The sequence below is a fragment of the Hyperolius riggenbachi genome, chromosome 3, assembly GCF_040937935.1.
Source record: "Hyperolius riggenbachi isolate aHypRig1 chromosome 3, aHypRig1.pri, whole genome shotgun sequence".
NCBI lineage: Eukaryota > Metazoa > Chordata > Amphibia > Anura > Hyperoliidae > Hyperolius > Hyperolius riggenbachi.
Window position 1 is genome coordinate 9,530,072 of NC_090648.1, and position 282,952 is coordinate 9,813,023.

Below are 282,952 nucleotides of genomic sequence, written 5' to 3' on the forward strand. Positions count from 1 at the left end.
CTGTGCTAGATCACACCCCTTCCCCAGCTGCTTGCATGTGCACACTTAGCTGTGCAATGTCAGCTCTGGTGCTCTCGGCACACAGTTTCTCTTCTCAGCTGTGATGCTGCACATGGAGGGGAGTGTTCTGTGGGCAGTGCTTGGAGCTTCTCTCCTCAGCTGTGATGCTGCACATGGAGGGGAGTGCTCTGTGGGCGGTGCTTGGAGCTTCTCTCCTCAGCTGTGATGCTGCACATGGAGGGGATTGTTCTGTGGGCGGTGCTTGGAGCTTCTCTCCTCAGCTATGATGCTGCACATGGAGGGGAGTGTTCTGTGGGCGGTGCTTGGAGCTACTCTCCTCAGCTGTGACGCTGCACATGGAGGGGAGTGTTCTGTGGGTGGGGCTTGGGGCTTCCCTCCTCATCTGTGATGCTGCACATGGAGTGGAGTGTTATGTAGGGTGCTTGGAGCCTCTCTCCTCAGCTGTGATGCTGCACATGGAGGCGAGTGCTCTGTGGGTGGTGCTTGGGGCTTCTCTCCTCATCTGTGATGCTGCACATGGAGGGGAGTGTTCTGTGGGCGGTGCTTGGAGCTGCTCTCCTCAGCTGTGATGCTGCACATGGAGGGGAGTGCTCTGTGGGCGGTGCTTAGAGCTTCTCTCCTCAGCTGTGATGCTGCACATGGAGGATAGTGCTCTGTGGGCGGTGCTTGGGGCTTCTCTCCTCAGCTGTGATGCTGCACGTGGAGGGGAGGGTTCTGTGGGCGGTGCTTGGTGCTTCTCTCCTCAGCTGTGATGCTGCACATGGATGGGAATGATCTGTGGGTGGTGCTTGGTGCTTCTCTCCTCAGCTGTGATGCTGCACATGGAGGGGAGTGTTCTGTGGGCGGTGCTTGGAGCTTCTCTCCTCAGTGCTGCACATGGAGAGGAGTGTTCTGTGGGCGGTGTTTGGAGCTCCTCTCCTCAGCTGTGATGCTGCATATGGAGGGGAGTGCTCTGTGGGCAGTGCTTGGAGCTTCTCTCCTCAGTGCTACACATGGAAGGGAGTGTTCTTTGGGCGGTGCTTGGAGCTCCTCTCCTCAGCTGTGATGCTGCACATGGAGGGGAGTGTTCTGTGGGCAGTACTTGGAGCTTCTCTCCTCAGCTGTGATGCTGCACATGGAGGGGAGTGATCTGTGGGAGGTGCTTGGAGCTTCTCTCCTCAGCTGTGATGCTGCACGTGGAGGGGAGGGTTCTGTGGGTGGTGCTTGGAGCTTCTCTCCTCAGCTGTGATGCTGCACATGGAGGGGAGTGTTCTGTGGGCAGTGCTTGGAGCTTCTCTCCTCAGTGCTGCACATGGAGGGGAGTGTTCTGTGGGCGGTGTTTGGAGCTCTTCTCCTCAGCTGTGATGCTGCACATGGAGGGGAGTTCTCTGTGGGTGGTGCTTGGAGCTTCTCTCCTCAGCTGTGATGCTGCACATGGAGGGGAGTGCTCTGTCGGCGGGGCTTGGAGCTTCTCTCCTCAGTTGTGATGCTGCACATGGAGGGGAGTGTTCTGTGGGCAGTGCTTGGAGCTTCTCTCCTCAGCTGTGATGATGCACATGGAGGGGAGTGATCTGTGGGCGGTGCTTGGAGCTTCTCTCCTCAGTGCTGCACATGGAGGGGAGTGTTCTGTGGGCGGTGTTTGGAGCTCCTCTCCTCAGCTGTGATGCTGCACATGGAGGGGAGTGCTCTGTGGGCGGTGCTTGGAGCTTCTCTCCTCAGCAGTGATGCTGCACATGGAGGGGATTGTTCTGTGGGCGGTGCTTGGAGCTTCTCTCCTCAGTTGTGATGCTGCACATGTAGGGGAGTGTTCTGTGGGCGGTGCTTGGAGTTTCTCTCCTCAGCTGTGATGCTGCACATGGAGGGAGTGTTCTGTGGGTGGTGCTTAGAGCTTCTCTCCTCAGCTGTGATGCTGCACATGGAGGGGAGTGTTCTGTGGGTGGTGCTTGGAGCTCCTCACCTCAGCTGTGATGCTGCACATGGAGGGGAGTGTTCTGTGGGCGGTGCTTGGAGATCTCTCCTCAGCTGTGATGCTATACATGGAGGGAAGTGCTCTGTGGGCGTTGCTTGGAGCTTCTCTCCTCAGCTGTGATGCTGCACATGGATGGGAGTGTTCTGTGGGCGGTGCTTGGAGCTTCTCTCCTCAGCTGTGATGCTGCACATGGAGGGGAGTGTTCTGTGGGCGGTGCTTGGAGCTTCTCTCCTCAGCTGTGATGCTGAACATGGAGGGGAATGCTCTGTGGGCGGTGCTTGGAGCCAGAGCCGGGACAAGGTCCTCCAGCACCCAAGGCTGAGACACCAAAGTGTGCCCCTCCATCCCTCCCACCCCAGCCGTCACACACTGATTGCTATTACACTAAGAGGCCCCTCCTCCATCCCTTCACCCCAGCCGTCACACACTGATTGCTATTAGACTAAGAGAACCCCAGGGCCCCCAACACCTTAATCTCTAGTTATATGGCTTGTAGTCCCTTCCATGTATCTCCTTTTCTTATTCATTTCTGCTTCAAACACAATTAGGAATGACAGCTGAATGAATTGTGCGCCCCCTCCTACACTGCGCCCTGAGGCTGGAGCCTCTCCAGCCTATGCCTCGGCCCGGCCCTGCTTGGAGCTTCTCTCCTCAGCTGTGATGCTGCACATGGAGGGGAGTGTTCTGTGGGTGGTGCTTGGAGCTTCTCTCCTCAGCTGTGATGCTGCACATGGAGGGGAGTGCTCTGTGGGCAAGGCTTGGAGCTTCTCTTCTCAGCTGTGATGCTGCACATGTAGGGGAGTGTTCTGTGGGTGGTGCTTAGAGCTTCTCTCCTCAGCTGTGATGCTGCACATGGAGGGGAGTGTTCTGTGGGCGGTGCTTGGTGCTTCTCTCCTCAGCTGTGATGCTGCACATGGAGGGGAGTGCTCTGTGGGCGGTGCTTGGAGCTTCTCTCCTCAGCTGTGATGCTGCACATGGAGGGGAGTGTTCTGTGGGCGGTGCTTGGAGCTTCTCTCCTCAGCTGTGATGCTGCACATGGAGGGGAGTGTTCTGTGGGACGGTGCTTGGAGTCAGGGTCGGACTGGGCCACAGTAGTACAGTTTTTTCCCTCGGTGGGCCCCGCCTCCAGGTCTCGGGTGGGCCGCCCCCTCCTTGTCTGACAGAGCTCCAATTGCTGCCTGCAGCACAAAAATTCTCTTCTCAGTGCTGTAATCACTCATGCTGAGAGCAGTGGCATAGCTAAGGAGCTTTAGGCCTCGATGCAAATTTTACAATGGGGCCCCCCAAGCACTCTATACATAACAATTGATACGACGCACCAAAACCTGGCAATGGCAACTACAGTGTCAGAGGTGCAAGTAGGGAATGGGAAATAGTTTGTTAATGATTACCACTGTTCAAAGTATCTATAGAAGTGATTATTATGAGCACAGGACCAAAAGAGAGCTAATACTGTAGTTGAGGGAGGGCCTCTTTGGCCAAGGGCCCCGACTCGCAACCTCTGCAACCTCTGCGGTCGCAACTTCTGCAAAGTAGGACATTACTTTATATTGAAGGAGGGGACTCTATGCAAAGTTTTGCTGGGCAGCAGTGTCTCTGAATTACAATGCTGCTAAGATCATGTACATTTGGCCCTGTCCATAATACATCATGACCACGCCCACCTTCCGGTGCATGGTCACTCCCTTTTTTTACCACAATCATGGCATGTGTGGGCCCCAGGTTGAAATTTCTTTGGTGGGCCCCCAGTGTCCCAGTCCGACCCTGCTTGGAGTTACAGAGTTATCATAGATTCGGAGGGCATTGTATTATGTAATATGGATAGAGATGGCCTGAACATCAGATTTTGTGTTTACGAATGGTGAATGCAAACTTCTGCAAAAGTCTGAGTTTGGGCAAACCGCCATAGACTTCAATGGGCAGGCAAATTTTAAAACATACAGGGACTATTTCTGGCCACAAAAGTCATGGAAAAGATGTTTCACGGGGTCTAACACCTGGAAGGGAGAGACATGCCAAAAGTCCCGGGGAAAATTGCATAATTGATGCAGAGTAGAGTTATAAGGGCAGAAATCACATTACATTCCAAAATTGGAGACATAAAGTGCTTTAAAACATCTTGCGTGTGTATACATGGATCAGGTAGTGTAAGTAGTGTACTGCTTCACACTGACAGACCAAACACACTGTTTAACGCACCGCCGCAAACAGCCGCAAAGGGTTGTCATTACTTAGTTGACACGCTCAGAACATAAATGTCAGTGCTCTCGGCCGCAATGTTTATGTAGTGATGGCCGTGCTCGTAGTGTTGGGCGAACAGTGTTCGCCACTGTTCGGGTTCTGCAGAACATCACCCTGTTCGGGTGATGTTCGAGTTCGGCCGAACACCTGATGGTGTTCGGCCAAACCGTTCGGCCACATGGCCGAACTAAGAGCGCATGGCCGAACGTTCCCCGAATGTTCGGCTAGCGCTGTGATTGGCCGAACGGGTCACGTGGTTCGGACCCGAACGCGCTCTGATTGGCCGAACTGTCACGTGGTTCGGGTAAATAAATACCCGAACCACGTCATATCTCCGCCATTTGTCTGTGGGTTTAGCTATGGGTAGGCAAGCAGGGTAGTTCGCGCTCCAGCCACGCTAGCCAGGGTCCCCCCAGTCATTGTGTCGCTGCTGGGAATAGTAGTACACCGCTCGCTCAGCCACACTATATAGCATTGTGTTTACTGCCACTCTGTGTACCTCGCTCAGCCACACTATATAGCATTCTGTTTACTGCCACTCTGTGTCTGCTGGGAATAGTAGTACACCGCTCGCTCAGCCACACTATATAGCATTGTGTTTACTGCCACTCTGTGTACCTCGCTCAGCCACACTATATAGCATTCTGTTTACTGCCACTCTGTGTCTGCTGGGAATAGTAGTACACCGCTCGCTCAGCCACACTATATAGCATTCTGTTTACTGCCACTCTGTGTACCTCGCTCAGCCACACTATATAGCATTCTGTTTACTGCCACTCTGTGTCTGCTGGGAATAGTAGTACGCCGCTCGCTCAGCCACACTATATAGCATTGTGTTTACTGCCACTCTGTGTACCTTGCTCAGCCACACTATATAGCATTGTGTTTACTGCCACTCTGTGTCTGCTGGGAACAGTAGTACACCGCTCGCTCAGCCACACTATATATCATTGTGTTTACTGCCACTCTGTGTACCTTGCTCAGCCACACTATATAGCATTGTGTTTACTGCCACTCTGTGTCTGCTGGGAACAGTAGTACACCGCTCGCTCAGCCACACTATATAGCATTGTGTTTACTGCCACTCTGTGTCTGCTGGGAACAGTAGTACACTGCCGCTCACTCAGTCACCCCATTACTATATAGCATTGCTGGGATCTGTAGTACTCTGCTCACCCACCCATACCATTGTACTGCCAGTCACTGTGTATATTGCTGGGATCTGTAGTACTTCACTCACCGTCAACCACTATATAGCATTGCGTACTCTGCCAGTCAGTGTGTATATTGCTGGGATCAGTAATACTCCACTTAACGTCAACCACTATATGAGCTCACCATGAGTTCCTCAGAGACCTCCGCTGTGAGCAGCACTCCCAACAACAGCAACACCCAACGCCCCACGCAAGCTATAACATCCACCCCAGCAGCCAGTGGTCAGCAGCAGCCCTCCCCGGAGGAGAACGTTGTGTCCATCGGTCCGGCGCCAGAGCGATTATTGAGGGCTGCCATTGAGGAGATGATGGGGCCTGATGTGGAGGAGGAGGTCTGGCTCAGGCCAGCATCCCAAGTTAATGTTGAGGACGATGAGGGGTCTGTGTCTAGGGATGTTGGGGTGGCAGAGGTGGTGGGTGGGTCAGACTCAGGAGAAGAGTTGTATGATGAGGATGATGATCAGGACCATCTGTATGTGCCTCAGAGTCCGACCCCGGAAAACATGTTGTATCGTGTGTTTAGGTACTAAAATCTGCGTTCCCACTTCCCAGTACTGCCCGGGTCCACGGATCCATATAATTTTTTGGGCAGCACTATCAAACTGTGGTACTATGAGTGAGTTGCCATGGTCCTTCTGTGCTGTCACACTCACCGTCTGTCTGCAGATGGATTGTTCAACACAGCTACGCCATCTGACATGTAGTCCTTGACCATCTTCTCCAGGCGATTGGTGTTGGAGGACGTGGAACTGCCCGATTGCTGTTCTGTGGGCTGCTGCATGGGTGTCAGAAAATGTTCCCACTCCAAGGACACTGCCAATACCATTCCCTTTTGGGCACTAGCAGCAGCTTGTGTTCTTTGCTGCCCTCCTGGTCCTCCTGGGTTTGCTGAAGTCAGTCTGTCGGCGTACAACTGGCTAGAGAAGGAGGAGGATGTCAATCTCCTCTCTAAAGTCTCCATCCTCAAGGGCCTGCTGGAATTGTTCCATTTTTGACCTGTCTGACACTTTCTTCAATCAGTTTTTTAACATTGTGTTTGTATAAACTGGGTATAAACCCAGTAATTGGTGTTGTCCAGAATAATGAATAATAATGAATAGTGAATAATGCGCGGGCCGCGTTCAATGCAGTCTAGCATGAATTGAGCCATGTGTGCCAGAGAATCCTGCCAGACTCCTCTGTCTTCATGTTCTTGTGAGCGTTGTGATTGTTGTGATACACCATATTCGTCACCAGCATCACTTTCTTCCTCTTCTGCTGTCCATTCCCGCTAAATTGTGGAAGTCCAACGTGCACCGCTCTGTCCCTCGGCAGTGGGGGCATCCAATTCCTGCTCCAACTCCAGCTGTTCCTCGTCCTGTTCTTTGTCATAGCTGGGACCAGCGTTTCCTGAGGCAGGTTGCCTGATGTTGGTATCATCACGCTGATCGTTTTCATCTTCAGATTCCCCCACTTGCATCATGCCAGCGGTTTCTATCTTCAACATTGATTTCTTCAGTAAACACAGCAGTGGTATTGTAATGCTGACTGTAGAGTTGTCACTGCTCAGTCACAAGCAACGTGGATTGCTCAAAATTTTGGAGGACTTGGCAGAGATCCAACATGGTGGCCCAATCAGATCCAGAGAAGCTTGGTAGCTAGCTGCTGGAATGCACCTCGGCACTGCGCAAAAGCGTGCTAGCATGTGCAGCGTAGAATTCCAGCGCGTAGGGAGGGACATCACCCAGCGAGCGATGGTGCGCTAGATTGAAGCGCCCCTGCATCTCTTGGTGAGTCCTTCAGAAGCCGTACTGGACTTTAAAAAATGTTTGTTTGTTTTTTCCTTCAATAGAAGATCTGCCACGTTGGAGTGAGGAGGACGCCGCCGACCCTGACACCAAGCTGAACCCCGGCGAACTCCAAGCAGAGGATCTTCAGGAACCCTCAAGGCTTTGAGCAAGCTGAGGAGGATCAGCAGTCCCGACGAGACCTCTCCTCATATGTGACTGTGTGCAGTGGAGTAGAGCTCCCCAGAACAACCTCTCACTTGTCACTTTGTCACTGGTCACTTTGTCATTTTGTCACTTTGTCACTTGTCACTTTGTCACTTGTCACTTGTCACTTTGTCACTTGTCACTTTGTCATTTTGTCACTTGTCAGTCACTTTGTCACTTTGTCACTTTGTCACTGCTCACTTTGTCACTTTTCACTTTGTCACTTGTCACTTGGTCACTTGGTCACTTGGTCACTTGTCCAGATGATCTCGGTACACCTCCTGCGATTCAAATTCCTGCACACATTGCTCTGGGATTTGGGTGTGATGAATGATGCATCTAACTGGCCACCGGAGGCAATTAAGGCCTTCAAAACATTGAAAGCAGCTTTCTGTTCCGCCCCCATTTTGCGTCATGTTGAGTTGTTGACGTCATGTTCATCCTCGGGCCTCGCCTTGCATTTCAGTGCGAGGTGCATTTTCCACAGAAAAAGGTTGTGAATCCGGGCACAACATTTGTGGCTGTTCCATTGACCTTTCACAGGTAGAAGATTGTGGGGGTGGAAATAGTTCCTCCGAATAGCCCATTGTGTCCTGAAAACTACTCATTGCATTGCTTTGCGCACGCATTTTTTTGTCCTCATGCAAGGCCTGAGTTGTGCCTGAAAGCGTGGCCTTCTCCTCCTGCGCCTCCTCCTGTTCCATCACGTCTGCTGCTGCTGGGTTAGCGTTGCCGCCCGGTCCCTGTTTATTGAACCTCTTATCTTTATTACATTTATGACTGCATGGCGGTACAAAGCATGCTATCCGCACGCTTCTTGTCCTCATGCAAGGCCTGGGTTGTTGTGTCTTAAAGCGTGGCCTTCTCCTCCTGCGCCTCCTCCTGTTCCATCACGTGTGCTGCTGCTGCTGCTGGGTTAGCGTTGCCGGTCCCTGTTTATGGAACTTCTCATCTTTATTACATTTATGACTGCATGGCGGTAAAAAGCATGCTATCCACACGCTTCTTGTCCTCCTGCAAGGCCTGGGTTGTTGTGTCTCAAAGCGTGGCCTTCTCCTCCTGCACCTCCTCCTTTTCCATCACGTGTGCTGCTGCTGCTGCTGGGTTAGCGTTGCCGGTCCCTGTTTATGGAACTTCTCATCTTTATTACATTTATGACTGCATGGCGGTAAAAAGCATGCTATCCGCACGCTTCTTGTCCTCCTGCAAGGCCTGGATTGTTGTGTCTCAAAGCGTGGCCTTCTCCTCCTGCGCCTCCTCCTGTTCCATCATGTGTGCTGCTGCTGCTGCTGGGTTAGCGTTGCCGGTCCCTGTTTATGGAACCTCTCATCTTTATTACATTTATGACTGCATGGCGGTAAAAAGCATGCTATCCGCACGCTTCTTGTCCTCATGCAAGGCCTGGGTTGTTGTGTCTCAAAAAGCGTGGCCTTCTCCTCCTGCGCCTCCTCCTCCTGTTCCATCACGTGTGCTGCTGCTGGTGCTGGGTTAGCGTTACCGGTCCCTTTTCCTGGAACCTCTTCTCTGTATTACATTTATGACTGCATGGTGACAAAAAGCATGTTACCTGTGCAAAGAAACATGACATTTTCCACATTTAAAAGACAGTTTTTCCTTTGAAATTTTACAATCAATTTTCTCAAAAACTATAAGCTCTTTTTCAAATATTTTTTTTCCTCTTGTACCCACTCCCAAGGTGCACATACCCTGCAAATTTGGGGTATGTAGCATGTAAGGAAGCTTTACAAAGCATGAAAGTTCGGGTCCCCATTGACTTCCATTATGTTCGGAGTTCGGCGCGAACACCCGAACATCGCGGCGATGTTCGGCGAACGTTCGCGAACCCGAACAGCTAGGTGTTCGCCCAACACTACGTGCTTGTGCGCACATTGGCGAGAGTGCGGGCGATTATGATGACAATTATTTTTTTTTTTTTTTAAATTAATTGAAAATTGAAAAATTATTTATATAATTTTACAAAGTTTTTTTTTTGGTTTTTTGTTTTGTTTGTTTTCTGAAATGTTATTTAATTTTGATAACTGTGGAAGAATTTGTGCTTTATACAAACACCTGTACCTTCTCAAGTTGTGAATGTGAAAGCAATCTCAAATCCAACAAAACTGAGAAGCATCGCACAGAAATTTTAGCTGCACATAAATTGCAAGATTGAAGGAGAGCTTTGGGGAGTGGACACCATTCCCCTGAAAAATCTGATGGTGAATGGAATGGATCTACTATGATGCCAAGACCAAGTTGCAGACGTACCATACTGCCCTCGCTGATAGCAAACAGATATACGTCACTCGCTTGATTGCTACCCAAGCCTCCAACCCCCGTCGTCTTTTTGCCACCTTCAATGCCCTACTCAACCCCACACCTCCCCCCCAACCTCCACCCTCTCAGCCACTGACCCATCAAACTACTTTATCAACAAAATTACAACCATCCGGAGGGATATTTCTCTCCTCCACTCCATCTCTCCCGCCTCCTCATCCCATCCTACTCCTGCCTCTTTGTCCTCCCTTACCTCCTTCAATCCTGTTACGGTGGAGGAAGTCAACCAGCTGCCGGCAACTTCACCTGCCACTTCCTGCCCCCTAGATCTGGTCCCATCTGATTCTCTGCGCCCACATTTTTCTGATCTGGCCCCTGTCCTCCCCCACCTGTTCAACCTCTCCTTCTCCACCGGCATCTTCCCCTCTGAATTCAAACAGGCCACTGTGCTTCCCCTGCTAAAGAAATCTTCACTTGACCCTGCTCTGCCATCCAACTACCGCCAAATCTCTCTCCTCCCTTTTGTCTCAAAAATTATTGAACGCCTGGCCCACCAACGCCTGACCAACTTCTTCAATTCCAACTCCCTTCAATCTGGTTTTCGCACAGCCCATTCTACAGAAACAGCCTTCACCAAAGTAGTCAATGACCTTGCCCTTGCCAAAGCCGAAGTTAAATACTCCATCCTGCTCCTCCTAGACCTCTCCTCTGCATTTGACACTGTCGACCACTCCCTCCTCCTCCACTCCCTGCAGTTAATGGGCATTCAGGACCTAGCCTTAGCCTGGATCTCCTCCTACCTCTCCAACCACTCCTTCACAACATTTTTCAATGGCTCCTCATCCACTCCTACACCCTACACCCCTCTCAGTTGGTGTTCCTCAAGGTTCCGTCCTAGGACCACTACTCTCCTCACTCTGTACTGCCTCAATTGGCAAAATCATCTCCTCCATGGGTTTCAATTACCACCTGTATGCCGATGACACCCAGATATACCTCCGCACCCCAGATCTCTCCTCCTCTACCATAGACAAAGTCTCCGCCTGCCTCACATCCATTTCCTCCTGGATGGCTGCCAGGTACCTGAAGCTTAATTTGGACAAGACTGAGCTTCTAATATTCTCACCCCGTACAGCTGCACCCCTCCCAGTTATGCACATCACTATCGAAAATACTACCATCCACCCTACCTCCCAAGCCCGCTGTCTATGCGTTACTCTGGACCAGTGGTGCTCAGCAGAGCTCGAATATTCGAGTAGCTCGAATATTCGAGCTCTTTCTCAGCTATTCGAGCTCGGTATTCGAGCTCCGAATAGCTAGAGCTATTCGAATGGGGTATTCGAGTACACTCGAATAGCCCATTCACTATTCGAGCTATTCGAGCAAACGGCGCTATTCGGGCTCGGTACCGAGCTCGAATAGCGTCATAGCCCAGATTGATGTCCTTAGAGCCAATCAGAGGGCTCCCAGGCCCTCTGACGGCAGCCAATCACAGAGGGGGACCCTGGCCAGCCCCTACCCTATAAATAGCGGCCGCCATGTTAGGTTTCTCCGTGCTTGCCTGAGACTTGTACAGAGAGAGAGTTGCTCCTTTGTGCTTTGGCTTAGCAAGAGCTCTATTGTGTTCATTTACCTAGCGTTTTTGCTCACATACACCTCCTATATACACCTATATTGTTGTTAGTTAGATAGACATTGTATTTTAGTTAGTAGCTTTTGTGTTACATAGACAGAGACACAGCTGCTGCAGGCTTACACAGCTTTAGGCCTCAGGGCCTGCCTGTGTCGGCAGCTGTTCTCTCCTGTCCTCTGTTAGTATATTTCTCTCATCTATACCAGTATTTCTGCTGCTGTCCTTTACTACTGATTGATTCTGTATTTAGTATTGTAGTTAGGCTAGGACACTCACTGTCACTGTTCATAGGCTAAGGCTAAGGCTACTAGCTCCTGCGTGTGTGTACTCACTGTCTTGTACACACACACTCTATTTCCGTCTGATTAGTGATTGATTATTGTAATTAGTTAGTTACTTACTGTTACTACTTGTTACTCTTACTGTACTAGGAGTCTAGGACACTCAGTCACTGTTCATAGGCTACTAGCTCCTGCGTGTGTGCACTCACTGTCTGTGTACACACTACACACACTCTATTTCCTTCTGATTAGTGATTGATTATTGTAATTAGTTAGTTACTTACTGTTACTACTTGTTACTCTTACTGTACTAGGAGTCTAGGACACTCAGTCACTGTTCATAGGCTACTAGCTCCTGCGTGTGTGCACTCACTGTCTGTGTACACACTACACACACTCTATTTCCTTCTGATTAGTGATTGATTATTGTAATTAGTTAGTTACTTACTGTTACTACTTGTTACTCTTACTGTACTAGGAGTCTAGGACACTCAGTCACTGTTCATAGGCTACTACCTCCTGCGTGTGTGCACTCACTGTCTGTGTACACACTACACACACTCTATTTCCTTCTGATTAGTGATTGATTATTGTAATTAGTTAGTTACTTACTGTTACTACTTGTTACTCTTACTGTACTAGGAGTCTAGGACACTCAGTCACTGTTCATAGGCTACTAGCTCCTGCGTGTGTGCACTCACTGTCTGTGTACACACTACACACACTCTATTTCCTTCTGATTAGTGATTGATTATTGTAATTAGTTAGTTACTTACTGTTACTACTTGTTACTCTTACTGTACTAGGAGTCTAGGACACTCAGTCACTGTTCATAGGCTACTAGCTCCTGCGTGTGTGCACTCACTGTCTGTGTACACACTACACACACTCTATTTCCTTCTGATTAGTGATTGATTATTGTAATTAGTTAGTTACTTACTGTTACTACTTGTTACTCTTACTGTACTAGGAGTCTAGGACACTCAGTCACTGTTCATAGGCTACTAGCTCCTGCGTGTGTGCACTCACTGTCTGTGTACACACTACACACACTCTATTTCCTTCTGATTACTGATTGATTATTGTAATTAGTTAGTTACTTACTGTTACTACTTGTTACTCTTACTGTACTAGGAGTCTAGGACACTCAGTCACTGTTCATAGGCTACTAGCTCCTGCGTGTGTGCACTCACTGTCTGTGTACACACAACACACACTCTATTTCCTTCTGATTACTGATTGATTATTGTAACTGCTAGTTGTACTTCCTGACTGTTACTACTTACTTACTGTACTAGGGACACTCACTCAGTCACCTCACCCACCAACCCACTCCATTAAAGTACCCCACTTTTCACCCGCCCTTTTAAAAAACTTTTGTCTATACGCCCAAAACATCGAAGATGTCTGGAAGTGGCAGCCAGCGCGGTTTGGGCAAGGGGAAGGGCAGCAAGGGAATCAGGAGGAGAGGGAGCAGCATTGTGGCAGGCCGCGGCCGCGCCACCATGCACAGTTCCGCAGCAGCAGCAGCAGCGTCAGTGGCTAACATTCCTCCCATAGCCACTGGCCGTGGACGCCTTGGGCGCCGCCCAGCAGGAGCATCTGCAACTCACGCTGCAGAGACACAGCAGCAGCAGCGTGTAGCACCTGCTCCGATTTTCCTCCAGCCGGGTCGGAAACGTCCCATTGAGGAAAAGGATGCAGACACTGTGGTGCAACTCATGACGGAGGATGAGCAGCCCGCCATCAGCTCTGCATCCGAGGCCTCCACCCTCACCACCACCACCACCACCCGTGTTCGCAGCAGCCGCCCAGCAGGGCCTGGGGGGGAGGAGGAGGCCAGTTCACCGTCACAAGTTGGCGACTTGTCACTCAGCAGTATTTTTACCCCAGGCACCATCAGGGTATTGTCTGCTGTTGTTGGCGATTTTGAGGAGGAGATGCTGATGGGCACTTTGGGGGATGAGGGATTGGACAGCAAGACTGTGGCGACAGTCAAGCAGCCCATCCATGCATCAGGAGAGGAGTTTGGGGGGTCATCATCCCAGCAGGACATGTTTCAGGAGGGGGAGGATGATGATGACACGGTGACAGACAGAGACTGGGTGCCACCACCTCCAGGGGATGTCGTCCTCAGCAGCTCTGAGGAGGAGGATGCGCTTGTGGGCCTTGCAAGGAGGCGCATCATTGCAAGCATTGGCAGCAGTAGGCAGGTCCCACAGCCTGCTGGTGTCTCAGGCTCAGCAGCAGCAGCATCTGCCAGTACCACCACCAGCCGCACCCAAGCCCCCCCCCCCAACCACCACAGGGAGACAGGCAGCAGCGGTTCCATGCCGTAGGGGGTCGTTTTTGTCACCAATCTGGCGTTTTTTCACCATGCCCACAGTGTACAGCAAGTACGCCACTTGCAACCACTGTCAGCGGAAGTTGAGCAGAGGTGCAGACCCCTAAAGTTCAGCACCAGCTCGCTCATCAACCACCTTGCTGCGAAACATTTCCACCAGCATGAGGAGTTCCAGAGGCTGAAGGCATCTGGTGCTGGCAGTGGCACCACACCCATCACTGCACAGCCTTCAGCAGCAGCAGCAGCAGCAACAGCAGCCACCCGCCCTCCTGCTCCTCCAGCAGCACCAGCAGGAGTGCGGAAACGCACTGCTCCTCCCCCCTCTGCAACTCCAGCCGCCGACACTGAGGCCTGTTCTGGCAGCCAGTCCTCAGTGGCCTCCTCCGCTGTGTCTGCTGATTCCCGTGCCAGCAAAAGGCCACGCCAGAGCCTTTTGAGCGAGTCCTTCCAGGGGGTGGTTAGGGCTCTGCCTCCCAGCAGCCGTCGCGTGCGGCAGCTGAACGGCTTGCTGGCACGGGCCATGTGCTCCCAACTCCTGCCGTACACGCTCGTGCAGGAGGGGAGCGACATTCGTGCGCTGCTTGCTTGCGCAGCCCCAGACTGGCAGCTCCCCAGCAGACACTTGTTTGCCCGCAAGGCCATTCCTGCACTGCACCGCTTTGTGATGGCCAATGTGGAGCGAGGGCTGGAGCACGCGGTTGGTGAAAGGGTCCACGTCACCATGGACTCCTGGAGCAGCCGCTTCGGGACAGGCCGCTACCTGTCCTTCACTGTCCACTGGGTCAGCTTGGTGGAAGGGGGTGAGGATGGGAGAGCAGCAGCGGGCACAGCAGCAGCAGCAACACAGTGGGTGGTGCCACCCCGCAGGGTCAAGGGAACTGCAGCAGGTTCCTCCGATCCTCTGCCATCCTCCGGCACACCTGGCCAAACCCCCCGCCTCAGCAGCAGCGTGAAGGCCCGCCACTGCCAAGCGCTGCTGCACTTGGTCAGCCTTGGGAAGACCAAGCTGACGGCAACCCATGTGTTGGCCAAACTCCAGGAGCAGGAGAGGATTTGGCTGACCCCCAGAGGCCTCAGAGTCGGAGAGGTGGTGGCCGACAATGGGGCCAATCTGGTTGCCGCAATAGACAGGGGAAACCTGACCCACATCCCCTGTCTTGCCCACGTGCTGAACCTGGTGGTGCAGAAGTTCCTGCGCACCTACCAGGGGATGGGCGAACTGCTGGAAACGGCAAGGAACGTTGTGCGTCACTTCCGGCGCTCGGCTGCAGCCTGTGCGAGCCTGGAAGACGTGCAAAAGGAGCTGGATCTGCCACGCCATCGGCTGATCATTGACGTTCCGACTCGCTGGAACTCCACCCTGGCGATGTTGGAGCGTCTGGTTGAACAGAAGCACGCTGTCAACCAGTACCTTGCCCTGGCCACTGTTTCCGCCGCTCAGAGAAGGGACAAGACCAGCAACATCCCGTCCATCGTCCCCGATGATGACTGGAGGCACATGCAGCAGGTGTGCTTAGTGCTGGCTCCCTTTCTGCAGGCCACCAACATGGTGAGCAGGGACCATGCTATGGTCTGCGAGTGGGTGCCCCTGGTTTGTCTGCTGAACAGGGCCCTCTATGCTTTGCTGGAACAGGGAGCGGCAGCCTTGGACCAGCAGGAGCGGCAAGCAGCTGCACAGTCCACCTCTGAGGGGGAGGAGGAGGAGGACTTGGTGGAGGTCCCTGACCTTGCTGCTGATGAGGGGGAGCAGCACAGTGCAGCTGAGTTGGTGCGGGGGTGGAGAGAGGATGAGGCTGACGAGGCAGAGGAGGAGGATGAGGACAGCAGCACTGCCGTCGATGTGCCAGCAGACGTGGCCCGCCTCTTCCCAATGGCAGCGCACATGCTGACGTGCCTGCGCAGGGACCCCAGGGTGATCCAGATGAAGCAGAGGGAGGACATCTGGATCAGCATGATGTTGGACCCACGCCTCAAGGGGAAGTTGAGCCAGTTCCTGCCGCCTGCAGGAGGAGACCCAGCGCAACAAATAAGGAGCTTGCAGCAGGCCCTTGTTGAGCGCTTGGAGGAAGCCTTCCCCCAGCCTTCCACCCCCACTGTCCAGCAGCCAGCACAGAGGCAGCAGCAGGTGCCTGCATCCAGCAGCAGCAAGCGCCCCACAGACCTGCTGTCTCTCAGCCACGAGCTCTACAGGACTGTAGAGGCTCTGGCAGCAGTGACTAGAGAGGAGGTGCATGCAGCAGCATCCTCCTCCGGTCACAGCCAGCACCTGACCCGCATGGTGGCTGACTACATGGGGTCCTACAGCGGGCTTGACAGCGATGCCCCTGTTGATCCTATGGAGTATTGGGTCAAGCGCCTGGAGATCTGGAGCGAGCTGGCGCAGTACGCCCTGGAAGTGCTGTCCTGCCCCCCTTCCAGCGTGCTGTCCGAGCGCTGCTTCAGTGCAGCTGGTGGCGTGGTCACCGAGAAACGCTCACGTCTGTCTCACAAGTCTGTGGACAGACTGACGTTTCTCAAGATGAACCAGGCGTGGGTGGAAGGCGAGTTCCTGGCCCCTGTTGTCGGCGAGAGGGGGACATGAACTGGCTAAGAACCATCGTTAATGTGCCTTACCACCCTTTACCACCTCCTGGCTCCTGCTCACTAAGCCAGCCTGGTTCACTTTGACTATTACGTCGCCTGCAGCCACACATTTTACACCTACAGTGGGCTGCTGTGTGCTGCTGCTGCTGTCTGTCTGTGTTTCCCACTGCCAGGGTACACAGATTTACCTTCTGCTGCCACTCTGCCACCAGCTATTACGTCAAACAATAGCTATATATCTGTGTAATTTCTTTTACAAACAAAACCAAAAAACCATTAAAAAAAAAAAGGTTTAATTTTTCTGAGGTGCCCGGGTTGAAAACTGTGTTGTCCCAGTTGTGTATTGGACACAATGTGGGCTGCACGACCGCTGTCTGGGACCTCCTGTTGTGTTTATTTACGGCCTGGTATCACCGCTAGGTACCAGGGCTATTATGTCACGCTGCCTACCTGCTGCCACACTCACACTACTCCTCCATTCCTCCTGCTGCTGCTGTCTGTCTGTGTTTCCCACTGCTAGGGTACACAGAATTACCTTCTGCTGCCACACTGCCACCAGCTATTACGTCAAACAATAGCTGCTCACAATACTCCTCCATTCCTCCTGCTGCTGCTGCTGTCTGTCTGTGTTTCCCACTGCCAGGGTACACTAATTTACCTTCTGCTGCCACTCTGCCACCAGCTATTACGTCAAACAATAGCTATATATCTGTGTAATTTCTTTTACAAACAAAACCAAAAAACCATTAAAAAAAAAAAGGTTTACTTTTTCTGAGGTGCCCGGGTTGAAAACTGTGTTGTCCCAGTTGTGTATTGGACACAATGTGGGCTGCACGACCGCTGTCTGGGACCTCCTGTTGTGTTTATTTACGGCCTGGTATCACCGCTAGGTACCAGGGCTATTATGTCACGCTGCCTACCTGCTGCCACACTCACACTACTCCTCCATTCCTCCTGCTGCTGCTGTCTGTCTGTGTTTCCCACTGCCAGGGTACACAGAATTACCTTCTGCTGCCACACTGCCACCAGCTATTACATCAAACAATAGCTGCTCACATAATTCCTCCTCCATTCCTCCTCCTGCTGCTGCTGCTGTCTGTCTGTGTTTCCCACCGCCAGGGTACACAGATTTACCTTCTGCTGCCACTCTGCCACCAGCTATTACGTCAAAAAATAGCTATATATCTGTGTAATTGGTTGTAAAACCAAAACTACAAAACCATTACAAAAAAAGGTTTAATTTTTCTGAGGTGCCCGGGTTGAAAACTGTGTTGTCCCAGTTGTGTATTGGACACAATGTGGGCTGCACGACCGCTGTCTGGGACCTCCTGTTGTGTTTATTTACAGCCCTGGTATCACCGCTAGGTACCAGGGCTATTATGTCACGCTGCCTGCCTCATTGACTGCATGCTGCCACACACTCATCCTCCTCCTCCTGCTGCTGAATTTACCTCCTGCTGTCTGTGTGTTTCCACTGCCAGGGAGCACATACAATGGCGCTTCCAACATGCGTGCGCCACCAGCTATTTGTTGTTACGCTCAAAAATAGCTGCATTTCTTTAAAAAAAAAAATGAAAAGAGAAATAAGTGAAGAAGAAGACGATATAGAAGAAGATGAAGAAGAAAAAGATGAAGAAGAAGAAGAAGAAGATGAAGAAGAAGAAGAAGAAGAAGAAGAAGAAGAAGAAGATGAAGAAGATGAAGAAGATGAAGATGAAGAAGAAGAAGAAGAAGATAAAGAAGATGAAGATGAAGAAGATGAAGAAGAAGATGAAGAAGATGAAGAAGAAGAAGATGAAGAAGATGAAGATGAAGAAGATGAAGAAGATGAAGAAGAAGATGAAGAAGATGAAGAAGATGAAGATGAAGAAGATGAAGAAGAAGAAGATGAAGAAGAAGAAGAAGAAGAAGAAGAAGAAGAAGAAGAAGAAGAAGAAGAAGAAGAAGAAGAAGACAATATAGAAGAAGAAGAAGAAGATATAGAAGAAGATATAGAAGAAGAAGAAGAAGATATAGAAGATAAAGAAGAAGAAGAAGAAGAAGAAGTATATACAGTACTGAACAAAATTCTGGACACAACTTCTCTTTTCACCTTTTTTTTTTTAAAGGAACATCCCCACATAATCACTTGCTGTTGTTACTTGGAAAAAAATATGTTTCTTGCATCATTCACCCTCAAAACAAGTGTTGGGAAGCTATTTAAGGCCAATTCGAATAGTCAGCTCGAATAATGAGCTCGAATACCGACTCGAATAGTGAGCTCGAAGTCCGAGGTCGAATCGAATAGTAAAATTTATTCGACTCGAATATTCGACTGACCTCGAATAATTTACTATTCGAATTCGACCAAACTCGAATTTTAAAAAGGGGTATTTGAGCACCACTGCTCTGGACTCTGAAGTTTCCTTTACAGCCCACATCCAAGGTATTCCCAGATCCTGCAACTTCCACCTCCGCAACATCTCCAAGATCCGCTCCTACCTGTCCCCTGACACCACTAAACTCCTTATCCACGCCCTTGTCATCTTCCGCCTAGACTACTGCAATTCTCTTTTGTCTGGCCTCTCCTCTAACCGTTCTGTCCCACTTCAATAGGTAATGAATGCGGCAACCAGACTGATACATTCTTCTCATCACAGCGCCTCTACAATTCCACTCTGTAAAGCCCTACACTGCCTCCCCATCAGCTTTAGGATCAATTTCAAAATCCTGTGCTTGGCCTACAAATTAGTGCACAAGACCTGCCCAACCTACATCTCTGATCTGGTCCACAGGCACATACCAGCCCGGCCACTCTGATCCTCCAATGACCTGCGCCTAGTCGTACCCCGCATATCTCAGTCACATGCACGATTGCAGGACTTCACCAGGGCTGCCCCTACTCTCTGAAACTCACTCTCATCAGCCATCAGACTCGCCCCCATCTTTAATACCTTCAAACAAGCTCTCAAGACTCACCCTTTCACGCTCGCATACCCCCCTACACCAGCACCATAATATGTTCTGTTAGACACCCTCTCAACAGATACACCTATTTTCTCCACCCCCACCCTTTTGATTGTAAGCCTCTGGCAAGGCCCTCCTCCCTAATGTATCCAGCTTGATTATGCAATCTTACTGACAATCACCCCTCTTGTGGACTAGAACAGTCTCTATTGTGACCTATGACACTATTGTTATCAAATCATTTGCATGATCTTGTTTTATTGTAAGTTTCCTGTATGTTCTACCTGTATGTTACCCCATTTATCTATTGTGCAGCGCTGCGTAATATGTTGGCGCTTTATAAATACAATAATAATAATGCCGGACGGAGTTCCCGTTCAGTGACAGGCTTTGTTGTGTGGGCCAACATACATTCATTCTGACCCGCTGCTACTGCCATGTAGTCTTTCAGCTTCCACATCAGGAGATTATGGATGGCTTGAAGCTGTGCAATCTGGCCGCTCTCCAGAAATACTACGAGGTAAATCATGCGCTGCCAGAGAAGATTGTGTTGTACAGAGATCATGGAGTGTCAGATGGACAGCTCAGCACAGTTCAGAATTAGGAGATCCCGCAGTTACAGACCTGCTTTGGTACTTTTGAAAATTATTCCCCTCGCATAATTGTCATCGTAGTGCAGAAAATGATCAGCGCCAATCTGTACTGCTCCATGTCCAGAGCATTGGTCACTCCTGCTCTCTGTACCGTCGTGGACCACACTGTCACTATCACCAACCACCACTGGATGGATTTCTTCTTGCTCTCTCGCCATGTCAGGCAAGAATTTGGCATTCCCACTCACTACAGTACATATGTGTAATGAACACTGCAAACCTCAGCCCTGACATCTACAAAGGTTGATGTTCAAATTGTGCCACATGTACTGGAACTGGCCAGGGACCATCCGAGTGCCAGCACCCTGCAAATATGCCCACCACAAGCTGGCTTTCCTGTCCGGGCAGTTCCTTCACCATGAGCCTTCCATTTTGCTGTGTGATAAGCTCTTCTTTCTTGTGTTCGGAAAAAAAAAACATCATTTTTTTGCCCGTTGCCCACACAATTGCCTTGCTTTGAATAGCCTTCCCTTTTGCTTTTATTGCTTTGCCCAGGGATCATGCACTAGATCTCTTCCAAAATTGATTTGGCTTGAAAGAATATTTTAGGGTTTTTTTTTTTGCTTTTGGGGGGGGGGGGGGGGGGTTATAACAATCCTACTAATATAATAAATAGGAAAGTTCGGATGTTTGGATGTTTGTTACTCGATCACGCAAAACCGGCTGAACGGATTTGAATGAAATTTGGCACACACATAGTACATTACCTGGAATGAAGTATAGGATACTTTTTATTCCCATAACCAAAAAGAGACAAATACAAATTTCACTGGAAAATGTAAACTGCAGCCATACACTGTTACACTGGAGGTGTGTTTAGCTTCTAAGGGTAGAATGGTTAATTTGCATATATTCAGCAGTGATGCTCTGGGAGACATCTCAAGCTCACTCCAACCTGAATTATCGCAAATTCTTTCTGTTTTAAGAAAGCAAACTATTGTTTTTCTTAACATCTTAGTAAGGGTTTTTATAGAACCATTGTAGTCCCTTACACACTCCAATGAGTTCTGGGTCACCATAACCTTTCTGGTTAGTCTGTACCTCTCGGTGTTACAAGCCCTACTGCATAGAGCCAAATTAATCCATGCCATGCACTGATGAGGATCAAACAATCTGAATCAGTCTGTGCATCGCTTCTCAGCCTTTTGGCTAGGACCAAGTGAGTTGGTACTTGCTTGTTTTTGGTCGGAGGGTTTAAGGCTGGGGTCTCCTTTTGGGGGCCCCAGGAAGATCAGAGGGGCGAGGGCAGTCTGGTGTGCTGTGAACAATGGCAGACTTTAAGAAGCCGCTGAGGAATTCGATGAGGATTCAGGTCGGGAAGGAACATTTGAAGGTGATCGGGATGAGAGTCGTGGCTGTCGAAGTTTTGAAGGAGATCCTTGGTGTCCAGGTAATGGATATATATGCGATGCAGGATTTTGTGTATATGGGCCAATATGTTGTCTCCTTTTATTCGGAGGAACGCTGTCTGGCTGTCTTTGAAAATTGGAAAATGGTGAAAGCTGAGGGGAGGTATCCTGTTTTGGAGAAGATGGAGGTGGACTTGCTGTTTGATGCGACGGTTAAGTATCTGACAGTACATCTGTTTAACCCTTTCTTAGAGACTCATACTGTTAGATCTTACCTGAAGAGATACTGCTCTGAGATAGGAAACACTGTGAAATTGACTAATTTGTATGGGATGTATCGCAGCAAGTTAAAATTTGAGGTGAAGCTGAAACCAGATCTGGATGGCTGTGGTGGCACTGTACACCCCCCGGCAATGTTTACTGTGGCGGGTGAAAAGTGCACCATAAGCTACCAGGGGCAGCCGAAGTACTGCCGTTACTGTTATATGTATGGGCACATGAGGGAGCATTGTCCTAATAAATCTACTTGCAGGTTCTGCAGGCAGAAGAGTCATCAGGCTTACGAGTGTTCAGCCCCCCGTGTGTGTGACCTTTGCGGGTTGGCTGAACACTTAGCCAAGGACTGCCCGTTGAATAGGGGGAGGAGTCTCTTCTCCTATGCTGCTGTTGCGAAGGAGGGGAGGAGTTGGTTTGGGAAGTGGGGTGAGCATACTGTAACTGCTGCTGCTGCTACTGTAGTTACTGAGCAGAGGGAGGTGTCTGAGCCGGTGGCTGATGAGAGTGTGGGTGTGGATGAGCTGGCTGCAGAGGCTCCTGTGTCGGGTGATAGTGCTGTGGAGAGTGGGGTGACTGCTGGTGCTGTGAGTAATGTGACTGGGGAGGTGAGTGATGTGACTTGTGAAGGGGCGAGTGGCGTTGTGGAGGAAACTGAATTGTTTTCTACAAGTGGCGAGGATAGGATGGCGCCGGAGGAGACTGGAGATGGGGGGGGCGTGGCCAAGGGCCGAGTACCTTGCCGAGTGATTCTGTGGCGGTTGTGCGGGAGGAAAAACCTGTGACTGGGGAGGTGATTGGTGTGGATGGGATGAAGGTTTCCGCTGTGAAGAAGTCTGTACAGGGGAGTATGGAAATCCCTGCAAAGCCGAGTGGAGAAGGTGGGGGGCGTGGTCAAGTGCCAGTGAGTGTCCCGAGTGGAGTGACTGTTAAGAGAAAGGAGGAAGGTGTGTCTGCTATGAAGGAGAAGGTGGAGTCTGGTAAGAAGGAGGCTGGGTCTGTGGCTGCAGGAAAGCAGAAGGAAGCGATCGGAGGTGCCGGAGGGCATGGTCAGGGGTTTGCTATGCAGAGTAGTGGGTGTGGCCATGCGCTGGTCCCAAAGATCGCTAAGGAAGGTTCTGCTGTGCGCAAAGAGCCTGTGAAGAGCGGGGTGACTGGTGGTTACAGTGGTGTGACTGTTGTGGAGAAAGGAGGTGCTGTTGCTGGAGAGAAAACACTGGTGAAGGAATCGGAGGGGTGTGATGGGACCAGTAGTTCCTCCAGCAAGGTGGTGACTGGGGGGTTGCAGAGTTCTGGAGAGAAAGTGGCTGAGAGTGACAGCTCTGAGAAGGAGAGTGAGGAGGAAAGTATGGATGAGGTAAATTGGGGGTCGCAAGTGGAGAGATTGGAGGCGCTGCTGGAAAAAGAGAAGGAGGAGGAGATGGACACCAGTGATGCTGGAGGTGGATGGACGCAGGTGGGTAAGAGTCAGCTTACGCCTGCACAGAGGAAGCAGACAGTGGAGAGACAACACAGTGAGTCTGTAAGAGTGGCGAAAAAGTTAAAGCTGGGGGAGGGGAGTGCTCCAGAGGTGCTGCTGTCCCCGAGTCCCTATGAGGTTTTGAGAGGGTTGCCGGATTCAGGAGAAGTTGGGGGGGCCTCTAGTCAGGATGATACACCACCTTTGAGTCCCTTGGGTCCTCTAAGAAAAGCTGTATCCAGAGAGTATGAGAGGAATGCTAAATGTGAAAACTGCAACAGTGTGGGGCATTTGATGTGTTACTGTCCAGCAGGGCTTAAAAAAGGGATGAAAGTGGAGGGGCGTCCAAATATGAATAGGTGGGGTTCAAACCCAACGGCAAGGGACTTGTATTTTTTTGTGAATCTTGTGGATGAGTGGTATGACTCACTATCAGCTGAGGAACAGAGGCGGGACAAGGTCCTCCAGCACCCAAGGCTGAGACACCAAAGTGCGCCCCTCCATCCCTCCCACCTCAGCTGTCACACACTGGTTGCTATTAGACTAAGAGGTGCCACAGGGCCCACAACCTCCCCAACACCTTAATATCTAGTTATCTGGCTTGCAGTCACTGCTATGTATCCCCTTTTCTTATTTCTTTCTGCTTCAAACACAATTAGGAATGACAGCTGAATGAATTTTGCGCCCCCTCCTACACTGCGCCCTGAGGCTGGAGCCTCTCCAGCCTATGCCTCGGCCCGGCCCTGCTGAGGAATATGCACAAAGGAAGGCTGATGTTTTGCAGATTGTGTTTAAGGTGGACTTCAAGGAAACTGCGAAGTTTAAAACTATGCCAGGTTGGTTATATCAGAGATTGAGAGAGTATTTCATGAAGGATTCTCAGTGGTATGCTAATGCTGAGACAATGCGTATGATCTGTTTTCATGTTTAATTCATTTTGTTTCTAAAACTCTGTGTTTTTATTAAAAAGTAAAATACCTATGATGCTAACATTCTGGTAAAACATCAGGATTATTCATGATGTAAAATTACTGGTTAAAGTTCAGCTCGCCTTCCTTTTGGGGTTGGATGGGTTTGGGCTATGCTGAGGTAAAAAGAAAGAAAAAAAAATCCAAAACCATCTGTAAGCATGTTGGATTATTATGGCTCTGTATAAATTAGCAAGATGACACATCATTGCATTCCAGCGGTTCTGGAGGTGTGTTTAGCTTCTAAGGGTACAATGGTTAATTTGCATATTTTCAGCAGTGATGCACTGGGAGACATCTCATGCTCACTCCAACCTGAATTATCGCAAATTCTTTCTATTTTAGGAAAGCAAACTTTTGTTTTTCTTATACTGTTAATGGTAGGTTCTCAAACCTTGCACAGTTGGTCGATTTTCAAGGGGAATATTTCTGCCATTCTTGCACTGTTAATGGCACAAGCCTCAAACCTGGTATAGTTGATCATTGGGTGACTGGGGTTCAATTTCAGAAAGGGGGTGGAGCCACAAACAGACAATCAGATTTGTTTCATTCCAATGCAAATTATTGTTGCCAAACACCGCAAAGCTCACAAACTTGGTAATTGAGTAATTGATTAATTGTGTGTTAGGGTTAGGAAAGTGGACACAGCCAACACCAGCCAAATACATAAGCGGGCAATGCAGGGTCATAAGGGGGCGGAGACAAATACAAATTTTACTGGGAAAATGTAAACAGCAGCCATTCTTACACTGTTAATGGCAGGGTTCTCAAACTTTGCACAGTTGGTTACTGGGTGACTGGGATTAATATTCATAAAAGTGGGTGGAGCCTACAAAAAACAATCAAAAATTACCTATTGATTTTTCAGGGGAATATTTCATTGCTGCCATTCTTGCACTGTTAATGGCACAAGACTCAAACCTGGTACAGTTGATCATTGCGTGACTGGGGTTTAAATTTATGTAAGGGGGTGGAGCCCCAAACAGCCAATCTGATTTGTTTCATTTTAATGCAGGTTATTGATGCCAAAGACCGCAAAGCTCACAAACTTGGTCATTGAGTAATTGAGTAATTGTGTGTTAGGGTTAGGAAAAGTGGGCGCAGCCAACACCAGCCAAATACATAATCGGGCAATGCCGGGTCATCAGTAGGCGGAGACAAATACAAATTTCACTGAGAAAATGTAAACTGCAGCAATTCTTACACTATTGATGGTAGGGTTCTCAAACTTTGCACAGTTGGTCACTGGGTGGCTGAGATTAATATTCAGAAAAGTGGGTGGATCCTACAAAAGCCAATCAAAATCCACCTATTAATCTTTAAGGGGAATATTTAATTGATGCCACTCTTGCACTGTTAATGGCACAAGCCTCTTGCACTGTTAATCACCTGTACATGGTACAGTTGGCCATTGGGTGATTGGGGTTTAAATTCAGAAAAGGGGTGGAGCCAGAGCCAATCAGATTTATTTTATTTCAATGCAAATTATTGATGCCAAAGACCGCAAAGCTCACAAACTTGGTCATTAAGTAATTTTGTGTTAGGGTTAGAAAAAGTGGGCGGAGCCAACACCAGCCAAATACATACCTGGGCAATGCCAAGTCATCAGTGGGTGGAGACAAACACAAATTTCACTGGGAAAATGTAAACTGCAGCCATTCTTACACTATTAATTGTAGGGTTCTAAAACTTTGCACAGTTGGTCACTGGGTGACTGGGATTAATATTCAGAAATGTGGGTGGAGCCTACAAAAACCAATTGCAAGTCACCTATTGATTTTCAAGGCAAATATTTAATTGCTGCCATTTTTGCACTGTTCATGGCACAAGCCTCAAACCTGGTACAGTTGATCATTGGGTGACTGGGGTTAAATATTTAGAAAAGGGGTGGGGCCACAAACAGCGAATCAGATGTGTTTAATTTCAATGAAAATTATTCATGTCAAAGACCACAAATCTCACAAACTTGGTCATTGACTATTGACAATTGTGTGTTAGCGTTAGAAAAAGTGGCCACAGCCAACAGCAGCCAAATACATACCCGGGAAACATTAGGACATCAGTGGGTGGAGAAAAATACAAATTTTACTGCTAGAATGTAAACTGAAATTTGGCACACACATAGTACATTACCTGGAATAAAGTATAGGATACTTTTTATTCCCATAACCAAAAAGGGGGCGGAGACAAATAGAAATTTCACTGGAAAATGTAAACTGCAGCCACTCTTACACTGTTACATTGGAGGTGTGTTTAGCTTCTAAGGGTAGAATGGTTAATTTGCGTATCTTCAGCAGTGATGCACTGGGAGACATCTCAAGCTCACTCCCACCTGAATTATCGCAAATTCTTTCTGTTTTAAGAAAGCAAACTTTTGTTTTTCTTAACATCTTAGTAAGGGGACTTTTAGGACCATTGTAGCCCCTTACACACTCCAATGAGTTCTGGGTCACCATGAGCTCGCTGGTTAGTCTGTACCTCTCGTTGTTACAAGCCCTACTGCATAGAGCCAAATTAATTCATGCCATGCACTGATGAGGATCTAACAATCCAAAACAGTCTGTATGCATGTTGGGTTATTATGGCTCTGTACAAATTAGCAAAATGACACATCATTGCATTCCAGCAGTTCTGGAGGCGTGTTTAGCTTTTAAGGGTAACAATGGTTAATTTGCATATATTCAACAGTGATGCACTGGGCGACATTTTAAGCTCACTCCAACCTGAATTATCGCGAATTCTTTCTGTTTTAAGAAAGCAAACTTTTGTTTTTCTTACACTGTCAATAGCAGGGTTCTTAAACTTTGCACAGTTGGTCACTGGGTGACTGGGATTAATATTCAGAAAAGTAGGTGGAGCTTTTAAAAGCTAATCAAAATTCACCTATTGATTTTCAAAGGAGTGGAGCCACAGCCAATTAGATTTATTTCATTTCAATGTCAATTATTGATACCAATGACCGCAAAGCTCACAAACTAGATCATCCTTGAGTAATTGTGTGTTAGGATTAGAAAAAGTGGACAGAGCTAACACTAGCCAATTACATACCCGGGCAACGCCGGGCGACCAGCTAGTACAAAATAAACCAAACAACAGTTGATGTGTGTGGTGAGTGGGAGTATCCCACGGGCTTGGGCATTACAGTATGTTTACTATTAAGATTGGCATACAAACATCAAGAGGAGCTAAGTGATGAGAGCTCCGCTAACAGTTCCACCACTTTCTGCTTACAGCGAGGGTCCAGTAACGTTGCCACCCAGTACAGGTCATTCTCCTTTAACCATTTTTATATGGGGGTCCCTCCCTCAACAGGCAGGACAGCATGAAATACCCCATTTGAACAAGGATGGATGCTGACATAGCCAGCTCCCCTTTCTGACTGAGGTCACAAAAGGTCTCCTCCTCCCCCAGCCCCTCAGTGACAGTGTTGTGTCTGTGGAGTATTGCACAGACACAGAGCTATGCAATAGTGCAAACACAACACAGTGATGACAGAGGCCCTGGAGCTCCACCAGTTATGCTAACTAGTTATGTGACCATGCAGCCATGTGAGATTGGATGGTAACAGGTCTGTAAGGCCCTTAGCTGTGCTGGTGCTGCATGTGCCCTCAACTGAATGGACCAGCTTGGGCATTGTTATTTATTAAAAAGTAGTTTTTTTGGGGGAAAAAAATCAATGTAATTTACAAAAAAATGTACACACGTCCATGTGTGTAGTGACGCCTTACTGAGATATATGAGGTGGTGTAACATCCTTAGAGCCTTCATCTTGTACCAATAATGGTTGTGCGTCAGTAAATTCATCACAGGATAGTGTGAATAACTTGACATCTCAAGTGGAGTGGCTGTGGTGCTAGTAGTAGTGGTGGAGATGGCTGCCGGCTGAGTGGTAAGTAGTTGTTGGGTGCCCAAATCAGAGCAGGAGGAGGAAGATATGTCACGGTTCCACCCAGAAGATGAGGAAGATGAGTTATTGGGCATGTGCCCTCTGAACACTGTGCATTGGTCGAGGTCCGCACGTAATTACGCCAGCACGACCTTGAAAATATCTGCGGGGTGATCTGCCTCTGGCTCTGCTTGTTATTTTTTTCCATATTGGGTATGCAGTACTATTAACAATGTTCAATAGTGGTAGACAGTGGCCTTGATTCACTAACTGGCAGTAAGCCAGTTAGTGTGCCTTATCACTTAGTGGGCACAATCTACAGTGCTAACCTTATTTGATCTTAGCGTACCTTATCTGAGGTTAGTGTGCCTTATCTGAGTTAGTGTGCCTTATCTGAGGTTAGTGTGCCTTATCTGAGTTAGTGTGCCTTATGTGAGTTAGTGTGCCTTATCTGAGGTTAGTGTACCTTATCTGAGTTAGTGTGCCTTATGTGAGTTAGTGTGCCTTATCTGAGGTTAGTGTACCTTATCTGAGTTACTGTGCCTTATCTGAGGTTAGTGTGCCTTATCTGAGTTAGTGTGCCTTGTCTGATTTTAATGTGCCTTATCTGAGGTTAGTGTGCCTTATCTGAGGTTAGTGTGCCTTTTCTGAGTTAGTGTGCCTTTTCTGAGTTAGTGTGCCTTATCTGAGGTTAGGGTGCCTTATCTGAGGTTAGTGTGCATTATCTGAACTTAGTGCCCCTTAAGTAGTTTTGTGCACACTAAGAGATGCACAAAGCTACATCGCGCACTGCACAGCGCACAACGTAATGCGTTGATCTTTGCACGTGGTGCGACGATAACGTCGCCCCCGCTATACTGTATATGATGCGACCATAAGGTCGCATAGGATGTGACGATAATGGTGTCCTGATGCGCCGTTTAAGTCGCATTCTATGTGACCTTCATGTACAGTATAGCGAGTGTGATGTTATTGTGCAGTGCGCGATGTAGCTTTGTGCATCTTTAAGTGTGCACAAAGCTATTTAAGGGACACTACGTTCAGATAAGGCACACTAACCTCAGATAAGGCACACTAACTCAGATAAGGCACACTAACTCAGATAAGGCACACTAACCTTAGATAAGGCACACTAACTCAGATAAGGCACACAAACCTCAGATAAGGCACACTAACTCAGATAAGGCACACTAACCTCAGATAAGGCACACTAACCGGCTTAGTGCCGGTTAGTGAATCAAGCCCAGTGTGTGTAATCCCACAGAGGCACACAATCAGTGTCCAATACACAGCAGCTGTGTGTGTCTGTGTGTGTGTGTGTGTGTATCACTGGGTTGTGTACTTTAAAACACACAAACAGATATTCTATTGTACATTAATTCACACAATTTCACAAATACAGATGCAAGCTAAGCACAGATATTGATAGACAGTGTGCTGGCTTGTTATATATAGAAGAGGATAGTAGAACTGCAAGGCCCAGCAATGACTGTGGCCTGGCCTGGCCTGTATGCAGTGTGCAATTAATACACACAGATATCCTATAGTATGTTCAATCACATATAATACAGTTGAAAGCTAAACACAGTTATGAGAAACAGTGTGCTGGCTTTCTTGCAATAGATAGAAGAGTATAGTAGAACTACGAGGGCCAGAAACTAACTGTGGCCTGTATGCCATGTAAGTGGAACCCAAATAGACAGACATAAATAAGAAATACAGAGCACAGCTTATGATAGACAGTGTGCTGGCTTGCAATAGATAGAAGTAGTAGAACTGCAAAGCCCAATGACTGTGGGCTATATGCAGTGTCACCCACCCAGAGAGCTGTGCTATAGTAAGTTCAATCACAAATACAGTGGAAAGATATGCACTGGTGGTAATAGTGTGTGCTGGTCGACTACAAAGGCCAGCTGGGACTGTGGGCTGTATGCAGTGTCACCCACACAGAGAGCTATGCTTTGGTGGTAATAGACAGTGTTACCCACCCAGAGAGCTGTGCTATAGTAAGTTCAATCACAAATACAGTGGAAAGATATGCACTGGTGGTAATAGAGTGTGCTGGTGAACAACAAAGGCCAGCTGGGAACTGTGGGCTGTATGCAGTGTCACCTACACAGAGAGCTATGCTATAGTAAGTTCAATCATAAATACAGTGGAAAGATATGCACGGGTGGCAATACAGTGTGCTGACAGGAGTACAGCAAGGGCCAGCTGCGACAGGGCTGTATGCAGTGTGTCACCCACACAGAGAGCTATGCTATAGTAAGTTCAATCACAAATACAGTGGAAAGCACACACACACACACAAAAAAAATACAAAAACACATCAGAAGAATATTATCCCTCGAAAAGCTTTTTTGGGGTGCTTTCAGCAACAAATTTCAGCGAGGAGAGAGCTAATAAGAGCCTAAATAATGCTTTAACTATCTCTAACAATGTCTCTCCCTTCCTCTCACTACAGCAGCAGACACAGACTGAGAACATGGCTGGTGCTGCATCATTTTTATAGGGGGTCCATGGGAGAGTGCAGCCTGATTGGCTGTCATGTGTCTGCTGACTGTGAAGTAGGGGGTCAAAATGTAGCCCAATGTCGAGGTATAGGAGGCGGGTCAAACACCCTATGTGTTCACTACCTGCCGCGGATGCAAACAGCTGAAATCCACGCGGACTACCCGCCGCCGCCGGGCAAACTGTTCGGGCCATCTCTAAATATGGATAAGACTTGGGGGACTTGCTAGGCTTGGGGGATATTAGTAATATTAGTAATATCTCCCCGTTTAACTCTTCCTTTAATGTTATCAAATTCCTTTAACAATTCACTGAGGGAGTGTGACGGGCCAGATCATCGGATCAGTGAATCATGAGGGGAGAAGGAAATCCCTCTCCCTACATCTGTTAACCCAGTGTGTACGTTATGCCTTTAGCAGATAACAGGTCTCACTAGCTTAAGCTGCAGCTGCTTCTCTCTCTGAATGAGCTGTCTGAGGAGAATAATGCAGAGCAGAGGACATATATCTTGTTACGTGCAGCATAAACATGTGTAATTGTGTGTTAAACCTGATACCATGGCAGGATTTTCATACTGAAGGCTTTTTTTTTTTTTTTTTTTTGACTATCAAAGAAAAATACTCTCTCTGAGATGTGCAGAGACCAGCACTGCCTTAATTGTCCCATTTCTCATGAAGCACAGACATTGCTAAGTATTTGCTCCACTGCAGCTACAACCTACACACCACAAATTACAGCTTTTGCCTCTGATACTGAACATGAAAAGTAGGAAAATGTTACACAGCTACTTAGACATTATTTGTACATTGTCATTTTAGACCACTTACTTATTGATAGTCTTCCTTTAAGTGAAAACAATGGTGTCAACAGTGTTGGTAACTTATCTATAACACACTTGTGTATGACAGAACTGCAATTCAAAACGGAAAGAAGCGGGAACAGTAGAAAGAAGAAGGAAAGGAAGGAGAGAGAAGAATAAAAAAGGAAAGTGTCAGGATGAAACATGGTGGTATCATTCATATAAGCCGTCTCTGTGGAGTAGTAGCAGGGCCGGCCTTTGACCTGAGCGACCGGTGCGATCGCTCAGGGCGCCGGCTTCCAGGGGGCGCTCCTGCCGCCTGTGTTTTAATTTGGAAGCTGCACCCCGGCTGTGTCCGTCTCGCTCCGCCCCCCCCCCCCCCCCTGCCGCTGCTGGGCAAACATGAATGATGCGGCCACCGTGATGGAGGGGGGAGCCGCGGGGAGGGCAGCCCGTCCTCTCCCTCCCTCCTCTCCGGGCGCTCTCCATGCTCGTGCTCCCCCCTGCAGCAGAGAGAACAACTCACCTCCCTGGTTCCGATCGGCGGCGCCTCTCACTTGCCGCTGGTCTCCTCTTGTACATTGTCACTGATACACACTAAACTTCCTGCTTAACAGGAAGTTTAGTGTGCATCAGTAACTATGTACAAGAGGAGACCAGCGGCAAGTGAGACACCGTGAGAGGCGCCGGCGATCGGAACCAGGGCAGGGAGGTGAGTTGTTCTCTCTGGCTCTGCTGCAGTCTGCATCGGAGGGGGGAGCACGGAGGGTAGCCCGGAGAGGAAGGGAGGGAGAGGTCGGGCTGCCCTCCCCGCGGCTCCCCCTCCAGTATGAGGGGAGGGGGGGGGGCACCTACCTACCTACCTAATCTATACTGGGGGGCAGCTACCTATCTAATCTATACTGGGGGGGCAGCTACCTATCTAATCTATACTGGGGGGCAGCTACCTATCTAATCTATACTGGGGGGCAGCTACCTATCTAATCTATACTGGGGGCACCTACCTATCTAATCTATACTGGGGGCACCTACCTATCTAACCTATACTGGGGGGGGGGGATCTACCTATCTAATCTATACTGGGGGCACCTACCTATCTAACCTATACTGGGGGGGCAGCTACCTATCTAACCTATACTGGGGGGGCAGCTACCTATCTAATCTATACTGGGGGGCAGCTACCTATCTAATCTATACTGGGGGGCAGCTACCTATCTAAACTATACTGGGGGCAGCTACCTATCTAATCTATACTGGGGGGGGCAGCTACCTATCTAATCTATACTGTGGACAGCTACCTATCTAATCTATACTGGGGGCACCTACCTATCTAACCTGTACTGGGGGGGGGGGCAGCTACCTATCTAATCTATACTGGGGGCACCTACCTATCTAACCTATACTGGGGGGGCAGCTACCTATCTAATCTATACTGGGGGCACCTACCTATCTAACCTATACTGGGAGGGCAGCTACCTATCTAATCTATACTGGGGGCAGCTACCTATCTAACCTATACTGGGGGCAGCTACCTATCTATACTATACTGGGGGAACCTACCTATCTAACCTATACTGGGGGGGCAGCTACCTATCTAAACTATACTGGGGGCAGCTACCTATCTAACCTATACTGGGGGCAGCTACCTATCTATACTATACTGGGGGAACCTACCTATCTAACCTATACTGGGGGGGCACCTACCTATCTAATCTATACTGGGGGCAGCTACCTATCTAAACTATACTGGGGGCAGCTACCTATCTAACCTATACTGGGGGGGCAGCTACCTATCTATACTATACTGGGGGAACCTAACTATCTAACCTATACTGGGGGGGCAGCTACCTATCTAACCAATACTGGGGGCAGCTACCTATCTAACCTATACTGGGGGGGGGGGGGCAGCTACCTATCTAATCTATACTGGGGGCAGCTACCTATCTAATCTATACTGGGGGCAGCTACCTATCTAATCTATACTGGGGGCAGCTACCTATCTAAACTATACTGGGGGCAGCTACCTATCTAACCTATACTGGGGGCAGCTACCTATCTATACTATACTGGGGGAACCTACCTATCTAACCTATACTGGGGGGGCAGCTACCTATCTAATCTATACTGGGGGCAGCTACCTATCTAAACTATACTGGGGGCAGCTACCTATCTAACCTATACTGGGGGCAGCTACCTATCTATACTATACTGGGGGAACCTACCTATCTAACCTATACTGGGGGGGCAGCTACCTATCTAATCTATACTGGGGGCAGCTACCTATCTAAACTATACTGGGGGCAGCTACCTATCTAACCTATACTGGTGGGCAGCTACCTATCTATACTATACTGGGGGAACCTACCTATCTAACCTATACTGGGGGGGCAGCTACCTATCTAACCTATACTGGGGGCAGCTACCTATCTAACCTATACTGGGGGGGCAGCTACCTATCTAATCTATACTGGGGGCAGCTACCTATCTAATCTATACTGGGGGCAGCTACCTATCTAATCTATACTGGGGGCAGCTACCTATCTAAACTATACTGGAGGCAGCTACCTATCTAACCTATACTGGGGGCAGCTACCTATCTAACCTATACTGGGGGCAGCTACCTATCTAACCTATACTGGGGGCAGCTACCTATCTAATCTATACTGGGGGCAGCTACCTACCTAACCTATACTGTAGGCAGATCCCCCCTTTAGTGTATATAGGCTTAGGCTACTAGTCTTACAGTCGCAGATCCCCTTTTAGTGTATTTAGGCAGCAGATCCCCCCCCCCCATTAGTGTATGTGTGTGGTGCGCTCACACGCGAAGAGGATTAATTTGGGGGGGGGGCACCAAAATCTGGTTACGCTCAGGGCGCTGTGAAACCTAAGGCCGGCCCTGAGTAGTAGATATGATTTTTCCGGAGTGGAGACCAATGTAAAATGGAATTTTGCTTACTAAAAACGTACAGACTACCCAGCATGCTCATGGTGAACCAGAACTCCTAGAAGTGTGTAAGGGGCTGAAAAGGACCAAAAAGGCTCTTTACTAAGATGCTATGCAAAACAGAAATGCGCCTCCTTAAAGGGACACTGTAGGGGGGGTCGGGGGAAAATGAGTTGAACTTACCCGGGGCTTCTAACGATCCCCCACAGACATCCTGTGCCCGCGCAGCCACTCACCAATGCTCCGGCCCCGCCTCCGATTCACTTCTGGAGTTTCAGACTTTAAAGTCTGAAAACCACTGCGCCTGCGTGGCCGTGTCCTCGATCCCGCTGATGTCACCAGGAGCATACTGCGTAGGCCCAATATGATCTGTGTCTGCGCAGTACACTCCTGGTGACATCAGCGGGAGCGAGGACACGGCAACGCAGGTGCTGTGGTTTTCAGACTTTAAAGTCTGAAATTCCAGCAGTGAACTGGAGGCGGGGTCAGAGCATTGGTGAGTGGCTGCAGGGGCACAGGGTGTCTGTGGGGGACCATTAGAAGCCACGGGTAAGTTCAACTCATTTTCCCCCGACGCCCCTACAGTGCATCCATCTGAAAATGGCGCCTGTGAATAATGGCGCACAGTGTTGCCGCTAATCCGTTTGCCGCTTATCGCTATTTAACGTTAAAGCCTTATTGTTATTTAGCGTTAAAGCCTTATTGGTTTTTAGCGTTAAAGCCTTATTGTTATTTAGCGTTAACACACAAAACCCTCTCTGTACCTATCCCTAACCCCTAAACCCCCTGGTGGTGCCTAACCCTAACCACCCCCCTGGTGGTGCCTAACCCTAACCACCCCCCTGGTGGTGCCTAACCTTAACCACCCCCCTGGTGGTGCCTAACCCTAAGACCCACCCCCAGTGGTGCCTACCCTAACCACCCTCCTGGTGGTGCCTAACCCTAACCACCCCCCTGGTGGTGCCTAACCCTAACCACCCCCCTGGTGGTGCCTAACCCTAACCACCCCCCCTGGTGGTGCCTAACCCTAACCTTGACAGTGTTACATTAAATCCATTCATTGTTTTGCAGTTAAATAACTTCTGCAGTTTGGCTTATGTAGGGTGCTATTGATACATAACGTTAGTGTGTGCCACTATTGATAAATAACGTTAGTGTGTGCCACTATTGATAAATAACGTTAGTGTGTGCCACTATTGATAAATAACGTTACTGTGTGCCGTTTTTCTTCTTTTTTTCCCTGTGCGCCATTATTATGCAGTACTAACGATAAATAGCGATAAGCGTATCTTCTTAATGCGGCGCCATTTCTATGCATAGGCACTGTGCGCCATTATTCACTGATCCCCCTACAGTATCCCTTTAACTCCTTGCCGACCATTCCACGCCAATTGGCATAAATGTGGTGGCAGCCCCAGGACCACTCAACGCCAATTGGCATGACGTCCTGGGGCAGAGATTGCATGCTCATTCCCGGTTGAATGACGGAGCTCCACTTTGTCATCAGTCTCCCAGTGGCGATCACCCCTAGGAGACTGTTAGATGGCGAAACCGCCATCTATTTGCATTGTACAGCGCTGCGATCTAGAGCAGCGCTGTACTGGGGACAGCCGCGTCCCTCGGCTGTCTCCTCTGGAGGCACAAGAGTGATTGGTTCTTATAGGCTGATGTCTATGAGAGCTGATCGCAGGGTTTGGCTGGCGGGGGGAGGGAGGGAGGGTCTGAAGTATAATAAATAAAAAAAATTGCAAATATATTAACAAACAAACAAATAAAAAAAAAATAAACAAGCAAGCTGTAACGAGCGGCGAGGATACAGCGGTCACGGAGAGCAGTGTGGCTGCCGCCGCCATCCCCACCTCTCAGCTGCGGACGCCGCACACGGGACTCTCGCCCGCGCACAGCCTCAGAGCTATGTGCGTGCGCAGCCAGCGGCGAGACCTTTACACGTCTCGGAGATGCGTCAGCTGACCTGCGGGTCGGCTGACGTCACAGGGAGCGCTCCTCGCCCCTGATTGGCCGGGCTGGCGGGGGCGTGCCTGGTAGTCCCCTGCCAGCATGAAGACAACGAGCTGCCAGTACCTCGCTGTCTGTTGTTGCGAATACTTTGTGTTAGTGCTCAGACCTTAGATAGATCCAGTGTGCTTTGATCCGGGAGGAAACTGGGGATTTCACACAGAGATAGGAATTATTTGATGTACTGTATATTATCTGTGTATCACTCTGGCTCGTTTCTGACTATCCCTCTGCTTTACGCTTCTTAGCCCATCTGATCTTGTTGCCAACCTCTGCCTGTTTAACCTTCTTGTCTTTGCCTGTCGATTCTGTACCTTATCTGCCCGGCTGTTACCGACTCAATTGTCCAACCACTCTACTCTCACCTGGGAGCCCTTTGTCTCTGGTGAGGGGCTCCGTACTGTTAGTACCCACCAGCTCCTCTGGTGAGGTATTGTTAAAGCTACCAGTACTTACTGTTGCACTAAACACTACACTCAGGGCAATAAAGTGGTGATTAAGGTCACGGTTTTACCTTAGTGTTTGCTATATTTGTATTATTGGTGATTCTGCAGATCACCTAATAATCAGAACACTGTTACTTGCTAACACCTATCGTTACACAAGCCAGCAGGGATTAGAGTCCACCAACAGAAGGCAGAAGTTTCTGTTGGTTGGCAGAAAAGGGTGGGGGGGAGGGAATCACTTGTGTGATGAATTGTACGGCTCTGCAGCAAGCCCTTAATCCTGCAGTAGTCTAATTGTAAAAAATAGTCTGGTCACTGGGGGGGGATAGGGGGGTTTAAAGCCTGTGGTCCTTAAGTGGTTAAAACAGAAGGTATTTGTGATTATTCAGATTGGAGTGAGCAAATCACCCATTGCTATAAGCTAACCACACCTGCAGAACTGCTGGAATTCAATGAGGTGTCAGCTTGTTAACTGTACAGAGCCACAATAATCCAGCATGCATACAGACTGTCAGTCTATCGGTGCATGGCATTGATTAATGTGGCCCTATGGGGTAGGACAAGCTCATGGTGAACCAGAACTCCTAAGAGTGTGTAAGTCCGAATCAGTCTGAAACATGCCGGATTATTGTGGTTCTATTAACAAGCTGCCACATCATTCGAGTGGTCCTGGGGGTGTGGCTAGCTATCAGCAGTAGCCAAGTGGCCACAGTAGCAGCAATCATCTGTGTGACTGGGCCCGGGACTCCAATGTCCTCCCCACATGCTGCGTGGGTGGGGCACAGTGGAAGGCATATAAAACAGCTGGACTAACTAAGCTGCTCTGGCATGGAGGTCACCAGAGAACATTGCTAATCAGGGCTCAGAGACAGGAACATAGGAGGATCCATCTGAAAATGGCGCCTGAGAATAATGGCGCACGGTGTTGCCGCTAATCCGTTTGCCGCTTATCGCTATTTAACGTTAAAGCCTTATTGTTATTTAACGTTAAAGCCTTATCGTTATTTAGCATTAACACACAGAACCCTCTCTGTACCTATCCCTAACCCCTAAACCCCGCCTGGTGGTGCCTAACCCTAACACCCCCCTGGTGGTGCCTAACCCTAAGACCCCCCTGGTGGTGCCTGACCCTTAGACCCCCCTGGTGGTGCCTAACCCTAAGATCCCCCTGATGGTGCCTAACCCTAAGACCCCCCTGGTGGTGCCTGACCCTTAGACCCCCCCTGGTGGTGCCTAACCCTAAGATCCCCCTGATGGTGCCTAACCCTAAGACCCTCCCTGGTGGTGCCTAACCCTAACCACCCCCCTGGTGGTGCCTAACCCTAAGACCCCCCTGGTGGTGCCTAACCCTAACCTCCCCCCTGGTGGTGCCTAACCCTAAGACCCCCCTGATGGTGCCTAACCCTAAGACCCCCCAGTGGTGCCTAACCCTAAGACCCCCGTGGAGGTGCCTAACCCTAAGACCCCCCCTGATGGTGCCTAACCCTAAGACCCCCTGGTGGTGCCTAACCCTAAGACCCCTATGGTGGTGCCTAACCCTAACCACAGCCCTGGTGGTGCCTAACCCTAAGACCCCCCTGGTGGTGCCTAACCCTAAGACCCCCCCCCAGTGGTGCCTAACCCTAACCTTGACAGTGTTACATTAAATCCATTTACAGTTTTGCAGTTAAATAACTTCTGCAGTTTGGCTTATGTAGGGCGCTATTGATAAATAACGTTTCTGTGCACAATAACGTCTGCTGTTTGGCAAATGAACGGCACTATTGATAAATAACGTTAGTGTGTGCCACTATTGGTAAATAACGTTAGTGTGTGCCACTATTGGTAAATAACGTTAGTGTGTGCCGTTTTTCTTCTTTTTTCCCTGTGCGCCATTATTATGCAGTACTAACGATAAATAGCGATAAGCGTATCTTTTTAATGCGGCGCCATTTTTATGCATAGGCGCTGTGCGCCATTATTCACTGATCCGCCTAGGGGATACTTACCTGAGGAGGGGGAAGCCTCAGCCATACATTACTTTCCTCCTATGTTGCTGTCCCTTACAGTAGGTAGTAGAAATCTGACAGAACCAATATGTTTTGGACTAGGCCATCTCCTCCTGGGGGATTCTCAGGGTTATCTTCATCTTCAAAAGCCCTTAGTGATAGGCAGTTGCTCAGTTCTACTCCCCAAAAAAGTGTACGGTGAGCACGGAGGCTGTCCAGCATCTTTGTATAAATATTTTTGACAGAGTGTCTTTATAAAGAATAAAGACCATGAAATTGTAAAAATACAATGTATTTTGCAAATATTTTCTCGAAATCGAAAATAGCATTTTTGATGTGAAAATTAATTTGGCAAAAAATGTGCAAGCAACACCATTGGTTACATGCCGGTCCTAGGGAACTGACTCCGGTTACTAAAGTGGAATGCTATGCTTGGTGTCTGCCTCCTGGTACCTGGAGAGAGCAAATAATGATAGCAGCTATTGTACATGTGTGTATTTAGTCTGAAGACACCTTAGTGATAACCAACTACCATGGAACTTCTCGAGACTGCCTGGAAGTTAGAGATGCCATCCACGGATTGTGACATCTGTGATCTCACACCTTGTATCCTCTGTTGTGCAGATTCTCTGTCCAGAGATGTTCAGAAGATTCAGGAAGCTGTGAAGACCCTGGAAACATTCATGCTTAATGGAAAGAGTAAGTTTGTGTCTCAGGACAGTGGCATTGACCTACAGACTGAGGCTCACCAGCAGCCCAGAAACATAATTCTACTGAACTACACCACAAAAACTGACAGAATGGGCCTGCTTCACCAATCTATTATGCTGTAGGTGTAACATTGTTGTAAACTAACAAATATTTCCCAGATGGTCACAGTAAACCAATAACTGAGGAAGAGAGTTGTAACAGTAATATTAGGAGAGGAGGAGGGTGCAGAGGGTTTGAGGTTTGTTTATTTACTTATTTTTAATGGGAGGACCTAAGAAGGTGGAGAATGGGGTATGTGAGAGGAGGAAACAGAATAAAATACCCTCCCAGTCTCCCCTTATAAAGCATACATGGCGTTTTGCCGCCCCGGTCTTTTTGGCGCAGGGTGAGACAAATGACGGCGCACTCTGCTGTTGCACAAATTCCGGGTGGCATTAATTTCTATTCCCCCTTCGAGTCATAGCAACTCGGGGAGAAGTTGATACGGGGTCAGGCAATTACCGGATCCCCAAATTACCCTCGCGTGGCTGTAGACAAAATAACATTATGTCTATGGTGGTGCCCAGGTCAGGCGCAGCGTGGGGAAGCACGCGCACCAAAATGACCTGCCTTACTTAAGCATAAGGATGTCATCATTCCCATTGGTTACTAAGGGCAGACGCTATATGGTTTGATTCATTTATAAGAAGGGAAAAATGGAAACAGCCAGCTAACCCCCAAAAAATTCTGGCTGTAGCAAATCTTTGTCTAAGATCCCCAAAAAATTATCCTAAAGTGAATCAGACAGATTTGCCACGAGTCTGACTTCTTCTGGAAAAAGAAGGATCCGCAAACCACAGTGGGATAGATAAAAGCTGGTATTCTTTATTTAGACAATCCACACATAGACATGGACAACCACAGGATCAAACGGATGCATGTCGGGCCCAGAATACGCCCTTAGTCATAGTTTCTGCTCGCACACTTCCTGCATTGTATGAGGCAAATTGTTGGATCTTGTAAGGTCATCTCTGATCTTGTGGTGGAAACGACAAACCCAGAACATAGCATTGCTTAAAGCAGAGGTGTCAAACTCAAATACAAAGTGGGCCAAAATTCAACACTGGGACCAAGTCATGGACCAACCTCAATGTCTAGTGGCCCCCTCTCTCTCTTCTGATGAAGTTCCCTGGTGTCTAATGGCTCCCCCTCCCTCCCCTACACAGTTCCCTGCTGTCTAGTGGCCTCCCTCCCTCTCCCATAGTTCCCTGCTGTCTAGTCCTCACCTCCCCGCCTATACAATTCCCTGGTGTCTAGTGTTTTCCCCTCCCTTCACCATATGGCTTCCCTGGTAATCTAGAGCTTCACCTCCAGTATAGCGTCCCTGGTGGTCTGGAGTGGGCCAAACAAAATACAAAGTGGGGAAACTACTTGAGGGCTAAATGTGATGGCTCTGAGGGCAAGATTTTGCCCGCAGGTCAGAGTTCAACATATATGGCTTAAAGCGATAATCCAATAAATAATACTCATTTTACCAATCCCCTTGCTGTGAAATGTTATAATTACCTACCCAATATTTTTCATATAAATCTCTCTCGGAGCTTCGGGCCCGCCATTTCCATCATGCAACCCGGCCCTCTAGTAGCAAAATGCCTCGGTGTTCTCTCTGCTGGAGATAGACAAAACACTATGGAGTTTTGTTGCCAGGGGACAGGTAATCATAACATTTTACAACAAGAGGATCAGTAAAACTTGAAATATTCACTAGATTTCTGCTTCAGATATGACAGGGCAGTCATTCTATGATCAAATTCCCCCATGGCACTATGTGTAATGGTAGCCACCATTATTAGATGATTAGATGCCACAAACACCTCATTATTATCTTACAGCTTCCAAAATACATGTAGCATTGCATGATTTATGCCGGAGACCGCCCACACCCTCCCCAATCCCCACAGATTCCTCCACCGCTCATTTGCTTAGGCTTGGTTCAGACGCCCGGCGTCTCCTCCAAATGCTTTTCTGTAAGTGTGAAGAAAAGCATTTGTTTGCTTTCAGTGGCTTTTAGTGGCGATATGCATTTCTCACCCCCTTGGGGGAGACAGAGGACCGGCGGTAAACTCCAATAGCCAAGGGCGTAACAATAGACCCTGCAAGGGATGCAGCTGCAGGGGGGCCCAGAAGCTACAGGGGGCCCCATCCTGATAGACTGACAACCATGGGCAAGGAGAGAAGAAGCTTTCTGCTCTCTGCACAATTGTTCTAATGACTGCATCTGCTCAGCCACTGATAAGGAATCATAAAAAGTTTGCAGACAAAGATTTGTAGACAGTCCCTATTCACTGTGCACCAGGCTCTTGTGTACAGCACCTAGCTACCTTGGTGGGAGGGGGCCCCATGCAAAGTTTTGCAGGGGGGCCCAGTGATTTCTAGTTACGCCCCTGCCAATAGCTGGAAATATAGGGATAAAAATGCTCTGTTTGTGCAAATGAGGGTAAATGTCAGGAAACAATGATACCAGCACTGCCCATTCACTTGAATAGACAGCACTTAACGAGTGCTGCGGCCAGTGGTAAACTCTGTGTGAACCAAGCGTTAGTGAGACCTGCGTCATACACAATGGCACGTACTTGCTAGTTATTGACAATAACTTTCAAAGTCTGGGAAAATGTGTAAGAGGTCTCAGGAGTGAGAGAGGTCAGTTCGGCGTACGCTCCGCCCCCGCGCTGCGTCTGACCTGGGTGACGCCGTAGACATAACTTTATTACGTCTTTGGCTACGCAGCAGAGTAATTTAGATGCCACTGATAGCCAGACTCTGAATTACCTTTACCTCTGAGTGGCTATGACTCTGAGGGGGAATAGTAATTAACACCGCCTGGTATTTGAGTGGCATTTGGGTGAACTGTCATAAGACTCATCCTGTGCCAAAGTACCCGGGTGGGAAAACTCCAGTACGCCTCAGGCGACCCTCATGCACAACAGCTGGGACAGGGTCACTTATTATTGATGAGCAAAAAGTTCCATTTTCTTTTTATGAACATTTTTGTTAAAAATGCCACTTATTTGCATGAATGAGAAAACCTGTGAAAATATTGCGGCCCATGGGAAAACACATTTTCGCACAGATGAATATATGCACAGAAAATGTGTGGACATGCGTACAGAGACACATTCTCTCCTAATGGACTGAAGCCTATTGGCATGAGGAAACACATTTCACGAATTGTTAGGGCTGTTTCCTGGGGCAGAGGACCCCTAACTTCATAGGAAGGAGCTCACAAAGGAGGGCAAGCAAGGTTAAGGCAAATTGACTACTGTTATTGTTTCTATTCTTTGCACTGTGTTATTTCTGCTGTACATATGCTGTCTCTGTCCTGTGACCTCCTCACATACCGACTATAAGCTGGACCAAATGAATCATCATTTTTCAGACCACTGATGATGGATGGATGTAGTGGATGGAGGATCTTCTCAGAAGTTCTGCAGAGCTCAGGACATGCTTTGTGTCCTCTGATAGTCTTCACCTGAAGGAACTCCAACTAGTCTGAGATAGGATGACCTTCAGCACTGTTTTCTGTTTAATAAAATGTTGGTATCTTTAATTCACCATATCTTTTCTGTCTCTCCCCCCCATCTCTCTCTCTGGCCCTCCCCATCTCCCGAAGATAAATCTTTATCATGCAGTTTGGGCTGGACCGGCTTTGGACTCAGCTGCTACTATCTGTCTTCAGACAAGAAATTCTGGAATGATGCAAAGAGAGACTGTGAGGTCCGGACAGCTCATCTGGTGGTCATCAACAGCGAGGCAGAGATGGTGAGAATGACGAGGTGCATGCATGACATAATTACAGTGGTGTAGCAATAGGGGATGCAGAAGTTGCCACTGCAACGGGGAATCCTTGGGCCAGAGGGGTTCAGAGAGGCCCTCTCTCAACCACAGTATTAGCTCTCCACTGGTCCTGTGCTGGTAATAATCACTTCGATAGATGCTGTGAATAGTGTGGTAATCAGTCACTAACAAACTGTTCCCCATCCCCCTCTTGCACCTCTGACACTATAATTGTCCTTGGCTGGTTTTGGTGCGCCGTATCAATTGTTATGTATAGAGTGCTTGTAGGGGCTAAATGTAATATATTTGCACTGGGGCCCAGCTACACTACTGCATACCTCCCAACTTTGGAAGATGAGAAAGAGGGACACATAAGCCACGCCCCCTGTGAGGCCTTAAGTCACACCCTAGATTTTTCAGAAGGGTGGGAGAGGGTGACAATGGGCGGGACGAGGGTGGGGAGGAGGGTGCTAGTTGATAGGAGGAGGGTGCTGTTATAATTTAAGTAGGCCTCAGTTATTTGGACTGAGTTAGTCAAAAAGGCTTGGGGAGCAGACCTGCCCTTTCAGGGGATTTTCTCTTAGAGAGAAAATCTGCAGTTCTGTCAGCAGAACCAGAACATACCAAGAAGCTGTTCTATGGACAAGGCCACAGGTCTCCCTGACCTGTGCATGTACACCACTAGAACAATAAACATCAGCCATATTTACTAAATACCGAATTCCTTGTATGTATGTCAAAAGCCTCATTAAATATTAATTGAGTAGGTGGGTATTATGACCCCACGAGGGGGCTCCACCAATAGTCTGATCTAGGGTATGCCGAAGATGATGTCATATTTAACTCTTTCCTAGTCGGTATTAAACCCCGAGTGAGCGAGGGGAGCTCACTCTGCTTCTTACTTTCACACTAGCTCTCAATGCTGACTGGAACTTCTAAGTATTTTCATTCTATATGTAATCTGATATAATGTATGCTGTACATAGGTAGTCTAGTGTAACGTAGTTTAGAAAGAAGGTACCTGATTGACTTCAGCAGGAAGTTTAATCAAGAAGCTTGTAACGCAACATGAAGATTGGCGTGGCTAGGATATAATGAACTGTATCTATCTGTATTTCTGTTTCCTGAATGAATAACGTGGATATTGAAGAAGCCTGAGAAAGTCTATCTCCTGCTTGCTGTGTTGAGAGTCCAGTTATCTCAAAGTCCGTGAGACGCAACTATAAGAAGTTGCTGGTGCCGGAAAAAGGTGATTAGAACAGCTTATAACAGGTGCCAGTGGGTGGGCAGTAGGGTGTCAGTGGGTGGGGAGGATGGTGCCACTCTGAGTGGGTGGGGAGGAGGGTGCCACTCTGGGTGGGCAGGAGGGTGCTGGAGGGTGCCACTCTTGGTGGGTGGGTAGGAGGCTGCCACTTTGAATGGGTGGTGTCAGGAACCGGCCCCGCGGCACGCCTGCGTATACGGTTTCCGACTGTGGGTTTGACCAGATCAAGTGGGGAGCAGCCTTAATCAAGCTAAAACAAGGCTGTGACCCCTCAGTTTAGTACAGCAGAAGTCAAACTTATTAAATAACGATTTAATATTCCAGGAAAAAGTGGAACAATGCAGAAAATAATATATACAAAAGATTTACAAAAACAAAGTAAAAAGTTACAAAATAAAAGTTACAAGGATACACAACAAGACAAGTTTGCAAAAATAAATGGGAAATTATGTTACCAGCGTAGGTTAGAACGTGGTTGGCGGGAGAACGCCATTTCTGATTCGCTCGGGATCATCCCTAGCTATGCGCTACCTCCAAGAGAAGATCTGTGACTGTCCTAGCTGCTGTTTTATAGCAAAATTTGTGCCCCGGGGCCACCCCAATGTCCAGGTCCAGGAATAATCCAATTTCCTGTTTAACGCATGCAACTTCAAAGCGTTCCTGCTTTAGCTTGTAAAGTTTGGGGTAAAACTATAGTCTAGTACATACATCAAAAAAAGGAACAATCGGTGTCAGCACACAGAGAGAATCTGATTATTGGTGATCTGCAGTACCACCAAGAATACAGATATATATATGATTATTAATGATCTGCAGAATCACCAATAATACAGATATAGCTAACCTCTGGACACCTATAGAATGTGAGTGTTTTGGTGCAACAGTAATGACTTTGAGTGAGACCACCCGAGGAGCAGGTGGTCTTTGGCAGTATGGGCAATACTGCTTTTTGAGAAGAGCAAAAACCTTCCAGCAGCCTGAGACCTCCAAAGGGGGTGGAGTCCCAGGCTGAAGGTAGGAAGGACCTGTGAGTGAGCGACACCTGAAAGGTGGATGTCACTAGCAGGTCTGGAGACTATCTCTTAAGGAGAGAGATAGCTCTCGAGGTTGGGCAAGCCAGGTCGACAACACACGGACAGACAAAGTACAAAGACAGAAGGCTGATTCGGTATCCAAAGGCAGGCAGGGTTGGCAACAGATAATCAGATGTGCGTAGGTACCGAATCAGAAAGCAGAGAGATAGTCAGGAAAGCAGTAGGTCATAACAGATATCAACAATGCCTAGTCTTGGGTGTGAGGTCCGTGGTCTCTACACCCTGGAACTAGTCTGGAATATAATATGATGGTACACAGTATCCCTAGTCTTGGGTGTGAGGTCCGTGGTCACGACACCCTGGAACTAGTCTGAAGAATAACAGAATGATAACACAAGTCCCTAATCTTGGGTGTGAGGTCCGTGGTCTCTACACCCTGGAACTAGTCTGGAATATAATATGATGGTACACAGTATCCCTAGTCTTGGGTGTGAGGTCCGTGGTCTCGACACCCTGGAACTAGTCTGAAGTATAACAGAATGATAACACAAGTCCCTAATCTTGGGTGTGAGGTCCGTGGTCTCTACACCCTGGAACTAGTCTGGAATATAATATGATGGTACACAGTATCCCTAGTCTTGGGTGTGAGGTCCGTGGTCTCGACACCCTGGAACTAGTCTGAAGTATAACAGAATGATAACACAAGTCCCTAATCTTGGGTGTGAGGTCCGTGGTCTCTACACCCTGGAACTAGTCTGGAATATAATATGATGGTACACAGTATCCCTAGTCTTGGGTGTGAGGTCCGTGGTCTCGACACCCTGGAACTAGTCTGAAGTATAACACAATAATAAACAGAAGTAATCTGGCTCAGTGTGAATTCCCAGGTCCTCCTGGTTCAAACACACTGTAGGATCTGACTAAGGTCTGAGTGCTTCCACGTAGTGTTCTCAACGGCAGACAACTTGTGACTGAGCAGAAGTAACTATATATAGAGCAGCGCTCTCCGGCGCCACCCATCATTGATTGACCAATAGTCACTTGTTCTGAGGTCAGCTGACCCGCTTGGTCAGCTGATCCCTCCTTGGCTTGTCATAATAGTTCTGCCTCTCAGCGCGCACGTATTCCTGAGTCTGTGTGAACTAACAGACCCAGCCACACCAGACGCACGCTACTGCGTGCAAACCGCTGCGCTGGACGCGGAATCAGCCGCCTTGCTGTCAGTACACGCGGCGGCTTTTCCGCGTTCTCTTACAAAAAGATTGTGGAGTGAGGCTTCCTCCTGTCATATGTAAATTCCAAGGCTCTTCCTGTCTACTTTTGAACTTGGCAGACTCAATTAGTCGGATTGTATTTTGGCCACAGGTAGCTGTTTACATGTACACAGAGTTCCAAGCAATGTTGTTATGTAATTACCTGTACCCAGACACAGACAGTCACATCTGAGACAGCAGATCAAAGGTGAAGACCTGACTGCTATTGTTCACCCTCAGATGCAAATGTACTACAGGAGATCCAATTAGCAGCTTCCAACTTCCAGAGGACTGAATACAGACTCAAGGTAGCAGCTTCCTTCACCCATACACATGTGACACACAATGAAAAATGTGTTCCTGTATTATCCTTAACATCATAACTAGCTGCTATCATGACAGGTGGGTAGGAAGGTGCCACTCTTGGTGGGTGGCTAGGAGGGTGCCACTCTGTGTGGGTGGGTGGTTAGGAGAGTGCCACTATGGGTGTGTGGGTAGAAGGGTGCCACTCTGGTAGTGGGGAGGAGGTTGCCACTCTGGGTGGGGAGGAGGTTGCCACTCTGTGTGGGTGGATGGGTATAAGGGTGCCAGTCTGGGTAGTTGGATAGGAGGGTGCCACTTTGGATGGGTGGTTAGGAGGGTGCCACTCTGGGTGGGTGGTTAGGAGGGTGCCACTCTGGGTGGGTGGTTAGGAGGGTGCCACTCTGGGTGGGTGGTTAGGAGGGTGCCACTCTGGGTGGGTGGGTGTTTGGGGTGCTTAAAGGGAACCTAAACGGAGAAGGATATGGATTTTTCCTTTAAAAATAATACCAGTTGCCTGACTCTCCTGCTGATCTTGTGTCTCTAATACTTTCAGCCACAGCCCCTCAACAAGCATGCAGATCAGGTGCTCTGACTGAAGTCAGACTGGATTAGCTGCATGCTTGTTTCAGGTGTGGGATTCAGCCACTACTGCAGCCAAAGAGCTCAGCAGGACAGCCAGGCAACTGGTATTGTTTAAAAAGAAACATCCATTTCCCTCTCAGTTTAGGTTCCCTTTAAGCAATAAAGGCACAGAGTTGATAGCATTGTTCTGGACAAAGGCTTATCAGCTCATGCTTATCAGAGCAAACACTCACTTCTTAAGGTACATACACACGTCAGATTTTTCCAAACGACCGGTCGTTTGGACGTCAAATCAGGTGTGTGTACAATCGGTCTCTCAGCTGATAACGCTGGTTTTGACGGATCCGCTTGGCGGATCGGTCAAAACCAGCGTCATCAGTCAAACGAACGACTGTACACACACCTGATTTGACGTCCAAATGACCGGTCGTTTGGAAAAATCCGACGTATGTATGTACCTTAAGTCATAGCCAACCACTATCAGTGAGCCTAAGAAAATATTTTGTGTTATCATTCATATGGGACTGTAGGCAATACTGTTTCCATGATCACCTTAAAGCGGACCTGAACTCAGAATGTCCTCCCCGCTCTAAAAGTCACACAACAGCATAATAACCTTGAAACAAAGAACATTTCTTTGTTACAGCTTATATAAATCCTGCAATAAATCTGCACAGTTTCTACTTCCCGATTCATGGAAGCCGACATATTGTTTACAGCCTGTACTTTCAAATTGTGTTATCTGCTTGTCTGCCATAGTCATGTGACACAGGGGAGAGATCAGGTTACAATAAGTGATCAGACACAAATACATGCAGGGTGCATTTCTCTGTGTTTTCCTTTTCTCCAGTGCAAGCATCAGGTCCACTTTAACTACTTTAGGACCTTAATGATTGAAAGCTACGTCCTGTTTTGATGGCTACCTGGCTGCCAGGACATAGATTTCAATCCAACCACACTGCGTATTCTCGCGGCTTTCGCCATTCCCAATGATCTTGTCACTGTCTCCCCACCGCAGCTCACTCGCTCGGCCATCTCTATTGGCTCATTGGCTCCTGGCCCTGTCTATCAATGTAAGCAGCTCCTATTGGCTTACATTGGCCCCCACTTAGCGCTAAAAATTCAACCCCATAAAGAATGACCACAACATACTGATGAATGCAAGGGAGAGGAAGGCGGGGAACTCGCCCTTTGCCACCCAGGAAAAAAGGCAGCTAAACAGGTGAACAGACCCTCTTTACATGTACCCAATGCTTCTGTCATTGGCTAATGCAACAATGTTTTAGCCCAGCAACACCTGGCAGAAAACTATACCGGGGCTAAGCCAACCAATCAGATAACCCCTTACTTAGCTAACTCAGCATTTTCCCTTGACAGCCTGTATCCATGGCAGCGACCAATCAGCAAAGCCCCTACCTCACAGAGGGAATGATGAATTTTACCTCATAATAGAATTCACCTCAGGCAAGATTGCCAAAGACCCATGTAGAGCCTGCTTTATGTAATGCAGCCCTTTACATTCTATGAAAAATGGTCAAGAATTGTCATTTCACAGATTTAAAATAGGTTTGAAGTCAGGGCTCTGATTAGGGCCAGACACTCACCGTTCCTCCTCCCTCAGCCACAGAATACTAGAAGCTTTACTTTCTTACAGAGGATGACAGGGTTTCCTCCAGAAATTAATGCTGTTTTGCCATAACTGTTTTTCCTTCTATGTTGACAAGTGCCTCAGTTCCTGCTGCAGAGAAATACCCCCACATAATACCACCACCATGTTTTACAGTAGATATGATGTTGTTTGATTAAGACTTGTTTTGGCTTTCCACAATATATACTGGTTGGTGTGTAGATCATAACATGTTATTCCATTTCAGTCTCCAAGGTGCGATTGTGAGTGATTTCTTGGAACCCTCTCTTATAAGCCACATTTGTGGTGCGCTTATGTTACTGTTGCTAAATGTACACAATGACCACACTTTGCTTTAAATTCCTGTAACTACGTAAAGGTTGCCATAAGCCTTAACATATCCTCTCTGACTGGTTTCCGCCTCACTTGTTCATCTAGTTTGGAGGGACAGCCTAACCCAGGAAGTGTGCTAGTAGTGTCAACCTCTTCTCCCTCATGAATTAAGTGTCCGCCTAGGGATTGATAAAGCCTTTGATCGTTTTTTAATCTTTTTTATACATCTCCTGACTTTCCCCCCATCCACTTTATCCCTGAGATCCTTTAAAACAGTCCCTTGCCACCCATAGTTGATCGTGTGATTTCAGCTGCATTTTCAAGGACTGGAATGACCCAAGAATAGCTGATTTTATGCTGAGCTGATCACTATGACTTTAATTGATAATGGCTAGAATCTGCTAAGCTTGCTGTGGAATGGCAAAGATGATTAAGGTCCGTACACACGCCGGACTGGAGGCAACGACGGGTCCATCGTTACCTCTCGCTGGGTGGGCGTTCCAACAACAGTCCGGCATGTGTACGCACTGTCGGCGGACTGATACGGCTGTTTCTGAGCGATCTGCCCGGCGGATCGCTCAGAAACAGCCGTATCAGTCCGCCGACAGTGCGTACATACGGCGAACTGTCGTTGGAACGCCCACCCAGCGGGAGGCAACGACGGACCCGTCGTTGCCTCCAGTCCGGCGTGTGTACGGACCTTTAGTTACACCTGACTAAGTGTGGGGGGAGGAGAATGATCTTTTATTCTTCTCACAGTTTTTTTTCCCTCAAAACAAATCTTTATTTTTTTGAATATATCTGTTACATTGAGTAAATTAAGTTGTAAAAGTATATTTTTATATTACTATTTTTTTTTTCGTTTCCATCTATAACGGAATTAAATGTCAATGTTTTGCCAGGGGTGATGTGCTCATTGTAGCTGGAGTCTGCTGGGGAGGAGACTTTTCTCCAGGAGGCATGATTTCAGTTTTGCACCTCGCTTTATCGCATGGGCAAAACAGTTTCCATAGCCCTGTAAGAGAAATTGTAAAAAGGGCCCTGCCGTAACATAGATATTACAGTAGCTAAGAATACTCCTGATGAGTGAAATGGCTGGCTTCAGCCTGTAATGTTAGTTGACCTGGGACTGATTGCCGCCCAATGGTGGTATAGTAATGAGAATAGCTGACTTCCAAGCAGTTGACCTGGGTTTGGTTCCTGGCCAATGTATGTGAGTGTGCTTTTGACATCATACAAATCCCTGGAAGACAAGATCCTCCTCCTCTGGAGGAAAAAGGAGGGTAAGAGGAAAAAGGGGGTGTTTTTGAAGGTTAAAAACGTTTTTAAAGCATTTTAAAAGGCACTTCCGGTTTGTCTATCCGGATATCCGAATAGGTCGAAAGAGAGGAGAAACTGAGAGGAGAGAGGATAAACTGAGAGGAGAGCGGATGAACTGAGGCCCCCACAACGCTCACATTCTCCTGCAGATGCTGAAAGTTGGACGGAGATATGTGGGCGGGCTCTCTCGGCTGTCTCTCTGTCTTTCATTGGCAGGAGAGAATAGCCCTTTGCTAAAGAGCTGTACTGATTGGAGGGTGGGACAGACAGAGGAGTATGCCTGGAAGTTCCTCTGCTTGGGTTCAGCCTGTACCATGGTGGCACTCAATTGAACATGCATCCTGCTAGGGTGGACGACGTCCACCCTCTAAGAAAAGTAGGTGGACATCGTCCATCCACGTTCACGCACGAATCGACCCCTGCTACAACCCCAAGTCAGAGGCTGGATACTTGTAACGCTTTAATGAAGTAAGTTTTCTAAAACAAAACAAAAAAAAAAAAATGCCAAAGCAAGCAGTAAAAAGTTCCTTTATTGAAATGCATTGTGTTATTTCTCTAATTGTCATGCTTTTGCAACAAGCACACATACCACACACTTCTGCTTGTGTGTGTGTGTGTGTGGGGGGGGGGGGAGCATGTTGTCTTATAAACATGTCCATCCAGTCAGAGTGTTGGGTACAGGTCATGTGATGTCACTTCAGCAGTGCATTTGCATAGTTTCTGAAAGCCACGCCTCTCTATTTATTGATGAACTGACAGAGAGACACAGATTTACTTCTGTCTGTTATTCTGGGCGGAATTTCATTTCAGACACTTTATAAGAGTAGAAATCTGTCTTGAATACATCCCACAAAACCCCTGAGCCTTTGTTTGTGTTTGGCTCCCGCAGGTATAATCCGTTCAGGTCGGAAACAAGACAGTATTTGTACCACCAGGCCCCAGTCCACAGCACTGCACAGTTTCCATTGTGGCCGTCATTATCCTTGTCCTTTGTAGTGAATGCCTGGTCCGTATGTTCAGTGAGACCGTCCCCTGCAGAGACAAAACCACTACAATGCATTAGTCACTATGATGCCACATATACAGTATGTGTAGTATTGTATCCTATGTTGTCTCTGATGGGCATGGTTTAGCTGACTGAGTGTGGATTCCTCTGTGTGCATAACTACAGTATATACCATATTTTTCACACCATAAGATGCACTTCTCCTTCCCCAAAACTGTGTGTGTGGGGTGGGGAGGAAGTCAGCGCATCTTGTAGTCCAAATGTGTGCTAGGTGTCCACCCACAATGAAGTACACAGTGAGCCGAAACTCATACCTATCCAGCCGGCGTGCTTCAAGTCCTCTCCTCCTCTCCAGCCAGCTGAAAAGACAAATTCTGCTACTCTACAGCTAGATGTCCTCCGAGCAGGGCTGGATTTATATCACAGGAGCCTATAGGCACAGATGTCCTGGCACCCTAAACTTATCCCTCCATGAACCTACAAACCCTGTCACATCACACAACAAGCATTTTGATGCCTCCATTCTTTGTTGCACTGGTGCTCTCTCAGTGTGTGATATTGGCGGGCCTCTGCTGCAGCCTACACATCATGCATGACCCTGGCATACGTGCGCCATCAGGTCATGCAGGGAGAGGGTACCAATAAACCAGGAAGAACAAAGCCTTCAGAGGGCTCAGAGCTGTAGAGCAGCAGGATCTGTCATTACCGCAGCTGGAGAAGGAGAGGAGCAGATGGAGGAGGAGGTCTTGGAGCGCACTAATAATCAGGAAACACAGAAGCCTCGGAGGAGCAGTGGAGCGATGAGCACGTAATCTAACATTTAATTCGGAAAAAGGGTTTGTAACCGTAATCAGGATCCAGGATTTTGCAAATTTCACGTAATTTAATGATCTACATTGCAGTCCATACCACTGACTTTATGGGTTTATAGCAAAGCTGCCATACATGCTAGATAGGAGGGAGAGATCCACAGACTCTGGATGAGTGTAAAACCAGACACTATGTGAAAAGCAGTGAGATACAGGAAAAATGCCATCCACAGGATGAACTAATGCGTGTCGGGCTTACAGTATGTCCTTAGTCATAGTTGCAATGAACCTGCACAGTGGTGGTGGAGCCTTTATAGGTGGAGGAAGGAAAGGGGCCCTCACTGCGTTAGAGACAAAATGATGCCTCCTGATTTAAAGGAATAGACATATATACTGCATATACACACATATAAAACCCCAGCATGCCCCTAAAATATAAATAATTTAACACCCAGATGCTTAACACTAAAAGGAAGAAGAGAAGAAAAGGGAAGCAGGGAGGGGAGGGGAGGAGGAGGAGGAGAAAGAAGAAGGAGACGCTGATAAAAAAAATCATACATCAAACCGAGGCGTAACAAGAAATCACTGCAACCCCCCCCCCCCCTTCCCTACTGCAAAAAGTTTGGATATTTAACCACTTAAGGACCACAGGCTGCCACCCCACTAGTGACCAGGCTATTTAAGTTTTACAGTTCAGTGCTCTGCAGCTGAGCCATACAATGTAGCACACAAATAAATCACCCCCCCCCCCCCCCCCTAATCTTGCCACCAACAAAGCTTTCTGTTGGTGGCATCTGATTGCTGCTGCTACTTTTTTTTTTTTTATTAATTAATATGTGCTTTTTTTCAATAAAAAGCACTATTTTTGTATTGTTTTTACTGTATACCTCCCCCCCCCCCCCCCCCGAGATCCAATCAGTGTGATCTCTCTCATAGGCATCAGCCTACAAGAGTGATCACCTTGTGTGTCTCCCCTCAGTGACAGAGCTGTCCCCTGTACAGCGCTGCAGTAGATTTCAGCACTGTACAAGTCATTACTTGCTTTTTCTTCATCCTGCCAGCCGCGGCTAGCAGGTTATTTATGGAGTGGAGCTCCGCATCCGTATGCGCGATCCACGCTAATACCTGCCCATCGCTCTTTACACCTTTTGGCATTACGCGGCCCTGAGACTGCCGCCTTCCCGATGCCTATTGACATTAGGCGGTCGGGAAGGGGCTAAAAAAAAAAAGAAACATACTTACCGTATAGGTAGCCAGGTATAGGTGACCCCAGTAAAGGTAGCGTAGTTGTGCCCAGAATAGATAGCTTGGTATAGGTGACCCAAGCATAGGAAGCCTGGTATAAATGCCCCCAGTAAAGGTAGCCTGATATAGTTATCCCCAGTATAGGTTTCCAGCTATAGGTACCCCAGTATAAGTGAGCCAGCTATAGGTACTCCCAGTAAAGGTAGCCGGGCATACCTGCCCCAGTTTAGATACCCAGGTATTGTTGCCCCAGTATAGGTTAGCCAGGTATAGGTGCCCCCAGAATAAGTTAGCCAAGTATAGGTGCCCCAATGTAGGTTAGCCAGGTACAGTTGCCCCAGTATAGGTAAGCCAGGTATAGTTGCCCCCAGTATAAGTTAGCCAGGTATAATTTCCCACAGTATAGGTTAGCCAGGTATAGTTGCCCTCAATATAGGTTAGCCAGGTATATAGTAACTGCCCCCAGTATTGGTAGCCTGCTATAGGTGACCCCGGTATAGGTTAGACAGGTATAGTTGCCTTCAGTATAGGTAGCCTGGGGGGGGGGGGCAGCAGGTAAACAGAGCCGCAGGGAGGGAAGGCCTAATCAGGAAGTACAGTGAATCACCAAACTTCTAAGTTCCTCTCCATGTTTGAGGTCACCATCTGTATCTCGTATATTTTGTGTGGTGTTAGAACATTGGTACAACCAAAATACATGAGTGTACATTTCATCTGCCATTTGTGTGCCCATATAGCCATCCTATCCAGATGCTTCTGCAATATGTCACTATCTTCTTGAGAGGTAACAATTCACATAAGAGTTTGCATTATCACTGGCTCAAGAACACCAAAAAGAGACTCCATGTAAAACCCCAATTTTTTTTTTTAAAGTGGTGCTGAACCTGGGGAATCATAATGGGGAAGACACAGGAAGTTGCAGTCCTGTTTGATGGCAAAATCTCTCTCTCTCTCTCTCTCTCACTGTTAATGGCAGGGTTCTCAAACTTTGCACAGTTGGTCACAGGGTGACTGGGATTAATATTCATGAAAGTGGGTGGAGCCTACAACAGCCAATCAAAATTCACCTATTGATTTTCAATGGGAATATTTAAACTGCTGCCATTCTTACACTGTTAATGGCAAAGGACTCAAACCTGGTACAAAACTGGTCATCGGGTGATTGGGGTTCAAATTTACTTAAGGGGCTGAGCCACAAACAGACAATCAGTTTTCTTTGCTGGATAAACTGCTTCTATTCACAAGTTTTTGATTCCAGGAACTCAAAAACTCACACACTTGGTCATTGAGTGACTGTGTGTCCAGGTTACAAAAAGTGGGCAGAGCCAAAAATAAACTTCACAGTGAAAATGTAAACTGCAGCCATTCTTACACTTTCATTGGCAGGGTTCTCAAACTTTTGACAGATGGTCACCTGGTGGCTAGACTTAATATTCAGGAAAGTCGGTGGAGCCTACAACAGCCAATCAAAATTCACCTATTGATTTTCAAGGAGAATATTTAAATTGTTGCCATTATTACACTGTAAATAGAAGAGGCCTTGAACCTGGTGCAGTCGCTCACTATGGGACTGTTCAAATTCATAAAAGGGGAGGAGCCACAAAGAGCCAAACATATTTCTGATATTGGAAAATTGTAATTATTGATACAAAGGAACCTGAAAGCTCACAAACTTTGTTAATGAGTGTCTGTGTGTTAAGGTTAGAAAAAGTGGGCAGAACAAACAACAGCCAAATACATACCTAGACAAAGTATGTATGTGCCGCGATCACTCAAAAAGATGCCTTGACCGATTGCAATGAAACTTAGTACACAGATCCTGTCACATGCCCCCTAGTGGCCGGACCGCTCAATGCCTTCCAATCGGTTTCAGCACACAGACCATGCAATCTGTGGTCGCAATCGTTGTGCAGAAACCGCTGGAATTTTAGAAGCAGACAGACCAGAGGGAGGCGTGCGATCTATTAAACACCATCTCTGTTACCATGGGACAGAGAATCCCACTGACTGGCTGACTCTAGACCTGCAAATAAAACAGTTAAACACTGTAATAAGTTGTTTTGAGATTTTAATCAAGTAATCTAAATATTTGATGATTTGAGCTCTCTACATAGCTAGGGCCCTGCTGTGATGAGAAGGAGAATTATCTATATTGGATGTGACGCGATTGAGATATCAAAACTATGGATCAATTATATATGTGATATTGATAAGACTGATTGAATAGAAATCTTCTATTATCTAGGTTAGGGGAACAGGGATTTAGTGGAAATTCTATAGACTATAGTCCTGATCTCAGGAATTCCTTGCTCTGAGAAGCAATGGTATGTATAGGATAACCATCCCCCCCAGTCAGAAGCTATGGTCAAACAGATGTCTTTCATTAGTTCTCTGGTCAAGGCATACCAGAAGATGCCAGTTCTGGTTTCAGCCAGAATGGAACATGTGCTCTTTTTGTGATAAATGAACAGTTAATTGAAGCAGCTAGGTTTAGTAGTCGACCAATAGAGACTTTAGCATTATTTAATTAGACCAATCACAGATAGCATCGTGTTATACTATGGGACCCTCCCATTTTGTATGTAAGGAGTTTTAGGCGGGAGTCAGCAGTCAGTCTTTCTTCCTTCAGCCTTACACACACACACACACACACACACACACACACACGCACACGCACACGCACACACACACACACACACACACACACACACACACACACACACTTTATTAATATACCTACAGATTACTCAGCAATCAATTTGTTTATATTTTGTAATTATTTATAATGTAACTAAGATTTGTACCTTTATTGATTTATTTTTGAATATTCATGGAAGATCAATAATGCTTAATTAAACAACCACATCTTTAAAATGATTTATTCTGGTCTCCAAAAGACTTTGTTTTTAAACAACAAATCCCATATTTAACATTTTGGTGAGCCAACCAGTCGTAAATGATTCACGAAGATTAACTCAGCCATGATCGCAAACTCGTTTCAAAAATGGGGGACTGAGGAGAAAAAAGAAAGCTGGGTATTTCTGAAACTATTTTTGCGATTGAACCTGAAGTTGAAAGGGACGAGGAGACCAGACCAGAGGCGAATGGACCTCCATAAGATGTGGGTGATACCAGAAGTCTGTCTGCATAAGGTGATTATGTTTTATTTTCTGTTGATTTGGCTAAAATGTTTAAGTTAAAAGTCAGATTCGCGTTATCCAAAGTTATTAAAGATTATTTGTTAGTTAATAAGGGAAATAGTTACTTAGAGGTTGCTAAAATGAACAGCATGCAAAATAGACAGTATGCAGACCTTGTCAATGATGATGTTTATTTAAAAATAGAACCATTCTTGATTACAGAGCTGCAAGCTAAACGTGGGAAAAAATGGGTTAAATGGAAGGTATAATATGATCATAGAAGCAAAACTTATTAGCTTCTATAAGTAAAATAAGGATTTTTATATTTATGCTAATTGGCCACTTGTGTGAAAGAAAATGTATTGACCATGAATAAGTGACAGTTTATATAAAAAGGAAATGTATCTGTAATAGTGGCTTAATAAAAGCGCAATAATCCTGAAAGCCATGGAAAAATAAAATGTTTCTGGGTATTTAAAGGTGATAGTTTATGAATTGGTTACCAAAATGACATGCATCAGCAGCAGCAGCAGCATGTCTCATGTTACAGCTATTCTAGTTGGAGTGTAAAATCATTGCAGATGTCACATAAAAGTATTTGTATTGCAAGCTATATATGTTATGAAAATTTCATTCAAATTTCAGAGTTGTTGTCCTATTTTTCCATTTGAGTTTTGATAAAAAGTATAAAATATAGTCATTAATATTATAATTGATATTAAATTTTAATTTATTAAAATTAGCTTATTATAATGTTGCATAGGAGTATTAATAATCCTAGTTTTATGATAGACATATCTGTTTCTGTATTAGAGGATTGATGAGGATATTATGATAAGAGTTAGCATTCAGGAGTAAGATGTGATTGCTTGTGTTCATTGACGACAGACAAATATTGTAACAATCGATTTATACAAAAGTTGATAAAATAAGTTTTTTTAAGTTATAGGTTTAGTCAGGAGGATATTCTTAGTGAGATTATTGTGAAATAAAGATATTTGGTTTAATTTTGATTAAATAAAGCTGAATTGTTGCAAATAGCGATTGCATCAATGACATAAGAATTTGATCTGTAAGGTATAAAATAAATTTGGTAGCTCATGACTATAGTTATTACAGTTAGATGATTTTGACACTTTATAAGGTAAAAACAATATGTGTGTTCAGTTTAATGTGATCAGTGATTGATGATTAGTAATATGAGCAGATTATGATATGCTGAATGATCAGTCCCATAAGTGATTTGTTATGAATAAGTATATCCTTATACTTATATATGCTGTATTTTTGTATAGGTCTATATTTCTTTACCGGAAGAAAGATGGAAATTTATGAAAATATAATTGATGAATGGTGACAGGTGTTTTCATATCTTTTACGGTCAGAGGTGTGAAATCAGATGTACCAGTTCAAATTATTGGTATACAAGGGACTTGGTGTTGGTGTATAAAATATCTGAAATAAAATTGCATACTCTGATCATTGCTGTAAATTATTAATACAGTAATGTTTGCACTGATATTTTAGACTGTACACAATATATTCAAATTCAAGGAAATTAAAAAAATAAAACGTTTAAAGGACAACAGGTTAAAGCAGAACTCTGACAAAAGTTATTGTTTGTTTATTCTATATGTGCTTATGTGATAACATTTTTTTTATTTCCCCTTTATGATTTGGTGTAAACATGTATTCTATCTCCTTAAAATTATTAAATTTTGTTTCCTGAGAAGTATGTGAAGAAAATCAGAGATGGTGGTGATTTCCTTCCTTTCTGTAAATTGATGAAAATTGAGGTACAATATTGAATGGGATATTGGATTTAAAAGTAATTCGAGTATCAGTTGTTTATAGAAAAGTGGATTTCATGTTTCCTTGAGTTTATTTTGGATATTAGTAATTGGTTACATCAGTTGCTATGTACTTTAGTAGGCCAGTTGTATAGATTCAGTGAGCTAGTAAAGTTTAATCATATGAAAGAGACTTATGTCAAGAAAGTAGAGTAAAAAGAATATATCTTGTTATGTTAATTTGTTAGTAACAAGTATATAAGATGAGGTCATTTTAAATAAAAATTAAAGAAAGTTTTCAAGTTAAGTTTTTTAGTGACATAGAAATGTTTTAGCAGAAGTTATTTGGAAGATGTTTTCGTCTGTTTGTATAAGAAGCAGTGGTATCAAGAGAAGGGTTAATTAAGAACAGCTGGATTCATGTAATCTGAAATATTTGCAGTCACCCAAACTGCATGAGTTAAAATATGTCAGAAGTCTTTATAGATAATGTATTGATCATTTTTGAGATATTATTGTGTAAGAAATGTAAAGGTATCATTTAGTTACTTGCAATTTGCACACACACAGCAGGTAGACTAATAATGATATATACACGTGAAATTGGCATGTTATGTTAACGCACACACACATATTTACATGCTATTACACATTTGCATAAAAAGAATATAACTTTATTGTCCTCGCAATAATGTGTGAAGGATGTTTTTAAGATGACGTTGTAGGTTTGATTGAGCTTTTTATTAGGTTTATCTAAGGTTATGAAACCTATGTTTATTAGATAAACGAGATTTAGAAAAGTTCATGGTAAAGTTGTGTCCTCATTAAAGAATTGTAGACAATGTCATATGAGTTTTTGTTTGTTCAAAGGTGGAACAAAAGTTTAAAGTTATTTTCTTGAGACAAGATTATTGATACCATATTGTTTTATTATAGATGTATTTCTAAATGATTTATTGACGAAAAAGATCACATGCAGAGATGGCAAGATTACAAGGCTTTCACATGCTAATGAGCCTACTGAGATGAGATTCCATGCTTCCATTGATAAAGGAATGAACAGAAGTGCTTGAAGACATTGAAGAGTTTTTTTTTTCCTCCCCCCTTTCCAGAACTGAACTGAAAATTTAATCTCTTTACACACATCATTTTTAATTCATTTGACACACATGAAAAACACATTTTCATTTTTGTTTTGGTATATATATGTGATGTTTTCATAAAGTAATGAAAAAAGTTTAGGGAAAAATATTGGTAAAAACAGAAAAGGTTCTATAAGGAAAGTTTTTTTTATCCATTGACCTATAGATCCAATCATTTTTTTTTTGAAAAAATAAGGTACATTTTTGAATAAGGTTTGATTAATGTTTGGAAATTGATATTTTTGATAGAAAGGGGTTTTCCATAATATATCTTGTATGTAAAGTTATTTTGAGAGTTTGATTGGAACATTATGAAAGGAATTTTAGATGGTGCAAAAAATCATTGATTATATAATTAATGGGTATTAAAAACTTTGAAATCTGATTTAAAGATAATAAGGCTTGTCAGAAAGCAAAAGGCTAGTTAGATAGCATAATAAAATGTTAATGTAAATCAGATGATGAGAAGGTATTATTATACACTTTGCATCAGTATCATGTCCTTAAATGATACATTTTTATGATTTAATGTTTTTAATTTTGATCAATAATGGAAACAATATTTGATTAGGATATGTTTGAAAGTTCAAACTGTATATATTATAGATATTTCCAAACAGTAATACAAACTTTTTAAGGAGGTATGACATAATTGAAGAATACAGGTATACATTAATTCATATTGATTTGGGATGGATAAGTGATATGAATTCCATCAAGATGAATGAATAATATTTTAATGATATTAGTAGTTGGAAGGCAATACATTTGATTATTATGTAACATTATTAGGTAATCCAGTTAATTATATACATTATTATGATTGTTTTATCAAAAAGGGTTTTATGATCATTTTCAAATGGAAGGAAAAGTAATGAAATTCAAAGTTTAGATTTGTCATCATGCTTGCATGTTTAGTTTAAGGGTATTAGTTTAATTTTAAGAAGAATCTACCATTTTTGTCAAAGGTAAAGTTTCCTGTACAACAAGATGTGAAAGGGTTAACACACACTGATTCAATTACACATGAAAGAACAAAAGAAGTTGCTGTTAAAGTTAAGTCCAGCAAGGCAGTGGTTAAGAGTTTTTTTTCCCCTCTTACAGTTCATTCACAAGGGATGAATGAAGAGCATATAGATGCAATTAGGTTAAATAAAGTTATTGGTTTGTCTAAATATTAGAGGTAGTAACATTTGAATGTAATCATTAGTGAAAGATGACAGAATATGATTGTTATATTTTAACAAAAATTTTGATAATGATTAAATTATACAAAATGTGTTTATAGAAGTGAAAGTAATTTTAATATATGATTTAACTTCTATAAAGGGGGAGATGTAATAAGTTGTTTTGAGATTTTAATCAAGTAATCTAAATATTTGATGATTTGAGCTCTCTACATAGCTAGGGCCCTGCTGTGATGAGAAGGAGAATTATCTATATTGGATGTGACGCGTTTGAGATATCAAAACTATGGATCAATTATATATGTGATATTGATAAGACTGATTGAATAGACATCTTCTATTATCTAGGTTAGGGGAACAGGGATTTAGTGGAAATTCTATAGACTATAGTCCTGATCTCAGGAATTCCTTGCTCTGAGAAGCAATGGTATGTATAGGATAACCATCCCCCCCAGTCAGAAGCTATGGTCAAACAGATGTCTTTCATTAGTTCTCTGGCCAAGGCATACCAGAAGATGCCAGTTCTGGTTTCAGCCAGAATGGAACATGTGCTCTTTTTGTGATAAATGAACAGTTAATTGAAGCAGCTAGGTTTAGTAGTCGACCAATAGAGACTATAGCATTATTTAATTAGACCAATCACAGATAGCATCGTGTTATACTATGGGACCCTCCCATTTTGTATGTAAGGAGTTTTAGGCGGGAGTCAGCAGTCAGTCTTTCTTCCTTCAGCCTTACACACACACACACACACACACACGCACACGCACACGCACACGCACACGCACACGCACACACACACACACACACACACACACACACACACACACACACACACACACACACACACACACACACACACACACACACACACACACACTTTATTAATATGTACCTCGCTCAGCCACGCTATATATAGCATTGTGTTTACTGCCACTCTGTGTACACCGCTCAGCCAGACTATATAGCATTGTGTGTACTGCCACTCTGTGTACACGGCTCAGCCAGACTATATAGCATTGTGTGTACTGCCACTCTGTGTACACCGCTCAGCCAGACTATATAGCATTGTTTACTGCCACTCTGTGTACACCGCTCAGCCAGACTATATAGCATTGTTTACTGCCACTCTGTGTACACCGCTCAGCCAGACTATATAGCATTGTGTGTACTGCCACTCTGTGTACACCGCTCAGCCAGACTATATAGCATTGTTTACTGCCACTCTGTGTACAACGCTCAGCCACACTATATAGCATTGTTTACTGCCAATCTGTGTACAACGCTCAGCCAGACTATATAGCATTGTTTACTGCCACTCTGTGTACACCGCTCAGCCAGACTATATAGCATTGTTTACTGCCACTCTGTGTACACCGCTCAGCCAGACTATATAGCATTGTGTGTACTGCCACTCTGTGTACACCGCTCAGCCAGACTATATAGCATTGTTTACTGCCACTCTGTGTACACCGCTCAGCCAGACTATATAGCATTGTGTGTACTGCCACTCTGTGTACACCGCTCAGCCAGACTATATAGCAATGCGTACTCTGCCAGTCAGTGTGTATATTGCTGGGATCAGTAATACTCCACTCACCGCCAACCACTATATGAGCTCACCATGAGTTCCTTAGAGACCTCCGCTGTGAGCAGCACTCCCAACAACAGCAACAGCCAACGCCCCACGCAAGCTATAACATCCACCCCAGCAGCCAGTGGTCAGCAGCAGCCCTCCCCGGAGGAGAACGTTGTGTCCATCGGTCCGTCGCCAGAGCGATTAATGAGGGCTGCCATTGAGGAGATGATGGGGCCTGATGTGGAGGAGAAGGTCTGGCTCAGGCCAGCATCCCAAGTTAATGTTGAGGACGATGAGGGGTCTGTGTCTGGGGATGTTGGGGAGGCAGAGGTGGTGGGTGGGTCAGACTCAGGAGAAGAGTTGTATGATGAGGATGATGATCGGGACCATCTGTATGTGCCTCAGAGTCCGACCCCGGAATACATGTTGTATCGTGTGTTTAGGTATTAAAATCTGCGTTCCCACTTCCCAGTACTGCCCGCAGTGCCCGGGTCCACGGATCCATATAATTTTTTGGGCAGCACTATCAAACTGTGGTACTATGAGTGAGTTGCCATGGTCCTTCTGTGCTGCCTGTCACACTCACCGTCTGTCTGCAGATGGATTGTTCAACACAGCTATGCCATCTGACATGTAGTCCTGGACCTTGACCATCTTCTCCAGGCGATTGGTGTTGGAGGACGTGGAACTGCCCGATTGCTGTTCTGTGGGCTGCTGCATGGGTGTCAGAAAATGTTCCCACTCCAAGGACACTGCCAATACCATTCCCTTTTCGGCACTAGCAGCAGCTTGTGTTCTTTGCTGCCCTCCTGGTCCTCCTGGGTTTGCTGAAGTCAGTCTGTCGGCGTACAACTGGCTAGAGAAGGAGGAGGATGTCAATCTCCTCTCTAAAGTCTCCATCCTCAAGGGCCTGCTGGAATTGTTCCATTTTTGACCTGTCTGACACTTTCTTCAATCAGTTTTTTAACATTGTGTTTGTATAAACTGGGTATAAACCCAGTAATTGGTGTTGTCCAGATTCCAGAATAATGAATAATAATGAATAGTGAATAATGCGCGGGCCGCGTTCAATGCAGTCTAGCATGAATTGAGCCATGTGTGCCAGAGAGTCCTGCCAGACTCCTCTGTCTTCATGTTCTTGTGAGCGTTGTGATTGTTGTGATGCACCATATTCGTCACCAGCATCACTTTCTTCCTCTTCTGCTGTCCATTCCCGCTAAATTGTGGAAGTCCAACGTGCACCGCTCTGTCCCTCGGCAGTGGGGGCATCCAATTCCTGCTCCAACTCCAGCTGTTCCTCGTCCTGTTCTTTGTCATAGCTGGGACCAGCGTTTCCTGAGGCAGGTTGCCTAATGTTGGTATCATCACGCTGATCGTTTTCATCATCAGAATCCCCCACTTGCATCATGCCAGCGGTTTTCCATCTTCAACATTGATTTCTTCAGTAAACACAGCAGTGGTATTGTAATGCTGACTGTAGAGTTGTCACTGCTCAGTCACGCAATGTGGATTGCTCAAAATTTTGGAGGACTTGGCAGAGATCCAACATGGTGGCCCAATCAGATCCACAGAAGCTTGGTAGCTAGCTGCTGGAATGCGCCTCGGCACTGCGCAAAAGCGTGCTAGCATGTGCAGCGTAGAATTCCAGCGCGTAGGGAGGGACATCACCCAGCGAGCGATGGTGCGCTAGATTGAAGCGCTCCTGCATCTCTTGGTGAGTCCTTCAGAAGCGGTACTGGACTTTTAACAATGTTTTTTTTTTTTCCTTCAACAGAAGATCTGCCACGTTGGAGTGAGGAGGACGCCGCCGACCCCGACACCAAGCTGAACCCCGGCGAACTCCAAGCAGAGGATCTTCAGGCACCCTCAAGGCTTTGAGCAAGCTGAGGAGGATCAGCAGTCCCGCCGAGACCTCTCCTCATATGCGACTGAGTGCAGTGGAGCTCCCCAGAACAACCTCTCAGTTGTCACTTTGTCACTTTGTCACTTTGTCATTTTGTCACTTGTCACTTTGTCACTTGTCACTTTGTCACTTGTCACTTTGTCATTTTGTCACTTGTCACTTTGTCACTTGTCACTTGTCACTTTGTCACTTGTCACTTGTCACTTTGTCACTTGTCACTTGTCACTTTGTCATTTTGTCACTTGTCACTTTGTCATTTTGTCACTTTGTCACTTGTCACTTTGTCACTTGTTACTTGTCACTTTGTCACTTGTCACTTGTCACTTTGTCATTTTGTCACTTTGTCATTTTGTCACTTTGTCACTTTTCACTTTGTCACTTGTCACTTGGTCACTTGTCACTTGGTCACTTGGTCACTTGTCCAGATGATCTCGGTACACCTCCTGCGATTCAAATTCCTGCACACATTGCTCTGGGATTTGGGTGTGATAAATGATGCATCTAACTGGCCACCGGAGGCAATTAAGGCCTTCAAAACATTGAAAGCAGCTTTCTGTTCCGCCCCCATTTTGCGTCATGTTGAGTTGTTGATGTCATGTTCATCCTCGGCCTCGCCTTGCATTTCAGTGCGAGGTGCATTTTCCACAGAAAAAGGTTGTGAATCCGGGCACAACATTTGTGGCTGTTCCATTGACCTTTTACAGGTAGAAGATTGTGGGGGTGGGAATAGCTCCTCCGAATAGCCCATTGTGTCCTGAAAACTACTCATTGCATTGCTTTGCGCACACATTTTTTTGTCCTCATGCAAGGCCTGAGTTGCACCTGAAAGCGTGGCCTTCTCCTCCTGCGCCTCCTCCTGTTCCATCACGTCTGCTGCTGCTGGGTTAGCGTTGACGCCCGGTCCCTGTTTATTGAACCTCTTATCTTTATTACATTTATGACTGCATGGCGGTAAAAAGCATGCTATCCGCACGCTTCTTGTCCTCATGCAAGGCCTGGGTTGTTGTGTCTCAAAAAGCATGGCCTTCTCCTCCTGCGCCTGCTCCTGTTCCATCACGTGTGCTGCTGCTGCTGGGTTAGCGTTACCGGTACCTTTTCCTGGAACCTCTTCTCTGTATTACATTTATGACTGCATGGCGACAAAAAGCATGTTACCTGTGCAAAGAAACATGACATTTTCCACATTTAAAAGACAGTTTTTCCTTTGAAACTTTACAATCAATTTTCTCAAAAACTATAAGCTCTTTTTCAAATATTTTTTTCCTCTTGTACCCACTCCCAAGGTGCACATACCCTGCTAATTTGGGGTATGTAGCATGTAAGGCTTTACAAAGCACGAAAGTTCGGGTCCCCATTGACTTCCATTATGTTCGGAGTTCGGCGCGAACACCCGAACATCGCGGCGATGTTCGGCGAACGTTCGCGAACCCGAACATCTAGGTGTTCGCCCAACACTACCATACACTGGTCGATTTGCCATCAGATTCGACCAACAGATAGATCCCTCTCTGATCGAATCTGATCAGAGAGGGATCGTATGGCTACCTTTACTGCAAACAGATTGTGAACCGATTTCAGCCTGAACCCGTTCACAATCTGTTGTGGTGGTGGTGCTGCTGCCGCCGCTCCCCTCCCCCGCCGCATACATTACCTGCTCCGCCGGCGTGACTGCCCCGGTCACCGCTGCTCCGTCTCCGCTCTGGTCTCCGGCCCCGGCATGCTTTACTTCTTCCTGCCCGGCAGGAAGTTTAAACAGTAGAGCACCCTCTACTGTTTAAACTGTAGAGCACCCTCTACTGTTTAAACTTCCTGCCGGGCAGGAGAAACTGAAGCATGTCGGAGACCAGAGCGGAGAAGAAGAAGTGGTGACAGCGGGCGCAGTCGCGCCGGCAGAGCAGGTAATGTATTGCCTCTCTATTGCGTCGGTCATCAGGCACTCGAACGCCGCTAGCGACGCATTCCCTACCCGCGGGCGATCGACGGTAATTTTCCGCACGGAGCGATCGACGGGATCGGACGAAATGGATCGAAATTCGATGTGTAGCGCGAACGATTGGCAGCAGATTCGACGGCGGCAAATCGGGCCAGTGTATGGCCAGCTTTACTCTAGCAGCTATGAAACCAGAGACTCCCAGGCTCACAGTCTGCTACCCCCTAGACATAAAATCTTGATCTGGCAATGCAACGACAATTGGTGCAGGAAACCGATTGCTATTGCGTTTTCTGGGCTCACGGCTCTTCCGTGACAGATCCCTTACTACCTGGGAAGATATGTTCTAGGGATCTCTCGTCCCCCCTGCACACCTGGGTGAAACAACAAACAGCCAATCAGATTTATTTGCTACATTAACTACTTCCATTTACACATTTTTGATGCCAGGAACCTGAAAGCTTCAAACTTGGTCATTAAGTGACTGTGTGTCAATGTTACAAATAGTTGGTGGAGAGAAAATCATTTATTTCACTGAGAAAATGTAAACTGCAGCCATTCTTATACCTTCAATTGCAGGGTTCTTAACCTCCCTGGCGGTACGCAGTTTCAGAGGCTGTGTCCGCGGGAGGATTTTTTAAAATAAAATTTGATTCAAATGCTTAAGCTAGCACTTTGCTAGCTAACTATGGCCCCAAGTCCCCCGGCACCGCTCTGATCCTCCCGATCGCCACCGGCAATATTTACCCGTCCACGATTCCCACGAGAGCCGCAGCTTTACCATTTAGCTCCAGTCATCGCTATGGCAATGATTGGACATGATGTCATGACTAGAGATGGGCCGAACGGTTCGCCGGCGAACGGTTCCACGTGAACTTCGGTGGTTCGCGTTCGCGTCCCGTTGGCGAACCTTTGCGGAAGTTCGGTTCGCCCCATAATGCACATGGAGGGTCAACTTTGACCCTCTACATCACAGTCAGCAGGCCCAGTGTAGCCAATTAGGCTACACTAGCCCCTGGAGCCCCACCCCCCCCCCTTATATAAGGCAGGCAGCGGCGGCCATTACGGTCACTCGTGTGCTGCCTGCGTTAGTGAGAGTAGGGCGAGCTGCTGCAGACTGTCTCTCAGGGAAAGATTAGTTAGGCTTAACTTGTTCCTGGCTGGCTGCATACCTGTTCTGTGAACCCACCACTGCATACCTGTACTGTGAACCCACCACTGCATACCTGTTCAGTGAACCTGCCACTGCATACCTGTTCTGTGAACCCATCACTGCATACCTGTTCAGTGAACCTGCCACTGCATACCTGTGCTGTGAACCCACCACTGCATACCTGTTCTGTGAACCCATCACTGCATACCTGTTCAGTGAACCTGCCACTGCATACCTGTGCTGTGAACCCATCACTGCATACCTGTTCAGTGAACCTGCCACTGCATACCTGTGCTGTGAACCCACCACTGAATACCTGTTCTGTGAACCCATCACTGCATACCTGTTCAGTGAACCTGCCACTGCATACCTGTGCTGTGAACCCATCACTGCATACCTGTTCAGTGAACCTGCCACTGCATACCTGTGCTGTGAACCCACCACTGCATACCTGTTCTGTGAACCCATCACTGCATACCTGTTCAGTGAACCTGCCACTGCATACCTGTGCTGTTAACCCATCACTGCATACCTGTTCAGTGAACCTGCCACTGCATACCTGTGCTGTGAACCCACCACTGCATACCTGTTCTGTGAACCCGCCACTGTATACCTGTTCTGTTCAGTGAACCCGCCACTGTATACCTGTTCAGTGAACCCGCCACTGCATACCTGTTGTGTTCAGTGAACCCGACACTGTATACATGTACTGTTCAGTGAACCCGCCACTGCATACCTGTTCAGTGAACCCGCCACTGCATACCTGTTGTGTTCAGTGAACCCGCCACTGCATACCTGTTGTGTTCAGTGAACCCGCCACTGCATACCTGTTCTGTTCAGTGAACCTGCCACTGTATACCTGTACTGTTCAGTGAACCCGCCACTGCATACCTGTTCAGTGAACCCGCCACTGCATACCTGTTGTGTTCAGTGAACCTGCCACTGTATACCTGTACTGTTCAGTGAACCCGCCACTGCATACCTGTTCAGTGAACCCGCCACTGCATACCTGTTGTGTTCAGTGAACCCGCCACTGTATACCTGTACTGTTCAGTGAACCCGCCACTGCATACCTGTTCAGTGAACCCATCACTGCATACCTGTTGTTTTCAGTGAACCTGCCACTGCATACCTGTTGTGTTCAGTGAACCCGCCACTGCATACCTGTTCTTTTCAGTGGACCCGCCACTGTATACCTGTTTAGTGAACCCGCCACTGCATACCTGTTGTGTTCAGTGAACCTGCCACTGCATACCTGTTCTGTGAACCCGCCACTGTATACCTGTTCTGTTCAGTGAACCCACCACTGTATACCTGTTCAGTGAACCCGCTACTGCATACCTGTTGTGTTCAGTGAACCCGCCACTGTATACCTGTACTGTTCAGTGGACCCGCCACTGTATACCTGTTTAGTGAACCCGCCACTGCATACCTGTTGTGTTCAGTGAACCTGCCACTGCATACCTGTTCTGTGAACCCGCCACTGTATACCTGTTCTGTTCAGTGAACCCACCACTGTATACCTGTTCAGTGAACCCGCTACTGCATACCTGTTGTGTTCAGTGAACCCGCCACTGTATACCTGTACTGTTCAGTGAACCCGCCACTGCATACCTGTTCAGTGAACCCACCACTGCATACCTGTTGTGTTCAGTGAACCCGCCACTGTATACCTGTTCTGTTCAGTGAACCCGCCACTGTATAACTGTTCAGTGAACCCGCCACTGCATACCTGTTGTGTTCAGTGAACCCACCACTGTATACCTGTTCTGTTCAGTGAACCCGCCACTGTATACCTGTTCAGTGAACCCGCCACTGCATACCTGTTGTGTTCAGTGAACCCGCCACTGTATACCTGTACTGTTCAGTGAACCCGCCACTGCATACCTGTTCAGTGAACCCGCCACTGCATACCTGTTGTGTTCAGTGAACCCGCCACTGTATACCTGTTCAGTGAACCCGCCACTGCATACCTGTTGTGTTCAGTGAACCCGCCACTGTGTCGAGATTTCCATATGGCGGAATATCGTTTTTCCCAATAAACTGAACTGTATATGATCGGATATAAATAAACCTAATTAATTTCCTTCCCCTAAGGTGCAGGAGACAAAAACTTTTTAATGTATGGTGATTCTAGTTAACATAGGGACATTGATTATTTAGAAATGTATAGCTTATTTTAATATGGCGATATAATATTGCCAAGTAATTGCACAGTTTGTGTCCCTCTAGAAGGATCAGATGATGAGTAACAGGCAACCAGCTGCTGTGATATTTGCAATAGGTAATCCCATTCACCTTACTGGAACAATGAAAGAGACAAGTCCACTGGTTTTGTTTAAGAATGGACTAGCATTTGTGTACAATTGCTCAACATGGGAGACTGAAAAGATGAACCTCTGAATACAATCTCTAAGGCTTGTAGATTTTAGAAATTAACCATTGTTTTAGACCAAAACACTTGGCAACATAGCAAATAAAGTGTGGACACATACATCCCTAACCTTTGGACAAAGTACAAGTTGGGAAAAACACATCTGAGTGCACGAACGCTCTTATTTAAAATGAATATATAAATATAAGGTTATGGCGTTTTATATGCATGCCTTATGAGTAGAAAGGTATCATACAAAGAGTAATACAGACATTTTATGATTAAGTCTTATATATTAGTTACAATCAATTCAATAATAAAATGAAAATGTATATGTATTAATATTAATATTATTTGAATGAATATCCAGAATGGTATGGAAATGCTATATGTTTACCCGTGTTGCATGTTAGACAATAATGTTAATGGTATAAAACTCTGCTAACAAGCACAATATTTTATATAAGGAGAGATCCATGGTGATTTTAAATATGTTACTATGATTTTTGGATCAAATCCAATCTATCTGGAATATGGTAGAAAAGGTCACTGTATACTGAATAATAACCAGTGATCCGACCCAGATCAGCTATCCATAGAGGAATTATATCATTGATTTATTCACTGTAGGGATAAGTAATAAAACATAATCAAAATGTCTTTAATTTTTCCAAATATCCCATTAAGAATGTGATTAGTTAGCCAACAGCACCTCCAGAGGGTGAAATCCAACATTACACTTGGGTTAAAGATTAGTTACAGGGAACTGCCATTGATCACTCCCACTGCCTTGTGATAGGCTGGAAGATTTGATCTCCTGGGCAGGACCATAGATAGTGATGAGAATAAGATGAGAGGGTTCATTCAATGAATGATCAGACCACCAGCAGAAGAGGGCTCACAGGGGAATCCATGCCATCTGAATGATCACAAGCGGCCACGCCTAAAGGAATACGCCCCAGAGGCCATCTTGGTAACTATTAATAACCATTTTAGTTAGTTGGCTTATTACAGCGCAGAATATCTGAACATATGATGTATTGATTGAATTTCATTGTTTGATAGTTTAAATAACCATCCGAAAGGGGGAAGCTTTTCCAAAGTTGCAAATTGGAAACGACTCCCATAGGATCTACCATATGTTCATTGATAACTGGCTGTTTAACTCAGTTTTGGATAAAAGCTAGATTTCAAGCTACCTCCTCTAAATATTGATATTTTGCCGCAGCATGTGCAGGCCACACCTAGCAAAGTTTAGAATGACTCAATAAGATATTTCATTCCAAAATTATATATATGTATGTCACCCGCTCGCTCTGTGTAGTAACACAGGCCAGCGGAGGTTAAAGTGTAGACAGAAGTAAAATTCCTGTCATTTATAGTTGATTGCATATCCATTGTGGGGCAACGCCCAGTCGTTATATCCACTGAGTCATCCTAAATTTGTCATAGTGAATGGTAAAGCTGACATCAGCCATTTTATTTTGGATAGCGCCATTTTGATTTTTGATAGCGCCATTTTGATTTCAATAGCAGCCATTTTGATTTTCATAGCAGCCATTTTGATTTTAATAGCAGCCATTTTATTTTTGATTCAGCCATTTTGTCTCCAGGAATCCTGTGATAAATTGATTGACATGGCCGGTGGCCATATTTGATGACTCATAGCTCTGTACTGTATTTGAGTTGACTGATAAATGGTTTAAATCCTGCTGTTATTGATAAATGAGTATAATAACATTTTGATGTTTTACTGAAATTGTGCTATCCAGCTCATTGCTCATTGTAGCCTTACAAGTTACCTTACGAGTTTTTGTTTTAATTCAAAAGTGCAATTTTATATTGTTTTGAAATATTGTAATATTTATTTGATATTAAATTAATATTTTTACAAATTGGTCTACGTTTACATGTTTAAACCAGTACTTGGAAAAACCTCGAAAAACGAGCTCACACAGTTAGGCGTATGTTTGTATTTTTAGCTCCTCCCATTTTTTCAGGAGCATTATATTTTTGATTTTATATTTATTTATTTTTAACAATTTATACAAACATTGACAAAACGCCCGACAACTGTATACCTGTACTGTTCAGTGAACCCGCCACTGCATACCTGTTGTGTTCAGTGAACCCACCACTGCATACCTGTTGTGTTCAGTGAACCCGCCACTGCATACCTGTTGTGTCCAGTGAACCCGCCACTGCATACCTGTTGTGTTCAGTGAACCCACCGCATCAGTGCGCATACCTGTGCAGTTAAGTGAACCCACCTACCTATGTGAGTGCACGCAGTGTGATATACCACTCCGTGCATACCCGATATGGACAAAACAGGTAGAGGAAGAGGTAGTGCCAGAGCCAGAGGAAGGCCCCCCGGCAGGTCTGCACGAGGTCGTGTAAATGTAATTTCGTGTGGACCTGGCCCACAGTACAGTGCTCGGAAGAAGGCACGTCCCATCACCTCCCAAGATTGTCAGGACGTGGTTGAGTATTTAGCGACACAGAACACCTCATCTTGCTCAGCCACCAGCGCTACTACTAGCACCACTTCCGCTGCATTTGACACTTCACAAGAATTATTTAGTGTTGAAATCACTGATGCACAGCCATTGTTGTTACAGCCAGATGAATTTTCACCAGCTCATATATTTGAGTTACCCGGCAACACTATGGATGTAACGTGTAAGGAGGATGAAGGACCTACTGATGGTGCATGTTTGGATTTGTCTGAGGCAAGCGAAGCTGGGCAGGATGATTACGATGATGACGATGATAGGGATCCTCTGTATGTTCCCAATAGAGGAGATGAAGAGGGGGACAGTTCAGAGGGGGAGTCAGAGAGTAGTAGGAGAAGAGAAGTTGCTGAAAGAAGCTGGGGCAGCTCTTCGTCAGAAACAGCTGGTGGCAGTGTCCGGCACCATGTATCGCCACCTATGTACAGCCAGCCAACTTGCCCTTCAGCATCAGCTGCTGAGGTCCCCATAGTGCCCACATCCCAGGGTGGCTCAACGGTGTGGACATTTTTTAATGTGTGTGCCTCAGATCGGACCAAAGCCATCTGTTCGCTCTGCCAACAAAAATTGAGCCGTGGAAAGGCCAACACTCACGTAGGGACAAGTGCCTTACGAAGGCACCTGGAGAAAAGGCACAAACAGCAATGGGATGGCCACCTGAGCAAAAGCAGCAGCAGCACACAAAAGAAAAGTCACCCTCCTTCTCCTCTTCCTCCTTCAGGTGCATCATCTGCTTCTGCCGCTTTCTCCCTTGCACCTTCACAGGCACCCTCCTCCACTCCGCCTCTCCCCTTGAGCGGTTCCTGCTCCTCTGCCCACAGCAGCAGTCAGGTGTCCGTGAAGGAAATGTTTGAGCGGAAGAAGCCAATTTCGGCCAGTCACCTTCTTGCCCGGCGTCTGACAGCTGGCGTGGCGGAACTGTTAGCTCGGCAGCTGTTACCATACCAGCTGGTGGACTCTGAGGCCTTCCGTAAATTTGTGGCCATCGGAACACCGCAGTGAAAGATGCCAGGCCGCACTTATTTTTCGAGAAAGGCCATACCCCAACTGCACCATGAAGTTGAGAGGCAAGTGGTGTTATCTCTTGCGAAGAGCGGCGAACACCTGGATGTTCGGGTTCGGGAAAGTTCGCCGAACATGACCGAGATGTTCGGCATGTTCGGGCCGAACCCCGAACTTTCCGAACATCCAGCTTTTGGGGGCCATATGGGGTCGCAGGCATAAGGGGGGAGCATGCCCCGATCGCGGGGGGGGGGTCGGAAATTCCCCCCACCCCCTCCGCTAGCGCTCCCCCCTCTGCCTGCTTCCCCATTCAAAAGTTTAAGCAAAGTACCTGTAGTGGATGGCCTGGCAGTGGGCGGCACTGTGGAGTGAGGAGGAGGAGTCCGGAGAGTGACGAGTTGAGGGAGGCCGGGCAGCGGGCGGTTCAGCGGAAGTACCCTTGTGGTACTTCCGCCCTTTCTCTGACCTCACGCCCGCTGCCCGGCCTCCCTCAACTCGTCACTCTCCGGACTCCTCCTCCTCACTCCACAGTGCCGCCCACTGCCAGGCCATCCACTACAGGTACTTTGCTTAAACTTTTGAATGGGGAAGCGGGCAGAGGGGGGAGCGCTAGCGGAGGGGGTGGGGGGAATTTCCGACCCCCCCCCCCCCCGCGATCGGGGCATGCTCCCCCCTTTTGCCTGTGACCCCATAGGGGGGCAGTATTCGGCCGAACAGGGCCCTGTTCGGCCGAACAGGGGCCCTGTTCGGCCCTGTTCGGCGGCCATTAGAAGTTCGGGGCGAACCCGAACTTAAAAGGCCGAACACCATCAGGTGTTCGGCCGAACGCGAACATCACCCGAACAGGGTGATGTTCTGCAGAACCCGAACAGTGGCGAACACTGTTCGCTCAACACTAGTCAAGGGTACACCTGACCACGGATGCCTGGTCTGCCAAGCACGGGCAGGGCCGCTACATTACGTACACAGCCCATTAGGTGAACCTGGTGGTGAACGATGGCAAGCAGGGCGCAGCGGACCAAATTGTGACACCTCCACGGCTTGCAGGCAGGCCTCCTGCCACCTCCTCTCCTCCTGCTACATGCTCTTCGCTGTCCTCCTCCTCCTTGGCTGAGTGGCAGTTCTCCTCTCCAGCTACACAGCCCCAGCTCCGCAGGGCCTATGCTGCATGCCAGGTACGACGCTGTCACGCCATCTTAGACATGTCTTGTCTCAAAGCGGAGAGTCACACTGGAGCAGCTCTCCTGGCTGCTCTTAAGAAACAGGTGGATGAGTGGCTGACCCCGCACCACCTGGAGATAGGCAACGTGGTGTGCGACAACGGCAGCAATCTGCTTGCCGCTTTGCATATGGGGAAGCTGACACACATACCCTGCATGGCACATGTCATGAATCTAGTTGTTCAAAGATTTTTGGCAAAGTACCCTGGCTTAGCGGATGTCCTGAAGCAGGCCAGGAAGTTCTGTGGGCATTTGAGGTGGTCTTACACAGCCATGGCATGATTTGCAGAAATTCAGCAGAAAAACAACATGCCGGTGAGACGCCTCATTTGCGATAGCCCGACTCGCTGGAATTCGACCCTGCTCATGTTCTCCCGCCTGCTAGAACAGAAGAAAGCCGTCACCCACTACCTCTACAACTACAGTAGAATGAAACAGTCTGGGAAGATGGGGATGTTCTGGCCCGACAACTGGACACTGATGAAAAATGCATGCAGGCTCATGCGGCCGTTTGAGGAGGTGACCAACCTGGTGAGCCGCAGTGAGGGCACCATCAGCGACTTAATTCCCTACGCTTACTTCTTGGAGCGTGCTGTGCGTAGAGTGGCGGATGAAGCTGTGAATGAGCGTGACCAGGAACCGTTACAGCAGGAACAGGAATGGGACCAATTTTCATCAGACCCAGCTGTTTCCTCAACACCTGCGGCAGCACAGAGGGGGGAGGAGGAGGAAGAAGAGAAGTCGTGTGCAGAAGACGAGTCAGACTCAGAGGATGATGAGCAAGGTGTTTCTTTGGGGGAGGAGGAGGAGGAGGGGACGGCGGCAGGAGAACACCCGCAGCAGGCGTCGCAGGGGGCTTGTGCTGCTCAACCTTCCCGTGGTATTGTTCGCGGCTGGGGGGAGAAGGTTGACTTACGTGATGTCACTGAGGAAGAGCAAGAGGAGATGGAGGGTACTGGATCCGACTTTGTGCAGATGTCGTCTTTTATGCTGTCCTGCCTGTTGAGGGACCCCCGTATAAAAAACCTCAAGGGGAATGAGCTGTACTGGGTGGCTACACTACTAGACCCTCGGTACAGGCACAAAGTGGCGGACCTGTTACCAACTCACCGGAAGGTGGAAAGGATGCAGCACATGCAGAACCAGCTGTCAACTATGCTTTACAATGCCTTTAAGGGTGATGTGACAGCACAACGCCAGCAAGGTACCACTGCCACTAATCCTCCTCCCGTCTCCACGCAGTCAAAGACAGGACGCTCCAGCGATCTCATGGTGATGTCGGACATGCGGACGTTCTTTAGTCCAACGCCTCGCCGTAGCCCTTCCGGATCCACCCTCCACCAACGCCTGGAACGGCAGGTAGCCGACTACCTGGCCTTAAGTGTGGATGTAGACACTGCTGTGAACAGCGATGAGGAACCCTTGAACTACTGGGTGCGCAGGCTTGACCTGTGGCCAGAGCTGTCCCAATTTGCCATCCAACTTCTCTCCTGCCCTGCCGCAAGCGTCCTCTCAGAAAGGACCTTCAGCGCAGCTGGAGGCATTGTCACAGAGAAGAGAAGTCGCCTAAATCACAAAAGTGTTAAGTACCTCACCTTTATCAAAATGAATGAGGCATGGATCCCGGAGGGCTGCTGCCCGCCCCAAGACTAAGTCAGTCCCCGCACACACAGCATCTCTGCCTGCACGCCGTGTGACTGGCTGCCTGGCCTGCCCCAAGAAGACTAAGTCGCTCTCAGTCCCTCCACACAGCATGTCTGCCTGCAAGCCGCTTGACCATCTTCTCCGCCACCACCAACAGGGTCCGGGACTCCAGGCGGATTGCTGAATTTTTTAGGCCGCTGCTAGCAGCGGCCGCTGTAATAATTTTTCTGGTGCGTGTACATGACTGCCTAATTTTTCTGGCTGCACTGTGGGCAGCTGCAACAACAAAAGAAAAGGCATGTACATGCGCCCATTCCCCTTCGTGATCATTACCTTGCCGTGGTGAAGGGGCTTGCGTATCACAATGAAGCAATGACCGGCGCCTAGATGAGTGTCTCGGGGCACACAAAAGATAATAAGGTCGTTGCTTCATTGTGGTCAGACCAAATTTGATCAGCTGGACAGTCACTGTTCTGTCATTCAGCTACATCAGCCAGGCGACCATATGGGCTGTAAAGCCACCAAAACCTGCACTCTCGCCATGGTGCGCACCAGTCCAGCACGGCCATCACTACACAAACAGCTGTTTGCGGTGCGTTACACGGTGAGTTTGGTGTGTCAGTGTGAAGCAGTACCTTAATTACACTACCTGATTGATGTATACACATGCAAGATGTTTTAAAGCACTTTAGGCCTGTCATTTAGCATTCAATGTGATTTCTGCCCTTAAAACGCTGCTTTGCGTCAAATCCAGACTTTTCCCCGGGACTTTTGGCATGTATCCCACTCCGCCATGCCCCCCTCCAGGTGTTAGACCCCTTGAAACATCTTTTCCATCAGTTTTGTGGCCAGCATAATTATTTTTTTTTTTCAAAGTTCACATCCCCATTGAAGTCTATTGCGGTTCGCAAACTTTAACGCGAACCGAACGTTACGTGAAAGTTCGCGAACCCGGTTCGCGAACCTAAAATCGGAGGTTCGGCCCATCTCTAGTCATGACGTCATCTGCATCATGACGTCATGCGCAGTCCCGATCCTCCCCATAGCGAAGCCTGGAGCTGATTGGGAGGCTGCACCATCGTGGGATCCCTGGGGGGTACGTATTACAGCGGCGATCGGGGGGATCGGGGAGAGCGGAGGTACTTGAGGGGCATAGTTAGCTAGCCAAGTGCTTGCTTAAGCCTATGGGCCTGATTCACAAAGCGGTGCTAACCCAGTTAGCACGCCTAAAAGACTTTAGGCGTGATAACCATTGCACCATGCTGGTGAAAAGCCTTTTTAGGCGTGATAAGTTTAGGCGTGATAAGTTTAGATAAGTTTAGATCGTGCGCAAAGTCCCACACGCAAAGCAGTGCCATTAAACTCTATGTGAAGTGCACCAGACTTTGCTAGTGCAAAACTTTTGATCAGCTGTGCACTGCGGTGCTAACCCAGTTGGTGCTATAGTTATCACGCCTAAACTTATCACGCCTAAACTTATCACGCCTAAACTGTGTTTAGGCGTGATAAAGGGCTTTTAACCAGCGTGATAACTGTTGGCACCGCTGTGTGAATCAAGCCCTATAAATCAAATTTTATTTTTAAAAAATCCTCCGGGGGCCATGTGATCCTCTCCAACAGCTAGCCCAAGCGTAGGTCGGGCTTACCACCAGGGAGGTTAAACTTTGCACAGGTGGTCACTGAGGGACTTTGGTTTACATTCAGAAAAGGGGTAAAGGCGCAAACAGCCAATCAGATTTTTTTTTTATTTCTATTTCCCATTTCTATAGGAAAAGCTATTGATGCCAAGGAACCTGAAAACTAACAAACTTGGTCTTTAAAGAACAAGCGACACCCATGCTAACCTAAAAATAAAAAACACATACTTAAGTAGATAAATACTAGTTCAACTTATATATCAGATGTATTGCACTGTCCACGTTATGATTCCTGAGAATTTTATAAATGAGAAGCAGAAAATCCTATTCCAGGCAGTGGCCATTTTGCCAAGCTAATGCTGACATCATATCCTCCCTGACTCTTGTTTTCCCCCCTCCCTTCTCTTGCTCATTGTATATTCATTAGCTGCCCTCCTCCCAGAGTCTTCAGACACTCCCACTGAGGTGTATACTAGGAAGTGCACTGTCTTATGTCATCATTGTGCGACTCAGTACAGCTGTGTTTACATCACAAAAGCAGGGTGATTTCAGAGCAAGCTTCAGAGATCGGATTTCAGCTGTCCCTTCAGGAAGTGTGTGTGCTCTCTACTCCTGGAAACAATGCTAATGAAAGAATGGTAATCTTGATGGCGTTTTGGGAACAGGACTAAGAAATCTTATTGAATCTTTGTTCACGCCACACATGGTACAAGCTCAGTGGTATTGTACATTGTTTTCGTGATTAACCCATCAAAGGGGAGACCTCCTCCTCCAACATTACTGCGCATGTGCAAACAGTCTAACGCAGCTTAGCCGCGAATAAGGTACAGCATGCAGCACTTTCTTTAAAGGATACCACAACTGACATGTGGCATAATGAGATAGACATGGGTATGTACAGTGCCTAGCACACAAATAACTATGCTGTGTTCCTTTTTTTCTTTCTCTGCCTGAAAGAGGTAAATATCAGGTATGTAAGTGGCTGACTCAGTCCTGACTCAGACAGGAAGTGACTACAGTGTGACCCTCACTGATAAGAATTTCCCCCTTTTTTATCTCTTTCTTGCTCTCAGAAGCCATTTTCTTCTAGGAAAGTGTTTTATAGTTGGAATTTCTTATCAGTGAAGGTCACACTGTAGTCACTTCCTGTCTGAGTCAGGACTGAGTCAGCCACTTACATACCTGATATTTACGTCTTTCAGGCAGAGAAAGAAAAAAAGGAACACAGCATAGTTATCTGTGTGCTAGGCACTGTACATACCCATGTCTATCTCATTATGCCACATGTCAGTTGTGGTATCCTTTAAACGTGCTGCGTTACAATGTAACGCAACGTGGGCACTGTGAACATCCCATTTAGTTTTCATTGCTGTGAGTTAGGCTGTGTTACAGGCCACACTAACGTGCGCCTGTAACGTCTTAATGTGAAAGCAGCCTAAGAGGGTGTGAGAGTGTAGGTGTGTGAGAGAGAGTGGGTGTGTGAGAGAGAGTGAGAGTGTGAGAGAGAGTGAGAGTGAGTGAGTGTGAAAGAGTGTGTGTGAGTGAGAGCGAGTGATTGAGAGTGTGTCAGTGCTTCTCCCTCCCTTCTCCATAGCACAGCACGCGCTGCTGCTTCTCCCTCCCCTCTCTATAGCACAGCACGCGCTGCTGCTTCTCCCTCCCCTCTCCATAGCCAGTGGTTCCCCACCCCCTGGATAAGTGTAGCCAGTGTCCCCCCCCCCAAGGATAAGTGTAGCCATTGGTCCCCCCCCAGGATAAGTGTAGCCAGTGGTCCCCCCCGGATAAGTGTAGCCAGTGGTCCCCCCCCCCCCCCCAGAGTAATTGTAGCCAGTGTGTAGCCAGTGGTTCCCCACCCCCCTGGATAAGTGTAGCCAGTGTTTCCCCCCCCCCTGGATAAGTGTAGCCAGTGTCCCCCCCCCCCCCCCTGGATAAGTGTAGCCAGTGTCTCCCCCCCAGGATAAGTGTAGCCAGTGCCCCCCCCCCAGGATAAGTGTGTAGCCAGTGGTTACCCCCCACCCCCAGGATAAGTGTAGCAAGTGTCCCCCCCCCACCATAAGTGTAGCAAGTGTCCCACCTCCCCCCCATAAGTGTAGCCAGTGGTCCCCCCCATTATGCTGCCATAGCTCCAGCAGGAGTAGGAATAGTGCAGAAAAGAGAGGCAGGGGGACATCGGGGGCTCCGCAAGATAGTACATTTACCTCTCCTGAAACATTTTCTGTAGGTGGCGAATGGCGATGCTCTTCTCACGGAGATATGGCCTCCAGGTGGCAGCGGTGGTGATAGGGGCTCCGGGCGGCGGCGGTGTCCTCTTTGGTGGGCTTTCCCTCCAGGCAGCAGCGGTGATAGGGGCTCCGGGCGGCGGCGGTGCAGGTGTCCTCTTCGGTGGGCTACCTCTCCAGGCAGCGGCGGCAGCGGCGGTGATGGGGGCTCCGGGCGGCAGCGGCGGTGATGGGGGCTCCGGGCAAACTAGTCAGTCCGCAGGCTGAGGCATCAGCGGCTTTAAGCTCCTCTTCCCACAACAGCGGTGGCTGACAGCTGTGGCGTCTAGTATAGACGTCACATGCGGTGTCAGCCAACCAGGGAAGAGGAGAGATGTGGGTGGGTATTAGAGGAGGGGTTGGTGGGTTAGAAGGAGGGGAGGCTGAATAAATTATAGATAGGAGAGCCCCAAGCATTCCAGCCCCCGGCGACGGCGAAATATAGGTCCAATGCAGCGTTCTGCTGCATCATAACAGCAGACATATTTATAAAAGTTTTGAATGCAGGATTAGCATCTTTATCACTTAATACACTCAGACCAGTTGCTGTTGAAATTTTATTTTTATGGTGACAATACCGCTTTAAGTGTCTGTGTGTTAGGGTTAGAAAACGTGGGTGGAGCCAACAACCGCCAAATACATACCAGGGCAACGTTGGGTTTTCCACTAGTAATATATATAAGACAGAATATTATACCTGCATTGCCTCCTGTGTATTTGCTGAGCCGCAGACGGTAAAGATCTCCCTCATTTTCCACCTTATATCCGCTATATGTGGCATATTTGCTGTTTTGCTTAAAATCCTCCAGATCCACTCGCAGCTGATAGGAACCTGAGAGAAGAACACTGCATGAAGTACTAATGAGAATAAAGCAAATCTGACCATATAATAAGCTGCCCCCTATGTGGGGTTTACCTGTGGCTGTGAGCTGGTGAATATTGTCATTACCCAACCAGAACTCACTCATCTGGCTGCCAAACCCTCTTTTGTAGTCTTCCCAGCCCCGGTTAAAGTCCACCGAGCCATCAGCACGTCTCTGGAACACCTGGGAGAGAGAAGAGAGGTCTTCAGCTAAGGTCCCAACATCCAGTCTGTGCAAAGTTGTAAGGTCCAGTTTGTGCCAAATTGCAGTGGGTGCCAAGTATTACTGGGTGCCTTGTTGCAGTGGAGACTAAGTAGTACTGTGTACTAAGTAGCAGTGGGTTCCAATTTAAGTGCATGCTTAACCGTACTGGGTGTCAAGTTACAGCGGGTGCTAAGCAGTATTGGGTGCTAAGTTGCAGTGAGTGCAAAGCTGGAGTTGATACTGAACAGTGCTGGGTGCCATGTGAGTGCAGGCTATGGGGTGGCATGTGGGTGGGTGAGAGATCAGGGTTGTACTGGGAACAATGCGGGTACTGGGAGTCATGTGGGTGCTATGTGTGGACTGTGTGGGTTCTGGTGCCATATGGGTGCTGAGTGCAATCTAGGAAAGGTATTGGGGGTGCAGTGTGTGGATGGGTGCCATATAGGTGCTAGGCGAGGGCTAAGGGTTGTATTGGGTGCCATGTAGGTACCAGGTGCCAAGTAAGTGATAGGTAAGGGCTAAGGGTCATACTGGGTGCCAAGGGGGTGCCACGTGGGTTGTGGGTGTGGGCTTCATGGGTGCTATGTAGTGCTGGATGCACTATGAGGGTTCTGGGGGCCCTGTGATCAGATGTGCTAGCGATGGGATGTACTGGGCACCCTGTGGGGCTACAGAAGGTACAATGTGCTGGGTGCTAGGTGCCCTGTGGGTGGGTTAATGGGTGTTATGTGGGTAGGGCTAGTGGAATTAGAGGTGTCTGTCTCCTACTTACGCTCTCTCTGGTTCTAGTGGATAGTGGTCCAGGGTCCCCGGTGTCTAGTGGCGAGGAGAGCAGCATAGCATGGGATTTCTTCCATTACTCACCTTCCAGTCCACTGCTCTCCTCAGTCTCAACAACAAGCATTGAGTGTGTAGTTTGGAGGGCAGAGTCACCTCACCTACTCTTTCCTCCTTCCTGTTGTCCCTCCCCCTCTGCTGCATGTTTGATCAAGCATAGGGAGGGAAAGCCAATCAGATGGAGGATGGTGGGTCAATTGGACAAAGGTTGAAGAGACAGGCCTGGTGCTATGTCTGATCGTGCACCAGGTGTGTGCTGGCAGAGAGAGGGGGAAAGCTTCAGTGCACCGTGCGCCACCCACTACCATGACATGCCATGGTGCCATGATAACAGCAGGGACACCATTCCGGCATCTCCTGACATTCAGGCCACTGCTGGTTAGAATACTGGGACCTCAGGGCACAAAACAAAAGATTTGGGGCACTTTTCCCCAGCACCTGCATAGTCCCTCTGATCCAGTGCAGGTTTCCTTATCTGTAGCTGCACACTCAGACAAGACATTTGGACTGGGAATCATCAAGTAATGTCCACATTTGCCCAGTCGATCAAACCCACTTCTGCTTTCTCAGTACAGATGTGGGAGCGTGGCCAGAGGAAACCTATTTAATAAGCATACTCCGGCCTCCAGACTTCTCTAATACCCAAACACATTCTGCACATTAAGCTTTCTTTACCATTTATTTTTTAATTCTACAGACATTGGGCTTGATTCACAAAGCGGTGCTAACTGTGAGCACGCTTGTGAAAAGCCCCTTAGTACGTCTAAAAGAGGTTTTCAAAAATTATGCGTGCAAAGTTTTGCGCGCGCACTGCACAGAGTGCAGGACGGAGGCGCGAAGTGCCCATTAAAGCCTATGGGACTTAGCGCGCACATAGGACTTTGCGCGTGCAAAACTTTGCGTGCGGTACTTAGCGCGCGATCTGAATGAGAAAACCAGTGCTAACCTACTTAGCACCCTGGCTAGCGCATCTAAAGACTTTAGACGTGCTAAGTAGGTTAGCACCGCTTTGTGAATCAAGCCCATTGTATGCAGTTCACTCATCATCTCCCCCCTTTCCACACACAAGTCACGTGTTTCTCTGTCTCCACCCAATCATCTGTCTCCACCCACTTACTATCCATCCTCCGCCATCAGTCTCCATGTCACACAGAACCTTCAGAGGCTTCATCCCATCTGGACATATCATGTGCCAGCCAGACTGAGTCACACCGACACCCAGCAGTGCCTTGCAGCTCCGTGCACCTGTAGGATAGATGGCAGCATTATTCTCCATGCATCATCTTCCTCATCATCATTCAGGATGAACGTATCATGGTTTATCTTGCGGCAAATTGGGGAAATTTTGCTTACCAAATATTCCCATGGAATTGGCAGCCTGTTTCACTTAACTACTTCACTACTGAGGGTTTTTTACCCTTCTATACCAGAGCAATTTTCACCTTTCAGTGCCCCCGTCCATTCATTCGCCTACAACTTTATTACTACTTATCACAATGAAAGGATCTATATCTTGGGGGGTTTCTTTTGCCACCAATTAGGCTTTCTTTGGGTGGTACATTTTGCTAAGAATTATTTTATTCTAAATGCATTTTAATGGGAAAAATAAGAAAACAATGGAAAAAAAATATTTCTCAGCTTTCGGCCATTCTACTTTTAAAATAACACATGCTACCCTATAAAACCCACACAATGTATTTGCCCATTTCTCTAAGGTGTTAAAACATTTTCCCTAGTACAATGTATGGCACCAATATTTTATTTGGAAATAAAGGTGCATTTTTTTTTTTCAATTTTGCGTCCATCACTAATTGCAAGCCCATAATTTTATAAATAACATTAATGTACCTTTTTGACATACATAATAAAAAAGTCCAGTCCCTAAGACAACTATTTATGTATTTTGTATTTTATTTGTAATTTTTTTTTAATATGCATATCATTTACCTAGGTACCTATGGGAGAGGGTAGGAGGTAAGTGGTTAATACTAAATCTAATGGTGTTTTTTTTTTAATAAAAAGTAAAAAAAAATGAATATCGGTGTAATTTCACTATTTGGCCACAAGATGTCCCCACACATTATTTCCTATTAGCGTACAGTAAGTACACTCAACAGGAAGTAATGCATGGACGTGTTACTCCGGTAGTTATAATGAGCGTGGCATCTCATTGATGACGGCGATCATTGACATGGAAACTTAGATTAGATTAATGAATGTGAACTGTGTCCCCATTCATTCATCTCCCCTCTAATGGGTGGTGGCGAGTACCCCCATGCAGGAACAAGCACAGAAGCGAGCGGGGGGGGGGGGGGGGGGTCATCCACCACCATAGATATTTATCTATGTGGCTGGGGAGGAACTAAAGTCCTGCCTAATGATGATATACTGTAGCGAACCACATAAGTGGTTAATATCTGCAATTTACATTAATGTGAGGTTTCTGGACAATCTTGGATGATTTTTTGAGGAAAATTGCAGGCTGTACAGGGGACTCACTTGTCACTTAACTGTCCCCAGGAGTGGCTCACAATGTAATTTCTCTCATAGGTTGATGCCTATAAGAGGGTACTGTAGTATATGGATCACAGTCAGGGACAATTTAGGGGGTAGGGAAGAAGATAAAAATTTGAATTTTTTTAATAAAAAAACACATCTTTTTAAATTCATCAAAAATTAAAATCGCAGCAGCGATCAGAGAGCACCAAAAAATTCCTCTATTAGTAGCAAAAAAAAGAGGCAAAATTCATTTGGTTGCTAAGTTATATGGATAATAAATTGTTAACGTGGTGAAGTGCTGAATTGTAAAAAAATTCCTGGTCACTAGTGGGGTGTAAACCTGTGGTCCTCAAGAGGTTAAAAAAATAAAAATAAAGGAGGAAAAAATGTAAAGAGGAAAAGAAAAAGAGAGCCAAAACAGAGGAAAAAAATCCTCTTACCTGGTCAGTATGGTGTTGATAAGTTGTTTTGCGCAGTGTGGGAGGAATCATGTTTACTACTGGCACGCAGACCTTTAGTGGTTCTTTTTTGTGTGTTTTTTTCTTTAGTTGGAGACACCCGAACGCAGTTCCTTTCTTATATAGATGTCCAAGTTTATTCAGATTGCTTAGAGCCCTGATTCAGACTGAAAATTGTGGCAAATTCATTGGGCTTGTGATTCTCATTAAGGGAGTAATTACCTGAAGTGAGCTCTTATACCTGGCATGCAAAGCAGAATCTGCTAGTGCCCTACCAGTCCAATTAGCTCAGCAGCAGATCACATATCTGGGCATTAAAATATGTAAAAATACTTCCTCCTTGTATGCATTAAACTATCCGCCCCTGATTAAGTCAGTTATTGAGCAATTAAGCAGATGGAGAGTAATCTCCCTTTGGGAATTACGGGGTGGAAGGCTCTGCTCACGATAGTGAGCTTTGGCCTCTTATTATACCCAGTGCAGACCCTGCCTCTCATTAATAAACACAGCAATGTGAAATCACTGAATTGTGCACCTTCCAGCTTCATTTGGAGATCTAAAGAGTCAGAATCAAGCTATCATGTTTACAGTTACCCGAAGACATGGGAGGTTTGGGTGTGCTTGATATTAGATGGTACAATTGACTATTTAGACATGTCCAAAACTCACTGTCTTCTACCAGCTATTACTCTGACTTAACATTAGAAAAACAATACAAAGTATACAATACAACAGTTGATACAAGACAAGAGGGTATAACAGCTGAAGCAGTGAACAAATTAATTACATATTTTACACTTTGGTGGGAGGTATGTACACACGTTACACAGCATTGAGAGACAAAAGGGGAAGAGAGCCCTGGCCAAAAGGCCTTACAATCTAAATATTTAAGGTATTGGACAGTAGGTAAAGGGAAGCTGTGCGTGGAGTGGTAGAAATGGATTTAGTGGGCAGGGTCCAAGGTAGGAGAGTATGCTTGCCCAAAGAGGTGAGTTTTCAGATTGTGCCTAAAAATAGTAAGTGTAGGTGAGTGGCGGATGTGTTGACGGAGAGTGTTCCAGAGGAGGGGAGAGGATCGAGAGAAGTCTTGTAAGCGGGAGTGGGAAGAGGTGATCAGGGAAGAAGACAGAAGGATATTGTTAGCAAAGTGAAGATTGCGAATAGGATGGTATCTGGAAATGAGTTGATTAAGATAGGAAGGAGCTACGTTGTGGAGAGCTTTGTAGGTGAGAGTAAGGAGTTTAAATTGTATCCGTTGCATAACTGGCAGCCAGTGAAGGGAGTGACAGAGGGGGATTGGGCTGGAGAAGCGGGAGGAGAGGTGGATGAGGTGTGACTGGCAGCTAGTGAGGGGAGTGACAGAGGGGGATTGGGCTGGAGAAGTGGGAGGAGAGGTGGGTGAGGAGTGACAGAGGGGGACTGGGTTGGAGAAGTGGGAGGAGAGGTGGATGAGGTGTGACTGGCAGCTAGTGAGGGGAGTGACAGAGGGGGATAGGGTTGGAGAAGTGGGAGGAGAGGTGGATGAGGTGTGATTGGCAGCCAGTGAAGGGAGTGACAGAGGGGGATAGGGCTGGAGAAGCGGGAGGAGAGGTGGATGAGGTGTGACTGGCAGCCAGTGGAGGGAGTGACAGAGGGGGATAGGGCTGGAGAAGTGGGAGGAGAGGTGGGTGAGGAGTGACAGAGGGGGACTGGGCTGGAGAAGCGGGAGGGGAGGTGGATGAGGTGTGACTGGCAGCCAGTGAAGGGAGTGACAGAGGGGGATAGGGCTGGAGAAGTGGGAGGAGAGGTGGATGAGGAGTGATTGGCAGCCAGTGAAGGGAGTGACAGAGGGGGATAGGGCTGGAGAAGTAGGAGGAGAGGTGGATGAGGTGTGATTTGCAGCCAGTGAAGGGAATGACAGAGGGGGATAGGGCTGGGGAAGCGGGAGGAGAGGTGGATGAGGTGTGATTGGCAGCCAGTGAAGGGAGTGACAGAGGGGGATAGGGCTGGAGAAGCGGGAGGAGAGGTGGATGAGGTGTGACTGGCAGCCAGTGAAGGGAGTGACAGAGGGGGATAGGGCTGGAGAAGCGGGAGGAGAGGTGGATGAGGTGTGATTGGCAGCTAGTGAAGGGAGTGACAGAGGGGGATAGGGCTGGAGAAGCGGGAGGAGAGGTGGATGAGGTGTGACTGGCAGCCAGTGAGGGGAGTGACAGAGGGGGGGAGAGCTGGAGAAGCGGGAGGAGAGGTGGATGAGGTGTGATTGGCAGCCAGTGAGGGGAGTGACAGAGGGGGGGAGGGCTGGAGAAGCGGGAGGAGAGGTAGATGAGGTGTGATTGGCAGCCAGTGAAGGGAGTGACAGAGGGGGATAGGGCTGGAGAAGCGGGAGGAGAGGTGGATGAGATGTGACTGGCAGCCAGTGAGGGGAGTGACAGAGGGGGGGAGGGCTGGAGAAGCGGGAGGAGAGGTGGATGAGGTGTGATTGGCAGCTAGTGAAGGGAGTGACAGAGGGGGATTGGGCTGGAGAAGCGGGAGGAGAGGTGGATGAGGTGTGATTGGCAGCCAGTGAAGGGAATGACAGAGGGGGACTGGGTTGGAGAAGTGGGAGAGGTGGATGAGGTGTGATTGGCAGCTAGTGAAGGGAGTGACAGAGGGGGATTGGGCTGTAGAAGTGGGAGGAGAGGTGGATGAGGTGTGATTGGCAGCTAGTGAAGGGAGTGACAGAGGGGGATAGGGCTGGAGAAGCAGGAGGAGAGGTGGATGAGGTGTGACTGGCAGCCAGTGAGGGGACTGACAGAGGGGGATAGGGCTGGAGAAGCGGGAGGAGAGGTGGGTGAGGTGTGATTGGCAGCCAGTGAAGGGAGTGACAGAGGGGGATAGGGCTGGAGAAGCGGGAGGGGAGGTGGATGAGGTGTGACTGGCAGCCAGTGAGGGGAGTGACAGAGGGGGATAGGGCTGGAGAAACGGGAGGAGAGGTGGATGAGGTGTGATTGGCAGCCAGTGAGGGGAGTGACAGAGGGGATTGGGCTGGAGAAGCGGGAGGAGAGGTGGATGAGGTGTGATTGGCAGCCAGTGAAGGAAGTGACAGAGGGGGATAGGGCTGGAGAAGCGGGAGGAGAGGTGGATGAGGTGTGACTGGCAGCCAGTGAAGGGAGTGACAGAGGGGGATAGGGCTGGAGAAGCAGGAGGAGAGGTGGATGAGGTGTGATTAGCAGCCAGTGAAGGGAGTGACAGAGGGGGATAGGGCTGGAGAAGAGGGAGGAGAGGTGGATGAGGTGTGACTGGCAGCCAGTGAAGGGAGTGACAGAGGGGGATAGGGCTGGAGAAGTGGGAGGAGAGGTGGATGAGGTGTGACTGGCAGCCAGTGAAGGGAGTGACAGAGGGGGATAGGGCTGGAGAAGCGGGAGGAGAGGTGGATGAGGTGTGACTGGCAGCCAGTGAAGGGAGTGACAGAGGGGGATAGGGCTGGAGAAGCGGGAGGAGAGGTGGATGAGGTGTGACTGGCAGCCAGTGAAGGGAGTGACAGAGGGGGATAGGGCTGGAGAAGCGGGAGGAGAGGTGGATGAGGTGTGACTGGCAGCCAGTGAAGGGAGTGACAGAGGGGGATAGGGCTGGAGAAGCGGGAGGAGAGGTGGATGAGGTGTGATTGGCAGCTAGTGAAGGGAGTGACAGAGGGGGATAGGGCTGGAGAAGCGGGAGGAGAGGTGGATGAGGTGTGACTGGCAGCCAGTGAGGGGAGTGACAGAGGGGGGGAGAGCTGGAGAAGCGGGAGGAGAGGTGGATGAGGTGTGATTGGCAGCCAGTGAGGGGAGTGACAGAGGGGGGGAGGGCTGGAGAAGCGGGAGGAGAGGTAGATGAGGTGTGATTGGCAGCCAGTGAAGGGAGTGACAGAGGGGGATAGGGCTGGAGAAGCGGGAGGAGAGGTGGATGAGATGTGACTGGCAGCCAGTGAGGGGAGTGACAGAGGGGGGGAGGGCTGGAGAAGCGGGAGGAGAGGTGGATGAGGTGTGATTGGCAGCTAGTGAAGGGAGTGACAGAGGGGGATTGGGCTGGAGAAGCGGGAGGAGAGGTGGATGAGGTGTGATTGGCAGCCAGTGAAGGGAATGACAGAGGGGGACTGGGTTGGAGAAGTGGGAGAGGTGGATGAGGTGTGATTGGCAGCTAGTGAAGGGAGTGACAGAGGGGGATAGGGCTGGAGAAGCGGGAGGAGAGGTGGATGAGGTGTGATTGGCAGCCAGTGAAGGGAGTGACAGAGGGGGATAGGGCTGTAGAAGTGGGGGGAGAGGTGGATGAGGTGTGACTGGCAGCCAGTGAAGGGAGTGACAGAGGGGGATAGGGCTGGAGAAGTGGGAGGAGAGGTGGATGAGGTCTGATTGGCAGCCAGTGAAGGGAGTGACAGAGGGGAATAGGGCTGGAGAAGTGGGAGGAGAGGTGGATGAGGTGTGATTGGCAGCCAGTGAGGGGAGTGACAGAGGGGGATAGGGCTGGAGAAGCCGGAGGAGAGGTGGATGAGGTGTGATTGGCAGCCAGTGAAGGGAGTGACAGAGGGGGTATAGGGCTGGAGAAGCGGGAGGAGAGGTGGATGAGGTGTGATTGGCAGCTAGTGAAGGGAGTGACAGAGGGGGATAGGGCTGGAGAAGCGGGAGGAGAGGTGGATGAGGTGTGACTGGCAGCCAGTGAAGGGAGTGACAGAGGGGGTAGGGCTGAAGAAGCAGGAGGAGAGGTGGATGAGGTGTGATTGGCAGCCAGTGAGGGGAGTGACAGAGGGGGATTGGGCTGGAGAAGCGGGAGGAGAGGTGGATGAGGTGTGATTGGCAGCTAGTGAAGGGAGTGACAGAGGGGGATTGGGCTGGAGAAGCGGGAGGAGAGGTGGATGAGGTGTGACTGGCAGCCAGTGAAGGGAATGACAGAGGGGGACTGGGTTGGAGAAGTGGGAGGAGAGGTGGATGAGGTGTGATTGGCAGCCAGTGAAGGGAGTGACAGAGGGGGGATTGGGCTGGAGAAGCGGGAGGAGAGGTGGATGAGGTGTGATTGGCAGCTAGTGAAGAGAGTGACAGAGGGGGACTGGGTTGGAGAAGTGGGAGGAGAGGTGGATGAGATGTGACTGGCAGCCAGTGAGTGGAGTGACAGAGGGGGGGAGGGCTGGAGAAGCAGGAGGAGAGGTGGATAAGATGTGACTGGCAGCCAGTGAGGGGAGTGACAGAGGGGGGGAGGGCTGGAGAAGCGGGAGGAGAGGAGAATGAGGTGTGATTGGCAGCCAGTGAGGGGAGTGACAGAGGGGGGGAGGGCTGGAGAAGCGGGAGGAGAGGTGGATGAGGTGTGATTGGCAGCCAGTGAAGGGAGTGACAGAGGGGGATAGGGCTGGAGAAGCGGGAGGAGAGGTGGATGAGGTGTGACTGGCAGCCACTGAGGGGAGTGACAGAGGGGGGGAGGGCTGGAGAAGCGGGAGGAGAGGTGGATGAGGTGTGATTGGCAGCCAGTGAGGGGGGGGGCAGAGGGGGGGAGGGCTGGAGAAGCGGGAGGAGAGGTAGATGAGGTGTGATTGGCAGCCAGTGAAGGGAGTGACAGAGGGGGATAGGGCTGGAGAAGCGGGAGGAGAGGTGGATGAGGTGTGACTGGCAGCCAGTGAGGGGAGTGACAGAGGGGGGGAGGGCTGGAGAAGCGGGAGGAGAGGTGGCTGAGTTGTGATTGGCAGCCTGTGAGGGGAGTGACAGAGGGGGGGAGGACTGGAGAAGCGGGAGGAGAGGTGGATGAGGTGTGATTGGCAGCCAGTGAAGGGAGTGACAGAGGGGGATAGGGCTGGAGAAGTGGGAGGAGAGGTGGATGAGGTGTGATTGGCAGCTAGTGAAGGGAGTGACAGAGGGGGATAGGGCTGGAGAAGCGGGAGGAGAGGTGGATGAGGTGTGACTGGCAGCCAGTGAAGGGAGTGACAGAGGGGGTAGGGCTGAAGAAGCAGGAGGAGAGGTGGATGAGGTGTGATTGGCAGCCAGTGAGGGGAGTGACAGAGGGGGATTGGGCTGGAGAAGCGGGAGGAGAGGTGGATGAGGTGTGATTGGCAGCTAGTGAAGGGAGTGACAGAGGGGGATTGGGCTGGAGAAGCGGGAGGAGAGGTGGATGAGGTGTGACTGGCAGCCAGTGAAGGGAATGACAGAGGGGGACTGGGTTGGAGAAGTGGGAGGAGAGGTGGATGAGGTGTGATTGGCAGCCAGTGAAGGGAGTGACAGAGGGGGGATTGGGCTGGAGAAGCGGGAGGAGAGGTGGATGAGGTGTGATTGGCAGCTAGTGAAGAGAGTGACAGAGGGGGACTGGGTTGGAGAAGTGGGAGGAGAGGTGGATGAGATGTGACTGGCAGCCAGTGAGGGGAGTGACAGAGGGGGGGAGGGCTGGAGAAGCAGGAGGAGAGGTGGATAAGATGTGACTGGCAGCCAGTGAGGGGAGTGACAGAGGGGGGGAGGGCTGGAGAAGCGGGAGGAGAGGAGAATGAGGTGTGATTGGCAGCCAGTGAGGGGAGTGACAGAGGGGGGGAGGGCTGGAGAAGCGGGAGGAGAGGTGGATGAGGTGTGATTGGCAGCCAGTGAAGGGAGTGACAGAGGGGGATAGGGCTGGAGAAGCGGGAGGAGAGGTGGATGAGGTGTGACTGGCAGCCACTGAGGGGAGTGACAGAGGGGGGGAGGGCTGGAGAAGCGGGAGGAGAGGTGGATGAGGTGTGATTGGCAGCCAGTGAGGGGGGGGGCAGAGGGGGGGAGGGCTGGAGAAGCGGGAGGAGAGGTAGATGAGGTGTGATTGGCAGCCAGTGAAGGGAGTGACAGAGGGGGATAGGGCTGGAGAAGCGGGAGGAGAGGTGGATGAGGTGTGACTGGCAGCCAGTGAGGGGAGTGACAGAGGGGGGGAGGGCTGGAGAAGCGGGAGGAGAGGTGGCTGAGTTGTGATTGGCAGCCTGTGAGGGGAGTGACAGAGGGGGGGAGGACTGGAGAAGCGGGAGGAGAGGTGGATGAGGTGTGATTGGCAGCCAGTGAAGGGAGTGACAGAGGGGGATAGGGCTGGAGAAGTGGGAGGAGAGGTGGATGAGGTGTGATTGGCAGCTAGTGAAGGGAGTGACAGAGGGGGATAGGGCTGGAGAAGCGGGAGGAGAGGTGGATGAGGTGTGACTGGCAGCCAGTGAAGGGAGTGACAGAGGGGGTAGGGCTGAAGAAGCAGGAGGAGAGGTGGATGAGGTGTGATTGGCAGCCAGTGAGGGGAGTGACAGAGGGGGATTGGGCTGGAGAAGCGGGAGGAGAGGTGGATGAGGTGTGATTGGCAGCTAGTGAAGGGAGTGACAGAGGGGGATTGGGCTGGAGAAGCGGGAGGAGAGGTGGATGAGGTGTGACTGGCAGCCAGTGAAGGGAATGACAGAGGGGGACTGGGTTGGAGAAGTGGGAGGAGAGGTGGATGAGGTGTGATTGGCAGCCAGTGAAGGGAGTGACAGAGGGGGGATAGGGCTGGAGAAGCAGGAGGAGAGGTGGATGAGGTGTGATTGGCAGCCAGTGAAGGGAGTGACAGAGGGGGATTGGGCTGGAGAAGCGGGAGGAGAGGTGGATGAGGTGTGATTGGCAGCTAGTGAAGAGAGTGACAGAGGGGGACTGGGTTGGAGAAGTGGGAGGAGAGGTGGATGAGATGTGACTGGCAGCCAGTGAGGGGAGTGACAGAGGGGGGGAGGGCTGGAGAAGCAGGAGGAGAGGTGGATAAGATGTGACTGGCAGCCAGTGAGGGGAGTGACAGAGGGGGGGAGGGCTGGAGAAGCGGGAGGAGAGGTGGATGAGGTGTGATTGGCAGCCAGTGAGGGGAGTGACAGAGGGGGGGAGGGCTGGAGAAGCGGGAGGAGAGGTGGATGAGGTGTGATTGGCAGCCAGTGAAGGGAGTGACAGAGGGGGATAGGGCTGGAGAAGCGGGAGGAGAGGTGGATGAGGTGTGACTGGCAGCCACTGAGGGGAGTGACAGAGGGGGGGAGGGCTGGAGAAGCGGGAGGAGAGGTGGATGAGGTGTGATTGGCAGCCAGTGAGGGGAGTGACAGAGGGGGGGAGGGCTGGAGAAGCGGGAGGAGAGCTAGATGAGGTGTGATTGGCAGCCAGTGAAGGGAGTGACAGAGGGGGATAGGGCTGGAGAAGCGGGAGGAGAGGTGGATGAGGTGTGACTGGCAGCCAGTGAGGGGAGTGACAGAGGGGGGGAGGGCTGGAGAAGCGGGAGGAGAGGTGGCTGAGTTGTGATTGGCAGCCTGTGAGGGGAGTGACAGAGGGGAGGAGGACTGGAGAAGCGGGAGGAGAGGTGGATGAGGTGTGATTGGCAGCCAGTGAAGGGAGTGACAGAGGGGGATAGGGCTGGAGAAGTGGGAGGAGAGGTGGATGAGGTGTGATTGGCAGCCAGTGAGGGGAGTGACAGAGGGGGATTGGGCTGGAGAAGCAGGAGGAGAGGTGGATGAGATGTGTCTGGCAGCCAGTGAGGGGAGTGACAGAGGGGGGGAGGGCTGAAGAAGCAGGAACAGAGGTGGATGAGGTGTGATTTGCAGCTAGTGAAGGGAGTGACAGAGGGGGATTGGGCTGGAGAAGCGGGAGGAGAGGTGGATGAGGTGTGATTGGCAGCCAGTGAGGGGAGTGATCGAGGGGGGGAGGGCTGGAGAAGCAGGAGGAGAGGTGGATGAGGTGTGATTGGCAGCCAGTGAAGGGAGTGACAGAGGGGGATAGGGCTGGAGAAGCGGGAGGAGAGGTGGATGAGGTGTGACTGGCAGCCAGTGAGGGGAGTGACAGAGGGAGGGAGGGCTGGAGAAGCAGGAGGAGAGGTGGATGAGGTGTGATTGGCAGCTAGTAAAGGGAGTTACAGAGGGGGATAGGGCTGGAGAAGTGGGAGGAGAGGTGGATGAGGTGTGATTGGCAGCTAGTGAAGGGAGTGACAGAGGGGGATAGGGCTGGAGAAGCGGGAGGAGAGATGGATGAGGAGTGATTGGCAGCTACTGAAGGGAGTGACAGAGGGGGATTGGGCTGGAGAAGTGGGAGGAGAGGTGGATGAGGTGGGATTGGCAGCTAGTGAAGGGAGTGACAGAGGAGGATTGGACTGGAGAAGCTTTAGGAGAGGTGGATCAGTCGTGCAGCAGAGTTCATGATACACTGTAGCGGGGCTAAATGGTTGGCAGGGAGGCCACAGAGCACAGAGTTGCAATAGTCTAGTTGGGAAATAATTAGGGCATGCACCCAAAGTTTGGTAGTGTCCTGTGTTAGAAAAGGGCGGATGCGGGAGATGTTTTTTAGGTGGAGGCGACAAGAGAAGTGGACATCCTGGTTTCTACCCTGTTAGACTACACAACACTTTTGATGATTAGGAGGAGAAAGGGGTTGAAAGACGTGGGCTTCTGCTTGAACATCAGAGATGGTACACCCTGCAAGTGCTTAGATGCAAATCTAACACTCCTGGAAAACATTATTTTGTATTCCATTTCAGCCATGGCAGCTATCATACCTATCCTACCTATTTAAGCGCTGGACTGAGGTCACCTGTGGCCTGGTCACTTGGTGCCATTTCATTCCTAAGTGCCATTTATTACAAATTGCTTTACAACTTACCAATAATTTACCAAGAATTGTAGTACTGCTATATCTACAAGCTGCTTCTTGTATCACCTAACCTGCATTATTTTCATCTTCCTCATCAGATATGATTGCTGCTTCCTCTTGCAAAAGTCTGCCTTACAATCTGTGACTGCAATCATTATCTGCACGTTTAATTGGTACGATGGCTGCTTCCTCTTGCAAAAGTCTGCCTTACAATCTGTGACTGCAATCATTATCTGCACGTTTAATTGGTGTGATTGCTGTATACATTGCTGCTAAGATTGTTTAATTTAAATTTAAGTAGTTCAGCAGTGTTTGTAAATTCCCATATTACATTTGTGAATCCTTGTGTTCCAGCCCAGTGAGCAGCAATTATTTATTGCAGGCCTGGTTTTTGGTAGCCACTCCCATCTTCAGCTGAACTGTTTTTCCCAATTTCTAATTGAGAATCACTTCCATTTCAGCCATGGCAGCTATCATACCTATCCTACCTATTTAAAGAGAAACTCCAACCAAGAATTGAACTTTTTCCCAATCAGTAGCTGATACCCCATTTTACATGAGAAAGACAATGATTTTCACAAACAGACCATCAGGGGGCGCTGTGTGACTGATTTTGTGCTGAAACCCCTCCCACAAGAGGCTCTGAATACCGCGGTACTGCTGGCAAACTGCCACAATGTAACAATGTTCAGAGACAGGAAATAGCTGTTATTAGCTGTCTCTAACAGACAGAGCAGCTAGAGATAGCTAAATAACCTGCCCACAGTAACAATGTCACCATGTAATACATGTCAGAATGTGAATCTGGGAGAGGAAAGATTTTACAATGAGCAAACACTGACTAAATCATTTATACATAATTATGGTAAAAAATGAAGCACTTTTTTTACTACATTATTTTCACTGGAGTTCCTCTTTAAGCTCTGGACTGCGGTCACTTCTGGCCTGGTCATTTGGTGCTATTTAATTCCTAAGTGCCATTTATTACAAAGTGCTTTACAACCTTATCAAGAATTTACCAGGATTTAACCCAGGAATTCAAACAGGATTCAACAGCCATGGGACTCTGCTGGAAAACTACTACTCTGCATCCACAACTGCCTCAAATGCTGTTGCTCAAAATGCCACTGCTGGACATATGTTGCACAGCCAAGTAGACCCTGTTTCTTTATTTACACAGGTTTGCTTGCACTAACTGCATACCCATATAAACTGCTTAGTGGTTGGGAATTTCCTGGTGATAATCAGAGATACTTACCATGTTTACTGCACTTTTTCTTATGTTCTGCTGTCTGCAAATATCTGCAAGTTGCATTGCAATATGCATCCTCCCAGTGTACCACACTCCATATTAATTTCACCTGCTCTGCTTTCCTCACCTTACTCAGCTTCTCATGAACTGTTAGCTCTCCTGAAATCTCTCTCTCCCCCCAGCAGCTCAAAAACCTCACAAACATTTAAATCCCATTCACATTTGCTTACTCTCTCCCTCCTACTCTTACTTGCTGCTGGTGATATATCACCTAACCCTGGGCCACAGCCTGCTGCCAGACAAGCATCTCCTGCTCACTTGCTTCACATACTTCACAGCCCTCTACCCACAAATAACCTCAACATCTATCCTCGCTCCAACCTTATTTCCATCCATCCATCCCACCCACAAACACATGCTCCCCCTACCTTGCGGTCTCTGGAATTCCAACCCATGCTCCCCCTACCCTGCGGTCTCTGGAATGCCAGATCTGTCCGCAATAAATGTACAGTGGTCCACAACCTCTTCCTCTCCAAATCCCTCATCATCCTCCGCACTCACTGAGACATGGCTCTCCCCCTCTGACTCTGCCACAGCGGGCTTCACCTCAGTCACACCCCAGACCAGACAACAGGACCGGCGGAGGGGTGGGTCTGCTCCTCTCCCCATCCTGCACATTCCGTGTCCTCACTCCACCTACCTCCCTACAATTCACATCATTTGAGGCCCACACTATCCGCCTCTACAATCCCCTCCCAGCCATTCTTGCAGTCTTATACCGCCCTCCGGGCTCCCACACATCCTTTCCTCTGACCTCCCCACCATCATCCTCGGGGATTTCAATATTCCAATCGATGAAGCCCAGAACTCCGTTGTGACCCGGCTGCTCACCATAGCCAACTCACTTGGATTAGTACAAAACACCAACACCCCCACTCACACTGCAGGTCACACTCTCCACCTTATATTCACTAAATCCACCACCATTGCAGACCTCGACATCGCACCATTTCCACCCTCAGACCATTACCTTCTCACCTTCAACCTCCAAACTACCCGCCCACCCACCTGGTAGATGGCAGCGAGACCTGGCGTCCTTGCTGACTCCCTCCATGGCCTCTCCTCCACTCTCCCCACCCTAACCTGCCCTAATCTTGCTGCAGCTCAGTATCACCAAACTCTCTCATCAGCCCTAGAGAAAGCTGCTCCACCAATATTCCCGCTGCAACCGACCCCCTAACCCCAGCCCTGGCCGCACTACCCATACTCGCAACCTCCATAGGGAAACATGTGCCACTGAACAAAAATGGAGGAAAACTCGACTAAACCAGGATTTCTTACAGTACAAGACTAACCTGCTGCAGTTCCACACTGCCCTTGCTCATGCAAAGCAGGAATACTTTACCAGGCTCATCGGAGCACAAGCTTCCAATTCCCGGCGTCTTTTTGGCACCTTCAACTCCCTGCTTAAACCCACCACCCACCTGCTGTTTCCTTCCTCTCTGCCACAGATTTAGGAAATATTCAATCTCCAATCTTCACCTCCCACCCCCTCACAACCAACCCTCCTCCACCCTATCCTCCCCTCACCTCCTTCACTCCTACTACCACTGAGGAAGTCAACCACCTACTGCAGACTTCCCATACCACTACTTCCCCCCTTGACCCCATCCCTTCTGATCTACTTCAGCCACACACAGACTTGGCCCCAGTCCTCACTACCCTGTTTAACCTCTCCCTATCCACAGGCACCTTCCCCTCAGACTTCAAGCAGGCCACAGTACTGCCCACTTTTTCTGCGCAAGGCCACAGTACTGCCCCTGCTCAAGAAACCCTCCCTCGACCCCTCACTACTCTCCAACTACAGCCCTATCTCCCTCCTCCCCCTTTGCCTTAAAACTCTTTGAGCGTCTGGTTCACAAATGCCTGAACCAGTACCCCAATGCCAACTCACTACTAGACCCTCTGCAATCTGTATTTCGGCCTGCCAACTCAACTGAAACGGCGCTCACCAAAGTGGTCAATGACCTTGCCTTAAAGCTGAAGGTAAATACTCCATTCTCCTCCTCCTTGGACCTTTCAGGCAGCTTTTGACACAGTAGATCATCCCCTACTCCTCCAGTCCCTCCAGTCCATGGGCAGTCACGATCTCGCCTGCCCCTGACCTGGCTTTCATCCTACCTCTCCAACCGCTCCTTCACGACCGCTTTCAATGAGTCCTCGTCCACCCTCAACCACCTCTCGGTGGGAGTCCCCAAGGCTCGGTCCTTGGCCCCCTACTGTTCTCCCTATACACATCCTCCATTGGCAAGGTTATCTCCTCCATGGGTTTTAACTATCATCTGTATGCAAATGACACCCAGATCTACCTCCACACCCCTGACATATCCACCACTACCATGGACAAGGTCTCCTCCTGCCTATCAGCCATCACCTCCTGGATGTCCGCTAGGTTCCTGAAACTAAATCTAGACAAAACGGAATTTATTATCTTCCCACCCCGGCCAACCCTGAATCTCCCAGATGTGCAGGTCACTGTTAACCACACTACCATTCGCCCTACCTCTCATGCCCGCTGTCTGGGTGTCACCCTGGACTCTGCACTCTCCTTCACTCCCCACATGCAAAACCTCACAAAGTCCTGCAACTTCCACCCTCGTAACATCTGTAAGATCCGCCCTTTCCTGACCTCTGCCACCACCAAACTCCTCATCCATGCCCTCATAATTTCCCCCCCTTGGCTACTGCAATGCCCTTCTGTCTGGTCTCCCTATGACCCGAACAGCCCCACTGCAGTCCATCATGAATGCGGCAGCCAGAATTACCCACTGCTCCCATCGCTCCACCACGGTGGATCCCCTCCTTGAATCCCTCCATTGGCTTCCTATCCAGTCCAGAATCAGATTCAAGATACTGTGTCTGTCCTACAAATCTGTCCACAAAACTTGTCCAACCTACATTTTTGATCTTGCTTGGAGATACACACCTAGCCGCTCCCTCCTCTCCTCCAATGAACTTCGCCTGACCGCCCCCCCCCCCACCCCCGCATCACCCAGTCCCATGCACGCCTCCAGGACTTCTCAAGAGCCGCTCCAACACTATGGAACTCCCTATCTCCAGTCCTCCACCCATTAGGGCAGCCCCCTCCTTCAACACCTTCAAGAAGGCCCTTAAAACTCACCTTTTCACTCTGGCCTACCACCGCCCATAATTGCTCTAAACCCACAGATGAACTCTGGTCCCCTACCTTTCGTGTCCCCACCTCTCCCTCTAGATTGTAAGCCTTTGGGCAGGGTCCTCCTCCTTTTGTGTCCTACCTGATCATGCACCTCCATTACTGTGAACCCATGCTATGCATTTGAGTGAACCTAACTTGCCTAATCTCCATGTTCCCCTCCAAAGACTGACTAAGCATTACCTGGTACTCATACTGTGCTGTGTCTGATCTCCATGCTCCATCCAGTGACTAAGCATTACCTTGTACTCATACTGTGCTGTGTGATCTCCATGCTCCATCAAGTGACTAAGCATAACCTGGTACTCATACTGTGCTGTGTAATCTCCATGCTCCCCTCCAGTGACTAAGCATTACCTTGTACTCATACTGTGCTGTGTGATCTCCATGCTCCATCCAGTGACTAAGCATTACCTTGTACTCATACTGTGCTGTGTAATATCCATGCTCCATCCAGTGACTAAGCATTACCTTGTACTCATACTGTGCTGTGTGATCTCCATGCTCCATCCAGTGACTGACTAAGCATTACCTTGTACTCATACTGTGCTGTGTGATCTCCATGCTCCCATCCAGTGACTAAGCATTACCTTGTACTCATACTGTGCTGTGTGATCTCCATGCTCCCCTCCAGTGACTAAGCATTACCTTGTACTCATACTGTGCTGTGTGATCTCCATGCTTCCATCCAGTGACTAAGCATTACCTGGTACTCATACTGTGCTGTGTGACCTCCATGCTCCATCCAGTGACTAAGCATTACCTTGTACTCATACTGTGCTGTGTGATCTCCATGCTCCATCCAGTGACTAAGCATTACCTTGTACTTATACTGTGCTGTGTGATCTCCATGCTCCCATCCAGTGACTAAGCATTACCTTGTACTCATACTGTGCTGTGTGATCTCCATGCTCCATCCAGTGACTAAGCATTACCCTGTACTCATACTGTGCTGTGTGATCTCCATGCTCCCATCCAGTGACTAAGCATTACCTTGTACTCATACTGTGCTGTGTGATCTCCATGCTCCCATCCAGTGACTAAGCATTACCTTGTACTCATACTGTGCTGTGTGATCTCCATGCTCCCCTCCAGTGACTAAGCATTACCTTGTACTCATACTGTGCTGTGTGATCTCCATGCTTCCATCCAGTGACTAAGCATTACCTGGTACTCATACTGTGCTGTGTGACCTCCATGCTCCATCCAGTGACTAAGCATTACCTTGTACTCATACTGTGCTGTGTGATCTCCATGCTCCATCCAGTGACTAAGCATTACCTTGTACTCATACTGTGCTGTGTGATCTCCATGCTCCCATCCAGTGACTAAGCATTACCTTGTACTCATACTGTGCTGTGTGATCTCCATGCTCCATCCAGTGACTAAGCATTACCCTGTACTCATACTGTGCTGTGTGATCTCCATGCTCCCATCCAGTGACTAAGCATTACCTTGTACTCATACTGTGCTGTGTGATCTCCATGCTCCCATCCAGTGACTAAGCATTACCTTGTACTCATACTGTGCTGTGTGATCTCCATGCTCCATCCAGTGACTAAGCATTACCTGGTACTCATCCTGTGCTGTGTGATCTCCATGCTCCCATCCAGTGACTAAGCATTACCTTGTACTCATCCTGTGCTGTGTGATCTCCATGCTCCCATCCAGTGACTAAGCATTACCTTGTACTCATACTGTGCTGTGTGATCTGGTTTTCTTGTATTCCTGTATTGTCATATTGCTGTTTGTCACCCCTAAATATTGTCTGTAACCTAAATTAATGTCAAGCACTGCGTAATATGTTGGCGCTTTATAAATACAATAAATAAATAAATATTAGCCCAGATTAGATCATATGTTAATAGTCCTTTGCATGATATATGCTCTATAGGCAAACTACTAGATTTTAACTCCTAATGTAAACCAGGACCTGACAGGAAATCTCTATCTATGAATAAATCTGAGCTTCTCCACCTAAAGGCTCAAGTTCTTTCTGTGCAAAATATTAAACCATGGTGTAAGCATTTTCACATTGAGGAGAATATATTAGAAGGGAACAATATTATATGTAAGCTGGTGGTAAATGAGGCATGGGGAGGTCCCCACCTCATGTTGTTATACCATTCCAAATGCACGTTCAATATAAAGGCCACACGGATATACAGGAGCGTGTTCAAGATGTGGTTTGCAAAATGCTGATATGGTTTTGGTGCTGTATTAAGATTGCCATATATTAGGATTCTGTGCTGAAATTGAAATTGAAATGAGCACACGCCCTGCCGCTTCTGGTCCCGTCCTTCTCTGCAAGCTTTCAGTGTCTCTGCGTCCCTGTACATGCGCACTTGCAAATTGTTATATAGGATACAAAAAGTATATTTAATATTGTTTGTTAATTATTCTAATATATTAACTACTTGTTATTTTTGGGGCAGTATATCTACGCCCCTCGGAACTTCATCTGAAGCCCTAGAGGTGTAGATACTCGTCTTCTGCCCTGTTGCACGCGCACCATGCACACACCCATGACCCGCAGTTGCAGAACGGGTTAGTGAATAGGAACATATGTCCCCCAAAACAATGTAAGTGCCGATTACTGAATAATCTCTGCAAGTGACAGCAATATAGAAGAGAAGTTATTTATGGCTCATTTTACTCTGGAAGAAACAGACTTCTTATTTGTATATGTTTATATATATTTTAAATTGTATAATTTGGGTGACAGTGGTCCTTTAACATCACTTCTACAGCTCTCACCAATTGGCTAAATGCGGCAAGCTTGGCAACATATTTGCTAAGCTGAAAACATTTATAAGCACTGTAACACCTACAGAGTATTAATAGGTTGGTGAATCAGGTCAGATTTGGAGGTGTAGTTTGGTAGAATTATGTCTCTGGGCTACTGGTAGGGATGGTTGGAATGCCAATTTCCGATTCTGCAGCAAATCCGCATTCCGTCATGTACTAATTACCGATTCCGCTTTCCGCTACCAATTTCCGCATTCCAAGTCGGCGGGCGTTTAATTTTCCCACGGTCAGAAGAAGAATATTCAAAATCGATTTTCTCAAAAACTATGAGGTCTTTTTGAAAACTTTTTTTGCATCTTGTTCAGAAGATTCCGTTTGATAAACTCTGAAAATTTGGTGTTTCTAGGACTTACGGGGGCTTTGCTATTAGCTAAAGTCGGTGGATTTTTACTGTAATGTAAAATGCAGAAAACAGGCAGATGCAGATTTTCTGCATTTTAAATTACAGTAAAAATCCGCCGACTTTAGCGGTTAATAGCAAAGCCCCCTTAAGTCTTAGACACACCAAATTTTCAGAGTTTATTAAAAAAAAGTTTTCAAAAAGACCTTATAGTTTTTGAGAAAATCTATGTTAAATTCGGGTGGAATTTCCGCGATTTCCGGCGGGAATTTCCGCGATTGCATTACCGATTTCCGCATTCCGATGCGGAAATGCAATTTCCGATCGGAATTTCGGAAGTTGCATTTCCGAGGAATCAGAATGAGCATCCCTAGCTGCTGGTAGATCTCAGTCTTTAGGCAAATGTCGCTGTCCTGAGTAGACAAACTTACACTTTCCATCGAGTTTATTAGTTTCCAGGGTCTTCACAGCTTCCTGAATCTTCTGAACGTTGCTGGCCAGAGAATCTGCACAACAGAGGAAAGAAGGAATAAATAAATGTCACAGATGTCCCAGAATTTTGTAGGGCAATACTGTCTATAGATGGCATTAACTTCCAGGTAGTCTCTGGGATTGGGCAGCTCTGTGGTAGTTGCTTGTCATTGTGGATAGCTACAAACATACTGTAATGATATTTGCAGTGGGATGGCATACAGCCATCTTGTGTGACCTCAGGTGGAATGCATTGTGGCTATACATTATGACTGCTGTGTGTTAGGCATTGTATTTCATTTGGAGAGAGCACTGGACATTTGTCTGCTATGCAAAGAGTAAATGTTTGTGTCTCCTTTGAAGTCTGCCTACAATGACATTTAAACACAACACCTATTTATTGTATAGTCCACTAGGAATGAGGAAGCTGGCCATTCGTCATTGTTAAGCTGGAGCCATGCAAACACCTTGAACAGTGTGTGGAATAAGGAAGCAGCCTCAGCACATGAATGGAGCGACTGGTGTATAGGAGACAGGAAACTGTGTGTCTATAGTTACTAGGCTGTCATTCAATAACAAAAGTATTTCCACAAGAAATTGTTTTTCAGCCTGCAGCTACATTCTGGGCTATAAAATTGAAGGCTTTGCTCAGGAATCATTATAGTTGAGTCTGTCTTCTCTGATGTATTTTCACAAACAAGCCTGCCCCCTTCTGGCTCTGCTATAATGACTCAGCTATAATAATTCCTGAGCAAAGCCAGACTGAATGCTCAGTGGGGGATTTTATCAGGGCTGACAAGAAGCAGGCTTAGCAGTGAAGAATGACACAGACAGCAGGGTAGGTGTTTTCTCTAATGTTCCCACTGATATATATGGTAAAATACACGAGGGTGCTTCATCTCTGGTTCACTTTAAGGGAGAAGAGTGGTGAAGAGGATCTGACCATACATTCCTGCCCCTGGTAGGTCTCCTCACATCACATTATAGGTATGAGCAGCACTGAGAAGATTCCCTATTCAGTATTCTTAGAAGATGGTGTCCTCTCTGCTCCTGTATGGAGGTTATGTCTGAGGAATGGCCATCATGGAAAGACTTAGGGAGAACATGCAAGGGGGAGCTCAGCTCAGTAAAGGTCTACTGGAACTGAAACTAGTACAGACTTTTGCTGGAATTCAACAAATATGAGTAGATGGTGGAAATCTGCATTAGATGGCCAATATTTTTTCTAGGCTGGTTTATTAATAGGAGGTTGATTTGTCTTCTTCATGTACATAAATCCTTGACTTACTTGTATCCTGTTTAGCCCTCTCTAGTTGTGCAGTGAGGTCTCTGGCTGTGAGGAAGACAAAAAATCAAACATTTAGGGCACGAAAGATCAACATGTAATGATTGTTCAATCATCCCTAAAAAGAGAAAGAAGATGATCATATTAATTTTCATGTTGGCACATAGACCATGTACAGTCATGGCCAAAAATAATGGAACCCTTGCATTGATGTCAGAAAACACACCACTTCTCTCAGAAAATTGTTGCAATTATAGCGTCCATACATGGTACAATTAAAATGTTCGATTTTAATGTTTATTCAACCAAAAAAGATTAAATAGAGTGAAATTTGGAAAGAACGTTTTTATCGATGGAGAAAAAAATGAATGATTACCCCATTTTCTCGATTAAAATCATATTGGACATGTTGGAAAAATCTGGGTGATTGTTTGTAAAATTGTATAGCGTATGGATGGTTGTATACGAAAATACTAATTTCTTAATATTTTATTGTTTTTCTTGGCTTTCTGAAAAATCAAATGTTCGGATATTGTACATTGAAAAGAATTTTAAAACAATTCGACTAAACAGAATAATGGATGTAATATTTCTGATCGAAAAAGAAAAAAAGAAAAAATTGTACCATGTATGGGCACCAGAAAGATTAGATTAGCTTTGGTATTGTCATATTTATTTCTTTTGTTGGCAAAATGCCTGGATACAATTATTGTCATCCACAAATACTTATTAGCACACCCTTTGGAAGAAATGACTGTTTATCCCTTTCAATCAATGAGTCTTTTACATCCTCTTGCTGCTCATATTGGAGGCTCATACTGGAGGCTACTTGGCCCCCCTCTAGCATCCCATACTGGGAGGTTATCCGGGGATACCTAATACTGGAGTGGACCTATGACTATCTATACAAAGGGTCATTCTGGCCACTTATACTTGGAATGCTGCCTAGAGAGGCTACCTAATACTGGGGGGGCTACCTAATTCTGGAGGGGAGGTCTACCTAATACTGGGGGGGGGGGGGGCTCAGGCTACCTAATACTGGGGGCAACTCTGGCAATTTAATTTTGGGTGGTTTCTGATTTGTGTGGGGTATAAAGATTCCTTAAAGGAAACCTAAACCCCCACAAACAATGAGTTTCACTTACCTGGGGCTTCTCCCAGCCCCCTGCAGCCATCCTGTGTCCTCGTAGTCACTTTCTGCTGCTCCGGTCCCCCGCTGCCAGCTAGTTTCGTTTTTGCCGACACAGAGTCGGCGGGCCGCCACGTGTACCTTTGCACCCATTCCCTCTAGTGCAGAAGGCTATTGCGGACATTAACATGTACATTTGCGTAAAAATGTACGTTTTTTTACCTGCAACGCATAAAAATGTACGTGTTAATGTCCGCAATAGCCTCCTGCACTGGAGGGAATGTGTGCAAAGTTACACATGGCGGGCTTGCTTGAAGGTGTTGAAGGAAGGAGCGAGTCTGAGGGGGAGTGGAAGGGAGTTCCATAGGGTGGGGGCAGCTCTTGAGAAGTCTTGTAAGTGTGCATGGGGATGAGAAATGCGTGGGGAGATCAGGCGGAGATCATTGGAGGACCGGAGGGGACGGGCAGGTATATATCTGTACAGATGTTTTTATTGTATCCAATACAAAAAAAATGTATCTGCGTCTTCAGAGGGACACGCCGAGGACAAGAAGTGAGTGAAGTAAGAAGAGGAGATCACTGCTGGGCATTGCCGATAAGCAGATGGGCATTGCCGATAAGCAGATGGCATCTGCGCACAGGGAATCCCACACGCCAGCGACTCCACAGGTGAGTAATTGTATTAGCTGGACGAGTCTAATTCATCCTTACCGATTACGGCTATTTTTTGTAGGATGAGTCAGGCTGACGAGTCAGGCCCATCCATACCACTAGGCAGGTTAATGACATTAAACTTTTATTTCATCAATGACATTCTTCAAAGTCTGCAACATGGACACAATGGCCAGGCACCGACCAGCCATAAAACAATGGACCATCTCCCCTGTTCACCTAAACCTCAGGCCTGGGCTCAGAACTGTTTGGCGCTTTGAGTCCGCCTGGAGAAAAGCACGATATAAATGTTATCTGTCTTGTCTTGTCTTTGTCTTGTTCTCAGCAGTATGACTGAGGCTAGAGCAGATGCTTCAGGAAGTCCCTCAGAAGTCAAACACTTATAGTGGCAGTAATGTTAAAGAGGATTTTGTAATAAAAAGATGATCTTTAAGAGACCATAGAGTCCAGGGGTCGAGTCCTGAGTGGACGCGGGTAAACGGCGTCCACCCACTTTTTCTTCAGAGTGAACGCCGTTCACCCTGGCTTGTGTGGAGGGGAGCAGCGCAGAGAAGGCGAGCTATGGGGACAGTGGGGTTGGGCGGACATCTCCCCCCCCCCATCCCTCACCTTCGTGCTCCTCTTCCTGCCTCTCCCCTCCAGCGTTGTGAAGTGTCAGGCCGGTGGTGAAAGTGGGCGGAGACTTTCCGCGTTCCAGTCGCATGGGACGCTCCGCTCTGTGTGCGGCTAGAAGACCAGACTAGCCGCACACAGAGCGGAGCGTCCCTTGCGGCTGGAACGAGGTAAGTCTCCGCCCACTTTCGCCGCCGGGCCCGACACTTAACAATGCTGGAGGGGAGAGGCAGGAAGAGGAGCACGAAGGTGAGGGATGGGGGGGGGGGGAGATGTCCGCCCATCCCCGCTGTCCCCATAGCTCTCCTTCTCTGCTCTGCTCCCTCCGGGTGGGGGCACACCTGGCTACCTGGGCACATATACCCCTGCCTACATATACTGGGGACATATACACCTGCCTACATATACTGGGGACATATACCCCTGCCTACATATACTGGGACATATCCCCCTGGCTACATATACTGGGCACATATACCCCTGCCTACATATACTGGGAACATATACACCTGCCTACATATACTGGGGACATATACACCTGCCTACATATACTGGGCACATATACCCCTGCCTACATATACTGGGGACATATACACCTGCCTACATATACTGGGGACATATACCCCTGCCTACATATACTGGGCATATATACCCCTGGCTACATATACTGGGCACATATACCCCTGCCTACATATACTGGGCATATATACCCCTGGCTACATATACTGGGCATATATACCCCTGGCAACATATACTGGGCATATATACCCCTGGCTACATGTACTGGGCATATATACCCCTGGCGACATATACTGGGCACATATACCCCTGCCTACATATACTGGGCATATATACCCCTGGCTACATATACTGGGCACATATACCGGGCACATATACCCCTGACTACATATACTGGGGACATATCCCACTGGCTACATATACTGGGCACATATACCCCTGGCTACATATACTAGGCAACTATACCTCTGGCTACATATACTGGGGACTACTATACTCATGGCTACTTATACTGGGGACACCTATAGGCCTGGCTACCTGGGGGTACCTATTTTGGGGGAACTGCTGTCAGATTATCTGCATTTTTGTGGAACCGCTGTTATGTATTTTGGGGAACAGCTGCCAAATTATGTGTATGTTAGGGGAACGGCTGCTGCCAGATTACGTGTATTTTGGGGAACTGCTGCCAGATTGTGTATGTTTGGGGGACCACTACTGCCAGATTATATGTCCTTTGGGTGTTACGTGTATTTTGGGTGATCCGCTGCCAGGTTTCGCGTATTTTGGGGAACTGCTTCCAAATTATGTGTATGTTGGTGGAACTGCTGCTGCCACATTGTCTATTTTGGGGGAACCACTTCCATATTATCTGTATTTTGAAGGAACTTCTACCAGATTATGTGTCTTTTTGGTGAAATGCTGTCAGATTACATCTATTTTTGGGGGATACACTACGGCAGAGCTCAAACTTCCTCGGCAGACCTTTTACATCACTGCTAAGGTCATGTATATATGGCCCCACCCATGACCACGCCCACAGTGTGCTTGACCACGCCCGTTTTTTTCTCCGAGTGAGTCCACTCACTTCTTTTCCCAGGACTAGACCCCTGATAGAGTCTCTTTAACAACACCAGATACTGCAGATACTGGGAAGAGCTTTAAGGACTGGACAACCCATGGAGCAAAGATAACAATATTTGGGGTTCTCAGAGAAACAGAGCTTCCCCGTTACAATTGTCCTGCCGGTCTTGTGCTTGTACAGAGAACCTGTCACCTGTTATATCCCACACTCCATTAGTGACATTGCTCACCATTCTGCTTACTCCAGTCCTGACAATAACAAAACATTTGCCAAAGTTTTAAGAGACAGATTCTATTCACCAGTATTCTTCAGCTGTGCCACTTCCTCCGAGGAGCTCTTCTCTGCAGAGGAGACGGGAGACACATTAAGAATGCCCTTTCATGGAACTCAACGGATGTACTGAAATTATTACATATGTTCTCAATGTGATTGAGTGAACAGAACATATAGCACCCAGGGCAAGGGTGTATAAATTGTGCCCCCCCCCCACACACACACACTATGCAATGTGGAAGCAAGAGATGCCCCCCCCCCCCCATCATTAGGTACCCCTCCCTAATATAGCTAGCCAGAGGTGGCCCCCAGTATAGTTTCATTAGCCAGATGCAGCCCCCTAGCACATAGGTAGCCACAGGAGCCCCTAATATAAGTTGCCAGATTCAGCCCACCCAGTAAAGCTAGCCACTAGAGCCCCCAGTATTAGGTAGGAAGATGTAAATCCCCATATAAGATGTCCCTCAGTATACATAGCCAAAGAGCCCCCCACCCTGTGTCGGTAGTCAGTGATCCCACCATGTAGGTACCCAGAAACCAACCCCATTTATCCAGAGATAAATGTATCCCCCCCCACCATTAAGCCAGAAAGCCCTGTTTGCTCCTCCCTTTGTCATTGTACCCCAGACAATGTCCCGCCCACTCCTAGAAATGGACATGGGAGTAACGCACTATAAGTTATGGGTACACGGACCCTTCATCCAGTACAAAGAAACACTCTCCATCTGATGACGATTACATTAATGTCTCATGTTTGTGTATAGCACTGTGTATTCTTGTATCAGGAAAGAATTGCTGGAATAAGCATCTAGGAACATTGATTGCATGGAGAAGCACCTAGTGTAGAGAAATATAGAAAGGAACAGGTGGGAGGTGTCAGAATAAAGATTTGCCTGGCGGAACAACAGATGAGTGTTGGTGGGAGAAGCCAGTGTAGAGATTTGCATAGGGATGACAGGGGTTGAGGACTGGTAGGAGGAGCCACAATGGAGATTTTCATAGGGGATGAGTAGATAAGGGTTGTTGGGAGGAGCCAGTGTAGACATTTTCAAAGAAGAGCAGCAGATGAGTAGTGAGAATAGTTTAGTCTGGATGCAGCATTCATGATAGATTGCAGAGGCAAAGTCTAGTTAGAGCAATGCAGGATGACGTTGGAGTATCCGAGACAAGAGATAATGACAGCATGTACCAGCAGTCTCTGGGAAGGGGCAGATTATGAAAACGTTGTTGGTGTTATAGGCCAAATTAGGATATGAGTTTGCCAAGGGAAATGAGAGAAGAGTGCAGATCCAAGGACAGACTTATGGTGAACATCAGCCCGGGAGGATGGTGGAAAGAAACGGTTCCCACGAGCAGTGATGAACGAAATCAGCTAATTATGATTACACAAAATTGTGTGTAATTTTTCACAATTATACCTATACGTAATTACTATTTGTAAATTCAAGATATTTCGTATACACATTTGTAATTTCGAGGACATTTTGCATAATTTTTTCGTAATTTTGTGCCGACTTTAGCAGTTGAAAGGCAAAGCCCCCATACATGCTATTGACACCAAAATTGCTACATAAGTTGAGGAGAATACTGGGAACAAGTAAAAAAAAAAAAAAATCGAGTTAAAAAAGCTAGGAAAAAAGTGTTTTAAACTCAGAAAAATTACAGTTTAAAAAATGTTTCCTTTGCATTTTTAAAATCGATTTTCTCAAAAACAAGGTCTTTTTGAAAAAATATTTTTTTTAACATGTTCCCAGTATTCCCCTTAAAAGAGTTATCAGGCAATCTTACGAAAATAAGTGCTACTTACCCAGGGATTCCTCCAGCCCCAAGCTCCCAGCATGTCCCTCGCCGCAGCTCTTCCTGCAGCCGGTCACCACACCTCTGTCCCGGTCCCCAGCGATGATGTCAGGGTGACCTCCAGGTCGGCCTGTACTGCGCCTGCGTGAGCGGTGCTGTCAATCACCGCCACGTGGGCCGGAGCGGACTGCGCTGGCACAGTACAGGCAGACCTGGAGGTTGCCCTGACGTCATCGCCGGGGACAGGGAGCGAGCTACGGTGAACGGCTGAAGGGAGAGCTGCGGCGAAGGGACATGCTGGGAGCTTGGGGCTGGAGGAAGCCCCGGGTAAGTAGCACTTATTTTCATAAGATTGCCTGATAACTCCTTTAAGAATTAGAGAACCGCGCATGCGCAGGACTCTCACTCCGGCTGACTTGATGACGCATGCCAGCCGGCTCGATGACGTGTTACGTGCTCGGCCAGGAAAAAGACTGGCGACTTTCAGGAGGAAGTTGCTGATTAACGAGACCGCCCACCGGTGGGTCCGAGAGAGGAGGCGGGAGGATGCCGGGGGACCACCCGGCCTACGGTGGGCTGGAGGTAGCCCCAGGTAAGTATACATTTTCATTTTTAAACCTGCTCAGGGTCCCTTAAATATACCTAGCAATGTTGGTGCTGATAGCATGTACGAGGGCTTTACTATTAACCACGAAAGTCAGCATGATGCAAAATTACAACTACGAAAAATTTTTGCTCATCACTACCCATAAGAAAAGATTTTGTAGTCAAATGAATAAAAGGAAATGAAAGCAATGCCAGTGACACCAATATCAATAGGATGCAGGATTTAGAATGAAAGAGGGAGATCTGGGGCCTGATTCACAAAGCGGTGCTAACTGTTTAGCACGGGTGTGCTAAACAGTTAGCACGTGAAGTGCCGTTCGCGGACTTTTGCACCCGCAAAGTGCCGCGATTCACGCGATCGCGGACCTTTGCGCGCGCAACAGTCCGCGATTGCGCGAATCGCAACATTTTGCACGCGCAAAATTCCGCGAACTGCACTTCGCGTGCTAACTGTTTAGCACACCCATGCTAAACAGTTTACACAGCTTTGTGAATCAAGCCCTAAGTCAGAAAGGATTAGGTCACATAGACAAGTAATGGAAGCAGATGGTAATAAATTAGGACTAGGCTTGAAGATCATTTGGGTTCCCTGGTGTCTTCTACATTCATAAGTCAGGTTCAGTTCATATCTGTCAACAATCATCAACAGGAAGTGAAGAGGAAAGCAAATGCTTGAGCAGAATTTTCTGCAGAGTTGACATCTTGGTATTTACATATTATTGACTTACTGTCTGTTTCCTGTTTAAGTTTCGCTAACTGTGAAGTCAGGTCACCGACTACAAGAGAAACAAGAAACACAAGATTATAAAGTATCTTGAGAGAAAACAATAGTGTAATCAAAGTTGAGAGGTCTTCAGAACTCCCTACCTGCCCCACCTCGACTCGGCCCTAACTCTCTTTGCCGAGAACCCCTTGATGCACTCCCCTCCTTTTGTGTCACCACCCCCTCCCTCTAGATTTTAAGCCTTTGGCAGGGCCTTATCTCCTTGTGTATCATACTTGATTGTACATTCCGCCCAGAATATGTGAACTTGTATTATTGGGGCTCCCTCTCCAGTGTATGATCTGGCATTGTATTATTACCTGCATGTGATGTGTATCTTACACATTACTATACAGGTAATGTGTATTGTTGTATATTTTGCCTATTATCTGTATTGTGCTGTCTGTCACCTCTGTTATCATTGTCTATAATCCTATGTAATGTACAGCGCTGCGTAATATGTTGGCACTATATAAATCCAATAAATAATAATAATAATAACAACTACCTGGAGGAACTCTTCTCTTGCACATTACCCACCCTAAAACTAAGTGTATACTTTACATTTGTACAACAGAGGCTCCAGCTTGAGAGCTCACTAACCACTTTGTCATTAACTTCAAGGGACCCTTCTACACCAACTATATTTTCACATAAGACAGTTACCTCCTGTAAAAAGGAGACATTCTTCTGGGGATCTTTCAAAGACTTGACAAACAGACAAATCAGTCTTCACGAAATGGAAATCACGCTTCACCTCCTCACACATTGCCAATTAGATTAGATTAGATTGTGACCTCCTTTGAGGGACAGTTAGTGACAAGATATATGTATATATATATATATATATATATATATATATATATACACTGTACAGCGCTGCGTAATATGTCAGCGCTATATAAATACTAAATAATAATAATAATTACTTAGAGAAGAAGAGTCCTGAGCCAATTTCCCCTGCTACCCCTTTTTTTTTTTTTTTTTTTTTACCACATCTGGTTGGTGCCAGGAATTGCCAGCCTCAGGTAGACAGCCGAATTAATGTCCATCACCTACCTCTCTGGACTCATGTAAAGCCTCCTAAACATACCTGATTTGAGTTGGCTGAGGCGGAAGATAATGACCACCTAGCCAGCAATCAAGTGTATGTACGGCACCAATGACCCCCGACGCCCATCCCACAAGTGATCAGTTGGTCGGATCTACTCAACCCCAACGCTGCCAATCTTCCCGCTGATCCCATTGTTTGCGCAGCTCCCCCCGTCTGATGCGTGATATCGTCCCTCCATCATCATCCCCCTCAGCATGCCGACAGTATACAGCTGACATGTGTGTGTGCGACTCGACCCAGCGATTTTAACCCTAGGGGATCAGCTCCTGATCTCCGACGGGTGACATCAGTCGAGCATGCGTACAAACCCTTAGAAGAATAACTCCACAGAAGCACCATGATGTTTATTGAGGTTTCTTATCTTCCTACCATTATTCTTTAGTTGGGACACCTCATCCATGTTGCTCTTCTCTGAGGACGAGACAGAAAGGGACAGAAGAAGAAAAGAAGGTAAAATAATTTCTTCTTTGAAACAATAAACATTTGTAGCCAAACAGAATTACCAAACACCATTGTTTATATGTCTGATGATAACTTTTCCCCCTTACTCATACACGTCCTAAATCTTTCCTTTTTTTCCAGGCCAGAGATACTTAGTCTCAGTCCAGGCTATGGAGTGCTTTCTGCCCATCAGCAACAGAAAATAAAGGACTAGTCTCTTCCAAAGATAATCATAAGAGCAGCTACGTACTGTATAAGTATCATTGAAATCGTTTCATCCTTAATAAAAACCCAGATCAGAATAATTTGTCTCCTCCTTATCACAAGATGGTTTCTCATCGATAGTTACATACTGTATGAGTGACTTACTTTCTGTCACTCGTCTGAGGTTTTCTAGTTGTGAGGTGAGGCCATTGACTATTAGAGACAGAAAAAGAAATACAACATTTTATTTGTCGAGAAAAATAAAGCAAAGCGCCAGAACAGTCATCTGATGGACATAGTATGGCCCACCAGTCTCCAACAAGTAATCCCAACCAAAAGGTTTGATAAAGACTGGAGACCCACCAATTGTCAAATTCAAAGTCATCAGAAGCTAAACACAAGGCATATAATGTTCCTCTACCATCCTACTACCCTACCAACAGCTACCACCAGGGGCATACTCATTCAAAACCACCTAGACTAGTTTAGCAAGAGCCACTCAGTACAATATACAGCATTTATTAAAGATACTGTATACTGATCAATTTCTCAAAGGAATACCAAGATGAAAATAAACTAATGAGATATTTAGTTGTATATATCCTCCTTCTCCTAATTTTTGTTTTAGTTTTTTTAGATATCCCAGTTTAATTTTATAGTTAAATCTACTTTTTACGTTTTTACTGTTTCATTGACTCTGCTCAATGAGCCAAAATCTCTGAACTATTAAGCTTTTTTTAAAACTATCTCCTGCTCTCAGAAGCCATTTTCTGCCATGAAAGGGTTTCATGACTGTAAGTCCTTATCAGTAAGGGTCATGCTATAGTCCTATCTGGTCCTGACCCAGACAAAAACTCTTCATACTTGATGCTTAACTCTTTCAGGCAGGCAAAGAAAAAAAGGGATCACAGCCTAGTTATTTGTGCGCTCGGCACTGTACATACTTATGCCTATTTCATCATGTAAAATGTCACCTTGGTATCCCTTTAAGAACACACGCATACCTGCTTATTCCTGGGGTCTGATCAGCCAGTTATATGGAAGGATGCAGATATACCAGGAGCATTAGTTATTCTTCACACCAAACAGCATAATGTAGAAACAATGAAATCTCACTGATTTTGGTAACTGCTGATCTTCTGGGATTCACACATGTAACACTCTGTACAGGCAAGTAAGAAGGATGGGTATAGGTACACTTTGATACATTAGAGATGTGATATTAGTGGAGAACTGGTGGTAGCAGATTTTGGTCATCATCAGCTTGAAGATCCCGATCCTAAGTCTTTGATGTTTAGTGGGCAGCACAGAGACTTCTGATGACTACTGGATTTGGAAAACGTTATCTTGGTAGTTTGTCTTCCTCTGGTCAAGGCGCAGGTTAGGTGATTCTCCTCAGTGATACTATGACTTGTGAGCTTAGCTATAGACCTGCTTCTGTTCAACTTCACCAGCAGCCCACTCATGCAGCAACATATGAAGATCACTGTCCCCACCGTACTGACATGATGCATTATGTTTGTTACTTTTAATGCCTACCTGCAAATTATTTTTGTTTTAACTAGACAAAACAGTACTTCATCAATCTTAACATTGACTGCATCAGGAAAATTCTGTAACATGGACATGATGGTCCAATACTGTTTAGCCATAATACAATAGACCATCTCATATGTTCACCTAAGACCCAGAGCAGTGTCCTCAACTATTATCAATCAGCAGTCTGAGGTCAGGGCAGATGCTTGAGGAATTCTCAATAACTCAAACACTCTAAGGCTCTTACACACTTACCAACAATCTGTCCAACTATCTTCCAAACTTGTCTGTTGAAAGATAAGTCAGGTGTGCATACAGCTGGCAAACAACCAGACGACCAACTGATAACAGGTTGTTTGCCAGATCAAAACGGTGGGTCAATCTAACCAACTATTAGGCAGGTTGGAATGTGTGTACAAGTCTTTTGAGCAACTATTGTTTTTGAATGTGGACATGTTGTGCAGTTTGTTATTTAGCTTGCATAGAATTTAAGTGAGTTTGTTATTTAGCTGGTTGGCATGTGTGTGTCATTGGTCATGTTGTGCAGTTGGCTGTGAATTAAGTTGGACGTGTGTTTGAGCCTTTACTGTTGATACCAGATACTGCAGATACTGGCAAGAGCTTTAAGATAAGCTACAACTGAAATGGAGTCAAAAATACAGCATTTAGAGTTGTCTCCATTATTCTGCCTCATGTGTGCTTGTCCCGAAGATCTGCCGCTTATATTACCACAGGGATTGGCAACCAGACTTGCTCAACCTTCAGAGATACAGCAGGCAGAAAGATCATTCCCTTCCTCCTGAGGTTCTGATCAGAATAAAATATCTGCTGTTTAGAGAGTAATCATCATTATTCAGCATTCACCCACCATTATTCCTCAGCTGTGAGACTTCCTCTGAGGAGCTCTTCTCTGCAGAGGAAACAGAAGACATGGTAAGAACTTCCATCCATGTAACTCATAGGCTGCCCTGAACTTATTAAAATAAAGCAAAATCATATAACCGGGGCTGGCGTTTGATATGTGGAACCGGCACAGTCACACAGACTGCCAGGAAGGCACTACTCAAACCTAAGAATGTCAAACACTATCTCATCTGTCTACATGAAACATTATGGATTATGCACTACAGCAGAATTGTTATTTACTGTAAAAGAAAACTAGCAAAAAGATGTAGGAGTATAGATAACCTCTAGAGAAAGAATGGATAACCCAAAATATAGGTGGAAAGATACAAACTAGGAAACAACCAAAAAATAAACAAAAATAAACTCAATCAAAGTCGAACAAGACAACAAACAGCAAAAGCACAAATGGAATAGAAAATAAAATGGACAGACATGTTAAGAAAGGAATAAAAAGAGATCAAAGATTCCGGATAGATGAACAAGCACAAAGAGCGGGGGAGGCTGAGATAAAGGGAGACAGAGAGAAGCTCTAAAGAATTACTAAGAAACTATAAAACAAAAATTCTAGAAGGTTCAAACTGGTAAAATATAATCACAAATCCTAACAACAGAATTTAAACAACTTGAAAGATGGAGAGAAACATTTTCAGAAATATTGTCTCGAGAGTAGAACCAAAATTCAGATGAAATCTATGTAAATGGAACCATAGAAGAAGACTCAACAATAAATATATCACCTCCATCATGTTCAGAAGAGATCAAGAAAGGTAAGGAGTGGACCATATTGTTTCAGAGGTTAAAAGCAGATATTGAAACAGTAACTGATTTATAACATCCTATTTTGATGAAGATTTGGACCGAAGAAAATCTGCCAGCAGAATGGAAGTGAATCTAAGTACACACATACGAGAATTGTCATCCAACGGGGATCGTGAAAAGATCCCTCAGGCGACAATTCAGGGAACGATGCTGGTCAGACACATCCCTTGCCCTAAGGCTAGCAATGTATTCTGTTGCTATGGGGGTGCGGAGGGATGACAATTTGCAGATGACTGAGCAGCTTCAATTGGTTGGCAGGGGTTAAAAATAGCATTACGATCGGTAATGTGCAGGCATAAGGAATGCCAGAGCAAGATTGACCGACGACGGCCGCTGTACAAACATAACGATTCTGGGCTGAAACGGTCATTATCGGTTATCGCATGTGTGTATGTAGTTTAAGGATAGGGATTATTGTTAAGATCCCAAAAAAGATGACCTAACATACTTAACAATTGGAGATGCATTAGCTTCATAAGTGTACCAAATAAAATACTGACAAGCATAACAGAGTAAAAAATGTCATATATTTAAAAATCCGAAAAGAACAGGCAGGCTTCCGCAAACAACGTAGCTGTGTCCATCTCATAACTACACTATACTTGACATTTATAGACTTCAAAGGAACCTTTGGTTCCCGTAATAGAAGTTTCATGGGAGTTGCCATGTTAACAATTAAATCACAATTTTTCTAAATCTGACAGTCCCCTCCAGCTGTGGTTATATAATCCAGAGTATTAGATATTGTTGACTTACTTCCTGTTTCCTGTTTCAGATTTGCTAGCTGCGAAGTCAAATCAGCGACTGCAAGAGAAAAGGAAGATCAACAAACTCATAATTATACTTGGAGTAAAAAAGCAAACTGTGTATTTAAACTTTGCTGGTCATGTTTATCTTTTCACTTTACCAAAACAGTGGAAGGGGAACTCTTCTCCAATACATTACCCACCCTAATCATCTACTGACCTAAAAAGGGAACCCACATAGTTGTCTTTGTCATTGGTGCTTTCAGCCACTTGCCAAACAGGAAGACCACTCCACCCCTATAGAATGGATCACAATTCACCTTTTTACTTTGTTCCTTCAAAACAGGATCAGTACTTTCATCTGGCCAATCAGGACATTTTCCAAAGGACCTCAAACACCTCAAGCCCAAAAATCGAGTTTTTGAGGTTCTGGTTGATGTCTTTCTCCAGCCACCTATCACACTAATAGCCCAATTCAGAAGTCAGCAGAAAAGTATTAGTTATAGTTTGTGACTCCATTGGCAGACTCTGTCCTGTGTCCATCTGCCCCTGGTGGAGTCTTGCGTTAGGAATATGAACACAAGTGAGGAAGGCCCCACAGAGCATGTCCATAGGGCATTTTACGCTCAGTAAATTATTAAGTTGCAAGGGGCCCATATATATATATATATATATATATATATATATATATATATATATATATATATATTTATATTTATATTTATATTTTTTTATTTTTTTACACAAAACTAGCCCTGCTCCATAATATTTGGACCTCTGAGTAACATTGCCAGTCACCTAGAGAAGGTTTCCCTGAGTAATAAGGGAACCCTGTGAAAAAATTCCCTGCCTCTTCCTTTTACCACATTTCCTGTTAGAGTCAGGATGTCCCAGAGTGGAGCCACCCACAGGTAGACAGCAGTCAGAACATTAATCCCCGCCTCTTAAGGCTCATGGAATGATATTGATATTGACAGGGGGGATTTATCTCCTACCATTACTCTTCAGCTGTGACACTTCATCTGTGCTGCTCTTCTCTGAGGAGGAGACAGAAAGAGGACAACAATTATCACAGAGATGTTCCCTTCATTGGAGACACATCATATCAAAATTTTAATTTCATACACAAGCTTTGATCTTTAAAATATACAATCAGTGATAGAGAAGTTTAGTGTATTTGGCCCCTAGTGTGTTATGTGCCTTACGTTGAATTCTGGGGCATTTTCTGCTTTTGAATCCTCTTTGTATTGTCTTTGAACCCTGATGTTAGATGTTCTCCAGCTCAGAGAGGATGAGCAAACCACGACCATGGAGGGTTTTCCTGGCATCAAACGGGGGAAATGAAGGAGCCAGTCTCTTCCAGAGGAATGTTATGGAAGCATCCAGCAGATTGGCACAATCTCCCTCACACTCCCAGCTCAGAGAGATCTGTCCCCCGATGTCAGGATGTGGTCACATGATCTGGTCACATGATCTGCACAGGGGCTCACACTCGCAGCTCAGAGAGATCTGTCCCCTGATGTCAGGATGTGGTCACATGATCTGCACAGGGGCTCACACTCCCAGCTCAGAGAGATCTGTCCCCCGACATCAGGATGTGGTCACATGATCTGCACAGGGGCTCACACTCGCAGCTCAGAGAGATCTGTCCCTCGATGTCAGGATGTGGTCACATGATCTGCACAGGGGCTCACACTCCCAGCTCAGAGAGATCTGTCCCCCGACATCAGGATGTGGTCACATGATCTGCACAGGGGCTCACACTCCCAGCTCAGAGAGATCTGTCCCCCGATGTCAGGATGTGGTCACATGATCTGCACAGGGGCTCACACTCGCAGCTCAGAGAGATCTGTCCCTCGATGTCAGGATGTGGTCACATGATCTGCACAGGGGCTCACACTCCCAGCTCAGAGAGATCTGTCCCCCGATGTCAGAATGTGGTCACATGATCTGGTCAAATGATCTGCACAGGGGCTCACACTCGCAACTCAGAGAGATCTGTCCCCCGATGTCAGGATGTGGTCACATGATCTGGTCAAATGATCTGCACAGGGGCTCGCACTCCCAGCTCAGAGAGATCTGTCCTCCGATGTCAGGATGTGGTCACATGATCTGGCCAAATGATCTGCACAGTTACATATGAGGGGCTCACACTTGCAGCTCAGAGAGATCTGTCCCCCGATGTCAGGATGTGGTCACATGATCTGGTCACATGATCTGCACAGGGGCTCACACTCCCAGCTCAGAGAGATCTGTCCCCCGATGTCAGGATGTGGTCACATGATCTGGTCAAATGATCTGCACAGTTACATATGAGGGGCTCACACTCGCAGCTCAGAGAGATCTGTCCCCCGATGTCAGGATGTGGTCACATGATCTGGTCAAATGATCTGCACAGGGGCTCACACTCCCAGCTCAGAGAGATCTGTCCCCCGATGTCAGGATGTGGTCACATGATCTGCACAGGGGCTCACACTCCCAGCTCAGAGAGATCTGTCCCCCAATGTCAGGATGTGGTCACATGATCTGGTCACATGATCTGCACAGGGGCTCACACTCGCAGCTCAGAGAGATGTCCCCCGATTTCAGGATGTGGTCACATGATCTGCACAGGGGCTTACACTCGCAGCTCAGAGAGATCTGTCCCTCGATGTCAGGATGTGGTCACATGATCTGCACAGGGGCTCACACTCCCAGCTCAGAGAGATCTGTCCCCCGATGTCAGGATGTGGTCACATGATCTGGTCACATGATCTGCACAGGGGCTCACACTCGCAGCTCAGAGAGATCTGTCCCCTGATGTCAGGATGTGGTCACATGATCTGCACAGGGGCTCACACTCCCAGCTCAGAGAGATCTGTCCCCCGACATCAGGATGTGGTCACATGATCTGCACAGGGGCTCACACTCGCAGCTCAGAGAGATCTGTCCCTCGATGTCAGGATGTGGTCACATGATCTGCACAGGGGCTAACACTCCCAGCTCAGAGAGATCTGTCCCCCGACATCAGGATGTGGTCACATGATCTGCACAGGGGCTCACACTCCCAGCTCAGAGAGATCTGTCCCCCGATGTCAGGATGTGGTCACATGATCTGCACAGGGGCTCACACTCGCAGCTCAGAGAGATCTGTCCCTCGATGTCAGGATGTGGTCACATGATCTGCACAGGGGCTCACACTCCCAGCTCAGAGAGATCTGTCCCCCGATGTCAGAATGTGGTCACATGATCTGGTCAAATGATCTGCACAGGGGCTCACACTCGCAACTCAGAGAGATCTGTCCCCCGATGTCAGGATGTGGTCACATGATCTGGTCACATGATCTGCACAGGGGCTCACACTCCCAGCTCAGAGAGATCTGTCCCCCGATGTCAGGATGTGGTCACATGATCTGGTCAAATGATCTGCACAGTTACATATGAGGGGCTCACACTCGCAGCTCAGAGAGATCTGTCCCCCGATGTCAGGATGTGGTCACATGATCTGGTCAAATGATCTGCACAGGGGCTCACACTCCCAGCTCAGAGAGATCTGTCCCCCGATGTCAGGATGTGGTCACATGATCTGCACAGGGGCTCACACTCCCAGCTCAGAGAGATCTGTCCCCCAATGTCAGGATGTGGTCACATGATCTGGTCACATGATCTGCACAGGGGCTCACACTCGCAGCTCAGAGAGATGTCCCCCGATGTCAGGATGTGGTCACATGATCTGCACAGGGGCTTACACTCGCAGCTCAGAGAGATCTGTCCCTCGATGTCAGGATGTGGTCACATGATCTGCACAGGGGCTCACACTCCCAGCTCAGAGAGATCTGTCCCCCGATGTCAGGATGTGGTCACATGATCTGCACAGGGGCTCACACTCCCAGCTCAGAGAGATCTGTCCCCCGATGTCAGGATGTGGTCACATGATCTGCACAGGGGCTCACACTCGCAGCTCAGAGAGATCTGTCCCTCGATGTCAGGATGTGGTCACATGATCTGGTCAAATGATCTGCACAGGGGCTCACACTCGCAGCTCAGAGAGATCTGTCCCCCGATGTCAGGATGTGGTCACATGATCTGCACAGGGGCTAACACTCGCAGCTCAGAGAGATCTGTCCCCCGATGTCAGGATGTGGTCACATGATCTGCACAGGGGCTCACACTTGCAGCTCAGAGAGATCAGTCCCCCGATGTCAGGATGTGGTCACATGATCTGGTCACATGATCTGCACAGTTACATATGAGGAACTCACACTCCCAGCTCAGAGAGATCTGTCCCCTGTCAGGATGTAGTCACATGATCTGCACAGTGGATATCATTGAATATAAGTCGACCTCGTGTATAAGTCGACCCCAACATTCGACCCTCTTAAGCATGAAAAAAAAAACATATTAAGAATGTTTGTAATACCTGTAGTATAACATTAAAGAGAACCCGAGGTGTGTTTAACCCATTCAGGTTCTGTCGTTTTCACGTGAGAAATGTTCACCTCCCATTCATTAGCCTATAACTTTATCACTACTTATCACAATGCACTGATCTATATCTTGTTTTTTCCGCCACCAATTAGGCTTTCTTTGGGGGGTACATTTTGCTAAGAGCCACTTTACTGTAAATGCATTTAAACAGGAAGAATAAGAAAAAAATGGAAAAATTCATTATTTCTTAGTTTTCAGCCATTATAGTTTTAAAATAATACATGCCTCCATAATTAAAACTCACGTATTGTATTTGCCCATATGTCCCGGTTATTACACCGTTAAAATTATGTCCCTATCACAATGTATGGCGACAATATTTTATTTGGAAATAAAGGTGCATTTTTTCCATTTTGCATCTATCACTATTTACAAGTTTAAAATAAAAAAAATATAGAAATATTTCATCTTTATATTGACATTTAAAAAGTTTAGACCCTTAGGTAAATATTTACATGTTTTTTTTTTTTTTTATTGTAATGGATTGTTTTTTTTTTATAGTAAACATTTTATTTGGGTACTTTTGGGAGGGTGGGAGGTAAACAATAGATTTATTATGTAAATGTGTGTTAATTTTTTTTTTTCAGGTGTAGTATTACTTTTTGGCCACAAGATGGTGGCCATGAGTTTGTTTACATGACGTCACTCTAAGCGTAGCACGTGCTTAGAGTGACACATCGGGAAGGGAACGGCCAGAAAAGGCGCAGCTTCCGAGAGAAGCTGTCGCTTTTTCAGCGGGGGAGAGGAATCAGTGATTGGGCTCCATAGCCCGATACATTGATTCCTTGGCTACCGAATCCGCGGCCGGGAGTGCGCGTGCACGCGCACGATCGGCCGCGGGGGCGCGCGGTAGCGCGCATGGTTCCTGGATGTAGAAACTACGTCCAGGAACCAAAATAGGTTAAAGAATGTTATCTGCATACATAGGCTGGATCTGCCTATACAGCCCAGCCTCTGTTGCTATCCCAAACCCCACTAAGGTCCCCCTGCACTCTGCAATCCCTCATAAATCACAGCTGTGCTGTGAGGCTGTGTTTACATCTGTAGTGTCAGTCTCAGCTGCTCCCCCACCTCCTGCAGAGCTCCGGTCCCTGCCCCCGTCCCTTCCCTCCAATCAGCAGGGAGGGAAGGGATGCAGGCGGGGACTGGATTTCTGCAGGAGGCGGGGAGAGCAGCAGACTGACACTATAGAGATAAACACAGCCAGCTCTGACAAGCTGTTTGTCAACAGCGTGGCTGTGATTTATGAGGGATTGCAGAGTGCAGGGGGACCTTAGGGGGGGTTTGGGATAGCAACAGAGGCTGGGCTGTATAGGCAGATCCAGCCTCTGTATGCAGATAATATTCTTCAAACCCACCTCGGGTTCTCTTTAATAAATATTGGGCAGCACGGTGGCGTAGCGCTCTTGCCTTGCAGCGCTGGGCCCCTGGTTTTAATCCCAGCCAGGTCACTATCTGCAAATAGTTTGTATGTTCTCTCCGTGTCTGTGTGGGTTTCCTCCGGGCACTCCGGTTTCCTCCCACAGTCCAAAAAACATACGGATAAGTTAATTGGCTCCCCCTAAAATTGGCCCTAGACTACAGTACTTACACTTCATAATATAGACATCTGGCAATGGTAGGGATTAGATTGTGAGCTCCTTTGAGGGACAGTTAGTGACAAGATATATATACACTGTACAGCGCTGCGTAATATGTCAGCGCTATATAAATAATACATAATAATAATAGCATTTTACTACAACTAAACCTAACCCTACTCTCACACAGAACCCTCCCTCTGCCTATCCCTAACCCTTGCACCCACCTGGTGGTGCCTAACCCTAAATCCCCCCTAGGGGTGCCTGCCTAACCCTAAATCCCCCCTAGTGGTGCCTGCCTAACCCTAAATCCCCCCTGGTGGTGCCTAACCTTAAGACCCCCTGGTGGTGCCTGCCTAACCCTAAGACCCCCCCCCCCTGGTGGTGCCTGCCTAACCCTAAGACCACCCCCCCCCCGGTGGTGCCTAACCCTAACCCTCCCATATCGTTTATGAAATTATTTTGTAATCAATATATTCTGTTATAAGCTCCCCTAGTAGTGCCTAACCCTAAAACTCCCATATAATTTATGAAATTATTTTTTAAATCCATATATTTAGTTATAAACTCCTCTAGAAGTGTCTAACCTTAAAAGTCCTATATCGCTTATCAAATAATTTTTTAAATCCATATATTTAGTTATTTGAGGAATTTTGTATTTTCTACTACTCCACTAAATATTGTTTTAGTTATAAAACTTTAAGTAAATAGAAACGATAACTATAGTAAGAATGTTCGTAAATGTTATTATATGGTAAGTATTATTCGCCGGGGGCCCACTGAAAACGTTATTATTCACTGGGCACCCAAATTTCCCGTTGAGCGCCCATTAAACAGTATTTAACATGAGAGTCATAGGCGTCGCCCTTTTTGTCTACTTGGCTCATGCGCCCAAATTTCCTGCCTCCCCTCCCCCTTCCTGCAGCCCAGTATTTCCACACCCCTTTCTTTGTTAATTGTTGTGGCTAGTACTTTCAGACCTGGGCTTTCTTTGCATTTCCTTTATCAAGAAAGTGTCACTTACCACGGGATACATTTCTGCAGATAGTACACACATTACTCAGTGTGCTCAGTGTTGCCCGAGACTCATGTATAAGTCAACACCAATACTTTTATTTAGTGAGTCAAACCTGAATTTCTAGACTTATACTCGAGTATACACAGTACATATGAGGGACTTACTTTCTGTCTCTTGCCTGAGATTTGCTAGTTGTGAGGTGAGGTTGTTGACTTGGAAAGAAAAAAAAAAAGTTTTGTGAGGAAAAAAACAAAGTCTATAGTAACAGCCATCCTCTGTACGTTACTTACCACTGTCCTTCAGCTCTGCCACTTCTCCTGTGCTGCTCTTTGCTGGAGGGCAGACAGAGAACATTATACCACAACCTTTTATGTGAGATACAAAACCTGCTTACACTTATGGAAGAAAGTATAAAAACTATGTTTCCTAAGCTCAGTCACATCTTACCCAACCTTTCTGTGTCTATTCTGCTAAAGCTGGATGTTTGTTCCCTTTCTCACCCTGTAGCTTGGCTGCCATCTACACATACAGTATATTTTCTAGTCTGAGTTTAGATATGATTTGCCTGAACACATGGATCTCTTTGTGTAAAAAGGGCAGTCCCGGTGGGCACAGCAGCAGTTTCATAGATATTCTCTTGAATACATTCTTGAATCTGATACTCAGAGAACTGAGATTGAGGACTGATAAAAAATGATTTTTTTTAATTTATTTTTTATAAAATGTCCCGGGTCTGTGCACAGACTAGTAGTAGTACAGCTTTAACATTTTAAGCACCCTGGCTCTGGCCTGACATGGCTACACATAGACAATAGTAATGATAATAATGGCATCTCAAATCTGATATAGATTGTATGTAGATTGCAATTGGGCACGTCCAATGCACTTTATATTGATCTTGATAGACCCAACTCCATGCTTAATACAACTTGTATACAAGCCAGAATTATACGTATCCCACTGACTATCTCTAGATATATGACCCAGATGAGGGCTACATACTGTAATCACCTTACAGAAGAAAATGTTTAGTAAGTGCAGGTCAGGTTTTTGCTGGACCTCTTATGTTATTCAACGATGTCCAACCCAGAAGAATATTAGATAATCCAAGTCCATTATGCAAGTCCAACATTCACAGTGAGCTGTGTTTCCAACCAAACTAACAATGTCATATGAAAGGAGGTGATTTTCAGAATATCCTGGGATCACCGGGTGTTAGCATGGGGTGCCTCAGCTCAGTGTAACACTGCTGAAGTCTTGGAACCTGGGCTGCCATCACAGGGACACAAGCAGTACTCTAGTACAGGGCCCAGTAGAGTGGGACCAATTTGTTTACTGCATGAAGGGCCCCGAGATGAACCCAGAAATATACTATGTTTGGGGCCCCACAGTATTATATATGGACTCACACAGGTCTGTCTGCTCACTGCTGGGTAGTTGTGGTTACAGTTATTGCCGGTTTCATATTATAGACTTACTTTCTGTTTCCTGTTTGAGGTTTCCTAGTTGTGAGGTGAGTGACTCAACTGTAACAGGAAGGAAAGAGATATGAAGTCATGTTTGGAGGAGTAAATATCTAAGATCTTAGAAAGGGCCACAGTTGTTTTCTGACAATGTAATGCCACAGCCTCCAGCAAAGCCTTCTGGGATTGTTTATCTGTCAGTCATCCTCTAACGTCACTCTGTCAGAGCAGAGACATGGCTGATACAGTCACTAGCTGCTAAACATGGTCAATAAGACAGGAAGGATTTTGACTTGTGAGGTTCTGGTTGATGTCTTTCTCCAGCCGTCTAATCACACTACTAACCCGATATAGAAGTCAGCAGAAAAGCATTGGCTATAGTTACCGAGTTACTGACTCCATTGGCAGACTCTGTGTTGTGTCTATCTGCCCCTGGTGGTGTATCAAATCGGGAAGATGAACACAAGTGAGGAAAAGGCCCCACAGAGCATGACCATATGCATGACCAGAGCATGACCATTGGGCACTTTACTCTCGGTACAGTATTAGAATGTAAGGAGACAACTTCATTTTTCTACTGAAAACCAGCCCCACCCCCAAATCTTCTGACCTCTAAGTCACATTGCCAGTCATATAGAGAAAGTTTCCTGGAGTAACGAGGGAACCCTGCGCCAAAGTCCTGTTAGAGTCAGGATGTCCAAGGGTGAAACTACCTACAGTAGACAGCAGGCAGAACATTCATCTCTGCCTCAGGCCTGGAACCCACTACAAAACGCTATCGCTAATCGCAATCGCTAGTGTCTTGTATGAGCAGTTTGTAAGCGATTTCATGAGCGTTTTAGGGAGTGATTTTAGAAAGTATAATCAATTTGCCAGCGGTTGTGTAGCGATTAGCGTTTTAAAGTCTGATTGGTCCTTTCAATTATTTTTAATTTTGTTACAGTGTACATTAACTTTAAAACGCTAGCAAAATCGCTCTGTGCAGGTTTTGATGAGTGATTACACCAGCGATTATATACTTTACATTGAAGCGCTAATGCTAACAAAATGCTGCATGTCCTGTGTTTGCGATTTTGCTAATCCCAGTCGCTTCTGTGGAATTTGCACCATCCATTTACATTGGCAGAGCGTTTAGGGAAACCGCTAGCGATTTCTCACGCTCCCTAAACGCTCAAAAGTGGGTTCCAGCCCTCATAGAGCTCATGTAATAGTATTGATATTGACAGCGGGTATTTATCTCCTACCATTACTCTTCAGACGTGACACTTCATCTGCGCTGCTCTTCTCTGAGGAGGAGACAGAAAGAGGACAAAAATTACCACAGAGATCTTCCCTTCATGGAAGACACCTCATATCACCAAATTCACTTCATAAACAAGATTTGGTATCTAAAATAAATAATATTAACACTTGTCTCTTATTCAATCCCTTAAATAAAGTCTGAAGTGAATAAAAAAACAACAACAAACAAACAGATACTTACCTAAGGAGAGGGAAGGCTCTGGGTCCTGTATAGCCTTTCCATTCCTCTTCTGGTCCCGGGATTCCAGCGCTGGCTTCCCATTAGCAGTCGCCAACTGATGGACTGGAGGCTGCTCTCTGCCACTGTAGGAAGCTTTGGAAGTCTTTGGGAGCCCGAGTGCTCCAGAAAACGGGCCGCTCAGTACTGCACATGTGCGAGCATGCTCTCTTGTGTACTCATTCATATGTAGTACAGAGCCGCCTGTCTTCGGAAGGATAACATTTGAAAGAGGAGTCTGCACACAGACTTTCTGGAACACAGTGCTGAAGTATATTGTCCCCTCACACACATGCAATTTCATCTGACCTGATGGGCGAAGATCGTTTCGGGGCCAGCAAGGGTCCTCTTTATCAAGGCATAAGCAGAAGAAAAATGTAAATTTTTCTTGTACATTTTCCTTCTGCCTATGCAGAAGATTGAGCCCTATACTTATATTTAGTGAGTCAGACCTACATTTCTAGAATTATACACAAGTATATACGGAACATATGAGGGACTTACTTTCTGTCTCTTGCCTGAGATTTGCTAGTTGTGAGGTGAGGTTGTTGACTAGGAAAGAAAAAAGTAAATAAAATATGTTTTGTGGAGAAAAAACAAAGTTTATAGTAACAGCCATCCTCTGTCTGTACAATACTTACCACTGTCCTTCAACTCTGCCACTTCTCCTGTGCTGCTCTTTGCTGGAGGGCAGACAGAGAACATTATACTACAACCTTTTATGTGAGATACAAAACCTGCACATACTTATGGAAGAAAGTATAAAACTATTTTTCCTAAACATCTTAGCCAACCTTTCTGTGTTTATTTTGCTAAAGCTGGGTGTTTGTTCCCTTTCTCCCCCTGTAGCTTGGCTGCCATCTACATATACAGTACATCCAGCCAGAATTATAAGTATCCTGTAACTATATCTAGATATGACCCAGATGAGGGCTACAAACTTCAATCTCCTTACAGAAAAACAATGTTTAGTAAATCCAGGCCAGGTTTCTGCTGGAGGACCTCTTATGTTACTCAACAATTTCCAACCCAGAAGAATATTAGTTAATCCAAGTCCATTATGCATTAGTCTGCGCAGTGAGCAGTGTTTCCAACCATATCAACTATGTCATATACAAGAGTAGGGATGATCACAGATATGCAAATTGTTCCAAGTTGATGCGTTGATGCACATTTATGCAATTTTTTTATGCAAATGTATGCAGTTTGAAAATGGACCAATTAATTTAAACCCAGGTTTAAAATGATTGGTTCATTTTCAAGCTGCATATATTTGCATAATTTCAGAACAATTTGCATCTCTTGATCATCGATATAAAGGAGCTGATTTTAAGAAAATCTTGGTATCACTGGGTGTCACCATTGGGTGTCTCGGTGTAATACTGCTGAAGTCTTGGATCCTGTTCCGCCATCACAGAGACACAAGCAGTACTCCAGCACAGGGCCCAGTAGAGTGGGGCCATGTTTATTCCTGCAGGAAGGGACCAGAGATGAACCCAGAAATACACCATGTTTGAGGCCTCGCAGTATTATTGATGGACTCACACAGGTCTGTCTTCTCACTGGGTAGCCGTGGTTACAGTTATTGCCGGTTTCATATTATTCACTTACTTTCTGTTTCCTGTTTGAGGTTTTCTAGTTGTGAGGTGAGTGAATCCACTATAACAGGGAAAAAAGAAATACACAGTCACATTTGGACAAGAAAATCTGCAAGATCTTAGAATAAAGGACCAAAACTGTTTCCATCGATGTAATGACACAGCCTCCAGCAAAGCCTTCTGGGATTGTGTATATGTCAATCATCCTCTAATGTCACTCAGAGCAGAGGCATGGCTGATACAGTCATTAGCTACTAAACATGGTCAATAAGATAGGAAGGATTCTGACTGACATGAAAAATGCTGATTCAGGTAATAGCTAGAATCATACCTCCCAACATTTTCACATGAGAAAGCGGGACACTTAGGCCACACCCCTAACCACACCCCCTAGTCACGCCCACCAAAAGGATTTTTAAAGAAACATTTTTTTAAAATTAAATTAATTACTTAATAATTTAATTACGCCCTAAAACTAAATAAACAATGTGGGGAGGAGGGTGAGGGTGCCCGTGGGTGGGGAGGAGGATGAGGGTGGCCGTGGGTGGGGAGGAGGGTGGCTGTGGCTGGGTGAGGAGGAGAATGAGGGTGGCTGTGGCTGGGTGGGAAGGGGGGGAGAAAATAAAATGATCAAGGCGCCTGCCGCCGGGATGCGGTATGTGGGGTGGGTGACCGCCATTACATTCCTCCCTCCTTTTCTCCTAATGTGCCCCCCAGTGTCCCCTCCATGCCTGCAGAGTAAAGTGTGCAGCAGAGCAGGCTGTCTGTCATCTTACCATTGCTCCTCGCATACCGGCATATGGCTCTTCCTGCTTCCTGTGATGTCACAGGAAGTAGAGTGAAGCCAGACCCCGGTACGCAAGGAGCAATGGTGAAATGACAGCCTGCTCTGCTGCGCACTTTACTCTGCAGGCAGAAGGGGGGGGAACAGGGGGCACATTAGGAGAAAAGGAGGGAGGAATGTAATGGCGGCCACCCATCCTGCATACCGCATCCCGGAGGCTGGTGTCTAGATCATTTTGTTGCCCCCTCTCTGCCCAGCCGGCCTGGGACACTGGGGGGCCATAATGGGATAGCAGGAGAGCCCCCCCAAATTGGGACAGTCCCACAGCATTCAGGACAGTTTGTGGCTTGTCTAGAATGACTAACAATAATTAATTTTCTTGCTATCTTTAAAAACTTTAAACTTCTTCTTCCGGCAAAATAGAGAGTACTGTAGATACTGGATTAGAACCATACCAACATGAATATGATTTTGCCTTCCTTAAAAATAAAGTTGTAATAGTTCAGCTTTAAGTGTGGTGTCCCATGATGCAAATATGCAAATCCTCTCTTCATGTCCCTGACAGCCAGGCACACATCCAGGTCTATAGTGTATAGTGGGGCTGTATAGCTCCATCAGTGCTCTGCTCCCCCTAGAACATGTTGCTAGCCTACAGGCTAGAGATGCGTCCATAGAGTGTCGGCCTGTAGTGTTCCTGAGGGCCACCATCAGAAATGTATTGGCCCCATCCTTGTAAATCCTACTGAGTCCCTCCCATTCCCCTTTGCTCTCACACCCCAAATCCCAATCAGCGATGATTGTAATCAGTTAATTACGATTATGCAAAATTCTGCCTAAATTTTCACAATTATGCCTATATGTAAATACAAATTGTTAATTCAGTTGATTTTGTATAATCAGTAATTTTTGCATGAATTTTTGCATAATGTTGTGTCAAATTTGGGGGTGAATAGCAAAGCTCCCATACATGCTATTGTCACAAAAATGGCTACATATGTCAAAAAGAATAGTGGGTACAAGTCAAAAAATAATTTTTCAAAAAGACCTGAAAGATCAGAAAACTGATTTTAAAAATGCAAAGAAAAATGTTTTTTAACCACTTTACCCCCGCCCGTACGAATTTCTCCGTCCCTTTTTCCATCCTTTAACCCCCAGGGACGAAGAAATCCGCACTTTCCACGCTCCCGCCGCTGCCCGTGCTCCCGCTAGTAAACACGCCGCCCGCCGCTAGTAAACACGCCGCCGCCCGCTCGCCCGGAGATCAATGAACGGAAAAATCCATTCCCGTTCATTGATCTAAGCCCCGCAATGATCCGCTGCTCTCCGATGGGCAGCGCGATCATTGTGAAATAAAACCCACGTGTCCAGCCTCCTTATACTTCCTCCAATCATCCGGAAGGACGCTTGGAGGTCGCATTAAACAAAAATTTACTGTTGCCATCTTGTGGCCAAATAGTAAAACTACACCCTAAGCATTTTTTAAATAGAAATATATTGGTGCTACACAAAAAATTAACTCATTACCTCCCACACTCCCCATTTTTATTTTTTGTAATTAAAAAAAAATTAAAAAAATTTACAATTAAAAAAATACATAAATAGTTACCTTAGGGACTGAACTTTTTAAATATTTATGTCAGGAGGGTATAACACTGTTACTTTGTAAACTATGGGCTTGTAATTAGGGATGGACGCAAAACTGAAAAAAATGCACCTTTATTTCCAAATAAAATATTGGAGCCAAACATTGTGATAGGGACATAATTTAAACGGTTTTATAACCGGGACAAAATGGCAAATACATTTCATGGGTTTTAATTACAGTAGCATGCATTATTTAAAAACTACAATGGCCAAAAACTGAAAAATAATTAATTTTTTTCCCACATTTTTCCTATTTTCCCATTAAAACACATTTAGAATAAAATAATTCTTGGCATAATGTCCCACCTAAAGAAAGCCTAATTGGTGGCGGAAAAAACAAGATCTAGTTCATTTCATTGCGATAAGCAATGATAAAGTTATAGACGAATGAATGGAAGGAGCGCTGAAAGGTGAAAATTGCTCTGGTGCTCAGGGGGTAAAACCCCTCAGTGGTGGAGTGGTTAAACTCAGAAAACATTTTTTTTTGTATTTTTAAAATCAATTTTCTCAAAAACTGCAAGGTCTTTTTGAAAAATTCTTGTTTTTGACTTTTTGACTTTTGCCAGCTAGTCTCTCCTTAACATATGTAACATTTTGGCAGCAATAGAATGTATGGAAGCTTTGCTATGAACCACTGAAATTGGCCCAAAATTATGCGAACAATGACTAATTACGCAAAATTATAAATGATTACAATTACATACAAAATGAATTACAATTTTCCCCAAAATTTTGCATTACGGTTACGATGCGTAATTGTGAATTATGATGCGTAATTATGTACAGGCGTAATTTCTGATCATCATTAATCCCAATCTGCTAGAAAAAGCTGTTTGACCAAAAATGAGTCAGTATTACCCCATAAAGGGGAATTAATAGACGGGAATTCATCCAAACATTCATTTTGCATCCTCAGGTACACAGTGCCAAGAGTGGTTATGTTATCTGTGATATCCATATCCATAATAACACCGATACGTTACCTACGGCATCCACCTGTGCCAAATCTGTGTACACCAATCTTTCTGCTACAACTACTCATAGTTACGCCATTAGCAACCAGGCTAGATCGCCCTTCTTACTGATAATAAACAGGAGGGTCACACCTTGGCCTCATATATAGTTAGACACAGAAATCATTATATCAGTTTATTAGCTGACTAGCAGACCCAAGCCCATTTAAAAACGGGCTCTGAGGTCTGTGTTTCTCGCCGCCGCCCGCCGCATGTTACTGCATGTGCGCGCGCACCCGCCGCGGTCACAACCACCACACATCTGGCCTCCAATTCACACACCTGCCCGGCTCCCTGGCCCCGTCCTCCTGTCTCTGTGTAGCTGGGTCCGTGCTGCGCACATGCGCAGTAGCAAAAAGCACGGACCCAGCTATACAGGGACTGCACACGCAGGGACACAGGGGTTTTATTATAGAGGAATCTATACAGTATGTGTTTCTTATTAGCTGAAATATGTGTTCCTGCTTCACTTACCCCTATTCCGGAGCTGTGACGCTTCCTCCAAGGAGCTCATCTCTGCAGAGAAAATACTGTGAGGATCTCCAACCATATACAAGAACTCACAAAGCACATGTTATTAGTAATATTACTATTGATTTATAAAAGTGCCAACATAGTCCGTGGCACTGACACATATAACCAGAGATAGGATGTTCTGCAGATTTTATATAACGTAATTACTGGTCCATCACATGTCCCCTTGTCACATCTCACTCGAGTCCTCCTTCCTCTGAGAAAACGTCGCATGATGCAATGTTTCGGGCACACCCGGTGCGACGTTTTAGGCGCATCAGGTGTGACGTTTTGGTCGCACCTGATGCAACGTTTTGCGCGCATTAACTTAGCGCGCAATGTGTAAAATTTTGCATGCGCGAACAGTAATGGCTTTAGACTTGCAAACTACTTAGCACCCTAGTTTGCACATCCAAAGCTTTTAGGCGTGCTAACTAGGTTAGCACCCTTTTGTGAATCGAGCCCCTGGTGTGTTCCGAAACTTTGAAACCAGAAGTCTGGGGTGCTGATTATTGTCTTTGGGGTTCCTTTCTTTCCCTGTTCTTAACCTCCTTGGCGGTAACCCCAAGCTACGGCTGAGGCAGAAAACCACAGCTCAGAGCAGGAACCCCGATCTGCACTCGGGGTAGCTGCCAGATGCTCTATGCAGAGCAATGCCCGCAACTCAAATTTGAACCCACCTCCCGGGGGATCCTGACATCGGCCACTATTCTTCCTCTGCTCCTCCGTGGCTCTGTTTCCCCCTGGTGAGATTGCCGTCTGTCGTCATGACAAATTCACTTTAGGGTTGCAGTGCCACCCGGAGGACGGAGGGAAAACTGCAGCGCTGGATGCCAGGGAGGTGAGTGATTGCTGGCAGCATGATTTTTCCAGGTTTTAGGGTCTGAAAGAATGCAAAAAAATTGCACCGCTCTTAGACCCTAATAAGATGCTCATCTAAGGAGAGGGAAGGCTCTGGGTGCTCCTGAAGACGTGCTGCTCCATACTGCGCATGTGTGAACACGCATTCTTGCTCACTTGTGCATGTGCAGTAAGAAGCAGCCCATCTTCAGGACCACTCAGCTGGTGCCAAAACCTCCAGCAGTGGAAGTGAGAGGTCTCTGACCCATCGGTCCAAGATTGCTATTGCTAAAGGGGTATCCAGCGCTGGAATATGGGTGCCGTAAGAGCCTAGCCTTTTCCCTGTAGCACCCAAAGCCTTCCTTCTTAGGCGGGTATCCCTCTTTCCTCTTCTTAGGTGAGTATCTTTTTTTGTTGTTGTTTTTTTTTTTACTTCACTTCAGACTCCCTTTCAAAGTTTTTTCCCCACAGCCTCCTGGAAGTTCCCTGCACTGTGAAAAAGTGATTCTGACCTGGGCATGAATGAGTTCAGAAGATATCATGCTGAGTGATAGAAATCCCTCATTCACATCTTCTTTCTTTCATGCACAAGTGCTTCACCCTACTGGGCATGTGCAGATCAGAACTCATGCATGCCCAGCTCAGTAGCAATAATGATCAGCCACTGGTACTACCTGGAGAATATTAGACTGACGGGTGCATCAATTATTAACCACTAATGGAAATCTAGGCAGTGTTTGAGGATGTTCATTTCTGACATGATGTAGATTTGTATAGCAGCAGTCCTGCTGTCCCCCCCCCCCCCCCCCGCCCCAGTAACCGCTTCCATGAACAACTACATCATGCAGGGGTTAAAGAGATTGGGAACAAGGAGCAGGCAAGACCCTGATGATAACAAGCAGCATGAAGTGTCCAGAGTAAGCTATGTAGACCACCATGGGCTTAAAGCACAACAGAAGTGCAAGGGATATGGCGGCTGCCAAATGTATTTCCTTTTAAACAATACCGGTTGCCTGGCAAACCTGCTGATCTCTTTGGCTGCAGAAGTGGCTGAATCACACACCCTGAAACAAGCATACAGCTAATCCAGTCTGACTTCAGTCTGAAACACCTGATGTACATGCTTATTCAGGGGCTACGGATAAAGGTATTAGAGGCAGAGGATCAGCAGGATTGCCAGGCAATCTACATTGTTTATTAGGTAATATTATCTATCTATCTATCTATCTATCTATCTATAATCTATCTATCTATAATCTATCTATCTATCTATATACAGTGCTGCCCATAATTATTCATACCCCTGGCAAATTTTGACTTAATGTTAATTTTATTCAACCAGCAAGTACTTTTTTTGATAGGAAATGACATAGGTGTCTCCCAAACGATAATAACACAAAGTACAAGAGGCATTATTGTGGGAAGAAAACATTTCTAAGCTTTTATTTACATTTGAGCAAAAAGTGTCCAGTCCAACATTATTCATCCCGTTCTCAATAATCAATAGAAAAACCTTTATTGGCTATTACAGCAATCAAACGCTTCCTATAATTGCAGACCAGCTTTTTGCAACTTCTAACTTGTTATACTGGGTGTCTATCTGAGGAGCAGTAAAAAAGGGCGCAGGAGACTAGTGGACAAATCGGGCGCCGCCATTCACTCCCATAATAATTATCATTTACTGGGCGCCGAACAGGAAAAAAGGGCGCCCGAGAATAATAACGTTTTCCAACGGCGCCCGAAGATTTTTCATGTTTTATAACTGCTTGTGATGATTTACGTTTCCTATTCCAATAAAACATTATTTTAAATGTTATCCCTTACTGTTTGTAAAACATTATTATTCACGAAACAAAGCGATCAGTACGTAACGTAAATTGTAATATATTTTATCCCTTACTGTTTCTAAAACATTATTCTACACACAATGCAGTGATCACTAAGGAGGGTCTTAGGTTTAGGCACCACCAGGGGGGTCTTAGGTTTAGGCAACAACAGGGGGGTCTTAGGTTTAGGCACCATCAGGGGGGTCTTAGGTTTAGGCACCAACAGGGGGGTCTTAGGTTTAGGCACCACCAGGGGGTCTTAGGTTTAGGCACCACCAGGGGGGTCTTAGGTTTAGGCACCAACAGGGGGGTCTTAGGTTTAGGCACCAACAGTGGGGTCTAGGGGTTAGGGGTAGGTACAGGGAGGGTTACTTAGTAAAATTTTTTTAAACGTTATTATACGTTTCACTTTTTAAACGGAAAATTAACGTTTTTACAATTGCCGATTTCATGCACATTATTTAATGATTTATAACTTTATAAAACATTCATTTTAAACGAAATACAGTACAATATATTTTTAAACGTTATTTATGCTTATCGTTTAAAACCCCGCTCCCTTTTTTCCCAGCGCCCATTTTTAACGTACGCGTCTATCTGTGTGTACAGAACACGCTGGTCCAGTCAAAAACAAGCTGCACTGCATACAATTGGTTGGCATGCAAGCCAGAAGAATCAGCATGTCATGTGCCATCTCTAGCTGGGAGAATCTCTGACTGTCTGCCTAGCCCTACAGGGAATTATGACAACCCTGCATGATGGGAATGTTTGTCCAGCTCCAGCTGAGGATTTATTATCTGCAGGTTACATTACTGTGACTTACTTCCTGTTTCCTGTTTCAGCTCTGCCAATTGTGAAGTCAGGTCTGAGACTAAAAGAGAGAAAAATACATGTAGCATTATATCTAGAGAGATGAGTGATGTTATATCCTAAAGCAGGCAGCGGTATAGGCGACACGATGCAACAGCCCTCCCGCCCACTGCAACCAATGGCAACAAACTGCAGGACTTACAATTTACATGATATTTGCATGCAAGACAGATTTATTTGCATTTAATTAACTCATGCCCTGACAATCAGCTTATAAATTGTTTAAATGTCACAAAAATGTTATATTCAACTACAAATAAGTAAGTATAATTAACACTTTTTAATCAGAGTGTGTCATCAAGCCAACAGAGCAGTGATGGATAACCTTGGCACTCCAGCTGTGACAAAACTACAAATCCCATCATGCCTCTGCCTCCCCGAGTTATGCTTAGAGCTGTCAGAGTACTGCAATGCCTCATGGGACTTGTAGTTCCACCACAGCTGGAGAGCCAAGGTCAGCCAGCACTGCAATAGAGCTTCAGGATTATTGTTCTAGTCAGGTGGGGTGTTAATCAGATTCATTTGCTTTGGCGTTACTGAAAATAACAAGTTCACTAAAGGGGCAACTATAAGTAACGATGAGCACAAGTTTTGCATAATCGTACTTTCGTATCATAATTCATAATTTTGATGCAAAATAGTAAAACAAAATTTTCTGTAAAAGCGTACTTAATGTTGTTTGTAAGTGTAAACAAGGAAGTGTCATTTCTCAGTTTTGCATAATTTTCACTTAATTTCTGGCCGACTTAAGCGGTTAATAGCTAAGCCCCCATACAAGCTAATGCTATCATCACTAAAATATTAAAGGGAATGGTGAGAACAAGCGTTTTGTTGTTGTTGTTGTTGTTTAATTCCTTGTAGTCTTTGAGAAAATCATTTATTCAAACCGTAATTTTTTTAGTTTAAAAACCATTCTTCTTTTAGATTTTTTTTGTGTGTTTTTTGTTTGTTTTTGTTTTTGCCTTGTTTCCACCCTTCTTCTTAACATGTGTAGTCATTTTGGTGATGATAGCATGTATGGGACTTTGCCATTAACCTCTAAAGTCAGCACAACATTATGCAGAATTATGCAAAATTAGAAGTATGCTACAAACCCATGCAGGCTGGTATAACCAGAATGTGAAGCCTGGATTGTGTGGGGTGCGACTTAAGCTATATCAGCATGGCCTGATCTTTAATTGTCGCTGCCCAAGGCCTGATGCCACTGACTGCACCCCACAACCCCCACCCACCTTCTGCCCGCTGAATGATATGATCAGAGCAATATTTGGCATTGGTTTCTGTCATTTGGCAAACTTATCGTGTTTTGCCCCTTTAGGGGGGACACAAATAGTGATGGCAGAACAGTTTGCTGGGAGAACAGTTCCCAGTGAACTTGCGCTGATCTTTGCCCGTTTGCATTTAATACAAACTTTTGTCAAAAGTTTGTGTTCGCGTTTAACATTAAAGCCAATGGCCACCAAATTTAGCAGTTAATAACAACACTCCTGTAAGTGGGGACTCCCAGATGCAAACACCTCACATCCAGAAACACTGTTTCCTTCTGCTCCTCACTCTGCAGGGAGGGAGGAGGAGGGGAGGAATTTCAGAATTTCAAGCCACGCAAAGTTTGCTCAGCCCTGGTATAGGGGATGGAGGCCACTAGACACCAGTGAACTGTACAGGGGAAGGAGGACCACTAAACACCAAGGAACTGTATAGGGGAGGGATGGGACCACTAGACACCAGGGAACTGTATAGGGGAGGGATGGGGCCACTAGACTCCAGTGAACTGTACAGGGGAGGGAGGACCACTAGACACCAGGGAACAGTATAGGGGAGGAATGGGACCACTAGACACCAGGGAACTGTATAGGGGAGGGAGGGGACCACTAGACACCATGGAACTGTATAGGGGAGGGAGGGGACCACTAGACACCAGGGAACAGTATAGGGGAGGAATGGGACCACTAGACACCAGGGAACTGTATAGGGAAGGGAAGGGGCCACTAGACACCAGGGAACTGTACAGAGGAAGGAGGACCACTAGACACCAAGGAACTGTGTAGGGGAGGGATGGGACCACTAGACACCAGGGAACTGTATAGGGGAGGGATAGGGCCACTAGACTCCAGTGAACTGTACAGGGGAGGGAGGACCACTAGACACCAGGGAACAGTATAGGGGAGGAATGGGACCACTAGACACCAGGGAACTGTATAGGGGAGGGATGGGGCCACTAGACTCCAGTGAACTGTACAAGGGAGGGAGGACCACTAGACACCAGGGAACAGTATAGGGGAGGAATGGGACCACTAGACACCAGGGAACTGTATAGGGGAGGCAGGGGGCCACTAGACACCAGGGAACTGTATAGGGGAGGGAGGGGACCACTAGACACCAGGGAACAGTATAGGGGAGGGAGGGGGCCACTAGACACCAGGGAACTGTATAGGGGAGGGAGGGGACCACTAGACACCAAGGAACTGTGTAGGGGAGGGAGGACCACTAGACACCAGGGAACAGTATAGGGGGGAGTGGGGGCCACTAGACTCCAGTGAACTGTATAGGGGAGGGAGGACCACTAGACACCAAGGAACTGTGTAGGGGAGGGAGGACCACTAGACTCCAGTGAACTGTATAGGAGAAGGAGGACCACTAAACACCAAGGAACTGTATAGGGGAGCGATGGGACCACTAGACAGCAGGGAACTGTATAGGGGAGGGATGGGGCCACTAGACTCCAGTGAACTGTACAGGGGAGGGAGGACCACTAGAAACCAGGGAACAGTATAGGGGAGGAATGGGACCACTAGACACCAGGGAACTGTATAGGGGAGGAGGGGGCCACTAGACACCAGGGAACTGTATAGGGAGGAATGGGGCCACTAGATACCAGGGAACTGTATAGGGGAGGGAGGGGGCCACTAGACACCAGGGAACTGTATAGGGGAGGGAGGGGGCCACTAGACTCCAGTGAACTGTATAGGGGAGGGAGGAGGGCCACTAGACTCCAGTGAACTGTATAGGGGAGGGAGGAGGCCACTAGACACCAGGGAACTGTATAGGGGAGGGAGGGGGCCACTAGACACCAGGGAACTGTATAGGGGAGGGAGGGGGCCACTAGACTCCAGTGAATTGTATGGGGAGGGAGGGGAGGCACTAGGTATTGAGGTTGGCTCACAATGTGGTCCCTATGTGCAATTGTGGCCTACTTTGTATTTGAGTTTGACACCCCTGAAGTAGACATTAAAGAGGCTTACCATTATTAAGCAGCTGTGACAGTTCTTCTGTGATGTTTTTATCTGAGGAGGAGACAAACAGACACGTAACTAGTGTTCCACCACACAGGAGAGCTTGCAGTAGACCATGAGGGCTGCATTCACTACACTATGGCCAGTAATAAGAGCCGTGTGTAAGAATATATTCATTTGTGGGGGTAGAGTTTGTGACGCCAAGTTTGAATGATAATTATAGCTGAGTGTCATCAGCATAGCAGCGATATGTTACACCATGTTTTTGGATGATTTTTCCAAGTGATAGCATGTGTATATTGTAAACGGAAAAGGTGTTAGCATTGACCCCTGAGGCACATCATATTTTAGTGATGCAGGTTGGACAGGAAATGCCTCAGAGATAGTCTTTGTGTTCTTCTAGCCCAATGATCTGCAAACTTGGCTCTCCAGTTGTTACGGAACTACAAGTCCCACAATGCATTGCAGGAGTCTGATAGCCACAGTCATGACTCATAAAGGCAAAATCATTGTGGGACTTGTAGTTTCTTAAAGGAAAACTTAAGTCAACTATAAAAAATGAGATTGCCGCAATAGCAGCATAGGGGGCGATATACAGGCTGGGAATGCGAAGAATCACTTGCGTTCCCATGCCTGGCCAAACCGGTAGTGTTCGCCGGCGGGTCCTGAAGCGTCAGAGCGGGGCTGCGAGGGCACCGATCGGCTACTGGGGGCTGAGGGAAGCCCCAGGTGAGTAAATCTCATTTTTTATAGTTGACTTAAGTTTTCCTTTAACAGCTGGAGAGCCAAGTTTGGAGATCATTGTACTAGCCAAGAGGCATTGAACCACTTCAATGCTGGTCATGTTCACTTAATTTTTACACATGTCTACACATGGCCCCAGTCCGAATATGTATCATTCAGACTATGAAACACACTGCCTACCCCCTTACACGCACATTTTGGGGGAGAAAAATGTGTTTTATGTTCCCAAAAAAATACGGTACCACTAGGCCTACAGTAGCCATAGCAGCTACCATTGGGTCCAAAAGCAGAAAGCCAATCTGTCCGTAATCTGTCACTTGTATTTAAAAAGAGCATATAATTGTTGGGTGCAGAGCCTGTAAGGGAGTTATAATGAAAATTTCAGTGGCCTTACTCCCCTGCAGGAAGTGACATCACTAATCACACGATCTGGGAAGAAAGGCAATGGAGTATTTAACAGTACGTTTAGGAGACATTACCTCCACCACTGGTTTCCTGTAGAATATGGATCTGTATATCTATAGGTGGTGAATAACCACTAACTTTATCTAACGTATATGATTGAACATTACTTTATCCACTCACATCCGGACAGAAGATTGCTACTACTGAAGTGTAAGTGGGGTCAGGGTCCATCACAATTTGTTCCCGGTTCTGGATCTCAGTGCTGCCATTGTGAGATCAGAGATAGAAGGCCACAGATATCATCAGAGGCTCTACTCACCCCTGGTCTTCAGATAGGACACATCTTCTGTGATGCTCTTGTTGTTGTCTGTGGAGAAGACAAAATAGGAACGAATTAATCTTCTTTCATACAAGATCAAAAAATGCTGAAAGTGATAGTCTTTAGTTATAGTGGTGATCAGGGGGGACATCTCACAAACGTTTGAGCAGTTACCAAATTAAGCTTTTGTGAAATTCCAATAATCTCTAATGGGGAGATTCACAATGGTGTCCAGGAGCAGCAGTTACCCAACTGCATATTCTAAAGACTGAAACCTGAGCCGATAACATCTATTTTGTTTGGATTTGCCTTCAGTGGACCCTCCTGAGATGCCTAAGCATCTCATTATTGGTCGACACAATGATGGACACACTTGTCTTGTAGTTCACCTGTATGGGGATTTTTTCTTATAGCACAAAACATCAAGATGTCTCAGTCTCAAGTGGTCATAATAAATTAGAGATGGTCAGTGCAGCTTTATTCCAAAAAAGGCAACATTTTAAATCTTAAACTCCTTAATTTGACATGTCCAATTCCAATCTGCATGCCATCTGCAACAAATCTGTACAAACTTGAAAGCATTGATCATCTCCATGGCATATACTGATCAATCTATCAGTAGATGTGAAAAGTAAGAGATGCAGACCTGCATAAATCAATCAGAGAATGCAGATTTTTTTTCGCAAAAATCGGATCACCACAGTCATTTTTCTAATTTTCTGATTTCCGGTGTTCCATTTTTCTATTTTTTTTTTTTTTTTATTTCTTCTTGTCATTTTTGCATTGTCTGATTCTCTTGTATAGCCAGACTTAATGTATATAACAGAACAAGCTGATTTCATCACAGTGCTGTGTTGATTGTCTTGGTGCCAGCGCTGTGAGCCTTATTTGGGCATTTAGAGTTGCAAACATTGTTTCCCCAAAGACAGCCACAGTGTGACACCTTTACATTACCAAACTGCAAAGTAAGGTACGGCCTGCTAATGAAAGGTAGGAAATGCTCTATGTAGGGGGCTGCATATGGAAGAGGGGGCTGAACATCCAGGGCACATGGAGGGTTACTCATAGGATCAGCTGCTGAACTTGGAAGAGGAGCCAACTATATAGAAGCTGCACATATATATATATATATATTTATTTATTTATTTTACTTTCACTAAAAGCTTTACTGAGATTCCAACAAAGATTGAATACAAACAGAAAAGAGAAGACATTGAATATGCATTTATAAGCTCAACACAGACACAGGTACATTAAGTCCAAATCTGAGAATACACTAGATCCAAACTTATTAGACAACGTGGAAGTGATCTAACAATAAATATTAACAAAATGTGAGCAATCAGAGGGTCAACATTTTAATTACATAGAAAAGTCGAGGAGAGTGTAGGTGTTGTAGTCTTGGAAATCAAAATGTAACTAAGTTTATTGCAGCGTGAAACAAAATAAGTTTGCTACTTATCTGAGGAAGTCTAGTGCAGTGGCAAAATGGAGTAATGGTTAAGGGCTCTGACACAGGAGACCTGGGTTCGAATCTCGTCTCTGTCTGTTCAGTAAGCCAGCACCTATTCAGCAGGAGACCTTAGGCAAGTCTTCCTAACACTGCTATCTTGTCTATTTTTTCTCTTGACAACTGTTGAACACAAAATACAAGGCCATGTCTGGCTACATGTCAGTAAGCAGTGGCTGAATGGTGTAATGGTGAAGGGCTCTGCCTCTGACACAGGAGACCAGAGTTTGAATCTCATCTCTGTCTGTTCAGTAAGCCATCACCTATTCAGTGGGAGACCTTAGGCAAGTCTTCCTAACACTGCTACTGTCTATAGAGTGTGCCCTAGTGGCTGCAGCTCTGGCCTAACACTGCTACTGCCTATAGAGTGTATCCTAGTGGCTGCAGCTCTGGCGCTTTGAGTCCGCCAGGAGAAAAACGAGATATAAGTGTTCTGTGTTTGTTTGTTTGTGATGGCTAACCTTGGCACTCCAGCTGTGACAAAACTACAAATCCCATCAGGCCTCTGCCTTCCCAAGTTATGCTTAGAGCTGTCAGAGCATTGCAATGCCTCATGGGACTTGTAGTTCCACCACAGCTGGAGTGCCAAAGTTAGCCACCACTGGTCTAGTGTGTAATTGCATTACTACTTTCATCACTTACCTTTTACATCCTTTTGGAGCTTTGCAAGGTGTGAAGTGATGTTGTTGACTGAAGGAAAAGCAGACGTAAAATAATGTGTTATATTGTAATATGGATATTGTGTCACATGAATAAGCATCTGCAAAGGGTTGAGTTCTGAATGGGATTTGCATGGACTTGATTTTTTGGAGGTGTGATGACTCTCGTTTCCACCGGAACTCCCCACAATAGATGGCCTGATATCAGAGGACCACAGACTACCTTTGTTGTGTCCATATTGTAGGGCAAAGAGGCAGAAGAGTGGTATGGGGGTCACTTATGTCTCTTCACATATTTACAAGCTGATCCCAACAAACTCTTCAAGTATAAACAAGGGCGTAACTAGGTGCCACCAGGTCCCCCTGCAGAAATACTGAGCGCCCCCCCCCCCCCCGGGCCCGCTCTGAGCTGTTTTGGGGGGCTGGAGGGGTAGCAGCATGGGGGGAAAGCTGTGGCCACAGTCGGCGGGGAGGGGGGACGGTCCTCCCCCCTCCCTCACCTCGGGCTCTCCCCTCTGCACTCCCCTCCAGCATCAATACGATTGTGTGTGCAGGCGGCGGGGCAGCGGCAGATACATACCTTCCGTGCGCTCCAGCATGGATGTTCCTCTCTAGCTTCTGACGTGACTTCCTGTATAAACAGGAAGTTGCGTCAGACACTAGAGGGAGAAACTTCCTCGCTGGAGCGTACGGAAGTTATGTATCTTCCGCTGCCCCGCCGCCTGCACACACAATCGTATTGATGCTGGAGGGGAGTGCAGAGGGGAGAGCCCGAGGTGAGGGAGGGGGGAGGACCGTCCCCCCTCCCCGCCGAAGTGCAGCATGGCTTGCCCCTCATGCTGCGACCTCTCCAGCCGCCCAAAACAGCCCCGAGCGGGCCCCAGGGGGGCCGGGCACCCCCCTCCCCCCCGCGGGGGCAGGGGCTGCAGGCCCTATTGTTACACCAGTGAGTATGAGGTCACCCCCCTTTATTCCATGCACGGTCACCTCTGGACGGATTATTTTCATTACTGTCATTATTATTTATTTATATGGCACCAGCATCATCTGTGGTTCTGTACAGCTTACAGAACAAGCAAAAACAGGCACAATAAATACATACATAATATACACATAATACAATGGAACACGGAGACACAAAATTACAGAAAACAAACACAGAGTAAGTGTAGGAGAAAAGCAACCAGCAATAGCGATACATGCCAGCACTGCAGAAACAGGAAATACTAACTTATACAAGATTAGGAAATACTAGTAGAAAGCCTCATAACTACTACTATAGAAGCTCATAACTACTCACCATTAAACTTCAGATAAGACACTTCCTCTGCAATATCTTCATCTAGGAAAGAGATTGGATAAATACATGTAAGGAAAAGGAAAACAGTCTACTTGACAAAATAATCTAGCATAGTCATAAGCACTGGCGTAACAATAGGGCCTGCAGCCCCTGCTCCCGCTCGGGCCGTTTTGAGGGGCTGGAGGGGTCGCAGCATGGGGGGAAAGCCGTGGCCACAGTCGGCAGGGAAGGGGGGACGTTCACCCCCCTCCCTCACCTCGGGGCTCTCCCCTCTGCGCTCCCCTCCAGCTTAAAGAAGTGTCAGTGGGCAGCGGCGAACAACGGACTTATACCGGAAGTCGCGTCAGAGTCTAGCGAGAGGAACGCAGGTTGGTGGAGCGCACGGAAGGTATGTATCTGTTTCCTGCTCGCCGCTGCCCACGGACACTTCTGTAAGCTGGAGGGGAGCGCAGAGGGGAGAGCCCCAAGGTGAGGGAGGGGGGGGAACATCCCCCCCCCCCCCCCCGCCGACTGTGGCCACGGCTTTCCCCTCATGCTGCGACCCCTCCAGCCCCCCAAAACGGCCCCGAGCAGGCCCCAGGAGGGAGGGGGGTGCTCTGAAATTTTGTAGGGGGGCCCGGTGGGGCCTAGTTACGCCCCTGGTCATAAGATATGTATTTTACACAAATCCATAGTGTCCATAGTTTGTACCAGTGCAATGACTGTAAATCTATATTTATAAAATCTGCGCAACGATCACGCAAAAACACATTGACCGAGTTCAACAAAACTTGGTATACAGATCCCTTACTATCCTGGGATGATATGTTCTGGGGGTCTTGCGTCCCCCTTGCACACCTGGGCGGAGCTACAAACAGCCAATCAGATTTCACCCATTCATGTCAATGGAAAAAATGGAAAAGGCTGCCATTCTCACAGTAATCAAGCCAGAGTCTCCAAACTTGGCACAGTTGGTCATTTAGTGGCCCGAGGTTACTAATCCAGGAAAAGTGGGCGGAGCTTAAAACAGCTAATCAAATTTCAGCCATTAATTTTAAATGGAAACATGTAAACTACAGCCATTCTTAGACTGTTAATGGTAGGGTTTTCAAACTTGGCACAGTTGGCCATTGGGTGACTGGGATTAATATTTAGAAAAGTGGGTGGAGCCTACAACAGCCAACTAAAATTAACCTATTGATTTTCAAGGGGAATATTTAAAATGTTGCCATTCTTACACTGTTAATGGCAGAGGCCTCAACCTGCTTCAGTCGGTCATGAAGTGACTGGGGTTCAAATTCAGATTTCTTTGCTGGATAAACTGCTTCCATTCACACAATTTTGATGCCAGGCACCCAAAAGCTCACAAACTTGGTCATTGAGTGACTGTGTGCCAAAGTTACAAAAAGTGGGTGGAGTCCAAAACAAACGTTCCTGTAAAAACGTAAACTGCAGCCATTCTTACACTATTAATTGTAGGGTTCTCAAACTTTGCACAGTTGGTCGCTGGGTGACTGGGATTAATATTCAGAAAAGTGGGTGGAGCCTAAAAAAGCCTATCAAAATTCACCTATTGATTTTCAAGGGGAATATTTACATTTCTACCATTCTTGCACTGTTGATGGCACAAGCCTCAAACCTGGTACAGTTGGTCATTGGGTGACTGGGGTTCAAATTCAGAAAAGGGGGTGGAGCCACAAACAGCCAATTAGATTTGTTTCATTTCAATGCAAATTATTGATGCCAAATATGGCAAGGCTCACAAACTTGGTCATTGAGTAATTGTGTGTTAGGGTTAGAAAAAGTGGCCGCAGCCAAAACCAGCCAAATACATACCTGGACAATGCCGGGCCATCAGCTAGTGTTTACTAAATAAAGGAGTGTTGCCAGTACCAGATCCCCTAGGCAGGCTCTCCACGGCTCCAGCAGAAATCCACCAACAAACATCAGAAACAGACTAAGAGCACGGATTACTGGAACCATGCCCTGTGGACCGTTGAGACCAAGGAAAGGTATACTTATTTGGTTTAGATGATGTCACCTGTGGGTGGTGGCAACCAGGTGAATAGTACATATATGACAGTGACTCTCCTACAGTCAAGCATGGTGGTGGGAGTGTCATGATTTGGGGCTGAATGGGTGCTGCCAGCTCTGGGGAGCTGCAGTTCATGAATGCCAACATGTACTGTGGCATACTGAAGCAGAGCATGACCCACTCTCTTCGGAGGGCAGTATTCCAACATGATAATGACCTCAAACACACCTCTGAGATGATCACTGCCTTGCTAAAGAAACTGAGGGTGAAGGTGCTGGACTGGCCAAGCATGTCTCCAGACCTAAACCCTATTTAGCATCTATGGGGAATCCTCATATGGAAGGTGGAAGAGTGCAAGGTCTCTAACATCCACCAGCTTCACCATTGAGGAGTGGAGGAGGATTCCAGTTGAAACTCCATACCCAAGAGAATACCCAAGAGAGTTAAGGTAGTACTGGAATACTATGGTGGCCACACAAAATATTGGCGTTTGCTGACTTTTTTGCCAGTGGCTTACACATGAATGGCTCTGTCATAGAAGCTGTAGACTGACTGCTTTACATTGTTTAAAAATTTCATATCTTTAGTGGTGTCCCATAAAAGGATATACTAAAATATTTACAAAAAAATGTGCAAGGTTATATACTCACTTTTGTGAGATACTGTAAAGTCCACTAAAACAGGGTAATGTTTAGCCATGTTTAAATTAGTTCTGGAAAGTGTAAAATAAAAGTTATTTTCTTTCTTAAAGGGAAGATCCGTGCCTCTAAAAAAAACAAACTGCACTCACCTGGGGCTTCTTCCAGCTCCTGGCAGTCGATCGGTATCCACGGCGCAGCTCCTCTCCCTCCGGGCGTCCAGCGCTGAAGAAGCCGACCTCGCCAGGTCGGCTTCATGTGCGTTCCACGCCGCGGGTCACGTGATGTACGTGACGTCATCGGGTCTCTACTGCGCAGGCGCAATAGTTCTGCGCCTGCACAGTAGAGACCCGATGACGTCTCTACACCACGTGACCCCCCGCCGTGGATGGCACGGAAGCCGACCTGGAAAAAAAAAACACACAGGCAGTCTATTTGGCCAATCAGAGCGTGGCAATCATAGTGATTGGACCTGAAAGGGATCAAGGCGGGAGGAGAGAAGCACTCCTTATTTGCAGAGAGACGGCGTAAGTTACTGGCGCTCGCTATGCTGCACTACTCGCAGCACACCGCATGCTCCTGTGATTACACACGCTACACAGCCAGCAGTGCATGTAGCATGCAGCCCATTACATTTAAGGCACGCTCTGGAAATAGCGCAAGTAAAAGGAGGTTACTCTCGCTATTTTCTTTAGTGAATCAACCCCTTTGTGCTCCACCCTACGACATGGACAATTCACCATGAGCCTACTGACTCAGGGACACATACTGATGTGACTTGCTGAGTGTCCTCTGTAATGTGCTCCAGGATACATCTGTGTATCCAGGAATAGTGGAGAGGGGGGGGGGGGGGGGGGGGGCACCTGCTAAATATTCATGTCAGTTTATCACATGACACGCAGGATTTCAGGGGCGGAAACGGTCATTTGTAGGAACATTTACAGAATAGAATACAGAATACTTTATTTCAAAGCAAATTAAAAAGTTATATAAAGTAAGTGACAGCATGTGAAAAATACCCAAATTGCATGCAGCATTGACACTTTTTTTAATATGTTAAAGTTATTAACTTACTTTCTGCATCCTGTTTGAGTTTGGCTACTTCTGAGGTGAGTGCAGTGACTGCAAGGCAAACCAACACTAAATGACATTGAATGGAAAAACAACACAAACATAAAACAAAACGTTTATCATAAAGTAAACTGGTCGGACCCCCCCCTCCCTCACCTGGGTCCCCCATCTGCGCTCTCCCTCTAGCTTAAGTTCAGCAGCAGCAGCCACTGTTATTAATAAGAGGCAGCGGGCGGCGATGACTCACCTCTTCCACGTTCCAGCGTGCGTTCCAATGTCGTCACTTCCTGCAATGCCGCCCACTTACAATACAGTGGGCAGCATTGCAGGAAGTGACAACAGTGGAACGCCCACTGCTTCTTACTAATAGCGGCAGCAGCTGCTGCTGAGCTTAAGCTGGAGGGGGAGCACAGATGGGGGACCCAGGTGAGGGAGGGGGGGGGGTCCGACCCCCCTCCCCGCCGCTGTGCCCAATACCCCCTTCCTGCCCGCTACCCCCTTATGCGGCGTATGCATTGCTATGCCGCGGGTCCGCTAGTAAAAAATATTAGTCTGTGCTGTTGCTTCACATGCAGGTCTCACAACAAGAAGTTTCCTCACATAAATGCAAAATAATAGTGCTGACCCACCTTATAAAGTCCTCACTGATAATGAATGTAGCCTGCAGTGAGGAGCAGTGCCCAGCTATGATTAGCCACTTCACTACTGAGGGGTTTTTCCTCTTCTGTACCAGAGCAATTTTCACCTTTCAGTGCTCCTTCCATTCATTCATCTATAACTTTATTACTACTTATCACAACAAAATGATCTAATCTTGATTTTTTCGCCACCAATTAAACTTTCTTTGGTTGTTACATTTTGCTAAGAATTATTATACCCTAGGCATTTTAATGGGAAGCACTAAATGGTTTAAAGAGGCGCCCTGGTGGTATATAAAAGCGTTTAAAAGCAGTTTAAAACCGAGAAAGGTTTGAGGTTGCTTACCTCAAGGACGACAAATCTTTGTAGGGACAAAAGATTTTATTGGTAGCACAGGCAACGCGTTTCACGGGTCTGAGCCCGCTTCCTCAGGCCAATAGCAGTGCCAGGCCAATTGAAATAGCAAGCTAAGGGAGCTAAGAGGAGGCTCCCTTAGCTTGCTATTTCAATTGGCCTGGCACTGCTATTGGCCTGAGGAAGCGGGCTCAGACCCGTGAAACGCGTTGCCTGTGCTACCAATAAAATCTTTTGTCCCTACAAAGATTTGTCGTCCTTGAGGTAAGCAACCTCAAACCTTTCTCGGTTTTAAAACTGCTTTTAAACGCTTTTATATACCACCAGGGCGCCTCTTTAAACCATTTAGTGCATCCCTAACCCCCATACGATACCCGTGTGAGGGGTGGAGGCAGAACATATGTGGTTTACACCACGGTGGAAATCTGCCTCCCTTCTTTTTTCCAAGGAGAGCGACCGCATCCAGGTCCTTAGTGACCTCCCCGAGTGGAGTCGGGTTAATTGTCTCCACCTGCTTCCTGTGGTCGGTTGCCCCTCTGCAACCCACTCTTGTGAGTAGATTCTTATCTTCTACATTGACAATTTTGACTAAACATATTACACTATTGGGCTCCCGTGTTTTTTGTTTCCTGTGCCTTTTCCCCAGAAGGTGTCCTGACACCAATCATCCACTACTATTTTAATGGGAAAACTAAGAAAAAAATGAAGAAAAAAAATCATTATTATTCAGTTTTCAGCCATTATATTTTTAAAATAATATATGCTACCATAATTAAAACCTACACATTTTATTTCCCCGTTTTTCCTGGTTGTTAAAGCGTTTACATTCAATCTGATGCCTCAACGCCGATGGGCATGAATGCTGCAGCAGCACCAGGACCACTCACGGCAATTGGCGTGAAGTCCTAGGGGCGGAGATAGCAGGGATCGCGTACGCCGATGCACGCGCATCCCCACTTGAATGATGGAGCTCAGCTCCCTTATCAGCCTCCCAGCAGCGATCACTGCTAGAAGATTGTTAGATGGCGAAACTATGTATATGCTTATTTACATAGTAAAGAGATAAAAAAGAAACACCGAGAGCCCAATATAGTGTAGTATGTATTGGAAACCGTGAATAAATGTAAGTGTGAGATGAATATACTCACAAACGTGGGTTACCGCTCAGGCAACCACTGTAGATGCAGGTGAGGAGATTAGACCTGTCCTCACTCAGGGTTAAGATGTCGCTCTCTGTAGATCAGGAAAGTAGGGGTAGCAGGTCACCCCTCCACCAGGGGTGGACACAGTATTATCGTAGGAGAACAGAGGCGCCAGCAGGATAAAAGGTAATAAAAATTTTAAAATTTGCTGGGAGGCAGTGGTGGACTTACCTCCGGAAAGCAGACTCAAAATACTGTCTGAATTAAACAAATAAATTTATTATTGGTACCCCAAAAGATGCAACGCGTTTTGCAGGCACAGCCTGCTTCATCAGGCAATAAGACAGGGGACAAACTGTGGACAAAGACAAAAGACGTTGCTGTAGCGAGCCACATAAAATTAACTAAGTATGTAGTATCATGCAAATTGTATGCAACATTTTCACTACATAAACACTGGATATAAGGTTGCACAATTAAAACAAGGTTGACAGACCCTAGCGTTATAAAATCCACAAAAAAGTCAGTGCATCTTGTAGCCTAAGGAATAATTCAATTTAGTGTAGGAGGCAAGAAAGTGCAGAGTGCTAACTATGTAGTGCAAAATATTGCTAATAAGGTGCTGTAGTGTAACAGCACAACATGTATGACCGCAGATACAATTAATTGTAAAGTGCAGCAGTATAGGGCAAATATAAGTAAAAATGCATTGCATAAAAGTATGTAGTATAATGCAAATTGTATGCAACATTTTCACAATATAAACACTGGATGCAAGGTTGCACAATTAGAACAAGGACTACAGACCCTAGCATCATAAAATCCACAAAAAAGTCATTGCATCTTGTTGCCTAAGGACAAATTCAATTTTGTATAGGAGGCAAGAAAGTGCAGGGTGCTAACTATGTAGTGCAAAATATTGCTAATAATAAGGTGCAGTAGTGTAGCAGCACAAACTGAGTGACCGCACAAAAATAATCATAAAGTGCAGCAATATAGGGCAGATATAAGTAAAAATGCATTGCATAAAAGTATGTAGTATCATGTAAACTGTATGCAACATTTTCACAATATAAACACTGGATATGAGGTTGCACAATTGAGATAAGGTTGGCAGACCCTAGCCGTATAAAATCCACAAAAAAGTCAGTGAGTCCTGTAGAAAAATTCAATTTTATGCAGGAGGCAAGAAAGTGCAGAGTGCTAACTATGTACTGCAAAATATTGCTAATAAAGTGCTGAAGTGTGGCAGCACAAACTGAGTGACCGCAGAAAAAGTAAATGTAGTGTGCAGCAGTATACGGCACAGATTAATAAAAATACAATGCATAGAAGTCAATTGCATAAAAGTTGTAATAGTGCGGCAGGGTATAGTGAATATAAGCAAGGGATCGTGAAATATATTTTAGGATAAAATGGTAAAATAGAAATAGTAGTAGTCTTACCAGTAGCTCATCAGTAGCACGAATAGCGCCTCTGTGATGAAGTGAGGACACTTCATGCTTTATATATGATGCCTGGGATGTGTCTGCCAATGGAAGGAAGCAAAGGGTGTAGGGTGGGCGGGGCAGAGATATGTGGAGGGGGACAGGCAGCCAATCGGCTGCTGCCAAATGTAATGTGGCCATTTGTATTGAAAACTACTATAGTAGTGTGTTGCTGCCATCATGTGGTTATTAAACGGTATGGCACCTAGTGAATTAAATAGGGAAAAAAAAAAAAAAAAACACACACAACACCCATACCACAATTTTAGCATCTTGCATAGATTTTAGTTCAAATGCCCACTTCTGTATTTGTACGAATTTTAGTCGGAGGATGCAATATATAGTAAAAACATAAAAATAAGATAAAAATAAACATACACAATATACACACAATATTTATATAATCATCATTAAATAAATATAATCATTAAAAGGTATGATAAAAGAGTTTTGATAAAAGAGAGCGGCAGAAATGAATAAAACGCTGCTAGATATGATAGTGAATTTAGTGAATTTTTTCGACTTGTTCGTTTAGGTTTTCAGAATTTGTATCCAATACATTTCAGTTTTTCTGAGACGATCAAGGGCATCCGGCAAGTGAGCACGTACTGAGTCAATAAATGTAATATGAAAAAAATCAGGATCATTGTCGTGATGGGTGGAAAAATGACGTGAGACGCTGTGAAGGGGAAATTTGTTAATGATGTTTCTTTTGTGCTGGCCAATCCTGCTGCGTGCCATTTGGGTGGTCCGCCCCACGTACTGGAGCCGGCAGGGGCATGAAATGAGGTAAATGACATACTTGGATTCACATGAGAGGTGTCTATTGATCGGATATTGGATATGGGTAATGTAAGAAGTAAAGGAGGTGTCTGGCTGGATGAATTTGCAGGCTGTACAACGAGGTTTGTTGCATGGATAACAACCTGGAGCCTGTTGGGGTGGGGTATTATGAGTGGGGTGTGGCGCAGAGAGTCGACTGGGGGCCAGAATGTTTTTGAGATTTGGCGCTCTTCTATAGGTGATAGCTGGTTTGTGGGGTAGTAAAGGTCGGAGGAATGGATCTTGCATAAGGATGTCCCACCTGTTCTTAATGATGTTTCGTATTTGCACGTGTTGGGCATTGTAACGTGTAATAAATCTAGTTGGACCTTCTGTGTTGGAGGGGGTGGACAGATTGGTGGCGGACTTCGGTATTTTGGCTTTGTATTTGGCATCCTTGATTAATTTTTTGGGGTATTTGCGAGCTGTGAACTTTTGGGTGAGTATATTGGACTGAATTTCATATTGTTGTGGATCTGTACAGTTTCTGTAAATTCTTCTGTATTGGCTATAAGGTGTATTGGTGATCCAGGGATGGTGATGGAAGCTGTCAAAGTGAATGTAATTGTTCGCATCAACCGGCTTGAAGTAAGTTTTGGTTTTGATGTGGTTCATGTCAATATAGAGTGTCAGGTCTAGGAATTCTATGGATGATGTGTGGTGGTGGTGTGTGAACTGGAGACCGGCTGTGTTGGAGTTAAGGTAACTGACAAAGTGAGGGATGAGTGTGGTGTCCCCCCTCCAAATAAAGATGAGGTCATCAATGTATCGTTTATAAAAAATAATGTTATGTGAATATGGATTGTTGGTGGTCAAATTGAGATGTTCTAGATAGCCCATGGTGAGATTGGCATAGGATGGGGCAAAGAAGCTCCCCATCGCTGTGCCGCTGGTCTGATGGTATATTTTATCATTGAAAGTGAAACTCCAACTCAGCCGGTCTCCAGTTCACACACCACCACCACACATCATCCATAGAATTCCTAGACCTGACACTCTATATTGACATGAACCACATCAAAACCAAAACTTACTTCAAGCCGGTTGATGCGAACAATTACATTCACTTTGACAGCTTTCATCACCATCCCTGAATCACCAATACACCTTATAGCCAATACAGAAGAATTTACATAAACTGTACAGATCCACAACAATATGAAATTCAGTCCAATATACTCACCCAAAAGTTCACAGCTCGCAAATACCCCAAAAAATTAATCAAGGATGCCCAATACAAAGCCAAAATACCGAAGTCCGCCACCAATCTGTCCACCCCCTCCAACACAGAAGGTCCAACTAGATTTATTACACGTTACAATGCCCAACACGTGCAAATATGAAACATCATTAAGAACAGGTGGGACATCCTTATGCAAGATCCATTCCTCCGACCTTTACTACCCCACAAACCAGCTATCACCTATAGAAGAGCGCCAAATCTCAAAAACATTCTGGCCCCCAGTCGACTCTCTGCGCCACACCCCACTCATAATACCCCACCCCAACAGGCTCCAGGTTGTTATCCATGCAACAAACCTCGTTGTACAGCCTGCAAATTCATCCAGCCAGACACCTCCTTTACTTCTTACATTACCCATATCCAATATCCGATCAATAGACACCTCTCATGTGAATCCAAGTATGTCATTTACCTCATTTCATGCCCCTGCCGGCTCCAGTACGTGGGGCGGACCACCCAAATGGCACGCAGCAGGATTGGCCAGCACAAAAGAAACATCATTAACAAATTTCCCCTTCACAGCGTCTCACGTCACTTTTCCACCCATCACGACAATGATCCTGATTTTTTTCATATTACATTTATTGACTCAGTACGTGCTCACTTGCCGGATGCCCTTGATCGTCTCAGAAAAACTGAAATGTATTGGATACAAATTCTGAAAACCCTCGTCCCTGAGGGACTAAACGAACAACTCGAAAAAATTCACTAAATTCATCATTTCTAGCAGCGTTTTATTCATTTCTGCCGCTCTCTTTTATCAAAACTCTTTTATCATACCTTTTAATGATTATATTTATTTAATGATGATTATATAAATATTGTGTGTATATTGTGTATGTTTATTTTTATCTTATTTTTATGTTTTTACTATATATTGCATCCTCCGACTAAAATTCGTACAAATACAGAAGTGGGCATTTGAACTAAAATCTATGCAAGATGCTAAAATTGTGGTATGGGTGTTGTGTGTTTTTTTTTTTTTTTTTTTCCCTATTTAATTCACTAGGTGCCATACCGTTTAATAACCACATGATGGCAGCAACACACTACTATAGTAGTTTTCAATACAAATGGCCACATTACATTTGGCAGCAGCCGATTGGCTGCCTGTCCCCCTCCACATATCTCTGCCCCGCCCACCCTACACCCTTTGCTTCCTTCCATTGGCAGACACATCCCAGGCATCATATATAAAGCATGAAGTGTCCTCACTTCATCACAGAGGCGCTATTCGTGCTACTGATGAGCTACTGGTAAGACTACTACTATTTCTATTTTACCATTTTATCCTAAAATATATTTCACGATCCCTTGCTTATATTCACTATACCCTGCCGCACTATTACAACTTTTATGCAATTGACTTCTATGCAATGTATTTTTATTAATCTGTGCCGTATACTGCTGCACACTACATTTACTTTTTCTGCGGTCACTCAGTTTGTGCTGCCACACTTCAGCACTTTATTAGCAATATTTTGCAGTACATAGTTAGCACTCTGCACTTTCTTGCCTCCTGCATAAAATTGAATTTTTCTACAGGACTCACTGACTTTTTTGTGGATTTTATACGGCTAGGGTCTGCCAACCTTATCTCAATTGTGCAACCTCATATCCAGTGTTTATATTGTGAAAATGTTGCATACAGTTTACATGATACTACATACTTTTATGCAATGCATTTTTACTTATATCTGCCCTATATTGCTGCACTTTATGATTATTTTTGTGCGGTCACTCAGTTTGTGCTGCTACACTACTGCACCTTATTATTAGCAATATTTTGCACTACATAGTTAGCACCCTGCACTTTCTTGCCTCCTATACAAAATTGAATTTGTCCTTAGGCAACAAGATGCAATGACTTTTTTTGTGGATTTTATGATGCTAGGGTCTGTAGTCCTTGTTCTAATTGTGCAACCTTGCATCCAGTGTTTATATTGTGAAAATGTTGCATACAATTTGCATTATACTACATACCTTTATGCAATGCATTTTTACTTATATTTGCCCTATACTGCTGCACTTTACAATTAATTGTATCTGCGGTCATACATGTTGTGCTGTTACACTACAGCACCTTATTAGCAATATTTTGCATTACATAGTTAGCACTCTGCACTTTCTTGCCTCCTACACTAAATTGAATTATTCCTTAGGCTACAAGATGCACTGACTTTTTTGTGGATTTTATGACACTAGGGTCTGTCAACCTTGTTTCAATTGTGCAGCCTTATATCCAGTGTTTATGTAGTGAAAATGTTGCATACAATTTGCATGATACTACATACTTAGTTAATTTTACGTGGCTCGCTACAGCAACGTCTTTTGTCTTTGTCCACAGTTTGTCCCGTCTTATTGCCTGATGAAGCGGGCTGTGCCTGCGAAACGCATTGCATCTTTTGGGGTACCAATAATAAATGTATTTGTTTAATTCAGACAGTATTTTGAGTCTGCTTTCCGGAGGTAAGTCCACCACTGCCTCCCAGCAAATTTTAAAATTTGTATTACCTTTTATCCTGCTGGCGCCTCTGTTCTCTTACGATATTATTTACATAGTACATCGCTGCGATCTATGGCATCGCTGTACACACAGGAGCGATCCGCTGTCATAGGCTAATGGGGGGAGGGAGCATTAGAAAAATAAATAATAAAATAGGTTTATTTATAAAAAAATAGAATAAATATATATATATATATATATATATATATATAAACATCCTGGGAGTGATCAGAGCCTACCAACAAAAAGCTCTGTTGGTGGGCAGAAAAGGGGAGGGTGATCACTTGTGTGCTAGGTTGTATGGCCCTGCAGCGAGGACTTAAAGCTGCAGTGGCCTAATTATTAAAATAATGGCCTGGTCACTTGGGATTTTTAACAACGCAGTCCTTAAAGCGGTATTGTCACCATAAAAATCAAATTTCAACAGCAACTGGTCTGAGTGTATTAAGTGATAAAGATGCTAATTCTGCATTCAAAACTTTTTTCTGCTGTTATGGTTTGGAGTTATTACATACTATAGGAGCATTGGCCCTAGTGCCAAACAGTGCCAAAAAGTTGAATGCTGGGAGTTCTTTTGAATGCTGGGAGTTCTTTTGAATGCTGGGAGTTCTTTTGAATGCTGGGAGTTCTTTTTTATCTAGAATGTATTCCTCCTCTTCCATTTATTTCCCTGCCTAGCTGATCACTTGTGTTTACAAGCAAGGCTGAGGTGACTCAGTGATTGGATGTGTAAATCAAAAAAAAAAAAGACTCTGGGAGGAGGGCAGCTAATGAATACACAATGAGCAAGAGAAGGGAGGGGGGAAACAAGAGTCAGGGAGGATATGATGTCAGCATTAGCTTGGCAAAATGGCCACTGCCTAGAAAAGGATTTTCTGCTTTTCCTTTGTAAAATTCACAGGAATCATTACGTGGATAGCACAATACACCTGTTATGTGTAACGATTGGTGTAGCAACTCAGACGTCTGATTATGTGTGATCTGCAGTATCACCGATAATACAGACGCTATACCTGATTATGTGGTGATCTGCAGAATCACCAATAATGCAAGTATAGCTAGCAGAATAACAAGTGTATTGTGCTTGGTGCAACAGTAACTGAATAGTTTGACTAGACCTCACCAGAGGAGCTGGTGGGTACTATCAGTGAGCACCTCACCAGTGACAAGGGCTCACTGGTGAGAAGAGTGGTCAGAAAGGCTAGGATCGGCAACAGATAGGCAGGAACAGGTACAACATCGGCAGGCAAGAGAGTAGTGATATTTCAGGCAGAGTTCAGCAACAGAGTCAGATAGGCAGAGGTACAGAATCGATAAGCAAGAGCAAGGTCAGAGATAAGCCAGAGTCATACACAGAATATCAAACATAACAATAATACAATAATCCTAGTCTTGTGTGAAATCCCTGTTTTCCTCCCAGATCAAAGCACACCGGATACTGTCTAAGGTCTGAGTGCTAACACAGAAGTATTCGCAACAGCAGACAGGTTGCGAGTGAACAGCGAAGGCTTTTGAAGCAGAGGAGACCGCGCCCCCTCCGATCAGCCAATCCGGAGCGCCGTGAGTCTCCTCTGACGTCAGCCGACCAGCAGGTCAGCTGACGCGCCTCCTCCCAGCATAAAGGTCCTGTTTACGCGCGCGCCCGCGCGATACAGCCACCCTATGGGCAAATGACAATCCCGTCCTCGGCGTACTAGAGGCCAGAGGAGCAGACAAACTCTCCGAGCAGGAAAGCGAGGCGGCTGCGGAGGCACCCTGCGTGCCCGCAGCCGCAGCTTCAGCGGATGTTACATTATGTAAGTAGAGGTAGTATTTATCTACTTATATATGTGGTTTTTATTTCTAGATTAGCATGGGTATCGCTTGTTCTTTAAGTGGTTAAAATATTTCACTAGCACTATGTATGGCGACAATTTTTTATTTGGAAATAAAGCTACATTTTTTTTCAGTTTTGCATCCATCACTATTTACAAGCCCATATCTTCACAAATAACAGTAATATACCCCTTTGACATAGATATTAAAAAAAAAATCAGTCCCAAAAGTAACTATTTATGTATTTTTTTATTGTAATTTTTGTATTTTGTAATACAAATTATTAATTTGGAATAAAATGAGAGAGTGTGGAAATTAACTTGTTAATTTTAAATTAAGGGTAGGTCTTTTTAATTAAAAAAAAAGGTACGTAGGTGTAATTTTACTATTTGGCCACAAGATGTCCTCGCACATTACTTTCTGTCGTGCTGTTGCATACCATTAGTGCACCAAACAGGAAGTAATGCGATAACGTGTTACTGTGGAAGATACAATGATGCAGGCGTCTCAATGCTGCAGGCGTTCATTGACAGAGGGGCTTAGATTAATGAATGGGAACTGCGTTCCCATTCGTTCAATTCCCCTCTAACAGGCGGCGGCGAGTACCCACACAAGAATGAGCGCAGGAGCTAGCAGAGGCCATCTGCCGCCATTGACGATTCTCTACGTGGCTGGGCAGGAACTGGAGTCCTGTCTGAGATAGATACACCACAGCAGATCATGAAAGTGGTTAAAGGATACCCGAGATGACATGTAACATGATGAGATAGACGGGTATGTACAGTGCCAAGACAACAGAGTAACCAAGCAGCTCAGGGTGACCCAAACCACTCGGAATGTATAAGGGGATAAAAGGGACCGAAAAGCCATCCTACTAAAAAAAGCAAAGCTTGGTGTGATTTGCCTTCTTAATCACTTGAGGACTGCAGTGTTAAACCCCCTAAAGACCAGGCCATTTTCCTGTAAATAGGCCTCTGCAGCTTTAAGGCCTTGCTGCAGGGCACTACAAGTCAGCACACAACTGATTTCCCCTCCCTATTTTCTCCCCACCAACAGAGCTCTCTGTTGGTGGGGTCTGATCGCACCCCTAATGTTTTTTTTTTTGTTTTTTTTTGTAAATATTTATTTTATTACTTTATGTGCCGACTTTGGTGGTAGTGACACCAAAATTGTTACAAGTGTTAAGGAGTATAAGTAAAAGTAAAAAAGTAAAAAAAAGATTTTTCTAAAAAGACCACGTAGTCGTAGATTTTTCAAATGCAAAGAAAAAATGTTTTTTAAACAAAAAAATGACAGTTTAAAAACCATTTTTATTTGCTTGTTTAAAATTGCTTTTCTCAAAAACGACATGGTCTTTTCTTAAAAAAATATTTTTTTGACCTGTACCCTCTATACTCCTTAACACTTGTTGCAATTTTGGTTTTACACAAAAAATTTCGCAAAATTATGAAATATTACTATTACATACAAAATTAATTACAATTTTCCCTGAAATTTCACATTATGATTATGGTGCGTAAGTGCAAATTTCGATACAAAATTTTGCATATGCGAAATTTCAGCCCACTACTGGCAGTAACAGATAGTAGGAGAGTCGTCTCATACACTTACCATTATTCCTGAGCTGTGACAGCTCCTCTGTGCTGCTCCTCACTGGAAGGAAAACAATATCAGGGAATTCTCCTTCATATAACTCAATCCACAGGAGACTTTCCTAATAATTCTATATATGTTACAATGCAGACATTACATTACTTTATTTCAACTGTAACTTTCTTACTTTTGTCACTAATGAGTAGGTAATTCATACTACAACATACTCTCACTACCTAAGATTGTTATTAAGAATATTTATTGCATTGATATCTACGACCCTACATGTTACTGCAAAGTGTAAAACATACATATGCCATCTTAATATATGCGCATTTCCTACTCTGTTGATGCAGATTCATTCCTGCACTGAATAATTGTCTATTTGTTAAATTGTTAAACTGTTTTAAAACTCAATAACAATTTATTGTGAAAGAAATAATACAGACATTAGAGGATATCAGCTCCTGAGCCCACCCCTCGTCCTGCACAGCTTCTCCTGTATTCCTCCCGCTGCAGCATGCAATGTGTATGCATCTTTTCCTTACAATGCTATTCACATACATGCAAATTGGGTGTCTGGGAAATTTGGATGCCAGAGATAGATAGATAGATAGATAGATAGATACTGTAGATAGATAGATAGATAGTTGATCAGGAATCAGGGTCGTTTCTAGCCTTTTTGTCACTCCAGAAGTCTTGAGTCAAACCCCCTCCCCCCCCCCCCCAAAAAAAAAAAAAAAAAAAAAAAAAAACATTAACCACTTAAAGCGGAATATAACCCTGCATTTCAACTTTGCTCTAAAACATTATTTACAGTATATTATATGCAACCAGCATTTTTTTTTTACTAGACCAGCATTGGAAGGGTTACACAGGGCTTTAAAGTTCCTTTAGATTTCTGCAGACGCATCCGAAGCTGAAAAGAGATACATTTTGTTTACAGAAATGTATCTAAGTGTTTAATGTGACTCACTGTCTCTGACTGAGAAGAGCTGGAGGACAGCCAAAGAGTGTGTAACTGTTTATCAATAGATACATAGAATGTAACAATCTGAACTTCTGCATATCTCTCCACGGAACTTGAAACGTCTGTGTTTAACCCTTCCAATGCTGGTCTAGTAAAAAAAAATGTTTTTTGCATATAATATGCTGTAAATAATATTTTAGAGCAAAGTTGAAATGCAGGGTTATATTCCGCTTTAATGACCGCCTAACGCCGATAGGCGTCGGCAGGTCGCAGTGGTGTTTCCATGGAACGAGCGGCCGTTCCATGTCAGTTCCCGGAGGGTAACTCCGTGAACAGCCTGCGAGCCTCCGATTGTGGCTCGCAGGCAAAATGTAAACACGCGGGGAAGAAATCCCCTGTGTTTACATCATACGGTGCGTAAAAGAGATCAGTGATCCCCGGCCTCTGATTGGCTGGGGATCGCTGGCATCTGATAGGCTGAAGCCTATCAGAGGCGGTACAGGACGGATCGCCATCCTGTGCCGCCCATGGAGCGAAGGGGAGGGAGGGAAGGAGAGGGAGGGAGAAATAGCGCTGCGGAGGAGGGCTTTAAGGAGCCCCCCCTCCCCCCCGTTCGGCCACACGGAGCGGCGGCGATCAGACCCCCCCAGCAGGACGTCCCCTTAGTGGGGAAAAAAGGAGGTAAGTCTGATCGCCCTGCCTCAATCCTGATCTGTGCTGTGGGCTGGAGAGCCCACGCAGCACAGATCAGCCAAACATCCCCTGGTCCTTAAGTGGTTAAAGAATATGAACCAAGGTGGATGTTTAAAGGGAATCTGGAGTGAGAAGTATATGGGGGCTGCCATATTTACTTCCTGTTAGGCAATACCAGTTGCCTGGCAGCCCTGCACATCAGAAACAAGCATGCAGCTAATCTTGTCAGATCTGACAATAATGTCAGACACACCTGATCTACTGCATGCTTGTTCAGGGGCTATGGCTAAAAGCAGGGGTCGAGTCCTGCGTGAACGCGAGTGGACGACGTCCACCTGCTTTTTTCAGAGGGTGGACGCCATCCACCCTAGCATGTGTGGAGGGGAGCAGTGCAGAAAAGAGGGATCGGTGGGCACAGCGGGGAAGGGCGGACATCTCCCCCCCCCCTCAACCCCCCCCCCCTCACCTCACTCCCCCCCTCCTCCCCCTCTTCCTTGTTCCAAGAGCCAGGAAAGTAGTGATGTCCAGTTCATTTGAGCCTGTTCTTTCCTGTGAGTTGAGTGATCCAACTCATCACACTGAACCAAATCAGTTCAGTGGATGAGACAGGAACTGCAGCTGAACACTGTGTTCAGCTGTAGTTCCTGTCTCATCCACTGAACTGATTTGGTTCAGTGTGATGAGCCGGATCAACGCAACTCACAATGGGACAGATTCAATGAGGTCAGAAAACACCAGAGGACATAAGAAATCATAAATCATAGTCTGTGCTGTTGTTTTACATGCAGTTCTCACAGCAAGACGTTTTCTTACATAAAGGCAAAATAAAAGAGCTGACCCTCCTTATAAAGTCCTCACTGATAATAAATTCAGCCTGCGGTGAGGAGCAGTGCCCGGCTATAATTACTGCACAGGATACCCTACAGGGATGTGAAGCCAAACCCTACAGGTGGTAATATAAGTACAAACACTGGCAGTAACAGATAGTAGGAGAGTCGTCTCATACACTTACCATTATTCCTGAGCTGTGACAGCTCCTCTGTGCTGCTCCTCACTGGAAGGAAAACAATGTCAGGGAATTCTCCTTCATATAACTCAATCCACATGAGACTTTCCTAATAATTCTATATATGCTACAATACAGACATTAGAGGGTATCAGCTCCTGAGCCCTTCCCTGTCCTGCACAGCTTCTCCTGTATTCCTCCCGCTGCAATGTGTATGCAGCTTTTCCTTGGCATGATATTCGCTTACATGCAATATGGGTGCCTCTGTCCCCCCTGTGCCTCTGTCCCCCCTGTGCCTCTGTCCCCCCTGTGCCTCTTTCCCCCCTGTGCCTCTGTCCCCCTGTGCCTGTCCCCCTGTGCCTCTGTCCCCCCTGTGCCTCTGTCCCCCCTGTGCCTCTTTCCCCCCTGTGCCTCTGTCCCCCTGTGCCTCTGTCCCCCTGTGCCTCTGTCCCCCCTGTGCCTCTGTCCCCTCTGTGCCTCTGTCCCCCCTGTGCCTCTGTCCCCCCTGTGCCTCTGTATCCCCTGTGCCTCTGTCCCCCCTGTGCCTCTGGTCCCCCTGTGCCTCTGCCCCCCCTGTGCCTCTGTCCCCCCTGTGCCTCTGTCCCCCCTGTGCCTCTGTCCCCCCTGTGCCTCTGTCCCCCATGGGGCAAGGTTAGTCTGGGGGTGGGACTTGATACAGGGGCATGGCACCCCCCTCAGGTCCGATGGCACTCCAGGAAATGGCCAGGAATGCCTTTGCCTAAAAAGGCCCTGAGTAGAATATTGGTCCTGAGTAGAATATGGGTATAATTACTGACATTCTACTATCATGCAGAGCTAATTCCTATAGTAAAATATCTGTAAGTATTACCTTTATTTTACTACCACTAAACGTAACCCTTATCACACACAGAGCCCTCCCTCTACCAATGCCGAAGGGTCTAAATCTGCCGCATGCAATCCATATTTCTTTACGCATCGCACCGCAATGGCAAATCTGCATTCAATGGGAATCACTCCACTGTCCTGCACTGGTTACAGTTTTAGTGTGAATATTCTCATTGCAAATCCACACACTTGTCCTCTGCAATGTGCTGCAGAATATAACTGTCTCCAGGAATAATGCAGCTGGAGGGGGAGGAGCACCTGCTGAATATTCATGTTTGTTTATCCCATGGCAACGCAGATCTTCAGGGGCTGAAAAGGTTATTTGTAGGAGAATTTCAAGGCAAATTCAAAAGAAGGTATATAAAGTAAGTGACAGCATGTGATAAATACTCCAGTTTCATATATCACAGATACTTTGTATATTTAGAGGTAATTAACTTACTTTCTGCATCCTGTTTGAGTTTGGCTAGTTCTGAGGTGAGTGCAGTGACTGCAAGGCAAAACAACACAAAATGACATTGAAAGGAAAAAAACAAACAAAACAAACTAAAAACAAAAACAAAAACATGTATCTTAAAATAAACTGTAGGAAAAGTCAACCGACTAGTGTAGCTAAAGTAGCCAATGAAAGCAACCCATCCTCAGACAGAGGATGGGTTTATGCCCTGCTTAGTTCCCTGCAGCCAGATGCAGCACCCTCTTCCCTGCGAGGAAAGCTCAGGCCAGTGTACACAATAGGACAGGTTCACTGAGGTCAGACAACACCAGAGGACATAAGAAATCATAGTCTGTGCTGTTGTTTTACATACAGAACTCACAGCAAGACGTTTCCTTACATAAATGCAAAATAAAAGAGCTGACTCACCTTACAAAGTCCTCACTGATTATGAATGCAGGTGGTAATAAGTACAAATATTGGAAGTAACAGATAGTAGGAGAGTCGTCTCACACACTTACCATTATTCCTGAGCTGTGACAGCTCCTCTGTGCTGCTCCTCACTGGAAGGAAAACAACATCAGGGAATTCTCCTTCATATAACTCAATCCACAGGAGACTTTCCTAATATTTCTATATATGCTACAATACAAACATTAGAGGGTATCAGCTCCTGATCCCTCCTTCCTTCCTGCACAGCTTCTCCTGTATTCCTCTTGTCGCAATGTGTACAGTATGCATCTTTTCCTTAGCATGCTATTCACATACATGCAAAATGGGCGTCTGGGAGGTTCAGGTGCCAGAGATAGATAGATAGATAGATAGATAGATAGATAGATAGATAGATAGATAGATAGATAGATAGATAGATAGATAGATAGATAGTAGTATCAGGGTCATTTCTAGCCTTTTGTCTCTCCAGGCAAGAAGTCCATGTGAACACATTGAAGAATATGAACCATGTGGCGTGTAAGGAGATGTTTAAAGGCAACCTGAACTGAGAAGTATATGGAGGCTGCCATATTGATTTCATTTTAAATGATACCAGTTGCCTGGCAGCCCTGCTGGTCTGTTTGGCTGCAGTAGTGTCTGAATCCCACCAGAAACAAGCATGCAGCAACTCCTGTCAGAACTAACAATAATGTCAGAAACACCTGATCTGCTGCATGCTTGTTCAGGGGCTATGGCGAAAAGTATAGGAGGCAGAGGATCAGCAGGATAGCCAGACAACTGGAATTGCTTAAAAGGCAATAAGTATGATACGAAATGTGGAAATTACAGTTCTGCAGAATCCGAATGTTACAATATTGATACTTCTTTATGTATAAAAGTTATAAAGTTACCTTCTGCATCCTGTTTGAGTTTGGCCAGTTCTGAGGTGAGTGCAGTGACTGCAAGGCAAACAAAATGACATTGAAGGATAAAACACAGTGGGCGTCAGGGAAATGTCGCTGCCAGAGAGCCACAAGTACAATATTGCTAAGATTACTGATATTCTACTACTGTGAAGGCTAATTTCTATAGTAAAATATCTGTGACTTTTACTCATATTTTACTACTAGCAGATCCAAGCCCGTTTAAAATTGGCTCTAGGGTCTTTTTCTCTTAGCCGCATGTTACTGCGCGTGTGCGTGCTCCCGTCCCGTGCGCACCTGCCGCACACCCGGCCACCCGCTCACACGCCCGCCCAGCTCCCTGGCCCCATCCTCCTGTCTGTGTGAGGCTGGGTCCATGCTGTGCACAAGCGCAGTAGCAAAAAGCACGGACCCAGCTACACAGGGACAGTGTGACGCAGGGACACAGGGGGTTTATTATAGAGGATAATTCTCAGACAGAGTCCCCCTCTACCAATCCTAACTCTAACTGACTTCCCCCCTATATTTAACCCTAACCAGCCATCTAACAATGCCTAACCCTAACTGCCCACCCCTGCCGATGCCTAACCCTAACCAGCCATCTAACAATGCTTAACCCTAACCGCCCCCCCCCCCCCCCCCCAAAGCCTATCGGTAACAAGTCATCTAACAATGCCTAATCATAACCGGCCCCCCGCCAATGCCTGATCATAACCGCCCATCTAACGATGCCTAACCCTAAGCAGCCCCCCCCCGCCAATGCCTAACCCTAACCAGCCATCTAACAATGCCGAACCCTAACTGCCCCCCCCCCCCGCCAAAGCCTATCCGTAACCAGTCACCTAACAATGCCTAATCATAACTGGCCCCCCACCAATGCCTCATCCTAACCATACATCTAACGATGCCTAACTCTAACCAGCCCACCCCCCGCCAATGCCTAACCCTAACCAGCCATCTAACAATGCCTAAGCACAACCGCCCCCCCCCCCCCCGCCAAAGCCTATGCGTAACCAGCCATCTAACAATGCCTAAACCTAACCCCCCATCCAATGCCTGACCATAACCAGCCATCTAACAATGCCTAACCCTATCTGCCCCCCCGCCAATGCCCAAACCTAACCAGCCATCTAACAATGCCTATCCCTAACTGGTCCCCCTGCCAATGCCTGACCCTATCCAGCCATCTAACATTGCCTAACCCTAACCGCCCCCCCGCCAATACCTAACCCTAACCAGCCATCTAACAATGCCTATCCCTAACCAGTCCCCCTGCCAATGCCTGACCCTAACCAGCATTCTAACGATGCCTAACCCTAACCGCCTCTACCCCCCCCCGCCGCTGCCTAACCATAATCACCCCATACTGATGCTTAACCCTACCCAACCCCCCATGCCAATGCCTGTCCCTAACCAATTCCTTACCGATGTCTAACTCAAACCAACCCCCTTTACCTCTAATGTTTAACCCCACAGACCCTTAACCTTCACTGTCCATCCACCCCCCACCCCTAACGCGCAAACCCGTTGGGCACTGCCTTTGCCACAAAAAAGTAAAAATTGTCTCGAGTGCAAGGCGTCCATACAAAATAAAGCTATGAGGGCCCAGTATCTGATATTTCATGGGGTGCCTCAGGGGCCCAAATTTTCCCTCATAGCCATAATTTGTATTGATCCCTTTGGTAGGGCCCAAAACTTCTCCAATGACCTCAGTGCCCACATTTATCATCTCCTGCTATTCACGACACAGCAGTTTCTATTGGTTTATGCTTCTCCTGGTTGTCCTGTAATGCACACAGTCTCCACTAGGGTTTATATCTCTGTTTTCCAGTGAATCCTGTGAGTCCAGGACAACCCACACATTTTTCTCTTTTCATCTTGTGTTGTTGTTCAGAGTAGAGTGATAACAGATATGTAATCCCACAGAACAGCAGAGTGTCAGGAGATCAGTGTTACTCGGCTTTACCACTTGTCAGGAAGACTAAACAAACTCTGAAGGACATCATTATAGGACTAGGACCACCAGAAGAAGACTCTGCCCCTTCCATCACCAGGGCAGCGTACAGCACCAGGCATGCTCAGGGAGTGCTGGGATTGGTGGGATGGCGTGGCGGAGGATAGCTTTATAAAATTGTAATTGGAAGGTTAGGGCCAAGCCTTGTAGGACTTGGTCAGGTTTAGTAATCTTTTGGTATTATTTTACACACACATACAGTATATGCCCCTGAAATGTTCACTTCAGGATCAGGGGTGTATATATACGTAGTTCGGCGTTTTGCAGTTTTTGCCACTGCGCGCATGTGCAACCATTGCCATCCCACCGAGCAGTGATCACTGAAGGGTAACATGTGTTCCCAAAGCCTCAAATTGCCTGTTAATGAATAATCACCAGCATCAGCAAGATGGGCTGTGATCATTCATAAAATGAAAGTAAAAACACACACATTCTCACTTCCTGTATACTGTAAACAGTACACAGCAGAAAGTGTGGGGGCATCTATTAGCCAAAAAGTACAAATACATGAAAAAATAAATCCCCTATGAGTATTAACCTGTTCTAAAGCACCCCTGTTACTAAAATAAAGCACTTGTTAAAAAATAAAATAAAAATAAAAAATGAAGTGGCAGGATTTTAGAGCAATGCATAAATAGTTACCTTAGAGACTCAGCTTTTTAATATGTATGTTATGAGGGTATATTACTGTTATTTTAATAACCAGGACAAATAAGCATATAAAATGTGTGGGTTTAATCTACAGTAGCACCTTTTTATTTTCAAATCGTATTAGCTGAAACTTAGAAATAATTACTTTTTTTTTCATTTGTTTTTCTTATTCCCTTTAAAATGCATAGGAAATAACATAATTCTTAGACAAAAAAGTACCACTCAAAGAAAGCCTAGTTTGCAGCACAAAAAACATTATAAGCAGAACATTTTAGTGTGCTAAGTGGCGATTAAGTTTGGGGAATGAATGAGAGGAACGTGTAATATGAAAATTGCTCTGGGGAAATAACCTGTGGTTAAGGGGGGGGGGCATCCCCCTACTCTGTGGACAATATGGACGATCGCATCCTAAGGTAGGTCCCTCATGCTTCCACAGAGACACATGGAGGGACCTGTGTAGGTGATGGGATGACTAAAACCTGCTAAAAATAGCAGGGGGGGAGGGGGGGGATGCAAGAGGTGCTCAAGGGCAATTAAAATGTTTGAAAGTCTAAAGAAGAAGATTAGTGTTGCTGTTTGAATCCAGATTTCCTTCTTCAAAAACTCAGTTTACCCTGCAATTCAGAACTTCAGGTAGTGGAGTGTGAGATTTGGGCGCAGCCGGCTCCACCATAGGCCGTAACAGGGATTACAGCTACAGCGACGCACAGTGAGTAACTTTGGTGATGTCAGAAGACGGCTATTTCATAGGTACGCCTGGAGAGGGACAAGGGAGGCCTTATGGTTGTGGCCCGCGCCACACTTCACAAGACTCCATTGCTTCCTTCTTCTGGGTTGGAAGGTGGAAACATTGAAGTCATGTGATGTGTGGCATGGAAAGCATCCATGTGACCTCCTCCTGCACCTCTCCATTACCTGAAGTCCTGAAGTGTGTTGTGCAGCATAATCCCAACAGGAACACTACACAAAATATTATGATTTGTTCATCTCCTGAAGGGTGACATAGATGTAAAATGGATGTAAAATAAAAAGCAAGCTTTTATTCACAATACATTTGGTGGGTTGCAGCCCACTGGGTAATATAACGCCTATGTCAAACACTGAAATTGCGTCCCCCACCCCTCTTCAGTCAGAGTCCCCTTCCCCTCTAAAAACAGCATATTTTCTCGCTCCATACACGTGTTATGGTGGCCTGTATTTTTTGGGGGGGCAGGTTTTGAGTTTTTTTGGGGGGGAAATGGCTCTTCTTCTTATTCCCTCTCTGTCCTCTTTGCTAACACTAAGACGGTCTGAATCACAGGGAGGCATGAAGGCAGGCATGGCGGCACAGCACAGTGGGCAGGCATGGCGGTGCAGCACAAGGGTAGGAATGGCGTCCATGGCACAAGTCATGCCGGCACCCCTCTAGATACGCCTCTGGTTGCAGCCATCTTCTTTGAGTTGGCCTGGCCTGCGGGATTATGGGCTGATAAGAGGACATTAGAAGGATTGTTTAGAGACACTCACCACTGCTCTGCAATTGTTTCATTTCATCAGCAGTGACCTTATCTGGAGAGAGAGAGAGAGAAAACAACATAAGTGATAATTGCATTATGTAAAGGCTCATACACACGTCCAACATGCACACAACCACATGACCACATGACAAACCACACAGCCTGACAAACCACATGACGCCTAGACAGCTAAGCAACCAACTCAATTCACATACTGTGCACGCAAGAGGACTGACGGACTACACATTCAAAACAAGTACAAGTCCTTCAAACAACTTGTACATGCACCAATTGCGCACTAACTGCATGATATCAGACCAATATAGATCCGACAGTTGGATCTGGCAAACCGCCTGTTATCAGTTGCTCATCAAGTTGTTTTGCATGCGTACTCATGCCTGATTATCGTCCAACAGACTAGTCAGATGATAATCAGGCTGCAGGTTGGTCCATGTGTACTATCCATGTCCCTCCTCTCAGCTTTCTTGTGAACAAACCGTATCCCCACACACAGCCAGATATCTGCCACCACACATCTTACTAGGTACATAATCTAAATAACAGTTCTGAAAGGTAACCTCACACTTACCACCTTATCATGCTGGGTTGTGTACATTACTAGGAAGGGTTGCCATGTATTGGTTGTACTCAGTGGCATAGCAATAGGGAACGCAGAAATTGCGAACACACCCGGGCCTTTGGGCTAGAGGGGCCCTCTCTCAACCACAGTATCCTGTACTGGTAATAATCCCTTCTATAGAGGATTTGAATAGTGGCAATCATCAACAGACTGTGCCCATCCCCCTCTTGCACCTCTGACTAGAGATAGCCCTAACTGTTCCCCGACAAGCAGTATTCTGCGAACAGCCAACATTTAGCGTGTTTGATTTGCCCCCTATACATCATCATTTAGCTAAACTTTGTCCCCTTACCTCACAATCAGCAGACACATGGCAGCCAATCAGCTAGCACCCCCTCCTGGACCCCCACCACCCTATCAAAAAGCAGTAGCGGTAGCCATATTGGATTCATTCTCTGCTGGCTGTTAGTTAGAGCAGGGTCAGACTTGCTGCAGATAGGTAGGGAAAGCATTAGCTAGGTCTGTGTTCTTGTTCCTCACTTGCTGTGAAAGCACCTCAAACAGCGCTTTTGAGGGCTAGCTCATCGGTCTCCTGTGTTTTTTTTTGTGTGTGACAGTCCACAGCCCACTGACACCCAGAGCTGTGTGCACAATACTACTGTTGCCTCATTAAGTTGCAGGCACAGAACCACTCCAGTGCATTATTATGTCACTGTATTCTGATAGTACTATTGTATCTCTCTGTGTGAGACACTCCACAGCCCAATGACACCCAGAGCTGTGCACACTACTGCTGTTACCTCATTACACTGCAGGCACAGAACCCCTCCAGTGCATTATTATGTCACTGTATTCTGATAGTACTATTGCATTTCTCTGTGTGAGACTCCACAGCCCACTGACACCCAGAGCTGCACACTACTGCTGTTACCTCATTACACTGCAGGCACAGAGCCCCTCCAGTGTATTATTATGTCACTGTACTCTGATAGTACTATTGTATCTCTCTGTGTGACACCCCACAGCCCACTGATACCCAGAGCTGTGTGCACACTACTGCTGTTACCTCATTACACTGCAGGCACAGAACCACTCCAGTGTATTATTATATCACTGTATTCTGATAGTACTATTGTATCTCTCTGTGTGACACTCCACAGCCCACTGATACCCAGAGCTGTGTGCACACTACTGCTGTTACCTCATTACACTGCAGGCACAGAACCACTCCTGTGTATTATTATGTCACTGTATTCTGATAGTACTATTGCATGCATCTCTCTGTGTGACACTCCACAGCCCACTGATACCCAGAGCTGTGTGCACACTACTGCTGTTACCTCATTACACTGCAGGCACAGAACCACTCCAGTGCATTATTATGTCTCTGTATTCTGATAGTACTATTGTATCTCTCTGTGAGACACCCCACAGCCCACTGACACCCAGAGCTGTGTGCACACTACTGCTGTTACCTCATTACACTGCAGGCACAGAACCACTCCAGTGTATTATTATGTCACTGTATTCTGATAGTACTATTGTATCTCTCTGTGTGACACTCCACAGCCCACTGACACCCAGAGCTGTGTGCACACTACTGCTGTTACCTCATTACACTGCAGGCACAGAACCACTCCAGTGCATTATGATGTCACTGTATTCTGATAGTACTATTGTATCTCTCTGTGTGTGACACTCCACAGCCCACTGACACCCAGAGCTGTGTGCACACTACTGCTGTTACCTCATTACACTGCAGGCACAGAACCCCTCCAGTGTATTATTATGTCACTGTATTCTGATAGTACTATTGTATCTCTCTGTGTGACACTCCACAGCCCACTGACACCCAGAGCTGTGTGCACACTACTGCTGTTACCTCATTACACTGCAGGCACAGAACCACTCCAGTGCATTATTATGTCACTGTATTCTGATAGTACTATTGTATCTCTCTGTGTGTGACACCCCACAGCCCACTGACACCCAGAGCTGTGTGCACACTACTGCTGTTACCTCATTACACTGCAGGCACAGAATCACTCCAGTGCATTATTATGTCACTGTATTCTGATAGTGCTATTGTATCTCTCTGTGTGTGACACCCCACAGCCCACTGACACCCAGAGCTGTGTGCACACTACTGCTGTTACCTCATTACACTGCAGGCACAGAACCACTCCAGTGTATTATTATATCACTGTATTCTGATAGTACTATTGTATCTCTCTGTGTGACACTCCACAGCCCACTGACACCCAGAGCTGTGTGCACACTACTGCTGTTACCTCATTACACTGCAGGCACAGAACCACTCCAGTGTATTATTATATCACTGTATTCTGATAGTACTATTGTATCTCTCTGTGTGACACTCCACAGCCCACTGATACCCAGAGCTGTGTGCACACTACTGCTGTTACCTCATTACACTGCAGGCACAGAACCCCTCCAGTGTATTATTATGTCACTGTATTCTGATAGTACTATTGTATCTCTCTGTGTGACACCCCACAGCCCACTGACACCCAGAGCTGTGTGCACACTACTGCTGTTACCTCATTACACTGCAGGCACAGAATCACTCCAGTGTATTATTATGTCACTGTATTCTGATAGTACTATTGTATCTCTCTGTGTGACACCCCACAGCCCACTGACACCCAGAGCTGTGTGCACACTACTGCTGTTACCTCATTACACTGCAGGCACAGAACCACTCCAGTGTATTATTATGTCACTGTATTCTGATAGTACTATTGTATCTCTCTGTGTGAGACACCCCACAGCCCACTGACACCCAGAGCTGTGTGCACACTACTGCTGTTACCTCATTACACTGCAGGCACAGAACCACTCCAGTGTATTATTATGTCACTGTATTCTGATAGTACTATTGTATCTCTCTGTGTGACACTCCACAGCCCACTGACACCCAGAGCTGTGTGCACACTACTGCTGTTACCTCATTACACTGCAGGCACAGAACCACTCCTGTGCATTATTATGTCACTGTATTCTGATAGTACTATTGTATCTCTCTGTGTGAGACACCCCACAGCCCACTGACACCCAGAGCTGTGTGCACACTACTGCTGTTACCTCATTACACTGCAGGCACAGAACCACTCCAGTGTATTATTATGTCACTGTATTCTGATGGTACTATTGCATCTCTATGTGTGACACCCCACAGCCCACTGACACCCAGAGCTGTGTGCACACTACTGCTGTTACCTCATTACACTGCAGGCACAGAACCACTCCAGTGTATTATTATGTCACTGTACTCTGATAGTACTATTGCATCTCTCTGTGTGACACTCCACAGCCCACTGACACCCAGAGCTGTGTGCACACTACTGCTGTTACCTCATTACACTGCAGGCACAGAACCACTCCAGTGTATTATTATGTCACTGTACTCTGATAGTACTATTGTATCTCTCTGTGTGACACCCCACAGCCCACTGACACCCAGAGCTGTGTGCACACTACTGCTGTTACCTCATTACACTGCAGGCACAGAGCCCCTCCAGTGCATTATTATGTCACTGTATTCTGATAGTACTATTGCATCTCTCTGTGTGACACCCCACAGCCCACTGACACCCAGAGCTGTGTGCACACTACTGCTGTTACCTCATTACACTGCAGGCACAGAACCCCTCCAGTGTATTATTATGTCACTGTATTCTGATAGTGCTATTGCATCTCTATGTGTGACACCCCACAGCCCACTGACACCCAGAGCTGTGTGCACACTACTGCTGTTACCTCATTACACTGCAGGCACAGAACCACTCCAGTGTATTATTATGTCACTGTATTCTGATAGTACTATTGTATCTCTGTGTGACACCCCACAGCCCACTGACACCCAGAGCTGTGTGCACACTACTGCTGTTACCTCATTACACTGCAGGCACAGCACCCCTCCAGTGTATTATTATGTCACTGTATTCTGATAGTGCTATTGCATCTCTATGTGTGATACTCCACAGCCCACTGACACCCAGAGCTGTGTGCACACTACTGCTGTTACCTCATTACACTGCAGGCACAGCACCCCTCCAGTGTATTATTATGTCACTGTATTCTGATAGTACTATTGTATCTCTGTGTGACACCCCACAGCCCACTGACACCCAGAGCTGTGTGCACACTACTGCTGTTACCTCATTACACTGCAGGCACAGAACCACTCCAGTGTATTATTATGTCACTGTACTCTGATAGTACTATTGTATCTCTCTGTGTGACACCCCACAGCCCACTGACACCCAGAGCTGTGTGCACACTACTGCTGTTACCTCATTACACTGCAGGCACAGAACCACTCCAGTGTATTATTATGTCACTGTACTCTGATAGTACTATTGTATCTCTCTGTGTGACACCCCACAGCCCACTGACACCCAGAGCTGTGTGCACACTACTGCTGTTACCTCATTACACTGCAGGCACAGAACCACTCCAGTGTATTATTATGTCACTGTACTCTGATAGTACTATTGTATCTCTCTGTGTGTGAGACACTCCACAGCCCACTGACACCCAGAGCTGTGTGCACACTACTGCTGTTACCTCATTACACTGCAGGCACAGAACCACTCCAGTGCATTATTATGTCACTGTATTCTGATAGTACTATTGTATCTCTCTGTGTGTGACACCCCACAGCCCACTGACACCCTGAGCTGTGTGCACACTACTGCTGTTACCTCATTACACTGCAGGCACAGAACCACTCCAGTGCATTATTATGTCACTGTATTCTGATAGTACTATTGTATCTCTATGTGTGAGACACTCCACAGCCCACTGACACCCAGAGCTGTGTGCACACTACTGCTGTTACCTCATTACACTGCAGGCACAGAACCACTCCAGTGTATTATTATGTCACTGTACTCTGATAGTACTATTGTATCTCTCTGTGTGTGAGACACTCCACAGCCCACTGACACCCAGAGCTGTGTGCACACTACTGCTGTTACCTCATTACACTGCAGGCACAGAACCACTCCAGTGCATTATTATGTCACTGTATTCTGATAGTACTATTGTATCTCTCTGTGTGTGACACCCCACAGCCCACTGACACCCTGAGCTGTGTGCACACTACTGCTGTTACCTCATTACACTGCAGGCACAGAACCACTCCAGTGCATTATTATGTCACTGTACTCTGATAGTACTATTGTATCTCTCTGTGTGTGAGACACTCCACAGCCCACTGACACCCAGAGCTGTGCACACTACTGCTGTTACCTCATTACACTGCAGGCACAGAACCACTCCAGTGTATTATTATGTCACTGTATTCTGATAGTACTATTGTATCTCTCTGTGTGACACCCCACAGCCCACTGACACCCAGAGCTGTGTGCTCACTACTGCTGTTACCTCATTACACTACAGGCACAGAACCACTCCAGTGTATTATTATGTCACTGTATTCTGATAGTGCTATTGCATCTCTCTGTGTGAGACACCCCACAGCCCACTGACACCCAGAGCTGTGTGCACACTACTGCTGTTACCTCATTACACTGCAGGCACAGAACCACTCCAGTGTATTATTATGTCACTGTATTCTGATAGTACTATTGTATCTCTCTGTGTGACACCCCACAGCCCACTGACACCCAGAGCTGTGTGCTCACTACTGCTGTTACCTCATTACACTGCAGGCACAGAACCACTCCAGTGCGTTATTATGTCACTGTATTCTGATAGTGCTATTGCATCTCTATGTGTGTGACACTCCACAGCCCACTGACACCCAGAGCTGTGCACACTACTGCTGTTACCTCATTACACTGCAGGCACAGAACCACTCCAGTGCATTATTATGTCACTGTATTCTGATAGTACTATTGTATCTCTCTGTGTGTGACACCCCACAGCCCACTGACACCCAGAGCTGTGTGCACACTACTGCTGTTACCTCATTACACTGCAGGCACAGAACCACTCCAGTGTATTATTATGTCACTGTATTCTGATAGTACTATTGTATCTCTCTGTGTGACACTCCACAGCCCACTGACACCCAGAGCTGTGTGCACACTACTGCTGTTACCTCATTACACTGCAGGCACAGAACCACTCCTGTGCATTATTATGTCACTGTATTCTGATAGTACTATTGTATCTCTCTGTGTGAGACACCCCACAGCCCACTGACACCCAGAGCTGTGTGCACACTACTGCTGTTACCTCATTACACTGCAGGCACAGAACCACTCCAGTGTATTATTATGTCACTGTATTCTGATAGTACTATTGTATCTCTCTGTGTGACACCCCACAGCCCACTGACACCCAGAGCTGTGTGCACACTACTGCTGTTACCTCATTACACTGCAGGCACAGAACCACTCCAGTGTATTATTATATCACTGTATTCTGATAGTACTATTGTATCTCTCTGTGTGACACCCCACAGCCCACTGACACCCAGAGCTGTGTGCTCACTACTGCTGTTACCTCATTACACTGCAGGCACAGAACCACTCCAGTGCGTTATTATGTCACTGTATTCTGATAGTGCTATTGCATCTCTATGTGTGTGACACTCCACAGCCCACTGACACCCAGAGCTGTGTGCACACTACTGCTGTTACCTCATTACACTGCAGGCACAGAACCACTCCAGTGTATTATTATGTCACTGTATTCTGATAGTGCTATTGCATCTCTATGTGTGACACCCCACAGCCCACTGACACCCAGAGCTGTGTGCACACTACTGCTGTTACCTCATTACACTGCAGGCACAGAACCACTCCAGTGTATTATTATGTCACTGTACTCTGATAGTACTATTGCATCTCTCTGTGTGACACTCCACAGCCCACTGACACCCAGAGCTGTGTGCACACTACTGCTGTTACCTCATTACACTGCAGGCACAGAACCACTCCAGTGTATTATTATGTCACTGTATTCTGATAGTACTATTGTATCTCTCTGTGTGACACCCCACAGCCCACTGACACCCAGAGCTGTGTGCACACTACTGCTGTTACCTCATTACACTGCAGGCACAGAACCACTCCAGTGTATTATTATATCACTGTATTCTGATAGTACTATTGTATCTCTCTGTGTGACACTCCACAGCCCACTGACACCCAGAGCTGTGTGCACACTACTGCTGTTACCTCATTACACTGCAGGCACAGAACCACTCCAGTGTATTATTATATCACTGTATTCTGATAGTACTATTGCATCTCTCTGTGTGACACTCCACAGCCCACTGACCCCCAGAGCTGTGTGCACACTACTGCTGTTACCTCATTACACTGCAGGCACAGAACCACTCCAGTGTATTATTATGTCACTGTATTCTGATAGTACTATTGCATCTCTCTGTGTGACACTCCACAGCCCACTGACACCCAGAGCTGTGTGCACACTACTGCTGTTACCTCATTACACTGCAGGCACAGAACCACTCCAGTGTATTATTATATCACTGTATTCTGATAGTACTATTGTATCTCTCTGTGTGACACCCCACAGCCCACTGACACCCAGAGCTGTGTGCTCACTACTGCTGTTACCTCATTACACTGCAGGCACAGAACCACTCCAGTGCGTTATTATGTCACTGTATTCTGATAGTGCTATTGCATCTCTATGTGTGTGACACTCCACAGCCCACTGACACCCAGAGCTGTGTGCACACTACTGCTGTTACCTCATTACACTGCAGGCACAGAACCCCTCCAGTGTATTATTATGTCACTGTACTCTGATAGTACTATTGCATCTCTCTGTGTGTGACACTCCACAGCCCACTGACCCCCAGAGCTGTGTGCACACTACTGCTGTTACCTCATTACACTGCAGGCACAGAACCACTCCAGTGTATTATTATGTCACTGTACTCTGATAGTACTATTGTATCTCTCTGTGTGACACTCCACAGCCCACTGACACCCAGAGCTGTGTGCACACTACTGCTGTTACCTCATTACACTGCAGGCACAGAACCACTCCAGTGTATTATTATATCACTGTATTCTGATAGTACTATTGTATCTCTCTGTGTGACACCCCACAGCCCACTGACACCCAGAGCTGTGTGCACACTACTGCTGTTACCTCATTACACTGCAGGCACAGAACCACTCCAGTGTATTATTATGTCACTGTACTCTGATAGTACTATTGCATCTCTATGTGTGTGACACTCCACAGCCCACTGACACCCAGAGCTGTGCACACTACTGCTGTTACCTCATTACACTGCAGGCACAGAACCACTCCAGTGTATTATTATGTCACTGTATTCTGATAGTACTATTGTATCTCTCTGTGTGACACCCCACAGCCCACTGACACCCAGAGCTGTGTGCACACTACTGCTGTTACCTCATTACACTGCAGGCACAGAACCACTCCAGTGCATTATTATGTCACTGTACTCTGATAGTACTATTGTATCTCTCTGTGTGTGAGACACTCCACAGCCCACTGACACCCAGAGCTGTGCACACTACTGCTGTTACCTCATTACACTGCAGGCACAGAACCACTCCAGTGCATTATTATGTCACTGTATTCTGATAGTGCTATTGCATCTCTATGTGTGTGACACTCCACAGCCCACTGACACCCAGAGCTGTGTGCACACTACTGCTGTTACCTCATTACACTGCAGGCACAGAACCACTCCAGTGTATTATTATGTCACTGTACTCTGATAGTACTATTGCATCTCTATGTGTGTGACACTCCACAGCCCACTGACACCCAGAGCTGTGTGCACACTACTGCTGTTACCTCATTACACTGCAGGCACAGAACCCCTCCTGTGCATTATTATGTCACTGTATCCTGATAGCACTATTGCATCTCTCTGTGTGACACTCCACAGCCCACTGACACCCAGAGCTGTGTGCACACTACTGCTGTTACCTCATTACACTGCAGGCACAGAACCACTCCAGTGCATTATTATGTCACTGTATTCTGATAGTACTATTGTATCTCTCTGTGTGAGACACCCCACAGCCCACTGACCCCCAGAGCTGTGTGCACACTACTGCTGTTACCTCATTACACTGCAGGCACAGAACCACTCCAGTGTATTATTATGTCACTGTATTCTGATAGTACTATTGTATCTCTCTGTGTGACACCCCACAGCCCACTGACACCCAGAGCTGTGTGCACACTACTGCTGTTACCTCATTACACTGCAGGCACAGAACCACTCCAGTGCATTATTATGTCACTGTACTCTGATAGTACTATTGTATCTCTCTGTGTGTGAGACACTCCACAGCCCACTGACACCCAGAGCTGTGCACACTACTGCTGTTACCTCATTACACTGCAGGCACAGAACCACTCCAGTGCATTATTATGTCACTGTATTCTGATAGTGCTATTGCATCTCTATGTGTGAGACACTCCACAGCCCACTGACACCCAGAGCTGTGTGCACACTACTGCTGTTACCTCATTACACTGCAGGCACAGCACCACTCCAGTGTATTATTATGTCACTGTACTCTGATAGTACTATTGCATCTCTCTGTGTGACACTCCACAGCCCACTGACACCCAGAGCTGTGTGCACACTACTGCTGTTACCTCATTACACTGCAGGCACAGAACCACTCCAGTGCATTATTATGTCACTGTATTCTGATAGTACTATTGTATCTCTCTGTGTGACACCCCACAGCCCACTGACACCCAGAGCTGTGTGCACACTACTGCTGTTACCTCATTACACTGCAGGCACAGAACCACTCCAGTGCATTATTATGTCACTGTATTCTGATAGTACTATTGTATCTCTGTGTGTGACACCCCACAGCCCACTGACACCCAGAGCTGTGTGCACACTACTGCTGTTACCTCATTACACTGCAGGCACAGAACCACTCCAGTGCATTATTATGTCACTGTATTCTGATAGTACTATTGCATCTCTCTGTGTGACACTCCACAGCCCACTGACACCCAGAGCTGTGTGCACACTACTGCTGTTACCTCATTACACTGCAGGCACAGAACCACTCCAGTGCATTATTATGTCACTGTATTCTGATAGTACTATTGCATCTCTCTGTGTGACACTCCACAGCCCACTGACACCCAGAGCTGTGCATAATGTGATTTCTGCTCTTTCGGGATTACAACCTGACTCTGCGTCAACTCCGTAATTTTTGGTGGGACTTTTGGCATGGATCCCCCTCCGGCATGCCACAGTCCAGGTGCTAGACCCTTTGAAACAACTTCTTCATCACTTTTGTGGCCAGAAACAGTCTTTGTAGGTTTTAAAACTTGTCTGCCCATTGAAGTCTATGGCAGTTCGCCAGATTTGCCTGTCCGCGAATAAATTTCGGAAGTTCGCGTTCACCATTCGCGAACAGAAAATTCTATGTTTGCAACATTTCCACCTCTGACACTGTGGTTGTCCTTGGCAGGTTTTGATGCACCATATCAATTGTTCTGTATGGAGTGTTTGAGGGGCCCAATGTAAAAGTTGCACAGGGGCCCATAGCTCTTTAGCTATGCCACTGGTTGTATTGGTGTACAGGCTCTTGGTACACTTACCTTTGCTCTTCAGATGTGATGGTACTTCTGTGATGTTCATATCTGGGGAGGAAACAGAAAATGATGTAAGAAGGTACAAGAACTCTCATAACCACATTTATCGAGTGACTGCATTGCTCCACAATATTGTAAATCTTTGTATATGGTAAGTGGAGGAGGAGCCTTGTGTATGGTAAGTGGGGAGGGGCCTTGTGTATGGTAAGTGGGGGAGGAGCCTTGTGTATGGTGAGACAGGGCGGGGCCCTGTGTTTGGTGAGTGGGGGATGGGCCTAGTGCATGAGAAGTGTGGGAGGAGAATTGTGTATAGTGAGTGAGTGAGGAGCCATGTGTATGGTAAGTGGGGGCTGGGCCTAGTGCATGGTGAGTGGGGGAGGAGCCTTGTGCATGGTGAGTGGGGGAGGAGCCTTGTGTATGAGAAGTGTGGGAGGAGAATTGTGTATAGTGAGTGAGGGAGGAGCCATGTGTATGGTAAGTGGGGGCTGGGCCTAGTGCATGGTGAGTGGGGGAGGGGCCTTGCACATGGTGAGTGGAGGAGGAGCCTAGTGCATGGTGAGTGAGGGAGGAGCCTTGTACATGGTGAGTGGGGAGGAGCCTAGTGCATGGTGAGTGGGGGAGGAGCCTTGTGCATGAGAAGTGTGGGAGAATTGTGTATAGTGAGTGAGTGAGGAGCCATGTGTATGGTAAGTGGGGGCTGGGCCTAGTGCATGGTGAGTGGGGGAGGAGCCTTCTTGTGTATGAGAAGTGTGGGAGGAGAATTGTGTATAGTGAGTGAGGGAGGAGCCATGTGTATGGTAAGTGGGGGCTGGGCCTAGTGCATGGTGAGTGAGGGAGGAGCCTTGTACATGGTGAGTGGGGAGGAGCCTAGTGCATGGTGAGTGGGGGAGGAGCCTTGTGCATGGTGAGTGGGGAGGAGCCTAGTGCATGGTGAGTGAGGGAGGAGCCTTGTGCATCGTGAGTGGGGGAGGAGCCTTGCGCATAGTGAGTGGGGGAGGAGCCTTGTGCATGGTGAGTGGGGAGGAGCCTAGTGCATGGTGAGTGAGGGAGGAGCCTTGTACATGGTGAGTGGGGGAGGAGCCTTGTGCATGCTGATTGGGGGAGGAGCCTTGTGCATGGTGAGTGGGGAGGAGCCTAGTGCATGGTGAGTGAGGGAGGAGCCTTGTACATGGTGAGTGGGGGAGGAGCCTTGTGCATGGTGAGTGGGGGAGGAGCCTAGTGCGTGGTGAGTGAGGGAGGAGCCTAGTGCATGGTGAGTGAGGGAGGAGCCTTGTACATGGTGCGTGGGGGAGGAGCCTAGTGCATGGTGAGTGAGGGAGGAGCCTAGTGCATGGTGAGTGGGGGAGGAGCCTTGTGCATGGTGAGTGGATGAGGAGCCTTGTGCATGGTGAGTGGGGGAGGACCCTTGTGCATGGTGAGTGGATGAGGAGCCTTGTGCATGGTGAGTGGGGGAGGAGCCTTGTGCATGGTGAGTGGGGGAGGAGGCTAGTGCATGGTGAGTGGGGGAGGAGCCTTGTGCATGGTGAGTGGGGGAGGAGCCTTGTGCATGGTGAGTGGGGGAGTGGCCCCATCCTCAGGGTGGACTGTCAGACAGATACACCTTATGGACATCCTAAATGCCCTCCATTTCCAAACCAGACCGGCAGCAGCAGGAAAAGGAGATGTACAACCCAAGAAACTCACTAGAGGCCGGTAGAAAGGTTTGGTAAAATGCTATTAGTTGGGAGTTGATGCAAATTTCAGGTTGATGCAAAGGCATGCTGCTTGGAACTGGGAGAATTTATTAATTGATTTAATTAGAATTCATACATTTATATAATCTTATGAGCACCTGATTGGCCACTTCTGGAGGCAGCAGAGACCTCAGGAGAGACCTCAGAGCGAGAGGCAGATGGGAGATGAGTAAAGCTCAGTACACACAGTGAACATTACTGTCACCTGCAATGATCGGGACTGGATCCCTCAGGCAGCAGTTTAGGGCCCAATGCTACACGGGCACGTTTGGATTTCTAGGGGTGGGCTGGGCATCACCCAGGGCACAGTGGCAGAGGGTGGGGACACAGCGGCGGGGGCGTATGCAGAGAGTGAGCAGTGGGAGGAGACAATTCCTCACCTAGCCGGGATTCACAGGCGCTGCATCTCCTTCCTGCTCCCATCACACAGGCAAAAACACCCCCTTTGTTGCCACCCCCCCCCTGTTCTGTGGCCAAAAAGGCAGGGGAGGTGAAAGAGGCGGGCTCTCTGTCTAAACAGGTGGGCCTGTCTGGCTAAACGGGGAAGCTAATTGGCTAAAAAAGAGGAGGAGGGGGGGCTCTCTGGCTAAATGGGGGGCCTCTCTGTCTATCTATACTGGGGGAAGCATCTATACCTATATGGGGGCTGCATCGGACTACCTAATATTTTGGGCTCCTTAGGAGAGCTAAGTCCTCACGATGCTGATCTGGCTGGCAGGACGTAGATTTCAACTCACCGCTTTTGTCGCTCCTTACCATCCCACTACTGTCTCCTCAGCCCAGCTCACTCGCTCTGCTGTCTCTATGACAGCATAGCCCTGTGGGCGGGTCAGGAGCCGATTTCATTGGCTCCTGACCCTGTCTATCAATGTAAGCAGCTCCTATTGGCTTACATTGATGGACACGGTCAGGAGCCAATGAAAGCAGCATGGATGGTGGGTGCGGCAGGTATGTATGGCGACTTGTCAATATTGGTCGGTGTTCTGCCGTTTCTGGTACCAGCGATGGTCCTTAAGGGGGCAGAGACCACTGGTACTTAAAGGAGTCATCAGGCTTCCTCCAGCCCCATGCTCCCAGCATGTCCTCCGCCGCAGCTCTCCCTTCAGCCATTCGCCGCAGCTCCGTCCCGGTCCCCGGCGATGACGTCAGGGCGACCTCCAGGTCGGCCTGTACTGCGCCTGCGTGAGCGGTGCTGTCAATCACCGCCACGTGGGTTGGAGCGGACTGCGCAGGTGCAGAACTACTGCGCATGCGCAGTCTGCTCCGGCCCACGTTTTAAAAGAATAGTTAGGGACTAGATTGTGAGCCCCTCAGAGGGACAGTTAGTGACAAGACAATATACTCTGTACATTGCTGTGTAATATGTCAGCTAAATTTAGTACTTAAAGTGGTCTGAAACTCCGACATAACATTCAATAAAAATGTGTTTTTCTACTTTTTATTACTCATATAGTTATCATATTTGCTTTTGTGCATAAGTAATATTGTTTGTTTACAAATTACAATTTTCCAATGTGTAGTTTATCTTGCCCTGAAAGCTGTCATTGCATTTTATTAAAACTGCTTTTTATTATATATTAACATCTTTTAATTAGCTGTTCTGAGGCGTTTGTGTGCTTGAAGCACAGAGAGCTTCACAGAGAGCTCCTTTTCACTTGTTACACTGTGTTTACACACATGTATCAACATTGGAATGTAAACAAAGATACTGTTATCTCCAATTTGGATGCGGATTTGAAGCTGAATGGCAGGGCAAAGTGTTTTGTTTAACCATTTCAGTGATATTCTGCTTAAAAAAAATCTGGGATAGTAGCTTTCAAACTGTGAGGAATCTTTTAGAGCAAAGTAGAAATGCTGGCTTTCAGACCACTTAAAATAAATGAATCAATAATTAATAAATAAATAAATAAATAAGAAAAAGTTCATTGCATATGGGCCAAGGAGAGAAAGGTAAATAATGCTAACATTTGTATAACACTTTTCTCCTATGGGACTCACAGTGCTTGAGAGCTTCAGCCACTAGGGGTGCACACTCAGGAGCATCAGGGAGTCTTGCCCAAGGACCTCTTACTGAACAGATTCCAACTCTGGTCTACTACATCAAAGGTGAATCTTTAACTACTTGAGGAACGTAGGCTTACACACCCCTAGTGACCAGGCTATTTTGTACAATTAAGGCCACTGCAGCTTTAAGGCAGGGCTGTACAACTCAGCATACAAGTGAACACAAACCACCCCCCCCCCCCCCCAGTCACCCCTTTTCTGCCCACCAACAAAGCTTTCTGTTGGTGGGCTGTGATCCCTGCTGGGATGTTTATTTTTTTATATAAAAATGCCTAATTATTATTTTTTTGTTTTTAAATCCCATGATCGTCTGTCATAGGCTTTAGCCTATGACAGCGTATCGTTTCCCTGCTCCAGAGGGGACAGCCATGTCACACGGCGGTCCCCAGTACAGTGCAGCTTTAGATCGCAGAGCTGTACAGTGTAAATAGTCGGCGGTTTCGCCTTCTAACAGTCCCTAGCGGCGATGGCATCAGTGTGCGCAAACCCCAGCAAAACATGTCCCAGGACTGCATGCCAATTGGCGTTAGGTGTTCTTGGGGCTGCCGCCGCACTCAAGCCAATGAGGCAGAAGTTTAGTAGGTAAACAACCAGCAACAAGGAGGTTTTCTTTTATTTCTCCACCTCTTCCTGTGACAAGCAGGAAATGCAGCCACTTACCGCTGATCTTCATGTGTGACACTTCCTCCCGCAGGTTCTTATCTGGGGGGAGAGACATTGGTGACACATCTCCCACAATGACTGCTCTACAGACTACAGCACACCATTTATACCCACATCAGAGAAACGGTCCTGAAATACTCAGAGCTCCGGCTTGCATGCAAATGTAATGCAAATGATATGCAGCTTGGAGTCCCCAGCCATTACTGTTGATTTATATTTGCTTCACTTCTAAGCTCAAAGCAATCTGCAATACCTTTTCATGCAAGCTAGACTCATTAGCTGGTTAATATCTACTGGTTTGTTTTAGCACTATTAATTAAAAAAAATTAATGTTTAACCACTTCAGCCTTCAGTCGTTTTTCACTTTATGTATCCGAGAAACGTTCACCTTCCATTCATTCGCCAATAACTTTATCATTACTTATCACAATTAATTGATCTATATCTTGTTTTTTTCTGCCACCAATTAGGCTTTCTTTGAGTGGTACATTTTGCTAAGAATTATTTTTTTCTAAATGCATTTTAACAGGAATATTAAGAAAAAAATGGAAAAAAAAAACATTATTTCTCAGTTTTCAGCCATTATAGCTTTAAATAATGCATGCTACCATAATTAAAACACACATATTTTATTTTCCCATTTGTCCCGGTTATTACACCATTTAAATTATGTCCCTATAACAATGTACGGTGCCAATATTTTATTTGGAAATAAAGGTGCATTTTTTCAATTTGCGTCCATCTCTATTTACAAGCGTATACTTAAAAAAATTATAGTAATATACTTGCTTGACATGCATATTAAAAAAAAGTTCAGACCATTAGGTAACTATTTATGTTGTTTTTTTTTTAATTGTCATTTTTTGTATTTATTTATTTTTATTAAAAATGTTATTTGGGTTTTTTTTGTAGTGGGGAGGCAAACAGGTAATTTTAAATGTAATTGATTGTGTATATTGAAATATGTATATATATATATATATATATATATATATATATATATATATATATATATATATATATATGTATATATATAGATGTAGTGTTACTATTTGGCCACAAGATGGCCACAGTCTTTTTTTGTTTTTCATCCTGTAAGCAAGAGTTCTCGCTTACAGGAACTGAAGGGATGACAAGAAACTTTGAAAAATTGCGGCTTTTTAGAGAAGCCATCGTTTTTTTGTATCTGTGTTCCCATTCATTGATCTCCAGGGCAGCGGAAGGTGTCGGGAGCATACCTGGGTCAGCTGCAGCAGAGCAGGCTACCTGGACGGATATATCTGTGCAGATAGACCTAAGTGGTTAAAGTAATCCAGGCAATTGGTATGTTAAAAGGATGCTAGGCAGAAAAAAAAATGACCCTTTGAGCTTTCTTGCAGTAAAACGTTATCCCAAGCTGTCTCTCATTGTTTCTTTGCTGTTCAAGTGCTTCAGAAAATAGGACTGTATTGGACCCAGTACTGAAATAGTTCAGAGATGCTCTTTTGCATAGATAACAACTGAAGTTTCTTAACTGTTCCTGTACTAGAAACAATATGAGACTCATATCGGTGCTTCTGATGTTCTTATTTCTTAGCTGTACTACACATACAATTCATTGTCATGTTTATTTTTGCTTCAGGTAAAGCTGCCGCTACCCAGAATCCAGACAACGATCGCTTCTCCCTCATTGGTATTTTGCTGAAGAGAATGAAGATGAGAGATTGCAGGATGGATACTCACGGGAAACAAACAGACAACTCGTGATGATAACCAAGGCAAGGAACATGACGATCTGGACAACCACCAGGATCGGCATGACTCGATCTCGTGTCTTGTCAGCTGGAATAACTACAGGCATGGAGAAAGAGAACTCAGAGTTCAGACTGTGGCAGAAAAATTTACAGAAATGCTCAAGGCTGGGGTCACACTTGCTATGAAAAAGCACATAATGCTTCCTGATGGACCCATCACATTGCACTGGGAACAATGTGCAATTTTTTGCAGCGGGGGGGGGGGGGGGGGGGGGAGGGAAAACAACACTGTTGCTTTTTATCGCACAATGCATGTGACTCTCTTTTGCCGGCAGTAAGTAGGTAAATGAGGCATGTAGCATCATGTTTTTTTTTAAAGGGAAACACAAATTAATACATCTCATTCCTAATCTTGAATCTTGAACCTGGTGGTTAGGAATGAGATGTATTAGTTTAGGTCATGTTTATGTGAGGGTGGTGGCTCGGACGGATGGCCGTTGAGGACTGCGGGTTTTTGTTACAAAGTTTTTATTAAAACAGCATTAGTACACAGCGCTGAGGAAAGTGGGAGGGGTGAATGGATTTTAAACTTTCAGTCTTCTGTGCGCCGTCAGCCCCTGATGAGTCAGAGTCTGACGAAATGCATAGGGCGGAGCTACGGCATACGTGACTGGTGAGGGAACTGCACAGAGCTACGAGCGAGTCAGCGTGGATCTAAGACGGCGTCTGTCAGAGCGGTCATCCGGGGACCATATCTGTCATGATATACGCTTGTTACCACCGCTGCTTGTTTTTTTACATATTAAAACGTAGCTTTTACACTATATCAGCGCTTTTTAGTTTCAGTGTCTTATCTCTGGAAGAATTTGAGACAAATCTATTCCGTAACCCCCAAAGCTGTTTTTCTTACCTCCGGTGAGTAGGGGGTTTGCGGGGTGAGTGCGGGCATGTAGGGGCATTTGGGGGGGGGGGGGGTCCTGGCACTGGTGTGTTGGCACCTAAAGAGAAACTCCGACCAAAAATTGAACTTTATTCTAACCAGTAGCTGATACCCTCTTTTACATGAGAAATCTATTCCTTTTCCCAAACAGACCATCAGGGGGCGCTGTATGACTGATATTGTGGTAAAACCCCTCCCGCAAGTAACCCTTCCCACAAAAAAGTTCAAACTTTTGTGGGAAATAGCCAAAAACCATGCAGCAGCTACATCACCTGCCAACAGTAAAATGTTCACTGGAGTTCCTCTTTAAGGTGACGGAGAGTGACACTTGTGGGAAGGTGCTGGGAACCACAACCTTATATGCAGTTTCACACTATGTTCCCTCTCTGTTTTTATTTCTTGCATATGTCGTGACTCGTGAGATCTTGGCTATAGGGATTGACATCATTAGTGCATTGTGGACTCTATATAAGGAACTGTGGACTTGTGGATCACGGAAGTGAGAGTATTTGATCCTTATAGGTTTTGATTGTGAGCGCAGACATTCTTAGAAATTTTTATTTAACACTAGTAAAAAGGCCCGCCTGTTAAAAAACAGGCGCTAGGTGACAGCCGCTACCCCCCGCAATGCGCGCACATATGCGTCCCGCTTGCTCCTTCCCCACCACTGTCTGAAGTATAGGCACACAGGGAGCTGCTTGCTTGGCAGTTGGAAAAAGCTGTTATTTCCCACAATGCAATGAGAACCTCTGTGAACCACACACAGCAAACTGTCAGATCCGCCCCCCTGTGTACTAACTGCCCTGGCTGCGCACATGCTCAGTACAAACAAGCCAGGGACACACAGCCATTCAGTGGATGACGCAGGGACACTTACATTTTTTTTATTTAACTAATAGCATTGAATTTATGTAAACAGAAGATAACATACAAATGCTGAATTTTAAACATTTGTCGTACGCTTGTATATACAACTTAACAATTGTGATACAAAGAGATATTTTAGCATATGTGAGAAACTCGGCAACTGAATGTCTAATTCTACTATCTATCGTAAAGTAACAACGTCAATAATGGTAACGTAATAGGCATAAAACTGAGGGTAATATACAGTCATACAAGGGAGACTTGCATTTTATTGTATAGGATTGTTTGGCACAACAATAGTGAGAACGCAAACCACGTCTGGCAGCGTTTTTCTTTTCTTTTTATCTTAATTCTTATCCTGAGCGCAGTATTACGTTTAGAACTTTGTTTACTAATTGGGTTTGGTTGGGTTTAGTTTTTATAGTTTTGCTCAGAATTTATACATGCAACGGGTTTCAGCCCTTATTTATTGTACTGTGCATTAGTTTCACAATGAGGGAAAGCAGACAGCCACACGCAGGAGGGGGGATCCGGCCTCAGTCATTGCTGCCACTGGTGCAGGGCACAGCTACTCCAGACTTTAACCACTTCACCCCAAAGGAGGTTTTTACCCTCACTGACAAGAGCGATTTTCACCTTTCATTGCTCATCCCTTTCATTTGCCAATAGCTTAATCACTACTAATCACAATGAAATGATCTATATCTTGTTTTTTCCACCACCAACTGGGCTGTTTGGGGTTGATATTTGTTTTCAGTTATTACTTTATTTTCTATGCATTTTAAAGGGAAATACAAGGAAAAAAATGAAAAAATACACTATTTCTCCAATTTCATCCCCTATAGTTTTAATATAAACACTGCTACTGTGCATAAAACCCACACATTTTATCTGCCCATTTGTTCTGGTTATCACAAGATTTTAATTATGTCCCTAGCACAAAGTATGGTGAAAATATAGTATTTGGAAATAAAGGTGTATTTTTTCTTTGTTTTGTTTCTTTTCCTTCACTATTTTCACGTGCACGGGAATGCATGTGCACGCGCGGGAGCACGCACACATGCACGCGCACAGTGGCAGCAGCACTGTCTGACTTATAAAAACGTCCTGAAGCCAATAAGAGGCTCTAGCAGGACATTTTTATAAGTCAGCTTGTCATTAAGTGGTTAAGGAAACTAATAAAGAGGATATTTGAATGCTTTTAAAACTAGGGATAGTAATAAACAAGGGATTATGTTACCATACCTGAGTCTTTTGAGTCAGTCTTCATCCTGTTAAAATGTTGTAGTCCAGCCTCAATGGGATCGGTGTTGCTCTGCCCGAAAGCACCTGAATACACAAAGAGCTCACCATGAACTTCCAGCCATACACATTACCCTGCAGACACAAGTCAGTAGAATGGTCAACAGCCTACCTACCCTATCACTAACCTTACACCTAGACCATTCTATAACCTTGACCCCTCCCCTTCTGTGCCTCAAAATAATATTTCTGTTTGCTAATGACCACCCACCCTTTCAATTGTCCTAACGTTAGCCTTGCACCTAACTTTAGACTTTAACCTTCTTGCCGGTTATCCTGAGCTTAGCTCGGGGTAACCTGCGCAGAAGGATTTCTCTGGCCCTGCTGGGCCGATTTTCGAAATTTTTTTTTTACTACACGCAGCTAGCACTTTGCTAGCTGCGTGCATATCCAAATTGCCGCTGATTCGCCGCTACCCGCCATGCCGCGCCGCCCCCCCCCCCCCTCCAGACCCCTTGCGCAGCCTTGCCAGTCAGTGCCAGGCAGCGCTTAGGGGTGGATCAGGATTCCCTCTGACGTCCTCCCGCCCGCCATGGCGACGGGGGAAGCCCTGCAGGAAATCCCGTTCCGAACGGGAATTCCTGCTTGCAAAGATCGCCGGCGGCAATCAAACTAGGTAGGGGGATGACGCTTGTCAGCGGCTATCATGTAGCGAGCCCTGGGCTCGCTACATGATTTAAAAAAAAAATGTTTTTTTAAAAAGTGCTGCGCCACCCCCTTGCCGTCAGAATTGGAATGGCAAGGGGGTTAAGGGACAAATGCCTAACACTAAGACTGTGTTCACATTTGTCAAAACATACAATAGTGACATATTACAACAGGACCTTAACAACATGGCCATATGGGCAGGCACATGGCAGATTAAATGTAATATTGATAAATGTAAAGTCAGGCACCTTGGACATACCAATGGTAGATCTTCATATAAAATAAATTTGCATACAGCTGGGAACATCAGACTTGGAGAATACTGGTTGATAACAAGTTAGATAATTGTATACAATGCCAAGCAGCAGTAGCTAAAGCAAATAAAATTCCGGGATGAATACAAAGGAAATAACATCTTGAGATGCTAGTATACTGCTCCCTCTGTATAAATCACTTGTGAGGCCATAACTGTAGTATGGGATAATGCGGGGGGAGGGGACATGATGCAGGGGGAGGGGACATGATGCAGGGGGAGGGGCACACACTACTCCCTCTGTATAAATCACTTGTGAGGCCACATCTGGAGTATGGGATAATGCGGGGGGAGGGGACATGATGCAGGGGGAGGGGACATGATGCAGGGGGAGGGGCACACACTACTCCCTCTGTATAAATCACTTGTGAGGCCACATCTGGAGTATGGGATAATGCGGGGGGAGGGGACATGATGCAGGGGGAGGGGACATGATGCAGGGGGAGGGGCACACACTACTCCCTCTGTATAAATCACTTGTGAGGCCACATCTGGAGTATGGGATACAGTTTTGGGCATCACACTATAGAAAGGACATTGACTTTCTGGAACAAGTACAAGGACGGACAACTACATTAATTAGAGGGATGGAAGAGCTCGCATACCAAGAAAGGTTTGACAAACCGGGCTTAATTAACTTGGAAAAAAGGCGACTGAGAGGTGATCTGATTAACATGTATGGAGGAAAAAAGTTTAAGCCATTTATTTAGAGAGGCGTCCTTCACAGTGAGAGTGGATAAAATCTGGAACATCTTACCTCAGTAAGTAGTTATGACAAACTCTATATCTGTATTTAAAGAGGGCTTGGATGCTTTCCTTGCATTGAAGGGCATCCACGGCTATAATTATTAGGTTATTCCCGGAAGAGTTGATCCAGGGATTTATCTCACTGCCAACTGGGGTCAGGAAGGAATTTTTATCTTTTAAGGGCTCTTTCACACCAAAACGTTGCGTTAGATGCGACGTTAAGGTCGCATAACGTGCCCCTAATGCAACGCATGTTAGCTTTGACGTTGGACGTTATATAGAGCCGTGTTATGCGTCTCTTCATGCGTACGTGATGCGTACTTTTTGACGCATACTATCGAACGAAAACGGCCCATGCGTCAAATTTAAAAAAAAAACAGTACTGAGCATGTGCAAACATCCGAACGCAGCCACATACGAGTATAACGCACAGTATGCTGCACTTTCATTTACCGTGCTGCGTTATATTCCAACGCAACGTGTGCACTGTGAACAGCCCATTGATTTTTCATTGCTGTGAGTTGGGCTGCGTTACAGGCTGCTGTAACGTGGGACTTTAACGTCCTAATGTGAAAACAGCCTAAGTTTTATTGGCCCATGCCTTGTAAGGTTTTTCACCTTCGGTTGTGTGCAGGCTCAGGATGGTATTTTTTTTATGTATTCATTTATTTTTTCCAGTTGGACTTGATTGACAAATGTCTTTTTACAACCCACATGTGCACATGCACACACACAAACATACGCATTTGCTAAAACATGCAATGCTAAGTCGCATATCGGTGATGAGGGAACATTTTTTTTTTTTGCATTTTTTTGCAATTTGTTTGCACTACAATGTTGTGCTTTTCGTGAATTTTTGCAGTAAAATTATTGATTTTTTTGCAATTCTCATGAATTTGAATAATGTATTTTCACAAATATTTCCTTGAAACCGAAAATAGCTTTTTCGATGCAAAAATTAATCTAGGGAAAATTTGCAAGCAACACTGTCGCATAATATTGCCAAACCCCTAATGCAATCCTATAGTCCCTCTGTGATTCAAAAGCAATAGTTGTTTTTACAGTATGATTCTTTCGCTGTGCTGTTTTCTACGCTGTGGAATTTTAATGCAAATTATGCTTGATGATGCGTTTCCTCTTTCCAATCCTGCCTCACGAATGTGGATAAAAAATAAAAACAAACACCTCAAAAAAGCAGGAAAAACCACAATTTAAATGCAAACAAAGCACACCCATAAATGCAAAAACATGCATGTTTTGTCCACAGATGTAAGAGTGAACCCTCCCTAAGGGCTTTTTGTTACACTGCAAATCACACAACACAATCACAATTTTTACAGCATGATTCTCTGTTTTCCATCTGCAGTTGTGTTTTGTGATTTTCCCTGGATTGTAGGAACACCAGCACAAATACTCAAAAAATGCAGCACGTCTGACTTTTGTGTTCATAGCAATCTGATTGCACTAGTGTTAATGAATTTCCATCATCTTGGAGCTGTCCTTCTCAAATATCTGATCAGTAGTTGCCTTTTGCATGACCAATAACTATGATATACAGTATATATTTTATGCACACACACATATATATAATTATTTCCTCGTTATACAGTAGGGATGGTTGATTTCCATTACCTCGTTATACCGACAGTAATGCAATATCTGATTTTCTGAATTTTCACAGTAAAACAGAAACCAGAATACTAGTATTGTAGTATTGGAACAATCAGAAAATGCAGTAGATTTTTTATTTTCCGTTTTATTGCAAATTGCGAATGATTCAGAGAGTTGTGATTGGCCTAAAATTACCAAGTTGCATTAAATTTAGATTTCTGCGGAAATTTCCGATTCCATTTTCAGATTACCGATTTTACAATAGGAAAGCCGATTTCCGAACGTAAAATCTGAAATTTCCGTTCTGGCAGAGATTTCCAACTATCCCTATTATACAGCGTATGTAAAAAAGGATTTTTAACTTCTCAGGATAATAACGACCTCCAAGTAACATTTCCAATAGTCCATTTCATTCGGCCTTTGTAGCTAAACTAACATGACTCTTCTTTAGCAGAGTTAAACAGCCGTAATAATTGTACAATGTAGAATAATCTCAAAAATACCTTTAGGCTGCTTACACACAGGGACGTTACAGGCGCACGTTAGTGCGCCTGTAACGCTCCCCCAACGCACAGCAATGTAACTCAAGTGGGCTGTTCACACAGCCCACGTTGCGTTACATGTAACGCTGCACGTTGTCGGGAAAGTGCAGCATGCTACGGCGTTAGAGCGGCTATAGCCGCGTTAGACTGTTTACACATGCGCAGTAGGGGGCGGAGAGGAGGCGGGGAAAGCCAGCTACAGTAGCCGCGCACATGGCTACTTAATATTTACTGCACTGGCGGCCGCTGATTGGCCGGCGGGACCACGTGATGCGGAGTGTCTCGCTCCGCATCACGTGGTCCCGCCGGCCAATCAGCGCCACTCTGGGAGACCTTATACGGATAGAGCCGCCTAACGCGGCTCACTCTACCGTCCTCTCCCACACCACCATACGTTGTGTTAGGTGCACGTTATGCGACCTTAACGTGGCACCTAACGCAACGTCTTGGTGTAGCCTTAAGGGAAGCCAAAAAGATCCCAATTTAGATACTTACCTTGGGAACCTCCTTCTGAGGCTTCCTCCATCACTCTCCAGCACCTGGACCCCCACAAGCCAGCCACCTACAGATCCTCCACAGGGGCAGATGGCTCAAGCCTGCACATGAGCTCGGACTGGAGTGGGATTGACTTTTTCTGCCAAGCCTGTGTGGTGGCTTTGTGCTATTGCGCATGTGCAAGCCCTGTGCGCATGTGCAGTGGGGCGGAGCTCTGTGAAACTTTGAGGGTGTCAGCGCTGGAATGGAAGAAAAGAGGGGGATGGAGAAGCCCTCTTCTGAGGTAAGTATCTACCTTTTTGTTTCAAAAAAATCCCAGATTTATTTTAAGCAGTACTTATAGCTGTATCCAAATTCAAAGTAATCTTCTTGAATAAAAATGCTAGGCTAATATCTCTTAAAATTCAAAAGCTGGATTTTTGTGGCCATGTTAATGAATATATCCACAAAAAGAAGTAATAATGCTGAAAAATTGTATAAATAATAAAACAAGATACAACGGAAAAATAGTATCTATCAAAAAAGTAATGCTGAAAATGAATTATGTCACTAGAAAAAAAAAAAAATATGTATCTCACAAAATGGTTTCCTCTTTGGAATGTTGATATCTTGTTATGATTGCCTGGAATTTTAACATTTACTTATCAGAAGTAATTGGCATAATTTAGCATCCATTGATTAGCCATTGATGCCTGTAGACATCTTGGCCTACACAGTGGCATAGCTAAGGAGCTAGGGGTCCCGGCGCAAGTTATACATGGGGCCCCCTAAGCACTCTATACATAACAATTGATATTCCTCTCCAAAACCTGCCAGGGACAACTACAGTGTCAGAGGTGCAAGAAGGGGATGGGGAGCAGTGTGTTAATGATCACTACTATTCAAAGCATCTATAGAAGTGATTATTACCAGCACAGGACCAATAAGGAGCTAATACTGTGGATGAGGGAGGGCCCTGTGGGGCCCCTCTGGCCCAAGGGCCCTGGTGCAGTCGAGACCTCTGCAAACACTATTGCTACGCCCCTGGGCACATATGCAAATAACTTTTTCTTCTGAGTTTATTTTATTGACAAGGCCTGTAAATAGCAGTGGCTGGATGGTGTAATGGTTAAGGGCTTTGCCTCTGACACAGGAGACCAGAGTTCAAATCTCAGCTCTGTCTGTTCAGTAAGCCAGCACCTATTCAGTAAGGAGTTTCTTGGGCAAGTCTCCTTAACACTGCTACTGCCTACTAAGTGCGCTCTAGTGGCTGCCTCGCACGCGCTTTGAGTCCGACAGGAGAAAGGCGCTATACAAATACTGCAATTATTATTATAAATAGCACCTAGGAGAAAATTCAGGAGAAGAAGTTACTTGCATATGAGGGCCCATCTTTCTATCTGTAACCTTGAGGAAGGGAACATTTTGTGACATAATATTTTTTAAAAGTCTTTAATTATAACCTTTCATTAGCAAAGAATATTAGAACAAGTACTTAAACACATCACTCTAACTCACTGTAATGAGCCATTTTCTCCACCAGCTATGTCATTGTGATCTATTTTACTGTACCCAGCAGCCAACTGTTCATGTAGTATTTGCAGTTATGGATTGGATTATTTTGTGCTCACTGTCTTCAGAAGCCATGATTGTTTCACTGACCTATAATGCCACTACCTCCCCCCTGGGGCTGACATGATGGCACCATCTCAGGAACACTGACCTATAATGCCACTACCTCCCCCCTGGGGCTGACATGAAGGCACCATCTCAGGAACACTGACCTATAATGCCACTACCTCCCCTCTGTGGCTGACATGATGGCACCATCTCAGGAACACTGACCTATAATGCCACTACCTCCCCTCTGTGGCTGACATGATGGCACCATCTCAGGAACACTGCACCTATAATGCCACTACCTCCCCCCTGGGGCTGACATGATGGCACCATCTCAGGAACACTGACCTATAATGCCACTACCTCCCCTCTGTGGCTGACATGAAGGCACCATCTCAGGAACACTGACCTATAATGCCACTACCTCCCCTCTGTGGCTGACATGATGGCACCATCTCAGGAACACTGCACCTATAATGCCACTACCTCCCCTCTGTGGCTGACATGATGGCACCATCTCAGGAACACTGCACCTATAATGCCACTACCTCCCCTCTGTGGCTGACATGAAGGCACCATCTCAGGAACACTGACCTATAATGCCACTACCTCCCCTCTGTGGCTGACATGAAGGCACCATCTCAGGAACACTGCACCTATAATGCCACTACCTCCCCCCTGGGGCTGACATGATGGCACCATCTCAGGAACACTGACCTATAATGCCACTACCTCCCCCCTGGGGCTGACATGAAGGCACCATCTCAGGAACACTGCACCTATAATGCCACTACCTCCCCTCTGTGGCTGACATGAAGGCACCATCTCAGGAACACTGCACCTATAATGCCACTACCTCCCCCCTGGGGCTGACATGATGGCACCATCTCAGGAACACTGACCTATAATGCCACTACCTCCCCCCTGGGGCTGACATGAAGGCACCATCTCAGGAACACTGACCTATAATGCCACTACCTCCCCTCTGTGGCTGACATGAAGGCACCATCTCAGGAACACTGACCTATAATGCCACTACCTCCCCTCTGGGGCTGACATGATGGCACCATCTCAGGAACACTGCACCTATAATGCCACTACCTCCCCTCTGGGGCTGACATGATGGCACCATCTCAGGAACACTGCCCCTATAATGCCACTACCTCCCCTCTGTGGCTGACATGATGGCACCATCTCAGGAACACTGCACCTATAATGCCACTACCTCCCCTCTGTGGCTGACATGAAGGCACCATCTCAGGAACACTGCACCTATAATGCCACTACCTCCCCTCTGGGGCTGACATGATGGCACCACCTCAGGAACACTGCACCTATAATGCCACTACCTCCCCTCTGTGGCTGACATGATGGCACCATCTCAGGAACACTGACCTATAATGCCACTACCTCCCCCCTGGGGCTGACATGAAGGCACCATCTCAGGAACACTGACCTATAATGCCACTACCTCCCCTCTGTGGCTGACATGAAGGCACCATCTCAGGAACACTGACCTATAATGCCACTACCTCCCCTCTGTGGCTGACATGAAGGCACCATCTCAGGAACACTGTAACAATATGATGAATACCTCCCCATCCCAGTCTTAGCCAAAGCTCAGGTTCGGAAAGAAAGAGAGGGAAGCCTCAGGATCCTATTAAGGCTTCCCTCATCATCCTCTGCCCTTCCACTGCCCAGAACAGACCCCCTCCACATTCCTCTTCTGTTATGAGTGCGACCACATGCACAGTAGCAGAGAGTCGTTCATGCACAGTAGCAGTAGCAGAGAGTCGCTCATGCACAGAGGCGTCTGAGCCATTAGGCAGCTATAAATTCTTGCCTAGAGCGAAAGGAGGAGAGAAGGGCGCTTCTGCACTGAGTAGTGAGAGAAGAAATGCCTCTCAGATCACTCAGGTATCAGGTTACACAGCAGCAGCAGCGCCTGACTCGTCATAACTGATTCACTGACTGATTCATTCATTTCCTTCAGCTCAATGATTCAAAGAACCACAGCAATGAATGAGTCAGTGAGAGAAGGCACTCATCCTAGTCAGGGATCAGAGTACAGCATCAGCTCCTGAGTCCTGAGATTCATTCAGTCCCTCTCTCTCTGCTACTGGTAACTGTGTGGATGTAGAGACTGTGTAGCAGCCAGGCATTGACTGCCCCCCCAGGCCACCTTTCATTCAGTGATTTAGGGCTGGTCCAGTGTCTGCTGTATTCAGGTTTGTTGTTGTAAGGCAATGTAAAACACTAGGCAAGATGATAAAAGTGCAATTAGAGGGCAAGCAAGCTGGGCTAGTGCACGACAAAATCACAATTGCAATCTCTAGCAATTCGCGAATGCGACTTTGTGAAGCGATTTTTGAAAGAATCGCTCCAATAAATGCTACCTGCAGCATGTTTGCAATTTTAAAAAATCACAACACTGCTGTGGGAACACCCTCATAGGGTAACATTAGCCCAGCGCTTTTCAAATCGCTGTAAATTTGAAAAGTGCTCTGAAGCCCTCTTGGTGTGCACCAGCCCTCCTTCATTCACCTTTGTTTCCCTCTTTCCCTAGTGCTGGCTGTGTCTTCTTGTCATACAGGAAAGCTAAATAAAAGTGCAATCCTGGTGAGGCAAATATCTTCTTCCCTCTCTTTCAGCTTTTCTCTCCTCATTATTTCTCTGCATAAGGGATCAGACACACTATAAGGTAGTGAAAACCGGGATTAGTAGAGATGGTGGTGAAGGGGAGGACATAGGTAGGTGTATGTGGGGGGATTGGCCTTGAGGGAATTACAGTGGCCATACTTCTGTTGACTTGACAGCCGATTGACCAACCGTTTTGATATTAGCAAATCGGATAAAAAATTTGGGGTGGAAATTGGTTGAATGTATCAATCTGAGATGTTGGGAAATCTTGGGCCAATGTGGTTGTCAGGTGCGATAATCATGGAGTGCGATAACCACAAATTATAGACAAGACGGAAACCCCGGCCGTTGTCCCTCAAAATGTATTGTGCCCCCCTGATGCCTGTACTTTTCCTGTCACACTGTTCACAGAGTGTCCTTGTTGTATTTCCGCATTGGCGCTCCACGAGACTACTGGCATATACGACATGGGGTGAGTGTGTGACATAATTTGGGCTGAGGCTGCCATGATAACGGGCCTCTAGTCTGTGTTTCCCCCCAGGCCAGAAGGTCCCAGTCCTCTCCTGGTAGTAGCATAGTGTGTGTGTGTGTGTGTGTAGTGTGTGTGTGTGTGTGTGTGTATAGTGTATGTCTACTGTGTGCTGTGTATAGTGCTCTGTGTGTGTGTATAGTGTAGTGTGTGTGTTTGTGTGTGTGTGTAGTGTGTATAGTGTTTGTACTGTGTATAGTGTGTATAGTGTTTGTACTGTGTATAGTGTGTATGTTGTGTGCGGTGTGTGTGTGCGTGTATAGTGTGTGTGTACTGTGTGCGTGTGTACTGTGTGTGGTGTGTGTGAGTGCATGCCGCAATAAGTATATTTTATGGTGAAACGCTCTGCTGCATTACAACTATTTTCTGGTGAACCCATGCCGCAATAAGTGTATTTTCTGGTGAAATGCTGCTGCATTATGATCTTCGGGGGTCTTGGGGGTGGGGTTCACCACAGGAGTGGTGTTCACCACGAGGGGTGGGGGGTATGGGAGTGGGAGCAATCACGGGGGGGGGGGGGGGGCAACAGGATTTCTCGCCTGGAGTGACAAAATGGCTAGAGATGCCCCTGCTCATGCACAGGTAGCTCTGGCTTACTGCGCACGTACGGCCTTGCTAGCTCGTATGGCTACTGCATGGCCGTGCTGACGCCAGAGGAGAGGCACAGTCCTGACTCCTGATAAGATTTGCCAGCAATGCTGTGTGTAGGTTACCTGACTCCATCTCCAGCTCCATCTTGTCCTCCTTCATGACTTCTGATGGTAGATGGCAGTCTGCGTATTTCAGGACCTCCGGTAATCTTCTGCCTAAATCTTGTGAATAAAAATCACCTTATTGTGCATTTATATTTTCCAGGAACTAAAACTAACAATCATATGTATAAAAAAATGAAGGAACTTCTGTATTCCCACCTTATTTTACAGGTGAACTCAAGATATGCAACACCCATGTTTAGACTTTACTTCTACAATAAAATGCATTATACTGAATAATAATAAGAATAATAATAATGCATATTATTTGTTTCATATATTGCCGTCACTTACAGTAAGTAATAAAAAGCCCAGCCTTTATCTATTTATCTATTTGCCATAAACACCTCTCAATCCTTGCAATATCCCTTGTAATTTATGTATCTGGATGACATTTATATTTGCAAAAAAACCTCTCTACCTCCTTCTGGTTGTATATTCTAACATTGTCAGTCAACAGGAATAGAGTCTGAAAAAGGCTGATCAGCTGAAAGATTATTGTTTTTCTTTTAAATTAGCCAATACACGGTATTATCCTGATTCAAAACTTCCAGGACCACATGCAGTTCACTTTTTCACCTCAGTTTTCTCCTAGGAGATAATTTTTCATCTTCAGTTTAAAATAGTTTTCAGTACTTTTTAACTAAAAAAAGTATCAACAAGTAGGTGAAAAAGTAATAGTAAAATCATTTTGAGTATTTTCTCGCTTTCTGGTGGCTTAAAAAACATTTTCTTGACAAGTTTAAAAATATCACCTAGGAGAAAACTCAGGTGAAAAAGTGAATTGCATATGGGCCCCAGTCTGTAAAATATAAGCTCTAGGCCCATATGCAATTCACATTTTCTCCTGAGTTTTCTCCTAGGTGGTATTTGTTACACCTTGCCATAACATGCTTTTTAAGCCACCAGCCAGCAAGAAAATACTCAAAATAGATTTGATAGTACTTTTTCACCAACTTTTGTTTACTTTTTCAGTTGTAAAATGCTGAAAATGTAGTTTAAAGAGAAGATGAAAATTATCTCCTAGGAGATAACTCAGGTGAAAAAATTAATTGCATATGGGCCCTAGTCTCCAGCAATGCTTAGCTACTAAGATAAGGAGTCACACACACGGGGCCTTATGCAATTCACTTTTTAAACCTGAGTTTTCTCCTAGGTGATATTTTTAAACTTGTCAGTAAAATGCCTTTTAAAGGAAACCAGAGATAATAATTAAAAGTTATTTATACATACCTGGGGCTTCCCGCAGCTGCAGAAACCCTAATCGCTCCCACGCCGAGGTCCTCAGCTTCCTCCGTTCGCCGGTGCGGGTCCCGTCCTTCCAGGGGGCGTGGCCAGCCTACACCAGTGAAGTGCGCTGTTTGCGTATCTCTCCAGCAGCCGCTGGAGAGGTACCCAAGGAGCGCACTTCAGCTACGATCGACTGGCCAGTCGGGCTGAAGTGACGGGACCCGCACTGGAGAAAGGAGGAAGCTGAGGACCTCGGCGTGGGAGCGATTAGGGTTTCTGCAGCTGCGGGAAGCCCCAGGTATGTATAAATAACTTTTAATTATTATCTCTGGTTCTCTTTAAGCCACCAGAAAGCAAGAAAATGTTCAAAATAATTTTGATATTTCTTTTTCGCCTACTTTTTGGCACTTTTTTAGTTGAAAAGTGATGGAAAGTTATTTTAAATCAAAAATGAAAAATTATCTCCCAGGAGAAAAATCAGGTGAACAAGTGAATTGCATATGGCGCACAGTGTTCCTCTCCCTCCTGCCTCTTCCCCCTCCCTTTGCTTTTTAGACCTATGAGACACAGGCTGTGGACTGGAATGATTTGTCTGTGTTCTGTCCACACAGGAGCAGCTTGCTAGCAAGGAAGGATGAAAGCATGCCAGCAATTTAGCCAATTACATCTTTAGGTAACTTTTCACTTATAGTCCCATCACCAACTAGTTAGTCTTAATTTGATCACCTGAGCTAGGCAAATAATATCTAAAGCTCACCATACTAACATCAGTCTTCATCACCTAAAAGGACCCCACCAGCCAGCCATCACGCCTGCTTTGTGCCCCTAAACCCTCCCCCCCCCCACCCCCACAAAAAAAAAACTGGATTTTGGACTAGTCCGTCTCCTACTGTTCAGTAAGTGCTTTTGTAAATAGAGAAATACCTAAGAACCCCCTAAGAGGATATGGACCAGTCCAAACCAGATGGATCAGATTATAAGTACCTGCTGTAAGTAACAGCAGCATAGGGGAAAAGTGTATAGTGTGTTTTACTCTGGGAGAAATCTACATGCTACATGTATGTATTTTACAGTTTTTCATGCTAGTTGTTCTTTAGTTTAAGTTGTGTGGAATATATCAAAATTTACAACACAAAGCATTGCACAGAAATCATTTTTGCACTACTGTCTTCCTGTGCTTCTTGTCGAAAAGAAAAGCATCCTATGGGTAATGATGAATGATCCTGTTTCCTGGTGAACAATTCCCAAAGAACCATTGTTGTCTGCAATGCCAAAATCGTACGCAACTGCGCATGCACAACCTGTCCGCTCACCCGGCTTGATCACGTGCACATTAAAGTGGATCCGAGATGAACTTTTACTCATTGCATAATTGTGTTCCTTTCCTATTGTTTATAGGGCATTCCTCAAGCCAAATACTTGTTTGTTTTTGTTTTAATACTCTAATTCCCTATAAACTAAACAAGCCACGCCCACATGTTCTCAGAGAGCTAAGGCACTTTCAGACAGTAGCAAGGGCTAATGGGAGCTCAGTCTGGGCAGGAGGAGGGGGAGGTGTTACTAGCCAGAGATTTCAGAGGCAGAGGGGAGGAGGAGAGGGGAATAGTTTTCTTTGCTCAAGATGCAGATAAGCCTGCCTCTGTGTAATGTTTACAAACAACATGGCCACTGTCATTGTATCACAGGAAGAAGGAATCATATTTAAGCTGTTTGCAGCTAGATTTGCTGTGTAAATTTTAGATAAGATATATAGACAAGTTACTTGTTTTAGTTAGTTTTTCATCTCGGATCCGCTTTAACACAAACCTCCTGTGCATGCATGGTTCAGTCTTTTAAGAACACGCAGGAGGCTAACAGCAATGCGCATTATCGAGCCAAGTGCATGGACGGGCCACCCATGCACAATTGCACACGGCTTAGCCCAACTTAGCCCAAAGTCACCAGACTAACAGGGCCACCTCTCTGTGGTCTCCAACGAGAGGACTCAGAGGATGGTGAGGGACCTCACGGGCTGGAGGAAGCTCCAGGTAAGTGCAGATTATCAGGGTCTGCTTAATAGTGGGTGCCCACACAAGGGTAATTTAGGGATCCAGCGATCGCTAGACCCCAAATTACATCTTACTTGGAGGGGGAATAGTATTTAACGCCGCCAGGGAGTTGAGCTGGAGCAGGGAGAGCTGTCATTCGGGTCACTCTGTGCCCGGCTCACGGGTGATGTCAAAATACTTATGCCAAAAAATGGCCCTACGGGAAAGAATAGAGTGGGCGTGAATGTCACATTTATTTCACTCTTACCTGGCAAACGGCCGGTGTCTGCCAGGAACCGCTCACCAGGCGAATGGTTCTGCCATCACTATTTACCAAGTCACATTTCTTTCACTCTTACCTGGAAAACGTCCGGTGTCTGCCAGGAACCACTCACCAGGCGAATGGTTCTGCCATCACTATTTACCAAGTCACATTTCTTTCACTCTTACCTGGAAAACAGCCGGTGTCTGCCGGGAACCGCTCACCAGGCGAATGGTTCTGCCATCACTATTTACCAAGTCACATTTCTTTCACTCTTACCTGGCAAACGGCCGGTGTCTGCCGGGAACCGCTCACCAGGCGAATGGTTCTGCCATCACTATTTACCAAGTTACATTTCTTTCACTCTTACCTGGAAAACGTCCGGTGTCTGCCAGGAACCACTCACCAGGCGAATGTTTCTGCCATCACTATTTACCAAGTCACATTTTTTTCACTTTTACCTGATGCATTTTTTTCAGTTGAGTGAGTCCAATATTTTTGAATAATGAGTAAGTTGTATTATATTCAATAGCTTTCGTTTTAGGTTCTCCTAAAAGGCAATCACCTCTATTGGGCAGCATGGTCACGTAGTGGTTAGTTATTTCACCTTACAGCGCTGGGTCCCTGGTTTAAATGCCAGCTAGGGCACTATCTGCAAGGAGTTTGTATGCTTTCCCCACATCTGTGTGGGTTTCCTCTGGACACTCCGGTTTCCTCCCACATCCCAAAAACATACAGATAAGTTAATTGGTTTCCCCCTAAAAAACTGGCCCTAGACTATGATACATGCACTACATGATATATACATCAACATATGCCTATAGTAGGGATTAGATTGTGAGCCCCTCAAGACAATACACTCTGTACAGCACTGCAGAAGATGTTGGCGTTATAGATATACTAAATAATAATATTTTAATCAGTTTTGTTTATTGTATGTACAACTGTATGTAACCTTAACAAAATGCTGTTAACAGAGATATGATTTTATCCAGATTTTTGGGATAATTTATTTCTGTATTTGATTGATTTGATTTCAATAACAATTGAACGTTAAAAAAGAAAATCACATCAATATATATCAACACATAACTAACCTTGAAGATCTCCCTGCAGTCAGCGGGTCCGGCTGATCGTCACTGCGGAGTAACTCTTCCCTTTCTGGAATCTCTCCTGAAGTGTTTATTGAGGCACTGAAATTAATTGTGATGTTTCTTTGCTTTTATTACAATGCGATAATCACAGTTTCTGTTCCTTATCTAGTGCTCATCTATTTCCCAGAGACGGTATGTCTGGGAAATATCATTTATGTCATTTACGAAAAACGAAAGTTTCATTAAAAGTGATATCTGTATTTAAAGTGTACCTGAGATGGTGTTACTAAAAGATTTGATACTTACCTGGGACTTCCTCAAGCCCCATGAGCAGCGATGCATCCCTCGCCGTCCTCCCATGTGCCTCCGTTTGGCCGCTATCACCCCCGGTAACTGGCTCAGCCACACCAGATGGGCTCCTCTGCTCATGTTTGGATGGGCTGCACATGCACAGAAGAGCCGACTGGCGCTACTGAGCCAGATTACCAGAACCGATAGCCAGAGAACGGAGGCACTCGGGAGGATGGAGGGGCTGGGGCTGGAGGAAGGCCCGGGTATGTATCACATTTTTTTGTAACACCATCTCAGGTACACTTTAACAATATGATGAATAACCCCCTCCCCCCCCCCCCCCTCCCCCCATCCCAGTCTTAGCCAAAGCTCAGGTTCGGAAAGAAAGAGAAGGAAACCTCAGGATCCTATTCAGGCTGCCCTCATCATCCTCTGCCCTTCCACTGCCCAGGGCGGACCCCCCCACATCGGGGCTGCACTTCTCTTCTGTTATAAATGCGGCCTCTTAGAAGCTGCACTGGCACGCATGGCCGGATTTCCGCCCAGGTCACCTAGGCCGGTTCCTAGGGCGAAAACCTGCCGACGGGAGAGCTGGGGCGGGTGTCACACACCAGCAGCACATCAGCTGTTCTTCCGTAATTTGCTGTTTTTTGCTGTGCTGTCCCCAGTCTCTCCTGCGTGCACAACACAGAGGAGAGCGCCCCTCCCCTTCCCTTCTCTCCTCTCTGACACTGAGGGGCGGGGCTGAGAAGAGACAAGCCGTGAAGCCGGGAGATTTGAGCCCAGGAGGAGGAAGTCAGCAGAGAGCAGACAGGGTAGGCATTAGGCAACTTAGTATCGAGTCAGCTTGGTGAGGGTCAAGGAGGGAGCAGTGTGTGTGTGCAGAACTGCAGGCATTTTACACACTTCGTCCTAAGCTGCTGTGGAGTCGTGAGTGACCAGCTGTCTCCCTCCTTCTTCCTCTCCCCCGGAGCCTGTGACTTTGTGACTTCTGAAGTAGTGTTGTCCGGATCATGAACGATTCGGATCTTTGATCCGAATCTATTTTGTGAGTCGAATCATCCGAATCATTAAAATTAGTGATTCGGATCGCAAAGGGGCGGGGCCAGGAGCGACACGCCCCCCTCTCAGCGGGCAGCGGGGTCCTGGAAGCAGAGCAGAGATGGATCGCTCTGTTGAAGGGGAGCCAGCCTTGCACAGCCACAGGTAGATGAGAGAGAAGGGACATCGGTGCCACTGCCAGATATGTGTAGAGCACACGTACTGGCTATAATGTGCTGCTCATTACAGGCTGTCTGTTCCAGTTGTGCACAGTGAACACATTGGAAACTTTTGGCACAGCTCAGTAACGTTACAGGCAGCGTGCTGGGCTAGGACAGGGGCACTGTGATTGCTGTGCAATATGATCCTCCTGCACTGCTCTATACAGCTGCACTTCACTTCTGGGAATGCTTTGGGGAATGGGAGTTGGGAGTACACAGATGAACATATAGGTGAAATATATGTAAAGCATATGATTGCAGCATGTGGGTATTACGTGCAAACAAACATTTCTGCTCTCTGCTCGTCCCTCCTCCCTTCTCTGTCCACTCCCTGCCCTCTGTCCATCTTCTCCCCTTCTCTGTGTGTCCACCCCCCTCCCCTTCTCCTGTCCTGCTAGTCATTTCACCCCCGAATGCTTCCCTTGTAAAATGATCTGAGATTCGGATCAAAGATCCGGATCTTTTCAATGATCCGATTCGAATCATCCGAATCATTGAAAAGATCCGAACTTCGCATCTCTATTCTGAAGCTGCTTTTAACAGGGCTGCCTGATACTCCCCTACTGTCCTGTGTTAGCTGGCTTCTATCACTCTTATCTCCATACAGCCCCCCCTCTCTTTTCATATTGTTAACCACCCTGGCGTTCTATTAAGATCGCCAGGGCGGCTGCGGGAGGATTTTTTTTTTAATTAAAAAAAACTATTTCATGCAGCCAACTAAAAGTTGGCTGGATGAAAGCCCACTAGAGGGCGCTCCGGATGTGTTCTTCTGATCGCCTCCGGCGACCAGAAGTAACACGGAATGCCTTCCGTGTTTCGCTTACCTCGTCGTCATGGCGACGAGCAGAGTGACGTCATGGAGGTCAGCCGACGTCCTGACGTCAGCCGCCTCCGATCCAGCCCTTAGCGCTGGCCGGAACTTTTTGCTCCGGCTACGCTGGGCTCAGGCGGCTGGGGGGACCTGCTGCGGTGGCGATCAGGTAGCACACACGGCTGGCAAAGTGCCGGCTGCGTGTGCTGCTTTTTATTTGAGCCAAATCGGCCCAGCAGGGGCTGAGCGGCAGCCTCCGGCGGTAATGGACGAGCTGAGCTCGTCCAGACCGCCCAGCAGGTTAATCAGGCAGCTCTTCTCCTCCTCCCACAGTCATTTCCATGTAACACAAACAAGGCTATTCATATATGGGGGGGTTCCTTTTGTTATTCCTACTACAGTCACAATCTAATGTCCTACCATATCATTATGATGTATTTATATGGCACTGACATCTTCTGCAGCACTTTACAGAGTCATGCCACTGACTGTCAGAGGAGCTCACACTCTAATTCTACCATAGCCATAGTCTAATGTCCTATCATTATGTATTTATCTAGCGCTGATACCTTTGGCAGCGCTGTACAGAGTACATAGTCACGTCACTGACTGTCCTCAGAGGAGCTCACACTCTAATCCCTACCATAGTCATAGTCTAATGTCCTACCATATTATTATTATTATGTATTTAAATAACACTGGCATCTCCTGCAGCACATTACAGAGTACATAGTCATATTACTGACTGTCCTCAGAGGAGCTCACACTCTAATCCTACCATAGTCATAGTGTAATGTCCTACCATATGCTTATTATATATTTATATAGCACTGACATCTTCTGCAGCACTTTACAGAGTACATAGTCATGTCGTTGGCTGTCCTCAGAGGAGCTCACAATCTAATCCTACCATAGTCATAGTCTAATGTCCTACCATATTATTATTATGTATTTATATAGCAGTGACATCTTCTGCAGCACTGTACAGAGTACATAGTCATGTCACTGACTGTCCTCAGAGGAGATCACAGTCTAATCCTACCATAGTCATAGTATAATGTCCTACCATATTATTATTATGTATTTATACAGCACTGACATCTTCTGCAGCACATTGCAGAGTACATAGTCATGTCACTGACTGTCCTCAGAGGAGCTCACACTCTAATCCTACCATAGTCATAGTGTAATGTCCTACCATATTATTATTATGTATTTATATAGCACTGACATCTTCTGCAGCACATTACAGAGTACATAGTCATGTCACTGACTGTCCTCAGAGGAGCTCACAATCTAATCCTACCATAGTCACAGTCTAATGCCCTACCATATTATTATTATGTATTTATATAGCACTGACATCTCCTGCAGCACTTTACAGAGTACATAGTCATGTCACTGACTGTCCTCAGAGGAGCTCACAATCTAATCCTACCATAGTCATAGTCTGATGTCCTACCATATTATTATTATGTATTTATATAGCACTGACATCTTCTGCAGCACATTACAGAGTACATAGTCATGTCACTGACTGTCCTCAGAGGAGCTCACACTCTAATCCCTACCATAGTCATAGTCTAATGTCCTACCATATTATTATTATTATGTATTTAAATAACACTGGCATCTCCTGCAGCACATTACAGAGTACATAGTCATATTACTGACTGTCCTCAGAGGAGCTCACACTCTAATCCTACCATAGTCATAGTGTAATGTCCTACCATATGCTTATTATATATTTACTAGCCGTCCCGCGACGTAGCATACGCCGCATCTTCTATCTATCTAATAGAGTACGTGCCTCAACCTTGAAGCAAGAAGAATAAAGGTGAGTACACACATCAGATAAAAGTCTTTGGAAAAATGAAAGATCACAGACCAATTTTACCCCCTTCCATGTAGTATCAGAGCCACACCTACACAGTCTATTCTATGGAGCTGAACTCCCCATCAGACAGAAATCTTACCCCCTTCCATGTAGTATGAGAGCCACACCTACACAGTCTATTCTATGGAGCTGATCTCCCCATCAGATAGAAATATTTGCAAGATGCTGCACACAAAGTTGCTGTACACATTCAAAAGATCATTATCTGCAAAAGATCCGTTCCTGCAAAAGATCAGTACCTACAAAATACATTCATAGTCTATATTTCCATGCGGATTATTGTGGACATTTTTCCGCATAAGGGCATAAGCATCCGCATACAATGAATTTTCGAAGCTGGTCGAAAACACAAATATTTCTGAAGATTTTCGTGAAAATTCGCCAAAAAACGAAAACAGGATTTTCGATGCGAAAATGACTTAGGCGAAAATTCGCAAGCAACACTGCTACATGCTACATTAGCACTATCCAGGAGCGCCACAGGGAGGATTCCCAATGCCCCCTTTTTATACAACCGGAGGGACCGCGGGAACCACAGCGGCACCCCGGAGGGGGATGCTAGGTGCCGCAGGCGACCCCCCCCCCAAGCGTGGCCAGCGCCAGGGAGAGCCGTATGCACCCACCTCCCAATATTAAAAACAGGCACTTACCTTAACGTCCATTGCGTTCTGCTACATGCGCATTAATTTTCTCATGGAAAGTATTTTTTGCAGTTTGTATCCTTTGGAGGCAGGTGGTGGATGGCTTGCTCCGGTGGTGTGAGCCCTGGAGTGAGTTGTCTGCACCTGTCCTCCCTCCCCCCCTCTGGAGTGCTGTATGTGAGCCAGCCCTGAGCTCTAAAGCTCGGGGTGACCCATGCTTCACTCCTTTCTCATGTGGTGCCCCCAAGTTAATGCGCATGTAGCAGAATGCAATGGACGTTAAGGTAAGTGCCTGTTTTTAATATTGGGAGGTGGGTGTGGACGGCTCTCCCCGACGCTGGCCACGCTTGGGGGGGGGGGTCGCCTGCGCCTCCCCCTCCGGGGTGCCGCTGTGGTTCCCAGGCAGTGAGAGAGCCTGGGACCCTGTGGTCCCCCCGGTTGTATTAAAGGGGGGCATTGGGAATCCTCCCCGTGGCGCTCCTGGATAGTGCTAATGTAGCATGTAGCAGTGTTGCTTGCGAATTTTCGCCTCGAAAATCCCGTTTTCGTTTTTTGGCGAATTTTCACGAAAATCTTCAGAAATATTTGCGTTTTCGACCAGCTTCGAAAATTCATTGTATGCGGATGCTTATGCCCTTATGCGGAAAAATGTCCACAATAATCCGCATGGAAATTCAATCTATGCGGACGTTTATACGGAAAAATTCCCGCAATAATGCGCAAGAAACTTCTCTGAATGCGGGCGCTAATGCCCTTATGTGGAAAATGTCCGCAATCATACGCAAGTAATGCGAAAATGACTGGCCTTAGGCGAAAATTAACGTGAAAAAATTAGATGGAAAATTTGCCTGTCAAAACGAAATTAGGCGAAAATTCGGTAAAAATTTATCGAAACAAATTTTTGCATTTTCGCTCATCACTGGCATATAGCAGGGCGACCGCTTTGCAGTATTGGTTTTTTGACCCTGCATAGTTTGGCATGCAAAAGCAAATGCATATTTGTATGAGCATTGCCTCATGAATAGCCAATTAGGCCAGATTTGCAAAGCCAGACTTGCTAGGGTAGGCCTCTTTTCCACGGACAGTTGATAGGCAGTAACATGCCTCTCAAACTCTTACAACTGCTCACTACTGCCTGGTAACAGCTTGCTGCTGCCTGGAAACTGCTTGTTGCTGCCTGGTATCTGCTCACTGCTGCCTGGTAACTGCTTGCTGCTGCCTGGTAACTGCTTGCTGCTGCCTGGTAACTGCTTGCTGCTGCCTGGTAACTGTTTGCTGCTGCCTGGTAACTGCTTGCTGCTGCCTGGTAACTGCTTACTGCTGCCTGGTAACTGCTTACTGCTGCCTGGTAACTGCTTGCTGAGCACACAGCTCAACAGTCCGTGGAAAAGAAGCCTAAAACTTGGTGATTGAGCACGCATACATTTTCTCATGCAAAGTACTTCTTCTTCTTGCTCGAAGGTTGAGGCACTTAGTCTATTATATATATAGATAGATAGATATAGCACTGACATCTTCTGCAGCACTTTACAGAGTACATAGTCATGTCGCTGGCTGTCCTCAGAGGAGCTCACAATCTAATCCTACCATAGTCATAGTCTAATGTCCTACCATATTATTATTATTATGTATTTATACAGCACTGACATCTTCTACAGCACATTGCAGAGTACATAGTCATGTCACTGACTGTCCTCAGAGGAGATCACAGTCTAATCCTACCATAGTCATAGTATAATGTCCTACCATATTATTATTATGTATTTATACAGCACTGACATCTTCTACAGCACATTGCAGAGTACATAGTCATGTCACTGACTGTCCTCAGAGGAGCTCACACTCTAATCCTACCATAGTCATAGTGTAATGTCCTACCATATTATTATTATGTATTTATATAGCACTGACATCTCCTGCAGCACTTTACAGAGTACATAGTCATGTCACTGACTGTCCTCAGAGGAGCTCACACTCTAATCCTACCATAGTCATAGTGTAATGTCCTACCATATTATTATTATTATGTATTTATATAGCACTGACATCTTCTGCAGCACAGTGCAGAGTACATAGTCATGTCACTGACTGTCCTCAGAGGAGCTCACAATCTAATCCTACCATAGTCACAGTCTAATGCCCTACCATATTATTATTATGTATTTATATAGCACTGACATCTCCTGCAGCACTTTACAGAGTACATAGTCATGTCACTGACTGTCCTCAGAGGAGCTCACAATCTAATCCTACCATAGTCATAGTGTAATGTCCTACCATATTATTATTATTATGTATTTATATAGCACTGACATCTTCTGCAGCACATTACAGAGTACATAGTCCTGTCACTGACTGTCCTCAGAAGAGCTCACACTCTAATCCTACCATAGTCATAGTCTGATGTCCTACCATATTATTATTATGTATTTATATAGCACTGACATCTTCTGCAGCACATTACAGAATACATAGTCATGTCACTGACTGTCCTCAGAGGAGCTCACACTCTAATCCTACCATAGTCATAGTCTAATGTCCTACCATATTATTATTGTGCATTTATATAGCACTGACATCTTCTGCAGTACATTACGGAGTACATAGTCATGTCACTGACTGTCCTCAGAGGAGCTCACAATCTAATCCTACCATAGTCATAGTCTAATGTCCTACCATACTATTATTTATTTATCTAGCACTGACATCTTCTGCAGCACATTACAGAGTACATAGTCATGTCACTGACTGTCCTCAGAGGAGCTCACAATCTAATCCTACCATAGTCATAGTCTAATGTCCTACCATATTATTATTATTTATTTATATAGCACTGACATCTCCTGATGCACTTTACAGAGTACATAGGCATGTCACTGACTGTCCTCAGAGAGCTCACATTCTAATCCTACCACAGTCATAGTATAATGTCCTACCATATTATTATTATGTATTTATCTAGCACTGACATCTTCTGCAGCACTGTACAGAATGCATAGTCGCTATCCTCAGTCATTTTAATTACCTTAATCTTGTGATCAGACTCTCTAACCTGAGATGGTACACTGGACTTTATATATACTTACCTGGGGCTTCCTCCAGCCCCATGAGCCCTGTGGCCTCCCTCCCTGGCCTCTTTGCCCCCTCTGTTCTGGCGCTATGACTCCCAGTAATCCCCTGCGATGTGGGCACCCTCTGTCACGCTTTTGTCCCCGAGAGCGTCCTGCGCAGTACTGCTGCGCAGGCACAAAATGCTCCTGGACGCAGTAGCGCAATGAGGGGTGCACGTCTGGACGAGCTGCGCATGCGCAGAACAGCACTTCCAGCCGGATTACCGGGAGGCATAGCACAAGAGGCCACAGTGCTCATGGGGCTGGAGGAAGCCCCAGGTAAGTATAAATAAAGCCCAGTGTACCATCTCAGGGTCACATTAATTTTAACCCTTTTTCCCATAATCCTAATGTCAAATTCCTAGCCTCACCCTAAACTGCCAAAATGCCAAGCCTTTAATGTCCACTAACCACTTTTTTTTTTTTGGGTAAATACCTAACCCTAATATCCTGATCTATCAGATCCTAATTCCGCTGATTGTCGTGGGGCGGCTGAAGGTAGTGGGCCTTGGGCGGTAAAAAGTACAAATCCGGCCCTGCTGGCACGGCCGCACATGCGTAGTAGCTGAGAGTCACTCATGCGCAAGCAATTACGGCTTGCCGCGCACGTACGGCACTGATGCCAGATGAGGATCACGGCCGGGCATGCGTAGTAGCAGAGAGTCACTCATGCACAAGCAGTTACGGCTTGCCGCGCACGTACGGCACTGATGCCAGATGAGGATCGCGGCCGCGCATGCGTAGTAGCAGAGAGTCACTCGTGCACAAGCAGTTATGGCTTGCTGCGCACGTACGGCACTGATGCCAGATGAGGAGCACGGCTCTCATAAGATTTGTTGGCAACCTTCTGGGGGTCTGCACTCGGTGAGGAAAGGCCATAGAATGCCTATTAAGGCTTCCCTCTATTTAGGTAAGGATCTCGTTCTGTACCCGAGCTTTAGCTTGGGTATACTTTAAGGACAGACAATTACTCTTCTCACTTGTGTAGATTACTAATTCCTAAAAGGTTTACTTTGATGAAAACTCACCACAGTTACAAAAGTGTGTGGTTTTCAGCCCTGCAAACATAATATGAAGGTGATTCCCAACTCTCCATTAGCGTGACCTCTGAGCTCCTTGCAAGGTGGAGGCTGCAATATGACCTCATCTTCTCAGACACAGGAATGCAGAGAGTGACCCAAAAACCCTTCTTTGTTTTTAGTCATGATGATGATGATGAGGAGTTCCTGCAGGCAATGTAAAAAGTGACCAAATTATTATCAGTGATGGGCTAAAATGCTGATATTCTTTTTTTCGTGAAAAGAATTATAATGAATTAAAATTAATTGTTGCGAAAATAATGTTAAAGTCGACTTTTGAGTGAAAATGCTATTGAAAACCATTTTGTAATAAGTTTTAAGATTTTTCACATTTTTGCAAATTTTAACACTAAAATAAATGACTTTTTTTGTGTTCTTAAAATCAATAATACCATTTTCGGTGTGAAAATGACTGGCGGAAATGTGCGAGCAATACTGATGATTATATCCCAGAATTTGTTTTCACATAGTTTGAAGAATGTTACTCAGCTCGCATTTCAGATTTATCAGATTCACCTTCTGGCTGCTCAAAATGACAACTTTGTTTTCCACTCTTCTGGAAATGTTATTTGATCAGTACGATGAAGATTGCCAAAATGCCAGCGATGAATGTAATGATCTAGTTACGACTACGCAAAATTTTGCATTTATGCAGAATTTTCATAATTCCGATACATTTTTGTAATTATGATTGTTTCTGCAACAGAAACTAATCAGAATTTTGTGTTTAATGCGGAAATTCATCCGTTCTCGAAATTGTGTTCTAGTCCAGAGCCTCCTGATACATTTAAAGGGACAGCATGTGCATTATTAGATATTGCAAGGCCCCAAACTTATGCTACGTACACACATGCGACAACGATCGTTCGTTGAGAACGACGAACGAGCTTTTAATTGATGAAAGAATGACCTGAGTAAAGTTAGTTTTTAAATGTGTGTAACGATCTGATCGTTAGAATGAACGTTACATCACGTAAAGCAACTATTGCGCCTGCGCATAAAAATGAGAAGTTTCAGGGAGAAATAGTGAAATGCGCATGTCAAGCCTAGTACGAACGGCCGTTTCCAACGATGTACTACTTTTGCAAACGATCGTCGTTGGTTAAAATCCGCCGAGACAGAACTTCCTTTTGTAGCGATTTGGCTCGTTCGTCGTTTGCCTTAATAGTCGGTGGTTCGTTTTTTGTAACGATCGTCGTTAGTAAAGATCGGGGAACGATCGTTACAAATGACTATAGTCGCATGTGTGTACGCACCTTAAGTGTGTCAGCATGACCTCTAAGTGCCCCTTGACAAAGAGCACCTGTCTTAGAAGTAACTGCAGGTAGAGGCTCCTGATAAATTTAAAGTGACAGCACATGCAGGTACCTTTGTATTATCAGATATTGCAAGGCCCAAAACCAAGTGTCTCAGCATGCATGACCGCTAAGTGCACCTTGATAAAGAGCACCTGTCTTAGAAGTGGCTGCAGATAGAGCCTCCTGATACATTTAAAGTAACAGCACATTCAGGGGCCTTTGCATTATCAGTAATTGCAATCAAATGAGTGACTTCCGTAGTTTAGTAATTACGTCCATTTTTATAATTAAAATAAGTTTGTTTAGAAAACACAAAATTACACATAAACTGCGAATTTGAGTAGGAGCGCGAAACTATGCGATGGAAATTACGCTTACAGAATTCCGAATTACAGCTTGTATGGCAATTACGAAATCACGAATTTGCATCGTAATGGCAATATGCAAATTTCGGCTCAGCACGAGCCAGCGTTACCAAACCCCAGCTAGATTTCACTGTCATAAATAAGAAAAAAACAGGTAATAATAGTTACTAGAGAAAGGAAAGGAAACTGTGAGAGAACGCGGAAAAGCCGCCGCGTGTACTGACAGTAAGGCGGCTGATTCCGCGTCCAACGCGGCGGTTTGCACGCAGCAGCGTGCGTCTGGTGTGGCTGGGTCTGTTGGTTCACACAGGCTTAGGAATAAACGCGCACGCGCTGAGAGGCAGAACTTTTATGACGGCCAAGGGGGGACCAGCTGACCAGGCTGGTCAGCTGACGCCAGAGCAAGTTACTATTGGTCCATCACTTAGGGGTGGCGCCAGAGAGCGCTATACTATATATAGTTACTGCTGGCCAGTCACAAGTTGTCTGCCGTTGCGAACACTACGTGGAAGCACTCAGACCTTAGTCAGATCCTACAGTGTGTTAGAACCAGGAGAACCTGGGAATTCACACTGAGCCAGATTACTTGTCTTATTACTGTGTTTATTTCTCAGACTAGTTCCAGGGTGTAGAGACCACAGACCTCACACCCAGACTAGGGATCTTGTGTTATCATCTGTTTATACTTCAGACTAGTTCCAGGGTGTAGAGACCACAGACCTCACACCCAGACTAGGGATCTTGTGTTATCATCTGTTTATACTTCAGACTAGTTCCAGGGTGTAGAGACCACAGACCTCACACCCAGACTAGGGATCTTGTGTTATCATCTGTTTATACTTCAGACTAGTTCCAGGGTGTAGAGACCACAGACCTCACACCCAGACTAGGGATCTTGTGTTATCATCTGTTTATACTTCAGACTAGTTCCAGGGTGTAGAGACCACAAACCTCACACCCAGACTAGGGAACTTGTGTTATCATTCTGCTTATACTTCAGACTAGTTCCAGGGTGTAGAGACCACGGACCTCACACCCAGACTAGGGAACTTGTACCATCATCTGTTTATACTTCAGACTAGTTCCAGGGTGTAGAGACCACTGACCTCACACCCAGACTAGGGCACTTGTGTTATCGTCTGTTATACTTCAGACTAGTTCCAAGGTGTAAAGACCAAGGGCCTCACACCCAAGACTAGGCATTGTTTGATATCTGTTATGACCTATTGCTTTCCTGACTACGCCTCTGATCCGGTACCTCGCATATCTGATACTCTGTTGCTAAACCCTGCTAGCCTTGGATACCGAATCAGCCTTCTGTCTATGTACCTTGTCTGACCGTGTGTTGCTGACCTGGCTTGCCCGACCCCGAGAGCTATCTCTCCTGTTAAGAGATAGTCTCCAGATCAGTCAGTGACATTCACCTTGGGTGTCACTCACTCTCTGGTCCTTCCTACCTTCAGCCTGACTCCACCCCTTGGAGAGTCTCAGGCTGCTGGGAGGTTTCTGTATCTCAAGAGCAGTATTGCCCATACTGTCTCTGATTACCTGTGCATTACTCAAAGTACTACTGTTACACCAAACACTCACACTATATAGGTGTCCAGAGGTTAGCAATATATATGTATTATCGGGGATTCTGCAGATCATCCATAATCAGGTATATATCTGCATTCTTGGTGATACTGCAGATCACCAATAATCAGATTCTCTCTGCGTGCTGACACCAATCGTTACAGAAACATGCACAGGGATGGTTGGAAATGCCAATTTCTGATTCTGCACAAATTCTGATTCCTACCAATGCCAAATTTCCAATTTCCTTTTTTACTGATTTCTTATTTTCCACTTTACCGATTTCCGCTATTCCAATTTCTGATTTTCTATTTTTTTCTGATTTCCGGTTTTTCAATGTCCGAGGAGTATACGGTCTTTTTTTTTTTATTTTATTTTTTTTTTTTTTTGCATCATAGAATCAAAAAAAAAAAAAAAAAAAAAAAAAAGACTACAAAATTGGAAAATCAAAAACGTAATATTGTGATTGATCTAAAATGACTGCAGTAATGTGATTTTGGCAGTAAAATGATTTATACTCTGATTGGTCCAATGCTTTTCAGTTCTGTGACTGAGCTAAAATTACCGATCTCTGCGGAATTCTGATGTCTGAACTCGGAAGCATTCAACCAATCAGAGAATGCAGAATTTTTCTGCAAAAAATCGGATTTTCCAAAGTAATTTTAGACCAATCACGATCACAATTGTTTTGCCTAATTTCCAATTTTCGGATTTCTAAATTTTTTTTGTATTTTTTTTTGCATTCTCTGATGCAAAAATGCCAAATAAAATACTCCTCGGAAATTGGAAAATCGAAAATTGGGATTGGCTGAAATCAGAATTTTGGTGAAATTGGAAACAGGCATTTTCGATTATCTCTACCATAACAAGGGCCGAATTTACCATAAGGCACTGTAGGCACGTGCCTGCAGGCGCATGATGACGGAAAGGCGGCTCATGCCCCTCCCTGAGCAACTCCCTCACGCCTTACCTATCCTAATGAGAGTGTAAATGAGAGGTTACTCACCCAGCTCTCTGCATTCCACTGATGAGATCTCCCTTCAGGGACACCTCTAGCTACTTAAAACTGAGTTTACCTCTCTGGCTTCCTAATACTTTTTGGGGCATCGCTAGCTACTTAATATTGAGTGTACCTCTGGCTACCTAATACTAAGGGGCACCTGTAGCTACCTATTACTTGGGGGCACATCTAGCTACTTAATATTGAGGGTACATCTGGCTACCTAATACTAAGGGGCACCTGTAGCTACCTATGATGGGCAAGGGAAGTTAGAGTGAAGTGACAGCTGGGCCAGTCAGCACACTTGCAGTGCGGCTCGGTGGGTGTTTGTAGGTTCATGGAGGGCGGAGTCTAAGGTGCCAGGACATCTGTGCCTATAGACTCCTGTGAGATAAATCTGGGCCTGCATGCATGGAGGGCGGAGTCTAGGGTGTCAGGACATCTGTGCCTATAGGCTCCTGTGAGGTAAATCTGGGCCTGCATGCATGGAGGGTGGAGTCTAGGGTGCCAGGACATCTGTGCCTATAGGCTCCTGTGAGGTAAATCTGGGCCTGCATGCATGGAGGGTGGAGTCTAAGATGCCAGGACATCCTTGCCTATAGGCACCTGTGAGATAAATCCGGGCCTGACCGTAAACGGGCAGTTATTGAGATTCTGATATTGTTATACATAAACCTCTAACATTTTTAAATTTCCCACATTGGTTAATTTGTGCCTAGCAGTGTGACTACAACATATTAAGCATTTTAGGAGACAGTTTAAAGGATACCCGAGGTGACATGTGACATAATGAGATAGACATAGGTATGTACAGTGCCTAGCACACCAATAACTAGGCTGTGTTACTTTTTCTCTTTCTTTGCCTGAAAGAGTTAAACATCAGATATGTAAGTGGCAGTTCCTGTCTGAGTCAGGACTGTGTCAGACTATACTGTGACCCTCACTGATAAGAAATTACAACTAAAAACACTTTCCTAGCAGAAAATGGCTTCTGAGAGCAGGAGAGAGATAAAAAGGGCCAATAGTTCATAGCTTTCATCTCTGGCGTGCTTCAATGAATGTGTCATTGAGCAGAAAAAAAAAAACAGTAAAAACTTAAAAAGTAGATTTAAATATAAAATAAAAGTCATTTTTAGGAGAAGGAGGATAGATACAATTGTTTATTTCATTAGTTTATTTTCACCTCAGGTGTCCTTTAAGATTAAAGAATAATAAAGGATTGTATGGCAAAGCAGGGTTTATTAAAACAACCTGAACTGAAAAATAAAAGTCAAAAAAATCATAAACATGTCATACTTACCTCCCATGTACTCTACTCATCAGTCTCTTTCTCCTCTCCTGCGTCCTGTTTGTCCACTGTGGTCGATGGAATTCTCTGTCCTCCATTTTTAAATGATTATGATCCCATAACAGCTTCCAGGTCAGCACTCCATTAACCTGTAATATAATCCACTTGAGCCATATGGAAGCATGGGCATTACTTTGCTTGTCAGTGGCCCTTTCAGTTATAACAGCAACTGATTTAGTGAAAATTGTCCATAAGGCTTTCAGCTTCCAAAGAGACACGTTTGACTAGATCTAGTCGGAACTGGAAGGAGTCATTGTTATAAGTAAATAGTGAGCTTCTGAGTAGTGCTGAGCACACATTACACACAGATGTAGTTTTACGTTGAAATTCACAATTAGAATGCAAAATCATAATGCAAAATTTCAGAAAAAATCATAATTAATTTTGTCTGTAATTGCAATCATTCATAGTTTGTCGTAATTTCCGTGTAATTTTCACTTAATCTTGTGCCAGCTTTAGTGGGGAATTGCAAAAGCCCCCATGCCCGCTATTGCCACTAAAATGGCTATATATGTTAAGGAGAATAGTCGGTACAAGAAAAAAGGTTTTCAAAAATACCTTGTAGTTTTTGAGAAAATTTATTTTAAAAATGCAAAGAAATAAATAGTTTTTAAACTGTCTTTTTTCTGAGTTTAAAAAACATTTTTCCTTTGCATTTTTAAAATCGATTTTCTCAACTTTCTTAACTTGTACCCACTATTCTTAGTTGAATTTACAAATTGTAATCACATTTGGGTGTAATTGCCAAAATGTACATGAAATTTTGCGTAATCGTAATTACTTGATCATCATTATTTCTGAGGGGAACTGACAGCAAGCTAAATATGTAATAGTCGTTTGGAGGTACATCATGTGCATATTTCAAATAATTTTACTTGGTTCAGGTTCCCTTTAAGCTAAGTCATCCTAAGAGAAATAGTCATAAAGGAATCAGACATTGCTTTATACTGTATGCCAATAACATTTCACTCAGAAAACTGAAACAATAACTGAGATGCCTAAAAGCACCTGAAGAAAAAAACAAACAAAAAAAACCAAACACAAACTTTATTTTGTCTACCACCAGAGATGAGGCTGAAGATGCATTTGAGGAGCATTCATTACAATAACACTTCCATATCCGATATCTTGAAAAGGTGTGGGGGAGCGTCTCAGATGTGAAATGACTGAATGATATTCCATTGCCTGCAGAGACACATATTAAAGGGGTTCTTCCACGAATGAGGAAAAAAATAAAAAGTGGTTGTCACAAGAGCCCTTAGTGGTCAGACCGCAATTGGCCTTCTAAACGGTGCCAGCGCACAGATCGTGCGAACTCTGGTCGCAGTCAATGCGCAGGAACCGCTAAGAATTAGCCGCAGACAAACCAGAAGGGAGCCTGTGAGATACGGGTAATTACAACTTCACACACTGGTTCAGGGTATCTGCCACCACCGCGGTTACCATGGGACCGAGGAGCCCACTGACTGACTAGTCCTGCGAATAAAACGGTTAAACACACGGTATTCTGTCTAGCCAACAACAAACAAACAGTAGCATCTCTTCAGAGACCCGGGATCAGTTCTGTGTGTGCTGATAAGCAGGGTAGCGGACAGTGAATGACTTGGAGAAAGTCGTTTATTCACGGCAATATAAATAATTAATATATACAGACAATTATTAAAATCAACAATTATTAAAACAGTAATAGCCAGTATAAAAAATAAAAGAAGGGATAAAAATACTTAGTTCCTGGAAAGATGTCCTTTTTGTGGGAAGAATCATAAAGTTCTTGGTTTCAATCAAAGTCCAGAGTTCAGACCAGGTGGATGCCAGCATATCCTCAAGCTGGCACAGATGCGTTCAAGATGTTTCAGGGTGGAGGACACTGAGTTTGGGTCCTCTGCCATTCTTATGCCCCTGATTCAGTAGGAGGGAGTGAGGGCGGGGCCACACACCCCCTTAGAACATGAGATGAGTCCTCCCGTTGTCCTGGGGGACCAGAAATCATACCTTAACCATATATGGGCTCTATCTCACAGAACCGTACAGGTCAGGGCAGATTTACTAATATTTTCAGGTCTGCCTCGATGTACCCAGCAGCCTGATACCAAACATGAGGGGTGGGACCCCTGTGGTATCATTAGGGCACTGTTGAACTGCCTAACTGGCAGTCTTTACCTCAGAATGTTCTGAAATGTTCTCAGAACCAACGCCAGACAGGGCCCTCCATGCTCTGTTAGTTTGGAGGGTCTGCCAGCCTGGCAACACAGAAAATATGACACATATAGCAGTTTATGGAATATGATCTACCTCTGGGATTGATAGCAGGTCATTCCTAGGTGAGGTCCTTTTGAAGCTGGCAGCAGCAAGCCACATGTCGGCTCCCCTGCTGGGGGAAGGAGCCAGAGGGTCTGAGTTGTCCCACTCCAGATTGCTTCTGTCATGGTGCTTGTCACCTATACCTGATGGATGGGCCATCAGCACAGCTTGAAGCCAGGGACTCTTCTGCAGCAGATTAGGCCCCAGGCTCATTAGCATATCAAAAGAGCCATTCTGCAGTTAGGCTGATGCTATCTCTCTGCTGAGAAAAGACTCAGTTGCTCCTACACACTCAACCCAGATTCTATCGATTTGAAGCGCAATCGATGCAGAGAATCGAGTGCAATCGCTTTTCTTCACGGGCGGTTACAGGACGCGCCTGCGGCCCCGCAACTGTCCGTGACAGCACCCCCTGGGGAGAAGGCAGATAGACATGCATCAGCAAGATGTGTGTCGTTGCCGCTAACCTGCGATATCTGATCTAGTTCCCCGTTGCAACGGGATAGCCCGTCGGCGTTCTGGTGTCGGCTGCCCGCTGCGTGTCGGCCAACCTGGCTGACGGGTCTCGGGTTGCCAGTGTGGCGGGAAAACCTATTGGAGCCTGTGGCTCGGTTCCCCTGGACCGGTCGCGGTCTGCTACCCTCAGGTTTGACCCGACATGGACCGTTCTGGACAGGGCGTTTGCGCCACTGCAGTCGGACGTGGGGTCTGCCGGGACTGCTGACAACGGGCAGTGGGTTGGTTAGGACAACAGCCAGCCCACGCAGGGTTCCCCTGCTAAGTGGCTGTGGACCTAAGGGAACCCCGCGGGAATCCCTGGACCATCCCAGCTCCTGACAGACGGCACATGCCCTGCAGTAGTTCGCTACATCCCTGTTCATCCGGGGCCAATAAAACTGTTTCCGAATACCGGCAAGTGTCTTGCAGACACCCGAGTGCCCTGTCAGAGGATTACCATGTGCGGATTTCAGCACATGTCCCCTGAACGCACTCGGGACCACAAGCCATTTGGCATTCGCGTGGGATCTACCTGTAGGGGGCTGTACAGACTCACTGTACAGTCTCTCACCTTCCCAGTACACCTTGAAAGCGGCCCCGTCTGCGAGGGGCTCAGCGGCTTGCTGCCTGAGCACCTCCAGGCTTGGGTCACTTTGTAGTGCGGCTGAGAATACGGCGCTGTCAGTTTCAGCCAACTGGCTCATGTCACACGAGGCCAGCGGCTGAAAGGTCTCATCCCTGCGGTCAGAGGAGGGAGTGAGGGCGGGGCCACACACCCCCTTAGAACATGAGATGAGTCCTCCCCTTGTCCTGGGGACCAGAAATCATACCTTAACCATATATGGGTTCTATCTCACAGAACCGTACAGGTCAGGGCAGATTTACTAATATTTTCAGGTCTGCCTTGATGTACCCAGCAGCCTGATACCAAACATGAGGGGTGGGACCCCTGTGGTATCATTAGGGCACTGTTGAACTGCCTAACTGGCAGTCTTTACCTCAGAATGTTCTGAAATGTTCTCAGAACCAACGCCAGACAGGGCCCTCCATGCTCTGTTAGTTTGGAGGGTCTGCCAGCCTTGCAACACAGAAAATATGACACAGATAGCAGTTTATGGAATATGATCTACCTCTGGGATTGATAGCAGGTCATTCCTAGGTGAGGTCCTTTTGAAGCTGGCAGCAGCAAGCCACATGTCGGCTCCCCTGCTGGGGGAAGGAGCCAGAGGGTCTGAGTTGTCCCACTCCAGATTGCTTCTGTCATGGTGCTTGTCACCTATACCTGATGGATGGGCCATCAGCACAGCTTGAAGCCAGGGACTCTTCTGCAGCAGATTAGGCCCCAGGCTCATTAGCATATCAAAAGAGCCATCCTGCAGTTAGGCTGATGCTATCTCTCTGCTGAGAAAAGACTCAGTTGCTCCTACACACTCAACCCAGATTCTATTGATTTGAAGCGCAATCGATGCACAGAATCGAGTGCAATCGCTTTTCTTCACGGGCGGTTACAGGACGCGCCTGCGGCCCCGCAACTGTCCGTGACAGTGGTTTATGCATAAACTATTAAACATCCTTCTAAAATAGTGTAAAAAGTTTTTTTAAAAAATGAATTTTTTCATCAATACAACATGTATTGTAAATAGTGACGGATGACGGCTGGGAGGCTAATCCATTCGTTAGGGGTGTGTTTTTTTTTTACTATCTTTTCACAACCATAACTCCTGCCTACCTAGTTTTCAATGGTATAACCCACTTCTAGCAGGAATCGTCATTATAGCCCTAATAGCTGAGCTCTGCTGAGCTGCTGAATATCTGTTTAAATTGTTGCTAGGCAACCAGACCCCAGTGCAGAGACTCCTTTGTGGAAAAAGAGTCATAAGCTGCTGGGAGAATCAGTCCCATCTACACCATATGATTCTTTGTCAGATTTGATTCAATTTGATTTGATTCATTGATGATTTGATTCAATCTGACATGTCCGATTCATGATTCAATTCGATTCGATTCAAATTGAATCGAATCATGAATCGGACTTGCCAGATTGAATCAAATCAAATCAATGAATCAAATTAAATTGAATCGAATCTGACAAAGAATCATATGGTGTAGATGGGACTGATTCCCCCAGCTGCTTATGAGTCTCTGCACGGGGTCTGGTTGCCTAGCAACAATGTAAACACATATTGAGCAGCTCAGCCAAGCTCAGCTGTTATAGCTGTTCCTGCTAGAAGTGGGTTATACCACTGAAAACTATGTAAGCAGCAGTTATGGTTGTAAAAGATAGTAAAAAAAAAACAATCCTAACAAATGGATTAGCCTCCCAGCCGTCATCTGTCACTGTGTTACATTACATGTTGTATTGATGAAAAAATTCATTTTTTTAAAAAACTTTTTTACACTATTTTAGAAGGATGTTTAATAGTTTATGCATAAACCACTTTTTATTTTTTTCCTCATTCGTGGAAGAATCCCTTTAAGGAACTTGGTATAAATACTTTACTGGAAATAACATTCCTATTCATATAGCTCCTAAGAGCATACCATAAAGAATCATCACAGGAAACTCTATTGCTTAACCTCCCTGGCGGTAAGCCCGAGCTGAGCTCGGGCTATGCCGCGCAGGGGGAGATCTCAGCCCCTGGTGGGGCGATTTTTAATCTGTAAATTGCTGTGCGCGCAGCCAGCACTTTGCTAGCCGCGCGCACAGCTTGATCGCCGCCGCTCTGCGGCGATCGGCCGCACGCAGCGGCGAAAGAGGGCCCCCCCCCCGCCAGAGCCCTGCGCTGCCCGGACCAATGAGTTCCGGGCAGCGCTATGGGCTGGATCGGAGGTGTCCCGATCGTCGCCATGGCGACAGGAGAAGCCAAACAGGGGAACGCGTTGTATACGCGTTCCCCTGTTTGCTATAGATGCCGGCGACGATCGCACTAGAGGGACACATGCGCCCTCTAGTGGTGTTTCATGTAGCTACCACTCTGGTAGCTTTACATGAAACAAAAAAAAAAATTTTTTTAAAAAAGTTTTTTTTGCCAATTTGGCAAAAAAAATTAACCGCCAGGGAGGTTAATGCTTACACCTGTAAAAAGATCCAGAAGCAGAACTCGAAAGCTTACACCCAAAAGAATAATGCTAAATGGCGACCTCTCTGACCGCTCCCCATGAGGGCTGTTCTTGGCAGGTATGAAAGTAGAAAATTAATTGATTCAGAATATGTAGATTAACCAAATTTGAGAGGAAGATCAGAAATAGCAACATTTTTATACCTAGGTAGGCTATGGCAGTTTTTTGGTATTCTAAGGTGGTGGACTTAGGCTCAAGATTTATTACCAGTGGGAAGGGGTGGGGTGGGGGTCCCCAGCGGCAGGAGTTTGCTTTTATGGAAATGTATCAGTAGGCTTGAGAGGGAAGCAAAGAAATGCAAAATGTTTGACAATCTTTGGAACATGTTTTTAGGTTTCAGAAATATGAAGAAGAATGTCATCAGCAAAGAAGTCTACTTTTGAGGTTGAATCACCGATCTTGATTCCAGAGAACAATTTATCTGACAGGAGGGATCTAGATAGTTGTTCAATGGCTAAATTAAATTAAAAAAGGGGACGGGGGCAGCCCAGTCTGGTTCCTCTTTGCAATATTAGTGCATCTGATTGTTGACCAGAAATGGAATCTAGAAAGCCACCTATGAACCTCATAGTACTAAGGACATTGAAAAGCCAAGACCAAGTAACCCTATTAAAGAGAGTCTGAAGCGAGAATAAATCTCGCTTCAGACCTCATAGATAGCAGGGGCATGTGTGCTCCTGCTAAACCGCCGCTATCCCGCGGCTAAACGGGGGTCCCTTCACCCCCGAATCCCCTCCGTGCAGCGGTGGATTACTTCCTGTTTGAGGCAGGGCTAACCGTCGCAGCCCTGCCTCATGCGCGTCTATCAGACGCGTATCTCCGCCTCTCCCCCACCCCTCTCAGTCTTCCTTCCAAACATGCCCCTGCTAACTATGAGCTCTGAAGCGAGATTTATTCTCGCTTCAGAGTCTCTTTAAAGGCCTTCTCCATGTCCAGCACTAAAACTGCTGATGTATGTGGAGAATAATCCTTATAACTTAAAGAGACTCTGTAACAAAATGTTCAGCCTTATTTCTTCTAGCCTATAAGTTCCTATACCTGTTCTAATGTGGTCTGTTTTACTGCAGCCTTTCCTAGTTGCACAGTGGCTGTATTATGTCTGTTACCTAATCTAACCTTCTTTCCTTTGCCGGCTTTGTCGGCTGAGGCAGGAATGTGCTGCTCTGCTGTGATAGGATTGAAGTTATACACACCCTCTCCACGCCCCCTGCAGGCTCTGTATGAGTCACAGATTGAGCTTTTCTAAGCCTATCACATGCTGGTTAGCAGCCATGTTTTTTGTTTGTAAACACTGCCTAAAACTGGCAATTACAACTTCATATTGAGACCTGAAGATGAAACTACCCGTATATACTCGTAAGCAAGCCGACCCGCATATAAGCCGACCCCCCAACTTTTACCTGAAAAACCAGGAAAAAATGATTGACCCTCATATAAGCCGGGGGAAGGGAATGCTGGCCGCGTGATCCTCCCCCCAGTGTGTCCCATTATAGCTAGTATAGTGCCCAGTATGGGTAGGTAGTGCCTCAGTATAGCTAGTAAAGTGCCCAGTATAGCTAGTATAATGCCCAGTATAGCTAGTAAAGTGCCCAGTATAGCTAGTATCATGCCCAGTATAGCTAGCATAGTGCTCAGTATAGCTAGTATAGTGCCCAGTATAGCTAGTACCGTGCCCAGTATAGCTAGTAAAGTGCCCAGTATAGCTAGTAAAGTGCCCAGTATAGCTAGTGTAGTGCCCAGTATAGCTAGTGTAGTGCCCAGTATAGCTAGTATAGTGCCCCAGTATAGCTAGTATAGTGCCCAGTATAGCTAGTATAGTGCCCAGTATAGCTAGTATAAGGCCCAGTATAGCTAGTAAAGTGCCCAGTATAGCTAGTATAGTGCCCAGTATAGCTAGCATCGTGCCCAGTATAGCTAGCATAGTGCTCGGTATAGCTAGTATAGTGCCCAGTATAGCTATTATTGTGCCCAGTATAGCTAGTAAAGTGCCCAGTATAGCTAGTAAAGTGCCCAGTATAGCTAGTATAGTGCCCCAGTATAGCTAGTATAGTGCCCAGTATAGCTAGTATAGTGCCCAGTATAGCTAGTATAGTGCCCCAGTATAGCTAGTATAGTGCCCAGTATAGCTAGTATAGTGCTTAGTATAGCTAGTATAATACCCAGTATAGCTAGTATCGTGACCAGTATAGCTAGTAAAGTGCCTAGTATAGCTAGTATAGTGCCCCAGTAAAGCTAGTATAGTGCCCAGTATAGCTAGTATAGTGCCCAGTATAGCTAGTATAGTGCCCCAGTAAAGCTAGCATAGTGCCCCAGTATAGCTAGTATAGTGCCCAGTATAGCTAGTATCGTGCCCAGTATAGCTAGTAAAGTGCCTAGTATAGCTAGTATAGTGCCCCAGTAAAGCTAGTATAGTGCCCAGTATAGCTAGTATAGTGCCCAGTATAGCTAGTATAGTGCCCCAGTAAAGCTAGCATAGTGCCCCAGTATAGCTAGTATAGTGCCCAGTATAGCTAGTATCGTGCCCAGTATAGCTAGTAAAGTGCCCAGTATAATTAGTATATTGCCCCAGTATAGCTAGTATAGTGCCCCAGTACAGCTAGTATAGTGCCCCAGTAAAGCTAGCATAGTGCCCCAGTATAGCTAGTATAGTGACCAGTATAGCTAGTATCGTGCCCAGTATAGCTAGTAAAGTGCCCAGTATAATTAGTATATTGCCCCAGTATAGCTAGTATAGTGCCCCAGTATAGCTAGTATAGTGCTCAGCATAGGTAGATAGTGCCCAGTATAGCTAGTATAGTGCCCCAGTATAGCTAGTATAGTGCTCAGCATAGGTAGATAGTGCCCAGTATAGCTAGTATAGTGCCCCAGTATAGCTAGTATAGTGCTCAGCATAGGTAGATAGTGCCCAGTATAGCTAGTATAGTGCCCCAGTATAGCTAGTATAGTGCTCAGCATAGGTAGATAGTGCCCAGTATAGCTAGTATAGTGCCCCAGTATAGCGCCCCAGTATGTGTAGGGCCACTGCTATTAGCTTACCCGGCGGCTTCCAATATTCCCGTCTCCGTCTCCTGCACGGGGCATGTAAATAATTCACAGCAGCTCGCCCCACGGCAGCTGCTGTGGGATGACGGAGGAAGCCTAGAGAGAGCAGCTTCCTGTAGCGGCGATGTGTGTCGCGTTGCTATGGGAACCGCTCTCCCTACAGCTTCCTCCCTCATCACACAGCAGCCGCCGTGGGGCGAGCTGCTGTGAATTATTTACATGCCCCGTGCAGGAGACGGAGAGGGGAATATTGGAAGCCGCCGGGTAAGCTAATAGCAGCAGTGGCGGCCACGAGGAGGGGGGGGAGGGGTCGCTGGTGGGAGCCTACTCGGACCAACATGACTCACAAACAAGCCGACCCCCCAACTTTTGGCCCACTTTTGGGGGGTCAAAAATTCGACTTGCTTGCGAGTATATACGGTATGTTTATTGATATACAGAGTATGTATACAAAGATAGAAGCTCTTCATAAACATAAATACCGGTAACAATGATACCCAGACAATGGTGCTAATGATAATGAATGTGAAGCAAATAAACAGTAAATCATAATAAAAGTAATAAAAGAAAAAAAAAAAAAAACCTCAACACCACAATGACAATATCCAAACAAGAAAGCACTGTGCAAAATAATTCAGGGAACAATAATTGTTACATAAATCAGCCCCCCCTCCCCACTTACCAATAAACCACATATTGAAACCAAATGTACATAAGACACATTGGGCCATGTGCAATTCACGTTTTCTCCTGAGTTTTCTCCTAGGTGATATTTTCACACCTTGACATAAAATGCATTTGAAACTACCAGTAAACAAGAAAATACTCAAAATTATTTTGATAGTGGTTGTTCACCAACATTTGGGTACTTTTTCAATTGTAAAATGCTGAAAAGTTATTTTAAAGAGAAGATGAAAATTATCTCCTAGGAGAAAACTCAGGAGAAAAAAAATAATTGCATATGGGCCATTGGGCCATATGTAATTTTTTTTTCCCCCTTGAGTTATCTCCTAGGAGAAATTTTTCATCTTCTCTTTAAACTAAATTAAAAAAAATTACAATTAAAAAGGACCCAGAAGTTGGGGAAAAACTACTCTCAATTTTATTTTGAGTATTTTCATGCTTGCTTGTGACATAAAAGGCATTTTATGGCAAGTTGTGAGAATATGACTAGGAGAAAACTCAGGAGAAAACGTGAATTGCGTGTGAGCCATTGGCCCATATGCAATTATGTTTTACTCCTAGGAGATAAGTTTCTAATTCTCTTTTAGGCTGGTTTCACAGTGGGATGTTAAAGTCCCACGTTACAGCAGCCAGTAACGCAGCCTAACTCACAGCACTGTAAAATCATTGTGCTGTTCATAGTGCTACATTGTAACGCAGCACGTTAAAACAAAGTGCTGCATGCTGTACATTATACTGGGCTAAGCAGGGTTAGCCTGTTTGCACATGCTCAGTAATGTTGCGGCCTCTGCGGCCAGCCACATGGCTAATTAATATTCACTGCACTGCAGAGACTGTAGTGTTGTCCGAATCATGACCGAATCATTCATTTGATCCGGATCTTTCTTGTGAGTCGAATCATCCGGATCATCACAATGAAAGATTCGGTTCACAGTGGATGTCTGTCTGAAAGAAACAGGAACATACAGAATGTACAGTGCAGGAAAAGTCCTGTCCTGCTAGTCATTTCACCCAGTCTGCTTCCCTAGTAAAATGATTCAAATGATTCAGTTCAAAGATCCGGATCTTTTCAATGATCCGATTCAAATGATCCGAATCCTCAAAAAGATCCGGACTTCCCATCACTATCCTGGAGCGGCTGCTTTGAGAGCCGCATAACGCAGCTCAATCTGACGTCCAGCTTCATCACCACCATGCGTTGCGTTAGGGGCACGTTATGCGACCTAACGTCCCCTAAAACGCAACGTCTTGGTGGGAAAGTAGCCTCAAATAACTTATAAACATTTTTCAATAAAAAAGGTACTTAAAAGTAGGTAAAAAGGTACGAAGAAAATTATTTTGAGTATTTTCTTGCTTGTTGGGGGTTTAAAGGGCATTTTATGACATAGTGTGTAAATATCACCAAGGAGAAAACTTAGGAGAAACAGTGACTTGCATATGGGCCATTTTATTTATTTTCCTTTTTTTTTCTTTTTCTTTTACTGCTGGTTATATCATTTATTGATTTATTTGTTTTGACATTTTATTAATATAATATTTTCATGCACTATGTTACTTCTCCATAAATGATATGGCGTTGTTTACAAGGCTAATCATGCAGTACTGAGTCAGAGTATATACAGAATCAAGACCCACCTCTGAAAACATCACTGCATAGATATTCTGTTAACTTTAATAACAATCAAAGGTAAAAAGAAGAAAAAAAATATGCACATTGCTCGTGTTACTTCTGACAATACGCTGGAGACCTGCTACTCAGCAGGAAGCTGGGAAAGTGGAAGTTTGCAGTTTTTTTTGCTGATATAGTTCTGTGGAAATATCACTGTTTTCATCTTTCACTCTCTAGTTCAGCCTGCATTTTTTTTCCTACACACGTACATTTCACATCTGCAGTTTTATAGTTTTTGCAATGACTAATAAGGGAAATACGGACCTTACTTGAATAACCCCAAAACACTACTAGTACAAGAAAGCTTACTGGAATCTAATCCAAGCACTATATCGTATCACACAACATCGGCTTCTGTGATGAAAAAATAGATACTTTATTACAATATATCTAAAAACAACCATTAAGAATCTATATATATATATATATATATATATATATATATATATATATATATATATATATATATATATATATATAAATACAGAGGGTGCTGCAGCACACAACAGGAAAATAGTGACAGGGGCTCTTGGTTACGCTTTAACGTGTTTAAGCTCACCAACTGCGCCAAAGTGTCCCCGATCTGGTGAGTCCTACTCTAACCAGGCAAAAATGCTAGTTTTTATCAGCGTTCTAGTGGGAACCATGCCAAAAGCCCAGGGGTCAGCTAAATGGGAGAAATGAAATTGAAAACACCTCACCTTCTACTAGCTACTAACTGAACTATTAGCACCGCTCATTTATATGCTTAACTGTGCTAGAGATGGGTGTGGTTATGCACGCTCACAGGGGAAAATAATATAAGCCAAGGGATGAGCAGCACAAACCAAATTTTATGCAATACTATGCAAAGCATGCACGCAGCACTGGAGAACCCCAATCTCCATAAGAAATATATAAATACAGAGGGTGCTGCAGCACACAACAGGAAAATAGTGACAGGGGCTCTTGGTTACGCTTTAACGCGTTTAAGCTCACCAACTGCGCCAAAGTGTCCCCGATCTGGTGAGTCCTACTCTAACCAGGCAAAAATGCTAGTTTTTATCAGCGTTCTAGTGGGAACCATGCCAAACCTGACCCCTGGGCTTTTGGCATGGTTCCCACTAGAACGCTGATACAAACTAGCATTTTTGCCTGGTTAGAGTAGGACTCACCAGATCGGGGACACTTTGGCGCAGTTGGTGAGCTTAAACGCGTTAAAGCATAACCAAGAGCCCCTGTCACTATTTTCCTGTTGTGTGCTGCAGCACCCTCTGTATTTATATATTTCTTATGGAGATTGAGGTTCTCCAGTGCTGCGTGCATGCTTTGCAAGTATTGCATAAAATTTGGTTTGTGCTGCTCATCCCTTGGCTTATATATATATATATATACACACACATACACACACAAGGGTAACCAAGCAACTTCCTCACAATATGCACTATTCATATGATGTGGAATAATGTAAACATCTTGTAAGTATTACCCTGTCTGAGGCCTGCAGATAACCATTCCAACAAATTGTTTGCAATTGCATGTATGGTAAAGTGGTGGGCCTAAATTTCGCATATGCAAAATTTTGCATCGAAATTCACAATCATGCATCATAATCGTCATGCGAAATTTCAGAGAAAATCATAATTCATTTCATATATACTAGTAACATTTCATAATTTTGCATAATTTTTCTGCGTAATTTTCATGCAATTCCACACAATTTTGTGCCAACTTCAGCGGTTAATAGCAAAGCAGTGTATTAGTGCTAGTGTTGGGCGAACACCTAGATGTTCGGGTTCGCGAACGTTCGCCAAACATCGCCGCGATGTTCGGGTGTTCGCGCCGAACTCCGAACATAATGGAAGTCAATGGGGACCCGAACTTTCGTGCTTTGTAAAGCTTCCTTACATGCTACATACCCCAAATTAGCAGGGTATGTGCACCTTGGGAGTGGGTACAAGAGGAAAAAAAAATATTTGAAAAAGAGCTTATAGTTTTTGAGAAAATTGATTGTAAAGTTTCAAAGGAAAAACTGTCTTTTAAATGTGGAAAATGTCATGTTTCTTTGCACAGGTAACATGCTTTTTTTCGCCATGCAGTCATAAATGTAATACAGAGAAGAGGTTCCAGGAAAAGGGACCGGTAACACTAACCCAGCACCAGCAGCAGCACACGTTATGGAACAGGAGGAGGAGGCGCAGGAGGAGAAGGCCACGCTTTTTGAGACACAACAACCCAGGCCTTGCATGAGGACAAGAAGCGTGCGGATAGCATGCTTTGTACCGCCATGCAGTCATAAATGTAATAAAGATAAGTGGTTCAATAAACAGGGACCACGCGGCAACGCTAACCCAGCAGCAGCACACGTGATGGAACAGGAGGAGGAGGCGCAGGAGGAGAAGGCCACGCTTTTTGAGACACAACAACCCAGGCCTTGCATGAGGACAAGAAGCGTGCGGATAGCATGCTTTGTACCGCCATGCAGTCATAAATGTAATAAAGATAAGTGGTTCAATAAACAGGGACCACGCGGCAACGCTAACCCAGCAGCAGCAGACGTGATGGAACAGGAGGAGGCGCAGGAGGAGAAGGCCACGCTTTGTGAGACACAACAACCCAGGCCTTGCATGAGGACAAGAAGCATGCGGATAGCATGCTTTGTACCGCCATGCAGTCATAAATGTAATAAAGATAAGTGGTTCAATAAACAGGGACCACGCGGCAACGCTAACCCAGCAGCAGCACACGTGATGGAACAGGAGGAGGAGGCGCAGGAGGAGAAGGCCACGGTTTTTGAGACACAACAACCCAGGCCTTGCATGAGGACAAGAAGCGTGCGGATAGCATGCTTTGTACCGCCATGCAGTCATAAATGTAATAAAGATAAGTGGTTCAATAAACAGGGACCACGCGGAAACGCTAACCCAGCAGCAGCAGACGTGATGGAACAGGAGGAGGCGCAGGAGGAGAAGGCCACGCTTTGTGAGACACAATAACCCAGGCCTTGCATGAGGACAAGAAGCGTGCGGATAGCATGCTTTGTACCACCATGCAGTCATAAATGTAATAAAGATAAGTGGTTAAATAAACAGGGACCACGCGGCAACGCTAACCCAGCAGCAGCAGACGTGATGGAACAGGAGGAGGCGCAGGAGGAGAAGGCCACGCTTTGTGAGACACAACAACCCAGGCCTTGCATGAGGACAAGAAGCGTGCGGATAGCATGCTTTGTACCGCCATGCAGTCATAAATGTAATAAAGATAAGAGGTTCCATAAACAGGGACCGACAACGCTAACCCAGCAGCAGCAGCACACGTGATGGAACAGGAGCAGGCGCAGGAGGACAAGGCCATGTTTTTTGAGACACAACAACCCAGGCCTTGCATGAGGACAAAAAGCGTGCGGATATAACAGCAATACTTTTTGCCGCCATGCAGTCATAAATGTAATACAGATGAGAGGTTCAATAAACAGGGACCGGAAACGCTAAACCATCCCAGATGTTCATTGGTCATGTTACTTGGTTGGGGTCCTGGAGTGTTGCGTAGTCATTTCCAATCCAGGATTGATTCATTTTAATTTGAGTCAGACGGTCTGCATTTTCTGTGGAGAGGCGTATACGCCGATCTGTGACGATGCCTCCGGCAGCACTGAAACAGCGTTCCGACATAACGCTGGCTGCCGGGCAAGCCAGCACCTCTATTGCGTACATTGCCAGTTCGTGCCAGGTGTCTAGCTTCGATACCCAATAGTTAAAGGGTGCAGATGCATTGTTCGACACAGCTACGTCATCTGACATGTAGTCCTTGACCATGTTCTCCAGGCGATCGGTGTTGGAGGTGGATCTGCATGCTTGCTGTTCAGTGGGCTGCTGCTGCATGGGTGTCAGAAAATTTTCCCACTCCAAGGACACTGCCGATACCATTCCCTTTTGGGCACTAGCTGCGGCTTGCGTTGTTTGCTGTCCTCCTGGTCGTCCTGGGTTTGCGGAAGTCAGTCTGTCGGCGTTCAACTGGCTAGAGGAGGGGGAGGATGTCAATCTCCTCTCTAAAGTCTCCACAAGGGCCTGCTGGTATTCTTCCATTTTGACCTGTCTGACTCTTTCTTCAAGCAGTTTTGGAACATTGTGTTTGTACCGTGGATCCAGAAGGGTATAAACCCAGTAATTGGTGTTGTCCAGAATGCGCACAATGCGTGGGTCGCGTTCAATGCAGTCTAGCATGAATTGAGCCATGTGTGCCAGAGTCCTACCAGAATCCTCATCATCCTCTTGTGAGCGTTGTGATAGTTGTTGTGATGCATCATAGTCGTCACCTTCCTCCTGGTCTGCTTCTGCTGACCATTCGCGCTGAATTGTGGAAGTCCAACGTGCACCGCTCTGGCCCTCGTCAGTGGTGGCATGAAATTCCTGCTCCAACTCCAGCTGTTCCTCCTCCTCTTCTTCGTCATAGCTGCTGGGGCCAGCGTTCCCTGAGGCGGATGGCCTGATGTTGGTACCATCACGCTGATCGTTTTCTCCTTCAGATTCCCCCAGTTGCATCATGACAGCTGTTTCCTTGATTTTCAACATTGACCTCTTCAGTAAACACAGCAGTGGTATGGTAATGCTGACTGAAGAGTTGTCACTGCTCACAAGCAACGTGGATTGCTCAAAATTTTGGAGGACTTGGCAGAGGTCCAACATGTTGGCCCAATCGGATCCACAGAAGCTTGGCAGCTGTCCGCATGCGCCTCGGTACTGCGCCGTCATGTACTGGACCACTGCACTCTTCTGCTCGCAAAAGCGGGCTAGCATGTGCAGCGTAGAATTCCAGCGCGTAGGGACATCACACAGCAAGCGATGGTGGGGGAGATTGAAGCGCTCCTGCATCTTGGCAAGTGCCCCCGAAGCAGTACTGGAATTTCTACAATGTTTTTACTCGACGCACCTTCAACAGAAGATCGGCCACGCCTGGGTATGTCCTCAGGAACCGCTGAACTACTAGGTTCATCACGTGCGCCAGGCAAGGGATGTGTGTCAGCTTAGCCAACCTTAAAGCGCGAATGAGATTACTCCCATTATCACACACAACCATGCCCGGTTTCAGGTCCAGCGGTGCCAGCCACAAATCCGTCTGTTCCTTTATTCCCCTCCAAATTTCCTCCCCTGTGTGCTGCTTATCCCCAAGGCAGATCAGCTTCAGCAATGCTTGCTGACGCATGCCAACAGCTGTGCTGCACTGCTTCCACGATCCTACTGCTGCTGGTGCTGGGTTAGCGTTTCCGGATGAGGTACAGCTTTGAGATGCGTTGGAGGAGAAGGAGTCAGAGAGGTAGGTGCTGCTGTTATCCAGTGGCAGGGACGGCGGTGCAGCTGTTTGCGGCGTGGGCAACACCCGCGCCGTAGCAGGTGAGGAATCGCTGCCAGGCTCCACAAGGTTCACCCAGTGCGCGGTAAGGGAGATGTATCGACCCTGGCCGAACGCACTCGTCCAGGTGTCAGTGGTGAGGTGAACCTTGCAGGCGACGGTATTCTTCAAGCTTCGGGTTATTTTGCTGACCACGTGCTCATGCAACTCAGGCACTGCAGAGCACGCAAAGTGGTAGCGGCTGGGAACCACGTAACGTGGGATGGCCACTGACATCATGCCCTTGAAGCTGTTTGTCTCCACCACTCGATATGGCAGCATTTCGCAGGCCAGAAGCTTGGCTATGCTGGCTGTTACTGCCACGGCCCGGGGGTCATTTGCTGGCAATTTCCTCTTGCGCTCAAACATCTCCGACACAGACAACTGAACCGTAGCGCTGCACACGGAAGGGCTGTTGGTTGCTGTGTTTGATGAACACTGGGAGACCTCAAGAGCACTAGTCCGGAAAGTGACTGTGTCAGCGTCGTCTGATGTTTGTGAATGTTGTGAACCACGCAATGGCTGGGCTACTGCTGCTGCTGAGGCGGGTCTGGTGGTGAGTCTGGTGAACCCAAGGGAGGCAGTGTTGCTGGTACCCTGTCCTGCCGCGTTTGCCCAAAGAGTGGGATGTTTGGATAGCATGTGGCGGCTCATGCTGGTGGTGGAGAGGTTGTTAATACTTTTCCCCCTGCTCAGGCGGGTCTTGCACACCTTGCAAATCGCCATGGTAACATCCTCAGTGCAGTCTTCAAAGAAAGCCCAGACTTTGGAGCACCTGCCTTGCTGGCGATTTCTGTTTGCTCCTCTTTTGCCTCTCACTTGAACTTCCACGCTTGTGGTGCCTGAAATTGCGCGCCGCCTACCTTGTGGCACAAGGTGAACTCGTGCAGCAGTGGGTTCTTCAACAGACTCATCTGTGCTGCTGCTACGACGGCGATGTTCTCGCTCACAAACAAAATCTGGGTCTCTGTCCACATTGTCCATACCCTCCTCTTCCATCTCCTCAAACTCGTCATATGTCATTGTGGGGGGCCGCCGCCGTGGAGTAGAGCTCCCCAGAACAACCTCTGCGCAGCTCACTCCAACGTCGTCTTCCAGAGCTTCTCGGCCGACCTCCTGCAATTGCAACCCCTCCTGCCCAACTTGCTCTGGGATTTGGGTTTCAAAGTCCTCGGACTCGCCTTGTTGTATTTCAGTGCCCGGTGCATTTCCCACAGTTAATGGTTGTGAATCCGGGCACAACATTTCTGGCTGTTCCTCCATTGACCTTTCAAAGGTGGAAGTTTGTTGGCCTGGGAATAGCTCCTGCGAATACCCCATTGTGTCCTGAGGTAATTCATCGGACTGGTTATCTGGCAGTTGTGTGCGTGGTGTCGCTGCCGGTTGTGTCAGCTTTGTGCCCACTGGCTCCTTGTAACTGGCTGAGGACTCGGACCTCGTGCGTGATGTGCTGGTGCTGCTTAACCCACTGCTGGACGCTTGAGAGGTCATCCAAGTAATTATCTGGTCCTGTTCTTTTGGATCTGTGAGGGTTGTTGTCCTGGACAACATGGGCGGTATTGAGTGGGTTTTCTTGGGTGCTCCCCTGTGGCCTGTACGTGAACCGTCAGGGGAAACACCTCTTCCCTTGCCCCTTCCTCTTTCACCGGATTTCTTCCTCATTTCACTTATCCTTACAATACACGCTGACTGGCAGCAGTACAGTGGCAGTACAGAAATGCTATACAGTGGTGGGTGAGCGGTGTACCACTATTGCCAGCAGCGACACAGAGCACAATGCTATACAGTGGCAGGTGAGCGGTGTACTACTGTTCCCAGCAGACACAGAGTGGCAGTAAACAATGCTATATAGTCTGGCTGAGCGGTGTACACAGAGTGGCAGTACACACAATGCTATTTAGTCTGGCTGAGCGGTGTACACAGAGTGGCAGTACACACAATGCTATATAGTGTGGCTGAGCCGTGTACACAGAGTGGCAGTAAACAATGCTATATAGTGTGGCTGAGCCGTGTACACAGAGTGGCAGTAAACAATGCTATATAGTCTGGCTGAGCGGTGTACACAGAGTGGCAGTACACACAATGCTATATAGTCTGGCTGAGCGGTGTACACAGAGTGGCAGTACACACAATGCTATATAGTGTGGCTGAGCCGTGTACACAGAGTGGCAGTACACACAATGCTATATAGTGTGGCTGAGCCGTGTACACAGAGTGGCAGTACACACAATGCTATATAGTCTGGCTGAGCGGTGTACACAGAGTGGCAGTAAACAATGCTATATAGTGTGGCTGAGCCGTGTACATAGAGTGGCAGTAAACAATGCTATATAGTCTGGCTGAGCGGTGTACACAGAGTGGCAGTACACACAATGCTATATAGTGTGGCTGAGCGGTGTACACAGAGTGGCAGTACACACAATGCTATATAGTCTGGCTGAGTGGTGTACACACAGTGGCAGTACACACAATGCTATATAGTCTGGCTGAGCGGTGTACACGGAGTGGCAGTACACACAATGCTATATAGTCTGGCTGAGTCGTGTACACAGAGTGGCAGTACACACAATGCTATATAGTCTGGCTGAGCGGTGTACACAGAGTGGCAGTAAACAATGCTATATAGTCTGGCTGAGCGGTGTACACAGAGTGGCAGTACACACAATGCTATATAGTCTGACTGAGCCGTGTACACAGAGTGGCAGTAAACAATGCTATATAGTGTGGCTGAGCCGTGTACACAGAGTGGCAGTAAACAATGCTATATAGTCTGGCTGAGCGGTGTACACAGAGTGGCAGTACACACAATGCTATATAGTCTGGCTGAGCGGTGTACACAGAGTGGCAGTAAACAATGCTATATAGTCTGACTGAGCGGTGTACACACAGTGGCAGTACACACAATGCTATATAGTCTGGCTGAGCGGTGTACACAGAGTGGCAGTACACACAATGCTATATAGTCTGGCTGAGCGGTGTACACAGAGTGGCAGTACACACAATGCTATATAGTCTGGCTGAGCGGTGTACACAGAGTGGCAGTACACACAATGCTATATAGTCTGGCTGAGCCGTGTACACAGAGTGGCAGTAAACAATGCTATATAGTCTGGCTGAGCGGTGTACACAGAGTGGCAGTACACACAATGCTATATAGTCTGGCTGAGCGGTGTACACAGAGTGGCAGTAAACAATGCTATATAGTCTGGCTGAGCGAGGTACACAGTGGCAGTACACACAATGCTATATAGTCTGGCTGAGCGGTGTACACAGAGTGGCAGTAAACAATGCTATATAGTCTGGCTGAGCGAGGTACACAGTGGCAGTACACACAATGCTATATAGTCTGGCTGAGCCGTGTACACAGAGTGGCAGTAAACAATGCTATATATAGTGTGGCTGAGCGAGGTACACAGTGGCAGTAAACAATGCTATATATAGTGTGGCTGAGCGAGCGGTGTACTACTGTTCCCAGCAGCGACACACAATGACTGGGGGGGACCCTGGCTAGCGTGGCTGGAGAGCGAACTACCCTGCCTGCCTACCCAAAGCTAAACCCACAGAGAAATGGCGGAGATATGACGTGGTTCGGGTATTTATTTTGTTCGGCCAATCAGAGCGCGTTCAGGTCCGAACCACGTGACCCGTTCGGCCAATCACAGCGCTAGCCGAACGTTCGGGGAACGTTCGGCCATGCGCTCTTAGTTCGGCCATGTGGCCGAACGGTTTGGCCGAGCACCATCAGGTGTTCGGCCGAACTCGAACATCACCCGAACAGGGTGATGTTCTGCAGAACCCGAACAGTGGCGAACACTGTTCGCCCAACACTAATTAGTGCTGAACAAAAAATTAAATGCGTCCGGTAACCCGGGCAGTGTGAACGCAGAGTGTAGTAGCGACTGATTCAGAAGGACAAAGCGGACGGTCAGTTCGGCAGCACAGAAGGACCATGGCAACTCACTGGTAGTACCACAGCCGAAAAATGAACCAAGGTAGGCAGGTAGTAACTTTCCTTTCTTTAGAAAGGCAGGCATGGATAACACATTGCAGCAGCCACTTCATGTCCCCCTCGGTCCGACAATAGGGGCCAGGAAGGCAGCGCAACATGTGCACACCCATGGGAAACAAGTGGGCCTTGGCAGCAAGATCTTCATCGTCCTCATAGTCCCATATCACATGCCTGTCCTCTTCCTGTGCCGTGTCGTCCTCCCCAAGCCGCCATCCCCGTACAACGCCTGCTGCGCTCTGCTCCTCCTCCTCAGCATTCAGGTTAGGGACCTCCAACTCCTCCACCTCCTCCACTACCTGTGAGCCCTCTTGTGCTGCCATCTGCTCCTTATCCAGCTACCTCAGGGCTGCCTCCTCATGCTCAATTAAATTGCACATTGCCTGGTCCAGCAGGCAAACCATGGCCACCCACTGACACACGGAGGCCCGCTCCACGCTGACCATCTTGCTTGCCTCCAGGAAGGGACTCAGCACCAGGCATACTTGCTGCATCAGTGTCCACTGAGTTGCATGATGGGGACTTGCTGGTTGCTGGGGACACTTGGGTCTAAGGGTGGCCACTAATGATCCAATCTTTTTTCATCCAATCTTACCAAATCTATGTAGTAGAAGAGTAAACTGATGGAATATATTAATTGGATACTATAGGCAGTTCCCTTATATTAGATAGAAATGGTAAGATTGGATGAAAAAGATTGGATCATTAGTGGCCACCTAAAGGTGGCCACACACGATACAATGAAATGATCCAATTTTACAGTAATTCGATAAACAACTTCGGATTTCCAGAGAGATCGAAAGTTTTTTTTTTCATTCGAGCAAGAAATCCGATCAGATTTCCCGTTTTTATTTGATATAAGTTGATTAGGAGTGCTGGATTTTTCTGATCAATTTTTATGAAAATTGAATGTTGTGTGGTAGATTGTCAGTTTATTAATATATACACCCAAGCAACTTTCTCAGAGTTTCCAAACATTTTTATCATGATTGAGGAAAAATTGAACATACATGTGTGTGGTACATTGGTCAGATTTTTGAAATGTTACAATCAGTCAGAGAAATTGATTGCAATCTTGAATTGAACAGATATTTAAAAAATTGTATGGTGTGTGGCCACCTTAACCACTTGAGGACCTAGGGCTTTCTACCCCTTAAGGACCGGCCACTTTTTTTCCATTCAGACCACCGCAGCTTTCACGGTTTATTGCTCGGTCATACAACCTACCACCTAAATGAATTTTGGCTCCTTTTCTTGTCACTAATAAAGCTTTCTTTTCGTGCTATTTGATTGCTCCTGCGATTTTAACTTTTTATTATATTCAGCAAAAAAGACATGAATTTTGGCAAAAAAATGATTTATTTAACTTTCTGTGCTGACATTTTTCAAATAAAGTAAAATTTCTGTATACATGCAGCGCGAAAAATGTGGACAAACATGTTTTGGATAAAAAAAAACCCATTCAGTGTATATTTATTGGTTTGGGTAAAAGTTATAGCGTTTACAAACTATGGTGCAAAAAGTGAATTTTCCCATTTTCAAGCATCTATGACTTTTCTGACCACCTGACATGTTTCATGAGGGGCTAGAATTCCAGGATAGTATAAATACCCCCCAAATGACCCCATTTTGGAAAGAAGACATCCCAAAGTATTCACTGAGAGGCATAGTGAGTTCATAGAAGATATTAATTTTTGTCACAAGTTAGCGGAAAATGACAGTTTGTCACACAAAAAATTAAAAAAGGTTTCTATTTCTGCTAACTTGTAACAAAAAAAAAATGAAATCTGCCATGGACTCAACATGCCCCTCAATGAATACCTTGAAGTGTCTACTTTCCAAAATGGGGTCATTTGTGGGGTGTGTTTACTGTCCTCGCATTTTGGGGGGTGCTAATTTGTAAGCACCCCTGTAAAGCCTAAAGGTGCTCATTGGACTTTGGGCCCCTTAGTGCAGTTAGGCTGCAAAAAAGTGCCACACATGTGGTATTGCCGTACTCAGGAGAAGTAGTATAATGTGTTTTGGAGTGTATTTTTACACATACCCATGCTGGGTGGGAGAAATATCTCTGTAAATGACATTTTTTTAATTTTTTTACACACAATTGTCCATTTACAGAGATCTTTCTCCCACTCAGCATGGGTATGTGTACAAATACACCCCAAAACACATTATACTACTTCTCCTGAGTACGGCGATACCACATGTGTGGCACTTTTTTGCACCCTAACTGGGGCCCAAAGTCCAATGAGTACCTTTAGGATTTCACAGGTCATTTTGAGAAATTTCGTTTCAAGACTACTCCTCACGGTTTAGGGCCCCTAAAATGCCAGGACAGTATAGGAACCCCACAAATGACCCCATTTTAGAAAGAAGACACCCCAAGGTATTCCCTTAGTAGTACGGTGAGTTCATAGAAGATTTTATTTTTTGTCACAAGTTAGCGGAAAATGACACTTTGTGAAAAAAAACAATAAAAATCAATTTCCGCTAACTTGTGACAAAAAATAAACTCTTCTATGAACTCACCATACTCCTAACAGAATACCTTGGGGTGTCTTCTTTCTAAAATGGAGTCATTTGTGGGGTTCCTATACTGTCCTGGCATTTTAGGGGCACTAAACCGTGAGGAGTAGTCTTGAAACAAAATTTCTCAAAATGACCTGTGAAATCCTAAAGGTACTCATTGGACTTTGGGACCCTTAGCGCAGTTAGGGTGCAAAAAAGTGCCACACATGTGGTATCGCCGTACTCGGGAGAAGTAGTACAATGTGTTTTGGGGTGTATTTTTACACATACCCATGCTGGGTGGGAGAAATAACTCTGTAAATGGACAATTGTGTGTAAAAAAATCAAAAGATTGTCATTTACAGAGGTATTTCTCCCACCCAGCAGGGGTATGTGTAAAAATACACCCCAAAGCACATTGTACTACTTCTCCCGAGTACGGCGATACTACATGTGTGGCACTTTTTTGCACCCTAACTGCGCTAAGGGGCCCAAAGTCCAATGAGTACCTTTAGGATTTCACAGGTCATTTTTGTTTCAAGACTACTCCTCACGGTTTAGGGCCCCTAAAATGCCAGGGCAGTATAGGAACCCCACTAATGACCCCATTTTAGAAAGAAGACACCCCAAGGTATTCCGTTAGGAGTATGGTGAGTTCATAGAAGTTTTTATTTTTTTGTCACAAGTTAGCGGAAATTGATTTTAATTGTTTTTTTCACAAAGTGTCATTTTCCGCTAACTTGTGACAAAAAAGAAAATCTTCTATGAACTCACCATACTCCTAACGGAATACCTTTGGGTGTCTTCTTTCTAGAATGGGGTCATTTGTGGGGTTCCTATACTGCCCTGGCATTTTAGGGGCCCTAAACCGTGAGGAGTAGTCTTGAAACCAAATGTCGCAAAATGACCTGTGAAATCCTAAAGGTACTCATTGGACTTTGGGCCCCTTAGCGTACTTAGGGTGTAAAAAAGTGCCACACATGTGGTACCGCCGTACTCAGGAGAAGTAGTATAATGTGTTTTGGGGTGTATTTTTACACATACCCATGCTAAGTGGGAGAAATATCTCTGTAAATGACAATTTTTTTACACACAATTGTCCATTTACATAGAAATTTCTCCCACCCACCATGGGTATGTGTAGAAATACACCCTAAAACACATTATACTACTTTTCCTGAGTACGGCGGTACCACATGTGTGACACTTTTTTGCAGCCTAGGTGCGCTAAGGGGCCCAACGTCCTATTCACAGGTCTGTTTGAGGCATTTGTTTTCTAGACTACTCCTCGCGGTTTAGGGCCCCTAAAATGCCAGGGCAGTATAGGAACCCCACAAGTGACCCCATTTTAGAAATAAGACACCCCAAGGTATTCCATTAGGTGTATGGCGAGTTCATAGAAGATTTTATTTTTTGTCACAAGTTAGTGAAAAAAGACACTTTGTGAAAAAAACCCAATAAAAATCAATTTCCGCTAACTTTTGTCAAAAAATAAAATCTTCTATGAACTCGTCATACACCTAACAGAATACCTTGGGGTGTCTTTTTTTCTAAAATGGGGTCACTTGTGGGGTTCCTATACCGCCCTGGCATTTTACGGGCCCAAAACCGTGAGTAGTCTGGAAACCAAATGTCTCAAAATGACTGTTCAGGGGTATAAGCATCTGAAAATTTTGATGACAGGTGGTCTATGAGGGGGCGAATTTTGTGGAACCGGTCATAAGCAGGGTGGCCTTTTAGATGACAGGTTGTATTGGGCCTGATCTGATGGATAGGAGTGCTAGGGGGGTGTCAGGAGGTGATTGATGGGTGTCTCAGGGGGTGGTTAGAGGGGAAAATAGATGCAATCAATGCACTGGGGAGGTGATCGGAAGGGGGTCTGAGGGGGATCTGAGGGTTTGGCCGAGTGATCAGGAGCCCACACGGGGCAAATTAGGGCCTGATCTGATGGGTAGGTGTGCTAGGGGGTGACAGGAGGTGATTGATGGGTGTCTCAAGGTGTGATTAAAGGGGGGAATAGATGCAAGCAATGCACTGGCGAGGTGATCAGGGCTGGGGTCTGAGGGCATTCTGAGGGTGTGGGCGGGTGATTGAGTGCCCTAGGGGCAGATAGGGGTCTAATCTGATAGGTAGCAGTGACAGGGGGTGATTGATGGGTAATTAGTGGGTGTTTAGGGTAGAGAACAGATGTAAACACTGCACTTGGGAGGTGATCGGACGTCGGATCTGCGGGCGATCTATTGGTGTGGGTGGGTGATCAAGGGGCAGGTTAGGGGCTGATTGATGGGTGGCAGTGACAGCGGGTGATTGATGGGTGGCAGTGACAGGGGGTGATTGATGGGTGGCAGTGACAGGGGGTGATTGATGGGTGATTGATAGGTGATTGACAGGTGATTGACAGGTAATCAGTGGGTTATTACAGGGGAGAACAGATGTAAATATTGCACTGGCGAATTGATAAGAGGGGGTCTGAGGGCAATCTGAGCATGTAGGCGGGTGATTGGGTGCCCGCAAGGGGCAGATTAGGGTCTGATCTGATGGGTAACAGTGACAGGTGGTGATAGGGGGTGATTGATGGGTGATTGATGGGTAATTAGTGGGTGTTTAGAGGAGTGAATAGATGTAAACACTGCGCTTGGGTGGTGATCTGATGTCGGATCTGCGGGCGATCTATTGGTGTGGGTGGGTGATCAGTTTGCGCGCAAGGGGCAGGTCAGGGGCTGATTGATGGGTGGCAGTGACAGGGGGTGATTGATGGGTGGCAGTGACAGGGGGTGATTGATGGGTGATTGACAGGTGATTGACAGGTGATCAGTGGGTTATTACAGGGAAGGACAGATGTAAATAATGCCCTGGCGAATTGATAAGGGGGGGTCTGAGGGCAATCTGAGCGTGTAGGCGGGTGATTGGGTGCCCGCAAGGGGCAGATTAGAGTCTGATCTGATGGGTAACAGTGACAGGTGGTGATAGGGGGTGATTGATGGGTAATTAGTGGGTGTTTAGAGGAGAGAATAGATGTAAACGCTGCGCTTGGGTGGTGATCTGATGTCGGATCTGCGGGCGATCTATTGGTGTGGGTGGGTGATCAGATTGCCCGCAAGGGGCAGGTTAGGGGCTGATTGTTGGGTGGCAGTGACAGGGGGTGACAGGGGGTGATTGATGGGTGATAGGTGATTGGCAGGTGATTGACAGGTGATCAGCGGGTTATTACAGGGAAGGACAGATGTAATTAATGCACTGGCGAATTGATAAGGGGGGGGGGGGTCTGAGGGCAATCTGAGTGTGTGGGCGGCTGATTGGGTGCCCGCAAAGGGGCAGATTGGGGTCTAATCTGATGGGTAACAGTGACAGGTGGTGATAGGGGGTGATTGATGGGTGATTGATGGTAATTAGTGGGTGTTTAGAGAAGATAACAGGTGTAAACAATACATTTGGGAGGTAATCTGACGGCGGGTTTGCGGGAGATCTAATGATGTGGGTGGGTGATCAGATTGCCCGCAAGGGGCAGGTTAGGGGCTGATTGATGGGTGGCAGTGACAGGGGGTGACAGGGGGTGATTGATGGGTGATAGGTGATTGGCAGATGATTGACAGGTGATCAGTGGGTTATTACAGGGAAGAACAGATGTAATTAATGCACTGGTGAATTGATAAGGGGGGGTCAGAGGGCAATCTGAGCATGTGGGCGGGTGATTGGGTGCCCGCAAGGGGCAGATTAGGGTCTGATCTGATAGGTAAAAGTGACAGGTGGTGATAGGGGGTGATTGATGGGTGATTGATGGGTAATTAGTGGGTGTTTAGAGGAGAGAATAGATGTAAACAATGGATTTGGGAGGTGATCTGATGTCGGATCTGCGGGCGATCTATTGGTGTGGGGGGGTGATCAGATTGCCCGCAAGGGGCAGGTTAGGGTCTGATTGATGGGTGGCAGTGACAGGGGGTGATTGATGGGTGATTGACAGGTGATTGACAGGTGATTGACAGGTGATCAGGGGGGATAGATGCATACAGTACATGGGGGGGGGGGGTCTGGGGAGAATCTGAGGGGTGGGGGGGTGATCAGGAGGGAGCAGGGGGCAGGGAAAAAAAAAATAGCGTTGACAGATAGTGACAGGGAGTGATTGATGGGTGATTAGGGGGGTGATTGGGTGCAAACAGGGGTCTGGGGGGTGGGCAGGGGGGGTCTGATGGGTGCTGTGGGCGATCTGGGGCAGGGGGGGGGGGGAAATCAGTGTGCTTGGTGCAGACTAGGGTGGCTGCAGCCTGCCCTGGTGGTCCCTCGGACACTGGGACCACCAGGGCAGGAGGCAGCCTGTATAATACACTTTGTAAACATTACAAAGTGTATTATACACTTTGTATGCGGCGATCGTCAGGTTAACATCCCGCCGGCGCTTCCGTATGGCCGGCGGGATGTTGCGGCGGGTGAGCGGCGCCAGGCGGAGGCGGAGGATCGCGTCACGGATGACGTGATCGCTCCGCCCATGCCCCTACAAGGACCGCCGCCATTTGTCTATACGGCGGTCCTTGCGGGGTGCACTTCCCGGCCGCCAATTGTATATACGGCGGTCGGGAAGTGGTTAAGATCCAGCCTGTGCTGACACAGCCGCTCCAACATGGCCCGAGTTGAATTCCAGCAAGTTGGCAAATCTATTATCAGGCGGTGTGGCTTGCCATATTGCTGCTGTAAGGTGGACAGGAATGCAGAGGCTGTGGCTGAGCGGCGGAAAAACCGTACCACCTCCCGGGCATCTTGCAGCAGGTCACATATCCCCTGGTAGGTGCGCAGGAAGCGCTGCAACACAAGATTCAGCAGGTGGGCCAAGCAGGGGATGTGCTGGAGGATTTCCTGCTGCACTGCGGCCACCAGGATGAGTAGCTGACGCCAAAAAGACCCAGACAGGTTTTTTATATTTATAAATATATATATATATATATATATATATATATATATATATATATATATATATATATATATATATACACACACACACATTTTTTTCAGTGATTGCAAGGACATTACTGCAGAGTTGTCAATGGACCCGGGCAGTGTGAAGGCAGACTTTAGCAGCGACTGAGTCAGGAGGACAAAGCGGACGGTCAGTGCGGCAGCACAGAAGGACCATGGCAACTCACTGATAGTACCACAGTTTGATAGGTTCATCGACGACGTGCTCCTGGTCTGGCGAGGCACCAGTGAGCAATTAAGTTGGTTCATTGAGAGGTTGGGAACCAATGAAAGAAACCTTAAATTTACGTATGAGTGGAGTGATAAGGATTTATCATTCCTTGATTTAAAAATTAGAAAGGAAAATGGAAGGTTGGTGACGACTACATTCAGGAAACCGACAGCAGGGAACACATTGCTGCATTACTCAAGCCATCATTTGGTGTCACAGAAAAAAGATGTGCCTAGGGGACAGTTCTACAGACATAGAAGAAATTGTACTCTTGATGAGGATTTTGTGAGAGAGGGCCATGAGTTGAGCCAGAGGTTAGTTGAGAGGGGATATCCTGAAGAGTTAGTTGAGTTGGAATTTGAAAAAATGCTGGAAAAAAACAGGGATGATTTGAGAACAGGACGATCACCACGTAAAAAATTGACAGGAGGAGTTGAAAAGAATGACCCTATTAGATTTGTAACTACGTATGGGGCTCATTGGTATGCATTACAAAAAGTATTACAGAAACATTGGGGGATCTTATTGATAGATAAACGTATTAAGAACCTGGTTGGTGAAAGACCCTATATGACAGCTAGAAGGGCGAGGAATCTAAAAAATGAGTTGGTGAGATCAGAGTTTGTGAGTAAAGCAAAAGACACATGGTTAAATAAATTCCCTCAAAAATTCGGAATGTTCAGCTGTGGGGATTGTAATGTGTGTGGGCTAGTAGAGAGAACAAAAACGTTTACAAATGCAAAGGGCACGAGAGAATTTGATATCAGAGACAATATTAATTGCAATTCAGAAAGGGTGGTATACTGTATAAAATGCCCTTGTAACCTATTGTATGTTGGCAGAACAAAACGACGGCTTGGCACAAGAATAGGGGAACATGTGAAAAACATTGAAAAAGCGGAAAAGGACAGCTCTCTGGGGACCCATTTTGCCCGTTACCATAATAAAGATCCCTCTGGGCTACGTTTTAAGGGGATTATAAAACAAAAAGTGTCACATAGAGGAGGTGACATAGAGAATGAATTATATAGAATTGAAGCAACTTGGATTTATCGTTTGGGAACAAGAATCCCAGAAGGTCTGAACTCTGATCTGAATATGGTGTATTTTCTGAACTGATGTGAGGGAAGCTTATCAAAAGATGAAGTAGGTGGAAAATGAAATAATTAATATGTTTGAAGACTCCCAATGAAGAAATAATTTATGTGTGATCTAATGTTCCGAAGCTCCGCTGATTTGCCCTCCGTTACCAGGATTAAGATGGCTGCGGTGGAGTCATGATGACCTTTCAACTAAGAGGGATGGGTCTATAAGGCCACACTGCTGAAGGGAACTCCATCCCCATTTCGCTTTGAGAAAGCCCCATGGGCGGGGCGAAACGCATCAGCGGGCAGGGCCTGACTGGCACATGTGAGCGCTTACAATCCCGGGACGCCGGGCCACGCCAGGAACCTACGCAAGGTTATGGGAAGCAGCCGGTGCAGAGAGACGCCGTGAGGTGATGCGCCATAGCGTCGGGCATCCACAACTCTAGGAGCCCTGAGCGAAGCTCCCTCGGAAGAGCGCAATACTGCGTGAAGGTTGTGAGTAACCTCATTTCAAAGTTCATCTGTTGAATGTGCAGCCCTGCTGGGCGGATGAAACATCTGACAAGTTGCCAGCCAGTGTATGAAGTGCTGGGCATTGATGTTACACAGGACACTAGCAAGGCGGTTAACACAGTGAGTGAGAGGGCTGTTGGCTATGACAGCAGTTATTGTTCTCCCCAGAGGAATTGCCATAAGTGTCTATGCTGTCCAGACATGAACTGTGATAGAAAAGTGTATCAGCTAGCCGGCCGGCAGTCAGTTTCAGTGCACTAAACAGATTGCATGCGGAGGCCTCGTGGTGTGCGCCGGTGGAGGGCCCACAGATGTCCAATAGTGATTGGGGTACCGATCAATTTGCATAGGCTGAGACTGGGCGATTGAGATGGTATATACCATCACAGGGGCAGTGGGATTTTTACACTATAGCAGTTCTTGTGTCAGGTCATGTTTTTAGGATGTTTTAAATGTTTGTGAACCACTGTTTCTGCATTAGATTTTGCAGGTCTACATTAAAGTAAATATTAGCACATGAAGATTCCCTGGTTGTGAATGTATTGATGTGATATTAGTCAGGTACTAGGGCATCTCCTCATTATGAGTTTTGCTAATTATAAACATGTGGCCGCCCAAATGGTTAGTGAGTGAGTAAATAATTTATTCAACTCCACAAATGCAACGCGTTTCGCGGGCGTGACCCCGCTTCCTCAGGCAAAAATGGGAGCACAACTCAGTGGGTCAAGCAGAGGCGCTCAAACCTACTGCTTGACCCACTGAGTTGTGCTCCCATTTTTGCCTGAGGAAGCAGGGTCACGCCCGCGAAACGCGTTGCATTTGTGGAGTTGAATAAATTACTTGTCAATTCTGTTTTATCGAGACTCGAGTGAGTTTTCTTTTTTGTAAGAGGGAGGTAAGTCCACCCTAACATCCCCCTCTGCTTTTAAACGGTTTTTAAAACGTTTTACTCTACTCTGGCGCCTCTGTATACCGAGCTTTTGCTGACCATTTTGTAAAGAAGACATCCCAAAGTATTCACTGAGAGGCATGGTGAGTTCATAGAAGATTTTATTTTTTGTCACAAGTTAGCGGAAAATGACACTTTGTGCCAAAAAAAAAAAAAAAAAGTTTCCATTTATTCTAACTTGCGACAAAATAAAATGAAATCTGCCACAGACTCACTATGCTCCTCTCTGAATACCTTGAAGTGTCTACTTTCCAAAATGGGGTCATTTGTGGGGTGTGTTCACTGTCCTGGCATTTTGGGGGTGCCTAATTGTAAGTAGTGTTGGGCGAACACCTGGATGTTCGGGTTCGGGTCCGTTCTGCCGAACATGGGCCAGATGTTCGGCATGTTCGGGCCCGAACCCCAAACTCAATGGAAGTCAATGGGACCCCCGAACATGCCGCTTTTGGGGGCCCTATGGGGTCGCAGGCATAAGGGGGGAGCATGCCCCGATCGCGGGGGGGGGTCGGAAATTCCCCCCACCCCCTCCGCTAGCGCTCCCCCCTCTGCCCGCTTCCCCATAAAAACAGTTTACGGAAAGTTAATAGTACCTGGTGGCTGGCTGGCTAGCTGGTAGTGGTGAGATGAGTGAGGAGGAGTCCGACTAGAAGACGCGTTGAGGCCGGGCAGCGGGCGGTTCAGCGGTAGTACCCTTGTGGTACTTCCGCCCTTTCTCTGACCTCACGTCCTCTACGTGATGACGCATACGAGGGTACGCGTGACAGGGAGTGATTGATGGGTGATTAGGGGGGTGACTGGGTGCAAACAGTGGTCTGGGGGGTGGGCAGGGGGGGTCTGAGGGGTGCTGTGGGTGATCAGTGTGCTTGGGTGCAGACTAGGGTGGCTGCAGCCTGCCCTGGTGGTCCCTCGGACACTGGGACCACCAGGGCAGGAGGCAGCCTGTATAATAGGCTTTGTATACATTACAAAGCCTATTGTACACATCCATGGCGGCGATCGGGCAGCTAGTAACCTGCCGGCGCTTCCGAACGGCCGGCGGGTTACAGCGCGAGGGGGCGGAGCCAGTCACCGGCGGATGATCGCATCACGAATGACGCAATCGCCGCATAACCACGACCGCTGCCGCTACCGCCGATGGGCGTATTGCGGTCGTTTGGGCCCAGCCCTTGCCGCCGCCCATTGGCTTAAGGCGGTCGGCAAGTGGTTAAAGAAAATGGCAGGGAAAATAAGTTGTGAGCCTTATGTAAGAACCATTGAATCAAACTTCACAGGTAATGTTTACTTCATCTGAGTGTGGTTACTGTCAGTTACTGTCAGTTCCTGAGAAATGCAGAGCTGCTGCCCAAAAGCCACAAGTCTCAAACCACAGCATGCTCAGGATCTGCCCAGACCACAGACCAGACAGCACACTCAGGATCCAGTCACACCGCAGCACACTCAGGATCCGGTCTGTCTGCAGCGCAATGAGGAGGACCACTGAACATCATGAGATGGAGACAGGTAATTCATACATATATTATTATTTATAAACACATTGGGTGTTGGTTTGGGGCATAGACTGGATCACTATAACACGTGCAGCACTCAGATGTTAAAGTGTACCTGAGACAAAAAGTGTCTCAAGTACCGTACTTACCTGGGGCTGTAATAAATAGTGCCATGCCAGCGGCGGTGGATGGTGTTACCACCGCAGCTGCTTCTGGTTCTCTGCCTGCCAGTCTCCCTGCGCCTCGGGCGTCTAGCACGCCGAGGACGGGTGTGGGGAGTAATCGCATGTCGGCTGCTGTGGACGGTGGATCCACCGCGGTCATTGCTGGGTCCCTGCCTGCTGATTTTTCCACGTCCCAGGCATCTAGTATGCCGAGGACGCGTGTCTCTGCTGGACTCAGGGGTACATTAGCGCGTGCGCGCGCTCACCATCTGGATCTTTATGCCAGGAGGAGGCGCGTCAGCTGACCGGCTGGTCGGCTGACGTCAGAGGGCACGCTCGCCGCTCCTGATTGGCCGTGGCTGGTGGGCGTGCCTTGGGGGTCTCCTCCGCTTCTTAAGCTCTCGCTTCAATTGCAAGTTGTCTGCTGTCGTGAATACTTCGTGTTAGCGCTCAGACCTTAGATAGTTCCGGTGTGCTTTGATCTGGAAGGACACCAGGGATTTCACACAAGACTAGGAATCATTATTACTACTGTTATTATTGCTTGATTATTCTGTGTATGACTCTGGCTAGTTCTGACCAATCTTACTCTCAGCAATTCTGTACCTTAGCCTGTCTGGTCCTGTTGCCAAACCTAGCCTGATTACCGTTCTGTCTCTGTCTCCTGATTTTGTACCTCTGCCCATCTGATCCTGTTGACAACCTTGCCTGATACTCGTTCTGTCTCTGTCTGCCGATTCTGTACCTGACCTGTCTGTCTGTTGCCGATCTGATCTGTCTGACCATTCTACTCTCACCAGGGACTCTGGTGAGAGGTTCAGTATGGGTAGTGCCCACCAGCTCCTCTGGTGAGGTAGTGCAAATACTGCCAGTACTACTGTTACACCAATCACTACACTTAGTGCATTAAAGTGTGATTAGGTTACGTCACTTCTTAGTGGCATATTAGCATTGCTCAGCTAACACATCAGTATCTATATATCTGTATTATTGGTGATTCTGCAGATCATCATATATTCAGGTATATATCTGTATTATAGGTGATACTGCAGATCACCTGATAATCAGAAACTTTGTTCTTGCTAACACCAATCGTTACAGGGGCTTCCTTAAGACCTCTTAAGGTTGCTTATACCTCACATTTTCCCAGCTGTCTCCGGTCTCCCACAATGCGGCCCACAAACCTGGCCAAGCAGTGCTGCTCATCAGGATTCCGGATATCCGGGTAACCCGGATATCCGAACTTTTTTCAGCTATCTGACCGGTTTCGGATTCCGGATAGCTGGGTCCAAATCCGGATAGCTATCTGCGGATATTTGGGTGCATAACACGGATATCCACGGATATTGCAGATATCCAGATCCAAAATACTGTAACTAAGGAGATGACGTCCTGGAGCCAACCATAGGGCTCCCAGCAGAAGCCCTAGCAACCAATCACAGAGGGGAACCCTGGCTAGCCCCACCTGACCTCATTGAGCCAATCAGAGGGCTCCCAGCCTAAACCCTGGCACCTAATCACAGAAAGGAGCACTGACCAGCCCCCCCCCCGTATAATAAGGAGGGCTGCCATGATGAGACATATCGTCTTATCTTGGGAAATGTTCACTGAGAGACATGCTCCAGTGCTGCTGGCCTAGCAAGTGCTGCACACAGTTATAAACCTAAAGCTGTTCAGTGATTAACCCCTTCACTATCACTACACTATTGTTAAATCGTTAATTAGCTTGATTGATGTCATAGTGTGACAGTCAGAGTGTGTGCTCCAGTGCTGCTGGCCTAGCAAAGGCTGTACACAGTGATAAACCGAAAGCTTTTCAGTGATTAACCCTTTCACTATCACTGCACTATTGTTAAATCATTAATTAGCTTGATGTCATTGTGTGACAGTCATTGTGTGACAGTCAGAGTGTGTGCAGGAGAGCTGCTGCAGATGTGATGTGTCTGTGTGTGTGCTGTGCACAGACCAGGCCAGCTGCTGCCTGCTGGCCAGCTATTAGCCTTAGGTATAGGTTAGGTTAGGGATTAGGGAATAGGATTACTGTGTTATTGTGTAGTTAGTACTGTAGTACTGCAGTCAGTGCTAGTAGTTGTTAGAGTAGTAGTACTACTGTGTTAGCTTACTACAGAACTGTTGTGCTGTGAGCAGTGCCAGTGTGACATTTAGTGTCTTCTCCTCTGCTGTCTGACTGTTACTCGGTACGTCCCACATGCCAAGTGCCACATTACGTGCAAAGTGCAAAGTGCCACGACAAGTGCAAAGTGCCACGTCATATGCAAAGTGCACAGTGCCACGTGCAAAGTGCAAAGTGCCACGTCACGTGCAAAGTGCAAAGTGCCACATGCAAAGTGCACAGTGCCACGTGCAAAGTGCAAAGTGCCATGTCACGTGCAAATTGCAAAGTGCCCCGTGAAAAGTGCAAAGTGTGGCACGTGGTCTGTGCACGTGGCACTTTGCATGTGACGTGGCACTTTGCACGTGGCACTTTGCACTTTGCACGTGGCACTTTGCACTTTGCACGTGACGTGGCACTTTGCACGTGACACTTTGCACTTTGCACGTGATGTGGCACTTTGCACGTGATGTGGCACTTTGCACGTGGCACTTTGCATGTGACGTGGCACTTTGCACTTTGCACGTGGCACTTTGCATGTGATGTGGCACTTTTCACTTGGCACTTTGCACTTTGCACGTGATGTGGCACTTTGCAATTGTGCCATGTGCCATGTGCAAAGTGCCAGGTCACGTGCAAAGTGCCACGTCACATGCAAAGTGCAAAGTGCCACGTGCAAAGTGCCACATCACGTGCAAAGTGCAAAGTGCCACATGCAAAGTGCACAGTACCACGTGCAAAGTGCCATGTCACGTGCAAATTGCAAAGTGCCCCATGCAAAGTGCAAAGTGTGGCACTTTGCACATTGCACTTTGCACGTGATGTGGCACTTTGCACGTGGCACTTTGCACGTGACGTGGCACTTTGCACGTGATGTGGCACTTTGCAATTTGCACTTTGCACATGGTACTTCACACGTGGCAGGTGGCAGGTGGCACATGCAAAGTGCCAAATGCAAAGTGCCAAGTGCCAAGTGCCAAATGCCAAGTGCCAAGTGCCACTGCCAAGTGTCACGTCCAGCATGCTCCTGGCTATACCGCCGCAGAGGATTTCTCAGGCCCTGCTGAGCCAATTTGCATATTTTTTTTTTGTTACACGCAGCTAGCACTTTGCTAGCTGCATGTAACATCCGCTCGCCACCGCGTTATAGGGCCCCCCGCCGAGACCCCGTGCGCAGCCTGGCCAATCAGTGCCAGGCAGCGCTGAGGGGTGGATCGGGACTCCCTTTGACGTCACGACGTTGATGGCGTCATCGCAATCATCGCCATGGCGACGGGGGAAGCCAAACAGGAAATCCCGTTCTGAACGGGTTTCCTGTTTGCTCTTATCGCCGGAGGCGATCAGAAGGGGTGGGGGGATGCCGCTGCACAGCGGCTATCATGTAGCTAGTGCTAGGCTAGCTACATGATTAATTTTTTTTTTTTTTAAAGTGCTGCCCCGCCCCCCTGGCGATGTTATTGTATCGCCCAGGAGGTTAAGTTCCATGCTTGATGGACGTTCGCTGCATCCGCGGTGGATCAGTGAAGTCCATTATCCTGATAGCTTGGATTCTGCCATCACCACGTTGGTGACTGGTAGTATTCCTGCTACTCTAGTTTCTGGGAACGTAACTATAGGCTGCGGTTGCTATTGGTTACGTTCTATCCTGTAGTCTTGCCTGGGTGGATGCTTGCTGGTGACTGTTGTTGGCCAGCTTGCTCTGCTTCTGTGGACGTGACTGTGAGCTGCGGTTGCTACTAGTTACACTCCAATCTTTAGTCCTGTCTTGTACCTGTCTGAATACTTGCTATTGCTAAGGCAGCACAGTGCGAACTAAAGGTTGCCACTAATGATCCAATCTTTCTCATCCAATCTTACCATTTCTATGTAATATAAGGTAACTGCATGAAGTATCCATTCAGCATATTCACTCAATTCACCCTTATACTACATAGATTTGGTAAGATTGGATGAAAAATATTGGATCATTAGTGGCCACCATAAGGTGGCGCAACATCGCACTGCGCTGCCATTGTGTTTTATTTGTAGCGATATCAGAAGCCCAGAGCTGCAGTTGCTCTGGGCAACCTGTGTAGCCTCTTCCATTATCCAGCTCTTAGCCTTGTGGTGCTGGGTGGTCAGACGGTATGACCCCACAGCATTGCAAGAGTATGAAGGGTACAAGTCAAAAAAAAAAATAAGAATTTTGCAAAAAGACGTTATAGTTTTTGAAAAACTGGATTTTAAAAATGCAAGTAAAAAATTTTTAAAAACCATTTTGAATTTTTAAAATCTAGTTTCTCAAAAACTACAAGGTATTTTTGAAAAATTATTTTCTGCTTAACATGTGTAGCAATAGCATGTATGGGGGCTTTGCTATTAACCTGTAAAGTCTGCAAAAATAATGCAAAATTTCGCAAAAATGACACGAAAAATTACGTGAAATTTTAAAATACTACTATTACATACAAAATTAATTACCATTTTCTCTGAAATTTCACATTAGGATTACAATGCGTAATTGTGAATTTCGGCCCACCACTGCATAGAACAATTCTAAAAAATAAAATACTCTTTCTCCTGGTCCTTCAACCACATAAAGTATCTCGGAAACTTTGGGTGACTGACCCCGGCAACGCGAATTGTTCAGATGCCCTGCGCCTGCACAGGATGCTCTTGACGGCTGGAAGGCGAAGAACAATTTGCTTTGCCGGGGGCCGACTCTTAGTCGGCCGAAAATGAAACTAGGCCACAGCGGGGACCGGAGGAGACTTGCGAGCCAGCAAGGGCACAGGATGGCTGCAGGGGGCTTTGGAAAGCCCCAAGAAAGTGAAATTTTGTTTATTTAACAGGGTTAAGGACCCCTTTAACAATAAAGTAAAATACTGGCCTATCATTTTCCGGGAGACCAAGTTATTTGACCAAATATCTTAACGTTTTGCTTTTCCCAGATCTATGTCAGCCCTATAGGGCACTTCTTTGGTGGTTTCCTTTCACTCTTCTTTCCGTTTTCTTATACTCACTCACCACTGACTCTTTTATGGTCCTTCCTATTTCCCTCTTTAGCCTCTACCTAATATTCCCCCACACCCCTTCCATACCCCCTTTCCCTCCTTAACCATTCCTTGTTCTTATAGATCAATGTTAATCAATGTTAAACAATAGTTACAATTTTTAGAGGTACTATTTAAAACAATGAATGTCACCAGTTTATGCCAATTTTGTTTTGACGAAGAGTCATTTCCTTTAGTTTGCATTGTTTTCCCAAGATTAGGATGGAGATGAGACCTCACACATCAGAATAATTGTTTGTTGTCATCAGTTGATTATTCATTGAGTTCTGGCTCACTATATTGTATTCACGTTAGTAGAGAAACTATTCCAGATTAGCAGAAGATCATTTAGCTAATTCTGCAATCTTGCCTGAAGTGTGTTTTCGTTTACATTTCTTCTCCATCTCCTGTATAAGTTACCTGAGGTTATAATAATAATAATAATAATAATAATAATACTAACAAAAAATAATTATACAAATGTACTTGTGCGTTCCTGTCTGGGAATTTAAATTAACACACATGTGTATTTGCAGTGGAATCTATTCAGGAGGAACCATACGCCAATGTGTATTATCCTGCAGATCAGATGGAGAAGAGACCATCAGCCAAAGGTAAACTGTCCTAATCCCTCCAACATATGTCACTGCAGACTGGTGAGGGTACAAGGCTTAGTCTATAGAAGCAAGCTATGGGTTTTGGCAGAACCACAGCCATACAGTAATTTGGACAGATAAATGCATCTTTCATATTACACTTATTTATCTACCCAGTAAATTATGGAATCTTTAAAGTTGATAGTAGAGTTGGGCCGAACCTCCGATTTTAGGTTCGCGAACCGGGTTCGCGAACTTCCGCGGAAGGTTCGGTTCGCGTTAAAGTTTGCGAACCGCAATAGACTTCAATGGGGATGCCAACTTTGAAAGAAAAAAAAATTATGCTGGCCACAAAAGTGATGGAAAAGATGTTTCAAGGGGTCTAACACCTGGAGGGGGGCATGGCGGAGTGGGATACACGCCAAAAGTCCCCGGGAAAAATCTGGATTTGACGCAAAGCAGCGTTTTAAGGGCAGAAATCACATTGAATGCTAAATGACAGGCCTAAAGTGCTTTAAAACATCTTGCATGTGTATACATCAATCAGGTAGTGTAATTAAGGTACTGCTTCACACTGACACACCAAACTCACCGTGTAACGCACCGCAAACAGCTGTTTGTGTAGTGACGGCAGTGGCGGGTTCACTGAACAGGAATACAGTGGCAGGTTCACTGAACAGGTATGCAGTGGTGGGTTCACAGAACAGGTATGCAGTGGTGGGTTCACAGAACAGGTATGCAGTGGTGGGTTCACAGCACAGGTATGCAGTGGTGGGTTCACAGAACAGGTATGCAGTGGTGGGTTCACAGAACAGGTATGCAGTGGTGGGTTCACAGAACAGGTATGCAGTGGCGGGTTCACTGAACAGGTATGCAGTGGTGGGTTCACAGAACAGGTATGCAGTGGCAGGTTCACTGAACAGGTATGCAGTGGTGGGTTCACAGAACAGGTATGCAGTGGTGGGTTCACAGAACAGGTATGCAGTGGCAGGTTCACTGAACAGGTATACAGTGGCGGGTTCACTGAACAGAACAGGTATGCAGTGGCGCGTTCACTGAGCAGTACAGGTATGCAGTGGCAGGTTCACTGAACAGGTATGCAGTGGTGGGTTCACAGAACAGGTATGCAGTGGTGGGTTCACAGAACAGGTATGCAGTGGTGGGTTCACAGAACAGGTATGCAGTGGCAGGTTCACTGAACAGGTATGCAGTGGTGGGTTCACAGAACAGGTATGCAGTGGTGGGTTCACAGAACAGGTATGCAGTGGCAGGTTCACAGAACAGGTATACAGTGGCGGGTTCACTGAACAGAACAGGTATGCAGTGGCGGGTTCACTGAGCAGTACAGGTATGCAGTGGCAGGTTCACTGAACAGGTATGCAGTGGTGGGTTCACTGAACAGGTATGCAGTGGTGGGTTCACAGAACAGGTATGCAGTGGTGGGTTCACAGAACAGGTATGCAGTGGCGGGTTCACTGAACAGGTATGCAGTGGTGGGTTCACAGAACAGGTATGCAGTGGTGGGTTCACAGTACAGGTATGCAGTGGTGGGTTCACAGAACAGGTATGCAGTGGTGGGTTCACAGTACAGGTATGCAGTGGTGGGTTCACAGAACAGGTATGCAGTGGTGGGTTCACAGAACAGAACAGGTATGCAGCCAGGAACAAGCTAAGCCTAACTAATCTTTCCCTATGAGAGACAGTCTGCAGCAGCTCGCCCTACTCTCACTAACGCAGGCACACGAGTGACCGTAATGGCCGCCGCTGCCTGCCTTTTATAAGGGGGGGGGAGTGGCTCCAGGGGCTAGTGTAGCCTAATTGGCTACACTGGGCCTGTTGACTGTGATGTAGAGGGTCAAAGTTGACCCTCATGGTGTATTATGGGGCGAACCGAACTTCCGCAAAAGTTCGCCTGCGGGACGCGAACGCGAACCACTGAAGTTCGCATGGAACCGTTCGCAGGTGAACCGTTCGGCCCAACTCTAGTTGATAGTAAATCCGTAGATCACAGCGCTGTACTATGTAAATAGACGGCGGTTTTGCCGTCTAACAGCCTCCTTGTGGTGATCGCCGCTGGGACACTGCTGAGAGCTCCATCATCCATGCGGAGATGCGCATCGGCACGCGCGATCTCCTGCAAATCCCCACCCCAGTCCCCAATTAGCGTTAGGCGGTCCTGGGGCTGCTTCCTTGGTCACGCCCATTGGTGTTAGGCAGTCCTAGGAAGGTTAAACATGGAAAAACACTTTAAGCAATCACAGAGTCCCTAGTAAGCTACAACCGTGCAGGCAGGTGATGAGTCCCAATGGCACCTGGCGGTGGTACCACTGGAGGAGGATGAGTGGATGACACCACAAAAACACCAAGAGTTTGTTTTGTTTTGTTTCTGCAGTGCTAGCAATAAATGACATGGCAGCAGAGTTGTCCGTGGACCCTGTCGGTGGAAACACAGACTGCTGTTGTCAAATACGACATCAGGCAGGAGGCAGCAGCAGAAGGACTAAGCAGCGCTCTGCGGCAGCACAGAAGAAGAGTATGGCACCTCACTGGTGGCACCACAGCACAATAAATCAGCCCAAAAATTGTAGTATCCGTGGACCCTGGTGGTGGGAACACAGACATCAGTAGTTAAATAATCAGCACCAGCAGGAGCAGGATTAAGGACTCAGCAGCATAGAAGACTATGGAACCTCTATGGTGGCACCACAGCCTGAGAAATGTGCCCAAAAATTGCATCCTCTATCTGTGGACCTTGGCGGTGGGTACACAGACTGCAGTCGGGAAAATGCCGCAGCAGGAGGAGCAGCGTGTGTCAGCAGCGGCAGCATATGAGGCCATGGGACACGATGGGTGTCACCAAAGCAAAAAGGTAATGAACCAGGCCAGTTAGGAGTACTAGGTTGTAACTTGCATTGGAAAGGCAGGCATTATTCAAATTCCTAGGCAGGCAGGCAGCCACTTCATGTTCCCCTTTGACTGACAGCAGGGGCCAGGAACTCACCTCCCACCCAAGCCTGGTTAATTTTCAGGAAGGTGAGTTTGTCCACAGAGTTGTGGGACAGCCTAGAATGCTTCCCCGTGACCACCCCACCGGCCGCACTGAAGCATCTCTCAGAGAGGACACTGGAAGGGGGGCAGGGCAGAACTTCCAGGGCATACTGGGCAAGCTCCCTCCAGATGTCCAGTCTCTTGACCCAGTACTCCATGGGGTCTAAGGGCCTGTCAGTGTCAAGCCCGCTGATTGACTCCATGTAGTTAGACACCATGCTGGTCAGTCACTGCTGGTGCTGGTTGGAGAAGGATGCTGTGACTGGCACTGCTCTGGGCAGCTCCACTGCATACAGGCTCTTTGTTAGGTTCAGCAGGTCTCCGGGACACTGGATGCTGCGGGGGGTGGAAGGTTGGGGGAATGCTTCCTGCAGTCTGCACACAATGGCCTCCGGCAAATACCTTGTGCCAGGGGCGTAGCAATAGGGGGTGCAGAGGTAGCGACCGCATCGGGGCCCTTGGGCCAGAGGGGCCCTGAAGGGCCCTCCCTCAACTTCAGTAGTATCTCTCTATTGGTCCTGTACTCATAATAATCACTTCTATAGATACTTTGAATAGTGGTAATCATTAACAAACTGTTCCCCATCCCCTTCTTGCACCTCTGACACTGTAGTTGCCATTGGCAGGTTTTGGTGCGCTGTATCAATTGTTATGTATAGAGTGCTTGGAGGGCCCCATTGTAAAACTTGACTCAGGGCCCACAGCTCCTTAGCTACGCCACTGCCTTGTGCGGTGCTCAGTGCTGGATGGCGGCATTAGCTGTCCCACCTTCCCCGTCACACGTGGGTCCAGGATCAAAGTGATCCAGATGTCCTCCCTTTCACACATCTGGATCACCCGGGGGTCCCTGTGAAGGCAGCACAACATGTGCACTGCCATGGGAAAGAGGCTGGCATTGGCAGCCACATTGTCATCGTCCTCATAGAGGACATGCCTCTCTTCCTGCGCCTGTCCTCCTGAAAGCACACCCCCCCCCCCCCCCCGCGCACAACGGCAGCAGAGTTCTGCTGCTCCCCCTCAGCATCCAGGTTAGGGACCTCCAACTCCTCCTCCACTAGCTCAAAGTTTTCATCCTCCTCCTCCGAGCTTGACTGTGCTGCCAACTGCCCCTGATCCAGCGAATGGGAACCGCGTTTAAAAAAAAATGAAGCAAATACTTACCTAAGGAGAGGGAAGGCTGTGGGTCGTATAGAGCATTCTGTCAACTCTCTCGGTGCTCTCTATCCTGTGCTGGCTCCCCCCTGTTTCAATCCCCCGCTGAAAGGGTATTTGGAAGTCTTTGGGAGCCGTGTCCTCCCGAAGACGTGTGGCTCCATACTGCACAGACGTGAGCGTGCAAGAGAGCGTGCTTGTGCAGGCGCAGTACAGGGCCGCCCTTCTTCAGGAGCACTTGGGCTCCCTGAAGACTTCTGAAGCCTCCATCAGCCAGGTAAAGCAGTATTTGACTAAATTAGTCACTGCTACCGGGCGAGCCAGCACCGGAACGAGGGGACCAGGAGAGGAGCGGGAAGGCTCTATAGGACCCAGAGCCTTCCCTCTCCTTGGGAAAGCATCTGTCTCATTTTTTTAAATGTGGTTCCCATTCACTTTAAGGCTGCCTCCCCCTCTTCCATCAGATCACACAGCAAGCTGTCCAGCAGGCAAACCAGGGGCCCCCAACCATAGACGGATGCCCGCGCCCGATTCACCATCTTGGTTCCCTGCAGGAAGGGAGCCAAGACCAGGCACACTTGCTGCATGTAATTCCACTGAGCTGCGGAGATCACCTGCAGGTTGGTGGTGCTATCGTAGAGGTTTGCATCACACATGTAGCTGTGAAGTGCCATCCTGTGCTGCCAAAGCCCCTCCAACATCGCCAGGGTTGAGTTTCAGTGAGTTGGGACATCTATGATCAGGTGGTGTGATGGCAGGCCCACGGCATGCTGTTGGTTGGCCAGGTTTGCAGAGGCAGTGGCAGAGCGGTGAAAATGTCCCACCACCTTACGCGCATCTTCTAGCAGCTGGTCCATCCCCGGGTAGGTGTGCAAGAAGCACTGCACAATCAAATTCAGGATGTAGGCCAAGCAGGGGATGTGCTTGAGATCTCTCAGGTGCAGTGCGGCCACCAGGTTGGCCCCATTATCGGACGCCATGTAACCGACTTTGAGGCCTCAAGGGTTCAGCCACCTCTGCTCCTGCTCCCTGAGGGGGTCCAGGATGTGGGGGGCTGTCAGTTTATCCTTCCCCAGGCTGACCAATTTCATCAGCACTTGGCAGTGAAAAGGTTTTGCGCTGCTGCTGAGGTGAGCTTGGTTGCTGCAGGATGTGGAGGGAATGGGATCAGAGGAGCCTGCTGTATCCCCCCTGATACAGCATGGTGGCACCACCAGCTGGTCTGCTGCTGCTGCTGTGTTATTCTTCCCCCTTCCACCACTGTCACCCAGTGTGTGGTAAAGGACAAGTAGCGGCCTGTCGCAAATCGGCTTCTCCACAAGTCCATGGTGATATGGATCCGCTTGCCCACGACGTGGTCGAGCGAGTGGGCCACATTTCCACCACAAACTCGTGCAGAGCTGGGATAGTGTTCCTTGGAAAGTAGTGGCAGCTGGGGATTCGCCACGCTGGGATCCTGAATTGGAGCAGAACGCCCATATTACTCCCCTTTTGCACCAGGGAGTACGGAAGGAGCTGGGAACACATGGCCCGGGCCAGCAAGCTGTTCAGCTTCCGGATGCACCTGTGGTCAGGAGGCAGAGGCATGGTCAAACTTGAAAGCTGTCACTCAGCAGGGTCTACTGATGTCCAGCAGGGGAAGCTGAGGAGGGAGCAGAGGAGGCCAATGAGGACTGGCTGGCCTCACCAGCCTCAATGTCTCTGGCATGAGCTGTCGAGGGCGCACTGGAGGGAGAAGATGTGTGTTCATGCTGCTGTGATGGCTTGACAACCATGAGGGAGGAATAATTCTACTGTTGCTGCTCCTGAATGCAGCACGGTGGGTCTCCAGCTCTGACTGCCCCCTTCTTGGTCCTTCAGCCTCCTAAACTGCTCTGCAAAATCATTACAGTGATAGCTCTTCAGGTGGGCCTGGATGGATGAGGTACCCACCTTGGACGCCTTGTGCCCACGGCTCAAGATTTTTTGCAGGAGTTACACACTGCATAGCTTGCATCCAGGGTGGACACATGAAAAAAAATTCCATATTGGGGAAGTAAACTGCCACGTAGAGAAGAGGGTGTGGCAGCTCTCCCTCTGGTTGGGGTTTGCGTGTTGGTGGTGCTGCTGCTGACTGAAGCAGCGGTAAGTGGCTCCTGACTCACACACCCACAGCTGGACCTGCCCCTGCCTGACATGTGGCAGCAATGCAATTGCCTACGCTCCTGTGCCTCATCCTCCTCCGAGCTTCCTTCGGAGACCTCAGGTGCATAAGAACGGGCCTGCCATTCATCCTCGTCATCAAGAAAACGGTCATCTCCTGATCCCCCCCCCCCCCCCCCAGCCACCACCTCTTCCGCCCCAACATCCCCAAACACAGACCCATCCTCATCCTCCAAATCTGGTTGTGCTGGCCCAAGCCCAACCTCCTCCACATCAGGCCCCATCAGCTCCTCAATGGCAGACATCGAGACTCTCCCAGATGCTGGACTGAGGGGCAGAATGCTCTCGTCCAGGGAGGGCTGACCTCTGGCTGCTGGGGTGGATGTCACGGCCAGTGGGGGCATTAGCTGTTGCTGGGGTGGTGCTGCAAGTGCTGCTCGCAGCGGAGGTCTGTGAACAAGTAACAATGGGCAGGTCCTCCATCATCATCTCCACCAATGCCTGTGAGTGACTTTCCTGAATGGCCACACGGTGACCCAAGTTGCTGAACATGTTTGCCAACAGTGTCCGTGGTGCTACTGATGGACGCCTCTCTGCTGCATCTCTTCCTGGCATTGGAGCAGTCCCAGACATGGCAATGGCACTCCCTCTCCTGCCTCAGCCCCTGGTAGACATTCTCTATGCACAATATTTGAAGGTGGAAAGTGTGCTGCTTTTTACTGTGACTTATGTGTGTGGGGACCGACGGAATATAACAGTGGGGTTTATTTCTTTGGTTTTTTTAAACATACAGAAAAAAATTGTCAATGCCACTGACTACACTGCGTGACTACAAATAACCTCAGTAGATCACAGTCTGGTTAGTTTCCATTTTTCAATTTTTTTGTTTAAACTGGCAGAAAATAAAAATATTATTTTTTTTAAAGATGGCACAAATACTCCATACAATAGTACACAGTTTACATTTTCTCAGTGAAATGTGTATTTGTCTCCACCACCGATGACCCCGTGTTGGCCGCTTATGTATTTGGCTGGTGTTGGCTGTGCCCACTTTTCTAACCCTAACACACAATTAATCAATTACTCAATTACCAAGTTTGTGAGCTTTGCGGACTTTGGCATTAATAAGTTGCATTGAGATTAAACAAATCTGATTGGCTGTTTGTGGCTCCACCCCTTTGTCTAAATTTGAACCCCAGTCACCCAATGATCAACTGTACCAGGTTTGAGGCTTGTGCCATTAACAGTGCAAGAATGGCAGCAATGAAATATTCCCCTTGAAAATCAATAGGTGAATTATGATTGGCTTTTGTAGGCTCCACCCACCTTTATGAATATTAATCCCAGTCACCCAACGGCCAACTGTGCAAAGTTTGAGAACCCCGCCATTAACAGTGTAAGAATGGCTGCAGTTTACATTTTCCAGTGAAATTTGTATTTGTCTCCGCCCCCTTTTTGGTTATGGGAATAAAAAGTATCCTATACTTTATTCCAGGTAATGTACTATGTGTGTGCCAAATTTCATTCCAATCCGTTCAGCCATTTTTGCGTGATCGAGTAACAAACATCCAAACATCCGAACTTTCCCATTTATTATATTAGTAGGATACAGGGATAGGGATAGTGAAGGGATAGAGATGATGTATGAATGGTTATTTATGACCACTTCTGTCTTTACTAATTACAGAGACTGCGACTGCCAAGAACACCCAGAGTCGTATTATACTGATCCTGGTGATCCTTCTGGTCTTTAAGGTGGTTATTATGGTTATTGCAGCATGGATCATGATAACTTACAGTGAGTATCACTAATAATCTGTGTTCTGTTAGTTATGAGTATGTAACGAGTTTAAAGGACAACTGAAGTGAGAGGTATATGGAGGCTGCCATATTTATGTTCTTTTAAAGCGGAATATAACCCTGCATTTCAACTTTGCTCTAAAACATTATTTACAGCATATTATATGCAACCAGCATTTTTTTTTTTACTAGACCAGCATTGGAAGGGTTAAACACACAGCTTTAAAGTTACTGGAGAGAACTGCTGCCGCATCCGAAGCTTACATAGATACATTTCAGCAAAACAAAATGTAACAACTGTGATATGTGACTCACTCTCTCTGACTGTGCAGAAGCTGGAGGACAGCCAAAGAGTGTGTAACATTCACCACTTGCTACATTTTGTTTACTGAAATGTATCCATTTAAAATTCAGCTGCTGGGATCAGCTCTCTCCACACAACTTTAAAGCTCTGTGTGTAACCCTTCCAATGCTGGTCTAGTAAAAAAAATGCTGGTTGCATATAATATATATATATATATATATATATAATATATATAATATAATATAATATAGGGCAGCACGGTGGCGTACTGGTTAGCTCTCTCGCCTTGCAGCGCTGGGTCCCTGGTTTGAATCCCAGCCAGGGCACTATCTGCAAAGAGTTTGTATGTTCTCTCCGTGTCTGTGTGGGTTTCCTCCGGGCACTCCGGTTTCCTCCCACATTCCAAAAACATACGGATAAGTTAATTGGCTCCCACTAAAGTTGGCCCTAGACTACAGTATTTACACTACATAATATAGACATATGGCAATGGTAGGGATTAGATTGTGAGCTCCTTTGAGGGACAGTTAGTGACAAGACAATATATATATACACTGTACAGCGCTGCGTAATATGTCGGCGCTATATAAATACTAAATAATAATAATAATAATATGCTGTAAATAATGTTTTAGAGCAAAGCTATCCTGCTGATCCTCTACTTTGAATATGTTTAGCCACAGCCCCTGAACAAGCATGCAGCAGATCAGATGCTCTGACTGAAGTGTGACCGGATTACCTGCATGCTTGTTTCAGGTGTGGGATCAGACACTACTGCAGCCAGAGAGATCAGCAGGGCTTTTAGGCAACTGGAATTGTTGAAAAGAAAAGAAATATGGCAGCCTCCATATCCCTCTCAGTTCAGGTGTGTGATTTAGACTCTACTGCAGCCTCCATACCCCTCTCAGTTTAGGTGTGTGATTTAGACTCTACTGCAGCCTCCATATCCCTCTCAGTTCAGGTGTGTGATTTAGACTCTACTGCAGCCTCCATATCCCTCTCAGTTCAGGTGTGTGATTTAGACTCTACTGCAGCCTCCATATCCCTCTCAGTTTAGGTGGGCTTTAAACCCACCAATGCTTCCTTGATCTCTGCCTGATGCCTGCCCTGAATAGGAGGGGCTGAAACTCTCATATCTGGGAATATAAGCAGCATAAATGAGTGAAGATGGTCAGTGAACGGCACGTTTCCCCATCATTGCGCATATTTGGTTGCAATTTATATGTAGCTTTATATTGGACACATTTGTTTTGGCTGATTTTCTTTGAGTCCAATTTTAAATTGGGTATATATTGAAACCAAATGTGTGTTAAAGCGGAATGAAACCCAGCATTTCTTCTTGCTGCATTAGATTATTTACAGCATATTATATACAACGAGCATTTTTTTTTTTACTAGAACAGCATTCAAAGGGTTACACACAGGACTTCAAAGTTCCCCGCAAGCAAAGCTGGACGCATCCGAAGTGGAGATAATGGTATCTTGTATTTCATTGTATCAAGTGAGGAATGTAAATAAACACTTTTCTGACACTGCAAACTCTCCTGAACAAAGTCAGACAATCAGAAAGCATTTCTGCTTACGTTAGAAGATGAATAAAGCAGTTATAAATAAAATGCAAAGTCAGCTCTCAGAGAAAAAAAGTGTACTTTGGGAACGTATCATTTCTAAATGAATAATAATACTTATGCACAAAAGCAAATATGATAACCATATGGCATATAAAAAGTAGAAAAACATGGTTTTATTGAATATTATGTCAGGGTTTTATACTGCTTTAAGTTGGAAAAATCAGCAACTTGCTGATCGTGCCAGTAAATAAGTAGAGATTGACTTCTGGGCCCTTCTTAATGTAGAGCAGGTATGGGCAAACTCGGCCCTCCAGCTGTTACGGAACTACGAGTCCCACAATGCATTTGCCTTTATGAGTCATGACTGTGGCTGTCAGACTCCTGCAATGCATTGTGGGACTTGTGGTGTCTTAAAAGCTGGAGGGCCAAGTTTGCCCATGCCTGATGTAGAGGAAGCAGTCATCACAGTCCTCTCACCTCTGGCCACACCTCCCACCTCTGGCCACATCTCCTACATCTGGCATCACCTCCCCCCACACCTCTGGCCATGTTCCTCATGGGCTGGTCAGAGATGTCACACCAGTGGTCTGCTGGAGGTACTTCTGTAGGGCTCTGGCAGTGCTCATCCCGTAGAAGCAAAAAGAAACACTTCATTGGGGTTTTAACATTTTATTCCACGTTAAAATACAATAACATTACATGAAGTAGATAAACACTTATAAGACACTCACCGCACACTGATATCATGCATTTCAGTGAAGATGTGGCCATGCTGACACATGTAGTGATGTCATCAGCATGAGTCAGACATGGCTCCGCCTACCTAAACTGTGTAACAGTGCAGCCCGAGATGTGGTTAGGCACCGGGTAAAAGTAGTTAGCAATGAGTGCTCTATAAGCGTTTGGTTTACCTACTTTGTAAGTGTGAATTTATTGTATTTTACTGTGGAATAAAAGGTTAATGCACTATTGGAGAGCTCCCTTCACTTTCTTAGATCTCTGCAGACCTGCAGTGTACAGAGCTGTGCAGCTGTCTTGTGATTGCGCTGGATTAGGGGCACAACAGTCAGTGATGAGCTGCAGCCCTGCAGTGTACAGAGCTGTGCAGCTGTCTTGTGATTGCGCTGATTAGGGGCACAACAGTCAGAGTGATGAGCTGCAGCCCTGCAGTGTACGGAGCTGTGCAGCTGTCTTGTGATTGCGCTGATTAGGGGCACAACAGTCAGAGTGATGAGCTGCAGCCCTGCAGTGTACGGAGCTGTGCAGCTGTCTTGTGATTGCGCTGGATTAGGGGCACAACAGTCAGAGTGATGAGCTGCAGCCCTGCAGTGTACAGAGCTGTGCAGCTGTCTTGTGATTGCGCTGGATTAGTGGCACAACAGTCAGAGTGATGAGCTGCAGCCCTGCAGTGTACAGAGCTGTGCAGCTGTCTTGTGATTGCGCTGATTAGGGGCACAACAGTCAGAGTGATGAGCTGCAGCCCTGCAGTGTACAGAGCTGTGCAGCTGTCTTGTGATTGCGCTGATTAGGGGCACAACAGTCAGAGTGATGAGCTGCAGCCCTGCAGTGTACAGAGCTGTGCAGCTGTCTTGTGATTGCGCTGGATTAGTGGCACAACAGTCAGAGTGATGAGCTGCAGCCCTGCAGTGTACAGAGCTGTGCAGCTGTCTTGTGATTGCGCTGGATTAGGGGCACAACAGTCAGAGAGATGATCTGCAGCCCTGCAGTGTACAGAGCTGTGCAGCTGTCTTGTGATTGCGCTGATTAGGGGCACAACAGTCAGAGTGATGGGCTGCAGCCCTGCAGTGTACAGAGCTGTGCAGCTGTCTTGTGATTGCGCTGGATTAGGGGCACAACAGTCAGAGTGATGGGCTGCAGCCCTGCAGTGTACAGAGCTGTGCAGCTGTCTTGTGATTGCGCTGATTAGGGGCACAACAGTCAGAGTGATGAGCTGCAGCCCTGCAGTGTACAGAGCTGTGCAGCTGTCTTGTGATTGGTCTGGATTAGGGGCACAACAGTCAGAGTGATGAGCTACAGCCCTGCAGTGTACAGAGCTGTGCAGCTGTCTTATGATTGCGCTGGATTAGTGGCACAACAGTCAGAGTGATGAGCTGCAGCCCTGCAGTGTACAGAGCTGTGCAGCTGTCTTGTGATTGCGCTGATTAAGGGCACAACAGTCAGAGTGATGAGCTGCAGCCCTGCAGTGTACAGAGCTGCGCAGCTGTCTTGTGATTGCGCTGATTAGAGGCACAACAGTCAGAGTGATGAGCTGCAGCCCTGCAGTGTACAGGGCTGTGCAGCTGTCTTGTGATAGAGCTGGATTAGGGGCACAACAGTCAGAGTGATGAGCTGCAGCCCTGCAGTGTACAGAGCTGTGCAGCTGTCTTGTGATTGCGCTGGATTAGGGGCACAACAGTCAGAGTGATGTGCTGCAGCCCTGCAGTGTACAGAGCTGTGCAGCTGTCTTGTGATTGCGCTGGATTAGGGGCACAACAGTCAGGGTGATGGGCTGCAGCCCTGCAGTGTACAGAGCTGTGCAGCTGTCTTGTGATTGCGCTGATTAGGGGCACAACAGTCAGAGTGATGAGCTGCAGCCCTGCAGTGTACAGAGCTGTGCAGCTGTCTTGTGATTGGTCTGGATTAGGGGCACAACAGTCAGAGTGATGAGCTACAGCCCTGCAGTGTACAGAGCTGTGCAGCTGTCTTATGATTGCGCTGGATTAGTGGCACAACAGTCAGAGTGATGAGCTGCAGCCCTGCAGTGTACAGAGCTGTGCAGCTGTCTTGTGATTGCGCTGATTAAGGGCACAACAGTCAGAGTGATGAGCTGCAGCCCTGCAGTGTACAGAGCTGCGCAGCTGTCTTGTGATTGCGCTGATTAGAGGCACAACAGTCAGAGTGATGAGCTGCAGCCCTGCAGTGTACAGGGCTGTGCAGCTGTCTTGTGATAGAGCTGGATTAGGGGCACAACAGTCAGAGTGATGTGCTGCAGCCCTGCAGTGTACAGAGCTGTGCAGCTGTCTTGTGATTGCGCTGGATTAGGGGCACAACAGTCAGAGTGATGAGCTGCAGCCCTGCAGTGTACAGAGCTGTGCAGCTGTCTTGTGATTGCGCTGGATTAGGGGCACAACAGTCAGAGAGATGATCTGCAGCCCTGCAGTGTACAGAGCTGTGCAGCTGTCTTGTGATTGCGCTGATTAGGGGCACAACAGTCAGAGTGATGGGCTGCAGCCCTGCAGTGTACAGAGCTGTGCAGCTGTCTTGTGATTGCGCTGGATTAGGGGCACAACAGTCAGAGTGATGGGCTGCAGCCCTGCAGTGTACAGAGCTGTGCAGCTGTCTTGTGATTGCGCTGATTAGGGGCACAACAGTCAGAGTGATGAGCTGCAGCCCTGCAGTGTACAGAGCTGTGCAGCTGTCTTGTGATTGGTCTGGATTAGGGGCACAACAGTCAGAGTGATGAGCTACAGCCCTGCAGTGTACAGAGCTGTGCAGCTGTCTTATGATTGCGCTGGATTAGTGGCACAACAGTCAGAGTGATGAGCTGCAGCCCTGCAGTGTACAGAGCTGTGCAGCTGTCTTGTGATTGCGCTGATTAAGGGCACAACAGTCAGAGTGATGAGCTGCAGCCCTGCAGTGTACAGAGCTGCGCAGCTGTCTTGTGATTGCGCTGATTAGAGGCACAACAGTCAGAGTGATGAGCTGCAGCCCTGCAGTGTACAGGGCTGTGCAGCTGTCTTGTGATAGAGCTGGATTAGGGGCACAACAGTCAGAGTGATGAGCTGCAGCCCTGCAGTGTACAGAGCTGTGCAGCTGTCTTGTGATTGCGCTGGATTAGGGGCACAACAGTCAGAGTGATGTGCTGCAGCCCTGCAGTGTACAGAGCTGTGCAGCTGTCTTGTGATTGCGCTGGATTAGGGGCACAACAGTCAGGGTGATGGGCTGCAGCCCTGCAGTGTACAGAGCTGTGCAGCTGTCTTGTGATTGCGCTGATTAGGGGCACAACAGTCAGAGTGATGAGCTGCAGCCCTGCAGTGTACAGAGCTGTGCAGCTGTCTTGTGATTGGTCTGGATTAGGGGCACAACAGTCAGAGTGATGAGCTACAGCCCTGCAGTGTACAGAGCTGTGCAGCTGTCTTATGATTGCGCTGGATTAGTGGCACAACAGTCAGAGTGATGAGCTGCAGCCCTGCAGTGTACAGAGCTGTGCAGCTGTCTTGTGATTGCGCTGATTAAGGGCACAACAGTCAGAGTGATGAGCTGCAGCCCTGCAGTGTACAGAGCTGCGCAGCTGTCTTGTGATTGCGCTGATTAGAGGCACAACAGTCAGAGTGATGAGCTGCAGCCCTGCAGTGTACAGGGCTGTGCAGCTGTCTTGTGATAGAGCTGGATTAGGGGCACAACAGTCAGAGTGATGTGCTGCAGCCCTGCAGTGTACAGAGCTGTGCAGCTGTCTTGTGATTGCGCTGGATTAGGGGCACAACAGTCAGAGTGATGAGCTGCAGCCCTGCAGTGTACAGAGCTGTGCAGCTGTCTTGTGATTGCGCTGGATTAGGGGCACAACAGTCAGAGTGATGAGCTGCAGCCCTGCAGTGTACAGAGCTGTGCAGCTGTCTTGTGATTGCGCTGGATTAGGGGCACAACAGTCAGAGTGATGAGCTGCAGCCCTGCAGTGTACAGAGCTGTGCAGCTGTCTTGTGATTGCGCTGATTAGGGGCACAACAGTCAGAGTGATGAGCTGCAGCCCTGCAGTGTACAGAGCTGTGCAGCTGTCTTGTGATTGCGCTGATTAGGGGCACAACAGTCAGAGTGATGAGCTGCAGCCCCGCAGTGTACAGAGCTGTGCAGCTGTCTTGTGATTGATCTGGATTAGGGGCACAACAGTCAGAGTGATGAGCTGCAGCCCTGCAGTGTACAGAGCTGTGCAGCTGTCTTGTGATAGAGCTGGATTAGGGGCACAACAGTCAGAGTGATGAGCTGCAGCCCCACAGTGTACAGAGCTGTGCAGCTGTCTTGTGATTGCGCTGGATTAGGGGCACACCAGTCAGAGTGATGAGCTGCAGCCCTGCAGTGTACAGAGCTGTGCAGCTGTCTTGTGATTGGTCTGGATTAGGGGCACAACAGTCAGAGTGATGAGCTACAGCCCTGCAGTGTACAGAGCTGTGCAGCTGTCTTATGATTGCGCTGGATTAGTGGCACAACAGTCAGAGTGATGAGCTGCAGCCCTGCAGTGTACAGAGCTGTGCAGCTGTCTTGTGATTGCGCTGGATTAGGGGCACAACAGTCAGAGTGATGAGCTGCAGCCCTGCAGTGTACAGAGCTGTGCAGCTGTCTTGTGATTGCGCTGATTAGGGGCACAACAGTCAGAGTGATGAGCTGCAGACCTGCAGTGTACAGAGCTGTGCAGCTGTCTTGTGATTGTGCTGGATTAGGGGCACAACAGTCAGAGTGATGAGCTGCAGCCCTGCAGTGTACAGAGCTGTGCAGCTGTCTTGTGATTGCGCTGGATTAGGGGCACAACAGTCAGAGTGATGAGCTGCAGCCCTGCAGTGTACAGAGCTGTGCAGCTGTCTTGTGATTGCGCTGATTAGGGGCACAACAGTCAGAGTGATGAGCTGCAGACCTGCAGTGTACAGAGCTGTGCAGCTGTCTTGTGATAGAGCTGGATTAGGGGCACAACAGTCAGAGTGATGAGCTGCAGCCCTGCAGTGTACAGAGCTGTGCAGCTGTCTTGTGATTGTGCTGGATTAGGGGCACAACAGTCAGAGTGATGAGCTGCAGCCCTGCAGTGTACAGAGCTGTGCAGCTGTCTTGTGATTGCGCTGGATTAGGGGCACAACAGTCAGAGTGATGAGCTGCAGCCCTGCAGTGTACAGAGCTGTGCAGCTGTCTTGTGATTGCGCTGATTAGGGGCACAACAGTCAGAGTGATGATCTGCAGCCCTGCAGTGTACAGAGCTGTGCAGCTGTCTTGTGATTGCGCTGGATTAGGGGCACAACAGTCAGAGTGATGAGCTGCAGCCCTGCAGTGTACAGAGCTGTGCAGCTGTCTTGTGATTGCGCTGATTAGGGGCACAACAGTCAGAGTGATGAGCTGCAGCCCCGCAGTGTACAGAGCTGTGCAGCTGTCTTGTGATTGATCTGGATTAGGGGCACAACAGTCAGAGTGATGAGCTGCAGCCCTGCAGTGTACAGAGCTGTGCAGCTGTCTTGTGATTGCGCTGATTAGGGACACAACAGTCAGAGTGATGAGCTGCAGCCCTGCAGTGTACAGAGCTGTGCAGCTGTCTTGTGATTGCGCTGATTAGGGGCACAACAGTCAGAGTGATGATCTGCAGCCCTGCAGTGTACAGAGCTGTGCAGCTGTCTTGCGATTGGTCTGGATTAGGGGCACAACAGTCAGAGTGATGAGCTGCAGCCCTGCAGTGTACAGAGCTGTGCAGCTGTCTTGTGATTGCGCTGGATTAGGGGCACACCAGTCAGAGTGATGAGCTGCAGCCCTGCAGTGTAGAGAGCTGTGCAGCTGTCTTGTGATTGCGCTGGATTAGGGGCACAACAGTCAGAGTGATGAGCTGCAGCCCTGCAGTGTACAGAGCTGTGCAGCTGTCTTGTGATTGCGCTGGATTAGGGGCACAACAGTCAGAGTGATGAGCTGCAGCCCTGCAGTGTACAGAGCTGTGCAGCTGTCTTGTGATTGCGCTGGATTAGGGGCACAACAGTCAGAGTGATGAGCTGCAGCCCTGCAGTGTACAGAGCTGTGCAGCTGTCTTGTGATTGCGCTGGATTAGGGGCACAACAGTCAGAGTGATGAGCTGCAGCCCTGCAGTGTACAGAGCTGTGCAGCTGTCTTGTGATTGCGCTGGATTAGGGGCACAACAGTCAGAGTGATGTGCTGCAGCCCTGCAGTGTACAGAGCTGTGCAGCTGTCTTGTGATTGCGCTGGATTAGGGGCACAACAGTCAGAGTGATGAGCTGCAGCCCTGCAGTGTACAGAGCTGTGCAGCTGTCTTGTGATTGCGCTGGATTAGGGGCACACCAGTCAGAGTGATGAGCTGCAGCCCTGCAGTGTAGAGAGCTGTGCAGCTGTCTTGTGATTGGTCTGGATTAGGGGCACAACAGTCAGAGTGATGAGCTGCAGCCCCGCAGTGTACAGAGCTGTGCAGCTGTCTTGTGATTGCGCTGATTAGGGGCACAACAGTCAGAGTGATGATCTGCAGCCCTGAAGTGTACAGAGCTGTGCAGCTGTCTTGTGATTGCGCTGGATTAGTGGCACAACAGTCAGAGTGATGAGCTGCAGCCCTGCAGTGTACAGATCTGTGCAGCTGTCTTGTGATTGCGCTGATTAGGGGCACAACAGTCAGAGTGATGAGCTGCAGGCTGCAGCCCTGCAGTGTACAGAGCTGTGCAGCCAGGCGCGTAGCTTGGGGGGTCGGGGTAGGACATGTGCCCCCGGGCGGCGGGTCCCTAAGGGCGCCCAGCTGCGCTGTGTCTTTTTTTTTTCCTCCTGATATCCCACCTTGCTGGCTTGCTCGCTGGCCGGGGTTTCCTTGTTAGGTCAGTGACGTCACACATCGCCGCCACCGCGCAGCGCCCATGGCACAGAGCCAGCCCCATCCATTTGATGCCGGGTGTGAGGAGGAGCAGACAAGGCAGGCCAGGGACAGGTGCTACTGTGGAGCGGGACTGCTGGAGTTAGAGCACCGAGCGGAGCCAGCAGCCAAATCCAACTTGTCTCTGCAAATGCAGAGACAAGTAAAAATGTATGTGAAAGCTCCTTCGCCCTCCCAGGAACAGAAAGAATGATCCGGACCAGAAGAATTCAAAGAGGTGGGGGGCATATGCTGTATGCTCCTAGCCTCACTGGAAACCCCGCCCCCGCAGCCTGTCTCGGTGGAAGAGGCATGTGAAAACTGGCTGCTTCCTGAAAACTGGCCCATGCTGCAATGTCCGGCCCACCCACATGTCACTGGAATATCATAGATATTCCGGAGATGTACGAGGAGGAGTGCATCCCCCTGCCCAGCCCAGCTGCAGCCCCTGACAGGAGAGGTCACCGAGCAACAGCACAGCCACAACTTCCAGGTGATCTCTCCTCATCATCCTTCACTGCTTTTTCCACCACATCATCTTCATCCTTCACCATTCGGTCCTCATTTTCCCGCTTCACTGCTCTTTCCTCCTCTTTCTGCTTCACTGCTCTGTCCTCCTCATCCCCTGCTTCTCTGCTCTCTCCCTCTCATCTGCAGGCGTCACTGCTCTCTTCTCCTCATCCGCCAGCATCACTGCTCTCCTGTCCTCATCCCCTAGCGTCACTGCTCTCTCCTTCTCATCCGCCAGCGTCACTGCTCTCTTCTCCACATCCCCTGCTTCTCTACTCTCTCCCTCTCATCCGCCAGCGTCACTGCTCTGTCCTCCTCATCCCCTGCTTCTCTACTCTCTCCCTCTCATCCGCCAGCGTCACTGCTCTCTCCTCCTCATCGCCAGCGTCACTGCTCTCTTCTCCACATCCCCTGCTTCTCTGCTCTCTCCCTCTCATCTGCCAGCGTCACTGCTCTCTTCTCCTCATCCGCCAGCATCACTGCTATCCTGTCCTCATCCCCTAGCGTCACTGCTCTCTCCTCCTCATCGCCAGCGTCACTGCTCGGTCCTCCTCATCCCCTGCTTCTCTACTCTCTCCCTCTCATCCGCCAGCGTCACTGCTCTCTCCTCTTCATCCGCCAGCGTCACTGCTCTCTTCTCCTCATCCCCTGCTTCTCTACTCTCTCCCTCTCATCCGCCAGCGTCACTGCTCTGTCCTCCTCATCCCCTGCTTCTCTACTCTCTCCCTCTCATCCGCCAGCGCCACTGCTCTCTCCTCCTCATCCGCCAGCGTCACTGCTCTCTTCTCCTCATCCCCTGCTTCTCTGCTCTCTCCCTCTCATCTGCCAGCGTCACTGCTCTCTTCTCCTCATCCGCCAGCATCACTGCTCTCCTGTCCTCATCCCCTAGCGTCACTGCTCTCTCCTCCTCATCCGCCAGCGTCACTGCTCTCTCCTCCTCATCCGCCAGCATCACTGCTCTCTCCTCCTCATCCGCCAGCATCACTGCTCTCTCCTCCTCATCCACCAGGTTCACTGCTCTGTCCATCTCATCCCCCAGCTTCACTGCTCTGTCCTCCTCATCCTTCACTGTTCTGTCCTCCTCATCCTTCACTGTTCTGTCCTCTATCCCTGCCTTGCATCACTGACCTCATGATCTTAGAGTCTAATCCCTGCCTGATATTACTGACCTCAGGAGCTTACACCCTAATCCTTAAAATAAATATTCTAAACTCTAATCCCTGTGTCATGTCACTAACTGTCCTTTGGATCTTACACTCTAATCACTCTCTAATGGCATCTTGACCGTTAGTGACATGACGCAGGAATTAGAGTTCAGAATATTGGGGGTGTGGTCTGTGTTAAGGGCCGGGGTTTTGGGCGCCAGAACATTTGTGCCTACAGACTCCTAACTTGTAAATCCAGCCCTTCCCCCCAAATCATTATTACATATTTATATAGCACCAACATCTTCTGAAGCACTTTACAGAGTACCCAGTAATGTTGCCATGTGTTCTCACTGAGCTCTAATACTACCATACTCCTAGTCTAATGTCCTACCATATTATTATTATGTATTTATATAGCACTGACATCTTCTGCAGCACATTACAGAGCACATAGTCATGTCACTGACTGTCCTCAGAGGAGCTCACAATCTAATCCTACCATAGTCATAGTCTAATGTCCTCCCATATTATTATTATGTATTTATATAGCACTGACATCTCCTGCAGCACTATACAGAGTACATAGTCATGTCACTGACTGTCCTCAGAGGAGCTCACAATCTAATCCTACCATAGTCATAGTCTAATGTCCCACCATATTATTATTATGTATTTATATAGCACTGACATCTTCTGCAGCACATTACAGAGTACATAGTCATGTCACTGACTGTCCTCAGAGGAGCTCACAATCTAATCCTACCATAGTCATAGTCTAATGTCCTACCATATTATTATTATGTATTTATATAGCACTGACATCTTCTGCAGCACATTACAGAGTACATAGTCATGTCACTGACTGTCCTCAGAGGAGCTCACACTCTAATCCTACCATAGTCATAGTGTAATCTCCTACCATATTATTATTATGTATTTATATAGCACTGACATCTTCTGCATCACATTACAGAGTACATAGTCATGTCACTGACTGTCCTCAGAGGAGCTCACAATCTAATCCTACCATAGTCATAGTCTAATGTCCTACCATATTATTATTATGTATTTATATAGCACTGACATCTTCTGCAGCACATTACAGAGTACATAGTCATGTCACTGACTGTCCTCAGAGGAGCTCACACTCTAATCCTACCATAGTCACAGCGTAATGCCCTACCATATTATTATTATTATGTATTTATATAGCCCTTACATCTCCTGCAGCACATTACAGAGTACATAGTCATGTCACTGACTGTCCTCAGAGGAGCTCACACTCTAATCCCTACCATAGTCATAGTCTAATGTCCTACCATATTATTATTATGTATTTATATAGCACTGACATCTTCTGCAGCACATTACAGAGTACATAGTCATGTCACTGACTGTCCTCAGAGGAGCTCACACTCTAATCCCTACCATAGTCATAGTGTAATGTCCTACCATATTATTATTATGTATTTATATAGCACTGACATCTTCTGCATCACATTACAGAGTACATAGTCATGTCACTGACTGTCCGCAGAGGAGCTCACACTCTAATCCTACCATAGTCATAGTGCAATGTCCTACCATATTATTATTATGTATTTATATAGCACTGACCTCTCCTGCAAGCACTTTACAGAGTACATAGTCATGTCACTGACTGTCCTCAGAGGAGCTCACAATCTAATCCTTGCCATAGTCATAGTTCCACCCACAACCGGGACAAGGTCCTCCAGCACCCAAGGCTGAGACACCAAAGTGCGCCCCTCCATCCCTCCCACCCCAGCCGTCACACACTGATTGCTATTACACTAAGAGGCCCCTCCCATCCCTCCCACCCCAGCCGTCACACACTGATTGCTATTACACTAAGAGGCCCCTCCATCCCTCCCACCCCAGCCGTCACACACTGATTGCTATTACACTAAGAGGCCCCTCCCATCCCTCCCACCCCAGCCGTCACACACTGATTGCTATTACACTAAGAGGCCCCTCCTCCATCCCGTCCACCTCCACTTGGGAGGTGGAGCTCTGCCCCGCCTTCAGTCCCCGAGTGGCAACCGGGAGACTGTTAGACGGCATGACCGCCGTTTATTTACATGGTACAGCGCTGCGGTCAGCAGCAGCGCTGTACTGGGGACAGCTGTGTCACACGGCTGTCCCCTGGGGAGGCTCACAGAGCAATCTGCTCTCTGGCTCTCATTGGCTGATACCTGTGAGAGCTGATCACTGGGATTGGCTGGTTGGGGGAGGGAGGGGTTTGAGAAAAAATAGAAAATAAATAGTAAAAAATAATGCAAAAATAGAGAAATATTTATTAGAAAAAAAAATAAACACTGGGGGAGCTATCAGACTCCACCAACAGAGTGCTCTGTTGGTGGGGGGAAGGGGGGGGGATCACTTGTGTGCTGTGTTGTGCGGCCCTGCAGTGGCCAATTTACACAATAATGGCCTGGTCTTTAGGTGGGTTTAGCACTGTGGTCCTCAAGAGGTTAATGGATGGGAATAAAGATTAGAGTCAATCAAACACATATTTTTAGTAGATAATTTATGTGTGCATCAAACCAAGTAACACCTGACAAATCTGGCTTTGCAAATTTGGCCTAATTGGCTACTCACGAGACATAGCTTATCCAAATATGCATTTGCTTTCACATGCCAAAGTTTGAGGGGTTAAAACCAATACCGCAAAACGAGTGCCCTCTGGGAATTAGTTCATGCTACAGTAGCACTAACCAGGAGCGCCACGGGGAGGCTTCCCAAGGCCCCATACAACCGGGGTGCCGCGGGACCCCAAGCGCTCTCACTGCCTGGAAACCACAGCGGCATCCCAGAGGGGGGAGGCAGGGAGGTGCAGGTGCCCCCCCCCCAAGCGTGGCCAGCGCCGAGAAGAGCCATCCGCACCTGCCTCCCAAAATTTATAAACAGGCACTTACCTTAACGTCCATTGCGTTCTGCTACATGAGCATGACTTGGGAGCGAACACATGAGAATGGAGTGAAGCATGGGCCACACCAAGCTTTGGAGCTCAGAGCTGGCTTTCACACAACACTCTAAAGGGACAGCTCGCTCCAGGGAGTGAAAGTGAATGCATATTTGCATGAGCATTGACTCATGAATAGCCAATTAGGCCAAAATTGCTTAGCCATTCATGTCAGGTGTTCACTTGGTGTTTAATGCACACATTCAATTCTCTGTGTAGTGATTAATGTCTATGCCCCTTTGGAGGCGGGAGGTGGATGGCTCATTCCGGGTGGTGTGAGTCCTGGAGTGGGCTGCCTGTGCCTGTCCCCCCCCCCCCCCTTGGAGTGCAGTGTGTGAGCCAGCCCTAAGCTCTAAAGCTCAGTGCGACCCATGCTTCACTCCTTTTCCTTCTCAAATGTGTTGCACCCAAGCTATGCTCAGTAGCAGAATGCAATAGACGTTAAGGCAAGTGCCTGTTTTTAATATTGGGAGGTGGGTGCGGATGGCTCTCCCCGGCGCTGGCCACGCTTGGGGGGGTCGTCTGCGCCACCCAGCCTCCCCTTCCGGGGTGCCGCTGTGGTTTCCAGGCAGTGAGAGAGAATGGGACCCCGTGGTCCCCCCGGTTGTATGGGGGCATTGGGAAGCCTCCCTGTGGCACTCCTGGATAGTGCTAATTGCAGCATGAACTAATTCCCGCAGGGCAACCACTTTGCGGCATTGGTTTTTGACCCTGCATAAGTTGGCATGCGAAAGCAAATGCATATTTGCATGAGCATTGCCTCATGAATAGCCAATTAGGCCAAATTTGCTAAGCCAGATATGTCAGGTGTTCACTTGGTGTTTAACCACCCTGGCGTTCTATTAAGATCGCCAGGGCGGCTGCGGGAGGGTTTTTTTTAAATTTAAAAAAAACTATTTCATGCAGCCAACTGAAAGTTGGCTGCATGAAAGCCCACTAGAGGGCGCTCCGGAGGCGTTCTTCCGATCGCCTCCGGCGCCCAGAATAAACAAGGAAGGCCGCAATGAGCGGCCTTCCTTGTTTTGTTTAGATCGTCGCCATAGCGACGAGCGGAGTGACGTCATGGACGTCAGCCGACGTCCTGACGTCAGCCGCCTCCGATCCAGCCCTTAGCGCTGGCCGGAACTTTTTGTTCCGGCTACGCTGGGCTCAGGCGGCTGGGGGGACCCTCTTTCGCCGCTGCTCGCGGCGAATCGCCGCAGAGCGGCGGCGATCGGGCAGCACACGCGGCTGGCAAAGTGCCGGCTGCGTGTGCTGCTCTTTATTTGAACAAAATCGGCCCAGCAGGGCCTGAGCGGCAGCCATCGGCGGTGATGGACGAGCTGAGCTCGTCCATACCGCTAAGATGGTTAATGCACACATTCAATTCTTTGTGTAGTGAGATATATATACATACATAGAAAGAGGGACAAAGTCCTGAAAGAGGGACAAATGAGGAGGAAAGAGGGACAGAGGGACAGGGCTCCCAAAGAGGGAATGTTCCACCGAAAGAGGGACAGTTGGGAGCTATGGTCAGAGTGATGAGCTGCAGCTTTGTACTGTTCTATCAGCACTTATCCTGCTTCATTTTACCCAGAGGAGCAGATACTGGACCTGCTGATTGGGTAAGGAACTTCTACAACCCTCTGAATCACACAGCCATAGGGAACCATGACGTGGATGAAATAGGGGTGCAAGAAAAAAATAGGTGCACTTTTTTAATAAATATTCTTCATTTTCAAAGTGTAAATAGTGTAAATTATTGTAATAAAATATTGGTATATACAGTGTCTTGCAAAAGTATTCGGCCCCCTTGAATTTTTCCACATTTTGTCACATTACTGCCACAAACATGAATCCATTTTATTGGAATTCCACGTGAAAGACCAATACAAAGTGGTGTACACGTGAGAAGTGGAATGAAAATCATACATCATTCCAAACATTTTTTACAAATAAATAACTGCAAAGTGGGGTGTGCGTAATTATTCAGCCCCCTTTGATCTGAGTGCAGTCAGTTGCCCATAGACATTGCCTGATGAGTGCTAATGACTAAATAGAGTGCACCTGTGTGTAATCTAATGTCAGTACAAATACAGCTGCTCTGTGAGGGCCTCAGAGGTTGTCTAAGAGAATATTGGGAGCAACAAAGAACCCACCAGACAGGTCAGGGATAAAGTTATTGAGAAATTAAAGCAAGCTTAGGCTACAAAAAGATTTCCAAAGCCTTGAACATCCCACGGAGCACTGTTCAAGCAATCATTCAGAAATGGAAGGAGTATGGCACAACTGTAAACCTACCAAGACAAGGCCGTCCACCTAAACTCACAGGCCGAACAAGGAGAGCGCTGATCAGAAATGCAGTCAAGAGGCCCATGGTGACTCTGGACGAGCTGCAGAGATCTACAGCTCAGGTGGGGGGATCTGTCCATAGGACAACTATTAGTCATGCACTGCACAAAGTTGGCCTTTATGGAAGAGTGGCAAGAAGAAAGCCATTGTTAACTGAAAAGCATAAGAAGTCCCGATTGCAGTTTGCCACAAGCCATGTGGGGACACAGCAAACATGTGGAAGAAGATGCACTGGTCAGATGATACCAAAATGGAAATTTTGGGCCAAAATGCAAAACGCTATCTGTGGCGGAAAACTAACACTGCACATCACTCAGAATGCACCATCTCCACTGTCAAATATGGTGGTGGCAGCATCATGCTCTGGGGGTGCTTCTCTTCAGCAGGGACAGGGAAGCTGGTCAGAGTTGATGGGAATATGGATGGAGCCAAATACAGGACAATCTTGGAAGAAAACCTCTTGGAGTCTGCAAAAGACTTTAGACTGGGGCGGAGGTTCACCTTCCAGCAGGACAATGATCCTAAACATAAAGCCAGGGCAACAATGGAATGGTTTAAAACAAAACATATTCATGTGTTAGAATGGCCCAGTCAAAGTCCAGATCTAAATCCAATCGAGAATCTGTGGCAAGATCTAAAAACTGCTGTTCACAAACGCTGTCCATCTAATCTGACTGAGCTGGAGATGTTTTGCAAATAAGAACGGGCAAGGATTTCAGTCTCTAGATGTGCAAAGCTGGTAGAGACATACCCTAAAA

General features: G+C 46.6%; 1 protein-coding gene across 11 annotated transcripts; it reads right to left on the reverse strand.

Moving 5' to 3' along the window:
* Window positions 1–51,500: 51,500 nt before the first annotated feature.
* On the reverse strand, window positions 51,501–204,714 carry LOC137560850 (fibrinogen C domain-containing protein 1-like). 11 transcript variants are annotated; one of them, XM_068271995.1, is made up of 39 exons: window positions 204,628–204,714; window positions 199,973–200,071; window positions 190,079–190,162; window positions 187,016–187,123; window positions 185,291–185,332; window positions 180,840–180,881; window positions 169,677–169,718; window positions 165,494–165,541; window positions 164,672–164,713; window positions 164,157–164,204; window positions 162,854–162,895; window positions 160,197–160,238; window positions 148,581–148,628; window positions 144,855–144,896; window positions 143,538–143,585; window positions 141,386–141,433; window positions 139,927–139,968; window positions 136,638–136,685; window positions 133,110–133,151; window positions 129,208–129,255; window positions 128,238–128,279; window positions 128,101–128,148; window positions 127,322–127,363; window positions 126,093–126,140; window positions 124,905–124,946; window positions 124,779–124,826; window positions 118,545–118,586; window positions 117,560–117,607; window positions 115,947–115,988; window positions 113,708–113,755; window positions 113,267–113,308; window positions 111,749–111,796; window positions 108,644–108,685; window positions 104,335–104,379; window positions 103,007–103,081; window positions 83,544–83,671; window positions 81,439–81,568; window positions 81,220–81,354; window positions 51,501–52,022 (listed from the first exon to the last, which is right to left on the reverse strand). In XM_068271995.1, exons 2-39 carry the CDS (start codon window positions 200,007–200,009, stop codon window positions 51,775–51,777), a joined length of 2,286 nt encoding a protein of 761 aa, XP_068128096.1. In that variant the 5' UTR covers window positions 200,010–200,071; window positions 204,628–204,714; the 3' UTR covers window positions 51,501–51,774. The 11 variants fall into 11 exon arrangements, with proteins under 11 accessions (XP_068128096.1, XP_068128095.1, XP_068128097.1 ...); XM_068271994.1 differs by having other exon boundaries at window positions 148,581–148,646; XM_068271996.1 differs by lacking the exon at window positions 162,854–162,895.
* Between the last annotated feature and the right edge of the window lie 78,238 nt (window positions 204,715–282,952).

Bases quoted from the DNA above. Each gene is read 5' to 3' on its own strand.
- LOC137560850 (XM_068271994.1), bottom strand. From the start codon at position 200,009: ATGAAGGAGGACAAGATGGAGCTGGAGATGGAGTCAG. The intron at 143,586-144,854 runs GTGAGTAGTTAT...CTTTTCCTTCAG, and splicing joins GTCTTATCTGAAGTTTAATG to TCAACAACATCACTTCACAC. The intron at 139,969-141,385 runs GTGAGTAGAGCC...TCTCCTCCTCAG, and splicing joins GTCCTATCTGAAGACCAGGG to ATAAAAACATCACAGAAGAA.